Raw genomic sequence first — 259,316 nt, forward strand, 5'->3', positions numbered from 1 at the left:
GGTAAACATAACTGCTGTAAAATTAATCAACTTTTTCTTCCTTAAGGACAGACATCCAACCATGCAAACACCCTGCTGCTGGTAACTTCCCACAAGGTCTTTGCAGGAGGCAGACACAAGGAGGAAAGACAACTGCAAAGTCGTTATTAGCAGAGTACGGCCAGAGCTTGTATGCACCAGCATGTACTGCTAGTTCCTGAATGCTCCCAGTACAAAGCGTCCGCAGAGAAGCCAGTGAGGTAAGTATAGCAAACCAACCCACACCCTAGAAGCCATTTCCAACTCGGTTGGTAAAACAGCTTGCCATGTTCAAAGAGCCACCTGAATATTATTTGAGTAGATGCAGCTTTTCAACATATGCTAGAAACTATTGCATTCTTCCTGAACCACCTATTTTTTCAAAGTATAACAGATCACGAGAAGCTGTGCCAAGCAGTGCTGCTTCAAGTGGCCAAATCTGGATCGGAGAGATTTGTGTAGTTTGGAATCTAATTTTTATATTTGATTAATCTTTCCAAGGTGATTTCCAAAATGAAAACTAGATGCCAAAATACCACTTTTGTTTGTGTGTCCACTAGTTCTGCTTTCACTGGACCGATGCTGGGGATTTTTTGTACAGGAATCGCATGCCCCCCCCTTGGTAATGTGGCCTGGATAACAACAGATGATATGGTAGGAACGTGAGTAAATAGTGAGTGCGAACAAAATACCCAAATTGGCATGTTCTGAGATGATGTTTGCCCAAAACCTGATAACGCTAAGAGGAAATTAAAAATAACAAAGTTTGCATAAAACAATGATCACCCAGATTAAACAGTAACCAGGGGATTGGATTACCAAGAGCCTTTTGAGAAAAGAAGTTCGCTTGAAAAGCAGCATGAGAATTTGTGATTGTTGGAAGAAACCTTGGGGTGGGAGAGCAGTACCAGAGCAGCAGGTGTTACTGCTTTTAAGGCGGGACAACATCCTCCCCATGGGACATGGCAAGTAGCTGCCACCCCACTCCCAGTATGGGCTGGGGGGCTGACAGGATGAGGCGTAGCAGCAGGGACTGCATACGGGAATTCATGGGGTACGCTTTCACTGGCACATGGATTAGCTGCAGAGGTACACGTGCCCACATCTCCAACAAGGATTTAAAAATCGAGGAGTTTGTGCTCCCAACAGCGGGAGCGTGCATTTGTAACTCATGTTTCTTGCAAGAGAGGGGATGTGCATGTAAAGCTGTGTGAATACATGAGTGCGAATAGAATTTGGGGGATTAGTTGTAGAAGGGTATCTAAGAAATTTGTAGGTGTTTATTAACACTTTGTAAGCATTTAGTGTTGTGATTTCTGTTGTATTGACAATACTGATCCACAGCATGTAATTCACTAATTACTGGCAAATTACACCTTGCTAATCAATCAACTGCTTTGATGCGGTCAAGAGTACGTGAGTTGCACAGTTCTTGTCTGCAAATAAGTTGTTGTTTCATTATTACAACTCTGACAGAGCAGGGAGTAGAGAGGCAATGGTCTTCCAGCAAAGCACAGAAAACATAATTCAGCAATTTGAAAAAAAATCTTAAGACTGAACTAGAGCAGGACAAATTCAAATAATACCCTCCTGAAAGCAGCCCAGATGTACAATCCTGTTTCAATCCTGAGTGTTCACAGAAATATTGCAGTGGTGTACCACAGATTTGGCATCACTAGAAATGTTCTAGTATATGAGCAGCTATGGGGTTTTTTGTCACTGTGATTTGTGTCAGAAGAACAAGGCAAAACAGGTTGACAAAGGAAAAGTTTTGCTCTAAGCAGGTCAATGTAGCAGAACCCAAGTGCATTATCTGTCAGGTGTAAAGTACATGTTTAGAAGGAAAGAGCTTGTGGTGATAACTATGAAGTTCATGCTGCCCACCGGAAAAAGTCTCTTAACGATCAATATTTGCAACAACATTTGTCAACAGTAAAGAACTCCATCAAAGCACAATTGTTCTTTTTCCGAGTCATGGATCTAGCTCATGTTTTCCATGGTTACATGAGAAATTAAGGTAAAGAGAGTCTAGTATTTTGAGAGGGTGGGTTGCATTTTTATATGGGGAGCTTTATGCAAGAATTGGCATGAAAATTTAAAATGGACAGGGCAGGTGCAATATTAGAACTCCACCTGCAGACTGGTGCCTGTGTGCTCTGTCCATCTGCTGCCTGCAGAGAACGTTAATTACCAGTTAGCAACTACCCAGCCACACAAATCAATCTTTAAAAAGGGGATATTTTCAGTTCCAGTGGGTTTTCTGGAAGCTTCAAGAGCTGAGGCTCTTGTAGACACAATAAATACAGATGTTCAAAACCCAGAGAGGACAAAGGGATATTAACAGGTAATACCTAACTGCTGAGCAAAGAACTTGAAGGAGAGTTGAGACATGACACAACAAAGTAACTTCAAGTTAACACAAGAGAATCAGCAGATACCTACAATTAAGACCTAGCAGATGCTGAAGCCTTTATTAAAAGGCTTAAAAATAGCTTTCATTGGATTGCTGCTCACTGGTTTAGATACCCTACCACCTACTGATGATTTCCCAAGAAGCCTCGAGTATGATCCTGCTTCACAGCTATTTTATGACCAGAAGTTCAAACAAAATCTTTAAAAGTGCGTTCAAACACCTTGGAGAAGCAAGTAATTTTCAAAGTAAATAGGAATATATTTTGGCAATATGTTAATCACCACTGAAAGCAAAGACTAGAGGCATTAGGCTGGCATAAGCCATACCCTACTTCCAGGGAGCTGCCTGCATCAAATAATCATGATGAAAAATGACAAAGCAGATTTAAGGAAGCTACTTTGAGCCCTGCCAAAACCATCCAGCAGAATTAATCTACTCAAAAAAATAAATGGTGTTCACAAGCCAATTTGCAAAGCCTGGGGAATACGTCTGTCTTTTGAACCACCCAATGGTGCATCAGAGTTCAGCATTCAGCAGGAGACAGCAGAAGCCGTCATTTCGAGAAGTTATTACGATACTTCAGAAGATGCTGAGTGACAGCAGGCACGTGCTCATTAACTCTTCAGTCACACAGGTAGACTCATACCAGGATCTACTCTTGACTTATGACCGCCCTAGCACTACAAGAACATCTAAATCTCCTCAAAGATCCTTTTTGTCACACAAAGGAAAACAGAAGGTTAACTGACATCGAGACTAGAAGGATTTACATTTGAAGATTGGGACATCTTTTCTGAATAAAAAACCTGCATAATTTAGCCTGTCACAGAGGAAGAAAAAAAAAAAATCTTCCCAGGCAAAAGTTAGCAAGATTAAATGCAATGGCATTAAGTAGCTAAAGAATCAGGCGACCATTCATTTAGCACAAATTAAAGATGTTCAGGTTAAAATTAAACAAAGGACCAAAACCCTGAAAAGAACCTAACTCCCTATACATACATATTTAATTAATAGGAACTGAATTGCTAACTTGGAAGCATAAATTGAATCTAATTGATTTTACTATAAGCTAATAGAAAATATATGGATAACAAAATATTCAGATCATTACTCAAGACTGTTTCTGAAGGACAAACTGGTCAAAGGCAGGGAGAACACCCCCCAGCAATCTATAAAAAACCAAAATAAAGTCAGAAAGTGCCATGAATGCACATGGAACAATATTCTGAGTGATAAATCATGAAATTAAGTATTAAATTTTTTCTGCTACAGACCACTGTCATGGTAAAAGCCTATCTTGCTTCTTAATCATTTACCTGCTTAATTACGTGACGTGAGGAAAACACTCTTGGAAGATTCATCTAAAAAGCATTAAGCCAACAGTGTATTTATATGTCCAAACTCACAACCTCATAACTAAACTGAAGTTAGCATTAGCTGGGGAGAAAAGCCTACATTAAAACCAATATGTAACCAAAGGAAAAACAGACATAATGCAAAATATGAATCAGAAGCTAAGAATGACAAAATATTCAGAAGGTAGGCAAAAAGTTTTATTGACAATGGGTATTTACCCATGTGAATAGCATGAAGGAGTTTTGGGGGATTTTTTTTCAACAGTGTATTTCAGAGAAAGCAGGAAGTTCAGACAGATTTCTGTTCTACATTTGTGGAGAACAAACAACATACCAATATCACTAAATTCTAACAATAGCTAAGGAAAGCCTTAAACATAGGAACAGAAGGTGGTTTTTAAATCAGCAGCTCCAGATAGCTTGCATCCAAGAATTTTAAGAACTGGCAAAGGAGACTTGTGTGCTGTTAATGTGGATTTTCCATAAGCTTTGAAAAATCTGGGGAAGCTCAGGAAAAAAAAAATCTCAACGAAAGCTGAGGTGGTGCCAATACTGAGGGTGGGGGGGTAAGTAAGGAAGGAACAAATTCAGGAACTTACTGTCAACCTTGCATTAATCTCAGGGAAAGAAAAAATACTGACTTCTTGATGTAGGAACAAGAAATAAATGAGGAAATTTTACTTAAATTGCACAGCTTAAATATATGGAAAAATGTAACTTTTCAGATTGACTTTTTTTCCTCATGCAATTAGAGCATAGGTTTGGTAGACAATAGGAATAGTGTTGATATATTTGTACATTGACTTGTTCAGCAGGGCACTGAGAAACTGGCATAGGTGTGCACGTACAGGTCATAGTAAGTAAATGAAAAGTAAAGTGACAGGTCTGTGTCATCAGTGAGGAGTCAGACATATTTCTAATCGAATCCCACAGGAATTAGTTCTTGGTACCAAGCTATTCAATATTTTATCCGGAAATAAAGTTTAGTAAGAACAATCATAAAAGCTCTAAGTAAGTAACATAGCAAGCTTGCTGATTGGGGACAATCTGGATTACTGGAAAATGAAGGGTTTCATCATGATCAGTGTGAGGTCATGTATTTAAGAGGAATGAATATAAAACACTTATAGATGGAAAACTTCCTCAGGAAGTAGTTGGAATTGCTGATAACAGAGCTTCCTTATGCATAAGTGAGTTCAAAACTGTTAATATAATTGTTAAAATAAACTACCAGAAACAAATGCTGCTTTCATTGCAGGGAAGAAGCAGCCAGAGAAACAGGACTATCACCAAACCAGATTTTTTCCAAGTACTGATATCCATTGGCAAAAGACATTGCTGCATTTCAGGAAGCAGTGATAGGATGACTAGTTCTGAATCTGTGTTTATTGGAACTGCTTTATCAGAATACAGCATCTAATCCAAATAAGTTATTAGTAAACTGGAGATTCCAAAGAGCAAGTACAAGTGATCCAAGTGCAAAACAAGTCTAAAATTGAGCATCACAATGGAATAATTGGAATAGAAACATTATGTCCATTACATGAGGTTTAAGGACCATACGAAGACCTATTCAAATATTGGGGGGGAAATTATATTAAGTGCAGTGTGATAGTTGAAAGTAAGTTCAGATTAAAATACCAAGCAGTCTTTTTTGAACAACTATAGTAATTACTAAGTTTCCAAAGGTGGCAGTAGTTTTGTTAACAGTATACGTGTCTATGATTGCTGGATAACCCCCCCAAACTAGATTTAAAATATTATTTTTAAAAGATAATCACAATGACCTTACTGTAGGCCATCATTTCATAACATATAACACATTACTCCAGTCAGATAAATCTCTCAAGCTGTCATACAACTAGAAACAGGCATGCTCTCAGCAAAATGCTTGTTTGGGGATTGGCAGGTATCAATACCCACACCAAATCAATGACTGTTCTCATTAAAAAAATAACCCTCCAATGCCAAATCCAGATAAATAAAGGCACTTCACTAAATAAAATGCAGTTAAGCACCTATGTTCAAGAATGAATGAAACCAGCAATTTTATTTACAGGTGCTTAAAACTTCTGTTCTCACACCTACACTTTCAGCAGTGACTAAATAAAAAGAAAATAAAAATAAAGGCTTAGAGGGGAACAAACTCTCTGTCACTGGAAGCCATGAAGACCTGCTTGTATACCAAACCCCCGAAGAGAAACCCCAAGTCTACCGGTAAATGCAGCCAGGAGGGCAGGATACCCACGGGCCCGAGGGGAACGGCGCCGTGCCCCACAGGGTGCCGGCCGGGCCCGGTGCTGGGAACACGGCAGCCCCACGAACCGCCCTCCCTCGCCACAGAGACCGGCCCGCTCGGCACCTCCTGCGGCGGGCCCCGGGGCTCAGCCCTGCCGGGTGCGCGGCGGCGGCGGCGGCCGCCCCTGCCCCTCACGGCTGCCGAGCACGGCTGGGCGGGCGGAGCCGCTCCCGGTCCCCTCTCCCCTCTTTACTCGCCACAACTAGCGCCTACGGGGCGACTATCACCCGCCATCCGCCACACAGAAGGCCAAACCATCCCAACTTCCCCTCCCCAGCGCTTCCGGGCGCCGGCCCGGGGGTGAAAGGTCCCACAGCGCCCGGATGGAGGCGGCGCCGCTCGCCTATATAAGCGCTCCGCGGCCGCCGCGCCCTCCTCTCCCCCTGCCGCCCGCAGCCTCCTCCTGGCTCACCGCTGTTCGCTGGGCTCCGCGCCGCCCCTCGCCCGGGAATAAGTCGGTCAGGAAGGTCCCGCTGCCGCTATGGTGAGGCGGGGGGCGCTGGGGAGGAGCGCGGGGGGAAGAGGGGCCGCTGCCTCATGTCGCCGGCAGCGCCGCGTGGCCGCCAGGCCTGGGCGGCCGCGTGCGCCCCGCTGGTGCCGGCCCTCGGCCGCCGGTGGGGCCTCGGCCCGGGGCAGGGCGGGGGTGCGGGTGGATCCTCTGCAGCTGGGGCGGCTTCTGGAGCGCCCTCCCTGAGCCCCTACCCATCGGGGGCGCAGGAGAGAGGCCCCTCGGGCCGGGGCCTGCAGGGAGGGCGGTGCGGGCGGCCGGGGCGCATCAGGCCGCGGCGGCGGCGGCCGTAGCGCTTCCTCCCCGCAGAGCTCCCCTCCGGGAGCCGCTCCTGTGGCGGCGGGGAAGCGCGGGTGGAGAGGAGACGACCTCAGCCCGGTGTGAGTGGTGGTGAAAAATCCTCGTGTGCTTGCCCTTAAAATCGGCTTTTATTAGAGGAATGTGCATCAGTTAATATCAGAGGTAGTATCTCATCAATGTGAGAAATACCATATTTCATCCACGTTTTTTTTAAGACCTTTCCTCTTCCGTATTTTCATTTTTATTTTCTTTCATCAGTTCACTTGGTCCACATTAATGCCCCATTATTTGCAAGCATTTAATTGCATAAGTTCTTCAGATCAGTTTCCTGAGTGGCCGAATTAGTCTTTCTGGCCAGATGTCCCTTTTTGTTCTTACTGTTCAAATTATTGCTGTTATGTTAATATTTTTGATACTTAATTTATGGTGAGATAAAGTTGTAAGATACATGAAATCTGAAATGTACTTATTTTTGACAAGGAGTATTTGTGACTGGACAGCCTGCTGTATATAGGCAAACCAGGGAGGGATGTTGTTGCAGTTTCCCACTGTGAGGTGCAGTTAGACAATAAAAAATTGCTTCTCCTCAGGGCTGTTAAGACTTTGCCCTTCTTTTCTATTCCCACCATTTCTTCCATGCCACTGTACCCTTTGGGTATAGAATCACAGAATGGTTTGGGGTGGAAGGGACCTCAAAGATCATCTAGTTCCAACCCCCCTGCCATAGGCAGGGACACCCTCCACTAGACCAGGTTGCCCAAAGCCCCATCCAACCTGGCCTTGAACACTTCCAGGGATGGGGCATCTACAGTCTCTCTGGGCAACCTGTTCCAGTGCCTCACCACCCTCACAGTAAAGAATTTCTTCCTAATATTTAATCTAAATCGACCCTCCTTCAGCTTAAACCCATTACCCCTTGTCCTGTCACTCCATGCCCTTGTAAACAGTCCCTCTCCAGCTTTCCTGTAGGCCCTCTCAGGTACTGGAAGGCTGCTATAAGGTCTCCCTGGAGCCTTCTCTTCTCCAGGCTGAACAACCCCGACTCTCTCAAGCTGTTCTCATAGTCAGTAGAATAAAATAGTCCCGTAGCTAAATTGTTCTTTACACTGTAGAAGTCTGTTTTTAAGAGGCTGCAGATCGTGTTAGTTGGTGTTGACTGTAGTGTCTGATTTTTCAACATTTTAGGCATTTAAAGATACTGGCAAAGCACCTGTGGAACAAGAGGTAGCAATTCATCGCATTAGAATTACTTTGACAAGTCGCAATGTAAAATCGCTTGAGAAGGGTGAGTGATACTTTTTTTAAACTGAGGTAGCTTGTTAAGTAATGAATGATACATATGATATGCTATATTGCAAAATAGAATATTAAACCCAGTTGTAATTAAAGATGTTAACATTTGCCTGTTTCTATATGACTTGTGTAACTTGCAACTCAAAGTGCTTCATACACTGACAAGTAGATTCTAATTTAATTTTTAATGGAAGCTAGTGTTTGGGGTTTTTCATCATGCTGAAAACTTGATGTCATAATGACTAACTTGAGAGTGCAGCTTCTTCCCTTTAGTTCTTGTGAGGGTTTTACTTGTCGCTATTTGAACGTATAAGAACTGAAAGGCACTGGTTTCCTGATTGATATTTTGTCACTCTTGTTATGAAGAGTTTAGTTTAGAAGCTTAACATTCTTTAAGGAAATATTTAATCTTGTTTAGGAACTGGCTTTGCCAGTGTTTTAATCATATAATGTAAATGTTATAGAATCACTGTTTGGTGCAGGATCTTCAGGCTGATAACAGCTTAAATACAGCTTAAACTTGTAGTAATGGCTTTTGCCTTCTGTTGTAACACGATTTTGCTAACCATGGTGTAATGCTTCCACTTGAATGTGGTTGGCTATGAGGATAACCCTTAAAATGAACAGCAATGATCATTTCATACGCTATTCTGAGCCAACATCTTGTTTAAAATCTTCACTTAAGGAAACAAGCGAAATAATACTCTCAAACCTGAGCTGTTTTGTACTTTTTTTCAGTCTGTGCTGACTTGATCAGAGGTGCTAAAGAAAAAAACCTAAAGGTGAAAGGACCCGTTCGCATGCCCACCAAGGTACTTAATGCTGTTTTCCTGTCTTAAAAGTTTGCTTTTTTCTACAAATGTGCACTTAAAACATCTTTTAAAAAAAAAGACGAAAAGCAGTACTACTAAATTGAGGGTGACCTAGTGTAAACAGATAATGACTTCAAGTTGCTTTGACACTTGGGGTAGCTGTTCAGTGCAAAATATGTTGAACATGGAGGGGGCTTTTTTTGTCCTTCAATTTATTTTAATCATGCATTTTTTTTTAATTGAATTGAGTGTAGGGAAGGAGTGTTACCATCAGTAGAATATAACTTAAGAAGTAACTTTCCAATGACATAGCTACCGTACCATAGTATTTTTAGGTGGATTGATTTGCTTGTAGATTAGTCTTCTGTATGCATCAACTAAATATGTTTATGCTTTTTCTTCAGACTCTGCGAATCACTACCAGGAAGACGCCTTGTGGTGAAGGTTCCAAGACCTGGGATCGTTTCCAAATGCGTATCCATAAGCGGCTCATTGACTTACACAGCCCTTCTGAGATCGTGAAACAGATCACTTCCATCAGCATTGAACCAGGTGTAGAAGTTGAAGTTACTATTGCTGATGCCTAAATGATGGTCATCACTGAATAAAGTTGATTTACAAATTTTCATCACTGTTTGCTTTTATATGTGTGCCAAGAGTCTTGGCGGCCCTATGAAGATTTTCATGAACGACAACAAAAATCATAATGAAAATGCTGTGTGAGAGGATTGTGTGGTTCTGATACTTAAGGAGGAATATTGCCAGTTGTAAACACAAGGAAGATGGAACTTGAGCATCAGTTTCATTGGAGGTTGGTGACTGTATGGACATGCAGCACTTAAATCCTTTATGGAAAATACATTTTTAATAATTTAACTTTGGCTGAAATCTTAGTCTATACCAGACAGTAGCATTAAATGGATGTTTAGGTAAATTACCGAGTTTCGAATTCTTAGTTTTTGCTATGCAAGGCTGAGCTAACACTTAGCTTGGTTGGCTGTTTTTTTTCCCATGCTTTTCACAGCCAATGGATCCTGAGGATTTTAGTTACAAAACGTAATGATTTGTGGTGAATATATTGAATTTAGCAAACTATTTCTTTAGATTTGCATGTAGAGTCACAAAACTAAGCTGTGGAACTGTCTAGTTGTCTCTAGGTTTAGATTTCCATAGATTTGAATATTAAAGATAAGCTTCATATGTAAAGCAATAAAACAGCCATTTTCATTGTGGCTACTTAGGCCCCTCAAGTTTGGTGGTGGGTTTTTTGTTTTCTTCTGCAAACCAATCCTCAGAGGAACCATGATAAATTCTTAAACCTGCAAGACACAAAGCCCTGAGTTAAATGAAAGAATACTGTTTTATTTCATCCATTCAAGATCAGGTTGCCGCTTCTGCTTCAAGCATGGGAGAGAACTTGAATTCTAATTACCCAAATAGAAGTGACAAAACATGGTTGTGTGGACCTCGAGGTCCCATTTACATTTGCTGAGACCTAAAACAGTGGCCAAAGCTTGAGCTTTCTTACTCAAGGGATTCAAGAGTTCCTCATTTGCCCACTTGTCTTAATTTCATGAAATGTAAAGCCTTAATACAAAAATCTCCTAAAGGGATAGTTGCATTTACACACACATTTTGACAAGCCTGCTTCCTTGGGAAATATCTAAAGGAGCTATGAGCAGAGAAAAAAAACCCCTGTGTCTTCCTAAAGGTCAGTTTCTGGTAATACATTATAAATACGAACTGCCTGACAAATACTTCTAGCCTGTTTTAAAATTATTTGTATTGTATGGTAAAAGGAAAAGCATGGTAAAAACTTGACTTTGTGACGCCAGTCAGATTAAAAGGGATAAACTGGGACAAACAAGTAACAGACTGGAAGTGTTACCAGCTGAGGTGGCCTGACCTTTGTGCATGATTAGCTATTAACTTTCACCCAAGTAGTCTTCCCTCTGCTTAACTCAACAGCGTTCTCACTGAAAGCACTCGCAGGGATCTGGAGGGGGCTGGCTAGCTTTAACATCATTTCTGGCTTTGGTCTTTGCTGTTGGACAAAACGTAATAGCTTTTTATCAGCTTACAGCTGGCTGTGCCTCTGATTCACATGGTGCCCCTCAAATGTAGGTAAATGACCTGAAGTCCCATCTATGTTCTTTGAGCAGCTCTTAAAAACAAGCTTTCTGCCCTTTTGTGTGTTTCTCTCTTTTCACCTGCCTCCAACTTTTAAAACCAAGGACAAACACAACTTTGCCTTTCCGCCTGGCTGTTGTACTTCACAGAAATAAAACTCTTCCCTACTCTCTGAAGAGATGGGCTCATACATGAAGGTTTTTCCACTCTTTACCAGAACAGCAGATCGTTTGCTTGTTGAAGGTGACGGCCCGTGGGCTCCCCCGAGCTCCCTCAGCGTGGGGCCGGGTCCCGGCTGCCCCCGGCAGGGCTCATCGTGTGTGTGTGTCCCCGTCCTGGGGGACGCGGTTCGCTTGACCTGTCCCACTTCTGCCTTTGGGTAACCTCCGCGTTTCGTGATTTGTTTTCTACTTAGTTTACGACAAGACCGCGTAGTGTCGAAACGGTTACATAACAGGCATAATAACTTTATATAACTGTTTTGATGGAAATATTTAGGTATCCGCGTCTCCCCTTCCCTCCCCCCTTCCCTCCCCCCCCCCCCCCCGCCCGCAGCACGCTCTCAGTCAAACAAGATACCCCTGCTCTGGCCGCTAAGTTGCCGGTGCCCCCTTACTTCACCGTTTAAACCTCTTATTTCCCCCGTGCCTTATTATAAAACGATAAATAAATCCTGCGTCACGAGCACACGCCGCAGACGCTCCCCCTCTCCCCCCCTCTTCCCCCCCCGTCCCCCCCCCCGCCGGCGGCGGCTCTGGGGCTGGCGGCGCCGCGGCTGCCTTGCGCTGTGCTGCGGCGCCCCCTGCCGGGCGGAGGGAACCGCGCCTCTGCTCGCACGGACCTGTCCGTCACCGCCGCTCCGCCCCGCCCTCTCCCTTTCGGCCAATCAGCGCCCGCCTCCCCCTGCCCAAATGCTCCCTCCACCACCCGCGTGTGGGTGTTTTGTGGATTCCCGCGCGCGGCAAGGTAGCGGCGGTTGGTGCCGTGTGAGCGCTCGCTCGCTCGCTCGGCCGGCCGGCCGGCCGGCCCGGTTTGAAGCCTTGCACCGTGTCCCAGCCGCTCACCGGCGGGGCTGCCGGCCGCTGCGGGGCTCACCGCCGAGCTCCGGCGGGGCTGCCGCCTACTCTTCAACGGTGGGCAGCGGCCCTTGTGCTGAGGAGGGTGCGCCTGCCTGGCGATGCCTGCCCGGTTCCCCCGAGGCCGTCCCTTTCCTCTGTGTGAACGGGGCCTTCCCTGAACCGACGGCTCGTCGGCTCGTTGAGGCGGGGCGCGGTGGCCTCGGGGCTGAAGGCTGGGAGTGCGGGCCTAGGCCCGACGGCCGAGTTCCTGAGGCGTGGGGGGTGTTGAGCCTTTCAGGGGTGGGGGGTACAGGCAGTGGCCCAGCGCATGGAGTAATGCCCAGCAGAGGCAGTCAGTATGCTTCCACTTGCATGGTTCTGACCATAACTCAACTGTCAAGTTGGTCTTTTTAAGGTTCCTTCATGCTCCCCAAACTTCTTTAGAGGACCTTATTTTCTTCAGTAGTGTTTGTTTATATGCAAGCTACCCTGATTGCTATTTTGCTCTCTGTGTATTTTTGCCTGTTCTGTGAGAAAATGATGGAATTTTTTTTTGTCCTTCACAAGTTCCTTTGCACAGAACAATGGATGATGAGGGGAAAAACTATGTTTCTGCAGAAGTATCTGATATATTGGAAACAGTTTCTTTTCTGAACATAGCGGATAAACCCTCACCTATGGAGTCAACAGTATTGCCTAATACAGAGGAACAGGAGGTGTGGATTGGTTTTGTAATATGTCTTCTGATTATGTTTGGGGTTTTTTTTTAAGCTTTAATTCTGGCAAATACTGCTGTATTCCCCTGCCCCCAAGATATGTTTGATTCTTCTGCTTACAAATAGATAATAGCCAGTAGCAAATGCAGATAGTCAATACTACGTGATGTGTTAAGCTTTTGAAAAGGAAGGACTTCAGTAATTACACCTCAAATATAATGAGCCTGTACTGTTCTTTTTAGTAAGCTAAAAAAAGGATATAGATCCTTTTTTGGAAGCTTGCTAGGTGCTTGGAAATAAAAACCTGTAATGCTGTGCTGCAGTACACTTTTGAAGATAGTACAGCCCTCTGCTTTTTTAGAATGGTAGGTTTCCTGATTGTCTTCCCTCAGGTGACTTAATTTTTTGTGATTCATGGAGTGCTAGTCATGAGAGGGCTGTGGAGAGCTCTGGTAAATGCATCTGCTGAATGAACAAATTGCTGAAGTAGGGACTTTGAAGCTCTGTGCAAAAGGAAGGAATGCTGGGATCCCTCTAAAAATCTCCCTGCTGTTACTGCTTCACCTGGTTGGGGAGACCTTTGTATAATGGTACAGGATGGAAAAGCCCACCTTAGCAACTGAGAACTGCTTCATGGTTGCTACTGTGAGGAAGATGAGGGGCTAGTGCCTGGATGGTGGTCATGAAGCGGTCTCTTGAGGTTAAGAATGCATCAGTCTTTTAATTGAACATGCTCCATACAAAATGGAAGTGCAGAACTGCAGAGCAGCTGTTAGAAAATACAGCTTGAATTCAGTACAGATGGAGACCAGAAGGTGGAAGCAGTGCAGTTTATGCATCCAATAGTGTGCTCTTTAAAAATCAAAATCTTGGCTTTATCATAAAAGAACACTAAGAGGGGAGAACAAAAAACGGGTTACTTGAGGACATTAAGAGGTAAAGAAGCGAATGAAAGCTTAAGGTCTGAAATTTACAAGGAAGGGGAAAGTGAGAGTAAGATAAAATAGCAAATACTGCATCAGAGATGTATGCTGATATGATTTGGGGGTGTTCTTTTTAAAAAGTGGCCATTATAACTATTTTTTTTTAATGAATAGGTATATCAACCTTTGAAAGTATTCTTGAGAGTGAGACCCTTTTCTGTAGCAGAGCTTGAAAACCATGAATCTCAGGTTAGTTGTAGAATTAAGTTTCTTATTCTCCTGTAAAGAATGCCTAGTACTATAAACCAAGACTTTCTTCTATAAAAGCTGTGTAGTGCTTCCAAACATAATTAGTGGGCAAATGTGGATAAATGTGACTTTTTTAATCATAACTTTTACTAATTTGCCTGGTACAGACATGCACACCCGTAGTTCTGCAAAATTCTGCTGGGTATATTATTTAAAAGGTGATGTCCCTCTTGACTTTGTACAGTGCTCAAGAAACAAAGGAGTTCCATGTAAGAAATTGTGCACTTCAATGAGTAATTCAGGTATCTGACCCTTGAGTTTCTCTGGAATGCCTGAATAATCTACCACCTGGTCTTGGTGACTTGCTGCTCTTCCTGTCAAATCTTTCTGTAACCCCTACAGTTCATACTGTCAGATTCAGATGCTTCGGTGTTTTACACATGTACACATGCAAACACACAGAATTACTCTGCTTTCCCCACCACTATTGTGAACACTGATGCAAAGAATTAATGTAGCTGTCCTTGGAGGACAAAGTCTCTGCAGTGTCTCTCTCAGCCCTCACGTGTGCAGGGTCTCACAGTCTCTCTGATAGACCTCTTGTTCATGATCTATTCAGAGAGGGATTTAATATTAGTTCTGATTTGCTTCTTGTGATTTGCTTTTTTAAAAAAATGTATTCTTGCATTTGTTCTGTCAGAGTTGAAACCTTTGTATTTTTTTTTACTCTGATTATTTTTTTTTTTTTTCACTCAACTCCAGTTCAAATTTCCTTAGGCAGTTCTTGTTGAGTAGTAAGCACTGCCACAGTGTTTCCAGTTTGGTATTATTCAGCAATCTGAGTTGTCTGTAAGGGTAAATTGATTTACAAAATCCAATTGTTTTAAGAGTTGTTTATCTCTTACTCCTCTTTGGAATGGGAAATTTCTGATGACCTGACCATTAGTGAGACTACTTGTTCTTAAAAGCAGGGAGGGAAGAAAAAAGTAGGTGTTGAAGTTTGTACTAGATTTTTTTTTAAGGTCTTGTAGTTCATGGTGCTGTAGTTGATATTCCAACGTGTTAGCTGTAGTACCTGTTTTGCATGGTACAGAGGCTTTTTCCTCAGCCTCCGAAAATGATGAATGCTTGACAGACCTTCAACATCTTCAATATGTTCTACTACTGATACTCTTAACTATCACCTGAATTCACAAGGAAAATGCTTGTTAACAAATAAAATAATAATACCCCCCCCCCAACCAACAAACAAAATCCCCTTCCCATCTCTATAATCAATGAGAGATCAACTTATTTTTAGGTCCTTTTTTCCTCCCTACCATGCATAATTTTCAGGAAAGCATCTTTGTTGCAAATATGCAACAAGAAAACAAAAAAGTAGAACCCAAGCCCTATTTCTTACAGCTGTAGACTGGTGCTTTAAAAAGAGACAGTCAACAGGTTAACTGATCTGTTGTTGCTAATAGAGATAATGATTTATGTAAGTAAAGCTTAAGAGCTCTGGATGAAATTCTGTACTCTTGGTACAACTGCCAGTGAGTCTCTGGAGACACCTGCTGGAGAGCAGGCAGTGGTGTTCTTCAGACAGAAGTGATGTGTACAGAGCCAGAAATGCCCGAACTCCAGCGAACTTAACTGCAAGGTTAGCCGGGGGAAGGCAATGAGAGTGACGTGTTACTGACTGGTTTCCAGCTCTGCATATCTGATGGCTTCAAGACCTCAACTCACGAGCTTCTATGAGGCCGGTGACAGCTGATGGTGCATGCTGCAGATGTTGGATTCTTCTCTAGCTCCCTAGGATTTAGCAAATCTGACCAGCATTCCTGTTCCTCACAATGTGGGAGGAATATTAAAGAGTATATGGGTTTAGAGCCTGGCACAGTGAGCAAGTTCAGTACCCAGTTTCTTAGAGTTTCTATACCAGTTGATAAATAGACTCATTAATTGAGACTCCTAGGAAGAGCAGTATTTCCTATGTATGTGCTATATATGGATTATTAGTCTTACCAGCTCTGGCCAGCCTCTTAACATAAATGTCAGATTTAGTTACAATCAATCCTTGGGGCTGATGCTTCAAGACACTGTGAACTGAACTAGTAGTTCAGTCTGTATTTTTGGTAGCCTGTCTGGTGTAAAATAAATTTTCCTGTGATACTGCATGCCACGTCTATCATCTAGTTAGTGAGTGCTAGGTAATTGTATCTTACCTTTACTTAATTGAGAAATAGCAATCAAATTACTTGAAACTAATTCAGTTTCCTTCATGACTGATAACACCATCTATCAATCAAAGGATAATGCTTCAAACTTATTTTACTTTATTTATGCTGATCATAGCTTGTTTCACGTTGAAAACAATTGATGTGGAAACGCATTAGATTTCTATATAGCTTTGTTTTCAAGGCTAGGATTGTGCAAGCTGCAATCACAAAATACCAGGGGTTAGAAAGTGTTTTTTTAAAAAAAAAAAAAGCTGGAAGGAATCCTAGAAAAATTTTAAACCTCTTAGAAAGCTCCAGATGGTTGCCTTAACTTTGTGCTCTGACTTTCATGTGAAGTGGCTATTGCTGTAGTTGTTACAAGCCTCAAGAGAGATTACATGTAAATTTTGCAACTCTTTGTAGCTCTGGTAAATAGATGAAAACACTAGGGTTTGGGTTGTTGAGGTTTTTTAGATAGCTTTTTTCCTAAATACTTTTGTGTAGTGTTTTGGTTTACCTTGTCTTGTTTTTTAAGGGTTGTGTAACTATTGAAGATCCCCAGACAGTAATTCTCAATGCACCCAAAGAGTCTTCTGCAATGAAAAACAGTGAAAGAGGGATTGGTCATTCTGTGCACAGGTTCACCTTTTCTCAGGTAGGCAAACTTTTTTTCTAATTTTTAGTTAAAGTTTGTGGGTTTTTTCCACTGTAATGATAAAATTTATTTTTCTATTATATCATGCAATGTGATTTTTCTTCTTTGAATTGCGTGTGGTGGTACTTGCCTGAAAAAACCCAGACTGCTTATTGTTTACTGTTAGGCTGTCAAGAAAGCTGTATTACAATGGAGGTGCCTGTTAGGTGAGACAAGGAAACTTCTTTGGTAGCTCGGTTTTAGGGTTTTTATTTATTTTTTATTAGAATCCACAGAAGCTTCTTGTAGGTACAAACTTAGAATGGTTCTGCTGTTCCTGCAGATGCCCTCATCTGGAAAGTGTTACAGGAAATCACCTGTTTAAAGGGACCTATGTAAGCATGGGCTTAGGGACTTTCTTTTGAAAGAATAGCAGCCGAATTGCTTAAACTTTCTATACTGAAAGTTTCTTAACTCTGTTACCTACTGCAAGAACTTCTGTTCTTACAGTATCAAAACAGAAACCACTTCAGGCATTGAGTCATTTAGACCATTATAATGCTGATCTTCTCATCAGTTGTGGGTGACTGGTACAGAGTGAGGACAGAGCTGTGCATCACCAGCAGAGCTCTTGAAAGTATCCACTAAGCAGTATGTGGTCAGTAGCATTCTGAGTAGTTTATCTTAGGAGTAGGAAAATATTAAAAAATAAGTGCAAGCCCGAGTGCTGCTCAGAATTAAGCAGGCATCCTATGAAAACCTGACAGAAAACATTGAATCAGAAGGGGTTCAGGCAAGACAGAAAACTAAGCTGGTATCTTCTATTCAACTTGCTCTGAAAAACTAGTCACTATTAATCAGTGTCTAATATTTTGATATAGTAAACTGCGTTGTGCCATTTGTAACTCCTTTTTTTCTTTTTTTTTTCCCCTTCTCCAAGGTCTTTGGACCAGAAACTACTCAGAGTGAATTTTTTGAAGGCTCAATGAAAGAGATAGTAAGAGCATATGTTAATGGAGTGAATGGACTGGTGTTTACTTACGGGGTTACAAATGCAGGCAAGACATTCACTATCCAAGGTATAAAATGTTTGCCAAAAAAGCATATTTAACAACCAAGTCAAAAATCCAATGAGAAGTTTGTATGGATGTCTACACCTTATCTTTTGTTATTTTTAAGGGACTTCAAAAGATTTTGGTATTTTACCTCGCTCACTTGATGTGATTTTTAACCACATAAAGGGAAGACATTACCTGAAGATGAACTTCAAACCCTATTTGAGCAACAATGTTAAAAAACTAGAAGATGCACAAGTCAAGCAAGAAGAAGCCATAAAAACTGCTATTCTTGCATCACTGAAAGAGGTCAGTGACCAAATACCTCCTTGTTATTGAATGAAGCTTCTTAAAAACTTCCTAACAGACTGTCTTTAATAAAATCTCTGTCATTATTGATTCTTTAGACTTATCTAAATGTACAGTATGGATACTTGGTGAACCTTGGAATAAGGTGGCAATTGGCTGGTTTTGGATTTCCACAGAGGAGCAGTTCTGACACTCTGGTGACAGTAGCCCTTGAAAAGTGTCTGAGAGCTGACCTATCTAGAACCTGCTTCTTAAGTGAATCTTCCTTTGGGTTGGTTTCCCGGGATGGATCTCTGGGCAGTTGCTCAAATTCCAGTACTAGCTTAGGAGAGATGATGGCAGTGTCTTAGCAGGGGCAGCAAAGGCAGCAGAATCCCTTTTGGTGGAAGATATAATTAAGTATAAAAAGTTGGTAAACCTGTGATTTATGTAACTTCATAAAGAAACTTTTCTGATACAGCAAGTGGAGTGAGATGCCACAAGATGAATTTCCCAAATTTCTGGCTTTGTTTCCATATGTTCAGAACATTTTTAACCTGAACTGTGAGCCTACTGCATTTTGAGATTATCATTCAAAGTGACTCTGAATGAATTCTGGGAAGTATAGAAGTAATGATTGGCTGGGTTTTCTTTTTTCTGTGGTGTTTAATACCAATGTTATTAAAGTACTCCAGTTAGCTCTGAAAGAATATCCTTCTATGAATCAAATGCATATGTAAATTTCCACTCTGAATTATATTGTTTAATTTAAACTCTGCAAACAGAACTTTTAGTTTAGTCTGAGTCTGGTTAACTTTTGAGGAAAGATCTCAGACGAAAAATCTAAAAGATGCTAAAGGTTACATATTTATTTTGAGAGTATCTTAAAAACTCACTTACACTATGTGTATGCGCAGGGGTTGAAGGTCTTAAAAAATGAGATGGTCAGGAGGATAGTAGGTAAATATTTTTAGAAACTTTATGGAACCTATAAACTTGCAAGAAAGACCAAGCAGGAGCTGAGAGTCTAGAAGAGGTCAAATATCTTATTTTGAAGATAACTCTACACTTTACAAATATTCCTTTCTGTTAAACCACAGTCTGACTTTATTAATAGTTTAGTTACTGAATGTTGCAGTAGGTGATCTAGATGCTGCTGCATTACAGTGAAAAGCAAGCAAGCAAGACTCCACCATCAGGACAGAAAGGTAAAAATGCATCTAGAAAATAATACATGACAAGACCTTGCTTATGTCTTACGAAGCTGAGCTGTCACTATGGGAAGCAACTCCCAGTACTGAAGCTGTGCTGCTTGATAGCTTGTGAATAGCATCACTGTTCAGATGTTCACTCAAGCTTGTAATCTGAGAACAGATACGGTTTGGTGGGCTTGGTTTTGGTTTACATGGATTTCTGTAGGCCCTTTTCACAGGCTTGCTTTACATGTCATGCAGAAAGAGCCTGCTGTTCCTTTCATTCTCGCAGTTTGAACTGCTCTGAGTTGCTGCAATACCCTTGTATTTAATGTTCTACTGTTTATGTTCTCTATACAGTACTGCTGCAAAAACTCTTGCTTGGCATGGTTCACACCCTCTTTCCTTCTCTTGTTCTATTCACTGGATTAAATACTGGTTTTTACTGGATTAAAAGCTGCTTTACTTGCATTCCTATTCCCACCTGTCCTTGTATTTGCTATTGAATGTCAGCTTCTGTCGCTGGCAGACAACGTCAATTCCTGTTCCCACTTGTTTTCAGGCGGTCATCTTCATGTTCTCTTCTGTATTTGGTATTATGATTTGAAGAACAGTATAGCAACATAGCTAATTCACTCAGTTTTGTTGAAATACCTTTACAAAAACTTAACACATGCACAAGTAGTGTGGTTTTTCACATTCCATTATATTTTTGACATGCATAGATGTGCCATACGTATCAGTTCCTTACCCTGCTTTAGAATTCTGCTTTGTACTTTACAAACAGAATGAATAGAATCCATGCTTGTGCTTATACTTGTAACTACTCAAGCAACATAAATATATAGACAGTACAGTCTTTGAAAAATGGTCATTTATAAAATAAATGACAACAAAATAATATGCTATTTATCTTTAAAATGGAAGACCTGAAAGTATGGCTTCATACTCTTCTGTTTGTAAAAATTCTGTTTGGGATATATATATAGGTATCAGTAGACAATCCATAATGAAGTTAGCACTGCATTCTAATAGCTAGAACATTAAGGTTTACCTCTTTGATTTTGTTCCCCCCCTTCTACTGTAGGATGACCCTCTATCAGGGTTGGGTTTTGGGAAATCAGGGTGAAATGTCCTAATGAAAAGTTATCGTAGTGTATAAAATATGGGGAGGGAGGTAGTACGTGGAGATGTTGGAATCTCTAAATAGTGGGAGTTGCTACTTAATTACACCAGTTTTCCTAGTGGTAATTTGAAGCCTATGCTTTGACAAGTCGTGGCAGGCTTTAAATAATTTTATTGATGGAAAGAAATTCAGCAAATGTGTGTTTAAAGAAACTGTGCTGTTATCTATACAGGATTTTTAATGGCCTTTTAATTCAGTCTGAATTAAACCAACATAAACTGTTGGTTTATCAGGTCTTTAACTCCTTTATGAAGCTCTCGTTTCACTCTGAGGTCTAAAGTAAGTTTGACTCAAACTCTCACAGACCTGGCACAAGCCTGTGGTTAGCAACAAGCAAGCAAATTAGGAATCTCTGCTCCTTTAGTCTCTGTCCACCACCCTGCCACCTGCCCCTGAAAGAAACTCTTACTTTTTCAGTTCTTTTGGGTGACTGAAATACTGTTCAGATTTGTCCAGTAGTTCATAAAGGCATTCTGAGCTGTTGTGGTCTGACAGGATCTTGATTCTCCCAAAACTGTAAAGTAAGTCTCTTATGTTAGCAGCAAGTGGCCTCCAAAACAGGCTGCTGGTAGTAGTAGAGCAATAATTCTTGTGAGGGAAAGAGCATTTATTAATTTTTAGTTCAGTATTGTTAAAAACATTTCATTTGCAGCTAGAGTAAAGGGGCCTTAATGCTTACTATTACTGCAATATTTAAATCTTAAATGCTGGAATTACTGTCATTTTTTTACTTCTACTGTTCTCATAGTCTGTTCATGTGGATGTAATGGTCTCTTATTTTCTCAAGGAGACAGAAAGCATCTCAAATACTATTACAAATATGTCTAATGTGGAGTCGGCTTCTTCCAACTGTGCTTCAAAGGGTCTTCCTTCTGATTCACTAGGTAAAATAAAGTGGAAGAAATTTGTGGGGAAGAAAGAATAGAAATTTAGGAATATAAGTGGGTAATTATTGGTGGATTAAACAAAAATCTCTGTACTATACTAAGTAAATATATATAGTTTTTAACCAAATTTTAATGGTTAAGTGGTTAAAACTATCAACATTTTGATAGCTTTACCCCTTTTGGGGGAAGAGGGAGGCTTAGTTCTGCAAAGCTAACATAGAAGCTGCTGGAAGCTTGTGGTAGAGGTGGGCAAGAGCTTGGAATTTGGGCATGTTCTGGTTACAAGTGACTGCTGTGAAGTTTGAACATTCTTTAGTAAACTCAAAGCTATACAGTACTGTGTATCTCATTGTACAACACAGATATATACAAGTCTCTTCCTTTTAGAAGGTTCTATATACTGCAATTAAAATTTATCAATGAATTGTTTGATCATTGAACTCTTTCTCTGTTTTGAGTTAGCAGAGAACAACTTTGTTCCACTTGACATATATAGGATTAACATACACCAAAGAACACAAGCATCTGTGTGGATTTCCTTTTGTGAAATTTATAATGAATATGTGTATGACCTATTAAATGTATTATCTACATCAAAAACTCAGAAGCGCAGAGTCTTAAGAATTTGTGAGGATCAAGGAGGAAATTCTTATATTAAAGGTAATAATACTGTTTTATGATCTTGGCAGTTTCACAGAATTTCTTTGATCAGAAGTGTATGTAAAAGGTCTCTTTTCACAGACTTAAAGTGGATTAACATTCAGAGTACTGAAGAAGCCTGCAAAATACTGAAAATAGGAAACAAGAACCGAAGCTTTGCTTGTACTAGAATGAATGAGCAATCAAGTAGGAGGTTTGTTCCTCTAATTATAAGCATAATCTCTCTTTTCTTTTAAGGGGAGGGAGGAGGGGAAGGGAGGAGAAGACTTTAGAATATGTTTGAAATGAGCCACTCTTCAATAATAGCTTAAGACTTTCCTTGGTTATTCTGGTTTTATTATGAAACTCTTTCTGGAAGAAAGCTAGGAGACGCCCTGTGACTTTAATCGTAGCTGGACTTTGGTTGCTATTCATGACTTTGGACAAGCAAAAAGATCAAATCACATTCATTTTTGAGTGCCAACAGGGCTATATGTCTTGGAAAATGCAAATGGTGCTGAGTGGGAATGGCTGTGTGAGGATGTTGGGAAAAAAAAAGAAAGCTGGATAATTCTTCATCACTGGCAGTATAATTCTTGGAAACCTGAAGTCTGTTGGTAGGAGATGTAGGAAGGAGCGAGTCATGCAGTACCTTTCAGTGCTGCTAGATTATCTAGATGCTTTTAGATTGCTGTGTTCTAGCTGAGCTTACTTGGTATCTTCAGAATTAAGCCCCTAACTCTTACCCAGCTCTGGGAGATGGATCAAGGAGAATCTGGTTTGACGGAGTGGGAGGAAATAAATAGATAAGGTCATGTACTTTCTGTTGAGAATGCCTTTTTGATTTTAATCTCCTCTTATTAATTTTTTCCTTTAAGTGTGGAAGGGCCATGTTGTATATTTAACTAATCAAAGTGTTACTAAGCCTGCTTTTTCTGTAAAAAGCAAGAGCTGTGCTGTTCTGTATTAGCTAAAGACAGCTGCCATTAAATTTCATGGTATGATTCCACCTGAATTTCACTCAAACCAAAAGTAGCGCAGAAAAGAACTGTGTTTTTTTTCTGACAGATTTTTGTGCCTAGAATGTCCTCTTTTTGCTCCACAGAATATGCTGACTTCTACTTAGCTTGTTTCTAAATTGTGTTTTTGTATGGCTTTGGTTTTGGGGTTTGTTTTTTTTTTTTTTTTTGGAAACTGCATTCTTAAATTGTGGTGTGGTGCTGAGGAGTAAAGCACTGTTTTAAATCTGTACTAGAGCAGTTTGTATTATGTGCTTCCTGATTTACTGGATAAATTGGGGACAGGGCAATTCTGGTTCTGGGATTTTTCTCTTTGGTTTCAGATAATATATGTCCACTGCCCTTGTAGCTTGATGTCCAAAATGCAATAACTGGATTTTCCGGTGTTACAAATTCAACCTTTCTAGAAAACAGTAATTTCAAAACTGAACAAATAACTGTGTATGTTGAAGTTGGCAGTCCTGTAATATTGCCTAAACTTAACTTAGTCTCCTCTCCCCTCACCTATTTATTCTGAAGAAGTTAATTCTTTAGATTTACTGAGTTCAGATACTGTCTAAAGTTTGTATACTATGAGTACCTGAGTACTCATCTTCTGATCAGCAGACTGAAGTGAACTGCCTTGTTCATTCTCCAAGGTATCTTGTAGGCTGCATGTGGTATTTTTTCCTTTCCTATATTGAAAGAAATGGAAAGTCACAAAATGCAACTTTTATTGCTGCTTTTTGCTGCTGAATGAATGCATTACAAAGGTAACTAATGTAAATTAGTGAATGAATTCTTGTTCTTTCTTCAGCACTGCACTTTATGTAGCATACAAACTTTATTTTGCTTCAGTGACTGCTTAATTTTCATAATTGTGGTTATTAAAAAGGACTTCTTTCCATTCCAGTCACAGTATATTTTCAATCAGGCTACTAAGGCTAACTGATGAGCATCAGCCGTGTGTTCTTGGAGTTTCAGAGTAAGTGAATGCTTCAGCTGATTACCGGAATGTAAATATTTTAGAAAAGTTGATAAGGTGTAAGCATGCTAAACTGGTGAACTTTCTTTTAATAAACAAATCCTCTGAGAGCTGAGAAGGAAATCAACTCCACTGGCTGCACTCCACTGATAGGGACAGGCATAGGAGTGTTTCCTTGTCTCTTATTCTGTTAAGGTTTGGCTGAAGGAGCCTGTTAAAACACTGTCAGTGGTACATAAATTGAGGGAAATATATGTATATTGTCTTCCATGATGATGAGGTGGGGACAGAGTTGTGCTATGTAATACCACACTATATATTCTGGTAAGCAGACTGGCTAATAGAAGCCAGTCTCTAAAATTGAAGTGCAGCAGTTAGTGCTGAAGACCCAAGGTGCAAGCTATGCCAGTGTATCTTTCTACTTTGGGACCAGACTAGAGTTTGAGTTCAATGTTTGTGGTCCTGGAACCTAAATTTGAGTCTATCATCCAAAAAGAATGCAAGTGACATGCTCTGGGACTGCTCCATGGTACAATCTACAGTAAGAGTGGATCATCAGGTGATTTGCTTAAAAACAGTTCCCTGATCTAAAATGTTAATGTGGGTGCACCCAGTAAGAGCAGTGGGAAGTCCTTACACATCTCTGTTCTTTCATGACTTAGAGGAAGTGGCCTAATGTTTTGGTTTTAAGCCACTTAAAGAGCTTTTTCATTTTTTTCTTGATAAATTGTCCATTTGGCTTGATATTGAAAAATGAGGACAGTCCTGTAATAGTGTTCTAATTCAGTCCTAGATCCTACTGATTTCTCTTGTGTCTCTGCTGAGCAGAGTTAGTAATAAATACACCTCACTGAGATAACATCTTTCAATGTCAGATGTTATGGTGATAAATACTCTAAGGAAAGATAACTTGAGGAAATTACTGCATCCGTATTCCTTGCTGTTCCCTGTCTTGGTGTGTTCCCCTGGCAAAGCTTGTAGCAGCGCTTAAATGAATGACAGAGTTTGTATGCTGCTTAAGGAAGAAAAAAGCCCTTCAACTTTTATTAAAAAGGATAAAGATCATGAGATCATAGCCTTTCACACAGTTGAAATATGTGCCTTATTAATGTGTATAGTGTTAATATGTATTTTTCAGCTGTGTGAAAGGCTATGATCTTACAAAGGTGTTATTTTATGTAAATAAATGTATGTATAAGTGAGTAATAGTTGGGTTGCATAAATGATCTAACTTCCAGAGCTTCCTGTATTTCGAGGGCTTTCTTAATGTAAAGTAAAAGTGGTGAAATTCCCTGATTATCCAGGATAACTGTCTCTGTAACCTGTTGTACCATGAGGGACAACTCAGTGGCCTGAGTTTAGTAGCACATAATTGCTATAGCCAAATAAAGAGCTTTAAGGTGATCTGGGAAGGACTTCTGGCCTCTTAGTTGCAATAACGAACACATGGCTCTGCATACAAAAGAGGCAGACTGCAGTGTATTGAAGTGTACTACTATCCTGCAATCCTCTCAGTGCAACTGCTGAAGGTGATGGTCAAAGTACTTCTGTAGTATAGCCCCGCTATGCAAAACTGTTCAGAGATTTCTCTTACCTTCTCTGGAGGTACTTCAGGATTGCAATAAAATTTGGGTTCCCAAACTGAATTCTTTACGTAAGAATGCCTACAAAGTTTTAAATGAATGCTACAAGCAGACTTCTTCAAATATGCTGAATAGACTGTCTTTAAGAGCAACAATCTTGTTCAAATATCTGTATATACAATGGGAAGATAGATAGGTTAGTGCTGTTATCCTAAATACCTTGCATAGTGCTTTCTGGACAAAACATCAATATTAAAGTACAACTTATTCTGTGATCTAGGTAGGCTGAAATGAGTCACTCATTTACACTTTAGACACATAAAGAAATAAAAAGACATGCAGTTCTGTTTTCATACTGTTTAGAAACAAGTTTGTGTGTTCAGGATAATTCTTTCATGCAGGTTGTCTTTCTGTGACTTGGCTGGATCAGAGAGGTGTAATAAAACACAAGCCTTTGGAGACAGACTAAAAGAAGCAGGAAATATTAATAATTCTCTCCATATCCTTGGAAAATGCATTGCAGCATTGAAGCAAAATCAAAATCCAAAGTAAGTGACAAGTTGTAAACAACTTGCCAAGTTTTTGGTTGAAAACCTAAGCATCCCTTTGTTTCTGCAAGGGTTTTGCATGGCCAGAGGAAAATGGAAATCTATTAAATTTTGTAAGCCTTCTTTATTACACATGTCACTGGAATATCTGAAATGAACATTTTTTTCTCTAGAACTGTTGTTTGTGGAGATTAAAAAAGGGCAATTAGCAGCTGCCTTCAGTGTGTGTGTGAGCAATACACTTTGTGTTCAGAGCTCCTGTTTTGTCCTCTTCCCTTCTACCTCCAAATTATACAGGTAGATTAATCTGACAGCTGACAGATGCCCTGTAATTAGCTTTCGGCTTGTTCCAGTGTCTGCTTTGTAACACCGGCGAGCCGTGGTGAAGACACTATACTAATTTACTTTTAAATACTTCAGTTTGGAGGGCTTGAGATCCAGGAAGACCCTGCTCTTCGTCAAATAGCTTAGACTTAAATATGAGCATCCTGCTGGATCTCTTTCCTGAAAGAGAGAAAAGGAATTAAGCTAAGCTACAGTATCACACAATTTTACAATTATTTTTTGTTTCACAATTTTATTATTCTTTTCTCCATGAGGATGAAGCCAAGCTATATTCCATTCAGAGAGAGCAAATTGACGCGTCTGTTTCAGCCATTCTTTTGTGGAAAAGGCAAAGCTTGTATGATTGTAAACATCAATCAGCGTGCTTCCACATACGATGAAACACTACATGTAATGAAATTTTCAGCTATAGCCAAACAGGTAAGAGCGCATCTACTTTCTCTGCTGTTCTGCATTCTTTGTTACTACTGGTTTGTGAAATGATCAGGTTGTATGGACTTGAGTGTGATTAAGACTTTTGATGCATCATATTAATTCTTCTGCATGTGGTTTCCCTCTGAAAGTCTTCCAATAGTCTTGCCCATCCTCAAATCTATTTGTGGTAATAAATTGATAGCTGCAACTGCCTCTGGCTTGTTCAGTTCTGTACCACAAACATTCTGTGTTTTTAAAAAAAAAAAAGTTGTCAGGGCACTTTCAGATATGACTGGTTATACAATATATGTGAGCAAATGCAAGATTTAGATTCAAGCTTTTAATGAATTACTTAACTGCACACGGGTTAAAGATCTGTTGCACAAGATGACAATTGTTTAAAACTTCTTAGACAGCAAGCAGTGGTAGTAAAAGAACTAGCCTCTTATTTTATAGTCTGAATGAGATCTCTTGTACCTGCATTGCTCCTATTTGGCTAAGTGCAAGCAATTGATAACAAACAAAAAGGAAAGACTTTTTTGTAAGTTAAGGCTTGAAGGTAGTGTGCTCCTCTCCTTTGAAGGCAAAAAGCCTTCTGGTAAATCTACATGTTCTCATGCTTTTTGCTAGCTCTGCTTGTCAGCCTCCCATTAAATTCAGGACTTGGGGTTGATGTTTTGTCTTATGTTTGTTCAGCTTCCCTTGAAGCTGCTTCTTGCAGGGACTGAGAGGGTGGGCTGTACTGTGTTTCATGGCGGAAACAAAGTCTATTTTGAGTCTGGAACTATGGGTTAGTTCTGATATGTTCCAAATCTGTAATGGCATGTCTAATACGATCTCAGAGAGAAAGATTTTTCTAATTGTTTAAGATAAGATAAGAGCGTGCACTGAGGAGACAAGCTTCTCTGATATGTTGTCCTATGACATACGTACTTAAAATCTTTACATAACTAGCATGGATTGCTGAATCCTGGTCACAGTATTTCAGGAGGGAGCAAATGTTTTAGAGGTTTGCTGCTTTTCATTAACTGTCCAGGAAACTACACCAAAACCTTATATTTAGGGGGAGAGAAAAACCCTTTCTAGTTTGTCAGTAGATAATCTTTCCCACTTTCCCTTTGTTAGAGTAGTGAAGTCTTATATTTGTATTGATAGATGTTTTTGTCTGCTAAAAGGCATGTAAAATTTTAAGGTTCTAGTAATCATTAAATATAGTGTAATTACAACAATGCATTCATGCCACTTCTTCCTAGTATTCTGATATCTGCAATATTGACATTGATAAATTGGTGTGTTCAACTCTGGATTTTCCAGGTAATCCAGACAATTCTACCCAAAAGTTTTGGTTATTTTCAACCCAAGCTAGTTGGAGGCAACGGCAAACCTATTATGCATTTTGATGCTAACACATCTGTAGATGACTTTCCTGACAGTACTGAAACCTCCGCAGAAGAGGAAGTGGACATCACCATTCTGAGTCATGAGGTAGATGAACATCTCAAAAGTGTACGCAATAAAGCCATTACTATTATTTCTAATATTAGAATCTTTTACCATAAGAGATGTGCTGGAAGCTGTATCAAATGAGAACTGTAAACTTCTGCTCAGTGGCAGACAGACCTAAACTTAAAGTGGTCTAGTTCTGAGGGAACAAGTGTAGTTGTGGAAGGCCGCCTGCGGCTTTCTAGTTAGATCAAGTGCTAAATTTGGAATTCAACTGATTGCTCAATGAGAAGAGTAAGGAAGCAATATGTAGGATTAAAACAACATTTAGTCATTTGTGCTTTATTGGGAAAAGCAGGAACAAGTTAAGATGCAGCATTTTAAAAACAAAGCTATACAATCTAATAGCAGTAAACTGTAACAATCAAGTAGGCTTTATGCTAAATGTTTGTACAAATTAATATTTAAATGCCAAAACAGTAGTAGACTTTTTGATAGCAGAAACCATCATGATGGAAAAAAGGTTGTCTTTGCAGTAGAAATCCATGTTTGAAAATATTTGACCCTTGATGCAGTCCCCCTGAAAATACAGGCTTGTAGCAATGCCCTCTGTGGATGGCTGTCTGTATCAATATTTCATTTGACATGCATATCAATATGTGTTTCTAGCTTGTTTTCTGAACTGAAATATGTCAAATTTAGGATCTCTTGAAAACTACAGAGAACCTAAAGGAGAAACTAGTTGCAGAAAGGCAAAGTAAACTCCTTCTGGAGGTGAAGATACGTAGAGAGATGGCAGAAGCAATGTTCCGACAGCTGTTGGAAACAGAGGAAGCCTGGAGGCAAGTCATATTGCAGTCCTCTTCAAGACTGAAAGGATTCCACATGTATAAATGCATACATTTATCTATATACATACATATGCATGTATATGCAAGACATGTATACTTCTGTTATTTAGAGAAGTTAGGGCTGGACAGTTTCAAAGCTTTTGATGAAAAGGGAAGAAGAAACATTAAAATAAACTTGTACAGATCAGCCTCTTCCTGTGTAGAAGGAAAAAGTAATGCTGCTTTCTGTTGAACTTTTCTGTTTAATTTGTAATTACTAGAGATTGTCTTGACTCATTATTAGTATTTAGCAGATGTGGAAGACTGTTACAGGTACCCCACTGAGGCTTGTAATTATTCCAAAACTTGCATTTGCATGCATGTGCTTAAGGTAGTTTGAATTGTATCTCTTTGAGCTCTCCTTATGGATTCTTGCTCCTGAATGACTTATGACCTTTGTCGGTGTACTGTTTTATAAATTACTGTGGTTGCCTGCACTGATGTTACTAATTTGGGGATTTTTTCAAGTCTGTCCAGATTGCTCAAGCTGAATTCACTTCCTCTTAACTCTTCGCTTCTTCAAACCAGTTTCCTGCTATTTGAATTACTAAGAGACTAGCCCCAAGTTAAGTTGCTAGCTGAACATAGTATGGTTTAATACCTGCACTGATTTTAAAATTGTTTGGGTACCATTGACCAAACACATGAAATAGCAGTGATGCTTCTTCTCTTTTGAGGTGATATTCTGTGTCACTGGGGCATTTTTTAAACTGTGACAAGAATAATGTGTAATGTATTGAAATAATAAGACAAAGTGAATTTGGCATATATATTTAATGGAGAAAAAATAAACAAAACCCCCAAACCAACAATGTGAAAGACACCCCCTGGAAATATGCTTCAAATATCAGGTCTAATTGGGTGTAGTAATATCTATTACTACATTTTGGTGGATTTTTTTAATAGAACTTTTTTCTGACAGATCTTAAGTATGTGTTATTCTATACAGTATATGCCAAGTAGAAGTTATGTCTTGGTGCAAGTCTGTAGGGTCACTGAGAATAAAAAGGAGTAACGGGAGAACAGTACTTCTTGGTCTCTAACTTCACAATTTATTGTTAGATGGATAACTTTGATATTGCCAGTTGAACACAAGTAGTCAAATTGTAATAGCTGGAATACTAATGTATTAAATAAAACTAACATGGTCTACTCAGCAACCGCTTGGAAGATATGAAAGACAGTTATGAAGAAAAACTGGAGAGCAAATTTGAAATGTATAAAGAGGCCATCAAGAAACATGCATATATGTGTGCAATGGAACAAATCGAAGACCACTATGTTCCCATAGAAGAATTTCTAGCTGAACAAGAGAAAGTTGAGGTATGACCTGACTGCTGTTAAAACACTTTTGCTAGCCTTTTGATGGTAAATTTTGCTTTTCCATAACAGAATCATTTAGGAATCCTAAATGTAGCACTGAACAGTCAAAATAATTAGCAGTTCAGCCTAGCTGTTCTGGTGTCCAATGCTAACCATAAGGAAAGAGATGTCTTCTAACACTGCCTGTAGTGTATACCTAACCTTCCTGATCTCTGAGGGCACAGTTCAATTAAGTCCAAGGCATCTTTATCTCTGTAGTGCGATGATTGCAACACCTAGAGGGATGGTGTAGACAGCAGTCTGGCTTTGTGAAGATCCTTGGGGTTGTAGGATGTAGGGTAAAAAGCTTGTCTGAAAGGCCTGGTGGGGAATTCGGTACAGGGTAGCTGGTTTGATTATAATAGATTGCTGCTCTGAAGGTCTAGAGGGAGGGATTGTGGGATAAGAAACTGATGAGAAAGCAAACTTTATGCAGGAGAGAACTTAATCTCCTGAATGTACTTATACCTAGAACTGCTTAGAGTTGGCATCTCTAAGTTCCTATTCCTCTTGCAACTCAGCCACATTAGCTATGTGCAACTGTCAGTCTTTACCTCTAGCCTCTGCGTAGCTAAGGTAGCTAAGTGTGTCCTGGCAACAGATGAGACCTGCAGGTCTCAGCCTTTTCAGAAGGTCTGCAGTGGAAGATTAGAACAACTGCTGTGTACACCACTGGGGCTTTCTTGCTGCACTCTTCTGTCAGGAACCAATAAAACATTGCACTCCACTGGTAGGTGAATTCCTTTCAAGACGTGATGGAAGTGGGTTTCTGTTGTAGATTGTAGATTGTAGATTGTGATATAACATTACTGCTTTTACAGCTCTCCATTCAGGTGCTGGCAAGCAACACTGTATTGTGTAATGGTCTGTTTTCCAGCTCCTTCACACTTTTATTTTTCCCCACTTAAAACTCTGCGTTTATGTTCGCTTAAGCCCTAGCTATACACCACATTGGGATGGAGGAAAAGTTTTAACAGTGCTCTCCGTATTTATAGCTTCCTCTTACACTGTCCGCAAGGCTGCATAAGGGAAGATTCAAAAAACAAGATGGTCTTGGTAGCAAGTCAGATAAGAAACTGATGAAATTCCTAAGATGTAAAATTCTTAATTGACAAAGGAGAGCACAATATGAAATCTGAGTGGGCAGCTTCAGAGAACCAGAATTAGGTGAATAACTTGATGGTGACACTTGTTTGATTTGTCCCTCTGAAATACTGCACTAGCAATCTGACGTGTACTGAAAAAGATTGAAATTAAAATTTAGTTGTATGAAATATGTTCTTGCTTATTTAGCAAGCAAACTGGCAACAGTGTTTAACACAGATGCACTAAAGTTTCCTTTCTGCTGTATGGTTAGTTTTAATACAGTTCAGCAATCTTCAGGCTTGGAGAGTGGACTCCTGTGTATAATAACTTAGGAAGAAGATCTTGATCTGAGTGTTACTCCTTACTGTGATTTGTCAACCATAACCATCACAACTTCCACCTGAAATTATTTTAAAACTGCATATACATATGTAGTATAATTGGAGGACATGCAGTAGTGCATCAGGTTAAGCAGATATTCATACCAATTCTACCATGTGCCCTTCTTTTTTCAGGATAGAGAGAGGAAAATACTGCAATTGGAAAGGCAACTTGATGAACAGTCAGGGAGGCTGTTGGCTCTGGGAAGTCCGAATTCAGATATACTGACTACTGAAAATAACATGGAACTAGGTAGAAATCTAATCTGGATATTCGAAGTTCAATTTATTTTTGGCATTGGGTATAAACAAGCAAACTTCTCTTTTGCCTACAGATCTTATGAACAAGACAATGAAGAAAGCCAACGAAGGATTGCAGAAACAATGCAAAGAGAAAGAAGAGGTAGCTCTTGCTTAGTATTTAACAAATCTGGGGGTAACAGTCCTGGCATGGTTCAGTGCTTAAAAATCTGGACTGTAGACAAAAGCATGGAGATTCCTGCAAATTGGCATCAAGTTTACAAAAAAACCCTTGCCCAATTGTGGATTACTTTTGCCAGAGACTGGCTGTATTCTGGCTTGGCTTTAGTTTGTAAAGGCATCTACTACTATAACAAGTCACATAGTGACCATAATGCAAGTTGGAAGTAGGGAAGTATATAACCTTGTATTAGAATTTATTGTAAACATTGCTGCCTCAGTGCTTTCCTTCCTGGAATGCTGCCTGCTCATTCATAGGGGAACAGTTACAGAATCTGGTAACAGTTCAGATCTAGAAGAGCCAAAACAATACCTTAAACCAGTCCTTTCCATAAGTACTGAACTCCACTCTTCCCCTTAACATAAAGGGGAATGTTTCTGTTCTTCAAACAAACAAGATCCCTGTGTTCTGAATAGCATATAGAGGTAGAAATTATGAGCTTCTCGCTGTGCTATGGAAAACAATTATTAATTATTTTTAGGTATACATTTTTAGTCTATACCTTGAATGACCATCTTGTAAGGTTCTGGTTAGTCTCACATATTTGAAGAGGATGGGAAGAAGGGAAGAGACAAGCCTTGCTCCTTTCACTAATAACAAATTGGAGTAGGGGTTGGAGAAATAGTTCCTGCTGGTTCTAATAAGCCATGTAAATGGAAAGTGAATTTAAATCCCTTTCTATTGAGAAAGTGTACTCCAAAAATAACTTTTTCCTTACCAGGTTTAATGTCTCATGTTATGGCCCTGGCATTTGTTTTCCACTCCTGTTCTTGAGAGCTCTACATCATTTTTCCATTTCCTATGTCAATTATGAATTTTGATGCTAGAAAGAAAGTTTGGCTTTTATGTTTGATATTGGGATATGGCATTAATTGTTTTGTGTGGCTAGAAAGTGTTAGAATGATGGGACTGCTGCCTGGTAATAACTGAAGTGAGAGCAGTTTAAAACAGATGGTTCCATCAGTGCCTTTCTGCTGCTTTGCCTGACATATCTGTGCATGTGTGATGAGTAATTCACTACTTTTTTTTTCTTTCCTCCCATTCAGCCATTAAACACGGGCAAAGGTTTTATTGGCAATCTAGGTGTTCTTCCCTCCAACCTTGTAGAAGTAAATTAATGATATAACATTAATTTTTCTGGTTCAGAGTTCCTTTTCCCTCTCAGGACTTAATCCATCAATATTCCCATCAGAAAGGTGAGGTCTTCTGTTGTAACTGTGCTCCAATTCATTATATGAATGGTGTTAATGAGACAAGAGCATTCTTTTAACTACCCTTACTGAAAAGGAGCAGACTGTTCCAGAAGTAGCTTAGTCTGTGCTGCTGTTCTTTGATTGTAAATCTAGCAGCTTCAGCACAATAGCCCTTGAATACTTCAGCTGTATTTTATCACTAGAAGGGATGAGTTGGGACACAAGAGGTTGAGAGAAGCAGGCTTTGTCTTCATTGCTTTGATCTTGCAGTTCACAATGTTCAGAAATTCTTACAGTGTCTGTATGAGTTCTAGTTATAAGCAGAATTCATGTAAAACATGCTGTCTTGAACATCAGTGTGTATGGGTTTTATTTTCAGCTTATAAAATCTCTGAAGCTTAAAATACAGAAATTAAATGAAACCCTGCTAGAAGCTAATGAAGGCTACAGAAAAATGGCAGAAGAGAACAGTCGACTGAAGCATACAATCATGCTCAAGGTTTGTCAACAATTTAAAAGCAACTTTAATATGGCTTGTATCTATAGGTGGTACTGGATGTTTCTGTGTCTTTGTACGTGTAAAAACACCGTTCAGTCTTACTAATTTTTTTACGTTAGCATAATGTTTTCACTTAAGTTGGTTTTCTGCTTTCATTTTTTCCATCCCTGACTTCCTGAGTTATGAGCTCAGAGCCTTTGTGCTTCCCTCCTCGATTTTGTATCTTGTCAGCACAAAGTTACCTTATTGACCAAGTCTTGTCTTACAACTCTTCTTAATCTAAAGATGCCACAAATTATTGTCAAGCAAAGAAAATACTACTCAAACTCTAGTCATGAAGTATTTTGCTGAGGGCAGGCAAGCTGTCAGTGCACAAATGTTAGTGCAGCAAGACCTAAGGATCTATGGCTTTAAAGCTATACTGACACTCCTGCAGAGGTGGCCATGCTGGATAAGAGATATGGGCAGGTAAACTACTTAATACTGAAATAGAAGAAGTCTTTCCTTCAAAAGCAGGGACTTCATAGAGTTGACAGCATCTCAGACATCAACTAGATTCCTAAATAAAAAACATGAAAGTTTTGAACTCTTGATCCTTTGCATCTATGCCTCATTTGTAATCCGCAAATGAAGCGAGGCAGGTATAAGACTGCTTAGGAATGTTTTTCTTTGAATATTAAATTACCTTCTGCATGCTTTTTAGTCTAAGCCTGAGACTGAAAATTATTAATCTTGAACTTTGTTTCTTAATTAGTTCTAAAAGACATAGAAAGGTGACTTTTTGTTAACCACAAGGATTAGAGAGCATCTTTAAGACTCTATTCTGCCCACTCAAAGCGTTTATTCAGTCCTGGTTAGCAGACTTAAGACTATGATTAGAGTTTTGATTTGACCAGTTTTGCTTTCAGTAATTGCAGCTTAAAACAGGAAAGCCTTCTTTATTTGGTTCCTAGAACAACAGCAATTCTTTGCATAATGTGGCTACGCATTTTAGCATGAGCTTCTTCAGTCAAACTTAGTTTCTAACTAGATCTGATGGCCCTGTAGTTTGCTGTTCTCTAAAATTACATAGAAGTAATTCAGAAGAAATGGTTATTCAGTACCCATCTGGCATAGTAATTCTAGGGGTGTTTACTGGTATAATGAAATAATCTGAAACAGAAAATTAGCTATGTGAAAAAGACTTTGGAGTGTTCACATACCTAACACAGCCTTATCCTCATAGGATCAAGAAATGAATAGTCTTCAGAACTGGGCTAAACGTGTTCTTGAGCTTGAAGAAACAGTGTCTTCCCTGCAAAAAGAACTTGACGAACGGAAAAAGCATTTCTCTATAGAGGAGCCAAAACAACAAAAACCCAGGAGAGGTTTGTTGGCTAACCTGAAATCCACGGTAGCAGCCACTGCTAGTACACCTCTTGGTAAAGGCTGGGGCAAGTATGAAGATGCTTCATCCTCTTCAAGAAAACAAGTACTGTTGACTCAAAGCAAAAGAATAATATTTGATTAATCAAAGTGTGCAATTACTGGGCTTCTTTATTGATTTTAGTGTTGATATAGCTTTTTCTCACTCTTAGGTGCCATCTTCACTGTCACATTAACTGACAGAAAAATGTTTAATACTCTTTAAATTGAATCAGGGTTGAATTTAGAACTATGTAAGTATAGACCTAAACTTGTGCTTTTACTGTTGGTATGGGGATGGGATTTGAGATAGATATATTTATAATTTTAATTCTTGAGTAACCGCTATCATGGTCTTCTATACTGATAAAGGTGTGATTCATGCAAAGTAGGATGTTCCTCATCTGCTGCTCTTGTTACCTTTTTAAATTAGAGTATTTAATTTTCATTGTTGATTCCTAGAAACCAGATGGCTTGTAAGCTTAATCTCGAGTAGTTAAAATAGCATGGTTCTTCAGCTGAACATTCTGGTTTTGATGTGGAAAGTGCCATCTTGGGACCAAACTGAGCAAATTACTAAACATAAAGACTCATAGAGGCAACAAAATGAGGTCTTATCTGGTTCCTTGCTCTTTATCAGTTATTTTGGCTTTGTAAAGGCATTTGTTTTAATGTCATTTGAATTTCCACTAGGAATATGCATTAAACTTTGAAAAACCTATTTATAATAAAATTTTCCATTGCTAAATTAAGCTCTGACTGTTCATTTTATACAGGTGAGAAAAGCAGTGAAATCAAGATAAGGAAAGATCCTAAATTTAGAGGCCAAATGATCATAGTGATTGACATATGATGATCTTGAGTTGAAAGAATTATAGCCCTGATTATATTACTTACCTTTATCTAGTAACTCAAGGAAGGAAAACTGGAGCATGATAAAATTTGAAATAGCTTTTGTAGAGCCATTTTAGTTAGTGAGGGTGAGAATTTTTCCTAACTACTGTGAAAATACCATGCATGTAAGTGCTGGAGGATTGCTTTAGAACAAGGCAGAATCCATAAATAAATTGGATCATTGATCTGTCCCTGTAATGGTGTTTTTCATAGTGGGAGGGGACCCAGTTCAGAGCAAGAACCTCTCCCTTGCTGTGGAGACGCTAGGTGGTGCAGCCTTCTTGTGTGACACAGAACAGCCCTTCTCTGGCGTGACCTGTTCTTGCCAAGTCTTTTGAGTTTTGGGTTGGTCTGTGCAATGCAGTAATAAATAATTACTGTGATGTGTCTTCACCTGGCTGGAGTTGTAGCACTTGAGCTCATGCTGTTCTCATGTTTTGAACTGTTTCTGTTAAATATAGGTTATCTGGCTCTTGTAATTCTAAAGGCCTATAAGCCCTCCAGGGTCAAATTTCTAAAATATTATTCTACTCCCACACAAACTGTTCCAGCTATTAAAAAATATTTTCATGTAGTGACACAATAGACTGAGTGTTGATTTCTTGAACCAGAAAGCTGTTGCATACAAATTGCTCTAAGAACAGCAATATTGAAACAGAAGTTAAAAAAAATAATCCTTAATACAGGGCAATACTGGAAACTTTCTATAAGAGCATTTAAAATGATCTAGTGCTGCACCTTGACAATCTGTCACTTGTCTGAGAGTGTATGTTAGCAAGTTTGTGTAACACCAACTATAACCTCTTATTCCCTGAGCAACTGCAGTTTCCATGTTTCTGCCTACTTCCCAGAGCTCTTTGGCCAGCTACAGGAAATGGTTTAAAAGACAAGGTTACATTATCTGAAGCTATTTTTTTTCCTTAAAATAAAATGAAGCCTGTAGTGAAGTACTGACCAATTATTAACTGTAATGTTTTCCAAAGAGTTGCAATCGACTGCATTGCTATCACATTAAAGACTTCTGAGAAGCTATTTTAAAGGACTGCTGAGAACTGACTTACCTTCCTGCCCTCCAGACGAAAAATAAGCTCTAACAAGGATGCAGAGACGGCTAGTTCAGTCCTTTTAAGCTTCTCAAAGCTCAATGGGTATAAGGAAAGCAGAATCCATGAATATTTACTGTTGCAAAATAATCTTGTTAGTGATGATGAACAGATGTTCCTCTGTTCTACATGAAGCTACCACTCTGGATAGCATATCAGCCATTTATTTTATCTCAAATTACTACCATACAACTTGCTTCAGATTAAGTGTTTATTAAAATTAAAAATCACCATACAATAGAAACTATTTACATATTTAACTGATAGTCTGCTTAAACTGCACAGTTTGACTGAAGGAAGCCAATGGAAAGGAAAAGCAATTAATATTTATGCTGCTGAACTTCAACTGCAGGCACACTGAAGCTTTATCAAAAGGGTTTTTAGCTTCTACAAAGTACCATTTGCCTAAATAATTGGTTTGAGGGGTGGCAAAGATGTACTGGGTTTCAGCTGTACGAACCAGTGTCACTTTGAAGGAGGAAAAAAGTAATCTATGCTGTAGTTACATTGCAATTGTACTAGCTCAGCTGTTTCGGTAAGTAACTTGATAGAACAATTCAATATGTAGATCTTAGCAAAATGCATGACTTTTATGAATTAGATTTATATACTGAGCAACAAACCTCTAGTGTCACTGCAATGTAACTTGATATCCTATTGCATATTTCCACAAATTGTTTTTGATAGTGCTAGAGCTAGTTTCAGCTTTAAAACAGATTTGAGGTTAGTTTATTAAAGCAGCAAAAATATAAGGAATATTCTTGAATAATCACAAAGGATTAAAAATTGAGATTAAAATATTTTCACTGCTACCAGTCTCAGTGACTCCAATGAAAGCATTAACTTCCTTCAAAATCCTGTGCTTTCCCAGGGACTTCAGATGATGACTTTGGCCTTGTGGGGAAAGCGAAGGTTGAAATACAGAGCTAGGTGTACTGCCACTTCTGCCGTTGTGTGTGGTCCTATTGCACTTCTGCATCTGTGATGGCTGGGTGATGCTTTGAAAATTATTTTACATCTGAGTAATACAGCAGTAAAACAGAATCATCTTCAGTGTAAAGAATTACATATATAACCTTCCTTAAAGGAAACCATGACACCGTCTAGAGAGTCTTACAAGAGGTGACAGTACTCCAACTACTAATGTGAAATAACATGGATATAAAAATACTTTTCACAATATGTTTTATATCAAAAAGATCATATAAGACCATCACTATGTCTTAAATCTGTAAGTTTTCCTTCATGACTTTTTCTTTTGAAAGCAGCTGTTCATGTATCTTCTTGCCCCTTTTATAAAGGTCTCATTGTAATGTATTCCATGACTTAAATTTTAAGAAAGTGTTGTCAAACAGTACCGGTGCATGATTGCTTTTCTTCCTTCTCCCTCCTCCCCACCCCAAAAAGCCTGCTTGGTTTGGGATGTTTCTGCAGATGCAAAACATAGCATTTAAGGAGAACTTCAATCTTTAGAGGAACTGTTTTAACCAAAGAACAACATGATTATTTCTCTGCAGTAGTACTCTTTCCTTCAGCATTTCAACTTTGCCACTCAGTTAAGATGTCCAAACTCATGGAGTAATTGGTTTGAGCAGTCTGTCCAGATAATTGTCTGTGTCAATGATCCATGTCAATAGAAAAAAACTGTTCTTTGTTCTATGGCTGTTGTTGATACTGCCCCTCTGTTGCTGTGTAGAAGTCATCAAGCACACTCTGTAGATAATCAAATGTTGGCCTCTCTTCTGCTTTGTCTTTCCAGCATGTTTTCATAATATCATAAAGCTCAGCTGGACAGGTTTCCATACGTGGCATTCGGTACCCGCGCTGAAGAGCCACCATCACATCTGAATTGCTCATACCTGCAAAGAGAAAAAGAAAGTTTGATCAAATGATCTTAATTCCTAAAGAAATTATTTTTTTCTTTTTGATTTACTTCACTCTAAAGCTCTTCACCCAATAACACAAAGCTATTACTACTTATTAAAGACTGTGGGAGAAATCAAAATGCTCGTCTCCAGAACCAGATCTGTTCTCCTCTGACCGGTCCTGCCACCCTTTGTTCTTCTTCCAGAGGTGGTAAGATTCACAGCAAAAGCCCACCCTGGCATCAGCCTTTGTCTACAGCTGCAGAGCTTCTTACCTGCTTGCTGTAGACCCCCTCCATACTGAGGCAGAGAGCAGCCTATATGTTTGACCATGCTGCCAGTCACCCAGCCAAATGTAATAACACACTTTCAGTTTTTCTTCTACATCAGCTTTTGTGTAAGTAAGTGCTGCCGACTGCAAGATGCTGAACATGGTCACTCATCATACCATTACTTGTAACAGGCAATTTCCCTTCCCTTCTTCCTCATCCTATGCCTTTTGTGCAAAACCATCTTGCCAGCTGTGCAGAGCTTTGCCTTGGTTCCCTGTTATGGGGGATAAGAACTCTAACTACCAGAAGTGCATCCTGAGCCTCTCACACCAACTAATGTCACATGAGAGGCCTGCCCTGGATTCCATCCTCCTCCTCCTCTCTGTTTCATCCCCCCCGCCCTGACTTCCTCCTTTTTTTAAATCCTTGAGAGAATGGTTCACAGAACAATTTCGACATCTGCTCTCAGAAGGTCAGCTATGGCAGGGCCAACAAAAAGGCTCACCACTTCCTGCCCAGAAACCTGCCTTTCAGCTTGTCCCTTCCCCTGCAAATCTTATGCAATCCAGCCTAGTACTGTGCCTTCTCCAGGACACACACTCTAAACTTACTGTACTCCATTTCTTCTGATGACTGGGCATGCAGGAAGCCCCTGTGTGTCAGCCTAGATGTTTGCCACCACCAGTGAAGAGCTTCCCTCTATTGAGAAGGGTATTCCAGACCCCACAGCTGCTGGTCACTCCTCCATGTGGCACAGTTCTGCCTAAGACTGTGGTTTCTCATGGTTTTTCTCAGGCACCTTGGCCTTCAGTTAGGTGCATGTGTGACCTTGCTCCTGCTTATGCCAGGTCCCCAGCGGTGTGGGGAGAGCAGCTACGCTCTGCTGAGATGGGGCGGGATGGGTCCTGAGCAAGGGCGGCAGTGGAGGTGCAGAAGTGGTGCTCCCTCGAGTGCCTGGTGACCGTGCAGCTCTGTCGCTGCAGACTGTGCAGATCTTTGTACGTGCTATCTGCCAATTAAAGCTATGATTTATTTAAGCCACTTGGCAGGTAAAGACACATTTGCATTACAACCAAATGACAGCTTTATCTGGTATAACTACTTTGACTATTCCAGATGACTATAGTTCATAGAGCCAACATCAGTTCAAGCCTTTTGGCTTTAACCTATTCTAAAAAATACTGTCAGCCATGACACCTGGCTCAGAGTGCTTACTGTGAGCACATCTTTTGTATTTCCAGTTCCACTTTGGAAGGAGGAGTGAAGTTTTCCTGAGCTGATACTGCACGTGTGTGTAGAAAGACAGCATTTTTAAGGTAGCAGTGGAATGGCCTGTTGTCACAGACTAAGGAATCACTGCTATATAAAGACAAAATAAACATAGGAAGAAAGCCAATAAAGCACTTTATAGACAACAGCAATCTGACTGCTTGAGCTTAAAGAAATAGATCGTATATAATGTACACAGTAAAATAGTTATTCATATTGTGCAAAGTCTTAATTAACTGTGGGCTGCCACATGAGGACTGCTGCTACTGGGCTTCTGTGCAGAACGGGGCTGATTCTGTGGGCGCAAGTACTCTAGATTGTGCTTAGATCTAATGTCTGCAGGACTGACTGTTAGATTCTGAATGCCAAGGACAAAGCCTGGGGTTCAGCTAACCTGCAGGCAAACCAGCTGTTAAAATAACCATCTAAGTTCACAAGACAAAAAAATGAAACGACTTGTCTCAGTATTTCATAGTAAATATGTCATGAGCATATTTGCATATGTTTGGGGTGTTATTTAAAACAAAAAAATCTTACCTGACTTCCCCACAGTCCAAGTAGTATTCTCAAAATAGCTACTTGTTAAACTTTTCCTCTTTTTTTTTTTTAGGATTTTGTGGCTAGAGAATTACCTGTCTCATCAAATCTACATCCTGATCAGTCACAGAAATATATCCCATATGCACATTTGTTACACTTACACCCTCTTAAATGCTAGCAAAGGACATTAGCTCTAAAGGTCTGTTAATTCACGCTGTGGTACCTGTTAAGCTTCACAGACAAAGACATATTTCCTTACATTAGAGCCTGGGAAATGATGTGAACACAGTGGTATGGAGGAAGAATCCACCGTACAGAAAGTGGCATATCTTGTGAAGAGCAGCTGACATAACTGGAATGCAAGTATGGATGTTGCCAGTATTTGACATACTATGTAATCATCTGGAAATTAGTTTTAACAACCAATTCAACTTACTTGCCCAGAGATTCAAATACTTGTTTCATATTTCAGAGGTAGTTCCTGAAACTATAGTCCCACTAATTGCTTTGATTTTCTCAGGAAGAGAAACAGCTGTTGGAATTTAAGAACAAAGATCACAAAAGCTCCAAGTTTCTTGGCTGGAAATGCTTCCTACCAGATTGTCTGCCTAGATTTTCTTCACAGGTATTAAGTACTTGCCAGTTTCAACTCAAACTGTTTCACATGCAGCTTTATGCTGACTGCTCTTTAGCTGCTGGAGCTGGTTAATAATTGAAAAGAATATTTTGAAGCAGAACTGAAAAATCAATTTACTGTTTCTCTGCAGTGGCTGCTGGTTACAACCTCTCACCAGGTTACTCTTGCCATGCTGGGGTAATGCTCAAATCTGTCACAGCCCTTCATGTAACTTGGTCACCCATTTATTTTGCTATCCTTCTGGTGCTTCAGTAGCAACTTTCAGTCTAATAGGCTATTTCAATTTATACTTCTATTTAAAACAGACATATATCCTCTTCCAGTGTAACTCAAGTAATGCCTGCAAACTACTAAAATCCTATAGTATGCAGACAAGAGGCTTCTGCTTCTAACTGTTGGTTGACAAACAAATCTATGGTGCTCATAAAAATGCTCTCATATGTTTTAAAAAAAAAATATTTGCCCAGACTTTCCCTAGGAGAGATGTTTCTCACACTAGTACAATTCACTACAGTGAGCAGACTTAGCTGCAGAACAAGTGCTGGTTTCCAGGTGAGCTTGTAGGTTTGCTCAGGGAAGGACAATTTTCAAGGTATCCAAGAATAACCTTTTGAGGCCATCTCAGCGTAGGCAACTGTCTGGATACAGAGGTACGTGGTAACAGGAAAAAAAAAAAAAAAAAAAAGTATCCTGACTATGGGAAGAACCATGCATTACTTGGCTGCATATAACTCCCATCTGATATTTCTTGGGGACACGAGCAGTGTTTAGAATAGCTTTAGGAGGACTTGCTACTCAGTCACATATTTTACAGCCCTTACCTAAAAACGAACCTGGAGCATATGTTTAAACACTTAGCTGTGCAAGCAGCCCTATCACCTCTTGAAGTTTAAGGGGGCTACTCTAGGGCTTAAGTGCTTTCCTGGACTGGAGCCTTACTGAGCAATGAGAATGTCTGGTTTGGCTCTACCTCTTGTACAGAAAGTTGATATGTACTTCTATAACATAGCGTAAAGTTGGCCACCATCACCCCTTCCGTGCTGCCCAATTCTCCCAGGAGGTCCGGTCTCCCTGTACCCAGTGGTGTGGAGCCTGCCGTCATTGCAGGGACTTGGGTCTACTGGGGAATTCCAGCTGCACACAGAGTGGTGATGAAAATGTTTTCACTGTTTAAACAGCAAGAGCTGCGGCACTGGAAGTGCTGGGGAAGCTTTGCTTGGATGAAATGTCTGCTCTCCCTTTGCTGCCTGTAAACGGCAGGATCCTAAAGGTTCTCCTCAGAAGTTACTCCATCTATGAGATGCGTAGTATAGGTGAACATGGCTGTACTTTCCCCATTTGCCCACAAGATAAGAGAATTTAGGTCAATTTTCCATAACCTCAGTAAGCTTAAATGAATGCAGTCTGTTGCCTGGAGTTAATCAGCTATGCCCGAGATGTGACGATTTTGTGTGCGTAAACATATTCTTCATATAAGCTGCCTCTGTGTGCTGGAAACATTAATACGTATTTTGTTTAACAGAAAGAAAAAAGAAACATGAAGCACGTAACCATTTCACAGCTACCTAATGCAGCCACGATTGATGTACTCCTCTGTGGTCTTGTACCTGAACTGTACGGAACAGCGAAGAGTAAATAATCCTAGCAGTACACCAACACTGCTTTAGGATCTACTTTCGTATTTGTTTAGATTAGCTAACATTGACAAATTATTACAGCCTATTTGCTTATGAAAACATGCTTTCTTAGTACTTTCACATATTACGATATTAACCCCCCCTGAAGCTTACACAGCACCATTAGAACCTGTAGCGCTGCACCCTTGCTGTGGGACTGTGCTGCTGACCGTAAAGCTGGGATCTGTGACAATGCGGCACTTGCTGCCATTGTAAAACCTTTTGAATATATAAAAATGACTATGTGTTCATGGTGCCATTGGTCTGTCTGCTAAAATTTACACCAGAGAGGCACGTGGTTTACACATACGGTGATTATAAGTTTTCAAAGCAATAACATTGCCTGCAAGACGTTTTCCAAATCGCTGCTGTTGCTGCTGTCAGATGCCAGCTCTTTCCCTGCGTATTTTCTTTGCTTTTTAACAACAAAGTATAAATACAGAGTAATGGTATAAACACAGGCCCATACCTGGATAAGGAATCTTTCCATATGTAACGATTTCATACAGGAGAATCCCAAATGACCACACATCAGATTTAATAGTGAAAGATCCATAGTTAATTGCCTCCGGTGCTGTCCATTTAATAGGGAATTTTGCACCTAAAAAATAGTACAGTCAATATCAAGTCACTAAAATGTCTTAAACAACTTGCCTATGTTACTCCTAAATTAGCAAAGTTACCAGCAACTCCTTCTGTCCAAGAGTTATCAGCAAAGCTGTCCTGCAGGATGCATGTTGCCACACTGCACGTCCTCTGCCAGAGGTGCAAATAAGATGCCAAAAGTTACACAGCACCTTTTGACATGGTGAATTTTTGCTAAAATTGCAGTCACCATTTTCCCTTCTGCTCAGTGGTTAGGCAAAAATTTTACAATTCCCATCACCTGGAACTTTGCAAGACTTTAACTAACTTTTCCTATTTTAAAGAAGGTCAGTCTCGCTTCAACATACACTTTAATGCATTTCACATTCAGCCATAGATGCAAAAGCAGTAGCAAGTCATATCTTAAAAAGTCATATCTTATAATATGGTCTTTCACGTCTAACTAAACTGATTCCAGAAAATCACATATAAAAGCAAACTCCTTCCAGTGAAATAAGGGAAACATATAATGTTCCCCATAAAATGTTGCCTTTGTTGGGGAACATTACATTAACTCTTCAGACAACAGAGTAATACAAGCAGATTTTCTCTATGTCCTTTATAGCCTGCTCTATCATTCCGGTACAAAATACCAGGTAAGCTAGGAAACTTTTCTGAATGGTAGAAAACACATCAAAGAAACTTGGCATAAAGAATTTATAACCTGAAAGGTTCATTTAATCAACATACAATGTCCAGAGATAGCTAAAAATCACAGATATGGGTTCTGTACCTCTGAAAAGTGCTTAATCAGACCCATTCCTCTGATCTATTGAATTACTGTTACCCAGTGAGTGCTGAATAGCTTGTCTTCCTTTAATCTCAACTGTAGTGCATTGTTCTCTTTCTTCCTCATACCGTAGTTCTTCCCCTCTCGTCCTACATTACCACAGTTTCCATCCAGACTGTGTGAAAACATGAGGTAGCGTCTTTAAAGCGAGAGGGGGAAAGCCAGCCAACAAACCTGCTCCGAAAAGTTACCCTAATGCAATCTGCGCATGGAAGCACAAATAAAAACTTTTCACTACAACAAATTGACTACGCACTTCTTGAAAAGATCCTTGACCACGTTAACAAAACACACAGGGCAAAACCCAGACAAATATCTTTAACAGCATGATTTCCCCTCTTTCCAGTCCTGACCCTGCTGCGATGTTAACTCCCACCCGTTCGCTGAGCAGGGACATGTCCCAGCCTTCCAGTGTCCCTACACAGCAGCAATGCTGCCGAACATGCAAATCAACGCTGCAGCTCCTAAAGCAGCTTCAAAAGACAAACAGTTCTGCTAAAGGTTTTCTTGTTACTGGCAACTACACTTGCTAGGGCTCCTTCCTTTCCCTAAGTGAAAGGAGGTCAATGTGGCACTTAAGGATGTGAAGAGAAAAGAAGATCATATTTTCTTGGCATTTCATTCAGTGGGATGGAAGCTGTGAGCGTGCAATTAATTTGTTCAATTTAGAAAAATTTGTGTGCAGTTAAGTACTCTCAATTTTCTTTAGTTTTCAAATTTACATAAAATAAACTTTTCAAAAAGCCTGGGGAGCACAGAAAGGTTATTTGTTTCCTTATTCTTTTTAAAAGTTGTTGGCATTAGAAGGCTGCCTCTAGGAAGTTGTTATGGCATTTTCTGTCCTTGGTGACCACATTATTGTTAGATACAGCCTCACTGCCTCCCAGAGGCTGAAGTTTTAAAAACAAAAATAAAAATACATACCTTCCCTTGCTGTATATTCGTTGTCTTCAATGACTCTTGCTAGTCCAAAATCAGCAATTTTGCACATCAGTAAGTCTGAAACCAGAACATTCGCTGCTCTCAAATCTCGATGGATATAATTTTTTCTTTCTATGTATGCCATTCCTTCTGCAATCTGTAACAAAAGAAACAACTATTTTGATATTTCAACACCATGCACCACCATCAGCAGGTCTGAGCTCTCTGTTCTTTCAAAGTATCAGCAAAGCCACATTCATTTATTCATTGCCAATATCTTTGGAGCAATTTTTAGAAGTAAGCAAGGAAAGGGTGATTGCCATGGAAAACTGATGTGTAGATCCAATCCTGCAAAACTATACTTACAGGAGCAGCTTCAAAAGAATTGTTTGGGTGATTAACAGCTGCAGGATTAGAGATAGATATTAGAGACATTTCCTGAAAAAAAAAATCTTAATTAAAATGTTCCTAAGATTTCTACTAAAATATTCTCTTCCCCAAATTATTAACCAGTTTATTTTCCAAATACTAAGAAAATAGAAGGAATTAATAAGTTAAATAAGATACACACATTCTTTTAAGGACTGATGAAGGACCAGTGCAGATAGAGTTAAAAAAACCCCAACAACTTTCTGTTTACCCAGTATAGGCCTGGACGATCAGGAAACAATGACTAAGACAGAGCAAATAACTTTATTTTCTTCTACAGCAACATGTACCTGTTCATACACGAGGAGTGTTTGGCAGCAGCCAGCTCTCAGATACTATCATAAGTAAATTTAATTTGTATTTCAGCAGCCCAAATTAATTTCCAAACCATATTAAAGATGATTAATGTCCTTAAAATATGCACTGGGGATGATTTTTTCAGTATATGTCCAGACTAACTTTTTTTTTTTCCCCCTGAAGAAAAACATTTTACTTTTCAGAAAAAAAGAAACTGAAACAATAGTTTCTAAACTCAGAGCAATAAAACTGATGTGTCTGTTATATTCTGTCCAAAAGTTTCAGAGGAGCTAGGAAAAAAGAAAAATAAACCCAGTTCTTGTGAGCTGTCCGTTTTTCTCTCCCCTGTAAGACTCTGGTGATGGGTCGTTCCCAGGCGAGGCCCACGGTCCAACCTGCGCCGCAGGTACCTCTCCAGGATGTCTATGGGTGGGTGACAGACACCTCGTTCTCAGCCACACGGTTTGGGGAACGCAGAAGCTCTTAGATTTGCTAATGAAGCAGCAGTAAATCAGTCAGGGTCCTTCCCAGACACTCACACACGGGCTCTTTCCTCTCCACCTCAGGAGAAGACAAGTGCACGGGTCCCTTCTCAGCGCCAGAGGTGCTCGTTTCAGCCCTGCAGTAAAGCAGTCAGGAGCACCCAACCAAATTGTAAGAAAAATGTTAACATCACTTCTGCTTATCCTTTTTTAAAAAAAGTCCCCAGGGGGTACTGCGAAGGCACAGGCTGCCTCCACTTACAACACAAAACCACACGGTCTTCGTTCCTCTTTTTCGGTTTAGGCAATGGAAAAATAAAGCCACTTGCCCTCCCACCTCCTTCCACTGCAAACCTCTTCTTACAAACCGGTATGTTCTTCAGAGCAGAGTGTTACATTGCCCTTGTAGAAAGCAGGGGGGTTCTCACACTGAACCAGAAAGAAACTCCGATGATGAAGAGAATGAAGAACACTTGCATTTCATGTTTTCTAGAAATAAGTAAGATGTTTTATATGAAGGAAGCAGCTACTAGTGAATAATTGCCATAGAGTCTTACTAGAGACTTACAGACAAAACAGAAGAGTAGTATTTGATTAGGGCCTGATCTGCCTGTCTCTCCTCCCCGTGCGATTACTTGGGTATGGGGAGGAATGAGAGATGAAAGGGAAGGTTTTGCTGTCAGACCAGTGCCAAGATTGGACTGGCCAGCTTGGCAGATATGACCAAAATGCAGACAGGTCCACTAATGTCACCAAAAATACATCAACTGTCACAAAGGAATCAACTTTCCTACTACTTCTCTGCACAGATTTAACATTTGGGCCAATTGCTGGATGGGGAATGAAGAAACACCTCATGAAAGAGACATTTGTGACAGCAATATTTAGTTTCCAAGCCCAACCAAGCAAAACCATTGGAAAGACTATTTTATTTCCTCTCATTTGTGCCAGACTCACTGAAGTTATCATCTGGTTAGTCACAAATGAAGAATGTGACATCAAATGATCCATTATATTTTCAGCATATACATACTACATTTCTGTGAAATTCCAGGACAATGGTTTTGACCGCATTGAGTCAGAGAAATTCAAAGAAGCCATGTATGCGTAAGCATTTGGGCATGCAAAAAATTCCCGAGTAGGAAAAGAATAACGGGCAAGGAATTTTGAATGGGAGAAGGAGGGAAAACGCAGTGACTGGACAACTGAATTCACACGTCTGGTCACATTAAACCCTTGCTTGTGGGAAAAGGAAAAGAAAAAAAAAAAAAGGAGGATTTTTTTGATCAAGGAAATGGGTGCCAGAGCCCGTGTGATAACTCTTTATGATAATTGTTGGGTTTTCATTGCCAAATGATATGTTAAAGCTAGAGAAATTCATGGGAACAAAAGAAAATTAAAGCCTTTCCCCCCCTCTTTTAATGATCATTAGTACCTGTCAAGACTGTTCGGCGACGTGTAACTATTACTCAGGAGCAGGATGGGAAAGCTAATTTGGGCTTCTGGAATATGTTTTGTGGCCTTTAGGAGAGGATTCTGCCTACACTGCACAAGTGTTACTACCAACAAGGGAGCAATTTCCCCTTCACCTTTTATGAACTACTGAGATGCTTCTAGAAATACCCAAGTTAAATCCTTTTAAAAACAACCAACCAACAAATCTCTAAGTACTAGGAACTACGCACCCAGGGTAAGAATGGAAGAAAAGACTTCTGGAAGAAATAAATCACTGCACAAGACAGCCTCCGTACTGTAAAGCTTCAGGTAAAAGTCATACAATAAATTAATGACTCAGAGCCACAGTTCTGCAGACAGCTCTGTCACCCTTTTGGGTGTGATTTCAGCTGCCATTGCTCTTTCCTCTCTGTTTTTGCTCTTTCTACCTGTAAATTGGGGTAATTGCTTAACTTTCCGGAACACGTGTGGGTCATTTCACAAATAGGTATAAAACTCTTTCAAAATCCTGAAAGAAAATGGTAGCAAACACGTCACACATATAGAATATTGCTTTGAAAAGATGCATTCCCTACTTTCTGACCCATTCTTTTAGCTTCTGAAGGTGTTCGGGGGAAAGAGGTAAAAGCAGCAGAAGACTTTTAAGTAGGGAGAGGAGAACCTACTGTCACAGAAGAGCTATACCTTCTGAAAAGCAAAACCACTTGATCACAACTCAAAGACTTCTTAGTGACAGGACAAGGAGTAATGGGTTTAAGCTGAAGGAGGGTCGATTTAGATTAGATGTTAGAAAGAAATTCTTTACTGTGGGAGTGGTGAGGCACTGGAACAGGTTGCCCAGAGAGGTTGTGGATGCCCCATCCCTGGAAGTGTTTAAGACCAGGCTGGATGGGGCTTTCGGCAATGTGGTCTAGTGGAGGGTGTCCCTGCCCATGGCAGGGGGGTTGGAACTAGATGATCTTTAAAGGTCCCTTCCAACCCAAATCATCCTATGATTCTATGACTGGTGAAACATCACAGCTGACATTAAATAGCACGTAGAGGGATGGACAGTTCTGTTCTTTTTTTCAAAAGGTAAGACTCAGCTATTTTAATTTTTTTTTCTTTTTTTTTCTGCAAAACCAGAGAACTTCTGGGTTCGTTCATAGCTCCATTTTCAACTCAAAGACATGCTTGATTTCAACTTCCATCCCAAAGGTCTGTGATCCTCTTTTGCAAGAGTTATTTCAAACAAGACATGCTTTACACATAGTTTGCAATGCTGTTTCTTCATGCAGAGAGGGAGTTACGGCAACGTGTGTAATGGATTCTGCTTGTGCATTTCTAGGCTATATGTAAAAATGTGGAATAATGAAGAGGCCAGATCAGTTTACTTAGGGTCAGCCTGACAGGATGTTTTTACATCATGCTGAGAATGCATTATATACCGTCGAGAAGGAAAATTGACAGGGATCATGAAACAAAGTGGAATGAATATGAAAGGGAATGAAAGAATAGCAAAATATGAAGTTCTTTTTTATTAGGAAAACAAGAGAACTGACAGGTACAACCTCATGGGAAAAAAGTCTCAGGAACAACCACATCATCAAAAAAACCCCAGCAATTACAAGTGCAAGGGCAAATCACACTTATTGTAAAGACAGTGCCTGACAAGAAAAATTTACAACAGAGCAGAACAGAACAGAATATTTCAGTTGGAAAGGATCTGCAATGACCATCTAGTCCAACTGCCTGACCACTTCAGGGCTGACCAAAAGTTAAAGCATGTTATGAAGGGCATGGTCCAAATGCCTCTTAAACACTGATGTGCTTGAGGCACCAACCACCTCCCTAGGAAGCCTGTTCCAGTGTTTGACCACCCTCTCACTAAAGAAATGCTTCCTAATGTCCAGTCTGAACCTCCCCTGGTGCAGCTTTGAACCATTCCCCACATCCTGTCACTGGATCCCAGGGAGAAGAGCTCAGCACCTCCCTCCCCACTCCCCCTCCTCAGGAAGCTGTAGAGAGCAATGAGGTCGCCCCTCAGCCTCCTTCTCTCCAAACCAGACAAGCCCAAAGTCCTTAGCCGCTCCTCACAGGACATGCCTTCCAGCCCCTTCACCAGCTTTGTTGCCCTCCTCTGGACGCATTCAAGGACCTTCACATCCTTCTTAAATCGTGGGGCCCAGAGCTGCACACAGTACTCAAGGTGAGGCCGCACCAAGGCTGAATACAGTGGGATAATCCCCTCTTTTGGCCGGCTGGTGATGCTGTGTTTGAGGCACCCCAGGATGGGGTTTGCCCTCTTGGCTGCCAGGGCATGCTGCTGGCTCATGTTGAGCTGGTCGACCAGCACCCCCAGGTCCCTTTCTGTGGGGCTGCTCTCCAGCCACTCCTCTCCCAGTTTATACTTGTGCCCAGTGTTACTCCTTCCTTGGTGCAGGATCTGGCATTTTCGCTAGTTAAATTTCATCCCATTAATCGTGGCCCAATGTTCCAATCTATCTAGATCCCTCTGCAAGACATCTTGTCCCTCAGGACAGTCTATAGTACCTCCCAGTTTGGTGTCATCCACAAACTTGCTAATGGTGCATTCAACTCCTGCATCCAGCCCATTGATAAATATATTGAACAGGCCTGGCCCTAGGACTGAACCCTGAGGAACACCGCTGGTGACCTGTCGCCAGCCAGATGCAGCCCCATTCACTACAACCCTTTGAGCTCTGCCCTTCAGCCAGTTCTTCACGCAGTGCACTGTGAACCTGCTTGTCCCACAGAGGGACAACTTGTCCAGAAGGATACTGTGAAGGACAGTATTAAAAGCCTTACTAAAATCCAGAAAAACTACATCCACCACCTTCCCTCACCTGCAGGTGACCTTATCATAGAAGGACATCAAATGAGTTAAACAGGGCTTTCCCTTTGTGAACCCATGTTGACTGTGCCTGATGATTGCATTATTCTGTAAATGCCTTTCAACAGCACTCAGTATAATCTTCTCCATAATTTTTCCAGGAACTAAGGTTAGACCAACAGATCTGTAGTTTCCTGAGTCTTCCCTCACACCCTATATGTAACAGTGGGTAGCTTCCAGTCAGCAGGGACCTCCCCAGACTCCCAAGACCTTTAGTAGATGATTGATTTGGCCAAATCTTACATGGTCAGAAACACCTGAAAATTATAAAGTCAAATTACAAAACATAAGAAAAAAACCAAAAATCAGAAGAGCTCACCCACAAAAAGTGCTACAAATAGTAAGTATAAACAGGGAAACTAGAGGTGCATAAGACCAAGGAAAACGTTCACATTAAATGAATGATTAAATTAAATGATGGAGAAGACTACGTGCAAATGCTACAGAGAAGTTTTTAAATGCCTGCCTTTGCTTCAATCTCCACTGAAAGGGCCAAGGATGCACATGTGGTTAATGTGAATGACAAAGAGGTAAGAACACAGGGTGGAAAAGGGAAAGAACTGGGTTAGGACAGTTTTTGTGGACATAGGTGCCTTATGAGACACCTTAAAACTATTGATAAATCCAAACTCACGCATCCTCACTTGCCTGCAAAGCAGGGCAAGCAAAATGGGGAAAAAACATAAGTGGTGAATCTATTCAAAGTTGAGCCTAGTTTTTATTTGATTATAAATGAAGACAACTCTGGGGAAAAAAACAAAAGGGGGTGACCTACAATTTCCAAAATAATGAGAAACTACTAGGCTAAGAACCTCCCTAATCCTCTCAATTCCTATTTTATCTATGATTTTAAACCAAAATCACATAGAAATGATTACTTAGAGATGGTTTAGGTATACTGTTAAAAGATTTCCCTTTGTATTGACAGATGTGGCTTTTTACTCATTTCAGGATCCGTACTATAAAACTAGACGTGAAACCGCAGGCAGTGGCAGGCAGGGACTCGTGCATAAAGGCAGCTTCGAAATTCCCTCTGTATTGCTGCTGCCTGTGAGACAAGCGGGGCTGAACTGCTGCTCTCACTCCCCAGGGCTGGGATGCTGCCCCTGAGGGTCCAGCCGTGAAGAGGACATCTTGGCCACATCCCTCATCCTTTGCTGGGCGAGTAGGGGACAGTGACCTCAGAGCTGCTCTCGGCTGCCCACCAGCTCAGGCCCAGGGCTCGGTGGGATGCTCTTGCCAAAGCAGGTAAAGCAGCCTGAAAACCAGACTGGAAATGAGTGCAAAGCACTTGGGGTGGGAGGGAGCATCCTGCTGGTGAAGTTTAAGCAGAGGAAATAATGCAGCATATCCTGAGTTTCACACTGCCTTCAATTTGGTAATTCTCGGTTCCTAGGCAAAAGCCTCATTAAAAACAGTCTGAAGTTTTGAAAGGTTTGAACCAAAAACACATGTTATTGATCTGGACAAGACTGTCTTTGGTCTTGAATTAACCAAACCCAGGTTCCTTTCAACAATGTCCAGAGGCATAATAAAATAAAATATACTTCTTGATCACAGTTTTCAAAAAGAGAGTTCATCTTCACGTGACTCACTCTCTCTGAGGACGATGTAGACCCTTTGTATCTGGCAACTGAAAACTGTGGTGAAATAGTCACATTTTAATCTTCAAGTGATATATCAGTGTAATACCAATTTTCAGTTTGCAGCAGTACTTATCCTAAAGGTGAAGTCAGGAAAGGCTGCAAAAATGTATTCCTCTTGCTCCAGTCAAGCAGCTATGTAGTCAAAGCAGACCCACAGAGAAAACAAAAAGATTATTAAAGTAACATATATAATTATGCACTGGAACATTAGAGAGTATCATTAAAAATGAAAGAAACCTGAAAAGGAATATGGCGAGACTGCAATGGAAATCTCCCAATGCCAAATAAAATTTAATATTAATTCTGATTTAGGACTTTCCCTTAAAACAGAGGGAAGAGGGAAGGATTAAAGGACTGCATCAAAAATCTCTATTAATTTTATTCTAAGTCTATTATAATTTTAATTTGTCGCCTTAGAAGGCAGAAAGAAGAGGATAAGAGTTGCCAATGAAGTTGTAGAACATAGAACAATTAATGAAAGTATTGGCGTTGCACGGGAAAGAGGACAGACTGCTTTTGTGACAAAGCTTTGACCAGTTTGAAAAGGTATGACGTATGTTCGGTAACAACTGATATCATTTTCCTAACCACAGCCACCATGCGTATGTGTGCTACATGGTAGATAAGGATTTGCATAAGAAGCAGGAAGAGTTTACACACGCAAAAGGTTCACTGAATTTGCGTCGTACGTTTTCAGCAGCTCCCATCAAACAAAAGCAGGTATGATTTCAAGAACTGTGAAACAAAGAATCGGGAGCTCTTTGGATAAAGTGCCTCTGAGGCAAGACAAAAAACAACTGGTAAAATCCAGAGTTTGCAGTCGCTTTACTGCTGAAGGAGCGAGGCTGTCGCCTGTAGATGACCGAGGGAAATATGGGCAACGTCCACGCGGACTGTCTTGGCCTGCTGCATTGGCAAGACTTGGCAGTGCAGCTCATGGACAAAGCAACAAAATTTGCCTTACCCTCCAACTCCTAACTGGGAACCACCAGCACCTTTGGGTTCCCCGAGCCCGCTGGCTGAGCTGACGGGCAGGGGGGCCAGGAAGGGGAACCGCTTGTCAACCATGTCAGCTAACGCCTGCCAGACGTGTGGCAGCTGCGAGACCAGCCGAACGCACCAGCAGCGGTCACGCAGGCAGAGAAGCAGGCTCATCTTTTGCTTTCCTGGCTGTTTCTGGTGTGTCTGACGTACTAGCAATTCTGCTGACTTCTACGGGAGATGCCACAGCTCTGTTCTGTACTAAAGCAGGTAGTACGTGCTTGAAGATACGTTTGCAAAACTAAGCTTCCTTTAAAACACACTCCTTTCAGAGACTTCTAGCATACATCTCTAGTGGCCAAAATCATCTTTACCAGGGCACAGTTAACACTAGATTTCCCCAGCCCATACTATACACTAATTGCATCACAAAAGAGAAACTTCAGCTTTTTCAGAGGGCAGATTGCTTTAGAAACTGAGCTGAACCACCTTCCTAGCAAGCATTTTCTTGCCACGTTTTCCAGAAGCCTGATTTCATATATTGTGATTGTTAGTACAGCAAAAAAGCCCATAAAATTCTGAATCTACAGCTGTATGCTAAAGTAGTCACTAGATGTAAGTGTAACTAAGCAGAATCACAGAATCATAGAATGGTTTGCGTTGGAAGGGACCTTTAAAGGTCATCTAGTCCAACCCCCCTGCAACGAGCAGGAATATCTTCAACCACATCAGGTTGTTCAGAGCCCCATCCAACCTGTCCTTGAATGTTTCCAGGGATGGGGCATCTACAACTTCTCTGGGCAACCTGTTCCAGTGCCTCACCACCCTCATCATAAAACATTTTTTCCTTATATCTAGTTTGAGTACACCCTTTTTAAAGTAAAAAGTTTAAAACCATTACTCCTTGTCCTATCACTACAGGCCCTATTAAAATGTCTGTCCCCAGCACTCCGCTGTCGTTGCCAAAAATGGCAGTGAGTGTGGATGTTAAGCTAACAAACCAGCAATATCAGTATAGCAGAGTAGGACTATATTTGATTACTTGCTTGAAAAATGCTATCTTTTTAAAAGGTGTTCATTTCACCTGGGGGAGCAGTCTGAGCCCTTGTAAACGTACATTTCTTTCAAGACTGTTCAAAGCAAAGGTGTTACGAAGTCAGTGCGTGGAGCACTAACAGCAGTCTGGCAATGCAAACACAAACCCACAGCGCTCTTCAGCACCGCTTGGAAAATTGGCTTCCGCTGGTGGTTCACGTTCAACCACCTGCACTACATTCTTCAGCTATTTGATAGTCACAGACTACATCCTCCTCTCCCATTCTCCAATTCCCAGTCCCTCCTTATCTGACAAGGTCATTGTAAGGGGGCAAAGGCAATTCCTCTGGATAAGAAGGCAACATACTAAGTGAAATCTCTTCTTGCCTGTTTTCTTCATGCTGTATCACAAGTCCATTGCTAGCATACCCTCCTGCAATGAGTTTGGTTCTTCCAGCAATTTTTGTTGCAAAAGATGCCTTATGTGCACACGTGTGGATGCGAGCCAGACAGCTGTGTAGCACAGCTGGGAGCAGGCCAGCCCCGTGCAACATCGTAGATGCATGAGGGAAAAAAATATGCCAACCCTCAGCTACCATTTGTTGCATTTTCAGTCTTTCTGAGAAGCTGGGATAGTCTGGTAAACTGCCTTGCTAGAATGGTGTGATTAGACAGTCATGAAGAGCTCAAGTGTATGTCCATCAAAGCAAAAAAATATGCCTGATCTTATTTAAGTAGTTCACCATGAGCTTCCTTCCTCACTTTTTTTTTTTTTAAACCTCTTCTGAAACACAGCTCTCCAAATTTCTTTCTCCTTAGGCTGTACAAAAAGGTTAACATCACTACTGTAAGAATAAGTTAGTGTTCCATTTATACAAACCAGACTCATACCAAAAATACTAGACACATTTTATGTTCTCCTTTATATACAGCCTACATTCTGGAAAAGTATGACCCACAGGTCTGCAATAAAATTACCATTACCTTAACAGTAGGTCAACAGAGTTTGAAAATATTTTTGTCTATCTTTTGTCCTAAAGACCCATCAATTAACATTCAGACCGTCAGAGTTAGAGAAGACCAGTGGAACATCTGTGTTGGTCAGAGGGAAATCTCTAGTCTGAGAACCACATGCAGCCTGCAAGTCTATGCTGCGCAGTCCTGTGGCAGCAAGGGCTCTTTACAAATGTGCTCAAAAAACTTACAAATTCTTTCCATGTGAAAAATCCTGGTATCTCTGTTCCAAAGTTTTGTTTGGGCTGCAGCTGGGAATCCTAAAAGAGGCCTCCTGAACATACCTTTATGATCACTCTGCAACCCAATGCGTGGCTCGATCTCAGGAATTTCTGTCAATAGCCTACACCTTAGGTGAAGAGAGGACCTTCTCCTAACACCTGTGCTGCACAGGGTCCTGGCCTCCGCGGCCAAGTGCAGGAACCGGCTCCGAGAGATTGCTGTCAGATTGGGGTGACAAGTGAAGTCCATTTCAAGTGACTCGACCTTCAAAGCTTTGTGAATGATAATGTCTGACCCCTGTCATCTTGGAAGTTATTTACCCAAGTTGTACACAGAGGTGCTTTCTAGTTCATAAAGCTTCTTAAGCCTTAAATTTCTGAAAACACAGTATTCATTTAAAATGAAAGCAACGTCCCTAGCTCCAGTAAAAAGGTGTGCTATAAAACCACATGTGCTTTCCTCTCCACATCTTGCGTCTCCTTTCACATCACTGCTCACAAATGTTCTTCTCTCCCTTGAACTTTACACGCTATTTTCAAAGCTACATTTTCTTTTCTGCCCACTGTTATTCATCTCTCCAGACCGTGACCTGGGATCCAGCGGGTTTTCCACATCTACAAAGCTTTTGCCCCACTAAATTCTCAAGGACAAGTTATCCAAAGAGTTCAGAAAAGTTAGAAAGCCTATAGCTACACTGGGCCACCAATTATAGCAAAACCAGCTCCTGCACTGAATCTATGTTAAATAAAAATCTATGTTTGATATATTGGACATCTGTATAAAAATACGTGATATCTAATATAACATAGAAGAGTTGCAGTTGGAAACGACCTCCAACAATCACCTAGTCCAACTGCTTGACCACTTCAGGCCACTTTAACCAAGAGTTAAAGCATGTTGTTAAGGGCATTGTCCAAATACCTTTTAAACACTGACAGGCTTGGGGCATCACCCACCTCCCTAGGAAGCCTGTTCCAGCGTTTGACCACCCTCTTGGTAAAGAAATGCTTCCTAATATCTAATTTTATATTTATTTATATAGCAATTGTTATATAAAACAGTTATATAATATTCTTATAGTGAATTTTTGGTACAAATCCCTAATGTTTTATTATGTCTTTTGGAAGTTTTCTCGTCTTTCTTCATGAATTGTAACAAGTTATTGTAATAGGGTACAACAGTCGTAAACTCTAATGCATAATAAAAACCCAAAAAGGTCAGTGAAACAATAACCTACCAGAAATGCCTTCATTACCTATCAGTAACATGAACTGCAACTTGCAAAAGCTTACCTTATTTTCTTACCCTATTTTCTTATATGCCTCCCTGGATGTCTAATGCTGAAAACTATCTGAGGCGGAACAGTGGGCTCCAGGCACCTTTGATCCAGGCACCTTTGATCCAGGCACCTTTTTTAACACACCAATCACCCTGGGGTCTCTCTCTACACCTTTCATTTATGACATAGGATAACTTTGTACAATACTTTTGAAACAGTCATCACAGTTCATCAATCAGATACTAGTACCTGAAACATCATTGGATTGGATTTCATTTATTTCACTGTAATTTACATAAGAATTTCTAACAGGCAATAGTCTGTAGAGGTTAACAAAGAAGTTTGACAAATGGCCCTAACTTAAGAAGTAAAAATGAGGCATTTATTAACATTGAAGGAATCTCATAAGCACAAACTCACACACTTTTACTTACACTTTTAACGCACAGCTGCTTGAAGTGAAAACAGCCTTTCCATGAAGGAAAGTGGCTGCATCCCACTGCCATCTAAGAGCAGGGTACCACTGCCGTCTAAGAGGTCACCAGCAGTATCTAAGAGCTAAGCCTAACTTCACATATTCCCTTTGAAACATCTTTTATGTACTCCCTCCTTTCGAGTAACCTTCTTTACTCAGACCAAAACATATCTGAAAATTGAATTAATTTTTAATGCAAAAAAAGTATTTAGGATAAAGTTGCCCAGCATGAGTTTCAGACTCAGACAGAAATAATTTTGAGCATATTTCTTAACATTTACCTGAGCAGAGAAGTCAATTAGCTTTGGAAGCAACAATTTACTTCCCTCATCACTCTTCAGAAAATCGAGCAAGCTTCCTGCGACAACAGAGAAAGATTAAGTCAGTGCAACTTATTACCAAAATAAAGGTCACACCAGGTCCCCAATTTTCTGGATCACAAAATTTTTGCAGTGAAGTGTTTTGATATATTTTCAAGTTGACTACTGTAAGCTGGTCTCTTTACATGATCAATATGTCGCGTATCCAAGCTTTGCATTTTTCCTGGGTGTAGAAAACTCCCATCAGACCATACCTTAGTTCAGTGGTGTTGAGTTTGAAAAGTACCTTACTCTATGGACTATCACGAGAGCTGTCTAGGAGAATCATACATATTAATCCTTTCCAAGTCATAAAGATAAGTGGCTCAACACTTTTTTATGAAGTTACCAGCAGAATTGCTTGAAAACAGAACTAAGAAAAACTACCAGCCAGGACAATCTGAGAGGGAAACCTCACTTATTTTGTGTAGTGATGCTCTAATAAAGATTGTCTTTTTCCAGTAGTGCAGCCATTCTTGCAGGACCACTCATGACTCACCTTATTACACAAGTACTTATCAATTCAGGGGCCACTTAAGACAATTTTTAAGGTTTGTTTTAATTACCTTGCTATGACACCAGACACAAAAGTTAGGTAGGGAACCCAAGGGAACCAGAGCTATTTTGGGGGTTATGTTCTGCATTTGAAACAAAAATGCTACATTTAAGAAATGTGTAAAAATAGTTTATTACACAAAAGCACAAACAAATCATAAAATTAAATCCTCAGTCCTCCTTCACTTTATATCAGAGCATTCAAATGAATAACACTAAAATCCCAAGTTCTTACTTTTTATTCCTCCCTTTTTAAATAAAGGTGACTGATTTAGGAGCAGTAGAAGAGTTTACTAAAACATCGCTTGCAGATCCAATGTCATTCTCACCTTTAGCCATGAATTCTGTTATAATATATATGGGTTCTTCTTTGGTCACTACAGCATAAAGCCTAACGAGCTTATCATGCTGAAGTGTTTTCATGAGGTTGGCTTCCTCCAGGAAGGCTTGCACAGACATGGTTCCCGGCTTCAGAGTCTTCACAGCCACTTTCGTACTATTATGATAGTAACCTAAAAGGAGGGAATACAATCAGTGCACTTGAAGTCACCCTGTGCCGCACAGCGCCCCGACTAGTAGGAATTTGTAAAGCACGTGAGGTTGGATTCCGGTAATAGCTAAGACCCTGAGAGCAAGTGCCAGATGTAGCACAAATATTTGCACTAGAATTCCTTTTTATTTTGCAATTGATACAACATTGCAGTGAAAAATAATCCATTCCCTATGTTTTGAAATTGGTTATCTGAAAAAAAACAGATAAAGAAAGCAAATTATCTTGCTTCATACCACGTTTTCATTTACAAGTAGCCCATAAAATATTCAGTCAAGACATGTTTTACTGAATGTCCACATGAATTGTCTCAGAATCTAATATCCACGGATTGCTTGCAAGATTCTGCAGCATCTTTAAATACCATGATTATAACCATTTTATGCATGACAGTCTCATGCTTGTAATCCTTTCTGTTACCCTCGGTACTCAAACTGGAGCATTACGGGTAAGTGCAATCGGATGAGTGTTCTCAGGACCAACAAAGATACGCTGCCAGGATAGCAGTGCTGCAGCGTTCAGAGCAAGATTCACAACGTGATAACTTCTTATCATGTAACCCATGCCAAGAGTGGAATAGACTGTGGCTGTTTCATTTCTGTTTATCAAAACTTCTAATGTAATAGTCTAATTATATAAAAAGCAACTATCAATAAAAAGAAAAGCAGTGAATTATTTTCTGCTTTAATGTTTTCCAAACATTAAATAAATGTTAAAATGCCATTAAAAAAACCAAGCGAGTAGCAAGCACTGATCCTAAAGTTTATCTTGTGAAGTCATTTAATTTGACAAAGAAAAGAAGGCGGGGGGTGGGGCGGTGGTGATGAAGGGGGGCGATATAAATACAACTTCTTCCCAACATTTCAGCTTTACAGAATGCTTCAGTAATTTCAAACCCCAGCCTTTTGTTCCCCACCATATCCATTTCAACATTGCGAAAATATTTCTCAGAAGACGTAAAACTTTCATGACTCAATGAAATAGCCTCATTTCCTTATTCAGCAACAATCCAGACAGTATTACCACAATGGATAACCGAGCCCACAATTTCCTTATACTATTTATCATCTTAACATAAGAAATCAGTGGCAAAGCAAGGAACTAATTTCCAGGTCTTAAGCGATTACTCTAACTACTGCATCTTCCATCACCTTTCGTAAAGAAGGATCATCACTGTAGAAAAGCCACTATCTCAAATTATTCACCTCCATGATTATTAAATATATTTTTCCAACCATGGTCAGGTTAAAGCATAACAATGATATGCCTCTGGATGATCAAATAATAACAAATTACAACTAGAAGTCAAATTCTGCTGTTAAAGCTTAGGTATAAAAGGTATATCCATCAGAAAACCAGACGTTAAATACATCTCTTTCTGCTTAAGAGGAAGAAAGCTTATTTGTGTCATTTCTACTATTCCATCACATAACATAAAGCAGAGCACTAGTACCACTCCCAATTTGTTGAATATTCTAATGAACATACTAATTAATAATAAACATGTTAATTAATATCACTATTTCTGTGAAGCAATTGTGACCAACACACTTAACATTAACTATATAACAGTATTTTACATTCACTAAAGAGATCCATCAATCTCGGGTTCTAGTTACAGAAAGTCTACATGGCAACAACACCTGAGCGGTGCTGAGGTGTTCTGCCGGAAAAACCTCCGGCGGTAACACACAAAACAAATTAGCTGATGAGATCAGTAGGGGCATTTGATCCTGATCTCTTTCAAGTTCATTTATTCCGTCAGGTATTGGGAGGGATAGGACACCAAAACACTGAGGAAATGTTGTCGTGAATTCTATGAGCCCACACAATGGCATCTGTAAAAAATAGACCCTTGACAGTTTGGCAAAACTGGAATTCTCACCTCTTTCCCTCACCCATTACAAGCAAAACCACTGTTAGCTTGATTTGGGCTGAGGACCACAGCAGAACTGAACCCTCACAGAACATGAGTCTGTACCACTCAGCTAAGCAGATGCCACCTCGCCATCTGGGAGAAAGCTCCCATCATCTCTGAGTCAGAAGTAGCAGAGTAAGAACACGGCACCCCTGAAGGGGAAGATTATATTAGGATATGAGGCTAGACAGGCCTGCAGCAGGCAGCACCTTTTTAGTATGCATCTGTACCACCCTGTCTTAAAAAAGTCCTAGTCCTCATGTCAGGTCACTTATCATTACCGTGAGAACCTCTGTGGTAGTTTCCATACAGATTTTCTGCTTTGCAGGTGCACTCTCGCTGTACAGGTAAGAAACTGCAGCCTTTGTGCAGGCAGAGGGAAAACTGGTGACCTCAAAGTGTTTCAGTGAATGATACCAAATTTAATGTTCAGTCTGCATCACTGAAGGATTTCAGTGACGCACAGGGAGCTGTCGGAAGGGGTGGTTACAGCACTGCATCGCCCCTGCTTCGTACGGTACCTGGGGCTCTGAACCCTTCGCTAACGTCTGCCTTGGCTGCACTGAACCTGGCTCCGGGTGTAAACCCAGCACTTGCTGTGTCACGGTATTCCTTGCCGTATGATATGAATGACCATATGGTCAGTTGGCTACCTAAACATGAATTCAAAAAGATAGATAAGCAATGAAATTCTTGCTTACATCTAGAATATCTGACACACAATTCAGATTGTTTGCAACTAACATTCAGCTTATGTATGTACTGTAAAAATCCATTTCTGATACTGATGAGATGTACCAGCAAGTTTTTTTGGTTCATTTTAAATGTCTTTTATTTCAATAACAGCATTTCTGCACACTGATTTTTCTAACAGCTGCATAAGAAAATACACCTCCAGAATGCGTATTACTTACATTCTAATTTGGGGGTTACTGAATGAGAGAATCTTTTACACCTGAGATGCAAGCAAAACGTGCCTCATCAATAAAATACACCATAATGGTTCCATTTGGCTTGTAAAGTTGTCTCTTTGCCTTGCTTGAGAATTCTCTTCATGGATTATTAATACCACAGAACATTATGGTTCACATCATATCAGGGCACACTAGGAACAAAGATACATAAAACATAGACCCTGCTCTTGCGGCGCTACTCTGGTTCATCACATCACTAAAGAAGGTGCCCAGATGCACTGAACTCCATGGTCAAAAAACCCTTTCATACCATGGCAGGAAGCAAGTCTCCCTGCAGTTTAGGCTTTTGTAAAAATTAAATGTGATGCAAGCAATAGTACGCAAGTCTGAGGAATGCCACGAGGGAAGGCCATGTTCTTCTCTATCTGTTAGAGTAGAATCCTCCAAAATTTTTTAATGTTTCATGTCTTTATTTTGGAGTTGATTATGACTATTTTGACAGAGTAGTATCTTGGACAGCCAGGTTGCCACCAAATTCTTGCATGAGCTTAATCAGGCCAAGCTATGATATGAACTTATAACAGATAGTAATGAGGTCAAGCCTATCAGATGTCCAGGACTAAAGACGAACAACTTTGTGAACAAGCCTACAAGATGTAGCTTTCTCCTTCCTCTGCCTTCACAGTAATTCCCTGTAAGGGTATACTGCCAACAACGTGTTTGAGCTACGGAGGTATGACACTGTTAGAAGTCAGATAATGTCTCAGGCTGTTACGATTGCAGGAGGTACAGTATTTCTGAGAAGCTCGCTGAGGAAGAGACTGAGGAACAGCAGCAGCTTCTCCACATCCTAGTGCATGTCAGCACATCACTCCTCCTTCAACTACAGGCATCGGTCAGCTGAAGAGCAGAGCAATGCAACAGTAGCTCCATCTCTAGCTCATCTCCATACAGCCCATTAAGTGTGAGGGCAGAAAGCACAGGCTGCAGCTTTCTAACTGCTTCCATCGTGCAGTGCATAAACTGTGAACACAACTCTGCCACGCTGTTTTCATCTATCATGTCAGCACAGCTAATGGCCCAAACACACACATAAACACCAACCTGGTAGCCTAAAAACAGAGTGTCTTTACAAAATGTATTAAATTACACATAGCTGTACAGAAGCAAGAAATTAAATGCACTTGCAGTGATAGACAAAACTGGGAAATCAATGGTCCTTTATAGCAAGTTTTCTCTGAGTAAAAGAGACTCTTCAGAGTTTCAGAGATTCACCTGCCCACTTTATTAGTGACAAAGATTCTCTGCACAGGTTCATTCAGAAGTAGCACAGCCAAGTGCTTGGGGCATATGGGGGTCTGCTTTTTGCTCCTAGGCTTTTCTTAGTCCTCCCATAACATAGGCTAACTTCCTCCAAATTGTGCAAGAGGAAGAAGTCAACCTGGAAGCCAAAAGAGTACTTATGGATGAACTAAAAAGAAGACTATAAAAGAACAATGGCAAATCTTCCCATTGCAGTTAACAGTATTATCTCTATCTTCCCATATATCACAGAATCACAGAAGACTGAGGTTGGAAGAGACCTCTGGAGGGCATCTGGTCCAACCCTCCTGATCAAGCAGGGCCATCACCTAGAGCCGGTTGTCCAGCACTGTGTCCAGTTGTTTTTTTAATATCTCCAAGGATGGAGACTCCACAACCTCCCTGGGCAACCTGTGCCAGTGCTCAGTCACTTTCATGGTGAAAAAGCGTTTCCTGATGTTCAGAGGAAACCTCCTGTGTTTCAGTTTGTGCCCATTGCCTCTGGTTTTGAGAGAGTCTGGCTCTGTCTTATTTGCACCTTCCCTTCAATATTTGTACATAGTGATGGGATCCCCCTGAGCCTTCTCTCCTCCAGGCTGAACAGTCCCAGCTCTCTCAGCCTTCCCTCACAAGAGAGATGCTCCAGTCCCCGAATCATCTTTGCGGCCCTTCACTGGACTCTCTCCAGTAGCTCTGGATCTCTCTTTACTTGGGAGCCCAGTTCCTCTGAACAGGTCACTGTTCCCTCTGAAACCACAATTCTAGGTACCCTTTATCAAGAAGATATTAGTAATTAGTAATTAGTAAGTAATTACTTATTTAGTAATTAAACCACGGAATAATATTTCTCTTTAATTCACACCATGGCTTAAAAATAATTTTGTTCTGTATGAGGAGAGACGTAACAACGAGCTCTCTAATCAGGAGAGCGTAACAGCTAGGTTATTTCTCAGTACCTCTACATAACTCCTGACGCCCCTGGTTGGTCATCGTTATGATACACAGTATTTGTTGATACCCTGCACTGCACAGCTGACCTTATACGTCTTTTCCAGCTTGAACTTCCCTGGTTTTAAGATTAACTGCGCTCCTGATGCGAGAGGAGCTGCGCCATGCAAATCAGCTTCTCTCGCTTCAGAAAGAAAGCAGAGAAGAGGAAACACAGCAATCGTTTTCACAGTACATTAATTTTTCTCACAGTGCAGCAATTCAGATGCAGGGGTTAGGCCCAATTTAGATGTTAAAATAATGACACAAACAAGAGGAAACATCTTGAACCAGAAACACCCTTTTAAAGTTTTATGCCTTTGTGTGTGTGTGTGTGTGCAGAAGTAGTCACTTCCCAAAATGATCTACAATTTCAAGCAGGTGATTACCTTCTGCGACAAAGTCTTTCAGAGCATTTCAGTGTCAGTTAAACATTTCTTGCCCTGGTTTGTTAGACAGAAAAAAACCTGCACAAGGGCAGACACTTGTCTTAACTGGTATGTAAATTGTCACTCACCTATATCATAGCTAGAGGGTTTCTTAAGCCTTTTCTCATGAAGGCAGATAAAAGGCTGAATTTGGCCACATTATATTATAGAGGTGTTGCTTGCATTTTTTACATGATTTATATCAAAAGATCGAGTTAGAGCTTTCTGACTGACACTGTAGTTGTGCGTGGAATTTGCCACTCAAACAGCACCACTCTGCTTTACTTTTCTAAATGAGAGCATCTCTTCAAAGCAACGACATTCCTGTCAGACTGCTGCACTCCTGTGGGCCATCTGAGACCCCTTCATAGCTTTGTGTCTTCTAGGAAGCTTTGGGATACATATTTACATTGCTCAGAAATGCCCTGCCTATAGAATCTTGCTTAATAATAATAATAATAATCATCATAATCATCAATTATTATGATAACTGTAACAATTTTATTACTATTTAAATATATTGTCCAAAAAGGAGATTCAGGGATGGGCTAAGAGAATGATTTGGCCTGAAAAAACATCCTAATGAAGACTTTGGGAAGAAGGTATAGCTTACCTCAAAATAAGACGGTAACTGGTACCAAGTGTGTAAGTATGAATAGCAGTACACAGAACATGCACTACAGAACCCAAAAGAACACTCAGATGCCTGAATAAGCAGGATTTAAAAAGCAAGAGGATTACATCATTTTTACAGAATGTGATCAGATACTGCTCATAGGCCCTTGCCAGAGGAAGTCACTGAGGCTGAGAAAATAGAATTTATAAGCAATCAAATCTAATTATGGTTATAATAATTAACGCTATAATTTTTTGACAGGTTATGTATTAATGTTTACAACTTGTAAGTCTTATGACACTTTCATCATTGGGGACTTGCATGATAATTCAAGGTAGGGGGTGATCAATTTCTAATCTTCTTACTACATAAGTTACCTACTTTCTGAGCAACAAGCTGGCAGACAATAATCTTGGATTAAGTGTCCCCTTTTTTCACCCAATGCGGCATTCCCATGCATTACATCACAGCGTCTTCTTTACCAACAGACAATGAAAACTCTATGCATAATTCACTAAAAGACCCGATTTCTTTTTATTTCATGTTCTTTACCACTTCCTGATTTGAAATAAAGTTCTGAGAGGCTCATTGATCTTGAGAATTGAGAGTGACATCTTACTACAACCTTCTACTTCCCCCTCAAACAGAACCAAAAAACCCCCTATTGCCTTTGACCTTCTAAATTACAGTGCTTACTCACTATTTTTTTCCTTTAAAAGACACGAAAGGATTTGTTCCAAATCTCTGTCAGGTATCTTCCCCCTCACAAACACTCTCTCTTCATGAGAAGGTATATTCTGGGCCTGATTGAGCTGTTTTACAAGTATATCGGACCAGGTTCATGCCCACTATTTTTCTGAATGACTCTGAAATGACACTACTTTCAGCAGACTTAAATACTCGTTGCAAAGGAATAAACTTACCCATCCAGACTTCTCCAAACTGACCAGCTCCAAGTTTCTTCACTAATTTAATCGATTCCCGTGGAATTTCCCATGCATCTTTATCCCATGGTTTTTGAGGCTTGGGACTAATACAAGCTTTTTCCAGCTTTCTGCATAAGCCATCCGATTGCTCTGGTTTGCAAAGGAAAAACAAAATACAAAATCCGTTACACTTCTGTGCTTCATGACTCGAGACAAACATTACTTCATTGCAGGTGTGCACTAAGTAGCTCAAAATAATGTTCAAAATAATCAGATGCATTGATGAAAATGTAACCTTTCTGGTGCTTTCACGTAACTTTAAGCACCTCTGAACTGAAATTTTGTAAACAAATCTAATAAAGAAGTGTCACATGCATCTGGTTACCATCAGATTATTAAGGGATTTTAGTACAATTTGTACCAAATAAATATAATATAAGACCTAATTACTGACAGTATGTTGATGAAGATACACACTGTAGTCAGGCTTGGGAACTGTATTCTGAATTTGTCATTACATTTTCTTGCAGCGTGGTTCAGACACATGTGCATGCAAGCATAAGTAGGTCATCATTATTTTTTCTCCAGACACTGACCAGCTATAACTTTAATACAAATGTTGAATAATTCTCAGGTTTTTCAGCTGTGCCAAAGAACTACCACACATGTCTAACAACTCAGAGAAATGCCATGGCCAAGTCCTCAGCATGGATTTGAAAAATCACTGTGTGATTTTCTGTCCTACATATTCCATCTTCTCTGTCTTCCCAGTTACAAGACTAAAAAACTTCACATTTTGGAGCCATTCACCAGGAGGGTATACAGAATGAAAAGTCACTTTTGTAGCTAAAACATAGGTAGAAGCTTGTTCCTCCCCTCCTCTTTTTTTTTTCTTTTTTTTTTCCTTTTTTTTCTTTTTTTTTTTTTAATAATATATGTATACACTCTGTGTGGGTGCAATTTTCTTTCTTTGAAGTCAATGGAATTTTGCTTCCTTCAAAACACCATTAACAATACATAAATAAATTTATAGGAAAAATAAAAACATTTCCACACTTAACACCAGATACCAGAAGACACTCACAAGTCTGTAAGTATTTCTGCTAGTTGTGAATACAAATTTACTCTCAAATATAGACTTAATTTATTTACAATGCAGGCAATTCTTACTATAGCTTCAAATCGTCATAACTTTGATGAGGTGTTTTATTAAGCTATTCTTTATTTCACAATAGTATGCCACAGAGCAAGCAGCATTAGGTCTGATTATGATAACAACGTTACTTGGGTTCCGACCAGTTTTATTTTATCTTTGATAACATGCATGCCTGGGTTATTTAGGGAAAAAAAAAAAAAAAGAAGAAAAAAAAAGATGAAAAGGTTTGAAACAAAACAAGAAAGCTTTTATTTTCCTTCACAGGAAATAACAGCTGTATTCTATTAAGTAATTCACTAACCGATTTAACTTACTTTGATAATGTTTGATCATATCATTGATAGTGGGAAAAGTTATTCTTGGAGAGATGTAAAATCCTCCATTGTCTAGACTTCTAATTTTGTAGTGCTTAATGACATCGCCATGCTGTGGGTCATAGTCTCTTATGGAGAGAGAATAGCTGCCTGTGGATAAAGAAAGAATGATCATCAACAGATAGCAAGTCTACAGGGTCCACACACACAGAGTTAAGCCTAACAAAATCACCTTTTTGTCTGTTTTTCTCTTTACGCCCTTATTTTCTCAAAATGCATTTTGCAATCAACATGAGGAAGTTAGCCAACAGCTGGTCCTGAACTGGTCATCAAAATGCTTACAGTCACACTTTCTTTTTCAATCTTATTCAACAAAGTTAGGAGTTCCAGAAGCCAGACAACTCCATGTCCAACGCCCACTTCTGCAGAAAGTGCCTCCGTCTTGAGCGGACCTGGCTGAGAAAGCAAGGCCAGGGCTGTCCCACTACGCAAGCAGAAGCTGGAATTTGGAGATAAGTGTTTTGGAAAAGGAACACACTGGATGTCATGGGCCAACCAGCAGAAGGATAGCTTGGAGATGGCTTGGGGCACACAGGAGGGAGGGCAGACCTGGTACTCCTAGGAAGCCTCAGCTGGCATTTAAGATGGGGCAGCAGAGCACCTACCCTAAGCTACAGAGCTCTTCAATTCTTCCACTCATACAACTCTTGTCCATTTTCAAGGCTAAGAAATCACCTCAGCCCCGTCTCTCTCCCCACACACAGATGTAGTGACAGAAAGATTTTGGGTGTACTTTGCCTTACTGCCAGCAAACCTATGTTGAATTTAGATCTCCGTCTTCATTTGAGAGCACAGAAACAGTGATATGGGCCCATTACAGAGAGGTACCTATTCAAGAATCTGCAGTGTCAGGGCCAGAAAAAACACCCCTGTGGAGAGGATAGACATATGATCCACTGCAGGGATTCATGCATCTTCCTCAGGAAGAGTATTCCACCGGAGAATCCAGTCAGGCTGCTGTCAGAGTCCAGACGCTGGGGCAGAACCTCCTACGCTCTTCTGAAAGTCCCAGCCAAAGAGTCTGGAGACTTCACTAAGCTTTTCAGTACAAAGAGCTCTGTCTACAGCAGAAATCTTTATCAAAAAGCTTTTTTTTTAAAAAAAAAAAAAAAAAAAAAATCACACTACAGTGCAGAAGTGCAACCCCTCATTCTGCACTAGCTACATTTTAAAACTTGTAGCAACGGATACAGACCCAATAATGGAAGACTATAAAATGCAGCATCTACTGTCTTTCAGTAAAGGAATCACAAATGTTAGGAAGGGAAAAGATCTCTCACTTCATTCATTCCTGCTTCTTGTCAATGTAACCACACAGACATACATACACTTTTTTTTTTCCTATCTCAGCTGTGGGTGTTAACCCGTAACTCTCTTCTCTCTTTTCCTGGTGATTTTCTCATCCTTCTCACTCCTACATAACGGCAGAAAATTCACACAATAGGACACCCCAGTCCACTTGATGCCAATTTTTGTGAAGACAGACTGTATGTTTTTAACTCCACCATCAATTCCAAAGTAACCCATCCCAAAGCCTACCTTTTAATGTTTCACTTTCCCTGATAAGGAAAGCTCCAGGACTATTTCCCGGAGCCAGGAGTTGTCTTTCAGCATCTTTTCGGGTGATGTCTTTGAAGAACCATCTGAAAAGTATTTCAAAGAGTTAGAACCCTTTTTTTTTTTTTTTTGCCCAACCCACAAAGGATACACCACCAGGGTGAAGAAGAAGTTTGCCAGTATTTAGAGCATGGAAGAACTTACTCTTCTGTTTCCAGGGTGTTTACTTTTGCTACATAGTTGCTGGGAATGAAGCCTTCCTTCCTCGTCGTGAGAGATTTTGCTCGCCACCATTCTCCCAGCCTGAAGAACAGAAACAACAGTAGTATTCACAGGAAAGGAAAATGATAAAGCGTTGTTTGGGTTCTACTGTGCTGAGAGGTTTCCCCATGCTGGAGAGAGCAGCAGCATCTTCCCCCCCACGAGAAGCCATTGGCTCCACCAGATCAACGTCTGGTTGCTGTTACCAAGGGCAGCTGCCAAGTCATACCAACAGCTCCATATGTGTTTATCTTTTCACATAAAAGGGAGCTCTTTTACCATTAATACACTCATGTCATGAGTAGGATATCAAAAAATCATAAAGGGGATTAGATGAGTCCAAAGAAAAACTGCAATACAATCAGTACTGCCATACTTACTCCTCAATAACTTTCAATTTTTCTCCTTTTTTGAAGGACAAGTCATCTTCGTGAATGCCATCATAGGGATACAAAGCTACCACAATGACTCCATGCTCCTCTGCTTCTACAAAGGCAGAAAGCCAAAGGCTCGTTCGCATTATTTCGCAGGCTGACATGGCATAGCACACAACAGTAAGATTCCTATGGAAACATACCTTCACTGACAAACCTCTGTCCTGGTAAGAGCTGTGCTTCTTGATTTGCCTACAATAAAATATGTCTTTCATTAAGCAGTTTAAGATCTTGGTGACAATTTTACATTACAATTACATATTATTCAGTTGCTTTGGTATCATCTTATATGTCTTAAATTAAAAGGAAATGCTCCAATCTTTTCCCACCATTCTTCAAAAGTGAATTACAACATAAAAATATAAGAAGTCCCCACTACGTTTTGAGTTGAGCAACTCGGACCTCGGGAAGGTGTGACACAAGCTGTGGGAAGGAAGGTCACGGTTTTGTGACTTCTGCTGAAGCGGCTTCAGGCAGGGCACTTTAACAGGACAGTTATTAACACATAGCTGTCGTGCTCAAGAACTACAAGCACAATTAGGTTGCTAAGATTCTGCAAGACCAAAAAAGTAATTAAAAAAATGTAAATGGTCATTTGTGGTATGTGTATGTTCTGAGTCCACCGTGTCAGCTGTTGAGACAGGAGAGAAGGGTGTCCCTCACGCCCACGGACAGCACAGACCCTGAATAAGGGCAGACACAGGGTTTCCTCAGTGCAGTAGAGAGGGTGGGGAAAAAAGGTACCCATCAATCCGCAAAATAGCAAACCCACATGGTATCCGATGGGATTGCCCTTCCCTGCACCCTTCCTTTCTAATGCCAGGCAGCACACACGCAATGCCGTTAGCTGGTTCCTTCCGCAGCACAGCGCAGCTCCCTTCACCACGGCACCCTCCGCTCCCCGCTCACCCTTACCTATGCACCTCGTGCAAGGTCGAGTAGCGGCCTTCAGTGAGTAAAAGGAAAGTTGACTAGCGCTGGTAAAGAATTGCCTGGGATTACCTCAGCCTTTTTAAATAGAATAAGCAACATCTGGATCTCACGGCTATTAAAAACCCAACATCGATGCTTTTAAAAACGGTTCTAAACTACTTCAGGTTTTCTAAAGTCATCTAGCATTCTTCTACAACCATAGCTATACCCAGATCAAGCTTTGCCAAGGATTACTGTTTTCATGCGGAAAACTATGACGAACATAAAGTAATTAAGCAACAAAACACCAGTTTCTATTTTTTATTTCTTTAAGTACTTATTCATTGAGGGTGAACTGCACAACAATAAGAGCCCAATTGTGGACTAACGATCGATTTGAATTTTTTCATGCACATACTTTGGATTGAAATTTAAGTTATGCCAGTCATGTTTTGATCTCACTACTGGAATTCTCCCCTGAGACTATCTACTTACTGGCCTTTGCTGTTTATTGGACGTTGGATCCCTCACATAAATAGTTCGTTCAGTTTTACGTACTGGTTGATTCTTCAAATCTAGCCCATCTCCATGCAGATTCTCTTTCCTTTTTGATTTTATACATCCCATATTTCCTGTTGGAATAAAAAAGGTATTAAACAAAAAACATTATGCCATAAACCAAGCCATTTCCCTTGCAATCATCTGGACTATGCAGCAAAAACATGCTTCCTTTTCATACACAATAGTTTAGTGAAGGCTAGGAACACACGCTGAAAACTCTTTTCTGCTGCAAAGGAAAGAAATGACTTCTTGTCTCGATCCACAGATGAAGTAAATAGTTCAAAATAGTTATTTACCATTTCAATGTTTCAGATTTATTGTATTTTCTCACCAATCCCCCCCCCGCAGCCCCAAAACCCCTTCAGAATAGATATAAGAAAAATATAATTACTGTAGTGACAACTTATTTCTGTACGTTTCAGAGAAAAGGCTGTTTTGGAAGATGTAGGAAAAAATTCCAGTCCAAATGATGAGAACTGCAGCTGGAGTTAGCAACGCCTGTACCTCCCCACTTCATATTGCGTATGCCAGTCTAACAGGGAGCTCAGCTTGATTCAAATCCCCGTCTCGCATGAGGCTGATGACTTGTGCAGTCCCAGCTCCATGGCAGATCTGCTGCTACTGTGACCTTCAGTAATGAATCGCCTTGTTCAAACAGGCCTGTTAAAATAGCCGGTGTGTGTATCAGTGACGGCAAATCAGCACACAAGTATTTCTTCTTCAATACAATTTAGAAGGCTAATCCTTCTCTCAGGACGTGCATCCATGCTAAATCCGAGAAGATACAGCTGTTAGCATCTACGTGACTGGAACCTGACTGCTAAACCCATGATGTAATTACACAGTACTTCAGCAAACACATATACAACATTACCTCTGTATTCCTCAGAGGAGAGTATTTATACTTACTCTTCAAAGAATCCACTATGAATGCTTTTCAAACCTCTCCTTCCTTCCTCTCTCCCTCCTTTCAGGTCAGTGCTCTAATGCTAGGTTCACAGTCACATTTTCCCTTGCAGGCACACACTCTCACTCCCCCCCTGCCCTAATTAATCTTTAAAGCCAGTTCTTTGAAGAACAATATAAAACCTAAAAGAAGAGCTCAGTGCATATACAGGCTCAAGTAAACCAGCACTGAGTAAAACACAGCTGGAGAAGCTAAAGCAGATTGTTACAGCCTACACTACACCTCGCTTTTTCCTCATCTCTAGGATGGAAAAAGTCATCAAAGTAAACAGTTAAAATAGTAGAGGTGCCCACTTGCAGACACAACTGTTTCAGTGGGATGGTACCCTACACACCCTACCCCTGTGGGGAGGGCAATTAGCCAGATTGGTCTAGGTCCATGCTAAGATTTGTACTTTTGTAACAATACTGATAATAATCATAATCCTAACTGACTATAACAATAAACCAAGGCCATAAGCACTCCCACGTGACAGGTCTCAACTTCCCACATCACCTTCATTTAATCTCCCATCCCACTGTTCGGGAAGCACCACATAATGACAGATGCACTGTCCTATCCACAGGCTGTATGTTTTCTTCTAAACATGACAGGAGGGTATCTCCTCTCCTACCATTTCTGCAAATTATCTGTCATCTAGTGCCAACAAATCTTGGATGTCCAAAAAATCTCAGTAGTGATGCAGTGAACTGTGATAGTGGCTTAAAAGCAGCATGAGAACTCATTGCTCCCCTTCTCATCTTCTCTTGAATTAAAAATAAAAGGAATCATACAGAAAATTAATAGGCATTGACCAGGCATCACCATACCACAGAGGCAGAGAGTACAGTTTTGTCTTCTGTATCAACATTTCAGTGTTCCCGTACTTGTTTGAAGGCACTGGGTGCACCTTCAGCCAGGATCTCCCCTGAGAAGCAAGTATCTTTAATGCTTAATTTTAGTTTGTGAGAACACCCATTGGGAGATTTTTCCAAATTCTCAGCTCTACATGGGTTACATACTAGTTGTTTTGAAATATTGAGAAGGATTATTACTTTTAAAAAAAATATTTATTTGTATTTGTGGATATATGGATGACTCTTGTTCTGTAGTTAATGGTTCATAGGAAATTTCTGTACACCCACAGGCAGGCTGGTGTTTGCCTGCTCACCCTAGACAACAGGAAGCCCAGTGTTTAATTACCTGCTGTATCTGCAAGATCAGGTATTTAGCTACCTAAGTATTAACCTTTTTGCTCTTGAATAATTCTGCTTCTAGAGAACAAACAGCTAAAGTGGAGGACATAAAGTAATTTGATCTAAATTGTCAGCCAAAAATCCCTTTCCCTATTGCTGTGAGAAAGCTGAAGATATCTCTAGAGACTGCAGCTTGCCCAGTGCCGGTGTAAACTCAGAGAAAAGGATTTTTACTCAGATTTTTTTTCTGCAGCTTAAAGCACGTGGACAGCTAGCTGTAACTTAAGCCTGCTGTGAGGTTGTGCCGGTAAGTTCAAGGTTAGCATTTGTTCGTGACAGTAACAACCTGCCAACGTGCAGGTGCTCCGTAATCCCACAACTCGATGTCGTGTGAAATCGCACGAATAACAGTATGTGAGATAACACATGTGATGGCACCAGAGAAGATCCTGAGCCTCATCGTGAAGCACTGGGGGTTTTCTCCACATGGAGATGGAAACCCGTAGTCCTCACGGGACCTCGCTAGGTCTGCATTAGCAAATAGCCCCAACAGCTGGTGCTGAAGCCCATACCTGCTTCAAGGGGTGCCATTGCCCCATTCGCTCCAGTATAGCCCCAAGGAGTGAACATTCAGTAGGAGCAAGACCATAGCAACGGTTTATTTAAAGGTAAGCCCCGCAATGCCTTTTCCTAAAGCAGTCCCGTTCTTGCACTCTGAGTTTGCTCCGCAACACGAACTGCAGCCCAGCAAGTGGGGGCGACTGCTTCCGCAGTGGGATCCCCATCTCACTAAAATGCTCATGTGGACACATCCGGAGACTTTTAGCTTCTTGATAGAACAAACCTCTTAAATCTTGCAAAAGAAATATATGAAAAATATGCAATAACATAAAATGTATGTTTAGCACTTAATATAGATCAATATAGTTAAGTATATGGTATATAATTTAATATTTAAATTTCTGACCTTGTTCTATTTCTAAACAAGTATAGGTGGACAACGGAGACAAAGCATAAACAAAGTTGTAAAATAGTTTTTAAGCAGTAGAAACCGGATCAATGAGCTCACGTTCTTTTGACACTGTGAAACGCAAGATAGTTGAACTCTTCAAAGGCCACAAGATCTTATATTTCCGTACCTGCCAACCCTCTGTAAAGCTGTGTGCACTGGGTTCCAGACTGCACATTTAAAATTCCATAAGATCAGTCCTATGCCCAAAGCAAACGTAACTGTCTTGGGTTCAAAAGCTTCTGCTCAGTGACTGCTCAGTTCATCTGCAGCGCCAGACGTATTCGTTTCCAGCATGGTATTATACATTTTTACTGAAATCTGACCCAGGTCTTTCCCAGGGTTTCGAGAGTGGTATCAAAGCAAAGAATCAAAGAGCCAGTATAAACAGCAGGCGTTGAAGGGAGAGTTTCAATCAACACATATTGTAATAGCTTTCAAAATACAAAATGCTATATTGTTACCAAAGTTAACTTCACAAAGGTTCGACCCTAGCAAATTACCCACGCAAAAAGCTTTGAAATACAAAATGTGTATGCAGTGTACATCTTTCTTAGTGTATACGGTAGTCATAAGGAAAATCTGAAGGGGGGAAGTTCATTCATGCATAAAAAAAATATTTCACTCGTTGTAAAATGTTCATTTGCATAGCTCTCTGTTGCTGTATCACAATGAGCATCCAGGAAGCATTTTGTACAGATAAAAAGAGAAAGAGAATCTGGTAAGCAAAGAGCAATCCAGACAGCGGAGCATCATTACAAATGAAACTATTTTATTGTTTGTCCGAGAGAAAAATAATTTAGACATCAGAAGAAATGCTGTTAGTTCCTACTCAGACATTTCTCATTCCAACAGTTTTGCAATACAGGAGACACTACTTTTCATCCATGTTTTTCATCTATTGTCCTGTTCACACCTCTAGATGTGAAAGATAAACATTTTAATTAAAAGAAACTCTATATAACATAGCAGCTAACATATAAACAGATATCTAAAAAAAGTAACAGCTTCTCTTTTAACAGAGCATGCTGTATTTCAAGGCTGAGAGGTACAGACAGGTACTTTAGTTAACATCTGCAGCATGGCAACAAGAATCTAAGATCAGGCACCCTTCGAAAAGCCACAGGAGAATCCGTAAGAACCATCAGACAGAGCCTCTGCAGCAAGTTCTTCCACAGACACTGATTTTGATGTCTACAGAGGCATTTGTCTTAATTTCTCCCCAAAAATTCTCTGTTTAGTCTTGCTACAGCAGCACTTGGGTCTTAATTTCGAAACAGATTACAGGAGGGTTAGTGCAACATTTTTCCAGGGATAAAAGCTGCCGTCTGTCCCCAAAACACTGTTGCTTTATCTGCCTTCGCTATATTGCCAGCAGAGTAATGTGTCTAAAGCCACAATACTTCTAACTGAAGCAGTCAAGGTTTGTGTGACCCTCGCCCATCCATCCACCATCAGCAGCATTTGAGGTTTCATTTCCTCCCAGCGCTTACCCTTCGCATCATCTACAAAGCCGATCTCATTTTTCATTTTGCTCATGGTCACAACTATTGTCCTCCTTGTGATTCTCTTGCATACAATATTTATGGTGCACATTAGAAACCATTTCCTAAAAATCCACCTGATGTAGCTGGGCTTTTCTTGATCAAAGTCATGTCTCTATGAAAATGATTCTCAAATCCTCACAGACTTTTCAACAGTTTAGAGTTCCTTCATTTTAATCTTTGCAGAAAATGCACACTTTTAAAAAACAGCTAAAATAGATTATACTTTGGCTTTTCCAATAATAAAATAACTTTAAAAAGAATTAGAACTACAACAGTGAGTTGTAGAACAAGCAATTCTATTTTATCAAATAAATATCTGTTGTTCAAATGGTCAGTAATCATGTATACAAACACCAATTCTGTGGGTGGCTTAGGCTTTTAACAGATATATATATGCATTTTAACAGGTACATAAATAAATTTGTATTCAATTACAAGATTTATAAGCAGTAAAGTCTTCATTTAAGCCACAAAATTTCTTATGCATATATATGTATATATAAAAGATGTTCTTTAGCAGTACAAGTAAGAGAGAGACGGTGCATTAAGAAGTATAAAGAAAAAAAATAAAAAAAAAAATCAAGACCCCCCCCAAATTATTCTGAGTCTTGAATGTTGCTCTATATTTAAGCTTTTGAATCAAAGAACAGGAAGCAATTGTTCACACCTATATATTAAAAAAAACATCTGTTTTTAAACCTGGAGATTTAAAGCAGCTTAGAGAGCAGAGGTGTAAATAATTTTATTTTTTAACATGTCTTTCAAAAATTGAAAAGGACATCTTTTCCCTCCTCTGATTCAGATGTTTCATTCTGGCCTTTAATGCCAGCTGGTTTGCTGCTACTTCACAAGCTATACGGCCAGAGGTAACACAGTGATGCCTTCATCAGATCTCCTGAATAATCGAGAATGTGAGACTTCTTTGCATTAACCTCAAGGTCAAGGCGGAAGTGTCTTGAGAAACAAACTCAGAGTGATGGACTTAGATCTAAAACTGCTGGGGAAGAAGAATCATAAGCCCACTCTGCCCAAGGACACCAACACCTGCTTCTCACTACCTTCACCCAACTTTCTACATCACTTCTATCAACTGCTCAGGTTTCACATTCCATGAAAAAGAAAATGGGAAAAACCTGAAATTTAAGGAATTCATTTATCTTAACCTTTATTGGTGACTTCCTCTCTATGTTCCACATCATCTATGGTACCTGAGTGTTGCATCGACCTTCTTTTATACCTTTGTTATTAGGACTATAAGGAGGAACATCTCTGAGGGGCCTGGGAAACCGGGGTTCCTTTCTGACCCATCGCTACATGGTGCAGAACCTCCAAGGAACACAGAGGAGGAGTTTCAGCTGAGGTGTAGGGCTCAGCAAAGCCTCATCTGTACTGCTCTATACGTATTTCCATAGTGCCAATGAACATGTGCTACTAGACTGGAGTGAGAATAAGAGCGACAAAAATAAATTATCTGTGGTTTGGAATAATGGGAAAGAATTAAACTGGAGAGCAACAGAACGGATGTTGATTCCTATTCCTTGCTTGTCTCAAAAATGATTAGTTTTGATTTTATTCGGCCTTGCTCTTATACCTGCAATTCATCACATATATATACATATAAATATATAACATATGCATAATATAAATATATATATTTAATAATATACATAATATCATAGAATGATAGAATGGTTTGGGTTGGAAGGGACCTTAAAGATCATCTAGTTCCAACCCCCCTGCCATGGGCAGGGACACCCTCCACTAGACCAGGTTGCCCAAAGCCCCATCCAACCTGGCCTTGAACACTGCCAGGGAGGGGGCATCCACAATATATTTTATATTATATACATATACACACATTTAAATTTTACTGTAAGTCCCAACTGCCTAGTAACTTGCATCAAACTAGACACTTGCAAACACAGAAATCCTGGGTCAGCTTTCATCTTGGGCTTGTTTCACTTCCTACATCTTGTTTTTGCACTGGAGACCAACTAGGGGAACTGAAGCAATTTGTTCTTCCCTTGCCTTTTTGCTGAAACGGTTGTGTATGTCTCAGTCATTCCTCGCCTTATGTATTTTAATGTCTTTTTTAAATTAGCTTAGGTCTGGATTATGTCATCTCCATGCCTCCCAAACTGAATTTTTCCCTTATGTGAGAAACATATATATGGGCGTGTATATATATATACACACATGCACACACGGGCACAAATCACCATGCGCTCCCTGCAATACATAAAAGAAGGAGCATGGATAGCCTAAATCTCCTCCGTATTTACCTATGATAGACTTGGCCAGTGTAGACTCCCTCTGTTCCTGTGATGTGAGAAGCAGTAGTCTGGCTGACAGCATTTTTTAAAAAGGAAAATTTTGGGGAATTCTTTAGCTGCTTCAAACTTTTTTTTGACAAAAGGTAAGGCAAAGCTAAAATAATATTTTGACATGTATATTTACATAAACAGGCAAAGAAGAGAAACAAGCTAATCCCCAGTGTAACCATCAAACCCCAAATATTGTTGTAGTGGAAAAGTATGCAACAAGCACGTTACTGTGAGATTTCCTTGAACTTACTCTCATTTAATTCAAACTCTCAAATGAGAGCAAGATAACAGAGCTATCTAGTTTATCACCCACGATTAGAGCACAGGACTGAAAATTACCTTCTGGGAAAGGCAGACCCATTCTGAGCAGCACAATCACATCGTACAAGCTCAGAAGGGAGTTTGCCATGCTCCAGTTTTAGAGAGGTTAATGGATGGTGGTGAGCAAGAATAAAATATTATCGCTGAAAGGTTTCAGAACCTCGCTCTACTTGGCTTAGAAGCTGTCTCATAATTCCCAGTCTTCAGCACATTTTGGGGACAAATGTCATTTAGCCCTTCGTCCTCTTGGGCGATTAGCAAGAAGTCACATCTCTTTCAGCCTCTTTTCTAGGCTTTAAAGACCAAACCCTTTCAGTCTTTTCCATTTTTGCTAGTTATCCCAGGAGTCCTTCTCCACATCTGTTTCAGTTTGAACTCATCCCACTAAAGGGCAGGAGGCTGGAGTTGGTCAGGTGTTCCCAGATGACTTTCAGCAATCCCTTGCAAGAAATAGTATTTCTATTTCTTCCATCTACAGAAGTACATCGCCCAATAAATTCCAGCAATTTTTTTATTTTTGCACTTTCATCAATCATGCTAGCCTTTCTATCCTCTTGTGATGAGTTAAGGCACTCAAGTTCGTTTCATTTTTCATAATGACAAATTGTTGTCACAGCAGATTTTCCTCTTGTATCTCCAGTGGCATGATCTTGTACCCTGATATTAAATTTCTCCCCGTTATTTTGCCAGACCGTTCTTTCTGCACAGTATTTTCAGCTGCTTGTGTGTTTCTAATACCTCCTAATATCACAAGGGGACTCCTATTTTTTCATTGCACATGAAAGTATTTAAAATAAGTCTCAATGTAATGCTAATGTGACATTAGGCAACAGAGAGTGGTATTAGCAAGACTTCGGGGAAGTGCAGCAGACAGGCACCACTACCCCATTCAGCTTCTTTCACAATTCTTGCCTCAGCAATTGCAACCAAGACAAATTCTATTTCGTCCATGCTATCTCAAATTTTTTTTTAGGGTGTTCCTATATCAGTTACAGAAATTATGATGCTATCACCTTCGTGCTCTCTAACGTTCCTGCTACAGTTATAAATCCGTCACGTTTCTACTTCCTCCACAACATTCAGTTTTAAGCCCTGCACCAGTACTTCTGCTCTTCCTTTTCAGAGCCCAGATTCCTGACGGTAGCGCACAAATGTCTCAGTTTGACCAAACCTGGGTTGGCAGAAACCTTTGTTGAGCTTATTACCAAGCTGACTACTGTTCTCATTAATAATCATTCTTCCACCCTTTGGTGTCCCATTTTCCTTTCCCACATTGGCCTGCATATTGAAACCAGGGGTAGGACTATGCAACTTTCATAATTCAACTCCATTTCCTAATTTAAAGATTTTTTAAATCAAAAATTGAGTTTGAACAGAGCAAAAAAAGTGTGCTGCCATCTGACTACTGTGGAAATACCCTGTGTATTACAACATATAGCAAAAAATCCCCCAACTGCTGACATAAGATCAGGAAACTTCTGATGAGGTAAAATACCTGGTGTTGCTGTACTGATGTTGTATTGATGTTTCATTGTATACACGGGAGAAACCTTTTCTCCTATATCCCTCTCCTTTTTTTTTTTTTTTTTTTTTTTTACTTACTACTCCAGGCATTTTAGCTATATACTAACCAACAGTAATTAATGCATCGCTATACTAAATGGAAAATATATGACTTAAGTTATCACACCTCAAACTTCCAAGTACAAAGTGATCCAATACAGTTATATAGAAATCAGGCGTGATCAGGCAAGATTTGAGGCTTATGTACTTCCCTCTGCAGCCTTTGAAATAGGAGTGCTTTGGTAAAACTAACTGTATCAGTTCAGGCAAACAGTTTTCTACATTCAGATGATAGTAATCCACTGTCTAACCTTTGCCTGTCTAGCCTTTAAGTGTCTGGGGAGAGGGTAAGTTTATTCAGTGCTCAGCTAAATGATACACGATCTTTGTTGGAACTCATAAATGACAGCATAACATATATAATAAATATCATCATAGTTGATAACATGAAAGGTAGCTCTAATAGGGGTGGGTGGCCTTGACCAAGAAAGAAGCATCTTCTATTTTTCTATAAATTTGCCACAGTTTTTGCCTATATTTGTTAAAAGCTTGGTTTAATGCAAGAATTTTGGCAGTGAAAAAAACAAAAATTAAAACAAAGAAAAAATATCAAGAAACACTGAAAAACAAATAATGTAATTGTGGTAGCATAATAATGTTATAATGCTTGTAAAAGGATAAAAATAAAACTCTGAAACAAACCATTACATTGAAATGAAGTGGAATATAATTTATACAAACTACTGATCCTTTTCCTTGTTTATTCAATTGAAGAAAAATACTAAAACACAAGAAAGTTAATCCACACAAGATTGTAATTTTGTTAACATTGCATAATAGACTTTATATATTATGAAAATGTTCCAGATTCATGTAGTCAGTATTTTTGGCACTGATTTTAAACCGAGTCTTACATTAAGCCAACATCTGTTTTCTGAACTTATAACACTCGCTTCATTTTATTACAATCATTTGCCTCAACTGTATCCTCCAGAATTTTGAATCAATATCAACAATGAATTAATTCACTTTGCCAACCCTCAGGCAACCGCATCTTCCATTTCCTCAACTTTTTTCCACTGTACTATATCTTTTGAACATAGGGCAAAAGGTCAAATAACATCTTAATTTGTCATAACAGGATAAATACTTCTACCAAATTCTTCAAAAGGATCATACGAAATGGAACAGAGAAAAAACTGTACCAACGTGTTAACCAACTTAAAGTAAGGTTCCCAAAATACTTTACAGACTTAAAAGTCTGCAAACTATAAGTAAAAATGTCATTTTCTGTACTGGTAAAAAACCTCAGTAATGACAAACAGCAGCTCTATATAACCAAATCTCCATTTCCAAATGAAAATTTGGCCAAACCACTACATTGAAGAGGACTGACATTTTTCCTAAGTATTAGAAGTGTCCCACTCCGATTTGCAAACCCCAAGGAGTGCGTCTACATTCCAAACTGAGTCTATCTATGACTCACATGCAATTTTTTCAGCTTTAAATTGACCACTTTGGCCAATAACAGCAGAATGCTAAAGTTTCAGTAGTCTAATATTTCCCCTGAGCTTTATAGATGTCCGTGTCTACCAGCAGTATAAGGATCCTTCTCCTCTCCCTTTTCAGTGACTAGCACAATCACTGTGGCATAGGAAAATAAGAAACTACCCATAAAAAAACCAAGGTTTTGGAGTGAGGTCTAGCAGTAGCCTAAATGACGTCATCATCACAACAAGTGATGTGACAGAAGGGCAGAAGGACAAGCTTCACATAGTCTCTTTGAAGAACACAGATCTGGGACCTATCCTTCTTCACTCCCAACAGCACTTACCTAGCTCCTCGCTCTCCCCTTCTCCTCCACACACACGCACACACTTTGCCTCCCAAAACAAGGTGTAGTTGAGAGGCGCGCAAAAAGGGTTTCTATGTCAGTCCAAAAGGCCTAATTCATATACTCGGCGGTTTTACTCAGGTGTTGACTTCAACATACCCATCAACGTACTTGAAACCAAAGGCACAGTCACACAAACAAATTACACTGAGTCAAGCGGCCCTGCATGAGCTACTGTGCAGTGCACGGTGTTGGCGTTACCACCTGATACGTGAAAGAGAAATGAGAGTTAGCTTCTCCCCGTATCAAAGAGCCTCAGAAGAAGACATGGGACAAAGCGAGCAGCTTGCTAATGTTTAGAGAGTTTGCGGAAAATTGATGTGACTCTGATATCATCACCTGGCTGTACCCCAACTAGCACTTCAAGTGAAATTTGTTGCTCTGTCTGTCCCATCCAGAAGGCACATGGGAAAGTATAGTTGCAGGTAGCATCCAACACTTGAAACTTTCATCTCATTCTACTAAAGCAGCCTAATACTCAGCTTCCACATGTTCAGACAAATGTATTAATGGGACATTTGTTAGGGAGAATCATTAATAGCTACTATGCCTAAGAGAAGAAGATGGTTATTTATGAACGTGGCCTTCAACTAGTTAAAGATGTTGTTGGCAATAAAGACTCTTTTGCAGATGCGATCTCTTTCTTTGAGATGTGCCTGTAATTCAAACCCATTGCTATACTGTACACAGAACTCAAAGATCATGAAGTTATCACAACATGTCAATGAAACATGATGGAGGACAGCGAATTCACAGCCAACAAGCCCTGATGAAGGTTTTGAGGATGACCTAATAAAAAGTATACCACTTCTCTTTTGGGTTTATCTTCTCTTTTCAGTGTGTTTAATAAAAGGGGGAAACGGGGACCAGATCATTAATGCATATTAGCTTTGTTCTCTCAAATTCAGGTAACCATATCCCCATGGAATAAATCAATTATTATAAATATTACTTGGTTTTATGCATTCTACAATCCACTTTCAACATGGATTAAGTAGTTATGACTCAATTAGTGCAGAATAAGTTCTGCGTCAACGAATCTTAACTCTGTACTAGCCTGGTCATTTTGTAATTCATATTACTTTGCCCCACATTGCATTTACCATCCTGCTCCATTGGTCAGAGGGCTTCTTCATTTGCTGTCACCTCCACGTTTAAATGCTGACACGTACTCATGGCCAAACTTGCAATTTAAACATAGCATTCTTGTTTTAATAGCATCATATGATGTCTTGGGCACCTGTCTAAAGCACTGAATTTCACAAAATAACTCACAAAAGAAAAACACATTTTTTTTCACCCTCTTCAAACACCAGCATATAGTTCAATTGGAAAAAAAAAAAAAAAAAAAAAAAAAGAGTTACTTCTCCAGCAGACTGTTTTGTGTTTCATTAGCTGTACAGCATTAGATATACACAGAGAAACCTTCCTGAAACACAGGCCACTGTACTGGTGTATGTAATATGGATTTAAGAATGAACTCTAAGCCTAAAAGAAAATTTGGAAATTTGGGGTTAAGGCGTTCAGGCTGATGTGAGCTAACACTCTTACTCAGAGCCCAGTTCCTCCTAGTGCCTGCAAACCTTGGACAAGTTTTCTTAAGTCACAAGAGGAAGTTGCAAGAGTTCTCAAAAAGAAAAAAAAATAATCAGACAGTGACAAATCTGGTGCCAGTAAATTACACCAGCAGAAATGAAATTTTATGGTATTTGATCTTCACAGGGATACCAGGACAACATTCAGCACTGTGTAAGTATTCCTGTTGCGAACTACCTCATCTTGTTCTCACTGATGTAAGTAGGAGAACATCCCTTAACTTCAAGGGTGCAAGATTGTACTCCAGGCTCTGGCACTTCACAGAGGTCTATTTATAACTTGTTTATTTTACTTAATTTTAAACTCTGTGTTACTTAATTTTAAATTCTGTGTTAATTATATTCCTTTGAGGGCATGAACCTAAAGCATGCACATTCCAGTTGATTTCTCACCCAGCTTAGTAAACTGTTCTAAGCAACTGTTGCAATTTGGGATACACGTGTGGGCACCAAGAGATACTGTCTGAACCAAAAGTTTGCTGCAAATATGATAAATAGAGCTAAAAGAGTTATAGTATGAGAAATTTGGGGAGTTTGTTTAGATTAAATCCTTGAGATCAGGGTTTTGTGAATAGATACAAGTATGCTGATTTTGCATGCCAGTTTCCCCAGTGGCACCGGGAGGCCCCTACTCCCATCAACAATTTGAGAATAGACCCCTCAGTTGTATTAAGAAAAATTCAAGTTCCTGGGACTGTAAGAAGCTGAATGGGAACTCTCTGAACAGACCAGCTGTTGCTGATATGTAAAATGAAATTCAATAACCCCCATTAGGGTTCATTTATAGTAGCTGTTGATAACAGCTACTCTGTATTTAATGAGTGTTGGCTTCTTTTAAAACGCTAACAAAAATCTAGTGAGTCTACCAAACGTATCCTGAAGGACTGCAAATTGCTAGTGGTTCAGGTCTGAAAGCCTGGCACGTAAAGCCCGAAGCACACTTTTATTAGTCTTGTGAAACTACATGCTGGGGTGACAGTAAGAGTGTAAAAGGAAATATGTCACTGCATGAACATGGAGTAAAAATTCACTTCCAAGTTTCTAAGCATGCTTTTGATGTTTCTTGCACACGTGAGCATGAATAAGAATTTTATTGAAAGTTAACCAAAATTTAAAATATTTGACATTCTTTCCATTTTCAGAGAGGAGTGAGAGTGGGAATCTGGAGTCTCAAGAGAGGGCTGTGAATTGCTGATATGGTGGTTCACTTGATTGTTCCTACTTCAAACATTCTAAGGAAGGACTGGAGACCTTGGATTTTAAACACGTATGTCTTTGCAGATGATCTTTCTCACAGGCAAGAAAGAACACATAGTTCCCCAAATCAACGGGACAGCAGCTATGCAAGAATATTAACTTGATTAAAGTTCTTTTATATTTGAGATAAACTATTCTACACTAAATAAAAGTTCTGAGTAGAGGACTGACTTGAAGAAACATGTTGCATTTGCTCAGCATGTTAAATTATTTCATTTTCAGAAACTGATTAATACTTTGACCGCTGCTACTATTTTGACTTTGCCTCGACATTTCTTGTTTTCTCTCTCTAAAAACAACCAACATGGCTGTATTCACAATGTATCATTACTGGATTGCACAGCATTTAGTATTTTCTGTAGTTTCTAGTCTTGCTTAATGGTCAAGAGCCTTGCAATTGATCACGGATGAAGACCTAGCAGTTACAACCACAGCCAGCTCCTCTGAACCAGGCTCTGATCCTGTAAATGACTGTGCACGACTTGCAGGAGCTCTACAGGCTTCGAGTCGCTCACACCAGGACTTTCTGCACAAAGTGCAGGACACAGACCTTAAAGAGTAGGACAGCACGCATGATAATTGTGGCAGACTTAGATTCACAGTAAACTGGAAGTCCATAACAAGAATTACATTCACATTCATATTGCAGACTGCAAGAATTTCACAGCGCTGTTATTGCAACCATACTGGCTACTCATTAAAGTCTATAACCTTTGCAGCTTCAAATATCAAATATATAGTCTGTTTCAGGAGAACTGTCATGAGTCTACAACGAACTGACATTTGAATTCCATAGAATTAAGCACTGTGCAAAGATGACGCTTAAAAACCAGTAAGACTGCTTCATGGTTGGGCATGCACAGGAAGTTCTAAGGACAACAGAAACCTTGAGAAAAGGTGTAGGAGAGGAGGCTGAAATACCTGAGAAGTCAGAATTGGGGTTGATGCTGAGAAATAAATGAAGAGCAAAGACTGCAGAAGCAGAGAGATAAAAGGACAAAAAACAATCAAATAAGAAAGCAAAGGATGATAACTACTGGGGTAGAGACAATTACAGTCCCTAGGAACATGTAATAAACATAATACAGTCACATTACTGAAACTGTATTCTGTGCTCAAAGGAGAAATTACTTTCCTGTGTCATACTATGCCAAGCATCTTGATAATTTTTGCTTTTATTGTAGGAGAAAGGAAAAGGACTCTTCACCCATCTAAACCTAGCAGGAAAAGACTGTCATTGTACATAGTCAAATACACTACAGAAGAGAATACTGTTCTGATCTCCAATTCAAACAAGCTATTCAAATGCTGAATTTTGCACTTTCTGGCACCTGTATCCAATGCCTTCGGCCTTGCTTAAGTACTCCACTGAGAGCAGAAACATCTCACCTGAAACACCTTTCTCCCACTTGTTCACTCCACCAGCCAAATCTCTTTTCTGCTCGTGCCAGCTCCACTGAAGGTGATTCTTCAAAACGTGTACTGCCTTCTTAAAGCTAACTTTCTGAAGTTTCACTTTCTGTGGGAACAGAGCATACGGGGCATGTCAACGCTGAGGAGCACAGCATGGAAATCATGGAATAAGAGCTGCTGCCTCAGCACCACACCCCCACGATACCAAGCCTTGGATTCTTCTTCACAGGCCAGCACACGTGCCAATAAATCCACACTCCGCATCACTGAACCAGGTGTATTTACAAGGAGGGTCAACGCTGGCTCCAAAACCTTTTGCATGTGCCACTACACAGCACAGAAAAACCTCCTGCCTACAACAGAAATGAAACTTTAGCAGAGAAGGTTGAAGCAACATCACAGGATGGCAGACAAAGGGGTAGCAGACAATCCACGCTGACCATTTTCAAGACAGAAACTAACCTCTTTCGAGTCAGGTTGAGGTCACCATTTTAAATTAGACACGGTAAACAGTGATAGCTGTCTCTAAAGATAGATTGCACCTACACATAATACATACTCTAGACAGAAGAGTCTTGCTGGCCATCTCTAGAAGTACAAAGCTGCCCTTTAAGGAGGCATAAGCTTCTTAAAACACTGTGAAGACCATATCAGTACTCCATTGGTTTTCACACTTTCAAGAGGCTGGGGGTAGATATTTTAGGGCACGTATTCCCTGATAAGGTAGGACAAGTAGATTACAAATGATAACTAAATTATTAAAGGTGCTGAGGCTTATTTTTCTGGAAGGGGAAGAAGAAAAATTGCTGCACAGAGATCCAAATCAAGAGATGAAATAAACAGCTTATACCACCAACAGTCCTGAAGAGAAAGGTGGAGAAAAAGAAACAACACAATGATGCTGGGGAAATAAAAGAATGATGGGAGAAGAAAAAAAGGAAACAGCAGTAAGAAGGGAGTACTGCTACAGCTGGATAAACACTGAAATATGGCTTTTTCCAGGAAACTGGGGAGAAACCCCCCCCCCAAACAAACAGCACATTATTACTAATGAAGACATTCAAATCAGTGTGGCTCTAAGACTTTTCAGACACACTGGTTAAGCGTCATGGCAGAGAGATGGAACCGCTACCAAGGAAATTCAGTGGGAGATTTTCAGAAGAGGCGAGCTTTCATAGTCCAGCCTTGTGATAGTACTGCTGACCACCGCCTGCCGAATGGAAATCATCAATCAGGCCATCTACATCCCAAGAGAAATGGGCTTAGCATTCACCTCAATACGGTCCGGAGCTTCTCCACTGGTGCCAGGACAGCTGCTGCAATCCCTCTCACAGCCAGTGCAAGAACAGCTGGACATCAGTGACAGAGCAAAGACCTCGCAAGACAGAAAAAGGAAGACAAAGTGCCATGCCAGCAATACAGCAGGAGAGTTGCTTAAAAGGCAAGTTTTCTCCAGCTCTTATGGGTTGCAATACTTCTCTCTAGCCTTTGCATAGTTTAGCAGATCTTTTGCAACGGTAGGCCTGTAGTTACAAAAATGTACTTTGAATCCCATTTGCATGTTCTGCTACGCCATAACGGCACATTCAAATGACTCTTGCAATGTATTTTGAACAAGTTGAACGCAGAACATCCAACAGAAGATTTCCTCTTTCTCCTGCCCATCCCCTTCCTGTGTGTTTACCAAAAACTTTCACTTCCTCAGTGGCGCTGACACCAGCTCCGGCAATCCCTTAACCCTGTTCTGCAGCTCTCATCCGCTCACATTTGAGTTACAGCTACCCTGGAGCATCCAGCACTTACCGAAGGGTTTTAGAAATCCCATCAAGACACATTGTAGGGCTAGGGCCACCCTGCAGAAAACCAGTTTCTGTCCATTGGATCTAACAAATGCAAGCCTCATGATGCTGGCAAGGGATACTCAAGCAGGCAATTTCAATAAACGCAATAGATGCACTACTTTTCATATCTTTTCCCACTCGGTTGATACTACAGAGAAATATTTTCTTTATCTGGAGAGAGAAAAACTTAGTCACAGGTCAGACTTACTGGTTTATAAATACGCTGCTGTTATTATGCAGGAATTCACTCAAACATACTCTTGACCTTTTAATATTAATGTTGTTCTAAGCCCCTAGTACAGTCATACATGGAAAGAACAAACCTCCTTAGCAGCCAAATGTACTTCTGCACTAACTCCTGTAATAACATACTGTTTCAGTTTATGCCCAGGAAAAAGCTTGAATAAGATTTCATCAAAAAATTGATCAAACAGGTTTGTAGGCACCTATCTGTACAAACCAATGAAAGAACCATGAAAAGCAAAGCAATATATTATAGATGCCACATCAGAAAACCCACTTAACCGACTACGTTTTTATTGACGAACTTCCTGAAACGGCTTTCTGTTAGACCAACAAAGAAGTAGTTAAGAACGCATCCCAGAGGGAGTCCATGCCCTCTAAACTTTTATCACTTTGAGTCTTTCAGTAGCCCTCTACAATGGAGAAAATTGCAGAAAAGGCCATTCCGGAAGAGTAGCTGCATCCCATACTTCAACCCCTGTGGTGAGCTACCACATTTTCCAGTTTAAGATCGCACAATTTGCTATCATCACAGGCACTTTCAAGAAACAGCTTAGTCGCAAGAATGTGCGCAGTAAAAAACAGGCCTTTGCAAATTAAAGTAGCAAATTCTACAACATATCAACCACAATTTGGACAGGAAGAAGTAGCCTCATGCTACATGCAACAGAGACCATAGAGGAAAAAGGACACATTGTTCAGACTGTTTATCGTTTGAGTCTTTTGAATTGAAGAAGCAAGATAGTACACTGCGCAAACACAGGAACCAATTGTAGATACTTAAGATGCCAGCAGTTTGAAAAAGATAGACAACGCTGACCTAAGGGATGGCAAAAACTGGCCTGAATGGTGGTAGTCTACCCTTTTTCCCCCAGAGAAATGAGCTCTACCCATTCGCCCCTTCACCTTTCCCCGGTCTCCTCCTCTTTCTCTCCCCAACGAATTGCTACTGACAAAATACCATCTCTTTTCTGATGTTCGGCTGACAAAAATTACTAATCTATTTACCTCTATGAGTAGTTCTTTAGGGCACACAACAAATACAAGTATCCAATAAGTATTTGGAGGAAATGCTTCCAACATAAGATGAATTCTGCCTTTACATTTTGTTCCATGAATTCACATTTTCGGGAAAGATGTCAAACATGACTGTGAATGATTCAGTCTCGGAAATTACAGTATTTAATGACAATGTCAACAGGAAATGTATTTGAATCAGGCAAAAATAAATATGAAAGCACAGACCTTTCCCATCCTTCCCTGAAGGACAATTAAGTTTAAACTAGGAACAGTCACACTAAGGACAGTTACATTGTCCTTGCCTTTTATTAGTAGAAGCTGATTTCTTTGAGAAGGTACCATTACTGTTTACAGTATGGCAGTCTCCTCCTTGTATGCTTCACTAAAGACTGTTTTCATACGAATGTAATTTTACATTTTTTATCTACATAGTTTCCTGTGGCATGGCTCGGCAAGTCTGGAAGCCTTTCTCTCCGTACCATCTCTAGCATTGCTGCACTCTCTTGAAAGAGGAGACACAAATAAATGGGAGAAACAGGAACTAGGAATATAATCTGCAGGATAAAAATCCTAATTCTGAGATGGGCAACTGGTTCTTCTACAGAATGAAGCTGTTCTTAGAGATAGAAATCCTATAGGGGTAAAATAACAATAAATACTACTTAACAGAGTCACGTGGTCTGGGTGTAGTTACTTACACACCCGGCTCCACAGCTTCAGAAGGAAGCTGCTCACTTCACCTACTGCTCGCAAAGCTCACACAGCCCTCAGGATCCCAGGCCAACAGATTCTCTTCCCATCCCTTGCGTTAGGACGTGACAGCTCACATCCTTCAGGGATTACTGGTGCTGCAGAAACACACCTCTGCATACAGCTATGCTACCAGAGCAGAGTGTTAGGAGTCCTACACCTAATGCCCACTCCATGCCTTTTTTAAAATTTATTTATTAAATATTTGTTCATTTATTCATTATCTGCTCATTTTCTGTGGTCATTCAGTTTTGCAAAGGGCCCCCTGAACCCCAAGAGTAAAACTGGCTCTACAATTCCCTGGACACAAGAAATAAAGTCACCCAGTGACTCAGAATATTCACGTATGGAAAAGAGGAAAGATCTTGCTCCCTCCCCAGATCACCCAGCCCTTTGAGAAAAAATAAATATTGGTTCATGGTCAACATATTTCCATCCAAAACCTCGAAGATGACCATTAAGATTCCAAATAACATGCAAAGTACAGACAGGAAAACGCCTCTTTTTTGTGACAGAAATAGAATCACATCTGAGATTAAATACCGTAGTTCTTGAACTTTCCTGAACAGCTACAGAGAGGTCAAATGCTGCTCTCTGATGTGCAGCACAGGAAGGGTCAGATGTAGCATCTCTGGTCTTCTGAGCCACCTCACTAAACTGAGCCAGGAGGACTTTGGACCTTTTTCATTGCTGATTTTAGGAATTGCTTCCCACAACACCTGATGTTCTGTGATGTCATTTATCTTACAAGAGCCAACAAGGAAGATAGCTCACTTCAATTACATAGATAAAATGGGGGGAAGTATTATGAAATAGTTACTTAAGCATTCATAAACACATGCAGGAAAGAATTTAACTTTTATGGAAACTGTCTTGAAAGGGTAGCATTAAAAAGCGGAATATTAAACATTTTAAAGGCAATGGGGTTTAACTTCGTATGCAGAAGTTTCATAATTAATTGCATTGTCAGAAAAAGTCATTGCACAACTCCACTGGTGAAGCAAGTTATAAGGAAAGGCCTAAGCCTTATCTTGTCCTCTGTATATTTATATAGGAAAACCCCCACTTATTTACTCAAAAAAACTGCAGGAGAAAAGCAGAATAACTTCAAGTCAGCCAGCTACTGTACAAACAGTCTACACCATTACAGTTAAAAAAAAAAAATCTCAACAGCATACAATTAAAATAGACCTTTATGTTATTACATCAAGGATTCTTTTCTAACTAGTCTGTAGCTCACAAAGCTGAAATGGAGAAAGAAAAAAGCTATAAATCACAGAAGAGATCCATAGAACTAGACATCTGTTGATCTGAGAGTTCACTAATTTTAATCCTTGCCCAAGATTTCATAACATCCTATTAACAGCATCTAACTGATTTCTAGCTTCTTGCTATTTTTTCAGAGCAAACTATTTCATTTTTTTCTCATCCATACTTTCAGTGTTGTTGATGGTACCTATTATAAAGATACAAAGTCCCAACACTGAAAACTAAGTAACACCTACTCTGGATTCAATACTGGGTTAGAAACATTTCACACAACCACAATTTGACTATCCCTTTGGTAAAACTGAGCTACCTTTTGCCAACATAGCTTTGCAATTTCCCAACAGAAATATTCCTTTTTCTTTTTTCTCCTTTTTTTTTTCTTTATTTAATAAACCTTTAGTGATATTATTATGAGTGCAGAGTTATCTACTTGGCACTCATACTTTACAGATACTTGCAACTAACATTAAGATACATGAATTACAAAAGTCTTCCAGGTACTTTATGGGATCAAGCTAAAAATGTAATTTCCACTGTGTATTACAATGTGCTAAAATACATTAAGATTGGTCAGACTGTTTTTTTCAAAGGTGGGAATGAAAGGCAAGCGATAGGATGTTGATTTGGGGTTTCAGATGAAACAACAGAATAAGAACTCAGCCTTTGTGCTCCCTATGTATATCCACATTAGTACGATCTGGCTAAACAAGTTTAAAGCGTTAATCTCTTTGGTCTTTAGTGCCAACAGAGGTCAGCGAGGCAGTGAGATGATTTCTTGCAAACCCATTCGCTGCAGACACATAAAAGAAGCAATTTCAACAGAAACTCTAACTGCTTTACTGAAGGCACAGCATCAGCTAGGGAGATCTAGCTTGACTTTCAGATCCTAAATTAAAATTGAAAGGAGAAAGTCCCTCAAGACCACTCCTTAGGCATACAGTACCATTACAATAGTAGTCAGCAAGAAGCACCATGCACCAAACATCACAATACTGTTTTCTCAGCTTTCTTTCAAGCTAACATACATTTGAACGCACAATTAAGAGGAAGCAGCTTTAACTTGGAAGATGCTCCACGATTTACTGTCGTAGGAAAAAGCAGTGTAAGAAGGAATACCCAGAGGCCACATTATCTCTCCTAAGTCAAGGCTATTGCCTTGGCTTGAAACACTGACTGCAGACTTTTATCAGCTAATTTTATACGCTTTCCGGCATAAAAGAGCCAGACGGCACCCTAGCCCTCAAGATCATAGCAGAAGCCGGGCAAAGCGGCGAGAGGTAAATCACGCTTTTGAGAATTTTTTTTTTTTTTTTCCCCCCCAAATGCCGTATTTCCTTTAAGATCCCGTCCAGTCCTACCGGGAAGGTCAGGCGGCAGCGGCAGCTCCTCCGGGAGAGGGAAGCGAGAACAAGTCGCCCCGGAAAGCACCTCGTACCGCCCGTGCGGTGCCGGGACGGGGGCACGGAGGCAGCCCGCTCGGGCACCCCCCCTCCCTCCGCCCGGTGCACCCCCGTGAGAGAAGCCGGGAGAGCTGGGGCTGCCTCCCCCCCCCCCGCCGCCGCCGCCCGCGGCGGGGCGACGGGCGAGGTCACTTACTTTCCCGGGTGCGAAAGTTGAGCGGCAGCGAGTGAACTCCACGGTTACCGCCGGGGCGCCGAGAGGGGTGTCCCGGGGGCGGCGGGGCGCGTCTCGGTGTGCGTGCGGGGCAGTGCGGGGCGCGGCGCTGCTGCCCCGCCGGCCCGGAGAGTCTGGCGGCCGGCGGAGGAACCTGGTGCGGCCGGCAGAGGAACCTGGTGCGGCCGGCAGAGGAACCTGGTGCGGCCGGCAGAGGAACCTGGTGCGGCCGGCAGCGGTTGGCTCGCAGCCTCTCGGCTCACTTCCTGGTGCCGGGTTAGATATGCGTGCGGGGCTGCGAGGGGAGAACGGAGCGAAACGAGGGGAGCGGGCGACCCCTGCCACCGGCCCCAGCGGCTCCCGGCGGGGAGGCGCAGCTGCTCCGGCTGAACCACGGAACGCGGAGCGGAGGGAGGCTGTGACGGGGACGAGGTGGTGCAGGAGCTGTGGAAGGGTGGGGGTAGGGGTATGCCTCTGCCGGGCTGCCTCGGGGCCGGGAGAGCCGCTGAGTGCCCCTGTGTAAACTTGGTGCCATGGACGAGTCTCCGTTAAAAGTTATAACTAAATAAACCAGCGTTAGTCCGAGAGGCAAACCAGGAAAGGCTGTCTTATTCCACCAACAGCCTGAAAAAAACCTATCATGAACTTCTCTAAAACTCAACTATAGCAACTTCTAAGGTCCATTGGAACCTGGGTTGGAAGAAAACAAAGAACAAGTAAGGTTATCTTTTAATTAATTAATTAAGTAAAAGAATTATTTACTGGCCTGTTCAAAAGTGAAATAAAATCTCATAGGTCAGCAAAACAGGAAATACGAATGTGTGGACATAACACCCGGAGGATGCAGCTGAAAGCTCTACAAGAACTGGAGTCAAGGTGTCGTATATGTACTGCCAGACCACCTGGACGAGTTCGGGTCACGGAGATTTCAAAGGCAGAATTTCAAAAGAAAAGCAGTTAAGCTTTCCATATACAGTGCTGAAGAGAGTAGAACAAGTTTGGGGAACACTCAAAGTGCTACTAGGTACCAGATGCAAGATGCTCAGAGTTATTTCTGTATGTTTTCTTGAAGTCCACCAATACAGCCTAACTGTGAGTTGGAGCAGACGGAGGAGCTGGTGAGGACTTCTAGCAGGGCAACCAAATAGCTGAATGCAGCTCACACCCCATGGCTTTAAGAACCTGAATCGTGTCCAGGAAAGCAAACTCTGATAGCAGAACTTACAGATCTTTGGCACTGATATAAAGACCTGCCACACAGGCTCATGTGCAACTGGCACAATCACTTCACTGTGCTATGTGCTGCAGTCCTATCTCCAGGCTAGGAGATAGGATAGGCCTCCCGCACAGAGGCCACTACCTTGATCCCACAGAAGACTCAGTCCATAGAAGCAGTTAGACCCATAATCTGCCACATTTCTAAATGAGTCCCAGATGTCCCTGGGCATCTGTAGAGCTTTGAAATGTGGAGGTCGATAGTTGCTTGTCTTCTTTGAATTATATCGTCAATGATTAAAATAACATCATGTAGATACTCATACTAAGACCAGCCTCTAAAGATATTGTAAAGTGAGACTGTAAGGAATTCCTTCAAGTTCTATTAAAAAGTTGGTAACTGTTTTCTCACTTCCCCCAACTTAAAGCTATTTTTAAAAGAAAGGAAAACAGAACCAAACAAAAAACCACCACAAAACCTTTTTCCCTATGAAAAGTTTACACAGAAAGGAAAGATCTGATTTAATTTACATTTTCTTGGGTTTAGGGATTTTTTTTGTTGTTGTTGTTGTTGGAAATTTGGATTCCAAAAGTTTATATAAAATATATTTTACATTTCTGTTTGGAAGTGCTATCACAGAGTCTCAGGACAATGTATTGTTAGTGCCTCATGTTTCCATTTTCCTCTATAGGGTAAGTAAGTACTTTGATCTTTTATCTTTCTTCTTCAGGAGGAGAAATGGTGCACAGAGTGCACATCTGTCTGGCCTCTCCTCACTATTCCTTCTTTTCATATAAAGTATTCTGCTGGGTTTAAAATTCACTTTCTCCTATCAAAGCATTAGTGTAAATAAAACAAAATTTAGTTTTATAAATGCATAATAGAGTCTATCAGTCTAGTAAAATACAATCTTACCTATAATGTCAATAATTCGGAAAAATAAAAAAAGCACTGAACTACCCTTAATAGGCTGCTGTGCAATATTAGATTGAGGAGGCGTAGCACAAACTCATCAGTTCTGCCCTGAAAGAACTACTATGAAGAAGGGTTGGAGTAGAATAAATACACTGTGCTTTATTAAAAAAAGCCTCAAAACCCCCCCAAAAAAACCCCAAACAAACAAAAACCATAACAAAATAAAAAAGACAGGTTGTTAGTATCATTTGAAATAAGTCACAGTTTTATGTATCCTCATTCCCACTGGTGAGAGTAATATGTACAAAAACTACCTTGGAAAGCCTAAGCAAGAAAGGAACTCTCTCTTATCGTGTATTCACCAAGAGGAAAAAATAAAGCTGGTTCGAGTCTCTCTACATCTGTAGATCTGCTGTTAGTCACATGTTTTAAAATGTCTTTGTGTATAGATCAAGAAAGTTGGGGGGTGGTGTAAAATGGGGCAAAAAGGAAACTTCAAGCCTGTCACTGAAGTGGAAGTCCTTGTACGAAGGCCTGTGAGTCACATTAGCCAGCTAGCGTTCATGCTCAGCAATTGATTTTCCACTTTGGGCAGACTTGACTCCCAGACCACGTGTCTACTGCTGAACTGAGCATTGGCTGCAAGACAGCGCTCCAGTACCGAGGCCAACTGCCGTTAGGAGGGTCTCTGTCCTCCCTCTTGGCATCCAGAGCACGGGGACTACACCAAAATGGTGTTTGAATAGTCCCTGGCCCAGGTTAGGACCAATCCCACAATGTGTCAGCAGACTCAGAGGAATGTCCAGCAATATTTCCTTGGGCACCATTAATTACTGGCCTATACGTAGCCCTGTAGACTCCAGACCAATCCAGCTACGTGCCCATGTAGGTAGCTGCTCATCATTGTCTGGATTGCATCCGGGAGCATGAAGTGGCACAAACTGTAGGGGACAGCGGCTCTGAGCAGTAAATCAAACTTTGTCACGGACAAGGAAAACAGACAGCAGACTTCACTCCCTGTTTTTATATATTCCTTAATCTCATCCTTGCCTAGCACTTTCTACAGTCTGCTTGAGTCCAAAAGCAGAGCAGCAATAGAAGAATACTTGTTGGTCATGAAAGCATAAGTGGCACAGCCAGAGCAGTAATTTGAGAGAGATCCCAAGGAACACCTGGGTTCATTCAATAAAATTAAAAAAAAAAAAAAAAAGGGAAAAGATCACTTTGTTCAAAAGTAGGGTTACAAGGATTTAAATTCTACATTGAAGAACAGGGAAAGAGAGAGCAAAGGTACACGTAAAACTAAATCATTAAGACATCTGGCCTTTCTAAATGAGCCAGAGTTTTGGAAACTCATTCTCAATGTGTTGACACGGTAAAATGACTTTTCTCTAGAAATTCCAGCATTTACATGGTCACCACTTGTACTGTTTTTCTGTATTTTATTTCTTCCTCAAGGGATTATCATAAAGTAGTTAAAGTCCAAATTGTTAACCTGCTTTGTAATAATGTAGCAATTTTTAAACAAGTAGTGAAGAGTGGATTATAAAAAATAAGATCCAAGTCACATGCTTGTTCTTTATACAATGTTGTTGGAAAAAAAACCCAACAGTTAAAACTCCAGAAAATAGAAGCAGTATGTTTTAGCATTCATTTTGCATTTCTTTTCTTATTGTAACCTATGATTTTAAAAAAAGCTATATTGATTTATGTAAGAAGGATATTCGCAAATTTTATTCTAAGAAATGCACTTTTCATGTGATAAAGACGGTTTGCTTCATACTTTCAAGTATGAAGTAACAAGTTAATGCACCCGTATGTGTGGATATTCATCAGTTCCTGTTCTTGTTTCCAGTTTGGAGCTTGGGAAAATAAGTTTTGTGACACTAAAGAGAAGTGAAAACAAACAAACAAAAATCTTATTTTTTATTTGTAGTTCCATTGGCATTATTTGAAATGTATCACACATTAATTTATGATCTTGACTAATTTTATGGCTAAAATTTTTTAAATAATTTAAAAATGCTTTGGGGAATAAAGCAGATCCCTATCTCAACCCAACCTGCATTTGACCTGTCATTTAGACTGACACGACACATATTCAGTAGGCTAAGTTAGGAAAAGCTGGCATCTTTCCTGTAGACAGTGATCTGCCTAATGCACAGCCACTTACATTTTATTACACTGATATTTTATAACCATAAATCCTAAATTCATCCTTTTTTATTTCATCTTGTTAATTCTAATTCCCATGGACGAGCCGTAATAATACAGCCTTGAGATACTCTAATTCTGAAAGTTAAGAAAAGCTGCCTTTTCTGTATCTTTGCCGATTTAAAATATTTTATTCACCTACCATTACCCCTTTTTATACACCGGAATACTTGCCATTTTTTTTCCAGTTGTTTCATATCTGCGAGCAGAAAAATTACTAGTTAGCAAATCAAAACTTGTCCAACAGTGGAAGCCAGTTTGAGAACCAGTTGCAATGAGCTAGGTTGTGTTGGTGGCATGGCGCTGGTGAGTATCCTGATGGAGACCAAAAATGGCCCACGTGCGCTCTGCTGAACATCCCAATCGCCTTTCTGTAGAAATGACAGCTCGAATGAAGGGTCATCTTGGTTCTCGTGAGTATCATCTTACTCACGGAGCCAAGAAAAGCAGCTGGACCGATGGGTTCTTCACAGCTCATTCAGGTAGGCAATAATAGGGGTGAGCTGGCAAACAAGTGGTTCCAGGAGCCCTTTACTTTCAAAGATTTGTGGTCATTTGCAGTTGTTCTTATTGGTCTCAAGAGGCTGCCTGCATTACTAAAAATGTGTTTAATTTATGCTTAATTTAGTACACAGTTCTGTGATCACTAATATTTAATTACCTGAAAGAACAAATTTGAGCTAATTCAGGAGCAGATGTATGATCATCTCATCTTGCCTGTGCAGTGCCACGTGAATTTTTAGTTCAGAAGCAACATAGTGTTTCTGGATGCAACTTCCAGAGTGGGCTGCTGTCAAAGCGTAACTTTCCCTTTCCAAGATCAGCCAGTTGCTACAGAAAATTTCCTCACAGAGAGGCACTGGACATCTCCGCTGTGCAAAAGCAACGCAGTGTTTAAGCTGCTCTCGAACAGCTGCAGTAGCAATAGGGGGGCAGTCCCATTCCTGGTCACAGCCATACATCCCTGCACCAAGTGTAGCTTTCATTTTCCTCTGGGACAGCACAGAGCATCAGGCAACGTATGTGGACATGGAGTTAATGAAGTCAGAGCTGGTAGCATTGATGAAAACATTTGGTACCAGTGAAAGTTATCAAACCCTCCCCTTGTTGCAGAGGGTTTGTGAGAAGTAGCTCTTATCAGGGACAGAAGACAGTCATCACCAGAGTGCCACTGAGCATCAAGAAGAAGGTTGTCTTGGCTGTATGAAACCTGGGAACACCTAACTTTTTCTGGTGCATTACCCATCAGTCTGGGCTTGGGAAGGTGACAGCTACCTATGTGAGTTAGGAGGTGACACCTGGCACCTTCTGTGGGCACAGAGGATCTGTTGAAAGGCTGCGCTACCTGTAATGACAACATGGTACAGTGACCTCTTTATTCCCTGTCTCCTGACCTGGCACAATTCTCCATCAGCAGGAATGCCAAGAGGAGCCATCGTGGATCATTACAGATACTTCACTGCTGTCAGCTCTGGCCGGCTGTTCTAGTGAGGCGTATGGCACCCACATCGTTCATATCTCCTGCCTGTCTGATGCCGTGCAGCCGTGCCAAGTACAAACCTGCTGCTGAGCCTATTTGGAGCAAGAGAGTTTCTGAATCACCCTAATACTGGACGAACTTTCTTATTTCTTCTTGTGTTTATCAGCAACCTAGCTGTTGCTAGAACCTCTTGCATTATCACGTCAGATAGGGCTTCAAAATGGCCACGCGATGTGTCTAAGAGGATGCTGGAGGGCTACTAAACTGCCCTGTTTGCATGCTGTGTCCTTTGCAAAAACTCGGAGAGCCAAAAAAGCAGATGGTGGCAGGGTAGGAGTGTAACAAGTGGAACTACATCCAGTCCCTCCACCAGCTGCAGCTCACTCATTTCCTGTGAAAACTGGAAGGGTCACATTGTCAGGGACAACCTGAATGGTTGACAGCTGTTTGCTGTAACTTGAAATCAGACATATGTCGGACATGAGCAGTAAATCAGCTTTTCTCTGACTTTCCTGTTCCCAACTGCTGTTTCCCCCCTGAAGCCCTTTGTATCCCATTCTTGGAACCAGGCCCTACTGGCTTTGAAATCCCAGCTGCGCTGACCCATCCATTGCAGCTCCGCAGCTCTTTGCCCCAGGCTTTGAAATGTTTGAAATTTCAGCCCTTAATATCTCTGATGCCATCCAGCCCTGCTGTGAAAGCTCTCAAATAATGCTCTCCGCTGGAAAAAAATGAAAAGTAGGAAGTAATTGAAAAACAAAGGCAAAAAGAAAATAGAATCTTGAACAAATCTGCATATGGCAGTTATTTCCAGACATACTTGAATTGAAGATGTGGAAGATGGGCACTGCCTGAGTTCTTGTTTGGGATCAGGTTGCAGCAAGACTCTCGTACAGTGTCTCCTGCAGGCAATGCCTGCTCTATTAGGAGTTGTTCCTTAGCAGCCGCTGAGCCTTGGGTAAGTTATCTGGTGTGGAGGTGTTTAGGATAGGATATGAAGGGGTCCAGAAGGCTAAGTCTGAGGCAGCAGGAACTTCTGAGGGAGTAGGAACTACTGATGTTCATTATGGCCACTACCAACTTCCTCTGAGCCTATGCTAGCGCTTGGGATCTCAACAGCAGCTTCATTTGTCACCTGGCTCCGTTCTTTGGATGTCCTAGGATACTTATTGAATCCAGACAGAGTCTGTTCTTTCTTATCATCACAAGCCCCTCTTTCCTGCATCCACGCGTTTGCTGCCACGGAACTGCCCAGCCTCTTGGCTATCACACACTCCCTTTGCTGTTATGTTTTCTGCCACAGTTAGCAGAATCAGTTTAGTAAGAGAATAAAAGTAATCCTTGTTCTTTCCCTAGCTAGACAGGTTGTTAACCTTTCCAAAGATTATTTGAAGGTCTACACCAGCAGCTTTTGCCCTGCCTGGATCAGCTCAACTGTTGGTGGCTTCCATGTGCATATTCTTTGGATAGGTTGCACCTAAGCCATGAAGGGCTGTGGACTGGAGTCAGTGAGGGATGGCAAAGGTATGTTGGTGTTAGACTTGGGGGGAAAGAGACCTCCTAGGATGAGTGGAAGCATATATATTTCTGAAGGATGCATGGCATGATCTTTGAGAGAAAAAATAAGTGGACTTGCAACAAGGTGGAGGGCAGTGAAGGCAGGTTGTTCCACTGGTGAAACCTCTTCTACTTTACAGACAAGTGTAACTCTTGATAATGTTGCGAGTGGCTCTTTCCAAGGAAGGGGACTGCTGGGGAGAAGAGAGCAATACTTGGACATATTGGGATCACAGACCTGCATGGCTTGCAGGAGTATGACATGCAATTCAGCCTGACACAAAGTATGGCAGAACAGGGGACAGATGGACACTCTGGGTAGTAATGGGGAGCTACTATATGGCACAAGCCTGGGACAAACTGAGGCAGAAGCCTCTGGCACAGGCTTAGGGGCATGGAAGAATTAGGGAGCAGCATTTCTCACATAGTAGGTAGTTTGTTAGTAAAGTACTTGGGGCCAGAATGAGTGCCTAAAAAATGCTAAGATAACCGAGGAAAAGAAAAAAAAGTATTCTTGGAGCATTTGGGAATCGACATTGCTTTTGGCTACCAAGAATATTTCATTTCTCCTTGGCTGCCTTTTCCATATGGGCAGCTTTTTGTGCTCAAACTCATGCTCTACCTTACAGGTAGTGACCTCAACTATCACAAAGGGAAACCCTAGATTCTTTGCCATGGAGTCCCCTTTGTTCTCTGAAAGTATGTGTACGTCCCCACTCAGGATATGGCCCGCCCAGTGACAGTAAACATGTCAGCAGCAACTCCCCTATCCTTTCCTTTCCACTGCTGCCCCTCACCACCCTGCAGAACTTTTCAGAGACATGTCTTTTGCCCTTAACTTTCCCAAGTTCCTTTGATGTTACCACTGAAGCATCTGTGGGATACAATGAATTGTATCTTGATATGTATTGCCCACAAAGGTCTGCAGCGTGATGAAGGGATGGTTTCTGAGGAACATCAGCTATATTTGTAGCTTGCATAGATTTACGGCTTGACTTTAGTTAGCTCTGCTGTGAGTCAGTGACAGTGCTGTATTGGCAGACTGGTGGTGTGAATGCTGAGGCAAAGGCAAGGGTTAAGGAAAAGATCTGATGAAGACAACTGATGCAAGGCAGGAATTTAGGATAAGGTCCGTGACAAAGAAGCCTGACTATGGTGAGTGTCCACAGACACGTTAGTGATGTCCAACGCATCTAAGATTTTAAGCCTGCAGGTGACATCCAAGGATCGTTATCTTTGAATAGAAGGAGCAGAGGAGAGGCAAGAGGGTATTGGGGCAGACTCCTGGGATGCATCTGGCTGTCAGAGAGCTATTGAACTTACTCTACAGCAAAGCCAGCTTAAAATCTGTTGATAGGAATTTAACCCATCAAAACTTTCTACTATGTGTATCAGGGCAGTGCTTTCTATTAGATGGCCACTGCAATTGGGGTCCAGTAGTATTTAAAATTATATTTACTGTATTGGACCACAGCCTTAGAGACAAATATGGCAGTATAAATACAACTCAAATGCCAAAAGCAATTTAAGACTGAGCTGTGGGGTGATCAGGCTAATCTTGTAAGTGGTATGCATGTTAAGAGATGTCTGATTAACTAAGTTTATTTTCATTCATATGAAGTAAAGCGACAAGCATATGGACATTTTTTCCATGGTCTGTCCTGTAACAGAAAACTTTATTAAACAGCTTCCATGAACAAGTCAAACAGTTCACACCAGTAACACGAGGTTATTAGTACAACCTGCAACTAGGTTCCACATATGTGTACACATTGCTGTCACTAAGGCAGCCCTCTTGCTCATAAAGGGTTAAATTTAAGTGAGCTGGTACTCAGAATTAAATCAAGTTCACTCACAAAAAGAAACACAGAAGTGCACTGTGTAGTCCCCCAATACATAGAAATGCATACAGTACATTAGGCATGCAAATTGCCTAATGATAAGTGCGGCTAGTTTGCTATTTGTGTGCATATATCAGCATTTCTTCAGGTGCAGCTGTGAGGGTGCTTGTGAAATGTGCAAGCTCAGACATAAACCGAATGAACCCAATCTTTAACGTTCTTAACAAAAATATGTGATAGGCGGTAGATTCTAATCTAATTCTAATCTACTACCTAAAGTACTGTAGAGACAGTTTTTCCAACCTTACTATTTGTGCTAAATAAAGATGGTGAAAGTAGATAGAAAAAAAATAAATTATTTTGGGCCTGAGAAATCAAAAGGACAATACATCTTTTCCAAGTCCTTCTCCTCCCAGGAAGGCCACCAAATAGGGAGCTACAAGGGGAGCGGAGGGTATCAGAACCATCCAGAAGAAGTTTAGCTTCTAAGGGACTCCTAGTACCTTGGATATTGACACCAAAAGAGCTCAACTGGATTCCATCTCTTTCAGGCTCTTAAATGGGCTCAAACGGGACACAGCTGACCACATCTGACTCTACATGTTCTCCTACTTCTCTGACTTCTGATTTCCTATTCAGTTTGGCATTTAGACTTAATAAGAGTATATAAAGCTATGAAGATTTTAGCTCTTTCTGTAAATTTTGTAATGCTTTTTATTGATAACATTATTATTTCACTATAAATCACAGTTTTGAGCAACAGCTGACATTTATTTAGATGATTAAGTGGATTGATTCGTCATAAAAAAGATTTTAAAAGTGGAAAAAACCTCACTCACAACAGAGATAGATATATGCTTCATAATTTGAAGGTATTACTGGAAATGTAAAATATCTACTTGATCAAGTAATACACTACATGAGAAAAAACTATCAGACAATCCCTAAAACCACATACCAGATTAGATTTGTAGATAATTACACAAATGTTTTCTCTAAAAAGGCAAACGTGCTTTTTTAGAAGGAATAATATGCACACATTTTAAAACATGGTAGCTGTTGTCCCATTGCTTGGTGACATTACTCAAAATGCTGCTCTGCTTTGCCATCACCTCTGCGCAAATGTAATGCATTGTCAGGGACTGACATTACCAGGCTCCCAAAGTAGCTGCCTGCCCTGATGTGTCAAATCAATGTCTGCCAACTATGGTGATGGGGTCACTGAGCAACAGCCAGTTGATCTGTCAGGCTCATGATCAGAGGAATGGTTCACAGCAGTCCCAAAGCAGTAGAAGAAATTTCTATTAGTGACAGCTACAGCCCTGACAACCATTTTGAGCAAAAACTGCCAAGTGACTCTTATGCCACTAAGCTGGAGAGCGGTTTCAGGACAATGAGGATGCTTCAAAATGAATGGGAATGTGGCTGCACAGCAAGTTCTTGGCCACATCTGCTGCAATAAAGAAAATCAAGGAATCAGAGCCTGGGCATCACTATCTGCCCCCCCTGCATCTCTGTCTCAGAGTTGTCTTACTTAGACATCTGTGTTCATGGGAGAATAAGTCTAATGCAAAACCTAGTATCACTCACTTTTCTTGGTAACTACCTTGTGTGAATAACCTCCCATCTCATAGTCTCCATAATTTATGCACACTACTGCAAAATTAATTAGATTTTTAGTAAGACATTTTTGAAAGAAATCCACGTCAACACTAACCTTTAAAATGAATCAGTGGAACAACAGCTCTGTCAGATAAAAGCTTTTTGGGCTGAATTCCTGAGATGTTCTAGTAACAGCTACTATAGAGCACAGCTGACTACGTGGCCACTTTCCTCATGCTATTTTTCTGCCTTCCCACCTTCCATTTTCTTTTGGATACAATGTCCAAATTGCTCTGGGCTTTGTTTTTTGAAGGTTTTACTCCACATTCTCTTTTGTCCCCTACCTTTTCTCCTATCCTATTGTCTTTTATGTCTTCCTCACCAGTGATCAATTTGCAAACTGGAGCAGGTTCAGCAGAGGGCCACAAAGAGAATTAGAGAACTAGACTGCATGACATATGAGGAGAAGCTGAAACCTGTGTTCATGATGGAGAAGAGATGGCTCAATGAAGGTCTAATCATAGTCTTCAGCTACTTAAAGATGTGTTATAGACAAGAAGGTGACAGATTCTTGAAAGTGCAGAGTGAAATGACAAGACGCAATGGCCAAAGTTACAGCAATAAGAATTCCAGATGGACCTAAGGAAAAATGTTTTCTCCATGATGGTGGTTAAACCTGCAACAGGTGTCCAGAGAGACTGTAGGATCTCCATGCCTGGAGATACTCAAAACTACTAGACAGGGTCCTCAGCAACCTGATCTAACTTTGAAGCTAGGCCTGATTTAAATCGAAGTTGAACCGCAATGATGTAAACTATTCTGTGATACTGTCTTCAAAACTCTTTGGCCTGCTAATCTCCATTTTCTTAAGGCCGCCTTCTCCAATAAGCTTCCCTTTAATGCATGCCACTCAAGCCTCCTGCCCTAGCTGGTCAGCCATCAGCCACACTGGCCCGAAAGTGAGACCATGCTTGTAATTCGTGTGCACAGTGTCATCTCTGCAATTTTTTGTCATGCTCTCCCATAGCCGGTTGTCTTTGGACTGGAAGAAGTTACTTCAGCTCTCAGCTGCTCTGCAGGTAGCAGCTGGTGAACAATAGGAAATCTGAGAGTCACACCCAGCTTGTTGCGTATGAGGTTGAGCCCACTCATCCCACTTGCATCCAGATGCTGTATCCAGTGTTTGCTTAGGACAGCACTGTCTTACACTCTGCGCAGCTATTTCACTGCTTGATATTTGAAAGCCAGATTTAGAAATACAGCTTTTAACATCCAATTTAGTATAATGACAAGCACAGCAAAATCATGATGAAAAAATATAAAAACATAACAAAGATACTAAGACACATTTGTTCTCATCCAAGTATATCACTAAGGCAAAGTGTACGAAAAAAGAAACTATTAATTTCATAGGTTTAACCTTGCCTGCCAAAGCAAAACTTCTGTGCTCCACTTAAAGACTGAATGGCATTTAAAGATCAAAGCAGTAAATTTCTGACAACTGCGTGGTAGCTGTAGTCAGTAGCACATTGTTTCTTGAAAGGCGAGTTATGAATAGCAGTTTTGGCAAGAGTCTTGTTTTGGCTACCAACAACGATATTAACTTGCTGTTACAGCATGCGGGGCAAAATTAAGGCTGCTTGCTGATTGTAAGCACACAGAGAAACCTAAAAAGCTGATGCTTCCTGAAATAATTAACCCAGATTAACCTTAGAACGACAAAAATATTAAATTATAGCACTTAGAAATGTCTTTGGCCAGACAGATCCCTTGGACAGGGCACATAAAGTCTTCAAGGACTAAGTAGCCCGTTTATTTTTGACCTCGTGGCTTCCCTCTCATCTATGCTGCAGGGAATACAAATGAAGTTAAACAGGAACCAGCGTGGGGTACTTCTTTAAGAAGAGAAACACCAAAAATCTCTGTGAAGGAATCCCATGGGACTCCCACTGCTCAAAACCCCTGTTAGGTCGAATGAGACAGCCAGAGCAAAGAGGGACCCAGTGCTGTAGAAGACTTCTCCACTGAGCAGCCACACTTTGGTGGCATGTGCCAGGAAGCAGCTGACAAGGAGCTCCCAAGACTTTGTGGACCCTCAGATGCGGAGTGCGTGAATGTGATGAGATCTGGGGAGAAGCCAGAGCCCCCAGCCATGGGGGGAAGCTTCAGTCAGGTTCCCACGACTGTTTTCCTGGGTGTCACACTCATGAGTAGGAGTATGTCTGCCACACTGTACCGTGGCAGGACGTGAAGGCAAAGAAAGGCACAGGCAGATGTTCATGAGGCACAAAGATGTCTGTAGGACAGTCTGATGATTATCATTCAGCCGGCTGTACGGGTGAAGGGAAGGCTATGCAGAGGAGGGCTGTTCAACCCAGCCTCGGCTCCAAGGCGGTCAGGAAGCACCTGCACAGGACAGCCACAGCGTGCACCTACCTCTGCCAGCAGCTGCCTACAGCCTTCTGAGGCTAAGCGCATCGGCTGGGATCAAACTCCTCCGCAGAGGAGTCATGCAGCGTCTGCCAGAGCCTCGTGCAACCGCAGGCACAGGCCGCGGCTGCTGGGAGGCAACACCGCATCACCTCCCCACATGCTGCCACTCTGCAGCTCCGGGCTCCCTCACCGGGACTGTCCAACCACAGGAGACTGGGGTGAAGCCGAGCCATGTTTCCTTATCATTCTCCTACTTAGCTCGTAAACAACAATGTAAATCCTGAGGATGGTTTGTGCTGTATTCAAGGAAGGAGACAGCGGTGATCTCCGTATAAGCCATCCACGAGTTCTCTGCCAGTGATGTGCTTTGGCTAGACTGAAGCAGGCTAGATATGGACAGTGGGCAGAGAATTTTGCACTCTTCCACGCGAAAACCAGCATGCCGCTTCTGAACATGCTGCTGCAAAGGTTTTGTGAGTGTCATCACAGTTCTTGACATTATCCAGTATGTTGAAATAGGCTTTACAAAAATAAACACGGTAAGTGTAAAAACTAACAGCAACGTAACACAAACTCTTCACTATTTATTTTCTATGACAAATCAAAAAAACTTTTCAATTAATTACTCAGCAAATACTATTTTTTGCCAAAGATAAACAAGTACAGTCCTAAACTGGTGTATTAGGTGTGCTCTGATGTACAAGTAGAGGATTACAGTGATTACATCACACTAGGTGATAAGAACGTAACAGAAAATTGATACCCCAATCACAACCAACAAACACTGAAAGCAGATTAGTAGGTAAACTAAAGAGTCCCCAGCTATTACAGAAATAAAAACACCATCTGGGACAAAGCCACACTTTCTTTCCTGTGGTATTTTTTATATCATGTTTTACTAAGCCAACTAAATCAAAGGTTTTAGAAAACAATTGTGTGAGGACAATTAGGAGAGGAAGATAAGGTTCAGGTAATATTTGAAGAAAAGCGGGGAAAATCAAGTTATTCAGGAAGGCTGTCACAATTAAAAGGGAGAAAAAGAAAAGTCTCTATACTACTAGTGCCAAACAGCCTCAACAGAGGCTGCAGAGCCTGAAGCTGGATGAAGAGCTCAATGGTTAGGAAGGCCATGAAGAAATTGGTAGTAACCTCTGCCTTTTGGTCAAGGCTAGAAAGTAGTGTTTACAGTGGGTCCTGGAATTAATAGGTTAAAACTTTTCCACCCACACCAGCATTAGTTACTGTAATAGGACTTTGAGGTTTGGAGCTGGGGCTTTTTGAGGATAAGTAAACATACATACATGTCAATCCAGAGACAGTCCCTGCCCCAGAGACTTCCCAGTCTAGACTTAAGGCATGAAACCTGATGTGGAAAGCAGATAGGGAGTGGAAGATGTTTTGTTGACAAAAACAGTTGTGAAATAGATGGCACTGGAAGAGGACAGGAGAATCAGTGATTGAAAAGTGGAAAAAAAATTTGCCAATATAAAGCACAAAATTCTTGCTGACAATATGCCTGTGACCAGATCTGGAAAAGACTCAAAGAATGAGGGAGTGTGGGAAAAGTGTGTATGAGAGGTGTGCAAAAGAGCTACAGGGAACTTCTCACACTGGAGAAAATGTTGATATAAATAGCAAAGGAAACCAAGGAGCCTCCTTTTTATTGTTCTGCCTCCCAAGGCTCTGTCTGTATGGGAGAGAGAGGAAGAACAGTGCCAGAATTCAACATGCATGATAGCATTTAGACATTGACTTTTCCTCATTTCACTGTCAGATCATGAACTTATGAGACATATTAATTGATAGATTTGGTTCCTGGTAATTATTAATGGGGATTACTGAAACCACCACCACAACTGTGCTGTGTAAACACAGAAAGACATTTCCTGACACTAAGTAAAGGGAATATATAATAAAAGTGGCAATGAAAAATGAAATAAAATCCTCTGTACCTCAGTAACACATGACCATTCTAGTTTCGTCAGCTTCTAAGTGTCACAGTAGGGGCAAATCTTGAGAAGGGATTGAGAAGGAAGATGAATTTCAGGAAATTCCGGTTATTTCATGTGAAGTCATGCCTCTGAAATTCTGTCAGGAATTATTACTGAAAGTTAGGCTTTAATCCTTTGTTACCTCTCCACTAGTTCCCTTTCACTTGGTCTGTCATCATAAAGCTGTCTGTTTAATTTTTGGTGATTATATATGTATACACACACACAAACACAAACTGTCTTTCAGGCTTACTCTAGGATTTCTGACTTGATCTTTATCTACCTCATATCAGATTTTTTTTTCCAATTCCAGATTGACTTTTGATACATCTAAGGCTCAAAACTTTGTTTGTACTTGCAGATAGAGTAGAAAGAGGAAAGCATACATTTTTCGCCAGTTTTTCACCTTTTCCTTCTTTCTCTGTTACCTTTTAAATATGCCAACCCTATGACCAGAATAATTATGTCCTGACTTTTTGTTTTCTTTTGTTTGACTTCAGTTATGTCACTCTTACTGGTATTCTGGTCAGCTGTATCCCTCTATCAGCATCCAAAAAAAAAAAAAAAAGATAAGAGAAATCTCTTTGAAATTCTTCTACTGGCTTGCAAGAGCTAAAAAAAGTTGTTGGGGGGAGATTAATCTCGAGACTGTGGGTGAGAGAAAGGACTGCTGGCACAGACCACTCTGCCATACAGGTCTTTCCCAGGAAACTCCAGTGAATCACAGAATCACTGAACAGTAGGGGTTGGACGGGACCTCTGAAGATCATCTAGTCCAACCCCCCTGCTAAAGCAGGATCACCTAGAGCAGGTTGCACAGGATCACGTCCAGGCGGGTTTTGAATATCTCCAGAGAAGGAGACTCCACAACCTCTCTGGGCAGCCTGTGTCAGTGCTCGGTCACCCTCAGAGTAAAGAAGTTTTCCCTCATGTTGAGAGGGAACTTTCTGTGTTCCAGTTTGTGTCCATTTTCCCTTGTCCTGTCACTGGGCACCACTGAAAAGATTCTGGCCCCATCTTCTAGACATCCTCCCTTTAGATATTTTAAAGCCTTGGTCAGATCACCTCTCAGTTTTCTCCAGGCTACACAGACCCAGCTCTCTCAGCCTTTCCTCATACGAGAGATGCTCCGGTCCCCTCATCATCGCCGTAGCTCTCCACTGGACTCTCTCCAGTAGTTCCCTGTTTTTCTTGAACTGGGGAGCCCAGAACTGGACACAGAACTCCAGATGTGGCCTCACCAGGGCAGAGTAGAGGGGGAAGACAACCTCCCTCAACCTGCTGGCCATGCTCTTCTGAAGGTACCCCAAAATACCATTGGGCTTCTTGGCCATGAGGGCACACTGCTGGCTCATGGATAACTTGTCCACCAGGACTCCCAGGTCCTTCTCTGCAGCGCTGCTTCCCAGCAGGTCAACTCCTAACCTGTACTGGTGCTTGGGGTTATTCCTCCCTAGGTGCAGGACCCTACACTTGCTCTTCTTTAATTTCATTTGGTTCCTCTTCACCCAGTTCTCTAGCCTGCCCAGATCTTGCTGAATGGCAGTGCAGCCTTCTGGTGTGTCAGCCACTCCTCCCTGTTTTGTATCATCAGCAAACTTGCTGAGGGTACACTCTGTCACCTCGTCCAGGTCATCGATGAATACATTGAATAAGACTGGACCCAGTGCTGACCCCTGGGGCACACCTCTTGCTACAGGCCTAGACTCTGCGCCTCTTATCACAACCCTCTGAGCTCTGCCATTCAGCCAGTTCTCAGTCCACCTCACTGTCCACTCATCTAACCCGCATTTCCTAAGCTTGCTCAGGAGGATGTTATGGGAGACGGTGTCAAAAGCCTTACCGAAGTCGAGGTAGACAACATCTGCTGCTCTCCCCTCATCTACCCAGCCAGTCGTGCCATCATAGAAGACTCATAGCTACACTCTCCCTCTGATGTTAGTAACTCCTGAAACTCCTCCATGAGGCAAAAGGCTCAGAAAAATAACATCAGCTTCTCTGACCTCCCTCAGGAGGCTTTGCCTTTGAATTCCCTGCTGCTGCCCAGGAGACCACAATCTGTCTACATATCTCAGTACTGAGGTGGGTAGTCACCCCAAGAGATGACTGGGTTCCCTCCCCTGATGCGAGAGAGGATCCAAGCGTAAAGGAGTGCCTGGACAGGACTCCACTGCCACTTTCTTCCCTACTTCACTATTTATGTTGTAGGGAAAAAAAAAAAGTAGAAGAAACTGCACAACAGTTACAGGATGTCCTGTTGCATTTATCTAGCGATGCAGGCGAATGACTCATCCAAAATATTTGATGATCGGAAACTATTATGTTTTTCTTTCTTTCTCACATTTCTTCCTGAAAATATCAAGCATGCAAACTCTGAAACATGGTTAACGGCGACATCTTAAAGCTATATGAATTCAAGGAAAGAATAAGGAAACTAAGCCTGTCTTTGAAAGCTTATCATAGTCCAGAAAAAAAATCACGTGACAAAAATTTGTCTACACATCTCTGCAAGCTGTGCTACCAGAAAGCAAGTGGTACCTTCCAGCTCACTGGAAAGAATCCTGCCCAGAACATATTCTCTGACATGGATTATGTACTGAGTTTATTATTCTGATTTTTATGGGTTTTTTTTTTAAGTAAAGAGATGTCCATGAATGGTTAGTCATGCCAGGCACAATTCACACCATTATTAACCTTAAAGTGTTCCCAGCTCGTGGTTTATGGAACCCAGTGCAAGGTTACTCACCTTTGAGTTCCAGGCTGTAGATTGCTGGCTCATGGCCTGTGCACAGCTGCGGGGACACTTGATGTCTGCTTCCTCCCTTTGTCACATCTCTTCTGGACCAGCCTGGGAGGGGGGAAACTTGAATCCCAGTCCCTGCTCCAAGGGCCCTGTAAAGCAAACAGAGATTGGTTATGAAGCCTAGTTGTGCATGGCCCTGTACATGCCTGTGCTAAGAAACCATCTATCCAAAACAGTCTGCAGTCCAAAACAGACCAGGAAAGGAAATACAATTATCCTCTTTTCATACGGAAGAAAAATGAGGAACTGATATGGTGACTTTCCCAAAGTCATGCGGGAAGTCTGTGAGAATGGAGCCTATTTCCATTGAGTACTGCTGTAACAGCCTGAGCATGCAGCGTTTAAAGAAGAAGAGCATATGAGCCCTTTATTAAAGCTGCAGAGAGAACAAGCTGTGCGTAAGTTGTGAGAACATCCAACACACACTGCTGTAGGCTGACTATTGGCATACAGTTCTGGACCTGTAAAGGGAAAAAAAAATCATAAAGGTGGCTGATTTGGGATGAGAGCAAAGACTTTTGTAGGATATTTCACTAGGAACCAATTTTTTGTGTGGTCATGTTTAAGAAGCAGCCAAGAAACATTAGGTGTGTTAATCCAGAAGCAGCAAATAAAGGGTCAGATTGACCATCAGATGATTTTATTTACCTTCAGGATTTAAGACTGTCCTGCTTCATATTTGCTCAGCAACTACAAAGAAAGAAATTTACATGTGATTTTTTTCATTGTGTTAATGAAGTCAAGATTATCATGTGGTTCCTCGGTTACTATCAGCCAGAGAATTAAGAAAACATCAGATCCCATGACATTCATGAGATTCTGAGAGTTGATAGGACTGGCTCTAAGCACACAGAATTATCTCTACATGCTATACTTATTTTTGGTATGGAGCGGTCATCTATTTCTGGGTAAACTTTCTACCTCTCTCTTTTGCTTATATGAAGGAAATTTTCAGTGCTATGCAATAAAGAAACAGATAGGAAATGGCAGTTCCTGTCCCAGGGACACGGCAGAAAAAAAAGGTGGGAGGCAGAAGAAGAAAAATTTAAGCAGCTCAACAGCTTGGCCAGACACTGAGCTCTTTTCTGACTTTCAACTCAGAGCTTTGGACCTCAGCACCATTTACACAGAAGATACTGCTTTATAAAAGTCCACTGGGTTATGCAAAGCAAGGCACAACTAAAGGCAGTCTAAGAATATCATACTTAAAAAGCACAAAATCCATGTCTTAAAAAGTCCTTTTATGGGCCTTTTCCAAAATAATAGCTCCCTCAGGCTCAAATGCCTCATACCCAAGTAAAGATTTTGTTTAATTCATAAAGAAGTTGATTTGTCTGCTAGATTGTTTCCCATGGATCAGCCTGTTCGCAAACAGAAAACATACCGGCATCCAGCTGGGTGCTACTGCTGCCAATTTCAAGACAATAAATGGTTCAGTACAGAGCAAAATTCAAAACTTTTATTACACAGAGCAATAAAAGCAGTAGACAGTGCCTACTGACACGCTGCCAGAGTAAATATTACCTACTAAGTTTCCACTAAGAGCTTTCATCAGGTCAAAGTACAACCACAGACATTATCAAGTTTTATACTGCATTAAAAGAGTTTTCCCAAATGATTGAAAAACATTTTAATTACATTTTCAAACATATTATTCATTGCATCTTAATGAGCTACAATCTCCCTGAACAGCAGTGTATATCAGGTTGGTGCTGTTGTCCTGAAGACAGGGGGTTTATTTTGGGATGAAGCCTTCAGGAAAGAGTGAAATGGCTTTGTGGCATTTCTGGCACTCCAAGACAGGTGTCCCCAGCATGTAAAAATGAGGGGAAGTGTCCGAATTTGGCACCTGTACAATGTGGCCTCTGGCAGCAGCCAAGCCAGGAGCAGGGTTTTTGAACTCACCTTTATTATTTAGTTGTTCTTTGCTTTGTTAATGAACACAATTCCCACAGGAAGGAGGATGTGTTGGATGTACGCAGTAAGTGGACCATTGGTAGGTTAGGTTAGGGAGCTGTCTCCTAGTGCTGGTGGAAACACTAGCTACAAATAGACCTGCTAGAAATCAAATAAATGTGCTAGGAATAGGGGCATTTGTATATTTTTTTCCTTAAAAATAAACCCAGTATGTTTTAACCTTGTAACATTTAATAAAAAGTCAGTTTGGCTCTTTCTGCACCTTCAGTAAAACCACGTACCATTTCACAGCTTCATCTTGCAGTCAGAGTGAGATGTCCTGTGTGCAAACACACCCAGGCAGCGATAGACAGACCTGGTTCTGTCCTCAGCTCCAATATGGCCATTTCATCTCTCCCAGCGTTGGCTGTTAAATGGAGAATGTGCTTCCTATTTAAGCACTTTGAGCTATTGCACAAACAGAAAACCTCATATCAGCTGTGAAAAAAAAAAAAAGAACACAGGCTTTGTAGTGGGCCTGGAAGGTGAAGGGACTTGGTTGATGGCAAACCCAGGGTGTCAAGTGAGTTTCAGACCTGATGACTTGTCATAATGAATATTTGCCAGCAGCTCATTTACTTTCATTCTGTAAGAAAAGCAGCTGAGATGCTGCATCTGGCAATAGGAGAGCAGCAAACTTCTGGGTAACAAGGTAAATGGGCTTCTGAATGATGTGCAAGTGTAGTCCAGTGAGGAGGACAACAGTTTACCTGATTAAATAGAGCTGGCTGTGCCACAGTTTCAGGGCTCTAGGTATCTTTCAATCATTAAAAAGGCAGATTTTTATTCTCTCTGAGGAAATTATATTCGCCAGACAGGGCGTGGACCATAAAATGCATACGCACCCTCCTAACAAGGCTTTCAAAAAAATTCAATCACTTCTGTTAGATAATCCAGTCTCTTCCTTTGTGTAATGCAAGTCCTTGTGGACCATCTTCCAAGGTTTCATCTGGTCTAGATTTTTTTCTTTCTTTCTTTCTTTGGCTTTTTCTTCCTTTGAAATGCCCCTTTAGAGCTTTCTCCAGTGAAATATTGTAAGTTTTTCAGGAAAATATTTTTCTGGTTTAATAGCATACCTTAAGCTGTTGTTGCATCCAGCAGTGCCAAATCATCCAATCCTCCCCTCTCCTTACTTTCATTGACTTTGCTACTTTGCTTCTTTGCAATCCCAAGCACAACTACAGGCTAGGTGGAGAATGGATTGAGAGCAGCCCTGAGGGGAAGAACTTGGGGGTACTGATTGATGGGAAGCTCAACATGAGCCGGCAGTGTGCGCTTGCAGCCCAGAAAGCCAACCGTGTCCTGGGCTGCATCAAAAGAGGTGTGACCAGCAGGTCGAGGGAGGTGACCCTGCCCCTCTACTCCACTCTTGTGAGACCCCTCCTGGAGTACTGCGTCCAGCTCTGGGGGCCCCAGTACAGGAGAGACATGGAGCTGTTGGAGCGAGTCCAGAGGAGGGCCACAAAGCTGATCAGAGGGCTGGAGCACCTCTCCTATGAGGACAGGCTGAGAGAGTTGGGGTTGTTCAGCCTGGAGAAGAGAAGGCTCCAGGGAGACCTTATAGGAGCCTTCCAGTACCTGAAGGGACCTACAGGAAAGCTGGAGAGGGACTGTTTACAAGGGCATGGAGTGACAGGACAAGGGGTAATGGCCTTAAGCTGAAAGAGGGCATATTTAGATCAGATATTAGGGAAAAAAATCTTTACTGTGAGGGTGGTGAGGCACTGGAACAGGTTGCCCAGAGAAGTTGTGGATGCCCCACCCCTGGCAGTGTTCAAGGCCAGGTTGGATGGGGCTTTGGGCAACCTGGTCTAGTGGAGGGTGTCCCTGCCCACAGCAGGGGGGGTTGGAACTAGATGATCTTTGAGGTTGCTTCCAACCCAAACCATTTTATGGTTCTATGGTTCTTTTTAGGTCAGACTCAGATTTTTTTTTTAAGGCAGTTTTTAAAAGCAAGATTTTCCTCTGCTCTACCCACTGCTCACCAGCTTTGTTTTCAGCTAGATGGGCACACATGGCGTTTCCAGGCTGCTCCAGGCTGTAGCCTGGCAATGGTCAGAAGTATTCCTTCCTGGGGCTGGGGAATGCGTGCACAATTGGTAGGAAATGTAAGAGCGACTCAGGAGAGGCTAATACGGAAGCTGTTCATTAGAGACGCTTTGAGTAAAGGTTCTACAGCAACATGCCAAGGGATGGGAATTGCTTAGGGACTGCTTTTTTATTTTGGTGAAAAAGAGGCACTGCTTTGCAAGATACATCATTTGGTAGGAGAGAAGCTCTTGAAGAAATGGCAGGAATGAGCCATGGAAAAGCCAGAGGCAGGAAGGATGGTCTTTGGGGCATCAAGAGTTAAAACTGGGAAGCTGTAATCTATTTATGGAAAAGAGCTATGAGCTTTGTGTATGTGGTAACCGGTCCCAGCTCTTGGTGCCATCGAGGTGGCAGAATCAAACTCAGAATGCTAATTACTGTAACTGAAGAATGAGTATACTTATTATCAGATATAAAGCAATTTTAGAAACACCCACAGTTTTAAAATAATAGTAATAACAGTAATTGAAAACATGAACTGACAAGTCACTAACAACCCATTATATCACAGCAGTGTGAAAGAGCCTCGTATCTTTACAAAGCACCCTTCTGTCAATCCTTGACAAATATACACCTCCCAACATGGTCTAAAGAGCTGCTGCACAGAAGACATTAGAATATGTCACAGCCCAACACCCAAATTGTGGTGTTTCTGCCAGGTCTTTTTGTTACTGGAGTAAGGTGGAGCTCAAAAAAGCGTATCAGTAGCTGGCTTCAAAAAGACATACTGGTTTGTCCAAACATGTTTGTCCCTTGGTGTAAATCAAATTAACTTTTCTGAGTTACCTGTTTTCACTTGGACCCAGACAGGCATCTCAGATTTCTCTTATTTGGGCTCATATGGGACAAGAATAAAACTTAAGGACACCAGAAGCTGAAAGACGGGCCCTATTTATCACACAGAGGAGCAACTCAGAAAGTGTGCTGCACAGAGACTCATCGCTTGAGTCAGAAGTCTCAGGTAAGCACCCTCTCCTCAGGGAGCTGCAGCTCATCCTTGTCCATCAGTGTCCTGAACAGAGGCAGGTGAGGAGAGGCGGGAGGACACGAGCATGAGTCCCATGTTGCTCTCTGTTTCCTCAGGCTGCCTTGAAAGGGAAAAAAGACAAAAAGTTTTGCAAAGAAGCAAGAAGCTTAGTCAAATGCAGTAGGAGAAAAAAAAAAAAAAGGAAAAAAAAAAGAAAAAAAGAAGAAAAAAAAGCTTTCTTTTCTTCCAGCCATTCTTGTCTTCATTTCATGGAATTCAATTTTTGGAAGTCATACCATAACGCAACTGAGAAAACAGCTACATAAAAATTCCTGTTCCCTATTCCACATTGGCAGCTCTAGGATACCTTATCCTGTGGCTGCCCACGGAGAGCAACAAGCAAAGGAAGCGGGAGAAGGAAGAGGGAACATATTTGCATTCCTTGTACTTTCTGATTTTGGAATTTTCATTTGATATAATCTACATGATAGGATGATCCAGTCTCTAATTAGCCCCAGAGCTAATGAGCTGCAAGAGCACTATAATTCAGTTTGTCTTCCTATAGCCGTTCTGTGTGCCCTACACCAAGAGCAGCTCAGCCACATCCAGGCTGGCCGTTTCCTCCAGATTTGTGCAACCTTAGAAGATGAGATCGATTCGGACCCATGCCCTGATTTTTCAGTTACACAGAAAAGGCTGGGGAATTGGGGTCTGACTTTGTCAGTGTTCTCCTGTGAGCTCGCACCAGGGCTGTGATTTGCAAGTTTCCATCTGTGGACAGCCCCAGCCTGCTTACTGCCATGCACAATGCGGTTACGCTTTTGCTCTCTCCTTGTGTCTTTCCGGATGTGTGCCATCTGGCAGACCCCACTCGCATTTACAGTACTCTCTGAAGAGGTGACGGATTTGCTTGCCACCAGCCACACAAACACACACATTGTATGGGGCTGGCTGTGTGCCTGGCTTCTCCCAGCTATAGCGTAGCCCACCCATTCTGTGCATCTGAACCTGGATGAATAATCAGCTTAGTATACAATAATAATTTATTCTTATTTCAAAACAGTCTTGCCCTACTTGCTACCACTTCATTAATTTCTTAGGCTGAGTTGCATCATATCTTTTCTGACTTACACCCAAGAGCTCCGTGGCTGGAGCATCGTGGCTCCAGCGCTGCTCTGTCCTGAGCACCCACGGATGGAAGGATGGCCAGCATCCGTGTGCACTCCGTGCCTCACGAGATCAAGACGAATGGCAAAGAGGTGGAGGTAGCGTGTGAGAGAACCTATCTAGATAACTGTGGTGTTTACACAGCAGCATCTGATATTTTAGGAAAACCCACGGTAGATATATAATTAACACAATAATATTCATGATTAAATTAATCTCTGAGCCAACACTTGTAAGGGTGGTGCATGTCTGCAGCTCTCACGTGAGGTGACATATAGCTTTAAACCATAGAAAATGCCATGGAAGGGAAAGAACGATAATTTTGGAGAGGCAACCAGGATTTGGGTGTTCCCTGTCCTGTGCTATGCCAGTGACACTCCAGTTCCCCGCTGTCTTCCGCTGCTTCAAACCATCCCTGACGGCTGGGTGGAGGAGCAGCCCTGTGTGCCCCACGTTCACAGGGACGTTGCCTGCAGCTGGCGGGCACTGCTTTCACAGTCCCAGCTGGGACTGCTGCTCCCTAGAGAATGTGATACTGGTAGTTTGCCAGCAAGCCTGAAATCACTCAGCTCAAACTGAAATGCATTTTAAGCGAAGGCAAAGTGAAATTTTATTGACATGCAAAGTAGAAGCGTTCAGTTGCTGTCTGTAGAGACAGACACACAGAAATAAGGAGAAGGAGAACAGATGGTTAGCAGTGATTTTTTTTAATTTTTTTTAGCTCCAGTTGGCCCTCTAGTTCTTCCAGCTAGACAGTACTGGGATGCTGAGTTGGGGTTCAGTCCCTGGGTAAGGCACCCAGCACTACCACTCTAGACTGGCAGTTTAATTTGGATCAAGAACACATTTTTAAAATTAATTTTGTGGATGCTCCCCTTACTTCAGCTCACATTTCAGCATAGTCTTGGAGTGTGCAAGCTGCATTCCTGCCAGGGGAAATGTAGCCAGAAGATCACTTTGACCACCAATGCACACTCAGCCCACAGGATATTAGAGCTGCTCTGTGATAACAGCCCAGCAACGTGCGCTGCATGGGGCCTCTGCACCGGCTGTTTTCCTCTGTAGCTCCCTTCCTAGGGTGCTGCATTGCCCATGTGGACCTAGCTGTAGCAACGTCCCCTGCATGTCCAGACATTGATTTTGAGAATGGAATCTGGGCTGCTGTGGCAGGAAGGCGACATGACAGACAAACCTGAGAATCTGTCTTTGGCTACAAGGAAGGGATTTGGTGCTCATACCATTCGCGGTACCAAGTAAGGGTCCTGCTAGAATCACCAGGCATCAGCAAGGAGTCATGACCTCAAAACTTCTACTGTATACTCTTACATATATTGATTATTCACAGCTCTTTGTGTCAACCCCCAGCAGTCTTAGCAAATACATTTTATAGTGCAAGCAGCAAACTGCAGCATTGCTATTTTCTCTTACGACCAGAAAACTAACAGTTATTACACCTCGGCAGCTAAGTGTTACCGCCTCAGGCCACTGACTCATTTTGACCTGTTTTTAATGAAAAACTAACCAGGAAAGGACAGTGCAGGTGCTAGCCCTCATAGATGGGAGCTGGCCGCCAGTTGCACTGCCTCCTCCCCCCAGCTTTCTTCAGAGACCCATGGGGAGCGTGAAGTGTTTCAGATGCTGTGAAGAGGGTACCTGGTACCACCCTTCTGCCTAGTCGGGTCACGTTAGCCAGTTATTCTTTACCCCCAGCACAGGACAGCTGGCTCCCAGGCCTACCAGCTGAAGCATCTGTGGTATTTTTCTCTAAAATGCAGTTTGCCTGGTGTGCTACAGCGCTTGGGAGTCCCGCTGTGGCCAGCACGGAGCTGCTTGTGCACTTACTTCCTCTGCGATAAGCTGTGGAAAATTATAGTGCTGGTGGAGATCCTAGCTTTGCCGCTCGGCGTGTAGTCTCAAAAACATGACTTGACACCTGTCAGCAAGGTCATTTGATCACTCTTCTCATGTAAATGAAAAATAAAGTTCCCTGCATGGCCCGAAAGGCAATACAAAACTCATATTGCAGACGAAGAAAGGAAAGGAAGGCACTGTTTGCTTAACACAACCTGGACACCAGGAGGAATTTGATCTTTTCTTAATATCCCTTTATCTAAGTTATTGTGTCATTGCCATGGATTTTGCCAGTCATCTTTGCTCACAATGGTCCTGCTGTGCAAGGCAGCAGCATCTTTAGCATCAGCAAACCTGTGCAGTAATCCAGGTCTGCTCCCAGGCATTCCCTCCAACACCTGCACCAGCCTGGGCACCACAGTCTGCTTTTTCTCTCTCTCTTAAAACTCATGAACTTTCTGCAAGACTGGATACCTATAAACTGTGATGTATACATTCAGGCTCTTCTTATTTCTCACCCAAGCAGCCAACTTTCAAGCTGGGACCCACTGCTCCTTGGAATTTCTTCTCCTGGCAGTTTTCCCAGGTCCCTAATCCCCACTGCTGATCATGTCTGTCCATATGCTCTGAGCTGGCCAAATACTCAGGTTCACTTCGTTCACGGTTCATAGCTGTCAAACAGTTGCTCATTGCTGCTTCCTCCTCTGACCTGAGATCATGAATCTTCTAGGGTTCTCTGAATCTGCTGTGCCGGCATAGCTCTTTCTTTTTTTTTTTTTTTTTTTTTTTTTTTTTTTTTTTTTTTCTTGCTAAGTGGACAGTGTTAATTTTGCCAAATCAGCCAAATTGGATTTCTTATTGGCAGACCTTGATTCTGCAGCCACCGCATCCATTTGTGAACTGTTTTTCTACTTGCAAAGAGATTAAATGGTTTCTCCACTTTGAATTTTTATAACAAGTGACAATAATTTTAGGTTAGGTCATTCTTCTCATTAACAGGGAAGATAAGCGTGCAAGAAGTCAGACTGTTTCCTACTTCAACTTATTTATAATAAATGCCCCCAGTTCTTCAAACAAAGCTGATAAATCAGAGCAGCAGCAGAGACAAGCAACATGGTCAGTCCCAACTGCTGAAAAATCATCTCAGCCTCTCTTCATCCCTGTGCCTCAGGCCAAAACAGGAGGTGGACCTGCCTATGGAGCGATTGCAAAATACTTAAATTTCGGACAGTCTTATCTGATTTCTGAACTATTATAATGCATCCAGGTCTTGTTTTTGTATCAGCTGGTTTTTTTTGTTTTGTTTTGTTTTAACTGCAAGGACTACAGACTTATTTTTAGATGAAAGCTCTTTTTTTTTTTTGCCCCAGACAATGCTCTTTACAAACTGCATAAAAAAAATCAAAGGACTACCAGTAAAGTCACAAAACTTGGCAGCAAGAGCACAAGCGGACACCGACAGTGTCTCTTACAGAAGCTGCAATCCAGGCACCGTGGCATTCAGCTCTGCAGCCTGAACACGGCTCCTTTGGCTCTGCACTCTGTCCTGCTCCCAGTACTCGGCTCTTTCCTGAGCCATCAGGAGCACTTGCTTGTAGAAGATGTCCCGCTCTACCTGATATGACCACAAAGGTTGTTCTCAAACCTGATTCTTAACAGCACCTCTAGACAGGGTTAATGAATACCCTGGCTGGTAATTTCTGTATTAGGTGAAGAACCTCCACGAGACTCGCTTTTCTTGGTAGAACTGTGCTTCTTGGTGTCAAAACCTAGCACTAAACACACTTCCCGGAGCATGGTTTCTCCCACAGCAGGAGTTGCTGCCCAGGGTTCTCCGCACAGCCGCTTCATGGGGAACTCCAACTTCCATTTTGGGGACCGTCACTTCCCAGAAGTACAGGTCTGAGCCTGAGCTGCAGAGAACATTGCATCTGCTGGGAACATCCAAATGCTCTGATGTCTGAGGGAGCCCCTTGGATAAGCCCAGCTGCAACCTGCAGCCATGGAAATCATTCTCACACTGACACGGACGTTTGGCACGGGCAGTCTTCCCCCAAGAGACCCTCCAGGGCAATGGGCTCTGCCAATTTGGAGTTCTCTCGAGCAAAGCTGTCTGTGTTTAACATTCCTAGGCAGACTTTCACATTAAGTTCATGTATAGCGGGAAAACAGAGCGTACAATTTGCTCCCGTTTGACATAATCATAGGCTCCCAGTGCCTGGAACAATTTAATGAATACCTTAGGATGGGTTTTGCTGTCAGATCATAATACCGCCTTTCACAAAAGCTCTTGCCACTGTCACCATTGCTGTGTCTGACACTGTGACTATGTGAGGAACCCCCAGAGCTCTAGGTAGCTGTGCACTGATATGATAAATGTATTTATTCAACCTGTAGCAACCTGCAATAACTATGCAGAGGAATATCCTCTCTGATGCCCATTCTTTGACCACATTTTTAGGATGAAAGATTGGGGTAAGGTATTTCATTACTCCCAACATACCAAAGGCACACTGTGAACCTCTTTACTCATATTTATGCAGTGCTAAAGCTCTGGTGATGCCATTGCCCTCCTCTAATAAACCACAGGGGTTTCACAACGAGGTTGCAGCGCAACCTTGAGAAAAAGGAAGAAAACGAGATGAGCCACAGAGACAGGAAGGATCGCCCTGTCATCAACCCCACACTGCCTCCAACAGCACTTTTTTCCCTCAGCAGTCTGAGAACCCAGAAACCCGGAGCGACACTTCAGGTTTCCAGTGAAGCCCATGCTGCTGGGAAGTGCTTTGAAACTCACTCCGGTTTTGAAATGTCACGAGGTGACGGGCCAAGACCTCAGAGACGTGCCGAAAGGAAGAGCTCAGAAAACGTATTTGCATGAGACTTGAAGAAGGGTACACAAGGCGTTGACGGCAAACCCACGCTCCCTGACACCCAGAGATAGCCCTGTGGTGACATGTGCTAAAAAGACACCAATCCTTGGGTCTTTATACGCAGAAATCCAGGGTTGACTCTTGGTTGGTAAGAGGAGAAGGTAAATGACAAGACCCTGCTGTAGGTTGCAGGGGGTGTGTGCACAGCCTGGCTGGGGAATTCCCTGGCGCAGGGAAACCCTTGAGCAGAGCCCAGCCGCTGTCAGGGCTCCTGGGCTCCTGCTGCCCTCCCCACCTCTGTCCTGGGCAACAGCCCCGCTCACAGCATCCCCCAGGCACTACCAAAGCCCTGGGCACTTTTAAAAGACACCACAGGACCTTGCTGAGTAGAGGTGGAAACCAAACCCCGAGTGGACAAACTTTATTTGCAGACTCAGGTTTTTCCCCTGCCTCCTCCCCGCACGGTTGCAACTAGGATTTTCACTCCAGCCTCACTAAATTCAATCACTCCAGCTGGTTTTAGCTGTTCCTGTTGCTTCCTGTTCAGCTAGTGATAACTTCTGTAACCTCCCAAGTAATGAGTTGCTTTTTTTTGTTTCCTGTATGAATTATTTTGGGTGTTTGAGGGACTTCACTTAAACAAACACAGCATCACTCTTACAAGTACTTCCCTGGAGTGTGTATGTGGGTAATATTCTGCCCTGATAGAGCAATCTGGCAGCTGAAACAGGAGAGGGTCTGAATCAATTTCAAGCCTGGATATAGAGCATTTATTCCTTCACCATTGCACCACATGCTTGCAAAAATATCTCTCTTCTGTTTTCATATAGAAATCTAAAACTTCCTCACCACTGAAAATCATTTCTTTTTGAAAGTACTGTGGACCAGACCAAGGTATTCCAGTGGCAGGAATACCACAATTTTTGTGTTGGAAAGGCTAAACTAGCAATGCTAAATTAGTTCACGCTAAGTATTAGAATTACCCCCCTCCCTTGGTATTTGGAGGTGGAAAGATTCATGAGTGAGGAGAAGAGAGTTAAAGCAAACAGTGAGTATGAGGCATATGAAAGCAGAGGAGTAAACCAAGTGAAAATGACCCAATTTTCTACTGATTTGTTCAATGAGTTACTGCAAGTAATTTTTTCCTTGTGCTATTTATGGGGTTTCCCTCCTCTAAATGTTACCATGGTCGCTGTGGTGTAACATTAATTTGCTTATATAATCCGAGTTGCACATATAGACCCAGATGTTATTTCAGAACCACTACACTTGGGGAAGATTTTCTAAAACCTGCACATTAAAACTTCATGGAACAGTGACTTTTTACCATAACACTAATGGGGCCTCTCTCAGAGAAGGGCACAACGTTAACTGTCCTACCATGACGAGACGGTTGCTCAGCCCCGCTGATGCTCCGCTCTGGTCCCCTTGAACCTGCAATTAGGCTTCAGCCTTGTAACACGTTTGTCTTAACTGCATGTTCCATTGCTTCTCTTCATATCGTGTACCAGAAACTGATGGGCTCGGTTTAATACCGGAGCTAAAGACCACAGTGGAAAGTATAAACCAGTATGTATTTATTGCATTTAGTCCAAAGATTAGTTAGCTTCCAAAAATAAATCTGCATTCTTCCTATAGCTTATTTTGTGGCTTAAAAGAAGTAAAAGATCAAACCTCTACGAGTATTTACTTTACAATAGCAACATAACTTCTTTGTAGCCTAACAAGTTATATGCAAAATACTGAGTCTCAGCAGGGTATTAAAACTCTGGGTATGAGATGTCCACAAATTTAACTGCATCTCAGCCCATGTTAACTTTGTTTTCTAGAATATAAAGCAGAACACCACTTTACAGAAACTCATGTCATGAATGAAGCTGTCCTCCATGAAGGCTGAAATTACCGACAACGAAGTAGAACTACTTGTAGATGTATTTTAGGCTTAACAGATTGACTGATTAACACCCCTGGGGAACTTCACCTGTTCTGGGCGAGTGGGAAGCTGAGGGTAAACATCACAACCCAGCAGTGTGTATTCTGACTTCAAGTTGTATTTAAAAAAAAAGAAAAAAGAAAAAAAAAAGAAAAAAGAAAAGAAAAACAGACCTTTTGTACTCATTGGTTACAGAGAGGAACAGCCATGAACAAGGATATTCTTCCGCTTTTGGTGCTTCATGTGTTTGCAAAGCTCAGCAGAGACTTCTGATAAATAGTTCCTTTTTACCAGTAAGTTCATTATATTGGAAGTGAACATTGAAACAGCAAGTGTTGTACCCTTTATGTCATACTTCAGCTTCCACATTTTACATACTGGGCACTGAACTGACTGCTTTTCTGAAGGTAAATTCCCTGGTATCTCCCCCATAGAGCTTCCTTTTACAGGAGCAGCATCAGTGAGATCTCAAAATGCTTCTAAAGCTACTCTGTAACTTTAGGGAGGAAAAGAAGGCTGAAGAATAAGACAACAGTATTTCTGAGAGCAGCAAGACCAATATAGTAAAATTTTAGTGTACAGAGTACGGTGACATATGCTGTAATTAATTAATAATAAATGAATTTATTCTTCATTTGGCCTCATGACTCTTTCTGGGATATTTTTGTAGCTTGTAGTGAAAATTTAACAGCACCATTACATTCACATGCCACTGCTACAGTATGTTTGGACCTCCTTTAATACCAGCACTTTTGCCAACCTCCCCTGCCTCCTAGTAGCAAAATTCTAAGGAATATTGAAAAGCAGGTAATTTCTTTCCTTTACAATTCCCTTTAAGTATTGACACAGAGGCTGGGACTATCGCAGCACTTCTTCGCTGTAGAACAGTGACAAAATGCAGTGATGCAAATTAGTCAAATTGTCTTCAAAGTAATCTAAAATACCTTACATGAGGCACTGACATAATGGTCATTAGCAGTTTAGCACTTTACTGTCCATCCAGTACCAGACAAGTTAGAAAGAAAAGATGTCCCAAGTGCTTTTTTACTGCACTGCAAACTTGCACTGAGTCAGGGTGCATACGTGGTTTTTAACACCCCATATACACACAAACACTTTGGTCTCCTAACAGTTGAAGAGTTTGATTTCATTCCTTATGGAGGAAGAAAAATCTTTAGTTGGTTATTCTACAGAGTTATTCTACAGTTTTGCTTGTCAGCACTAATGCATGGTTTAGTGCTTCGCCTCTGCTGCCTTCAGCATCCTGCTGCACTCCAAGCAGAGGAGAAGCAGCACTGATTGTCTTGGAAACCATAGTCCTACACTCTCGCCTCAAACGGGCTCAGAATTGACCTTGGGTACTTACTCTAAGTGCATTCCAGTGAGAGCTCCATATCCATGCCCTACACACTTCTCGCCTGCCTCCTCTTCTGCTTAGAGAAGTCCCCAAAAGCCACTCTTTCCCCTGCAAACGCCAAGTGGGAGCAGAGAGCCCTCACCAGGGAGAGCTGGACTCCCTCTGCCCCCCCCAAAGCCTGTGCAACAATCCAAAAGGGCACAAAAAGAGAGGGGGAGCACGTACCCCTCTGGTTACTGAGGCAAACCTCCAGTCAGAAGGTTTCTTCAAAATACCTTTACAATGACGAGGGCTGGCAAGGAGGAAAAAACCCAAAGTAATTAACAAAACCCAGAAGGTAGAGCCCTGCCGCCGCACACAAACGTGCCCCGCTCTCTCCCTGTGCTGCAACAAGCTGGCGTACTCACTGTAAGAAACACGTGGACCTTCATCCTACAAAGAAAAGCTGAAAAGGTTTCCCAGCGAGCAGGGAGCCAGAGAGGTGCACTGGGGTTAACCTCTGGTGGTGCACCCGACCTTCCAGTTCCACCTGATGTTCAGATGCTTTTATTTCTCAAACCCAGAGAGCAGTTCTTGACACACGGCGGCTTTCAGGCTATTCTTTTTGACCCTCTGAACGCCCAAAACTGCAGTGAGCACAGAAGTAGCACATGTGAGAGTTGCAAAGAAATCCTGAACTCCCCTTCAACTGCTTGGCCTTGAACCTTACAAGACTGCATTTTATAAAGATCATTTTTCCTACATTCACAGCTCCTCTACATTTACAATTTTGTCAAAATTATTATAAAACATTTATTGACAGTAGCAAAAAACACAATAAATTTCTGTAAACAGAAATTAAAGCGGAAAATGGCTTTAAGTCATTTTTGACCAGCCAGCTGTACAAAAGCTTAAGCAAAGCAACAGCCAGGGAGGTTGGGTTTGGAAGAATCCACACGGAGTTCAGGAGACGTCATGCCTTATTAGATCACCAAAATAAGCAGTTATTGTCTTCAGTTTGTTATTGAGAAAATTTTGTTCTATTTCAACCTTCCCTCCTGGCCCTGCTAACGAAGCCACCTGAAAAACAAAGAACAAAAAGTGATCAACACACAGGAAAAGAGGTGAAACCCCAAACCTTTTATTCACATGAATTATCACATAAAACACATCTTTGCTTTGCTAATACTGGTGACAATGTTCCTTGGCACCTAATGCCTCTTTCTGTGTTGCCTTTTACTTGCAGAAGTGGTTTGTGGCTTTCTTCTGACTGAAAAACCCCCCTCACCCCACGCCATGAAAATAAGAGGACTTCAGAATTAGACAAAAATAGTTGTCATTTCACAGGCCATGCTGAGGCGAGAGATGCTAGACTCTGGTTTGCAGGGCACTTGGCATTTGAGACACCCAGTTGTGGCAAAAGCAAGCTATAAACTGTGATTGGAAGGTGTCAAAAGCCCAGGTTTTGGAGGAAGAGTAAAACCAAATCCTGAAATTAGGAAGCAGAAAGGTTGCACTGAAGGGTGGGGGGAGGGACGGATGGACAACCCAAACAAAACCCTCCCCCAAAACCACAAACTGGCAGAGCAGCTCACAAAAAGCAGTTAGCTGTTTGTTATTGCAACCAAAAAAATGCTGTTGTGTGTCCTGGAGTCTCAGGCAGCGTCGAGGGTAAGGCTGCAGGCAGCTGAGGAACTGCAGGCAGGGAGAGCCCGTCAGGCAGCGCTGGTCCCAGCTCTCGTGTTTACGATCACTGGAGTGAGAATTTCACCGTTCATGCTCTGTTGACTGAGGCCGGTTCACACCTTTAATGCTTAATGGTAACAGACAGACAACATTTTGCAGCGGACTTTGCATTGTGGACTGGAGCACGCAATAGTCTTTGCTCTCCTCTTCTTACTCACGATGCCTACTACGACCCCTTTGACGGATGACGGCCATGCAGGCTCCCAGTTTCTCACTAGGACAGATTGCACAGACAGAAGGAAGAGAACACCACCAAAACTGAGCGGTGACTGATTTCTCCCCCCCTCACCAGGGACCCCGAGGACCTGTGCTGCGGTGGGGGTCCCTGCTCCACAGCTGGTTCTGCTCCGGGCTGCTGTTTTCCCAGCCTGTTGCAGGAAAACTATTTCTATAGTTCCCTATGCAGGGAAACTTCCTGGTCAGACAAAGTGATCAAGGTCTACAAGCCTGCAGTAGATTTTTAACTGATCTTTCAACCAAGTCGTCTGTGATGTTAGCAGCTGAAACTTAAAAGTTCAGGTTGCATTATTAACACTTCTAAACTCCTTTGAGACTTCACTCTGTAGCACAGGTTTAAATATAAGCATGTTGAACTTCCTCTATTTTACTCTAAGTAGAAAAACAGACTACTATGAAGAGGAAATAACAGATCAAACTATACTTCGAACCTTTATTGATTTGTCCAGAAAATCACCAATTACTTATCTAAATCAAGCATTTACTTTTCCGGGGTTTTTTCCCCTTTTCATTTTTTTGTTCCTGCAGACAAAACCAAAAACGTGAGCTGTTTCTTCATCCTTCAATTTAATGGTAATAGGAAAAAAATCTCCACGTTCTTGTCAAAGAGGAACCTGCCACTTAAGTAAAAAAGCAGAAGCTGGCTGACTTATAAATAGCACAAGAATCTGAAATTGGCAAGTGATCAGGAATGTTAATTTTACAACTTATCTTTTCTTGCTTGAAATCCTAAAAGCAGTTAACATTGCTGGGCGATCCATATTTTTTTTCCTAAGATGACGTTAAGTTTGTATTTTTAATTTATTATGAACAAAAGCTGGAATGTCCTTTCCAAAAAGCATTAGAGGCTTTGCACTTTATAGCTAATGTTTAGGTATTCAAAAATATTAATTGGATTAGTCAACTTCAAGTAAAAATATTGAAATTACTGTTTCGGGGTTACATACTCCTGCTTTCAGAGCACAATTTGTGTCACTAGCATATATGACTAATGCATTGATATCAAATACAAGTGTTTACTAAATATTTCTCTTAGAAGAACAAGTAAAACAAAATGCTTCATTAGCAACACAGGCAAATGCTGCTCCTCCACTGAGCGGTGGCATCCACTGAAGGACACCCGAGAAGTTACATACGCTGCGTCTAGTCTCTAAGTGTTAAATCCAGGATAACCAAGACTAATTTCAAATCACTACTAGAAGTATTTCATAAACCCAACGGTGACAGAAATCTAACGAGCACATGGGCGTAAGCTCTGCAGGGATGGATCCAGCACCATATGCTCCTCAACCCCCCCGATATTCAGAGGAAAGAAACGCAAATCCTCTGCGACGATGCTTATTTGCAAATTGCTGGAGGCTGCAAACTTAATTACATAGGAGTTGCCAAGTTTTCCTCGGGAGGGCTCAGTCAACCCTGACAGCTTAACAAGGGAAAGCTGCCACACACCAAGCTCCAGAAAGGTGCCAGCTTGGGCAGGGATGCCCTCTAAAAATAACAGCAGGTTGAGGAACGATGCTTTGAGAAAAACAAAGGTGCTCACCTATTTTTTAGAAATACCAACATGCATCTCCTGTTTTTGTGGTGAACTACAATCGTGAGTAGGGAAAGGTTTCTTAGTTTCTTAAAAAAACTGGACAAGTCCAAAATTTGTTAGTGGGTTGTTTTGGTTTCCCCCCCCTCCCCCTGTGCAAACATGACGATTTTCCTCATCCTGGTTTGTTCTTTAGCCCAAACCCATGTACTCAGCGGGGTGGGCACAGATATTGCCTCCTTTGCTGCGCCGGGTAATTCTGCATGCGCCACATGCCACCCTGGGATGAGGCAAAGGATGCAGCTTCAGTTAATGCGTCCCCACATCCCTCTCATCTGGATGCTTCATCCTTCAGTTCAGTGACTGCTGATGGAATTAGTCCACAGCTACAGACATCGCCACAGAGCATTAAAAATGCAGCCAGCAGGTTTGGTCTCAAAGTTTAAAACAGGGGACATCAGAAGAGAAATATGAAAAGGGAAACAAATGTGGAAGATTACTTCAGAAGCAAAGTTGCTTAAGGTGCAAACTTGCTTTATATTGGTCAGGTGTGGTTTTGAACGCAAAGGTTTTCCTGCTGGCCTTGCAGGATTTTTTTTAATCATACTGAAATTCCTTTAATAAAGTAACTTCCTATCTGTTCCAGACACCAACTAAGGTTACTGTGGATAAAAAGCTCTAATGGTATTTTTTTTCTCCTCCAAAAACTTTTCTAGGGTATGAGACATATGAGCTTTTTGCCTTAACAACCAGTCACATAAGGACACTGTGACTCATTTCATTTTAGACAACACTAGTAAAAACAGCGGGGGGAAAAAAAACCCAACCCAAAGGCTAGGGAAAAAAACCAACACCCAACTCACTTGAAAAAGAGGCAACGGCATTCTTTACATCAATTGTAATAAACCAAAATGCTCTCAGGCAGTATTTTTTAAAAAACGTACAGGTCTGCAGGTGAATGATGCCACTAGCACAGTGCTGCTGCCACCCTTTGACAGGCTAGAGATTTGTGTTTTAAACTTGAGGCAGGCAAGCTACAGTTCAGTATTCAAGCACTATGAACTTTTAGAAGATTGAAATCCAGACGTGCTACTCTGGCTTAGTGTATGCTGGGGGTATCTTCTGGCTTTATCTTTCATCAGGGACAGAGAACATACGTGAGTTTAAAGTGGGCTGCTCAAAAGCTGCTGTTATTAACACGACAGTTACAGCTGAAGCGTTACGCTATTATGTTCACTTAAAAATTATCAGCCTGCAAAAATACATCAACTCACAGTCTTTTACCTGCCAACTCCTGTAACACCCAAGCATCTTAAAAATGCAATCAAATTAACCCAAGATCATCTCCTGGCCTCTCACTCCCTGCTTTGCTCATTGCAGTATTTACTCCTAAATAAAAATGAGACATTGCTTGACAGGTCACATTTGGCTAGGATTCCAGTCAACCTCATCTAAAATCACAGCTAAATGAAAGGGGAGGGGGTAGTTTTACTAATCAGCCTCCCATCAAATGTCCTGATTCAGAGAGGTTACCATATACTCTTTTGTTAAACTGATCTATCTGGTGTCATTCCCAGAACAGAAAATCATACCAGAGAGAATTTAAATATAAACAAACATAGTCACAACAACAGCACAACCTTCTGCAGACAGAACAAAGCTTCGGTGTCTTAACTCCAGACTCTCTGAAAACAGACGATGAAGATGATATGGGAACAAAGGTAAGGAAAAAAAAAAACCCAGCACCTGAATTATGTGTATTCTTTGTATGACTATCAGGATCAAGACCGTTTCACTTAAATCTGGGCTCAGGGAATCACTTTAAGCACTAGACAACAAACAGAAGCTAATTCAGATCTTCTGGCAGCAGCTGGAACACAAACCATGTCTGTTAAACCAACATTTAGAACAGCAAAAGCTCCAGCAACAGTGAAATGATTTCATTTAATTGGCCATAGCTACCACATACAACGAAAAAAACCCCCAAACACCCCCTTCCTAAATCCAATCCCCCCCCAAATCCAGGAATCTACCCAATTTATAGTTTTGCACCAGTCATCAAATCTGCAAAGAGTAAAGACGCACACGTTTTCAATACAGAAACAAAAAGAGGTCCAAGAAGCAACTGGTTAAAAAAAAAAAAAGGAAAAAAAGAATTCTCAACAGTGCATAAAGACTAATGTAAACCTTTCCCTGCCTCCTACCCTGCTTAATTTTTTAAAACCACAATATCTTGAGTGAATAAACGCAGCCTATAAGATCTTCCTAGCAGAAGCTGTGTTACAAACCTGTACAACACCAAGCAGGCTGCCGGTAGGTCAGCTTGTGATGGACAGAACCACAGTTGGCCGGTAACAAATAAATCACTAGCTAGTTTAAGTGGAGAGAGGCTGCCAATTTGCATTATAATCCCAGTTTATGTATTTCCAGTCAACCAGCAGAAATCATGTGGGAGAATACCATAAATAATACAGCTAGAAGAGCACGTGGGTGCGAACACCTTGCTAGTGCACAGCATTTATCATTTCCCACCAGATCTTCCACACGTCTGTGAAATGTCGCACCACATCCAAGGCTGCAGCTGCTCTCATGCAGCGCATCCTCCCGATGCCACTGCTGTGGCATCCTCAAGTAGTACATCCGCTCTCCTGTGCCCCAAGTAGTACAACCGCTATCCTGTGCTTCTCCAACAGACCTGTGCTCCTCAAAAGCTGGACCGACTCCCCTTCTCAGCAAGGTTCAAAGAACGCAGACATTTTTGAAAACTCTTTCATCCACTAGATTGATGCGGTCACAGAGAACACAGGCTGCAGTGCTACAATCTTGAGTTACATTTGAAAAAAAACCCAGTCTTGACTGGGTTTAACTTGAAAGTTAAAAGACAGAACCAGATTTTCCTTTGCACAGGCTTAAGTTGAAACCCTTCAGGTGCTCTCTAAGGTTTTAAAGACAGGGAAAAACCCCTCCTGCAGATACTGAGCAGTAAGTTATCTGCAATCATCAAAAATACCCCAACCCATCAACCTGACAATGTCTTGCCTGTCATACCTTTCTGCTCATAATTTTAAACACAAGTATTTTGTTTGGTCTGTCAAGTTTACAGTATGACAGTTGACATGGACAGCAATCAACAATTAACAGTTCTCTTAACCATAAAGTTTATGTTAGGAATTTACTCCAATACTTTATGAAGTGTAAAACTTTGTACATGGTTTGAAGAAGAAATACTATTCAAAAACAGTTAAAAGAAAGAAGAATATTATTATTTGACAAATATTACCCAAAAAGCAGCACTGTTCCTCTCCCTCTGTTACCCTACACTGTTATAAGTGTCAAAAATAGCTGGCTGAAAAAGGGGACGTTTTGCAGAAGTTTAATAGCAACTCTAACAGGAAAAGGCATTATTTTTAATAAAACAGTTCCTGTTTATGAGACTGGAACTTTATTAACATTGGATTGTAAAGTAGACTCAGATTTTGAAGAGGGGCTGCTTTTTCAGTCATGCCACTTTTGAAAAGTTCTTGACTACTTTTTTTTTTTTTAAAATTAGATCTTTTCTCATACCCCACACCACAAAGAAGTCTGCTGGTGCAAAAACTGTACAGCAAGCTAGCAAGGTCCATGACGTGACTTCACAACATTGTAGCTATAACCCTCTGAGCAGAGCCACAGTACCATATCCCTTCTAGGGATCTATATTTAAGCTTCAACTCACCTACGCAGAGAAAAGGCTTCTGGACACGGGCAAATCTTTCTCAAATTGCATTTTTTTTTCTTTTGTCACAGGCTGGATCTTAGATAGACCAAAACTTTTCTAACTCAAAAAGATAGCTCTCAAGTTGAATAATCAGGCATTTTACTCTCAGAATCATCTTCAATTAGCAAAGTGACTCGTATTCTGTCTGAAGAGTAGACCAATATTATTCTAACAGATTTGCTTGCTCTGCTATAAGGGTCAAAGATTGAAATGTTATATGAAAATTGGCCTCAATTATCCTGCTGTTTAGATATACTAACACGCCACCCAAAATTAAAATTTGCACTACTGTATGCTCAAGATGTTAAATATACATTATTTCCAGCAGCCACAAATCAGAAAGACTTACAGATAATCCCATGGTAAATAGATAAACGTGTAAGATTGTCTTTTTGCTAAAAGAGAAAATACCTGCTTCTGAATTAAACCACCATTTGTAAATTTGTACAGTACGACTGTCTTCAAAGAACGGTGAAGAAGTTTAGGATAATCACTAAGGCACAACACAGCATCTGGCAGTTAACCATCCACAGTCAGGGTAAGTAATAAACTCCTGATTCCTCAGTACTCCATCTCTCACACTTGACTAGGCTGGTAAAGATGCTGATGTGATCATCTGCCTTACAACATACCAGGTCACCAATGTTTCAGGCTCATCAGTTTATTGAGGGGAGCCACCATGCAGCCTGACTCCATTCCGACCACCAGTGAGAGAACAATACCTCAACGGTAGCGCTCACACAGCTTACACAAAGAGTAAGGAGCATCACTACGTATGTGAACGCTTAGGAGGGTAGGTTTTCTGTCTTACGTAGCTGAGTATGCCTTCTGCAACAAGGTGAAAAGAAGCTATTCCACCATTAGGAAGAAAGCCCTACAGCAACAAATCCCAGGTTCTTTCTCTTTTGCTGCAAATATTAAGACACAGAAGTATTTTCTGGTGCAGAAAACAGTCCAGGCAACAGATCTGGCTAGTTGGGATGAGTTCTGGTCCCTGAGGTGAGTACACACTTCCCACTCTGCACAATGAGGCAGAGCACAGCTTGCTAAACACTTCATAAACAACATGTGATCATTCTGTCTCAAGAAGCTTGCTTCTCAAGTTACTTGCGAAGGTCTCTATTACGTTTTGCTTGAGTATTAAGACCTAAATGTAGGATGCCCTACAGATATCATCTGTCTTCCCCTTGAGCTGGTGGAACCGGCCTAGAAGGGGAAGGATGCTGGGGAAGGTTGAACATTCCCTGACTGCAGGTCCCCTGCTGCCACCAGAGTCAAATTGACAGCAGAACAAGGGGAAGAAATTTATTTTCATCCAAATTTTGCCAAGGCATGCTTTTCATAGAAGGCAAGAAGAGTTTTCAACTATCCAAGTATTTATCAAGTGCTTTCACTTCATTTTGCTGGGCTATAATTTTGATTTAAATATGCAAGACTATCCAAAACAGTGATTTCTAATTCTCTCTACTTTTCAGGAATTCTAAGTAGGTCAAACTTTTTGTTTTGCTTTTCAAAAACACCACTGGTAGCCAAATACAAGTTTAGCCCTCAAGAACTGAAGCAATATTAATATATTTCTGACCTGTAGTTTCTATACCTTCCTTTTTTTTTTTTCCTTTTCTTAAGGGATGGGAAAAAAAATCCTTAAAGAAAACACTCAGAGGTAAAGGTGCTGCAAAGAGGTATCAACAAGGGCGTCACACGAGCTACATAGTAGGCACTATTAATAAAATATTTTTTTATGTATGTGCGCACACATAATTCCTGATTATTCCTTACCTAGAAAGAATATTTTGAAAGATTGATTGCACCTAAAAATGGACCTGTATACACTATATATTTTGTAACAAGTACACACTTGTAAACAAGGAGATTTGATGCAATTAAAGGAAATGTTTCACATTTCTTGTAAATGCACCAACCATATTCCACTGGTTCGCTGCTCCCTCTCGAGGCAGAAGTACAGAAGTTCATTTCTCCTCTTTCATCTAAACTCAGTGAATTTTATAAGGGAATTCAAAGAACCTCATCTCTCTCTACAACACTAACTCTACACAGAGAAGGCCGTGTCTGCAGACATAACTAACACTGTTTTTGCAATAAGATCATGTGGAACAAGGTTGGATGTCTTGCCTGCTGATAAGGCAATGAACACAGAGTCCAGCGCAGCTAGGTCAAAGTCAGCTACCACTGCTTCCAAACCAGCAGCACGATCCCTACTCTATGTTAGCTACCTAACTGTAAAAAAGCAGCACATATTTTCCACTAAATTTGCACCACCTTAACTAAAGGTTAAACAGTATTTTTCTTGTAAGGTTGCTTCTAACTGCTGGGCATTTATTTCCATTTCTGCTTCAGACCCACTGTCAGACAAGCAAACTTGCACTGATACACTGGCTCACAGTCAGCACAAACATCTTCACGGAGGTTTGCAATGGCAATTAAGTCCGCTTCTAAATGAATTTTAATTGACAAAGCACACAAGCACTCCTCAGTTGTAGATTCAAGCCAGACAACAAGAGACAAGAGGCAGAGTACTTAACAACTGCCACCTTACATGTTAAGCATGTTAGATCACCTGTTCTCAGAGCTAAGTGATCTCTGAAATCCTTACATATGCGTATGAGAATACAGAGTTAAATTTTGAGAACACAGAAGGTGCACATCTTACATGCCTGAGCAATGTCATCACAAATCAAACTTGTGTGTTTAAGTTTCCATTGAAATCTAAGGCATCTGATAATCTGCCTTATCCAAGTTAGTCAGTTTTCAGGTATTAATCTCCTGCAAAAAAAAAAAGTTTAAGATTTACTTCATTGGGCTTTTATAGGCCCCTAGAGTTTACAGACTACATTTACAACCCAAACTACATCACTACACCCTAGCAGTGGTGTCCACAGGCCCTTGCCAAGACAGTTGCTGCAGCAGAAGCCACCCTATCTGGTCCACGAGAAAAGTAAGATGGATGAGAACTACAGGCAAAACCATAAGCAGATTGAGAAGACAACTGTCTACACTAACTATTAAGGAACTTCAGTGATATATATATTTTTTTTTATTTTTTTTTTTCTGGAGATTCACAGCCCTGGAAGTGTAGTGGCAGTAAATTCAGAAACTTCATACTTAAATACAGCCAGTGATGATGGCAGCCAAACTCATAACCAGTCTCCTATGGACCAGAGCATCCACTAAGGCCATGTTTGGGACGGTCATGTTTGAGACACCTCTGTCCACACAAGATTAAGACTAATTTGCCTAAACAGTGGGCTGGATTCACGTTCTCCTCCCCCCTCTCAGATCATCAACCTTTAGGGTTTTGGGTTTTTTTCCTCATACTGGCACAATCTCTAGAGAAAGGCATGAGGAACTGAGTTCTCTTCCAGCCCATAGTCTGGATAACTGAACTGAAGCCATGCTTTCAGCCACGTGCTTTTAACAACTAAGCCGTGACCGCAAAGCCATGTTTTTGAGCAACAACAGTTACTCTTCAGCCATTTGTGTAAAGACAAATCCGTGGATGTACATCAAAGAACACTTCAAGCACATCAACAACATTCAGAGCCAACTAGACCAAGCTGTAGAGGTGTCAAGGCACCTAGCCCAACCACGTAGAGGTGCCAAGCTCTTCTGTAGGAATAGGTGCAAGCCTGTGGACAGTACTCTTAGACGCTTTTGTGGGAATGTGACTGAAATGTAGATGTCTTTACCCATTTATAAATCCAGTAAAAAGTGCTCAAGAGCAGAGCAGAAACCTGGTAAGGTCATTCTTCATCATGGGAATAAAATATTCGATAAAATGCAAGTGGTTAGAAGTTGAAACTAAAGACACTGCCTAAAATTAAGGTCCCTGTTCAAAAGACTCATATGCCACTTTGACACTTCACCAGCCTGAAATGCAAAACTCAGCTGAATCATCACCTGCTGTACAAATGGTGCTGTGCATAGCGCGGGCTCATAGCGTGCTAATACTCAGGCCATGTGGATTTCAGCCTGTCTCTCAAGCCAGCTGTTTGCCACCAACAATTCTGTAAGCCACCATGTGGCTTGAGACCTGCTCTAAGTCAGACACAGCTTTTGGAAAAGCAGGAAATAATCCTGGAAGTTCTGCAGCTTGTTGCAGTGAGGAGAACACCTCACTGCTCCCTTCTTTGCAAAAAGCTACAAGACGTAATTAACATAGAAAAATCCACAGAGGAAACTAAACGAGACACTCAGGGGAATTGTTACAGTCATCTAATTACTGAAACAAAATTCTAACAAAAATCTCTAATACAAAAAAACCCCCACACCAGTGGAATAAATATCAAGTCAGTGATGCATCTAACTAGCTAATCACTACAGTGCAAGCAGCCCATATGGAACCACACACTTCTGTGGACAACGTCAGTACCACCTCTGGTGGCATGACATTTGTCTCTGATCTACTAATCAGTGATAGTAATGATTGCAGGCCGTACAGTGATTTCCTGCAATTCCTTCATAAACTGGAAGCCATGAACTTTAGTTTAGGCCTCAGCTACTTACCAGGTAGTAAGTACGGGTTAAAATTTTTTTTTTTTTTCTTCCTTTTTTTCCCCTTTGTTTTAGAATGATGTATCTGTCTGGCACTCAAGAAATCTGTTGGCTTTGAAACTTCCACAGGGATCTCCAGTCTGTTGCTTTATGAAGGAACAGTATCAAAATCATGGAAATAATCCACTACTCCCACTTCTAAATATATCAGAAGTACTGCAAGCACAGAAATTTCTTAACATAAGGTTCAAACTTAAACCAAAAAAACTAACCCCAAAACAAACCATTCAGCTGAACAGACTTAAAAGTCTTAAATTTGTGCTTATAATACCTATGTTTTAAGCCAGCTGAGCTTTCTGTAACTACCAAGTCCTTATTCAGTAACACACCTGGTCAATGTCAGCATTCCGAGGTAGAAAATACACAATATTGTTGGTGATCTTCTTGGAAAGCCTGAAAATTTCGAATGTAGAAGCCAGTAAAGGAAAAAACAAGAATGAGGAAGGAGAAGTTGCTTTATATTCATTCATTTTGAAAGTACGTCCCAAATTCAGTTATTATGCAATTAAATTAGTCTTCTAGGTGTGTGTTAGATGCTCTTCTGAAACGCAGAAGCTCTATTTCACCATTATTGCCCTAGAAAGTAGGAAAAAAACCCCACCAAACCACCTCACTTTTTAAGAAAATTTAACTGAACTACAAAGTAGTATTTGAGAAATTTGAATGTAGTTTATAGCTAATACATTGGTTTGATATTTGTTTTCTAATCCATTTGGTGTAATATTTCTCGCACATGCATACAAAGATTTCCTTACTCTTACAAATATGGCTACATTTTAGCCAAAAAGGAAACAACTGAGATAGTGTCATCGAATAAGAGGTGTGGTGGGGTTTTTCCCCCTGAAACAATTACACTAATACCTTCCTAGATGCCTGAGTGCTCAATACCACTGTCAATAAGTTAGTATGGAATTATATACATTAGTTAAAAGGGTTAATATTTTGCTCGCACTCTTCTGTGATTTCCCAAGTCATAGGCAGGTGTTATGATTGAGAATTGTTTGATATACCTTTTATAAATCAATTAAAAAGTGGAATCAATGACAAAGTCATAGGTTACGTAAGTAATTATTACCTATGTATATACACACCACATGGCTATTTGATTACTTCAGGGTATTTTAATAAAATAATACAAAGGAGCTAGAACTACTGAATTAATGCTTTAAGTTAAGAAGCTATTAAAATTCTCTAAAGGATTTTTTAGTTTTAAGAATAACTCTTTATGACTTTTGTTAAAAATAAAAAAATAATTAAAATATTTAATTTTAGGTGGTCAGAGTGATATAGCTGAGGTTGGGGGAGGAGGACTAAAGAAATGCAGCACACCTGAGACTTCAGGTGCTGGTCATACCATCCCCAGTCAGCCAAATGGGCATGCAAAGCCCATGTCAAGAGGAGGAGGTGAAGAAAGAGAGAAACTCGCTCATAAATGACTGAAAAAAATCACAGGAAGGTGTAACTTTGAAAGGATATCCATCTGGGCAAATCATGGTTTGGATATCGAAGATTTCGGCAGTGGCATAGTCAGGCCCCCCCCAGGGAGGGCTGAGGAACACCACATCTGCTTGCAGGTCGGCAGCCAGCACCATGAAGTCTCCGCACACGAATTCTATCTGATCTGCCACGCCATACACCTCAGCATTGTTGCGTGCAAGACTGAGCTTCTCAGGATCGATATCAATAGCGATCACTGCAAACGAAAGAGAGAGCAAATGCACAGGTTAACGTCAACTGCAAATCCCATCTGACCACCGAAAGGACGTTTCAGAAGGAACATGTTCTTCTGCAGCCACAAGTCACATCTATAATCTACTGTTGTGCGATGAGTGACTACTTCAGTTTTGTACGTCATGGCAGACATGAAGCTACAGTTCCGCAGAAGGGAAGGACTTGCCCTTGCGTGGCAGGAGCAGAGGTTCCACCAAGAGCAAAACCACTGCGTTTACAAGCCAGCAAGGGAAGCCACGCAGCCTAGACTGGGAAGGCTCAGCTGCTGTTGCAAAGCTGGGAAGCTTTAGCTTTTGGCAGTCATACATCTATTACCATGACAATCCTCCATCTCAGCTCAAGTAGAGGACAGGTAAGGACAGAGAGGAAGTCCTCCTCGTTTCAATTTTGGCAGGAGCCTGACAGCTTAAATGGTGTCAATCTGAACCTTACTTTTCTCCTTTATTAAAGATAAACATTTTTTTAAACTCAATGTGACCAGCCACAGATAGAAGCACCCAACACAGCACAAGAGAGGTGATAAAGGGTAGCATGTAATCATAGAAATAAAAATTTAGCCAGGAAATACAAAAAGCTAAGTGAAGTTTAAAAAATATTTATAGAATGGATCATAGTCTACCAAGTTTCATGCAGTAGAAACTACCATTTGTCTTGCTCAGAAATTACTCAGAAGTGTTAGGCGAGCTGGTATTTTACCAGAGTGTTTGATGAGTAAGGGAATATCAAGTAGTCGATGTTTTTCACAGAAAGCACTCTCAATGTTTCACTGCAATTTCATTAGCTGACAAGAGGAATTTAGACTAATACTAAGTTATCATCACTTTTCTGTATTTGGTTCTGCTGCACCTGCAGGTCATCCCATACAAGTGTTTTAAGTACTACTCACACATAACCTGCATTTGAGTACACAGACAGACTCAGCATAATTGGGAAAAGCAGCAGCTCTGTGGAGTCTCTGCAGGTCAGCACTGCAAACAGAACTTAACCTTTACTAGCAATCTTCAGAGCATCCAACAGACTAGTTACTATGCCACGAAAAAAATAACTTTGACTAGTATAACACAAATCCAACCCTGACTTAAAATAGAAAAGCAGTTTCATAGCTCCTTTTTAAAAACAGAAACCTCATATTGCGAATCTGATGAAACAAAAAAGCTTCTGTTGCTTCAGAAGCACTGGAAAAAAAAAAAAATCAGCAAAATGCATACCCAAAGGTTTAGGGAAAAAGATTGAAGAAACAAAATGATGCGCTATATACAACACCTGCTTACCTCTTTTTGAAGTCAATGCAAATTGAATAGCGTTTCCTCCAACCCCACAGAACGCATCCACTATGATACCGCAATTGAACGACTGACTAACACGGACAGCAATATGCTCAGCTATTTTCTCAGGAGTAACAGAAAACCAACCCTCTGCAAAGGAAAGGAAAGGAGTGTTTTTTCACCTCTTATTTCAAGGTCATTTAAATTAAAAACAAACAAACAACCCCCACGCACAACTGAAGGTTTAGCGTTAATCCCAACAATTTTGGCTTGGCGCATTCAACCAGGATGTACAGGCTTTGAAGATGATAAACTCTGGTCAGTCCAGTGATTTGCTTAGCAAACAAAGTCTTACTGAAGCAAACGTATGTGTGAATCTCAGTAAATGCTTTGTTGAACTTGGTGCTGAAGATGTTGGCTTATCAAGGACAAGTCCACTGAGACTGCTACGAAAAACTTTATACATCACGATTACATTCTGTACTAAATAAAACTGAAAGTAATAAACTGCAAGAAGGGCCCCAGGTTTGGATACATCTTATACCACCAAGCCAGCGCACTTTGTACTAAACGCACCTCTGTCTAGTTTAATTCCCTCATCAAACCGAGAGAACAGCCGGTAGCGTTGTGCCCAGTACTTGGCCAGCTCCGGATCAGCAGCAATCTCAGCAGGTATAGCTCCCAGCGCAATTTTCTTCCTCCTTCTCCTTTTTTTCTCCTTCTTCTTTGCGGTTATTTTTTCATCTACAGCTGGAAGACACTGCAAAAGTTAATAATTACTGTTCTTGTAGGCTAGGAATGTAATCTGTAGGTAAATGAGAGTTAAGATACAAGATGCTCATGCTGAACAACACCGCTAAATGCCCTTTACTACTGTTTGCCAGATTATGCAGATTAGTGATTTAAGTTAAAAGAGAGCATCCTATATTTCAAGGGTATAGTGTTACCTGACAGGTATCAGTCACAGTCCTAAAAATAATACCACCACGTCACCCATTATTTAAGAGCCTTAAGAGGTTAGCCATCATCTTCAACTGATGGCAGTAAACTCTACATAGTGAGCAAACAAGTGGATCAGAGACCAACTTCATGCCCTTATTCATGTAACGAATAAGAACCAATCTAGACAAGAGTTTTACAGTACAAATCTATTATAATTGAATTACTGTAGGAAGGATTAAACTATATGTAGAAACCTGAACAATCCTGTTTTCCCTTGTTTACAGAGTTAAATAGTAAAGTTCATAATATCGGTATTTTTTTTCCTCCTAGAAAATAATTTTAACAACAGATGCTCCCCAAAGCTCAGCAATGTGCATCTGAGAACACACAGACTGTCAGGTTTTGGATCTACCTGAAGTTAATTACCCTCATCCTTACAGGGAAAAAAGGGTGTGAACTGGAAACCTGTTAGATCACGTCTAGGACCAACAATGACTGTTTATCTATTAAGAATTACTGACAATATTTAAGACAAGACCTTGGATTCTGGTGCTCCAGGAATAAGCTACTTCCACTGGCACAGCTCTCTATTGGCATCATTACCCCTTGGACCTAATGAGTCTCTTTGAACAAACAGAATAAATACCACACCACGCTGTAACTTGGGAAGGTGGTATTAAATCCACTGCCAATTCATTTTCAGTTCACAGGAAACTGATGTACCTTGGCTGACGTCCTCTGTCTCTGCCCGGAGATAATCGGGAATATCCAGAGACACCAGCTGCCGCCCGCAGCCCTGCTCCTGCCTCCCCGTGCCCTGGCCATCAGAGCCGCTCGCTGCCGCGTCTGGCGCTTCCTCCTCAAGGTTGCTCCCTCTGGGTTCTGCGAGGGTCTCACTGGAAGATGGTGGCTTCTGGTTTTCGGCGTTCAGTGTCGCAGTCTGCGCGGTAGAAACGCTTTCCTGATGCTCCGAGTCGCTGCCCGAGGACAACGCCTCCACTCTGCCCTGAGGAGATGCTGTCTGGGATGTGGCTTCCTCCCCAGGTTTATTAACCCGCTTTAGGAACTCTTCCACCTGCAATTGTCAAATATCACAGGCAATTAATGGTGCTGTTAACCAGCTACCAAGAGCACGGTTTAAAAGCCTTAACTGCGCTCCCTTTTTACAACATTTGGAAACAAATTGCCTTTGGGAGCTAGATACCAGCTACTTGCAAAAGAGAAACTCCACAAAACTAACCGATAACATGTGAAACATAGTCAGACTTGCCACAGCACAGGTGATCAAGACTCCTACTTTTTAATTAATTTAAGTAACTCTTTTCTCTGATCTGCATTCAGAGAAGCTGTACTCTGCCCTTCAGGTTAGCATAAACAGGTAAAATTACCTCCATACATTAGTTGCCTCATGTCCAAGATGTACCAGATGGCACATGTGCTAAAGGGTTCTGCTGCACAGTAGCGTGCCCAACATCACATCCTAACCAACATGCAGACGCTAGTCCAAACTCTTCAAAGGCATAGGCAGATGCTCACTTTTACGTTCACATAATTAAAAAGTTGCCCTTGAACTATACTGGCCTCTGGTACAAGACGGCAATGGTCAAGCCTTTGATCAAAAATGACAGCAACGGGACTTGAGATAAATACAATATGTGCTGTCACCACCAGCAATCGGTGGTTTGCACTTGGGTGTTAGCACCGAGCACCCAGAAGGTGGCAAAGCAGCACTGAAAATCTGAGGTTAACAGATTTTAAAGAGACTCAACTAAGAAAAATCTACAGTGAACAAATTTTTTTACTTATTACTAATTTCTGAGCTTAAAAAAAAATTATGCAGAAAGTTATAAAATAAATGCAGGTAGAGGTGTAAGCAAAAATGTTAATACAAAGCACTAAGAACATGGAGTTACAAGAAATACACCAACGTACACAAACGTTTTTCTCTTATTGCTGAAATGCCAGCACTAACAAATGCCCTCACGTGCATTTTAAAATCAAGAGATACTTTTAGTAACTATAGAAACCTACACACAGCTCTAAAGGTATGATGCACCCAGATGTTAAGAATGACTTTCACACAACTTCACCATTAAGCTCACATTCCTCTTGACAGATTGCCAAGAGTCGACCAATGCCTTTCCATATCCATCCTAACCTAACTACTTTTCAACTCTTCACCTAAGCACGGAGAAGGACAAAAAAGAGAAAGAAAAAAAAAGAAAGAAAAAACCAAAAAAGAGCCATGGACTGACACTTAAAAAATGCCACCTTCTCTGGGCAATAATTTTTTCTTCATTTCCATAATTGAACAACAGTTAAGGGAGGCAATAAATATGATTTACAGCAACACTAACAATTAAACCTACCTTCTTCAAGGTTTTATTTTTTTTGCAAGATATTTCAGATTCCTCTGTAAAGAAGATGTGTGTGTTTTTGCTCTTCCTTGGTTTACGCATATCCAAGAATTTGGACTTGAGTTTTGCTTTTTTCTCCAAGTACTGCACACTCCGGTGGGTGAAATCTGATATTCCACCATACCTGAAATTAAAAAACAGGACTTGATTAATTTTCAGTCTGGAAGCTTTAACATTTATGTTGATGTCTACAGAAAATAATTTAGACTAGATTATTTCTTTATGAGACATTTGCTCCACTCTTAAAACATGTCACTGGATGTAGGTGCAAAACAACATAGCTTCATGAAAATTGAAATATTTTTATTTGAAAATATTTACCCGAATTGGTTTTAGATTTTTTTTTTCCTAATAGGTGTATAACTTTAGGTTATAACAATTTCCCAGAACAGCCTGAAGAATAGAAAATGAAAAAGATATCTTGATTAGTAGAATAAAAGATCTTTTTGGTGGCTGTAAAGAACCTCCAAAACAGCTACTTTTGTCTCCTGACAAATGCAATTAAAAAATAAAAATAGAAAAATATAGGCAATTCACTTAAGTAACACTCCTCTTTGGAACATACATATATACACACGTACACACTAAACAACTTACATCTTGCAGAAGTGCTAGACCTTAGCTACAGTCCACCTGTGCCCTATGATGTTACTTCTACAGCACTGACGACCTGATCTTTAGGTCATACCACCAAAAATGAAATGTCACTGGTCAACCTGGCAACACTTTATTAGTATAGCAACATTTTACTAATAAAAAGCAACCTCATTCCAATATGAAACAGCTATAAATTATGATCTAAGCTCACAGGACTCCAGACTGAGAGGACCATTCATTGTCAGAGCCTTTAAGCTCTAATTTAAGCAGCTGAGCAGCCATTTAACATTTACACAACTGCAAGTGCCTTAGGAGTTTCACTTCTGTTTCAAAGCACTTTTCCTGTTCTTTAATTAGTCTCTGTAACTTTGCATCCCTCTCTCTAGCCAAAGGATGACAGTTCTATTAAGAGCAGAGACTAACTTTGGCAATCATTTTCAAAAGTTTAACAAAATGGGAATGGAGGTGAAGGGTTTATTCAAATAATAACAGGAAAGCTGACTTGCTATGAAGAAAACACGAGCTCCTCATAAACAATTACTTTTGTCCTGTGCCACACTTGAGACCCAAAACAGAGCAGGTTTCCTCAGGATCTTCCACTGGGTTCTCATCCACATCCAGTTCATGGCTAGGGAAAAAAAAAAAAAACAGATGACAAAGTCACTTCCTGTAAAAACCACTCTTATTTTACAGATACACCACTAAGAAACTCACGTATTGAAAACATTTAAATGTGGGCTTCAGGAAGTTCTTCCACACATCGCTGAAACCAAGCAAGGCAGATAACGCCAGCCCTATTCATATGCATGAGCACATACCTTTTTTTTCTTACCCAATTCTAGGGACGTATGTCCTTCTATTTAGGTGATAATATTCCAACTATTCCAAATGAACTCTTAAAATATCTAGTATCAAGCCCTACATGGACCTGATGAAGACAGTTTGTTCACCCTAATTCCAAATTACCTTCATAATCTATTATGTTATCCATATTAATATCTATTATTAATGCTATGGCAACAGCAAAATATTAGAGCAAAACCAAAACTATATGATTAGCAGATAGTAAGTCCACCTATACCTTCACCTTTGAGTTTGTAAATTTATTAGAGAGGAAGAGCCATCTTATCATCTTTGAAGCTATAAATTTTTAGAGAGGAAAGAAAAAGACTGACAAGGCAGAGATTAACTATTTTATGATTGCCATAGCACTGAGCACTTTACCGGCAGCATACAATTCAGTTAAACACCACAAATTATTTACTATCGTTCTTGTATTGGCTACACTAATTAGACCTAGAGAAGCAAGTTGTCCTATCCAATTTAACAATCTTGTATACTTCAGTGGCACAAGAATAGTACCGTCACCTTGCACAGTCATCAAGGTCATACATTGTTTTCCTAAAGCAACGGAAGAGAAGAAATAGCCACCACTTGTTGCCAGATAAAGTGATAAGCAGTGATAGATGACTACGTGGTTTTGTACTGAAGTTTGAACTCAATCTCAATCAAATAGTTACTATAAATCAGGAGGCTTCTGGACCTGGGCATCTTGAGGAGAAAGCTCATCTAAATTTCATACTTGCCTTCTCTTGACTTTGGCACGTCTGTATTCAGGAGGCTCTTCATCCTCATCTTCATCTCTGTCACGAAGCATCAACTGTTCTTTGTCATTTGAATTCGAGCTACATGACCCCTGTGAACCTAAAAAAAGATAGATGAGATTATATTTTCCTTCTACATAAATTAATTCATTATCTTCCTGTGCCCAAAGTATGTCTGCAGATACAGTTAGGTTGTTGTACATACCTGAATTTGACAAACAAGGCACAAGTGCCAAACCCGCATATATTTACCTGTCTTTGAGGGAAAACATACCATTACAAGGTTCCAGAATTAGTTACAGTGTAGAGTTAATAATCTTAAGCAGGACCAACTTCAAATTATCCCAGCTGTCCAAGAAAAAATAAAATGTCTACAAGGTACAAATTCAAACCATTCTTTTTCTTGTGTGTAAATTTTGTTTCCATTTCATTAGCTAGGTAAAGATACTCGCATACATATAATAACAGGGGATTCCAACACTACTCTTATTTTTTGTTGGAAAGGAGATTTTCCTTTCACCTCTCCCATTCCAACTCTACTGTAGAATCAAGATGGGAACACACCTGCTTCCTCCTTCCTTAGAAAGTCACTAGCAGCGGACTCAGAGGTTTCCCACCAAACCGAAGTCCTGACCTGCTGACACTTACTTCCCGTGCTTCATCCCTCCCCTTCAGCAGGAGAAACCATACAACAGTCAGGAAAGACGCTGCACTGCTGCTTACAGTGAACGCTGGCAGGAAGAACAGGCAGGCAAACGAGATGGCTCTCTCCTTTCTCTGCACGCTGAACTGGCTGGCAAAAACATCTCCAGCCCAGTCCTGTACCTCCCACACAGCAGCTCCTCCAGTACCATAAGGCACAGCCACTGGCTTTCATCATTTTAAAGTATGGCATTTTTAGACAGAAGGCAAACCCCAAACCTCAGAACTGCAGAACTATATTTTTTTCCTCAAAAAAGCTGTTCTTAAAATTTGTCAGATTCATGAGAACATCAACCTGAGTTTTCATTCACTTTAGAATGAGAAAAAGACACATCACAGCTACAATACCAATACTAAGATAAATAAATAAATCACACTAACAGTGCTCTCTCACCACTTTCTGTAGCACATTTGAAGATTCATGAAGTGCATGTTCTGTTAAAATCACTTCTTGCTGAAGAACGCATTCAATATATAGGTTAGAGAGGAGAGAGAAGTAGGGGGAAGAAAAAGGAATCAAGTACACAATCATTCCACAAAATACTTGACTGACTTTTTAAAAAAGGCATAAGACAAACATACCCTTGTTTCTTATATATAACCACCTACAGAAATTCTGGTAGAATCAATTTTAGCTGATTTCGTATTACCTGACTGGTTAATACTTTTATTTTCATAAGATGCACTCCTTTTCCTGGTTCCTCCATCACAGGGCTCCTTCTGGCTTTCACTGTCAGATGAACTACGCTCTTGAGGACCTTGGTGGGCTACTGCTAGAGCTGCACAGCTCTGCTCCACTTCCTCCAAATTCAGATTTAAATTACAAATCCCAGAGATTATTTCACTGTGGGGCTCAGCACTTGAAGGAAGTGTTTCCTCACTTCTGGTGTTAGAGGGACTCAGCTCCAAGCTCAGCACTTCACTGAGTTCAGCCCCTGAGCTAACCAAGTCCATTTTTCCCAAAACGCCCATCTCCTGGGTAACCCCATTAGTTTCCAAGTTGTCACTGCGTGAGCTCTCAGTAGTCCATCCTTGACTTGTCCAGTACTGAAACTGTTCCCAGTAATACCAGTACAGTTCGCTATAATGCTGCTCCCACTCTTCCTTGGTGTCTGGACTATTCCAAGGCTCAGAGGCTGTGATGGCCTCAGATGATGAGACCTCTCGATGCTTCTCCAACCAACTTTGCCAAAGAAGGCCCTCTCCATACTCACTCCAGTACTTCTCCCATTTTTCTTTAAGTTCACTGGGTAAAGCCTCATTTGCAAGACTTTGTGAACTTTCACAGTTCCCTTCACTTACACCCTGAGGTTCGCTGCTCTTCTCACATTGCTCTGTAGGTAGGGCCACTTCACCAGAACCAGACTGGGTATGACCACCACAAACTTGATCCTGGCGTTCCTGCCCCATTTTATCCTCATGCTTTTGCTGTAACTCTTTTTTCTTCTTCTTCTTCTTCTTCATGATCTTCATGTTACTTCTCTTTCTATTATTTTCTGTTGCCTAAAATATAATGAAAAAACATACTTAGAAGTCCACAACGTATATAGCCTTTTCTTGTCCTCTCTCCAAGCACGTTTCCATTACCACTGTAACCCCCTCTCTCACTGCATCTCTGCTGTTAGCCGTCTCCCCACAAAAGGTTGTAGGGTTTATGGGTCTGATAGGGCCCCGCTGCACAACCTCGGCTGACATTTCTGAGGAAGTTGTGAGAAAGAGCTATGAGAAAGTCTATAGAAAGACACACACAAGAAAAGGCAGAATTACAGAGAGACGTGGGGCTGCTGAGAGTCTTTAGTAGCTCAGAGATTCAGAGGGAAAGACATCAACATGAAACACCACAAAATCCTAAAAGGAGGTTGCTCAGGAACTGAGGGGTCACTGGGTTGAGCTCAACAGTAAAACAGTACCTCAGTAACATCAAGGACCTGTTTTGGGAGGCCGTGGGGGCTGACCCTTACTGTCACCTGGTATCTGTCTGCCTGGCCACCTGTCTTGTTAGGCTAGTGAACATGTAATGCTCAGCCTAACAGAATGTTAAATCCTTTCTGCAACATACAGATATTACTGCAAACATCCCATCAGCTGCAACCCCTAATTTTGTTGTATTGACAAATGCATAAGGCGGACTATAAAAAAGTTAGATTCAAAGAACTGGCATTAATATTTCATCCACATCCCTCATAACATCTTGTTAATACACACAGTGCAAAGCACAATGCTTAGTAGTAATCTAGTGAAAATGTACGTTATTTTCTCATTCAACTTTTTTTTTTTTCTCATTCAATTTGCAGTATTACCACATAGCAACAAAAATTGCACGTATACTTTGGGCATGAAGTTGGATGCCTGTAAGGCCCATTTACATGCCACCAATTAAAATCATGTACTAATTTCTCCTACTTATTTACAAATTAATCAGCTCAGAACCATGGAGTGCTCTGCACAAAAGTACTCTCACTGCTAGGAAGGTCTGTATTCCATACTGGACAACATAGATATCCCACTGTCTTTTTCTCATCTAGAACTTTAGCCTTCCCCTAAAGCCCAAATGCTCCCTATGGGAAGTAGAGCCCCCAAGTCTCACTCCTGCCCTTTGAAACAGCCTGGCTTTATCAGCTGCAAGGGAGATTTGAGAAACAAGCTTTTTATATTAGTAGCTAAATGGTTAAAGCTGACAGTGTGAATGTACAAGCTCAAACTAGATGTCCTGACGCAGAGCATCAACGTTACCAGGGCTGTTTTAAACTAGCTCTCTCTAGTAGCAAGAAGAATATAGATATGGAAGCGTAAAGCACAGCCTGACCCTGTTTAGTCAAACTGGCAGGTGGGTTTTACAAACTGCACAGACCATGATCCTGCATGTAGTTACAAGTATGCGAGGCAGGCAGCTTAAAGCCAGCTCAGATAAATTTCCATGAACAGCAGTCACAAAAATAACTGAGGAGCAGACATGCCCCTATGTCTGGAAACACAAAGTAAATAGAACAAATAAAGCAAATAAAGATTTACCACACAGTCCCTGCGGGCTGACTGCCCACCAAACTGAAGAGGCAATCCCATACTCTTCATAAGCTCAGCCTCCGAGTCTAGCTCAACTTCTTGCAGGTCGAGAGCATGATTAGTATCTGCCTTTAATGTCACACTGGGACAACGGTTCTCCTCCTCAGATGCTTGTTCTTCCCCTATTAACAAATTATATTAAGTGAATATAATCTGGTTCTGATACCTCAATGCAATAGCATGGCCTACAAAAAATTAGCAGAACTGCCTCTCGAGCTTCCTTTCCCATGTAAAATTTTTGTCATCAGCATCTTATTTCCCACATAACTATCAGTAGAAACCAAAATTTAACTTTGATAGCCAAAACACTGCACTGGGTCTGCCTGGGACGGAGTTAACTTTCCTCATATCAGCCTGTGTTTTGGATCTCTGACTAAAACAACACAGACAACACACCGATGTTTTGGCTATTCCCGAGCAGTGCTTGCACAGCATTATAACTTTCTCTTTTCCCCACTCTGCCCTCCCCAGTGAGTAGGCTGGGGTGGGAACACAGCTGGGGACTGCTGACCCAAACTGGTCCATATCACATAACGTGATGCTCAGCAATAAAAACTTGGCCCAAGGGTGTGGGTGCTTGGGGTCAACCCACCATAAACATTCACCTCAATAACTTGCAAACTACAACACCACCCTGCAAACAACAGAAAAATTAGCATTAAGAAAATTATTTAAAGGAGTTCTTTTGGCATGTACCAGAACAGCTTAAAATACAAGAAACTGCTGGTTTTGTTACAAATCTTTCAAAAACAAACTAACAAAGATAACATGATTTTTAAAAAAACTGTAATGTGTGACCTACAGACATAATTATCTCAGAAATAACTGATCAACTATCAAAACACTGCTTGTACATCTATCAAATTTTTAAGCAACATCATATGTATATAAAATGACATATACCACTAAGAAAGTAGGAACTGTATATTGATGAAATTTATGAAATACAACAGCTCTTGGCACAGTTGATAAAACTGAAAAATTTAAGACTTTTTTTTGGTCAGGATATATTTACTGCCAAATTATGACACAGCACAAGACTTTTCTGGTTTTAACTGATTACTCTCACCACAATTCAGTCATATATGCACAAAACCATGATTTACATTCTCCTTCTTCGCTCCATTCACACTGCCTCCATCTAACCAGCGCTATTCATTCTCAGCTTCTATGGACGTTCCTTTCTGTTCAGGCTCCTTCCTTCCAAATCAAGCTATTATATGATGCCAGAGCTAGCAAGACAGCAATGGAAAAATCGGATGCCAAAGGAATTATGTTCAGATAGGCATGTGTGGCGAATTCGGGAGGACAGAGCGCAGGACTGGTGTTGAATTTGCCAAAGCATGCACCATGATTATTCCTAAAATAAGCAGGGAGCGAGACTTACTCCTCTGGTCCTCCTCATATGATTCTTCATGTACATGCTAACCGTAATTTCCCCCATCAGGGCTATTGCTGCTTCTCTGCTTCTGGCCCAGCACATTAACCAGCCACAGCTAATGTTCCAGGCTGGGGTAGAGGCAGGACAGTATTACTCCCAGGCAAACATCTAGGATTTGCAGACCCTCCATTATATAATTAATTTTTGGCTAGGGAAGTTGAAATTATGATTTGAGAGCAGGTCAGGCACTTGTGAGCTAATCTGCTCTGTGTACCAGGTGGAGATTATGTGAGCTGCTAAGTCTGTGCATTGCACCTGGTTTGACACAAACTTCCACATCAAGATTATATTACCTTGAAAGTTATGCAAGTGTTAAGTTGTTATTCACACACATTCCCGTAAAAAAAGTACTGAAAAACAAGCCAGAAAGAAGAACAAAGCTATGGGTTTGCAGTTTTACAGTCCTACTGTACCTCAAATAACTACACATAACTCACTTTAACTGCACACCATATTGCACAGTACATTTTATTACCTTACCTGTACTGTCATTGTCATCTTTGACATAAAATCCTTTTAATCCCAGTTTATATAATTTTCGATCTCTGTAAAAATGAAGAGAGACATTGAAATAATTTTTTTTTTTTTTACAGTAAAAACAGTCATTCAGTGGAACAACCTCCCCAGGAATGTGGCAGGGTCCCCATCGCTGGAGGTTTCAAGATGCGATTGGACAGCGTGCTAGATAACCTCCTCTAGGCTGCCTTTCCCACGAAATGCTGGCCCAGATGAGGTCCCTTCCCACCTGGGCCACTCTGTGACTCTAAACACACAAAGCAAAGAAAAATACAAAAAGGGCAGCACTTTAACGCCCAACGTGAAAAGCCTACATGAGAGATGTACAGGAAACGTTGCTCCTACGCAAAATAACTGGGAATTAAATTTTTGGCCCACAAAACATTCTGCTTAAATAAGTGAAATTTAGTGTCTGCAGACCTGCAAATATTTCAGCCACCACCCAACGCTGAAGGCACATCATCTCTGCACGTACCTCCGCTAAACGCCCAAAGGGCCCGTAGCGGCCCCAACCTCTTCTCCCGAATCACGCCCCTCGACAGGCAGCCCGTGAGCAGCAACCCCCGGGCTGAGAAACCCGCTACGGCTCGGGGAGGCTCCAGGCCCCTCCGGGCCCGTTTGGGGAAGGGAGAAGGGGATGGGGGGCACCTGCGGAGCCCCGGAGGGAAGGGGCGCGGCGGGCTGAGCCCCGCACAGCCCCTGCGCTCCCCGGGAGGGAGCGGGCTCCGACCGGCGGGGCCGCTGCTGCCCGCCATGCCGTGCCGTGCCGTGCCTGCTGCGGCAAGGGCCCCCGCGAGAACGGGCGTTTGAGTGCCGCCTCGCCCCCCGCCCCGGCTGGTACCGTTTGGCAAACACAGCCTACAGGGACCCTTCTGTGCACCTCCCCCTGCTTACGGCCGCAGCAGCACAGCCCTTCCCCGCACCTCCCCAGCGGAAACCTGCCCCGGCCACGGGGGACGCGGACGCGCAGGGCCCGCCCGCTCGGTGCCGGCGGCGAGGCCGCTACTCACTCGACGAAGGCGCGGGAGCAGAGGCAGAGGATGCTGCGCGCCGCCCCCGCCCGCAGCAGCAGCTCCGCCACCAGCCGGCCCTGCGGGTCCTGCACCATCCCTGCGGGAAGAGCCACGCCGCGACACAGCCCCGCCGCTGCCTTCCGCCGGAACTGCCCTGACCGCCGAGCCCGCCCCGAGCCCGCTCGGCCGAGGGGGCGGCCCGAGTGGAGCCGAGCCGAGCAGCCTGGCGGGGGCGCCCGTCGCGGCCGTGCCGGGGTCTCCGCTCAAGGAGCCGCTGCTGCACCCGAATTGGGGCTTCAACGTTTAGCACCCTGCTTTGGCTGCCGGCGTCCCAGCTGCAGAGTAGGGCTGTGTAAGGGCAGCCGTAGTAATATGACGTCTTGTGCTTTCAGTGACTCCCTACGAGGACTGTTTGCATTTTGAGGGTGTTCAGAGTCGGGGGGGGGGGAAGAAAGGAGGGAAGGAAAAGACATCGCCACAAAAATCTGCGGCAAAAGATACTGCAGCAAAAATCTGGCTAAACCGGGAGTGGGAAACAGGAGTGGAAAGCCTGAGTAAAGCGTCTTGGAGTAGCGAGTGGAGCAGAAGTAACCGGAGAGCGTAAAATGAGGAGAGAACGGGGACAGGGCGGGCAGAGGGAGTTGACATGACAACAGGCAAAAAGGCGGCAAGGTCGGAGTGGGGCGCCGGAGGCGGGGGTTGGGTGGGTGGGAGGGAGGAAGGAAAGAAAGGGAGCGTGGGGAAGCAGCCATGTGTCATGGTACAGGGGCACAGACTGTGTCTGTTTTGCTCACAGACTTCTTTCCTGTGGAGTCCTGCTTCAGGCACTGGATCAGACTTAATCTGAGGAAACCATCGTTGTGAAGGAAACCGTTGTTATTTGATGAGACCTCCTGACCTGTTGTGCGAGTTGGAAGGTATTTAGAAAAGGAGGCAGGTAGGAGAGAAGGGAAAGTGCAATGTTGCGCAGACCACGGGATGCTGCCCTGTAGAATCAGATTTTATCCTTGCCTCCACTGCAGAGACTCTATATGAAGATGCACAAGGTTTGAGAGATTTTCTACAGAAAGCACTGAGTGGTGGACTATTCCGCTCTGATTAGATTATTCAGAATTTACCTGTAAAATGCATGAAATCCAGGTCTCTCTGAAGACCATTACAAAGCCTTCCTACTCATCACTGGGACAGGATTTCTCAGATAATAATTACAGACTTTGTGATCTCTTCAGAAGTGTATCATACATGCCTGCCCTGCTTTTAGGCCCTCTGCAAGGTGTTTGCTTTTGACAAGCTGGGATACTGGGCTTTACGTTAGCTACATTCAACACGTGATGTGCTGTGCGGTTTGTCAGCTGTGTTCTGTTTGCATCACTAGATTTTGGGTAACAAGGCTATACAGCCTCATGAGGATGCAAGATGTCCTCGGGATTTGTAAAATGTTTCATGTAGGAAACATGCAAAAGGGAGTTTGGAGGCAGAAGGACTGACCGTTCAGGTGACAGTAGCACAACTACTGTCCAGCAGCAAATTCTGTCCACTTACAAACAAAAATCTTAAACCTAATTGTATCCTGAATCATGCACCATCTTACACCTGATATAACCAAATAATAAGTCATTAGTCAGGACTTGTGATACATCTATCACAATAGTAATTAAATACTTCAGAAATACAGGGAAAGGTTACACCGGTTCTAGCACTTGTATGGGTATAACTGCATCTGCAATTAGGATGTTACGTCACCTTCATATTTCAAAACTGAAAAAGCAGTAAAATAATAAATCTTTCAACACATTGGTTAGCAACAGCCATGTGCTGAGTGTTTAAAAGTTGAATTGTGAATTGCAAAATATTTTGAAAATTATTATACTCCTCATCTTAAGGAAACAATACTACATTTCAAGTGAAATGCAGAGATTACTTTTGTATAAGAACAAGATGGCTGTTCTTTTATAATATCTAAGCCCAATACCCTGCAGCCCTCCCAGGAGGAGCCACCAGCAGGTAAGACTAGACATGTGGGAGTGCCTCCTAATACTCTCCCATTCTCCAGCCATCTGCAGCTGACGGCATATGGCCTGTTTAGTAAGACAGTGAATTTCTGCTCATGGTACTTGTCCAGTTTTCCCCGGGATCCATCATCTAGCAGTGAATTGCACCAGTCCATCAGCTTGCATGAGAAGTCACCTTTTTCATTTTGAATGTGGCTTCTCCCAGCTTCATGTGATGCTTCCCTTATGGAAGAGTGAGTGAGCAAGCGGGTCCCTTCCAACTCAAGATATTCTATGATTCTATGACCACTTCACACTGAGTTGGTGTGGAGTTTATCTGTCCTTCCACTGGAACCTGCAATGATTTACCTGATCCACACAAATGAAGCCAAAGCAACCAGCAGCTCTGTAGCCTGCTCCCCAGGCTGCGGGCCCTCCTCTGCCCACCTTTGCTTTCCTCTGGCAGGTCCTGTTCAGAAACGCTTCCTTCTCTACTCCCCTCACCTCTTTTCTGCTCCTTGCTCTCACACACTGTCCTAGGCCTCAGCTTCAAAGCCCTTCTTGGACCTCTCTGTTGCTATTTTTTTTTTATATCTTAGGTGATAGTGAAGACCTCCGGTGCTTCTCAGAACATGACCTTGCCTCCCAGCTGACTTTAAAGTTCTTAATTATTTCATTCTTTTTAAATCCCTTTTCAAGGCTAACTTCCATGACAGATATGGATCAAATAATGATGAGTTGAGGGATGCTGAGAATAGCATCCTTAGCTATTAAAAATAAAACAAAAGCAAATATATGCAATGTGTATAAAACAGAAGATATTCTCAAAGTAACTGTTACCTGATCATGTAATTCTGAGCTCCAGCCTTAACATGCACATATCCTTTACCATGTATGAGAAGTGCTGGAGAAATAAGGCAAATATTTCTGAATCAAGCTGGGGTTTGTTATATGTTTATGTAAGAACTTATAGAAAAGAACCTTCACTGTTTTCTTGGAGGAAGTTATCTGATTATATATGTATCTGAATATAATAAAAAACCAAATAGTTTATCAACATCTTGGTTTATAAGCAGATGATAAGTTTAAGAACAATATTTAAATATGGTAAAATTTTCTAAGTTAACGTGTTACAAAAGACAAGTAGTTCTATCATGTTTATGTAGTGGATAAGCTGAGAGAAATATCTGAGAGTGATTAACTCAATGTACTGTATTCTCTCTTATTAGGAAGGGATATGGAGATCTGAATGCCATACATGAGAACCTCTAATCTCTGCAATTTTTATATCAGAAGAATAGATTCAGCTGAAGTATCTGGATGACTTTCTGCAATGTGTGCACTGGTTGTGGCTGATCCAAATGCCAGTTGTAATGCTCTTTGTACCTGAGGTTTTTCTGCCTGTTGTTCTGTACCGTTTCAGTCTTTTGCTTCGCATTCACAAGAGAAAAGGTGGCTTAAAGGGACATTATTCCAATGAACTGTGGACAGAAGGTGGCAAATGGTGGCATATTTGTGGAACTTCAATGGAAAATTATGGCATGGTAAGTAAGGGTTTTTTTCTTTTAACTTGAAAATAGTCTCTGATGAACAGGAAGAACGGGAGGAAATAACAGTTCTTCAGTTGCAGATGTACACAGAAGGATGTACAATTGGCTCTCCAGTCCTCTAAAAGGCTATTTGCCAATGTATAAACGACCAGATAATAAAATATTTTTCATGACTTGCAGAACTAGAGGCATCTCAGTATTATCTCCTTTTCACTCTTTTTGTAAAGACTGGAGCCCACTGAGCAAATGCAAATCATAAGGTCAAGGTAGTTTGACAGTCGATTTTGTGACCATCTGTGAGAGATTTTCTTTTTCTGTGCCAAAGTCCCCTTTGACACTTGGATATGAGTGATCGGGCATATGAGAAGGTAATTTTATGTGGCAACATTGTCTCAGTGAGAATTAAACTTTTATAGTCCCCAAAACCTTGCACTTCTAATTCTTGTTCAGCACATAACATTTTTTTTCTTTTATTTTGAAGTCTGTGAAGCCCTCCCAGCTAGATTCGATATTTTCTTTAAATGGTTGATGAGCCAAATGAATGTTTAAAAGCACATAAAACAAACATGATATCCAGGCACGTTATTTAGGTCTGTTACTTACTATATGGTGCATTTTTGATCCCCTAATTGCCTTCTTAAAGACATTTTAAGTCTCAGCTCTCTGGTAATGGGCAGAATCCTCTAATTATGCTGTAGCTGTACACAGACTATGTCATTAGACAAATCTATGGGAGATGCAGGTTCTTGTAATCACTGTGGTTGCCTTAGCTGTTATGGTTTGTTGGGCATTTGCAGTTACAGTGATACAGTAACACTGTTAAACAGTCATTATTTCACTTTCACAGAAGCAAAGCTCAAGTGTTTAAGAGGAAGTCTATTGAAAAAAATAGAAATAAAGAGGTGCTTTGGTCACAGCTCCATGTCCTTTGATTCCAGGACAGAAAATGAATTTTAATTGCTCTTATTTTTATACAGTGAAGGGCTCTGGGTTTTTTGTTGTTGTTCTGTTTTCTTTTGGTTTGGTTTGGGGTTTTTTTTGTGTGTGTGTGTTTGTGGGGGTTTTTTAGCGTGGTGGTGGTAGTGTCTTTTCTGTATAAACCAGGTGAAATAAGCATACGTGACATTTCACTAGAGGGGAGAAATTCCCACAGAACAGGTAACTGTTTTGTTGCACCACTGGGGAGTCCCGTCAGTTATTGCCGGTACCTTTAATTCCTACATAAAGAATCTTCTAGCTCATGTTTGGAGGCAAAAGCCAGAAAGACTAGAAAGATAACAGATAACTTTTACAAGGCTTGTGCCATGGATTTGATTGTTCCCTGGTTCCGTATGTCTTCACAGCCCAAATGACTACTGTCAGTGCCTGCTGTCTTCAGAGCACCTTTGAATCCCATGGGAACCATAATTAATTGGAACAGTACCTGTTTGGTCTTGCCAGTTATCAGACAGTTAACCTAATACTTCTGTTTCTCCTCATTGTACTCTTTACTTTAACTTTTTATATTCTTTTGGGGGTTTGTTTTGGTTTTTTTGGTATGGTAGCACATGCAATTAAATCGTTTCCAGTTACATAGTCCTAGATAATGGATCAGACCATTTATTTTACAAGTGACCACTATTAATTTGCGCTCTTGGAAGTGCTGCTGATGTAGTTTAAGCCAGAGGAGACCACATCCTGAGACTGTGAACACATTGAGGACATCTTAAAAAAATTAATTTAAAGATGTGTAGCTTTAATTCCTCTTTAACTTAAAAGATATTTCTCTTTCAATTGGGCTAGTTCTTATAGATGCAGCCTTTTGTGACTATTCCTATAAGAAAGTTTTAAAGCGCTTCATTACAGCTGTCTTTTTCAGTGCAGCTTTGAAAATAATAACTTTATGTTTCTCTGTTGCTTATTAATTTTTGCTTGCAAGTGTGTGGACCTTTTGGCATTGTATAAGAGCCCTAGTCATAGGCCCATTATACTAAGTAGTATGTACATACTGAGTGAAGAGATCATTTCTAATCTAAAGAGTGGGTAGCAATTTTGTGCAAAGAATGCAAGACTTTTGTGGAGATTTATTGTGCTTTCAGGCCAAAAAGTTGGTGTCAAAGAAAGACAAATCAAAGGTCATGGCCATGGGCAAGAGCTTATAGAAGTGATTAATTTTTCACCTCGACAGCCACCACTGACCACAAAACAAGATCATACTGGTTGAAGTAACTGCAAGGTAACAAAGCTAGTCTAACGGATCTAGCCTCCTAAGAAACAGGGTGGCAAATTAGGGGCATGCCCTTGCCTGTCTGCATTAAAGCAGCTTAATGTTAGTGGTTCCATAAAAAAAAGGTCTTCCATACAGGTGTTTTCCTCTGACACTGAACTTGTTCCTGCTGAGGTCCTGACCTGCAGATAGATTATATATTTGGATTACATGGTTTTAAATTTATTTGCTGTGTTTCACGATTAGTATTTTCAGTAAAATTCTAGGGGATATGTTATTTCTCTGGAATTAATCATTGAACCGTCTTGCTTCCTAGTTCATATTTGAGGATCCAAAAGCTTTAGCTGCATTTTTATTTTCAATGTTTTCACTGAATGGGAAACTTTTATTTCATTCTGCTCTTTCTGCACTCTCTTAGCCCATCAAGTATTTTTAATTTCCTTAGATATAGCATATGACTATGAGAAACTATAGACAGTTTGTTCATCTGGGAGGTATTTCCCCCTATTCAATGATTTGGCTGCAAATAACTCTGATGTATGTGAGGAGAGACTACCTACTGAAATATAATTTACAAATAAGAGATTTCCTTTCTCTATTACAAGCTCATATTAAAGGATGACCACATGTAGAGAGGAATGGCACAGGAATGCACCAAACCAGCAACTTTCGTTGAGATGAAGAGCGATATAATTAGAAGATCAGGAAGAAGCTTGTTGGTTTTTAACTACATTTATGCTAGGAAATGAAGTAGTCAATCATCAGCGTTAAACAGCTGTTGTAACTTGAGTGTGATTCAGAGGTACTTAAGCTAATTGCTTACTGCTTTTTTAATAGAATACGACTTTTTTAACTCAAGGCAGTGTGGCAGGGAAGACTTGCTCGATTTATGTGGTTTAGCTCAAATCAGGATCAAAATGGTTTAGTGATTTATTAATGACATGTAATTAGCCAGCAGTCAGTGAACTTCACATTCTGGATCCATATCAGCAGGCCAACAGGTAAACCAGAATACAAACCACTTGCAAGATGTTAAAAAGCACCTACAAGTTTCTAAACACCCTAATCCCCACCATTTCTAATCCCACAGAAGCAGGCTCATGTGTGTGCACCCCTCTCTCACAGGATGGGGGGGAGGTGACAAGTGCACCCCTCCTCTTTTGCCCATGCATGTTCTCCCGCTGGAGATGGTGCTGCTCTGCCTTTGTGTGTGGCGAGAAGGTACCCCACGAGTTCCTGCACGCTCCCTGAGCTGTGGCTCCTGCTGCTGCTGCACCCTGTACTGTCAGCCCTGCTCGATGCCGCGTCAGGCCGAGATGGGGTGCAATGGCAGCGGGGTGATTCCTGCAGCACCCGAGGCAGGGGTCTGACTGCTGTGCTGAGCACCTTCCCACTCCCAGGTCTCACCCCACAGTCACAAGTTTCCTTCCATCTTCTATACTTCTTCTCAAGCTGACTCTTTTCTCAAAAGCCTCTTGGTAATCCCCTGGTTGCTGCTTAATCCAGCGGATGCCTATTGTAAATAGATATTGTCATTATTGCTTTCCCCATTTAATTCTGTTCTGGAGTAACCTCCTCTCAGACCAGGCAGTTTTGGGTGTCCTGTCCGCATGGGCTGTTTCCAGTCACACTCCTGCCATACCACCAGTTACTATCCAGGCCATGTTACCCGGATAGGTCCATCAGGAGGTTTTGTTACCTCAAAAATCAGCTGGTGTAAAATTGTTATTATAACATTTTATATTCTTGACAGGTGAGAAGCTTCGTGGGGTGGAAGAAATGCCAGATGGTCCATCACTCACCGTGGAGCCATCTGGCTTATCCAGCCAGAGCACGGGCTCTGTCACTCCATAGCTGGTAATTTCACATTTCTCATTGTATGAGAGAATGTTAAGTAAGAAATATTTAAAATTAAAATATTTTTATGTAACTCACAGATAAATATGTACCTACAGTAATTCTGGTAAGAAAAGAGAAACGTAAAGAGACAAACCAAAGGGGCTGTTATCCCAGTCTCTGCAGCTGTGGCCAACCGTAGCTAACCAAGGCTAAGGAAAAAAATAAGAATACACCATGTCTGCTATGGAAGTTCCCCAGATAAATTTGAATTATATATATTCTGTTTTGTTTTCTGTTTATTTTCTTGTAATTGCCAGCATTTGATTTGCCGTTGACCATAATTGAGCATGGGACTCAGGAATAACGTTTTCACAGAAATATCTATTGAAAGTTTTGGATCTCTTTGCCAAGTGGCTCTCGCATCCTATCCCAAATTGAGTTTATTTATCACTACAGAAATGGTGTAACTTCTAATGGCTTTGGAAATCTATGGTGTTCTATTGCTCACAACTGCTAACAGAGCATAGCTTTCCAGAAGCCATTAATACAGCATTATCAACATAAAGCATAGCAGTGCTCTTTGCTATGTGTCTTTTTTATTAACATTACATATTATCTAAGGTATATGCAAAAAATTTCCTTTCCATCCTCTTTCCACACACCTTGATTTTTCAGTGCTTCTAAATACCAGTTCCTTGATCTACTTCTGAGCACAGTTTCTCATCAGGACTGCCAAAAGCAAAGGGGCACATGATAGGGACATGGGACCAAGGGCTGGGGACTTACTAAACCTGGTTTGCCACCAGAGAAAACATGATGTTGGATGACATCCTAGAAATAATGTAAGTTAAACAATGTATTGTTAAATTGTTTTTATTCTTGCAGGAGAGCCTTCAAAAGATATAACTTGTGTTCAGCATGATAAAATACTTGCCGTGTATGTATAAAAGTATAAACCATGAAGGATCTAGTTTCCCATTCTGCAAGACCTCTTGCCTTCAGTACAAAGCCAGCAAAGATGCAGAGGTGAAATATTTGATGAAAATCACATTTTTTTCATTCATAAATTCAAAGGAAAAGAATTCATTATCAATAACAGATTTTTTTATGGTCTGATGTGAATCAGACTGTTTGTGCTGTGAAACAGCCTCTAACTGCTTTTTGTCTGCAACTACTAAAGTGCAGAAAATTCCTTATATATAGCTGAACATTTCAGAGAGGTATTCCTCCCTCTTTAGTTTTTCTTTGTTTCCTGGTACTTCATGTTTGCTGCATTTCCAATATCTCCTAATTACTTATTCCATATCCCTTGCTGTTTTTATGATACAGGGAAGATTTCATGTACATAACCATCATTGAGAATGAACTGGATATAAACACCAGTCCTACTTGAGCTCTGTATGGGCAAACTTCTTTGGAGGAATTAAGCTATTGTCAAATATACAGCAACACGTTGGTAGCTAGAAGTGAAATTCTACAAAATTAGTTTCTTAGGTGGGTTGTCTCTCCAAAACTTGCCTGTATAACTGCATTTCCAGATTAGAGAATAAATCCTAAAGCCTTTTAGATGATGTATTTTACCTGCGTATGTCATGAATATAAAGACCGAAGTTCCTGCAACTACCAGATGTGGGGTTTTTTTTTCTTTTTTCATTTCTTAACAGGCAAAAATTGCAGGTCAGACTCTAAGAGACAGACATGAAAAAACACCAGGAAACATGCTAAAAGCTTTATTAGAAAGATTTCATGAACATCAGAAAGTTGACTAATATGTTTTAATATGTTGAAATATTTTATCCTAAGAAGCCTTCAAATTAATTAATTGCTAGAGCTTGTGATATTTTAAGGGAGAAGTTTTAATTCTTTAATAGACTTATTTAAATGTATTTGTTTTTATAGTCAAAGTCACTGTACTCACAGATGATTTTCTTCTTTCTATAAAATGTCTGAGTTATATTTTCTATTCCAGATAAGTTCGTACCTTCCTTAACCTCTAGTTGCCACAGACTTTAAGTAGGAGGTGCAAGCATTTGGTCTGGGTCTTGAGAAATTATATTCCTCCTCATTTTTATTTCTCTTGGCCTTTATCTGAGGCTGCTTCTAGACAGGACAAGAGATGAGATGACCTTCTTTTGGGGTGGGAATGTAACAGGAAAGTCACAGGGAGTGAAATTTTGATGTTTTTTGTTGAACTGTTTTTCCATTTAACATCACAAGGGTTTGCTGTATATACAGTTTCTATCTATTTTAGCTAAACATCAAAAGACTTCCTACTTTTTTTTCCAAGCAAGAGATACAGAATCAGGCAATCTGAATCACGGAAAGAGTTTATCACTCTGAACTATGTTTACTGTCTGTTTCAGAAAAAAAAAAGAAGTCAGTTTATAGGGAGAGTTTGAGGCAGCATTTGATAGGCCATTACTCTTATAAATTTTTCCATTAGTGTTATTTTAATGTCTGTTATTACAACATTGTTGTTTTTGTTATCAACATTTTTACCTTAGCATGACTTTATATTTCATAATGTGATTGTTTTTAGCAGTGGTTTTAGCAAAAGGTACCTATATGATAAAGTAACATGAAGAGAAATTATCCTTTATGTTGCTACTATATGGGGATTAATAACAAAAAAAAAGGATGGTGGTTTTTTACGAACTTAATATGTACTTTTTTTTTAATGAGACAAACTCAATGGATTTGTTTTGTTTAATGGAGTTTGGGGTTTTGCTGCCTTTTTTTTTTTTTTTTAAAATCCTCAGTAGCATAATAACTACCAATTTTATAGGAGGTTTAATGTGTATATTTTGGGCTCTTGATACAGCTTTACATAGGTCCAAACAAAACTCATCAGTTTGCCATGTCAGGTTTTTAATTAGTGTGACTGTGGCTGTATCAAACAGTAGTGAGGTTCAGGTATGTGCCCTATAGGATGCTCTGTAAGCATCTGTATCAGGCACGGTCACACATTTCTTCTGAATTTGAAAGAGGGAGAGGAGGGAAGGAAAGGGAGAGGAGAGGAAGAAGCCTTAGTCCTTCTTCCTGAGCCGTTTCTCTAAAGCCTTTAAGACTTCTAGGACTTTGGCACATGAATGTAATTCAAGACATACATAAGACAGCTCACTGGGCAGTCTGGACAGAGTGTCACGTCAGGTCCTACCACAGTGATTAGCAAAGCTGTTTCTACTGGAAACCCACACTAATGATTTGTTTTTTCTAATTCTGTTATGTTAAATCTTACGTAAGTGGTAGATTTATTCTTTGTTCTTCATTTAAGATGAATTACTATATTCCCCAAAACAAGGGTAAATGCAAAACCATAATGAGTCCAACTGCTTTGAGGGCAGTACTTTATTTGAGATAGCGATGGATGAGATGTGCCATTCAACAGAGAGAAGGATGTTTCAGTATCTCCTAGCAGCAGTGGCTTGCAACCCTGAGAGAGGCCTGGGGGAATGTGTTTTTGGATCATGGTGCTGGCCAAGAAGGGTTTTGAACTGTGAGTGGGGAAGATTTCCCTAGTTGCTTGAGTCTTCCAGTGTTTGGAAAAGCAAAACTCTGTACTGTATGATAAAATTATTCACAGCGGTGTGATTTTACCAGCAATTTCTTTTAACCTACAAATCCCTAAACATTTGGCCTAAGCGAAGTCTATGCAAAGAAAAAGCTTTGGAAGTCTAAGGCAGAGATTTTAGATCTGAAGAAAATTCCTGCTTTCAGTCCATCATCAGCTCCATGCAAGGGTAATAACCTGTTCTGGTGATGCTAGAGCAATATACTGTAGCTTTAGAAAGAGGGATAGGATTTCATATTAAAACATGATTAGAATATGAAATGTATGGTGTTTTTTTTTTCCTAACCTTGTATCTGGAAAGTCCACAGAAACCAGAAAAACATCAAAAAGACAAGACACTCTGTCCAGGCAGCTGCCATCTGTGCTGCTGCCGGTCACTGGGGTTGTCTCAGCGCTGGCCCTGCTGTGGCTTTGTTGGTTTTTTCCCAGTGTTGGGGTCTTGAACACTTTTCAAAACCACAAGGAAGACACTTCAGCATTCAGACTTGTTTTTATGGTGGTTTGACTCAGTGGCTAAGTTCTGCCAGGTTTAGTACAAACCATAATAGCCAAAACACATTTGGCCTGATGATACGCAGATCAGGAGTTAAGACATACTTTCTTCTAGCAAGGAGGTCTGCATAAAGCCTGAAGGTGTCCCCTACGGCCACCAGTCATCTCTCAGTCTTTATCCTCTTTTACAGTGATCCCAAACAGCACAGCTTGCAATTTATCCTGCCCTTACCCATTAGCAAACCTGCGTGTAAACAGTGTGCATTAACCAATGATCCAGGCAGCTGGGCAGTGCCTACTGGGACCTCTTGCTCTCAGGAGGAGGAACAGTATAGGGGAGGTTGACGTAGGTAGAATTTCACAAATATATATTGTGGCTCTTACATACAATTATTAAAGCATTATGCACGGACTTATGAAAGGGTTGAGATACAGGGACCAGTATCTGCAAAGCTAAACTGAAAGAGAGTAGCTAAAATGTGATTATGGTTGATCGGAAGAGAGACGGCGTGATTCAGAGCATTAGCAAGTGGAATACAGAATACTGCATGTCTTATTTTTTATTTCATCCTTGACTAATGGTTGAAAGCTATTGTCATCTTCGTATAAGCTGTTTTTCTGATGTGAAATAAGTTTGGGATTAGCTTGGTAGCCATGAGCACAACAAACATCAACATAGTTGGTGGTGTTTATCCCTACTGACAGCCCCAGGCACTAGCTATGCTGGGAAATCAAGCGGGACGGGGAAGGGTCAGATCCTGAGATGCAATCACCCTTTCTGTTTAAATGCCAGCATAGTCCCTGGCACAGTTCTGGCCCAAGCCATCTAGCAGCCTCCTAGACAGTTCCTGGGCACAGTCTGGGGGACAGAATTAGCTGCTGACTGTTCCCATCAGGCAGAATGGATGAAGCTACCCTGCTCTGGGGGAGGGAGGAGAAAGGAGTTCTGTCCCATGGATATAAGGACCCCTTGTCCTCAAGGCCAAGGAACAGCCGTTGTCCTGTTCGATTTGCTAATCTAGGTAGACGCAAGGAGACTGAATACCTGGCCCTTAAGGTGGATCCTGCAGATCAGTGTTAGAGTAGCAGTATAGGGAAGCCTGTGCTATGACTGTATTTGCCGAACACATTGTGTAGCCTGAAAAGAAAGGAAAAAATCTTCAATTTCCAGTGTGCCAGTCTGCATCCTAATCCAACACGTAACAGAGAACCCTTAGATGTCTTACTGAAATCAATATGACAATTCCATATGTGTGTGTATGTGTTATATATATTCATAATATTCATATCTATACGTGTGTGTGTGTCTGAAGTTCTTATTTGCCATGGTCTCACTAAAACCTGTGAAAAAACTCCCACTGATTTCAAAAGCAAAAAGTACAAGTTGTAAGTATGAATTACTTTTTTTACCTACAGAGTGAAGCCCTTGTTTGTTGGAGCAATTAATTGTGTCATTGGAGTACCTAAGAAAGAGGAATAAATAAGACCAATAAATAATAAAAAAGGTAGCACAGTTAGCACAAAGAAGAGAATTTGCAGTCAAACAGGATGACTATTCCTGACAATAAAACATAAATACAGAAAAATAAAGTGGTTTAATGCATCCTTATTTTATTAGATGATGTCTGGAAGTGACAGTCACAGATCAGAAAAGACATATATCTGAAACTTCTGCCTTGCTTCATGCTTGAGAAGAAATATCAAAAGAAATCTCTGGAAGAAAACTCGTTAAAGAAGAAAGTAGAACATAAATCAATTTAGCAATGGTTTGCAATGACAATATAAACAAATCAGTTTGTACCTCTGATGTGATAAGGATACAAAAAGCAGTCTAACGGTGAATCATGCGTATTCAACCAGTCTCTGTTGTCATGCTGATACCTCTGTGGGTAGCAAGTGTAAGTAATACCAGCCCCCAAATAAACAAGACATAAGCCTAACTACAGAGATTTTATCTTGTCTGTATTAAATGTCTCAGTTACAGCTTGAAGCTCAGGGCTCCAAGACAATGTGCATTATTTGATTTGGGCTCCCAGAAATATCACCCTGCAGCTGTGCACGGTGGGCCCCGGGCAGCTCCGCTCCTTTGGAAGGTCCTGGTGTCACCTCTGCCATGGGACACCCTGCCTGCTGGGGTGGTGTAGGATGATGGAGCCCATTCTCCTTTCCCTTGGGCTGCCTCTTCCACAGACAGGCACATTTCTCAGGATGTTTAGAAAATAAAATACATAATGAATTAGGTTAAAGCAGAAAAACTCCAAACCCTGTGGTAAAGCAAAATACAAAATAAAACCTAACCTGACAAGCACACAGACGAGAGATCAGAGCACATTTACAAGACAGAGAAAATAAACCAGAGGGATATACCAGCCAGGAGGAATAAGACAATGCTGGATATAGATATCAAATATGGATGGAGATACAGATATATAAAAGAGAGTGTTGTGGTTTAAAGCCAGCCAGCAGCTGAGCCCCATGCAGCTGCTCGCTCGCTCCTGCACCGTGGGATGGGGGAGAGAATTGGAAGAGTAATAGTGAGAAAACTCGTGGGTTGAGATAAAGGCAGTTTAAGAGGTAAAGCAAAAGCCACACACACAAACAAAGCAAAACAAGGAATTCATTCCCCACTTCCCATGGGCAGGCAGGTGTTCAGCCATCTCCAGGAAAGCAGGGTCCCATCACGCGTAATGGTGACTTGGGAAGACAAACACCATCACTCCCAATGTCTCCCTGCTTCCTTCTTCTTCCCCCAGCTTGATATGCTGAACACGACATCATATGGTATGGAATATCCCTTTGGTCAGTTGGGGTCAGCTGTCCCGGCTGTGTCCCCTCCCAACTCCTTGTGCACCCCCAGCCTGCTCGCTGGTGGGGTGGGGTGAGGAGCAGAAGAGGCCTTGGCTCTGTGTGAGCATGGCTCAGCAGTAACGAAAACATCCCTGTGTGTGTTATCAACACTGTTTTCAGCACAAATCCAAAACACAGCCCCATACCAGCTACTATGAAGAAAATTAACTCTGTCCCAGCCAAAACCAGCACAGGGAAAAACAGACGTTAGAGGTTTTGTCAGACTACAGAAAAAGTAAGTACTAGAAATAATATTATGAGGATTTTTTAGGAAAGAGGAGAAGGGGTACTCTATTTAAGCTGTGGTATTTAATTATTCTGGAACCTCAAGAGTAGAACAAAGAATGACAAATTATGTCTAAATAATAGAAGAACTTATTCCTGTAAAGATACATGATGTATAAACAGCTTGTAAAGGAACTAAGAAAGCATGACAGTCATATTTAGAGTCATTTCAAGTAATTCTTTGGGGGATCAGGAGAATTTATGAGTAGGCGATACTAAATACAGAATTATGAAACTAAAGAAGAAACTACAGACCTCTTTTAAATTAATTTGTCAACAACATCTCAAAGAAATTGCATGTCCCTTTCTTTTGCTTATTCTTTCCATATTTAGGCAAGGTGATTCTGGAAAATAAAAGGCTGTATGGATGGAATACTTTAGGATGATCAGAAGCACCACCCACCAGGGCACTGGAAACAAAAGGAAATTAGCTGGCTGTGCTATGGTTTCAGTTTATGACTGTGATGGAAACAAAATAGTGGTGGAAGAGGTGAATGAAGAACAGGAGACAATATTTGTCCTAACATGAGAGACTCTGAATGAAGTAATGGCTCATTGCGTAACCAAAGTACCAAGTCAGTACTGACGCCCCTGGCAGGCTGGTTTTAGAGCTCAGAACACCAGAGTTCATGCAAACAAAAAATACATTTCTCTGAGGAGTGTCTGCACGCCCTTTGAAAGTAGGAGGAAGCACATCGGGAGTGCTGCACTTCATCATTTCACAAGGAATTACATTAAAATTGGCTATCGGTTTCACTTTATCTAATGCTAGGCGCAGCATAAAACTGAGAATGTAACTATAAAACTATATTAGACATCAAAAATCAGTGCCCTCATGCTCAGTTCAGCCACAGACATTCTGGGAAGATAGATCCTGCAGGAGGTCCGGTGTGCTACCAGAGCCAGGCATTTCAGTCCAGCCTGCCCTGTGGAAGATGCTGTGACAAGGGTTCAGCCATACGCTGACCGACACTCCAGTGTCTGTTACAGCAGTCTGAGCTTTCCACCCACCTGACATTTCCCCTGGGAACAGTGAGCAGTAAGACAGCAACTCCTGCCACATGAAGTGTTAGGAGGCTTCAGGGCAGGCATTATGTTTGGGGAAGGAAGGCTGGCTGGGGCTTGGAAGGCCATGCACACCGGTGGACATTCAGTTTACACTTTGAAAGTGAATCCAGTAGCACTAAGAGTTGGAGGGTTTTGATGGCACGGTAGGTTCTGCAGAAGAACTGGCAGGAATACATGCTGATGAGCTGTACAGTGGCTTTTAGTCCAGTCTAATCTTCATTTCAAAAAAGGGTGGGTTTCTGCAGGACTATTAAATGGATGGTCTAGGTAGCTCAGCGCCTCCTCTTACCACTTCAGACCCCTGGCTGAGGAGCGGGAGCCTAAGGGAATGGATGGAAGTGCAATAGGGTAGTGTTTACGAGGAAGAACTGTTAGTACAGAAGCAAGGAAGATGACAAACCAGAGCTGGATGCAAAGATGGGTGCAGCCAGGTATTCTTCTGGAAAATACATTTCTTTCAGCTGGCAGAAGCCTCTGCATCTGCTGAATATTGCTAAAATGTCACCAAATCCAAAAGAATGTAAAGTCCATAACTGTTCAGACTTCGTACACTTCAGAAGATGCTGCAGGAAGTCTGTGAGAATTCTTGATTTTTGAGCTGAAAATGGAAGTGCAATCTCACATGAGGCTTTCAGACTGCAGGAAATTAAAGTCCTGGTGCTGCCTAGAAAACAAATGAAAGGACTGTCCATAGATTGCCAATTTTGCTTTTTTTAAAAAGAATTTTGAAATTGTTTGTGTGTGTGTGGTTGGCTTTTAGAATTGCCCTTTTTATTAGCAGTCTTCTTTTGCTTCCACGTTTCTCAATTAAGTGTAAATTTCTTTGGCCACCTTCCTCTTTGGACATGCATGTGTAATGCTTCCTTCTTTTTAATCACGATGACCAGAGAAGTAAAACATGAATTTTAATATCTCTACTAGGAAGTAGCTACCTGCTCTTCATTGTATTGTATGCACAGATACCATGTTGTGCATAGGCCAAGAGACAAAATCTCAGGTGCAGATTTCTTAAGCAGCTTCTTCACAAAGTGTAATAAAAAGTTTAATCACAAAAATGGGTGACTTTTTATCATTAGGACAATGTCCTGCGCTCAGTCATGTGAGTCAGTTTCATATTCATCTTGTCAATTTTCTAACTTCAAAATTATTCTTACTTCCCTTGTGTACTCATTTATTTTGGTGTTATTTTTATGTGTAAATTTAAATTCCACATAATAACATGGTACATCTATTAATGTATTCATAAGTTATACAAACTGGTGCTAAAAAAGCTGTTATTGAATTGGCTTGTAATAACTACAAAAGTGTCACAGAAGCAATATAATCAAGAAATTTTAGACCTCTGTAATAAAATGAACGCTACACAAGCAAAGCAAGCCATATGCTATGTTCTTGGTTTGTCTTCACAGCATTTTGACCATACTGGCATTCTGAAATGGTTGACTGCCAAGACTCAATGATAATTGCTGAAATATTTAATTCTTGAAAGCCCACTAGATATTGACTAATGTGTACTTTCATTTACTGCGTCCTCAGCATGTTGTAAGGAGTTAAATTGTAGGATGCCTTGCCTAAAGCTATTATTGGAAGTATAGCATTCTGAGCACCTGACCGTTTATGAACAGCATGATGCAGAAACCACACTGGAAGGACCTTTGCTAATTGCTTATTACCATGATGCTCTTCTTATAGATTGCAGTTGATTTTTGCGTTAACACAGGCTGGCTCTGCCACTCAGCAACTAATCACTTTATCAGCAGGATACCAGGTAAATACTTCTGTGGTAAATAACGTTTAGAGCCTAAATTTGTAATCTAAATTCACACACCAGCCTCTATGCTACAATATACAGAATGGATTTTCCATTTTTCTGTTTGATACTTCACTTACACTTGGTTCAGACACAATTGCTGTCAGCTGGAAGAATGAACTACTTAATTGTTTTTACAATCATTTGATGTCAAAGTTGCAAGCCAAAATATGAACCATTTTAAATAACCTTTTACATCATCATAACAAATGGATTTCATATACAGTAATTAAATCATGCCACACTGCTGTGTACAAGTAGAAAAGGCAAATACAGGCTTTAAGAAGTGTGCAAAAGAAAAAGGGGACAGCACAGCTTTGGCAGAAGCAAGAAGAGTTGAGAGCCAACGTACTCAAAGAATGACCCAGAGAGGAGATGTCATTCAGCGCAGGGACTCAGATTCAGCCCTCTGTGACCCAGAGTCCAGTTTGGTGCATCTCATCTGTGGTTTAATGCTTCAAGGAGATTGTTTTTGAGCTGCAATACAGTACATGAGCTACAGCCATGCAAGATAAGTAAAACCACAGGCAAAGTGTAATTACTGAGGTGGTAATTGCTAGTAACCGAAGGAGAGAAAATAGCAAGAAAAAAATAGAGAATTGGAAGACAAGGGTGAGCATATTAATGTTTAGCTTAGTTGCATGTTAGTCCCAGCTCTTTATCCTTTGTGTTAGCCAATAAATAATTGCTGAGTTGTGTATATACTGCTCGTAAAATCTCTCTGTGAATGATGAAATATGACCAAACCTGCAGAGTGAGAGTTATTGGTAGTCTCTCTATAATCTGCTGTACATGTATGAGACAGTCTATTGTCCATCCAAGTGGCTGGATTGGTTAGAAAGCTGTGTGGGTTCTGCCTTCTGCCTTGTGATTCCTCAAGAGAGCAAAATAGGCTTCTCTTTTACAGCATGAGCATATGTCTGTAGGCCATTTGGACCTGCCCTTTGCAAACAGGGGCCATCTTAGAAACATGCCCTGCTTATCCGGGAAATAACCTGTGGGTTTCAGATCCTGCGATTTTACTTTCCTGTGGAATTACAGGGATTTATTTTTATTTTTGTGGGTAAACCAAGTTCACATTGCATATGCTTGGCACCGTGCTACTAATCTGCATATATTTTGTATATTTGATTCTTCTGTCAGTCTGCTTATCAGATATGTGATTGTATTGCTATTTCAGGATAAGGCATAGATAATCTAGTAATAATTAATTTTACATGCATCTTCATCTCGGGTTGTTAGAACTCACATGTCCATCATTTCTACAGTTCTGCCCTAGGACCTGTTTTTCTTTGAGCCTTTATCCCTTCTTTATCCATTCTTCTATGAATATTTCTCAAGCAATTTAATATATTATGCTTCTAGTATGTAGCCATTAAGTATAGATAGTATATTATATTATAGATTCACTCAGTTTCGGTCCATTTTGGTAAAAAGGAGACCAATGAATTTATATTACCTTAAACACAAAGATGTTTTGTAATACCAGGAAGGGGAATTGTATTTATTGACAAGGAGGTGCATCTAGAACAGGGCACAAACAAAATGGTTTTTTCTTAAGAGTATGAGACACGCCATACTACAACAGACCAGTGATTCCACTTAGCCCCATATGCTCACAGAGAGGCAATAGGGGATGCTATTCAGGAGGACCACGTGAGCCTGGCCGTTTTCTGCAGTCTTTTACCTGTGTATTTCCACAGCATGCAGAACTGTATTAGGAGTGTTAGAGGGTACATTTCTGCCTGTCCTTTTTTGTGCCTCTTTTAAGGAGCAGTTATTCATGACTTTGTCTAATCCCGTTTTGAACCTATTGACACTGTCTGCTTTTATGAGGTTCTTCGGTAGCAAGTTCCAGAAGTCCACTGTCTGTCATGTAATCAAGTATTTCCTTCTTTTTTTTTTTTTTTTTAACCAATCTCCTACTGGTTTCACTGAGTGTGCCTCAGTTCTAGTGCCGTGGGAGTTGATGAACAGTTCTCCATTCACCTTTTCTGCTGCCTTCATGACAGGATAAACCCCAGTGACATCTGTCTCAGCCTTCTTCTCTGGAAACTGAGGACTCTCAGATTTTTGTGGCTCCTCAAACAACAGCTGTTTCATTCTCTTGATCGTTTTAGCTGCCTTTCTTCACACCCTTTCTAACTTGACTCTGCTCTTGTGAGATACAGCTACCCGAACTACACAAATTACTCAAGGTTTGGGAGCATCATATTGTTGTATGGTCAGAAAATGACACCCTTTGTCCTGTCTTCTGATTGCCACTAAACATTCAGCTAATGATTTCAAGCAACTGTCAATGATAACACCAGGATGTCTTTTTCGAGTTGTCACTCAAGTGTAACTTTCTTCAAAAAACACTTTGCAACTAATCCCAAACAGCTTTCAATCTTAAACTGTAATTTATCAGTACAATGAGCTGTGTGGTTACTCAAGCTCTGTGAATTATTCAAGGAACCGGCTCTAGAACTGATTTTGAACTATTTTTATTGAAAATATTGAACCCTTAATACAGCCAATAAATTAAAACAGTACAAATGTTACCAGAAAGACAAGTATCTCCCTAATAACATTTCAAAATCTAATTGACAGTTAGGAATCTTAATACTGAAAAATTATGCATTCTAAGTTGTTAAGAAACATATACAGGAGGCCAGTCTCTTAGGGATAAATGTTGCTTAAACTTCAAGCAATTAGGGTGCAAAGTGATGGTCTCATTGCACCTCCCCGTGGGAGTACCCAGATAAACAGAGGCTCAGGAGTGTCAGGATAAACATGAGAGCTGTGCCTCGAAGACAAGCCCTTCCTTTATAATCTTACTACTAAGACGAAACTGCATTAAAAGTAGAGGAGGTAGATATACCTAACTGGTCATATCCTATCTTGGCAATCAGATCTAACTTTAACTGAATTTTGTTACTCTGATTATCTAAACCAGTCTAATGTTACACCCTGTAGTCAGTTCTGCCAGACATGAGAAGTCCCCCATTTCTACAGTTCTTGCCTACAGTCACTTCCTTTGGTTTTCTCTACTTTAGCATTGCCTTCTGGCCTAACTTGGATAGGAACTTAATATATAACACGTAATTCAGCCTATTAAAAGGTTTACTACTGTTACTACTTCCCCTGCTGCTTTCTCTGAGAATGCCTTCTGCTTGCTCTCTGGATTAGGTGCAGACTTTACTGTGTTTATCTGGAACTTAGCATAAGTGGTTTCTCAGTCCTGTGCTTTTAGATACTACTTAGGTTTTACACTAGGGGTAAAACAGACTCTGAAGAAGAGAGAAAAGAGGGAGAGGTAGTGTAGAACACACCACTGGCTAATAGCATCAGGTAAGAGTGGAGAAGTTGCTGGGAACGATCAGATGAGATTTCATCTTGCTTTCAAGACAAATATTTTGATCAAATATAGACCAAATTTCCCAAATATCTGCCCCGAGATATACGGGCAGATTGATAACAAAAATCTACTAGCAACATACAGATTGAAGTGAATGTTGCAACCAGTTGCAATACATTGGTTATCACCAGAAAGGCTGAGATCAAAACAGAAGGAGGGGTGAGGAATTGAAGTTCATCTGCTTAAAAGTACATGACCTTTTGACCTAGACTAAATAAAGGAAAAAACCTCCACATATAGAATTAAACATGATTTGTTTAAGTTAAGGGACAATATTGGCACAAGATCCAATGCTTATCTTGGGAATAAATACATGTAAACTGGAAACCGTATCTGAAGACCAAATTCTGGAATAATGTCCTAAATAGTCCTGAGTGTGAAAAACCTAAAGGGTTTTAAAACTGAGTTTGAAACATTTTTTGAAAGATTATACAGAAGATCCTCAGAGAGAAAATTAAGTTCTTATATGCATGTGTTACTACCTCCAAAAAGGCAAGCAAAAGAGACTTTTATTTACACTTGTGAAACAGAATGCAAACATCCCATTGATCTCATGTGTGGGCTTGTGCTGCTTCTCTTTGGAGCAGGGCAGGAGGCTCTTCACCCCTCTTTCCTAACCCTGGGCTGCAGGACAAAATCTGTTTGTGTTTCTATTGACATTAAAACTGCCAAGGTGTGTTTGTGGTGTATACTGCTTATGTACTAACCATTAATCTATTTTGCCAGAATTGTAGTCAACAGAGAATTTTTCCCTAAGTCAGTTTTGCAGGGACAACAGGTTTTTCCCACCATCTGGGAGTTTTCTTTAACAAATTCCTTCCTGTTGCAGATATCTCTGTCATTGACAACTCCCTTAATCTGTCCTGTTCTCATCCTGTGACACTTAATTGCTATGGCTCTTGACCTCTTATTAAAATTCTTAAGCTTGGTAATGTGAAACCATCATGTGTCACTGCAAGTGGAGTAGATGCTCTCTGGGCTTCTTCAGCGGCCATCTGCTTGTACCCGAGATTTCTGGAGACTGGATTTGCCCCCATTATTCTTTTCAGTTCTGTGTTTTTATATTACAAATGAGAGTTGAGTAGCTTGTTCCTATTAGGGTTTTTCTTCACTGAAGACTTGTTTATTTTCCTGGAAAGTACAAATTTCAGCTCTGCTGAACACAGCAGAAATGAAACAGACAGTATTTATCCCACCTAATTTTACATGTTTAGATTTGTTTGATCCAGTTTGATAAAACAGACTGAGGAAACGGAACCATTGGGAAAGTTTGAGAAAAAGATGTTGCAACAAGGCAAGTTTGTTTTGGACATACAGACCACCTTTTGGACATCTTGCTTTTCTCAAGAAGGATGTCACCTAGTGAATCAACCGTGGTGGGTTACTGATTCATCTCCTGCTTGAATTAGTTACCAGAATCCAAAAAGCTGTGAACTACTATCCTGAATCCCTCAAAAGACTTGGACAATCAGAAAGGAGACATCTGAAAAAATAATTAGGAGAAGAGTAGTTAATTCAGTAGGTAGCCAGAAACAGATAGATTTTAAAAGGAGGTTGAATAAAATGGCATATTTTAAGGAATAAGAAAAGGAGACATGAAGTTACAGTTTGTTACTGTTGTACATATTTGATCCCTGTAGTTTTTAAACTCTTCAGTACAGATAAAATTCCGGTGGCTTTTCAATAAGCTTTATGCGGTTTGGCTAAAATTCAGAGTTTGAATAGAGAATGTTACAGTGCTAAGATTTGGGGCTGTCAAAGAGATACCCACTCTGGATCAGCTGCAAAATTTTTCTCTCGTCTGAATAAGACTGGATGGGATAAAAACATTTCATCAGAGACATTACAGCTCTTGCTTGGGTAAAGAAAAGCACTAGCTGCACTTCAAGGTCTTTGTTCTCCCTGGCGAGGGTGACTGTAGGTCTCCCGTGGACAGGAGATGTTGGACTTTGAAGAGTTCTGAGGAATCAGGCAGCCTCATGTCTCTTGCAGTTTCTCTACAGGCCAAGGAAAAATATAAAAAGAAAACCACTGAGGAAGCACAACTCAGCGTATGTATATTCTTTGAGCAGAAAAAATTATCAACCAGATCAAACTTTTAGCCAAATGTTAAAAATCCCATTTTTTCAAAGAAAAGAATTGCTTGTTGTTTTTTTCTGTTTTATTTTATTTGTTCAAAACTCTGATGTGTTTTGTTCATATGGCAAATGAAGTGGCTTTTATCTGTACTCTTGAGTAAGTTGTCTGTGTTTGCCTTTACGGAGCAATTATTTTTTAATGCAATTTACTGAGAAGAAAAAATACTAGAAAAATACTTACCATTAAATTCATTATCATTAAATTGCAAGGAAGAGAAAATTTACAAATCAAAATAGTGTTCTTCAAGCAGGAAAGCAAAAGAAATTTGAGCTGTGTACAAATCCTCATGTTGCACCAATACTGAAATTATGATTACAGAACTTAAAAGTTATTTTTCAATAGAAATTCATCTTATTCCTGATCATAACTGCTAAAGAAGAATAATAGTGTGAGAAGTGAGGATGTGAATTTATAGAAGATTAAAAAAAAAAGTTCTGCAATTGCATTTAATCAAAACCAGTTAACAAAGCAGTCCAGATTTAGCTTGTGACAACTGAGGGAACTGTGTTCACACTTCTGATGACAAATTACATGTTGGAGAAGAAATATCCATGCAAACTGTGACCATTCACTTGGTTTCTCTTCCACTAATATATGAAGAGAGGTGTAAGACCAGTCCATCAGTTGCTCTTCATCAAGAACCTTGCTTGAGAAACTCCCATGATCTCAGGATGACCAAAAGAAACCAAACTCAAAAATCTTTTAAGCAATCGTTAATGAAATGTAATATCATTCATTCTCAAAAAAAAAAAAAAAAAAATCATATTCTGCAAAATATATTTGGAGATCTATACTCTTTGAGATTATATGTCATCCCTTTCGTAGAGACTAATGCCACTGACCTTCTGAAGTAATTATTACTTTCTAGGAACACAAGGATTGAGACCACTGTCTTCTCACTTAGTGGAGCTGCATGAAAGTCCATGAAGGCAGCCACTAAGGCTGCATGAACACATATCTCAAGAACTGAATACTACTGGAAATAACTTAGGGAAAATACATAGTTATAAAGTGCAAAGATGACTTAAAAAATGTCCCCAAACCCAGAAATCAGTAAGACACATTTTGGGGAAAAGAAGGAAGCAAAACAACTCTGTGTATTATGGCTATGCAATTCATCAGGAAATTACAGATATATTTAGATTCATTTGTCAGAAAAATCTGTGAATCCATCATGGAAGTGGTGGTCAAAGAAAAACTTTAAAAAAGCACTTTTACTAATTCAAGCCCAGATCTATTTAGACAGGGAAGATTTTGCCAGCCAAGGTGCTGAGATTGTCTGAAGAACTACAAACGCTTTCTTGCAAGCAAGAAAATACGAAGGATAGGAAAGATATTAATAGGAAAACACTGCCAGTTAATGGGTTCTAGCGGCAGACCCTCAGTCTTACTAAGGGAAGCCATGGGATTGAATCCTGCTCCCTCCGGACTGCAGAGCTGCCCCCTTTCTCATTAAAATGTGAAATGACTGTCAGAGATAATCAGAAATGGCTGAACTTCCTTTAGAGCAGGGATGGACAAGATGACCTCTCAGGGTCTCTGCATTGTATTTTTGTAATTTTACACTACAGCTCAGGGTTTTTTTCACAGGAATTGCACTGAATTTTATGTGAACCAGCTTAGAATTTGGATATGGTGTGGTAATTTGGGAGGATGATAATAGGGCGGATATTCTGAGATCAGGACACTACCAGTCTCAGCAGCCAATGCTTTGGAATATTTCAGACCGTTGTTGCGATACCTGGCTATTTTTTTTTTCAAAGTCTTGATCATCTTTTTGTGGCCACATGGCATACAACGTCAGAGATGAAAAAGACATTTTACCCTCCCTTTATGACTGGGAAAAGTGGCAGTTATCATCATATGTATAATTTTTAAAAATGCCCGAGGGACTTCTTTAAACTTTATGCAGTAATAGGAACATGCCAACAGAACAGGAGTTTCTAACCTACCAGATGTCCAGTTGTTGCACTCTAATGAATTTGATCAGAAACTGCCTCTGACTTCCCTCAAAGTCTCTATTTACACTGGAAGTAACTACCTTACTAGCTTTCCCCAGCTTTAAACATAAGGCAGGTTACCTTTTCTGAATCTGGTGCTAGGCCTTTAACTCTAAGCAATTAATGTCCTTTTTAAATGATGAGGAATAATTTTGTGTAAGATGAGAAAAAGAAAATCTTTATTAACAAATAGAAGGAGTGGAATACGAAGTGGTAACCTTGTATTATAATACATCTAGTCCTGTGGAATTTTGACAGATTATTTCAACAGACAATGCAACTCCCACTATTACATTGAGGGAAATGCATCTGTAATGCGAGTAAAACACTTAAGACCTTTTAATCTGGTTTTGTATCATTTATAAGTAATTTATACAAATAAGCACTAAATAGAAAGGACATTAAGATTTGCTAATGTAAAGTCACAAATTGCCAATCTTAGGGTTACTACTGCACCATTAGCTGATCTCTTTTGTAGATGAACATGGCACAGTTCTCCTCTCATAGGACACGCATATTAGTTAGTGCAAGTTGATGCAGATGCATCAAGGCATTAAAGGTACTAAAAATCCTTTTGCTTTTAACATCACTGTTGTTATTCTGAAAATGTATTATTAAATAGGGTTTTTTATGAAACTCTTTTTAGAAGAAGAACCAAACCCAAAAGCTCAGTATCTAGACATATATAAAATATTTAAAGAAAAAGAAAAATATTGATGCAGAAAGGCTCTATACAATATCAACTGTTATGCAACATTATTTACAGGCACTGCCTACCCAGGATGATTAATAAGATTATTTCCACATCTGGGCGGTGTTAATGGAAGAGTTAATTATTTGTTATAACTTTGATTAAACTGTTTACGATGTATGCGTTTAATATCAGCTCTACCACTTATAGTGTCTAGGTAAATGACACTCTTATTGGTTTCAAAGATGGTTTTGACCCACAGATGTGAAATCAATTAATAGTTTGTTCTCTCATTTTTACTTTAATGATCTTGGTAAGTTCTGACCAGGATACAAAAGAGCTTGAATCTCGAAGATGTCCCTGACTTTAAACAGCTTCTGCTACTGGCCACGTTTGTGATGGTCAGGAGATGCTTTTTCACTGAGGCATCATCACACAGAGGCACACCACTGAAGCAAGAAAACTAAGAAAATTAAAATCTAGTCTATTTTTTTTCTTCTTATCAGCTACTCTCAGCTGCACATTTAGCAGAACATTTAGAGTCTTGTTGGGTGAATGATTCAGACAAAGACACTGTTCTGATAACCCTACAGGGTACAGGAGACAAGTGTTTTGTTAGGGGTTTTTGGACTATATTACTATAAAGCAGAACTTCTGAGACTTCTATTAACTGAGTAGGCTATCTAGCAATCTACCTATAGCTCATGACGTTGTAGAAAACATCAGTGTAATGACAGCTGCACTTAACTGTAGACACTTCTCAGCAAATATCCTCTATTTTTAACAGTACCTTAAGAAATATATTTTAAGAATATAAAGAAAATTAATAATAAAAGAAAATGAAAAGAAAATAAGAAAATGTATTTTTAGTTTATTTTTCCTGATTCAGAGAATTAAAAAGGACATTTTTTTCAGGTACTCTTTGATTCATTAATTCAACTACATGTTCTCAAATATAAATGGTAAAAATTTCAGTAGCTTCCTACCTGCAGATGACAGGAGTAAGGACATCCTACCAATGGTACTTTGCAGTTTCAGTTGTTACGTTTGGAGTTATGTGGACAACCAGTACCCTTGTTGGCTGGAAACAAGAATGATCTCAGCCATGGGACTGAGTCACGGAGGAGACAGTCAGTCACAAGGCCTAGGGCAGCAGCTGAAAGAGGACATTAATTCAAGATGAAATCTGTAATACCATGACCAAATCATCAGGGAGGGCCTCTTTAGGACTCATCCTTTACCTAACAACTACAGGTAATAACAGAGCATTTAAAACCATACAGATATTTTTATAATCTTCCACCAGAATTATTTCACTCCTTAGGGATTAACAAACTTTTCCTTTTCTGTCGAAGGTCAGTAAGCTAGGACTGTTTCTGACATGAGATAGTCCTGAGCCTGTATCCTGTATCAAAGATGCTACTGCGTTAAAAACTAGCTGGATTATGCCAACTGTTAGGTATTCTCAGCAGCAAAGTAACTGGAGTTTTGAAGGTGTGCGATTCATGTGTAGGTTTGCACACTGGTGTCCCGGTCTTCAGAGGCTGAAGAGTTTTCAGTCTGTGGTGGGTTGACCCAGGCTGGAGGCCAGGTGCCCACCAACGCCGCTCCATCACTGCCCTCCTCAGCTGGGCAGGGGAGAGAAAATATAACGAGAGGCTCGTGGGTCGAGATAAGGACAGGCAGAGATCACTCACCAGTTACTGTCACAAACAAAACAGACTTGACTTGGGAAAATTAATTTTAACTTATTACCAATCAAATCAGAGCCAAGTAATGAGAAATAAAACCAAATCATAAAATCACCTTCCCCCCCACCCTTCCCCTCTTCCCAGGCTTAACTTCATTCCTGATTTTCTCTCCCTCCTCCCCCTGAGTAGCACAGGGGGACGGGGAATGGGGGTTGTGCTCAGTTCATCACACGTTGTCTCTGCCGCTCCTTCCTCCTCAGGGAGAGGACTCCTCACACTCTGCCCCTGCTCCAGTGTGGGGTCCTTCTCATGGGAGACAGTCCTCCACCAGCTTCTCCAACATGAGTCCTTCCCACAGGCTGCAGCTCTTCATGAACTGCTCCAGCTTGGGTCCCCCACGGGGTCACAGCCTCCTTCAGGTGCCTCCGCCTGCTCTGGCGTGGGGTCCTCCATGGGCTGCAGGTGGGTATCTGCTCCACCATCAGCCTCCATAGGCTGCAGAGGACAGCCTGCCTCACCATGGTCTTCACCATAGGCTGCCAGGGGGATCTCTGCTCCGGCACCTGGAGCACCTCCTGCCCCTCCTTCTGCACTGACCTGGGTGTCTGCAGAGTTGTTCCTCTCACATATTCTCACTCCTCTCTCCAGCTACAGTTGTGCAGGTTTTTTTCCCCTTCTTAACTCTGTTACCCCAGAGGTGCTACCACTGTGGCTGATGGGCTCGGCCTTGGCCAGCAGCAGGTCCGTCTTGGGGCTGGCTGGCATTGGCTCTGTCAGACATGGGGGAAGGTTCTAGCAGCTTCTCATGGAAGCCACCCCTGTAGCTCCCCCGCCACCAAAACTTTGCCATGCAAACCCAATACAGAGTCTTACAGTGAGTATGTAGGCCATCATCCCTCCTGCTTCCTTCATTCCCACTGCATGACTACGTGGAACGGAAAATGTCTGGCATCAGTCAGACTCTCTTTTGGTACCAAAATCCCAGAATTCATATTTTTAGCAGTTTCTGGAGGAGAAAGGGAAAATGGTAAGAGGTAAATATGTATAAAGGCAATACATTTCAAAGGACTGCAGCTGGGGGAAGTCTCTTTCTTTTTTTTTACTTTCAAGTGGCTGTTTATATGCATGTTAACTTCATGGAAGACCTTCAGGAGCTGTTCACAGTTACTGAGTGATGGGTTTCAAAATCCTTGAAGCAAAGAAGTTGGGAAGCCTTTACCACTAGTGGAAGTCCTCCTGCAGTGCTCAGTAGTGGCAGGGTGGTCGGAAGTGGTACGGATGCAGTTACAGATGGGAGAATTATGCTACACATCCCTTTCTCACTGAGGCCACAGATAGGGCTTGAACTCTGGTGGCATGGGCTGTGATGACAGAGGACACTTCCATCCACCTTAGCAATGTCATAACAAGCCTTGATGCAATCTGCTCTGCAGTTACACTTTCTCAGTGTGGAGATGACTGTACCTCTGGATTTCTTGGCTGCTAATGTGATCAGCTTCACAGGCCATCTGAAAAAAAATAGCGTTGAGGTGGTAAAAAGAGATGGCCTTCTTGATATCTGCAGCATACACCTCAGCCTCACAGTTGCAAGGTTTAGGAAAGAGCACAGGTAATTGAATTCTCTGATTAAATTTTAACATCTGGGAAAAATTTGTCTCAGAGGTACAAAGAAAAAGAATATCACATTTGAAGAAGCAGCCACACTGGTCTTGAACTCTTCTAACCTCATGGCAGCTGTTGTCATTGGGAAAAACACCTTCCTGAACACATGTAATGATGAATAAATGTCCAGGGACTCAAAAGCTGCATCCAGGAAGGCTGCAAATACCAACATCAGGCCATACTAAGTGGCAGTCTTTTACAGATACAACAAGTTGGCTGATCCCTTAAAAAGTTGTGTATAATTACATAAGAAAATATTGAAATATATTTATTTGTGGAAATATTGGAAATATAGAAATGCCATGCAGTGGGCTAAATTAACTACCAGATAAGCTACCAGATGTTTTAGTTCTTGACTGACCTAAAAAAATGATAGACTCCTTCAATTCTAACCAAGAGTTCAGGATGATTAAGCTAATCTGAGCAGATGATAGAAAGAACCAAGAACACATTGGACTGACAATATCTGGTGTATTTTCTCAGAAGAGTTTAATGGATCCATTTTTATAGTTAGTAAGCACTTATTTCATGAGGAAACAAGCATTCTTCAAATGCAGATCAGCAGCCATTTGAGCCATTATGTCAGGCATCCGTGGGTTGGGATGTAAGAGTATCAGCATTCTGTGCTAGTAAAAGGCAAACTCCTAGGATTTCTCACTGAAAAAGACAGTGAAATTTCATGTGAAAACCACTTACTTAATGCTTCTGTTTTGTCCAGAATAAAATCTCTGGGAATATGCATGCTAAATCATCAAGTATGATTTTAATCACAATATGCAAGACTGTATTGGATTGACCAAGATTCCGTAATTTTCTGAAAGGCAAAGCTGGCAATCAGTGATGAGAATACCTCTGGCTAATACTTGTCACCTCCTATCTATCTTACTGTGACCAGGGACAAAAGAAACAGAAATACCTCAAAGTGCTTTGTCCAGATCAAGGCTAGCATCCTTAACTGGAAACACCATCTTAACTCATGCTGGTCAACGACTTGAATTGACTGTTCTGTGACTCGGACTCCTTACCCAGAAATATCTTCCAGGAAATCACTTCATGATCTTTGGAAAAAACCTCTAGTTTTCCAGACAGGAAAAGGAAATGAGTTCAATCCTCAAATAGGTGGAAGCAGTAGTTCTTACAGAATACCCTCAGAAGAAAATATAAGAAGGATGATTTTTTGTGATTCAGTTTATTTGATCCCAGGTGTCTGAGCATAGGCACATTCACAGGATGGGCATGGGAATGAATATGTGTGAAAATACAATACATGTTTTAAAAATTACCTGCATGTTAAATGAATTGCATTTTCATTAAGTGAACTGCATTTTAAATATGAACTGCATATTTTTATAGATTCCCTATTTTACACCCATCTCTAACACTGTGAAGAAGCCCTAAAGATATATGAATAATAAGCAGCTTTTCAGGTGTCCTCACACTGCTAGAGCAGTGTAAAATGAACTCAAACATGGATGAGAACCAAGGGTCTTGCTCTGCTGAATCGGCAGTGTATTTAGAAAGATCTGTGGCACAGTGAGTGAAGTAAAATGAATGCAGTTTAAAACATTGCACTATGTCTACTAAATTTATATTCTATTCTGAAACAGGACTATGCAAAAGATTGTACTTTTTTCTTTGTGGGTGGATCTATTTTTAGAAACGAGTTTTTATTAGTAGTCATTGCAGCTATAAATGTAACCTTAGATACCAGTAAATCTAAGACAGAATAAAGTCACTGTGTTGTAAATCAGCAATTTAATTCCTAACTAGTCAACTAGGATTGAAAAATCCTAGTTTGATCAGGTACAAAGCGTGCTGATCACTGAAAATCTAGAAATTGAAAATCTAGAAAAAAAGAACTAAGTTCAAGAAGCACTTTGGTACCTTTTCTGAAAGTCAAAGGGGATTGAAAGGCATGCAGGGGAGAAAAATGGTTTAAAGCCATCTAATTAAGAAAGTATGATGGTTTGGATTAACTTTCTTATTACTAAAATATAAGCTTATTTTTTCCTCAGATTCCTTTCAGTTAAATAGCATTGCTTTTGTGAAATTGCTTGAAATCATGATTTATTATTGTTTTATTGCAAAGATTACTTCATTTTACATACTCCTGAAGAGCTCCTGATTTTTTTTTTGATGTGCCAGGAATTGAACATCTAAAAATGCAACAAAGAAAATGGCTATATATCTGTGATTACTACTAATTTACATGGAAAAATAAAGTGCTTTAATTAATCATCCGTCAATCCCTCCCAACAGACTATCTTCTGAAATGTCTGTTTGCTTTACAGAAGACTCATAACAAAAGAATAATAATAATAATCTTGTAGTGTTGTGGGGTAATCTCTATCACTGTATTTTTTCAGACTGATACAGACAAGCATGTGTGAAGACCCAGACAGAGGAGGCACTGCCTTAAGCAAGGGGATGGACCTGATCACCTCTTGAGGTGACGTGATCCCTTCCAGTCCTGCTCTGGCCCTAGAGGGCTGCTCCTCTACTTCCTTGAATAGAAGAATTGGGCAACATTTTTGTCTGTGGAATGATACCAGAGATCATCGTCACTGCCATTTTATGGTTAAGTCCATCAGGTGTGGTGCAATTCAGTTCTTCCTGTTACCAGGACTAGAGACAGAAAAGTCTGGCCGACCAGTGATGGTAAAACCTGGGCTCAAATACATGAAAAATATAAAATAGCCCAAATGTTTTGCCATTACCTGTGTGAAAGGGTGGTGTACTGAACAAATGGTTCAAATGTCTTAGTGACACAAGACCAAGCATTTTATGTAGGCATTAATCTCTTGTCTTTTGTATCATAAAAAAACCTGCCCCAAGTAAGAAATTTGCCTAAGCTTCTGACTTGTCAACCTATGACAAATGAGGTCTGTCACCTTTCTGGCTGGGTTTTCCGGTTTTATTTAAGAATGAAACACTCCAGCAAGCTGAAATGAAGTTACAATATTTTCTCATTTGTCTTTAAATATATTCCCCTATGAAAAGAAGCGTGTTCTCTAATGTTCAGATTCTCAAAAAACCTCAAACACGCTTTAGCCTTTTCTATCTGCTGTAGTTTAGTTAAGATTATAATTCGTATATCCTTTTCTTAATGATGCAGAAGAAAACATTTATAAAATTTTCTTTTAGGCAGAGTATTTGAAGTTACAGTTTCATAAATGTTCAAATTAAGGTTACTTGGTAGTACATGAGATGATGTTAGGAAAAAACCCTCCACAAAACCAACAAATGTCTTGTTAAGCACTTTTCTCTTAAATTCCTGAAGCCTAAAGCACCCTAGACAGATCCATTCAGCAAACCCCATGCTTCTGTTAGGTTTGATGACCCTTCAGAAGGCTGCCTTGTTTGGTGTGTACATTCTGCGTGGGCAAGCAGAAAGGGTGTATAAAGAAGGCATGTCACCCACACTTGATATTACAGCTCATCTACTTCATTTTCATCTGTGCAAATTCTACCCACTTAGGCAATCACTACATATACACCCACTTGACTGCTTGCAATAGAAAGAATGCTATTATTACAGTATTTAACTGAAGTAATAACTAGAGCAAGGCCACCTAACCTCTTGACAATCAGGACCTGAATTATATTACAATGTTTATTTTGGGATTTGATGGTGAATACAGTTTATAATGCTTGAAGTGGTGCAAAATCATTCAGGAGCAATGGGACCATCAATTAGACTGCTCTGAAGTGGAGACCTCAGTCCTGACTATAGTCCAGCCACGGTAGGAGCTGTACAACCCTACATAAAGAAAAGTGTCTGATGAGATAAGGCCATATTTTCCTGTGTCTGTATGTACATGAGTTTAGAAAATAACCATGTATTCAGGTGCACATAATAGTTAATAGCCATGCAATTTGCATACGTGTCTGTCAGTAACATCACCACAGGGCAAGTACATTACACACACTTCAGTCTTGCTAAAAGATGTACACTTACGGTCATCACTAGTATTTTGACTGCTCACACCACTGCTGGGCTTGGTTCGTTCTGCCCAGAATGATGCTGAGTTATCAAAGAAATGACGTATGTGTGTTTTTGCTGAGGTACCCCATGAGTGTTGCAACCCAGAAAACAGTGTACAAATACTGCAAATGTTTTGAATCTCTGTGTATATTTGGGATGAATCGCTTTTTCCTCCTCTTCTCTGAACCTTCTGATGGCAAGTTGTGACACAATTGTCACGGGCTAGAGGCAAAATTTAAGTTCTGCTATCCTACGAGCTATACACAGCTCTTGGTTGACTTTACCAACTGCTTATTGAGTTTTCAGCCATTGATATGAAGGCTGAACAGTCCATTGTGAAGCTGAAGTGGATGGAGGGAAATCACCAGATATATTTCTGCCCTGCATCTAGGCTGACCTACTATGAAATGTAAAAAAAATGCAGTGTACTTATGTTTAAAAAGAGCAGCACCTTTTAAAATCTAAATATCTGCAAAGACTCTGTCCTTTCTATATACTGTAATTTCTCACAATATATAGCATTAATCAAACCAGAACTAAGCAGAACATCTCATCCTATTTCCTCTACCTCTGGGTGCAAAAATAGCTCAAGGCTATCAGTGCAGGCAATGAAATTTTATGGCAACTGCTGAATTCCAGGAGACTGGAGGGAGAGAGAAGTGCAAGGGATTAGTGGAGGTTGTGGGAAGGAAGGGTGGGGTGTTGTGAAACTTCAGTGGGATTTAACAGATATGAAGGTGGGTAAGAAGGCTGGGGAGCAGTCTTTTTTTAAAAGGAGATATAGTGTGCAAAAGGGCTGGGAATGGACAGTGCCATTTCCAGATAATGAGGCTGGGGAGAGTCAATAGGGTTTTGGGTCAATGAAGGGATGTTGGGAAAGGTGCACCTAATTAGACAGGGAAGCTTTCATTGGTGTTGATATTGTGATAAACTGGGCAAAGAAACTAGGAATCAAGGTGATGGAGACAAGGTTGGGGTTGTTCAAGTGAGATGGATTAATGTTGAGAACAGAAAGAGAGAGATGTGGAAAGGAAAGAGAGAATCTCAGACTAAGAACTAGTGCTGGGAAAAAAGAATAGGGAGTAAGAATAATGCAGACTGAGATTCAAGAAAGATAGAGAGAAGGAAAATTATATGAACATCAGTAGAGATATATTGGAAAAGAATGCAGAGGACACTTGCAAAATATTAAGGTATAGAGAAAAGACAGAGAACAATACCTCACAGAGACCATGTTCCTTTATAAATTGCAAGAGATCCAAAAATTCCTGATGAGTTGTCACTTCTCTGCTATCAGAAAATGATCTGATGAAAACCATTAATAAAGTATGCATCACAAGAAGGCACTGCCAAGCCCACCATTAAACTATGTCCCTGACGACCACATTTAGATGTCCTTTAAATACCTTCAGGGATGGTGACTCAACCACTTCCCTGGGCAGCCTGTTCCAATGCTTGACAACCCTTTTGGTGAAGAAATTTTTCCTAATATTCAATCTAAACCTCCCCTGGCACAACTTGAGGCCATTTCCTCTTGTCCTATCGCTTGTTACTTGGGAGAAGAGACCAACACCCACCTGACTACAACCTCCTTTCAGGGAGTTGTAGAGAGTGATCAAGTCTCCCCTCAGCCTCCTCTTCTCCAGGCTAAACAACCCCAGTTTCCTCAGCTGCTCCTCATAAGACTTGTGCTCCAGACCCTTCACCAGCTTTGTTGCCCTTCTCTGGACACACTCCAGCCCCTCAATGTCCTTCTGGTAGTGAGGGGCCCAAAACTGAACACAGCACTTGAGGTGTGGCCTCGCCAGTGCCGAGTCCAGGGGGACGATCACTTCCCTGGTCCTGCTGGCCACACTGTTTCTGATACAAGCCAGGATGCTGTTGGCCGCCTTGGCCACCTGGGCACACTGCTGGCTCATATTCAGCCAGCTATCAACCAACACCCTCAGGTCCTTTTCCACAAGGCAGCTTTCCAGCCACTCTGCCCCAAGCCTGTAGCGCTGCATGGGGTTGTTGTGACCCTAGTGCAGGACCCGGCACTGAGCCTTGTTGAACCTCATACAGCTGGCCTTGGCCCATTGATCCAGCCTGTCCAGATCCCTCTGCAGAGCCTTCCTTCCCTCAAGCAGATCGACACTCCCACACAACTTGGTGGTGTCTGCAAACTTACTGAGGGTGCACGTGATCCCCTTGTCCAGATCACTGATAAAGATATTAAAGAGAACTGGCCCCAGTACTGAGCCCTGGGGAACACCACTTGTGACCGGCCTCAGGAACACCACTTGGAACCATCCTCGGCAAAAGGGAGCCAGCTCTGAGTGCAACTCACCTGCAGTGTCGTGCAAGCAACACCAAACTTGAACCACCAACTTTCTGTAACTTATTTATTTTGACTTCCAAATAGCAGTAGAAACTCTATTACTTCTCTCGTAAATAGATTCAAAACATCTTTTTTTTCTAGAAATCCTATCTGAATATAAAATGTGTTAAAGTTATAGACTGGCCATTAACACTCATTTATTCTGTGCTTTGACTGGCCTTTAACTGAGTTACTTTTCGCCCTTCTCACCCCCTAAATTCTTTAACAGCAACAGTTACATCCTGTTTGAAATTTCATTTTGCTAGGCTAAAAAAAAGTCACATGCCTCTTTCTCATTCTCCTAAAACAAGCTTCTGCATCTCTGTCATCCTTTGGGCTCTTTTCTGTTCTTGTTTCAATCTAAATTAATCTGTATAAACAAGAAGGAAATAGAATTTAATACAGTATTTCAAAGAAGATCTCAGTAATGCCTTCTACGCTGGTTGTAACACTTCACTAATCCTACCAGGAATTCTTGTCAGATAAACCGTAAGGTTATACTTCCCCCTTCCATAGCTTCACCCCATTGGCAGGATTGCCTGGCAGGATTTACAATTAGAAAATGAAATATGAGTTTACCATTTCTCCACATCTTGAACTACTATTTTCTTCAGACACAGTGGTCTGGAACACACTGTTGCAGTACAGAATACAGTAAACACCTAATTGTTCTTACTTTCTCAGATATAGGTGCTAAATTTACTATTTTTCAGTTATTTGGTATTCTTAACTTCATGAAGCTACTAAAAAATCCTTATTACTGGGCCTGCAATTACATCTGCTAGACATTGTTCTTGTATAGATTAAGAAAACTAAGTGGTTCTGTCCTTACAATTTCTGAACCTTGATTTCTTATTCCAGTTTTGTATTCCTGCTCCTTCATCTTTATTATCAATCTGCTAATGCTCCATCTCATTGCCTTTATTCAAAATTAGCGTAAAGTACTTTTTCAGCCCTATTAATTTTTTATTTCTCTCTCACCTTCATTGGTTTCTACTTTTGTTTTTATCTGAAGGTAGAAAATCTTGACTGTTATTTTTTCCCCTTTTAACATATGCTCCTGATTCACAAGATACAGTTCATTATCCCAATCAGTTCCTTTTGCTACATTTCTCATAAAATGTTTATATCCATGATTCAAATGCCTAAATTCTGATTTCATGTAATGAACTGAATTCCTCAGAGTACTTTTATCCATCATTTGAAATCTCCCTTCATATCCAAATCTGCTGCTGGAGGCCCATACCAGATTCCTAAAAATACTCTGAGAAAGCCTTGTAACACTCTTGTTCTTAAAAAAAAAAAAAAAAAAAAGAGAGAGAGAAGGAAAAGCAAAGATAGCAATGCAATTATTTTTTATCATACAATGCTGTTCAATACTCTATTCCAATGCATTTTTCAATATCCATGTTATCACGATTGTTATTTAATTATAGTTCTGTTCTTCAATAGCAGTTTTAGTTCTTTAATTTCTATTTAGATTCTTTGCATGATAGTACACCATCATGCAAATACAAGGAAACAAAACACATGCCAACAAACCAAAATACTTTATTTCAGTTACATTTGCTGTTGGCTAGTAAGCATCACCTACAACCTTCTTCTATCTGCACTGATCATCGAAATCTACTTTTGCCACTTAAAGACTTTATATCTGCATTCTACTGAGCTCTCTACTAGCAAAACCACTTTTATGATGATTTTGCTGCTTCATGCTAGGCAAGGAATATCAAGTTTTTCCTAAATGTCTTCCCTTAGGAGAAAAGCTGTTATTGAACAACTCTGCCTTGAGCCAGAAAGGCCAGAACCCAGCAGAAAAGCATCACTGATGGCATCACTGGTGGATGCTTTTTTGCAGGTTTGTGAGTCTTTCCCCTGAACCACAGCTACAGCACAACGTATGTGCAGGAAGAAACGTATGGCAGCCATGCATTTTATTTCATGGGAGCCACACAAGGGGTGCAACTGGGATGAATGTGGATATAAGAGATGCTCAGATTGGAGCACCGCTTGCTATCCTCTGCATCTTCTGAAGCACAGGTGGCAAGCCAATCTGCTTGTCAGCTGAACCAAGACTCTCCAAAGTTTGGAGGGAGTCTAGCTGCTGAAGAATCCTCTTTAGGAATAAATCCTACTGGACAATCATCACAAATCCCCTTTACAGTGTTATTGAATATGCTCACTTAGTCCTCTGAGCATTTTCAAGTTAGAGTGGACCTTTCTTAAAGCAGTGTCACACTGTGAAGAGCAGCTGGTGGGCAATTCTGCCTGCCTTCAGGACCTGCGTCAGTCCTGACTCAGTATGCTGTATCCTGGAAGAGACAAACTCCAAGTCCTCTCGCAGAACCTTCTCATTCTTCAGAAGTTGACACTAATCATAAATACATTTTTTCACCTGGGAAACTAGATTCTTCATTTGCAAATCACTGTTATTCCTCAATTTCTTGTTCCATATCAAATCAAATCAATGAAATTCTATCACCTGTCTTACGTAGGTCTGATTAATCCTTTTCTGGACTTAAAAATTGGTCCCTATTGATCTTATCAGTCTAAATATGACCTCCGTCATATTACCCATAGAGTGAACAACAGTACAACATAAAAGTATTACGCTTCAGGTTTCCTCCACTTAATTTAGCCATAATAGCACGGTCTAGCTGCTTTCTATTTAATTACACCTCCGGTCTGCGTGACACCCTGTTCTACTAAATTTTTTAAAGAGATCCTTTCCTTTGCAAAACCATCGCACATTCTCAACTCAGTAGGCAACGCCGCTGTCTGTAAGTTTCCTTAATCAACGCACACGCGAATCGAGTGGAGGCACGTCCCGGCGGGGAGGCTCCTTTCTCCCAAGCAGAGAACGGGTACTCCTGCCTTATAAGCAGTGATGGGAGTCTTGTGTGGGAAGTCGTGCAAAGCCTGAAATCCACAACCCGCAGCTGTTTTAAATCCCATCTACCTGTAGGATATATTGACTGAACTGCCTATAATTTCGAAGTAGCTGGATAGGAAACACCGCTTCATCCCCGCTGGCTAACCGCAGACTTTTACTCCCCCCGTCTGCAGCCGCAGCAGAAGCAGGCAGCGCGCCTTAAGCCCAGCGTTCCCGTGCCGGAACCTCCTCGCAGGCTTGTTCGTGGTCACCACGGAGAGAGCGGGAAGGGGAGTCCCGGCCTCCGCCGCGGACGGGGAGACCTCGGGGCGGGAGCGGCCGCTCACCCGCGTCCCCCCGCGGCGGCGTGAGGAGAGCCGGGGTGCAGAGGGGGGCTGAGGGCGCTGAGGCTGAGATGCCGCCGAAGGCTCCGCGCGTCTCCCATCCCCGTTCCCTTGCGATGGGAAGCGGCTCTCGGGCGGGGACACCGCCGCCCGTCCCGGGATTTTTATCGCTGAAGAATTAAAAATGGAGATTTGGGCGCGGAACCCACTGGGGCTGCCAGGCCCAGCCCCGCCTCCTCGGGCCTGGGCGCGGGGGCGGCGGCGCGCTTATCCCGGGACGGGGCTCCATCCGCGGGGTCCTTGTGACGGCCGCCGCCGCCGCGGGCAGGTGAGCGGGGCCGGGTGCGCGGAGGGTCGCAGCCCTGGGGCGCGGGGGGGGGGGGTGGGTCGCGAGGCGGGGGTGGGACGGAGGGCGGCTGTCACGTCACGCCGGCGGCGGGCGCGGAGGGCCGGTGCGGGGGATAGGGGGTGGCGGAGGGTCTTTCGTCGCAGTACCCTTGTGCTTCAGCAACGACCTTTTCTCAGGGTCCCTTAGCACCAGGAATTGGGGACCCCCCCGCCCCCCCGAGTTTTTGCGGTAATGACATTTGAAAACGTTAATGACGTTGCGAGGTGAAGAAAAGGGTAAATGTAGGTGTCGGGCACTTGCTGTATTTTACTTGTGCTTGAGCGTGACGGGTACCGCCACTGAACGCAGATCCTGCTCTTCGCACACCCTCTTCCAGCTCTTACCTGCCACATTTCTGGAAAGTGGCCCGAGCAGTGATGTCCGGCCAGGGATGGTTCCTCGTTTCCACCGTGGTGAATCAAACCCAAGTGGGAATTTAGTTCATTGTATTTGCTGAGGCTGAAAGAGAAAAAAACGGGAAACAATGCTCCGGGTTAGGTACCCTGGGTGTGTGCGACAGGGGGAATAGCCACGGAAAGCTGGGGGCCGGGGTGCTGTGATTGCTGATAGTTTCTATGTTGGGGGGATAGACCCTTCAGTTTTGGGGTGGATGTGCTGATAATCTGTGAAGGTGAGGAAAGCCGTAGCAGCGTACAATATGGGTGGGTTTATGGAGGCAAATAAAGTGGGTGCTGGCAGTGTGAGACCAGCAAAAGAGTTATTTTCCGTGGAACTGCCACAAAAGTTCTGGGAAACGTAAGATTGGAATTTCATTTACATCGAAAGGCAAGATGCAGAGCTGTAACTGTTAGATTACTCCCCTTGTGAAACAGAGCAGTTGAGTTTGACAGAAGAGAAAGTAGGAGCCCGCCACAAGAAAGCAGGGGTCAAAAAATTCTCTGTAGAAGAGTTTCCAGCTGCTTTACACTCATCTTCCCACTATGCTCTGCTAAACCTCCTGCCAAGAACAACTGGTGAGCCGCAAGACCAAGATTATCCACTCTTTGGTCATGGTTGAAAGCCAACTACAAGGTTTTAATTTTGATGCCACAGGTCTCTTGTGACAGTTTTGTTGTTGCACTTCTATTCCCTGGGATTACAGTGTGGTAAGATTATCCTTATCGACAAATGATGCTTCAGCAAGAGCTCGGGATCTGAGTGACCCGTAGTACAGGAGGCTTTTGTTGGAAGGCTTTTGTTGTCTTCCCTTTAAGTAGGGAGACATTAGTTCTGTCTCCCTCTGACATCACCTGTAATTTTACATTGTAGATACAGCCATTACTCTGGAATTCGATATGCTTTATAGGTGGAGCCCAAACAAACATCTTGCATGTCAACACAGATGTTGTTCTCTAGAAGAACAATGAAATCACTCAGAAAAGTAACATGAGATGTGAAAAATACAATTTAAAAAATGTTTGTTCACAAAACACTATACTCATTTGTTAACCTTTTGTGAGATGTTCAGTATTGAGGAACATGGGAGCTGCTCTTGGCTCAGGTTGGATAAAAGCAGAAGAGAAATTTCTCTCTTAAATTTTGAGACTTGGGGCAAACCAGAGCAGTTATGAGTAAACATGTTGCAGTAACAGTCTTGCATTCTATTCCAGTGCATAATCAAACAGGTCTTTAGTAATAGGCTTGCGATAGGCACTCAATTATGTAATAATTTCCTATATGGTGTTTAATAGAAGGAATGCTTCAAAATTGTGTTTGTGGTCTCAGCAAGGGGCTGGTGAGAAAGAGCCAGTAGAACATGGCAAAAATAGAAGTTCTGTCCTGTTTTAGTCCTTTGATGTTATACTGGCAGTACAGAGGGATGCATTTACCATGTTGGACTCACATCATATGGTCCAAAAACCAGGGTCAGGGTTCAGTGACGAGTTCATTGCTTCATTTTGAAATGTTGGAGGTAGTGTACAATTGAACTGTGGGAGCAGGAACTGAAACCTGGTTGAGCACCTTACTTACCAGAAAAAACAATGCTGCTTCTAGTTTTTTCTCAGTCAGTCAATCATTTATTCTTTCTCCACTCTGGCTTGGATTCAACTGGAATCATGTTGAATTAGCTTGTATCCCACCCACCCAGCTAGCTGGCATGAGGTGGACTCACTCCATGTGTACCCAGCTACTTTCACGTGTCCTCAGCCAAATCTGTACTGTTAGTACCTGTTTTGTAGGTTTAAAAAAATACTTTTAGACATTTATGTATTTTAACTTATTTCTGATTTTTTTTAAGCGTCTACATTGAACTTAAAATCAGAAACAAATAAGTTACTATCTTCATTTGTACTGTGGTCGGTGAGCAAATAAGATTAAATATAGTGGTCTTCCAGCCAGCAAATAATTTTCTGTGATATAAAAATTAGGATGGAGGAAGAGGAATCCCTGGGATGTTACATTGTTTACATTGATCAATGTAAACACCCTATTAATATTAGGAGAAAATGCTGAATAGTGTAGGACATAGACTCAGTTCTCATTTGATGGGGATTCCACCACTGATGGATACTTTTTGTCATGTCAGTTGATGACAACACTCATTTAATTTGTGCTCCACTATAAAAAGCTTTATTTTTTAATCAAAATGTCAATTAGCATTGGTAATATACTTTCATAATCCCTGTAGGCCAACTTAAGTTTGGGCTGTTCCCAAGAGTGGTTTTGCTTGTGCCAGCATTTTCAGAGTCACCCTGTTAGCAGGGAGCCAGCTGATCCTGTTGGAGACCAGGCTGGTGGTGAGAACATAGGGTGAGGGGCTGGTGGAAGGGCGAGTTCCATGTAGCAGCTCGTGTGTGGCTTAAAGTGACTCTTTGACAAAAGCCCCTAGTAAAACTGTATGTGCATGACGCTTGCACAAGCTATTAAACCTCTAATTTCCTCGAAGAGTGGAGGTGCACTTGTTTACAAGGTCCGTTTCCCACAAAATTATGATGAGTGGCGTCAGTTACCTTGTTCACGTACCAGCTTTTCAGTAATCTTGCCAGTGATTTTTCTGGCTGCTGAGTCTGCAGTTACTTGTGTTTGGGGACTTTGGAATAATCTTAAATCTCGTCCAGTCCTCTGGATTTTCCCTAGTCTTTCAAGAGGTACTAAAAATGAATATCAGGAGGCCAGAGGGAATTACAAGTGGTTTTTAAAAGAGTGTTAGGGACAAGAAGATACCTGGACTTGTTAAACTTAAAATGTTGCTAGATTATACCATCTCTTGATCACCAGGTTCCTGTCAGTGATCAATATATCCAAATTAATCCCCATATCATATAGGGGTTATTACTGGTACCTTTACTATGGGTACAGACATTTTATCTGCAATTTTAAGCCAGTTTGGCTGCTGGCTGTAGGAGTCTGTGGTCCCAGTCTGAAACCCCCATAACGATACAGATTCCACTCGCTTCCTTCACCCTCCGTTGCAGGCTGAATGAGTTATTCTACGTACTGCTCAGTATTTCTGATTGAGTAGCCCGAGGCAAGCCCTTAACACAGCCTTCTCCTGGGCTCTGTCAGCACAGCGTGCTTTGCAGGCATTGAGCATTTGTAGTCCTTGCTCTTATCAGCAACTTTAACCGATTAATAACTTCTTTACTATAGAGTAGCACCACACCACCAGCTTTATCCCACTTAAACACCTTCTAAGCAGAGATTTTAATATCTGAATCATGCAGACTATTCTTTTTACTTCTTTCATGTTATTGATAAAATCTCTTTTTAGTGACAATTTCCAGATCTTCCTATATTGTAGTGAGGCACCAGTCATCAGGCTATAAACAATTCTATATTAATTCTCGTGACGTTCTTCATCACATTGGTTTTGTTTGTTTGTTATAATACAGTACTTGCTTCCTTTGAGCTCCTGGTTTACTCTCCTTCCAGATTGTGCTCTGCCTATGAAACTGTCTTTATCTCAGCCCGTGAGTTTTTGCAGTTTGACCCTTGCAATTCTCTCCCCCATCCCACTGCAGGGGGGGAGTGAGCGAGTGGCTGTGTGGTCTTCAGCTACCTACAAGGGTTAAACCATGACAGTCCTTTTTGGTGCCCAACATGGAGTTCGAAGGGTTTGAGATAAGGACAGCTTTGATAGGAGTGTGCAAGACCAAATTTACAGCTGTTACAGCTACTCGTCGGCAGGCCTTGCCATGGGGCTTGCTTGCTTTACTGCATGTTAGAGTTTAGTGCTTGTTCGTGGCTGCTCTTCGCTTTTGCTATTTGCTGTCATCCATAATTCTGAACGGAGCTGTGCTTTACACCAGTCCACCCCTGCATTCTACCCAGGGCTTCAAAGAAGGAAAACAAAAATGGAGCGGGTAGTGTATAACAAGTTTGCTCATGTAAGTAAAGTACGCAGCTGAAGACATGAAGTCAGAAAAGTCTGCACTTGCTGCACTTTATGATCTTGGCACTGACTGTGGCAATTACGATTTGTTTCTTGTAGGTACTTGTTCTGGTGTTGGAGCAGAAAAATTTAGTAGTAACCTGACTGAGGCAAATAAAAGCTGTATTCAGTTACGGATTACCGAACCTGATTGCAACATTTAAATCTCTGGCTAATGCTTAAGAATCTTAAAATCAGCCAGCGATGCTGGAGTGCTCTTGCATTCCAGAGAAACCGCTACCTGCTGTCAGGCAGACAGGGTCCTCTGTAGGAACAGACCTGGGAGCTGCATGTGGCAAACACATCACTGGGGCCATGGAGCCTACTTGGCCTTTGCCAGGGCTGGAAAACCTGAAAGCAGGGTGTGTTGGCATGGTTGTGTGGATGAGGGGCGAAGAGCTGCTTTTCCCAGTGCCACCAGCAGTACCCAACACTGTCCCAGGCCCCTCCAGGCCTTGGGAAGGAGCCACGGCTGCCCAGGTTTTGCTTGCGGGCTCTTCAGCTGCTCACCCAGCTGTTTGTTCGCCTCGCTGCCTGTTGCTGCCAAGCTGACAGGGACCAGAAGCCCAGGCTGGACTCTCTGCAGAGGATCAGGAGAGCCCAGACATCTGGTAGCAGTCTTCTTGGCTATCGCTGCTGAAAATATTTATCACTTGCCCTCTTTTGAGCTTCTAAAAAGTAAACCAAACTTATACAGAGAAATCATCTGATCAGCCATGTTGCATGGATCCTGAGGCTTCCTCGGACTCCAGCCCTCGCCCTTTCAGCCTCTATTATCTGGCTGTATAAAAAAGATCCATAAACACATAGGATAATCTCATCACCCTTTACAGGCAGTACTGGATGGCAATTGCCAGCAGCTATCTTGGCGTGACAGAGACAAAATGTTTGACTCTGTGCTATACCAAAATAGGCATCAGGTATATCTACAGAAAACTTTTGTCCTAAATTGAGAAACTTCCATGATTAGAGAAATTAGAGCTGGTTTTTTGTTGGTTTTTTTTTTCTCCTCCATGCAGGACATGATAGGTAGAAAAGAATCCTGCGCTTCAGGACAGATGCTGATGACCGACCTAAGCTGCCTTGCCTACGTACTGGAAGAATGGACTGTGGTGGAGTACCTGAAGAAATACCTTTTTCATGTGGTCATTGTCTCACTGACAATGAGTGCAATATTAGTTTTTTTTATAGTTCCTTTAACAATCCTCTTTTTCATTTATCTTACTAATATTTTGCTTTTAATATATCAGAGGAATGGTGAGGTAAAAGCAGATCCCCTGAGTGATGTTTGGGATAGTGCAAGGAAAGCTATAGCAAGCTTTTGGGATATATATGCAAGAATATGGCATGGTAAGTATGACATGACTTGTCTGAAGCTTTGAATTACAATAAATGGTAAATACACATAAGTTTTATTTTTTTTTTATTTCTTCCAAATGGATCCAAAGAAATGAAATTTATTATACTTTGTATGGCATCTAACCCAAAATTTTCCACCTCAAAGATTGATTGCAATTATAGAATAAGCAGAATGAAAGGGAGAAATTAGTTTATATAGGGTAAATTTCTCTTAAGTGGATAGGCAGGTGCACTTCCGTGTATATAGTGTCAGAGTGAAGTGCGGTGTTAATGTTAGTTCGAGTAATGTAACTGCAAGAGAGATGTGTGATTTATTATTTACCTTAGTATCTGCTTAAAACTGACTTAATAAATGATCAAAACACAACAACTAGTTGGAAATGCAATCAGTGTATTTTTAGTTGCCGAAAACTACTTTCTGTTACAACAGCTGAAAATAATTTTAAGAGCTGTATGGACAAAGAAATAATTAGATACCACATTTAAGTTTGTACTGTGGCAGAATTTAGAAGTAACCTGATTTTTCAGTTTCATTACATTCAACCTTCAGATACATTCAACACACCCTGCTCCCTAGGAAAATCCTTAGCTGCATGCCAGGCACTTATTCTTCCCACAGATGTAGATTAAGGCTATGAGCAAGACTTAACTTTGCTGCTCTAAGGATGAAGAATAACAGGTTATCTATCTATGTTGCTATCCTTCCTCACGGCTTTTTCCCTTAATCTTTGAACATCCTGCAGTATAAAACTTTCTCCACCTCTTTCTAGGACTCTGCCTGCACCATCCCCATCCTTCTCCTCAAACAGCTCATGACAGAAACTGTAGCAGGGATGGATATGAAGGCAGACAAGGTGGAACAGAGCTCTGAGTTGGCAGAAGCTGTGGCTTTCCCAAGCCTTTGTGTACATTAGTCTCCTAGTCTGGCTCCACCTAAAACCTAAATCAAACATAGGAAGAGCCAGGAGAGGGATTTACAGAAGTCCATGTCTGTGAGGAAATTCCCTTCCACTGGAAGTGAATACATTTAACTGTTGTGGAGAGCACCTCTCTTTGGGATTCTTACAGATTCTGATTTGGACCTAAACATCTTAACCAGAGATGGAAAATCCCAAAGTTTTCATTCTGCCTGACACAGAATGGAGATTCATACTTACATATTTCAGAAGAGCATCCTGACTGCTTGTTTGCCTCTCATTCTGCCAGCGAAGTGGTTTCACACCAGTACAGTAATGGTTTTTTTTTTCAATTAATTATTGTACTTTGGACTGGGAAAAAAGTTCCTAATGGGAAATAGTTAGTCCCCTCACTGGGGAAAATGTCAGGTTCAGGTCTGATCTAGTGATTAAACTGACCAAAAAATTAGTCCACTGATAATCTGTGGTGCTTGAGGGGCTTCCTCTTTGCTATTCACCAAAAGTTCCATCCAGAACTTAATTCTTTTAAAAGCTACTGCAGAGGCTTTCACAACTCTGAAAGTCATTTAACAAAGGGCACTAAACACTTTTATTTAAATTGCCAGATGATTTACAGCCATCATTGTCAGTGTATTGCTTTCCATCCCAAACAGGTTATGAGCTTCATGGTGTGGAAAACCTACCAGAAGGACCGGGCATTCTTGTGTATTACCATGGAGCTATTCCTATAGACTACCTTTACTTTTTGTCTAGGCTGTTTCTCTGGAAAAAAAGACTTTGCCTGTCAGTAGCTGATCATTTTGTCTTTCGTTTACCAGGTAAGAACGTGTTCTCCTGTACTTAAGCATCCTGGATTCACTCAACCTGTTTGGTGAAATTCACATTTATTACACTTTCAAGAGAGCTTTTAAACTAAAAGACTGCTTTTAGACTTTTAAACTAATAGCTTGTAGATGCAGAAGGGCAAACAGGGTAGAATATCCCATCTTTTAAGAGAAAGGTCATAAAAACACTGGTAGACTGTCCAAAGCCAACAAATAGACATTATATAATCCTGTTGGGATGAAATGTCATGCCTCAGTAGAAAGTAGAGGATAGGACTATATTATTGACCTAATGCTGGCTGGTCAGCAATGGGCTGTGAGTGCAGAAGAGCCCAGTAAATGGTAAGATATCAATTACCTACTTGCGCTCTACACTGAGTAGCCATTGCAGTGGGGTATGACATCACATCTATCTTTTCATCAAAGCCTGGAGTAGGACGCAAAACTTGTTTGAAGATTTTACTGCTGAAGAGAGCTCTGTAATACTGACCACCACAACACATTCAACACGTTGTAGACTGAGAAATAAATAATTCCATTGTGAAACAGAGAAGATGATACAGAAAAGCAAACCTCATTCATTTTTAGAAAAACAAGGCATAAAGAAGGAGCATCCAGAAGGAATAGCAGGGAAATTATTTAAAGGCACCTTTATACCACTTACATTAAAAATTACTATAATAGTAAAGAGTAAAGGAAGCCATTTAAAAGTAGAAAGACATTCTTCAGAAAAGGAAGTTGTGTTCAAACATTGAAAACAAAGAGCATAAACTCAAACAAGTTTGATGGAAAAACATATTAAGGCATCCCTAGAAAGGTGGTGAGGAAGTATTTGCTGAAAGCATACTTAGTAAACACTGTGCAGTACTAAACACATCAGAAGCATGAAGTCATCAAGAGATGATTGGCTTTTAAGAGAACTCCTAAAGCTTAGCAGAATGTTGCAAAGGAGGCTTCTTTTTTAAGGGATAAATGAGAGGGTACTGTTTCAAATTGGAGTGTCCGTAGCGTAGGTTTTTATTACAAATGTTTAGTAAACTATTGTCAGGACCAAGCAACGCTCTCAACTGTAGAATTTCTGGACTACTGATGTGTACATAACATATTGCTTGAATTATGTTCATGCCAGAGGAACAGAAGGTGGCAAATATGGTGTCAACCTATAAAATGGCTACCAAAAAGGCATCTGGTAAGAAAGACCACAAATAATGGAGATTAGGCTTCCTCATTTGCAGCATTAGTAGAAAACGTGGCTAAAAGTAATAGACTGAGTGCAACTTCTCCCTAACCTTCTCTCGCTTTACCATACTTACCTGCTTTTTGCAGAGAAATGTTGCACTTCACAGATTGGTTCTTTAAAGAATGCTTTTGAGCATATGCTGTCTGTTGGATTAATTACAGTTAGGGGAGAAGTCATCTTGTGAATGAATACTGATTAAAAGGTAGGAGATAAAGGGTAGAAATAAATAGATCATTTTCACAAAGAAGCAGAATTCAGCAGGTATACCGATGAAGATCAGTGCTCGCACCTGTATTGTTCAAAATGATCATAATCTAGATCAGTAGTGAGGTGACAAAGCTTTATATTGGCCTTTTTTTTTTTCAAGGCAGTAAAAGCCCACACAGAGAGTACGGTTATCTACCAATACTGAGTCACTGGCTGATTAAATGGCAGATGAAACCTGGTTATTAGTTATAAAGCAGTGCAGAAGGAAAGAAAAACAAGTCTAAACACATGAACGTGTAATTAGGCTTTAAATTTTCTAGATGACTTTAGGAATATGTCAGCTTAAGTCTCAGCAATTGCTAAAAGGCAAACAATTTCAGGCTTATGAAAAAAGAAGAAAAGAGGAAAGACCATTATGTACTCAAAATGCATATGGTGCCCACATCTTGAGCACTGCATAGAATTCTGGTCTCCCCAGCTCAGAAAAGCTGCAAAGTAATAAAGATACAAGAAAGGACAAGGATGATCAGGACAAGCCTGGCATGGCTTCCTTTGAAGAGCCAGTACATACGACAGGAGTCTTGCATGACTGAGGGATATAAAATTCTGCGTGACCTGGAAAAGAGGAATAAGGAGTGGTAACATGTTCCTGTGATACATCATAACTCTTAACAGGCAAAAGTTTTAAAGCCAAGCAAAGGATTGAGCGGGATATGGCATTCATGGCTGCAGGATAAAACAGGAATACATGAGAGTTCCCAAAGGGATTAAACAAAGTCAACATCTGTCTTTGACAGAAAGATCTATTGAACACAATGCTTTGAGTTAACACACAGTTCAATTACAAGATGTGGCATTGTGTTTTCCACTGCCTTCCAAAGTTTCTGTTGCAGACCTTTGTCAAAGTTGAAGTGCTAGACGCCAGTTCTGCCGGTCCGCAGTTGTTGTTTACATTTATTAATATAAACAATTTCTTTTCAAACCATGCTGTTAGGACAGTGAATTTGAAGACTGGGGAAACTCATTTGCTGAGTGAACTCCCTATGGGAGTTCCAAATGGATTTAAAATGTGAAGATAATGTAAGAAAGCATAGAGTGCTTCTATGGTTCTCAATATGTCTTTTGGAGAAATCCCAGTTAGGAAAACAAACGAAGGAGATCCATTGAGCTGTTAATGCAGTGCTGAAACTGCCCTGCTAACTTCTGCCATTCGTGCATCTTAATAGTCGTACTCCAGTCCAATTTGATCCACATAGTTTGCAATTTAACCACAAAATACTCAATTTAACAACTCAAAGCCTCCATGTTTAAAATGTTAAACATCACATTTTAAAATAATACCAAAAATAGTTACTTGTCAGGTTATTTATTTTTGTAGTATTCTTTATTGTACTGAAAATTTGTAATTTTTTTCTGTACTAAAATATTTTAAAAGGAGGAGGGAGGAACAGATGTTTATTTTCAGATTTCTATGATGCACACGTTTTGGTTGCATGGCTGGTGTTTTGATAATTATGAACATAGCATGTGGAGGCATTAATTTACTGAGATGCTCCTGATAAGCTGATTCATCTTCATAACATGTGGGCAAAATCACTGTCACGTATTTGTCATTTTGCCAATATTTACTCTGTACGGGTTTTACTTCCTTTGTACAAGTTTGCCTTAGTGTAAGTATATAGCTATTAGATTTGCATTTAGCTGTAATCTTGTTCCCCCATGCAAGCAGTATTTGTGGTAAACTGTTTAATAATATGTATTTGCTACTTATTTATTGCAGGACTTAAATTATTATTGGAAGTGACGGGCGTTATGCCAGGTACAAGGGAAGAATGTCTCATTGCACTGAAGAATGGACACTTGGTGTCCATCTCGCCAGGTGGAGTTAGAGAAGCACTATTCAGTGATGAAAGTTATCAACTCATGTGGGGAAATCGAAAAGGGTTTGCTCAGGTTGCTCTAGATGCAAAAGTGGTGAGTGTTACATGTTACTGATCCCAGTTTACGCTTATTGCGTACATGCTTCATTATAAAATGCAGCTGAGGAGTGTTTGCTGGAAAATCTTCCAGACAGAATAAAAGCTTTGGGAGTAAAGGTTTCTCTTCCTTTTCCCACCACTTTCCTCAAGCACATTAATCCATAGGGAGCAAGGGTTTTATGGAACTGTATAGCTTTTTTCTTGACTGTTGGCAGGACATCCATCTTTACAGTTCCATTATGCAGGCATCCACTTTCTTGTCTTGATTGTATTTCAGGAATCTTCACTGTGGTCCTTCTTCATATTGCTCTAAGGTTTCATTCTTTTTTCTCATCCTACTAGACTTATATCTTTATCTTATTTCTATATGACCACTCATTTTCTTAGGGCTTTTTAATGTATTATCCTTATCTTTCTTTCTTCTCATATATTCTGGGAGGGTCCAGGATTTTGTTCTTACCCTTTACTTCATGTTTGTGAAAGATTGCATCGACTAATATAAGGTGTGTCTACATCAGTGTCTGAGTTTGAATCATGTGTGCACTTCTGAAGTTTTCCCATCTCCCTCACCCACCATGCTTTCATTCACATCATGGAACGTGTTAGAATACCCGAGCTGTGTTCCTTTTGGCTGAAACTAAACCAGAAGTGGGACCTAATACTCTCCAGTTGAAAATAAGCGTTCAGCCAATGGTATCAGACAAAAATTGTTCTGCTTAAAAACAGAGCACTGAAATGTGTTCAGTGTTGATGTCAGATCTTCAGCATCCTCTAGAGATGAGCTGCTGTTGGTTTGCACTCCACTAATGTACACGACCACAGTGTCAGTTATATTTTCCATGTGGATGATGATCTACAAATACAGACTTCTACCGCCGGCTCTGACTTCCTCCATCTAATTTCACATGGGAGACTATTTCTCTGGTACAGTCTCTGGGAAATAATTTTAGTTGGGATGTCACAGAGCTGAAAGAGCAACAACCCTGTCTTTTTCCTACCTGCCACTTCTCCTCATCATCACCACTAGAGACGAGTTTTCTGTCTTAATTCAGACTTAGCATATGTAGTGGTCTTTGTGTCTGACAGTACTGGTACACATCCAGGCTTCATCTGTTCTGCCATGGGCTTGCTGCTGCTTTCTCATGAATTGCACAACTGTCATTTTTCTTTACGTTCTTATGAATATCTCATCAATTGCAGTGCTCTTTGGCCTTCCACATAAATGTAATCCTTTTCTGTATATATAGGAGAATCTGTACAGGGAGTTGAGTTCTTCCCATTAAATTTAATTTCTTACCACTCCTTTTAGGGTTTTTGTGCACCCCATCAAATACATTGCTTCTCAAACTTGGCTTTGGTCTCTTGTACTAAAGCTCCTACTACAAAGTACCTAGGGTTGCAAAATACATGCTTTGGGTTAATATTTCATCTTAACTGTCTCTGAAATCTTGTGGGGAGATAACTAAACACTGGAATAAATTTAGAGGCGTTTACCCAAAGTAATTTTAGGCTGGGAGTCCTATTTCTACCTCTTTGTTTGTCTTGTCATGTGGCCTTTTAAGAGTCATGTTTTATGTGCTTCTGTTCCGTCCCCTGTCCTTTTTCTCAAAAGCGTGGGCTGGTAAACGTTAGTCACACTACTTCATATGTTGTGTGGGCCTGTACACCACCACTACTAGGAAAATACCGGAATGTGAACAGGATAAATCCAGTCAAATTCAGGTGGGCATTCTGAATTCCCTTATAGTCTTTCCTCTTATGTGTTAATTTAATAATATCCTCGAACAGTCAGAAAAAGGTGTCACTTTAACAACGTGATTTCTCATCATTTTGCTTTCATATCTGTCTTTCAAGCTACTTCAAACATTTGAATAATCTTTTGCCATATGTTTTCACTTCACTTGGAACCTTATAGTGTAATTCTACAATGTAATAAGCTTTTTTTTAATAAAAATTGAATTAAAAACCCCTTAATAAAGGGTGCCACCATATTCAAAACACATCACAAAAATCCTTGTTAGTAATCCTCTTAATCCTTCCAGTCTTCTATAATTTAGAAGCACATGGAAATAGCTGAATAGTACTAGATGATGGAACTAGGTGATCTTTAAGGTCCCTTCCAACCCAAACCATTCTATGATTCTATACCTAAAATCACTAGCACCTATTGACAGGGGTTGTGGGGTTTTTTATTTAATGAATTGGGTATTCATTGAAGGTAAGGTTCTTCCAGTGTGAAAGGTTCTTGTGGTCATTTGTATAACAAGTTTGGTAAAACAGACACTACATAAGATTATCTGTTACCTGGAAAGCAGAGGGAATATTTTCTCCTTTGACACGTACTAGCCTGAGCTCACCTTTCCAGTGCTGCTGGCTCTATCACTTATTATTGCACTCATTCAGTTTTTGTTGCGGTTTTTGGGGTTTTTTTTATGATCAGGAAGTCTGGTTGGATCCCAGTGTGGCGGGCATCACTGTAATTAGCTTGCAGGCTCCACTGAATTTTGAGCATCTTTGATATTTCTCTGGAAATCTGTCATCAGACACACTTTAGTACACTTTAAAAAAAAGAAGTGTTGTGCATTTGCCAGTGGAGGGGGCAGTATTAACCTTATATACCATTTCTCATACAAAGTTAGGCTCATAGTAGTAGTTACTATGTTAAAGGATTCCATCTTTTGACAACTTTGGAGTTTGATTGTTTCTATTTGTTCTTGCTGCATCTTTTTCAATACTGGCCATATCAGTCTTGTAGGTTGACTGAAGACTGGGGATAAACTCATCTAAACTATCAGAACTTGCTCTATAAGGTAGCAATTCATGTATGTTTTGCTAATACTTATCCAAACCCTGGATTAAGGCAAGAGAGTACTATAAATGCCTTTTTTGAATTTATTCTACATACAGTGTAGCCATCAACTAAAGAACCACACACACTTTACAGTATTCAAAATGACTACATGGTGGTTCATAACCTGATGCAGATGACTGGAATGGGGATTTCAAGATGAAACCAACTTTATACATAAATAGACTTTCCCATTCTTCTTATAATGTTATGGAAGTTCAACAGTTCTTCCACTGAAAAAGTTGAAGAAAAGCAACCAAGGAACGTTGTTTCAGCCTCAGTCCTTGCCTGCATGTTTCCACATTCAGTCTCTACTTTGTCTTCTGTAGCTACTCTGCTTACCTGTGGTCAGAGGAGAGCATTATTATTTAATGTTATGACTCAATGAACTTCTGGGGCATACATTTGCCTCAGTTGAATTTATGTGTGCCAGGGGCCTGAGCTTCAGAAATACCGTCTGCCTGTGGCTGGAGTTTTACAGGGTAATGGGGAGGAGTCATCATTTCTGAAGATCCTTGCATTTTATCTGTGCCAAAAAATTTGTTCAAGGTCTATAAAAATCTTACGTATGTGCACGGGGTTGGCCTAGATGATGTCCAGAGGTCCCTTCCAACCACGACTATCGTGTGATTCTGTGATTTTCAAGCTGGCTGGCTGTGATCCAAGTCAGTTCCAGCAAAGCAAATGTAAATCTGTGGGTTACTGCAGATCTGGCCATGCTGCTTCACAGAGGCAAGCTTTTATGTGTGCACGCATTTTTATCAGCTTAGGGACCAAACATTACTACCTGCTCTGTACTTCATTGGTTGATCATTGTATATGAGTAACTTCTGTAGTTGCTAGATTTCTTTATAGCCTAACATATGTTTCTCTTGCACTGTTCCTAAAATATGAAGTGTTTTGTCTGTATGATAGGTGGATTTCAAACATTTTAAATGTTAGACATACAGTATTCAATCAATAGCTGAAGCTAAGTGTGGTATTTTTAGTGTCTAGTAGTTGTATGCTTTTAAAAGATGTTACTGATTGTTTTTAAGAGTTTATTTATAATAATTTCCCATAATTTCTCATTCTGAAGGGTTTACTATTCGTATTGGGTTTGCATGGCAAGGTTTTGGTAGCAGGGGGGCTACAGGGGTGGCTTCTGTGAGAAGCTGCTAGAAGCTTCCCCTGTGTCTGACAGAGCCAATGCCAGCCGGCTCCAAGATGGACCCACCACTGGCCAAGGCCAAGCCAATCAGCGCCTCTGTGATAACATATTCAAGAAGGGAAAAAACAAGTTAGAGAGTTTTTGCAGCCAGAGGGAGGAGTGAGAAGATGTAAGAAACTGCAGACACCCAGGTCAGTGCAGAAGGAGGGGCAGGAGGTGCTCCAGGCGCTGGAGCAGAGATCCCCCTGCAGCCCGTGGTGAAGACCATGGTGAAGCAGGCTGTCCCCCTGCAGCCCATGGAGGAAGGATGAGGGGTTGTAGACATTCCCCTGCAGCTCATGGAGGACCCCACGCCGGAGCAGGTGGAGACACCTGAAGGAGGCTGTGACCCCGTGGGAAGCCCACGCTGGAGCAAGCTCCTGGCAGGACCTGTGGCCCCGTGGAGAGAGGAGCCCACGCCAGAGCAGGTTTGCTGGCAGGACTTGTGACCCCGTGGGGGACCCACACTGGAGCAGTTCATGAAGGACTGTAGCCCATGGGAAGGACCCACGCTGGAGCAGTTCGTGAAGGACTGTCTCCCGTGAGAGGGACTCCATGCTGGAGCAGGGGAACAATGAGAGGAGTCCTCCCCCTGAGGATGAAGAAGCGGCAGAAACAACGTGTGATGAACTGACCGTAACCCCCATTCCCCGTCCTCCTGTGCCGCTGAGGGGGGAGGAGGTTGAAGCCAGGAGTGAAGTTGAGCCTGGGAAGATGGGAGGGGTGGGGGGAGGTGTTTTAAGATTTGATTTTATTTCTCATTCCTCTACTCTGTTTTCTTGGTAATAAATTAGATGAATTCTCTAAGTTCAGTCTGTTTTGCCTGTGACGATAATTAGTGATCTCTCCCTGTCCTTATCTCGACCCACAAGCGTTTCATTATACATTTTCTCCCCTGTTTGGTGAAGGAGGGGAGTGATAGAGCAGCTCTGGTGGGCACCTGGCCCCCAGACAGGGTCACCATGTTTGATATTTTTGTTATCTGTCACTTTTTTTGTTCCTTTAAATGGTTTCCATCACTTTGAGTTATTAGGCTCTAGTTAGGTCTTTTTCTTGCTTTGTTTTTTTCTCATCCTGTAGTTTCTGTTCTGTGGTAGTGATTCTTAATAGCAGAAAGGTGTTCTTTCATTGCCTTCTGGAAAAGTAATTCCAAAAACATGCTCAAAATACAGTTTCAAAAAATGAAAATGGACAATAGAGGAGAAGAAAGTTGTATGTATGGATACAATCACCGTTGGTTTGTCTACAAACTATGAAATCTTACCTCAGGCTGTAAGACGTGATTGTTTTAAGTTTAGGTATCTCAAATGCCTTTCTTTTTAGCCACAATAATGAAGTGAACTTGTTCTGTAACTGCCTAAGGATCTGCCCTCCAGACGCCATGTAGTCCAGGTCAATGAGGATGTACAATTGCCTTATTTGTCCAAGGGATCTGCAGAAATTTTTTCTAGTGAAAAATTACCCAAACGTTACTGCTTCAGTGAGACCTTACTTTAAGAAGCAGATGAGACATGCCAGATGTGAATATCTACTTGCTTTCTGCAAGACTTCATGAACTGAGTATTTTCCTGTTCACTGCACATGATGTAAGCTTTAGGCAGAGAAACTGCAAAACTTCATTTTAGGTTTCAGTCAGCGATAGTGCAATAAATACATAACATACTAGGTTTTTTTTTTAGAATCTCAGTTAACTTTTATAATGTACATTCAAAATGAAAGGTATAAACCTCTACTACAATGTCAATCATTTTCCTTATGGTTGGTGACTTTAAAACAGCAATGTTTGTGGGAGCTGAGAAATAGAAATTTATTTCTATTCTGGAGTTTATTTTTTATAACAAGATTCCTTGTTTGCTACTTAACTGACTGATAATTACCCTCTGTAGTCAAGTGATTTTCTTAGCTGCATTAACAGGCACTAAATGGAAATTTAAACCTGGTATAACATTTCCACATTTTTCTTTTTTTTTTTTTTTTTGTGATTCCTTAGCCCATCATTCCAATGTATACTCAAAATGTCCGGGAAGGATATAGGATGTTTAAAGAAAGAAGTAAGAACTTTAAAATATATTTTAAGTATTATTTGGAATGTTTTCTTCACTTTTCTCTCAGATTTCTCTCACTTTCGCTTAGATTTTGCTTTTCAGACTTCAGTTTACTTTGGATTCTCTAACACACTTGCTGTGGGTCAGGGGTATCTCAGATACGGAAATAGCTTGTGTACAACTGGTTTGTGCTGTGTGACTTGGTTCTATAATGCAGTCTTATTTCAGTGATCTATTAAGTCTGTTGAGCTTTGTTTTGGTGGACAGTTACCTAAATCCTGTAATTTCTTCTTGACTGTCAGATAAAGCATGCATTTTTAAGAAGTCTTCCATATTAATCAGATTACAAGTTTGGATTGTGTTTTCTGTGACTATCATCTCACTTTTTCCTCCCTTAAACTATTTCAGAATTTTTTAGACAGCTGTATGAAAGTACTCGATTGCCATTTACTCCTCCGTATGGAGGACTTCCAGTTAAATTTCGCACATATATTGGGGAGCCAATCCCTTACGATCCGAATATAACTACAGAGGAATTAGTTGAAAAGGTAAGTTAGCTCTCCTTGTAATACTGAACTACATACTTTGCCCTCTATTATGTATGCACTTGAAACTAGTTTTTTGTATGCTTGAATAAAGAGAAATGCACTTTTACAAGCTTGTTAAAGCAATGGGCAGTTGAGCTCCAGGGTTATTTAATGTACGGATACCTACAATTAAGTATTGACATAGTAATAGTTGATTGGGATGCCCTCATCCTTTCAAAATGTGTGAGCTCTTGTATTCTTGGGATGCTAACTTTATTTCTCGCATGCCTTTGGTAACTGAAATGATGTAAACTATGTTTTAAGCTGTTTCCAGTAACTAGGAAAATAAATTTCATATATAACAAATATCTTTGAGAATCTTCTCTAAATAACATAGGGCTCTAGAAACAAAGTTCCACAAGAGCTTAAGTCTCATTGTCAAAAGGAAAATGTTACAAAAATAATTTGCATCCAAAATAAAAAAAAATTTTGAGTACCTATAGCTTGGTGAAATCAATGCCCAGTAGATTTATAGATCCAGGAGTTTATAGATCCAGGGTGTAGGCATTTTTCAAAACATTAATGTTTACAGAAAATGCAATTTTAAAAATTTTTCATAGAAGATCAAAGGAGGGCTTCATGCAAGAGAAATTTGTTATGGCCTAGGAATACACAGATTAAAACATTTGTTAGGAATCACTGATGTAAAAAACGTCCTTGCTGCCCCCCAAAACATTCTTTCTTTTTTTCTTTTTTTTTAAGGATGTACTGCAGATTGTTTTGGGCTTCACAGCAGTGAAACCAGAAAGACAGGTTTGGTCTGTTAGAAGGGAACTGCCCCAGCAAACTGCCAAGTTTGGTCTTGGCAGGTTTAGGAGCCTGGAAGCAGTATTAGTGCTAAGACTGCCCTTACGGTTATCCATATTGTATTTTGAGGGAACAGTATTTTGTGTACCTGCAAAACTGAAATAGAAATTTCCCATGACATTGATGTGCTTTATTACCTACTTTGACCACCCACTTCAGTGGGAGTATGGTTAGGTCTTTCTGTGGCTCATACTAGTTTAAAAAAAACCAACTTAAATGGGGTTTGAGATGAGCAGTGGCCTGGCTCTATTTGATCCTGCACTGGAAAAGAGTCAGGACCTGAATCTGTGAGGAAAGGTTTGGCTACTCTTTTCTTACATTCCCAGTGATATTCTACCATCACTCTGGGGCAGATCACCAGAGTATGTAGCTACCCTTATTTCAAGTTTAAATACATGAGGAAAAACTAAGGGAGATTATTTCTTATCTGTAGTAGAAATACAGAATATTTTATGCACACTCTTCCATAAACTTCCATTTGAATCTCATGCAGAGTAAAAATGAACGGAATTTAGATATGAATTCTCTTATTATATGCATACTGCATATGATACAGAAGTCATGTTGGGAAGGACGGACGGAGGTCCCTACTCCAAATTCCTGGTCCCAGCAAGGTCAGCTATGAGATCAGATGAGGTCAGGCTTTATCCAGCGCTTCTAATGAAAACCTTCAGGGATGGAGATCGCACAAACTTAATGTTTGAATGTATTAAAGGCTGCTTTCACTTAGTAATGCCCAGGTTTGATAAATCTCAATAATTTGAGCCCATCCAAACTGCAATCAATGTTTTTATTCCTTTCCTTTCCAAGGAAAGTGTCATTTGGACAACTAGCCAATATGAAAGACATTTTTTTTTCTTAAAGTAGGTCTTATGTATGAATTTCCCAATACCTCCTGAACCTCTGAGAAGTCAGTGATTATACTGTTGTATACTGTTGCATAAACAGGTTTGTAAAGACAACTTTCTCTTCTCTTTTCAGACAAAGACTGCCGTCCAGGCTCTCATAAGCAAGCACCAAACAATCCCAGGCAGCATATGGAAGGCTTTACTGGAGCGATTTGATAAACGTCGTAAAAGTGATTAGAATGCTTATGTTTATTTCATTGTTTTTACAGCATACAGTAAAAAACAATGTCCTACGGCAACGATGACTAATAATTGGTGTTCAACCAGTTTAATTTACAAGTTTCTACAGATTTGACAGAAGAAAACAATTAACCTCTTGAAGGTTTGCCTGTGTCTTTGAAGATGCTCTGAAGTCAGAAAGACTGAAAACTTAGGTGTAATAGCAATGCAACAGCTAAATTCCCCAAAAGGAAATCACGTAGCTAGGATTTGCCTGGTTCCTAAAACAAGTATGTACATACACCTAAGAGCCTCAGAATTTTTGTCTAGATCTGTGGGTTTATGTTTTGAGTAGTTCATAGTCCAGTCTCAGAGCAGAACCTCAGAGTCGGTGTTGTCCTACCAGAGTCCACCTGTTGGTGGCCACCTTCCCTGTTGGATCCCATGCGAGACAGCATCAGAAGAAACGATCTTGCTTTAGCTAATGATCTGCTGCTTAGGCCACTTTTCTAGAGAGACTATAAAAAGAGAAATAATCCTATTAAACCAGATATTAGACTCCTACAAACACATCAGCTTAGTGGTTTGGTACCCTGGAAAGTAGGAATGATACATCCAAAAAGAAAAGTCTCTCAAAGAGAGGAAGAAAAAACTTTAGTTAAGTGTAGTACTATGCAAACACATGTAGAAAATAGTTTCAAGTCTGAGCTGGTACATTCATGCACTATTGCACCATACAATACTGGTTTAGTGGATGAGGCTGCCCCCCAGCTTGAGAATTTGCATCATAGTGTGTTTGCAGTACAGATGTGCTGTACTCACCCAGATCTCCCAGTGAGCAGACAGCAGGCTGGGGGCAAGCTTGCTTAGCTAATGCAGCCCTGAGGCTTATCATTAATGGTGGTTTGCCCAAATATGTGGTACTGCAACACCGCTGTCCCTGTATGGATTGAACCTACATGTCTGTTTGGAAAGGTGGACACAGGGCAGTGTTGTCTTCCTAATACAACTTGTGGAATACTGAAATTTGCTGCAAAGCATAATGTGTTCTTAACAAGCTGTGGGATGTTGTTACTGGTGGGAGTGGGAGAACTTTGTGTAATCTATCCAGTATGCCATTAAATGCAACCAACTTGAAACACCAAGAAAGGTAATTTTTGTCCTTTGCTTTTCGTTCTTGTACTTCTAATACCTATGTAATCTGTCCCCTCAGCATCCTAAAACTTTATGTACCATCTAAGGAAATACATACAACGTTTCCCCATTTTCACTAGAAAACCAAATCAACTCTTTGGATTAAGATAAATCCATTCTCTTCCCATACTGCTTCTCCACAAATATTTCTTGCACATCTGAAGAAGGGAGCAGGATAGACAGGTGAGTTATTTCCCTGGAGCAAAAGACAAGAATCCTGTCCTGAAAAAAAACCTCAAATCCATCCTAAGACATAGGAATGTTTACTTGAACACCTTAACTATAATTGCTGTGTACAGGCAGAAAGACTTTTCTCCCAGCAGAGACTCAACATGCATAGGAGATGATAAACTAAAGCAAGTCAAGATTCTGAGTGATAAGCCTAGATATGAACAGGAATTCAAACCATGTGGTGTTACATAGTGCACTCCAACAATCTAAGCTAAAATTCAAAGCCTGAACTTAAGTCAAGTGAGAAAAGGAACTAAAAGGGACACAGATGAAGAAACCAGAGGAATTAAGATTAACCAGAATCTGAAAGAATTCCTTGTATCACAGAAACTCTACAGGACTAGACAGTCCCCTTCTCTGACTCTCCTATCCTATTTTTCAAGCACATTAGCATCATCAATTAAAACACTTTAGTCATCTGAATTTGCACCTTTCAAACTCCATGCCCTTTGATACCTGATGCTAGGGGCTGTGCTGCAACTCAGAGCACTAGCCTTGGATAAGGGATATGTAATCAGAGCACTGATTATCTTTGGGGATCTGAGCCTAGATGTCCCACATTTCAGACAGCTGTCAACAGTTTGTTAACAAAGTTCGAGTTTTTCCTGGGATATTTCATCTTACAGCAGCATCTCTGTATTTGCAGCTTAGCTGAAGTAAGCTGGAGCAAAAGCTAATTTCTATTAATTGTCTTCCATCATAGCTGTCTTAAGAGTACTTTCTGAGGTCTCAAGGTGATGGACAAAACTATTATTGAGAGATGTGGTTTTGAATTATGTATATGTGATTTTTCCCAGAAACATTATAATACTGCTCTAATAAAAAGCAGTTGTTGTTATATTAGTTTAGCGGCCCCCTCTAAATTTTTACTCTTTTTAGAGCAGTATTACAGAAACTTGAACTAGAAACTGGTATTATAGAAACTAGAGTTTCTTTTCATACAGCTAGAATTCTAGTTGTGGATCAAATCACTCACCTGGTACACGTTTTCTAGCCTCTCTGTTATACAACAAAAAAGAAATTAAAAACAGCAAATTAAATGACCCTGTGCCTGCCTCAAAATGTAAGCAGCATTTATGGCTCTTTTTTGGTATAGTTTGGCCAATGAACTCTGTGAGGATATCCTGTTTCTTAACTTTTGGTATATAAGGTTTATCGAGCTCGAACGACAAGATTTTGCACTGGGGAAAATATCCTACTGGTTACAGTGGAAAAATAAAATGAATGGGGCAACAGTGCAAACACAGTTATACAAATGCACAGCTCAACAACCACAGAAGTCGAACAGGCAGGTGATGTAAAGGCAAAAGCCAGTCAGAGAAGCCTGACAGGCGAAGATGTGGAAGAACTTGCAGCCAGTCCTGGCTAAGTCCATCTGACCTGAAGCTGAGGGCAGAGTTCCTGGCAGTTACATTTCAGCCCAGCGGGTCCGGTACCTACATGGCCCTGTGTGTCTGTAGCCGAGCCTGGGGTAACTGCAATACCCCTTCTTTCTCGGATCGATTTTTATTGTTTTTCTGTATAGATAGATGCAGGAACCATACCCAAACCTGCGGGCCAGTCAGAAATCCCTTAACAGCGCTCAGAACGTCACGTCCGAAGGGCAAAGCGTGGGGAACGCCAACCGCCGACGCAGGCCGCAGCGCTCGCAGGCAGCAGGGGGGCGGTTCAGAGGGAACGCGGTGACACACACGGCAGGGTCAACGTGCGGGACCCGTGGTTTTTAAGCTGAACGCTGCCCACCGGCCGAGCGGCCGCGCAGCAGGCGGCAGCAGTAGGGGCGGCAGCAGTAGCAGCAGCTTTAGGACGGCACACGACGGACACCCAGCGGCGCCAGGCCTGCCCAGCAAGGCCCGCTGCGGCCCGGCTGCCGGCGCCAGGCTGCGCCCTCCCCTGGCGGCGCCCGCTCCTCTCACGCCGGAAGCGGCGGGCGGTGCGTACCGGATGCGGTCCGGGCGGCTCCCGCGCCCCCTGCGGCGCGGAGTTCCCCCCTTCCCTCCGCCGCCCTCGTTCTGTCCGCGTTCCCCCCCCCCGCCGCCTCCCCCGCTCCCGCCCGCCGGCGGCACGGTGCCCTCCCGCCTCCGCCCCGCCGCGGGGAGCCGCCCTAGCCTGGCCGCCCCGCGGGCACCCAGCCTCCCCGGGGGCGGCGGGCGGAGAAGTAAAACCAGGCCCCGGCAGGGACGCGGGGCTGGAGCCGGAGCCGCCGCCGCCAGGGGAAGGTGAGCGGGCGCTGCCGGGCGGGCTGGGGGGGTCCCCGTCCCGTCTCGGGCTTAGCCCCCGCTCCCCCGGGCGGGAGGTGCCTTGCTTCGGTCACCACCGAGCTCGGGGCCTTGCTGTCGTGATCGTCGGGACGGGGGCCGCGGCCATAGCGCGGAGCGGGACGGTGCGCGGGCAGCCGCGGGGGTTGGGGGCAGCCGGGCGAGGGTTGCGTCTTTTCTTGTCAGAAAAGAGAAAGTCGATGCCCCTCCAGCCTCCTGCAGAAGGAACCGCGGTCCTGCTGTCACAGACGCAAGAAGCAGGCCGGTGCTGGTTTCAAAACCAGGAGAAAACCACTCTCTGGCTTCGCGGATCTCTCCGGTTGCAGATGCCATTAGCAGGATTATCGGGGCTTCAGCTTTTTCCTGTTTGTGGTTGGCGTTGCTGGTTCTGGTAGAAATACTCTTGGTAACTGACTGATACAGTGGAAGGTGGTGTATTTCTGTTGGCAGGGGCATGTCGCAGCTGTTGCTTTTCAGCATCTTTTTTAGTTTGGAGATGCTGGAATGTTCTCCAGAGGTTCCACTGACACATTTCATATAAATGCTGGAATCACGCAGTGCGTGGTTTACACCAGTGTACGTTGCTTCCCATAATCGCTTTGTCTAGTGCGATCAATGGGGTCTCGGTTAACCCAGTGTCTGCAGACTGCAGCTGCAGACCACCGTTGTAGTTTAGTGAGGGACTTTTCTGGGTCGTGTGCCAAAAGTCAGTGAAAGTAATTGTATGTTAGCCTTGTTTCCGCTTTGCTGTCAGCCTGCACTATCGTTAGTCAAATGAGAAATCACATCTTTTTCATGTAGTGAAAATGTATGTAAGCTGATCTATTAAGAAGTCAGAACTTAAATTAAAAATATTTAGTTTGAACCGCACAACAAGAAATATGTTAGTGATGTTGGTTAAAATAAGAAGTTCTTCAAGGGCATACTTCTATTACAGAGGGATTCTGCTTTTAGATTTTTGTGGTGACAGAGGTCAGAAAACCTCTGACAAGGAGGGCAGGATACCCTCTCTTTGCTTGGATGAGGTCCTAATCAGAGTGACATTGCTGGTGTTTCTCGAAGACAGTGTGCTTTACTTGGTAATTTTAACTGCTCTGTGCAGTCACGGAGTAGACATCTGTAAAGTTGGAACAGACTAAAATGATGTTACCTGTTTGTAGTGTATATGAACTGTGTTGGACCTTTATTCAGTGTGGAGCATCCTGTGCTTTTTTTGATCGTGGAGAAAGAATCTGTCTTCCCTTCTTCACTGCCATTGCCTTTGGTAGGGTGTTCAGCATGGCAGTAACATAAATCACACTTGGGCTTGGAAATAGAGTATTTTTGTGGACATACCATGGGTGATCAGAACAAATGCTGAACTTGGTACGAGGGAGAGCAAAATTACAGGAGATAAAGGCCTGGAGGAGGCCTGGAGGAGGCCTTTATCTGGTGGATCGTAAGTCAAATATGAGTGAGGATGTCTATTTACATTTTGGGCTATGTTAGCAAGGCCATAGCCATTAGATCGAGGAAGTATTTGTTACCCTCTTTTCAGCACTTTTGACACCACAAGTCCAGGTTAGAGCCCCACAATGCAAGAAAGATGCTGACCAACTGGAAGGGGTGCAGAGAAAAGTTTTTCTTCTTGGTCCTGACTAACAGTTACTTCAAGTCTTGACCAAAACTTTTCTAGACTAGGATATTTTTTCCCCAGAGTTACTATTTATGTTGTTCTAGAACTGTAGCTAAGATAGCTGACATTGCTCGCTAGCTGGAGCACGTGTGGTGTCTGTGGAGAGGCTGAGGGACCTGTGTGTGTTTAGCCTGAGGAGGGGGATCTTACCGCTGCTCTTAAGCAGTGGTTATAGAGAGCGGGGATTTAGACTCTTCTCAGCAAAGGGGCAGGAGGCAACAGGCACAAGTTGCCATAAGGGGAATTCTAACTAGAATAAGGAAAAACATTTTCACTGTGAGGGTGGTCACGCACTGGATTAGGGGCCCAGAGATGCAGTGGGATCTCCGTCCATGGAGATACTACAAACTGGACTGGATGTGGCTCTGAGCAACCTCATGTAATTCCTTAGTTAGCAAAAGGTTGGAGAAATGCTGTCCAATGCGTCTTTCAAATATAAATCATTCTACGATTCTCTTCAAGATGAGGAAACAATGTTGTTCAGAGTAGAGTGGACTCTTCCTAAGAGAAGGCAATACTTTAGATATTACCTCTGTGGCTTCCAGCAAAGAAGATATCAGATTTTACTTTCTATTCCAGGTTCGCGCATAGATATGCAAGTAAACCTAAAACTGCAATGATTGCATCAGAGGTGTTTCATCTAACATTACAGGCAAAAGGACAAGTAATATTTTGCAAGGCCGACATGTGTGGACAGGACCTTAGATTTATTTGATGAGGATTTTGTGTTTGGAGAAAGCCATGAACAATTAAAAATAGAATATGTAGGAGAGTATAATTTTAAGTAAATTTTTAAAACTATATAATCACCTCTGAGTTTTGAAAAATGTTTCTGTGCCATAACTCATGCTCCATATTGTTCTCAAGCTAGTAGGTGGAACCACTGGAGAAGTCCAGGCATAGCAATCTGATAACTATTGTAGTGTTGAATGCTAGTCCTAAACCCTGCTTGGTCTCACAAGTTGTGTTTCTTGTGCTTGCTGTGGGTGTTTGCTGCCTGACAGGTTCTGGAGTTCGGCTCTGGCAACTGGAATGAGAAGGAGCTTTCTCTTGCTCTCCCACACGCTTGCACTCTCCCGTCCTTTCCCCCAGCTGACACCCCAAACACACATGCATGAAATCAGTGAAGTGCATGTCACTATGCTACGTGCTTATACATTGCTGAAGACAGCGATCTATATATCAATATATACATCAGCTGCTCGTCTCGTTGTCCTCAAGAACATGCTGGGGAGCAAAATGTTGTAAGTCTGAATTAGTGGGACAGGCATGGGTCATGGGAGCTGTCCTTGTCACGAGATCAGCTTTCTTCTTGTTGATGGGAGTTATCTTGAGCAATGTGGGTAGAGGCCGATTTCAAAACAAGGAAAAGGAACATCCTTGCTCTATCAGAATAGGAGGAAAAATGGAAACTCGGAAATAAGTGAGATGAGTTCTGCTCTAGTACATGTTTCAACATCTCTTAGCAAATGTGGAGTAAAACTGATCTGCTATGTAGTTTTTGTCGTCATTGGGGTTCTGATAGTATTATCAAAATTATCTTCTGAATTTCAGTCACTTGTTGCTGGCAAAACCGAAGCAAGAGTAAGGGAGTGACAGACATACGTCTACCTAGGCATAGGAAGTCTGCAGTCATCTGTGCTATAAGTCACATTGTAATAAAAAACCAAAACACAACAACCCCAAGCTTAGATTCTTTAAGAAATTATTATTCTTCATCTGTTTCCCTCTATAAGCCTACATTATAGTTGCAGAATGTTTTTTTTCCTTGGTCCTAACTAACAGTTACTTCAAGTCTTGACCAAAACCTTTCTAGACTAGGATATTTTTTCCGCAGAGGTACTATTTATGTTGTTCTAGAATTGTAGCTAAGATAGCCAAGCATACAGGTTGTCTCATGTTTGTAAGATGAAGTGAATAGCAAATTTTCCCCTAAATTCTACAAAGCTAAGAAAAAGGTATTACTCCAGAATTATAGAAAGCTTGAAATATCAGCCCAGAGAGGTCTAGCCCTGAAACTTCTTAGGAACTGGTGTTGTGGAAGAGAGATTCTAACACATGGATGCAGTAAAGCCAGAGCAGTTAAAGCTTTTTAGAGGATTCTCTGTGATCTTTTTTCCTTGTCCTTTCTGCCAGCTCTCTGTGTTGTGCTCTGGGACTTGGCATTTCACTATCTATAAATTTCCCGGTACAGTTAAAGGTCTCTACAGGAGTGAGACTTGCTTATTTGAGACCATCTTCTTCCTGAATCATTGTACGCTTCTGGTTAGTGGAAGTGGTTTTTTATAGCACTGGATTTGAGATTGTGCTGTTTTCTGTTGTGGTAAGTGCTTGGGAGAAGGTTTTGAGTGTACTCTGTATCGTATAGAACAGTAATTTAGACTAATCAATACAGCTTTCTGAAAATAAAAAATACAGTATAAATTGGTATTGGTAACAGTATAAATGTTCTGGATCTGCAGAAGTTGAACAGTTTTCAATGAGATAAAATCTTAGACAGATTAAGCAATCACACTATCTTTCTCAATTAGAATTGTCAGCATTTCCACTACACAAAAGAAAAGGACTGAAAAAAATCGAGTAAGAGTTCTGCTGTATGAACCATTATGTTTCTACTAGGTGCTGCTGGGATGTGGGGTAAATGGTGTATGAATAAAATGCATCAGAAATGCATTTTTTTTTTTTTTGGTATGGTTAAACAGTATAGTCAGGTCTATTTTTTCAGAGGATTTATTCATCTGCCTTTTTTTTTTTTTTTTTTTTTTTTAATTAAACAGGAGATGATAGGTGGAAATGAATCCTGTACTGCAGGACCGATACCTATGTCCTACTTAACCTGCCTGACTTACATTCTGGGAGAGTGGACTGGCGTGGAGCATATAGAAGATTATCTGAGTTATGCAGTCTACCTTTTATGGGTGCTTTTTCCACTTGCAGTGGTTTTTCTACTTCCGGGAGTTCTCGTCATCCTCTTCTACACTTCCATTCTCCTTCTTCATATTTATAAAAGGAAGAATGAACTAAAGGAGGCTTATTCCAATGATTTTTGGGATGGTGCAAAACAAATGTTGGCTACCCTATGGGATGGACATGGAAGAATATGGCATGGTAAGTGAGAGAGATCTGACTTTTCATTAAAAAGTGCTGAAGCTCTTATTCCTGGTTTACCTTTCAGGATTATCAATAGATACCTGCTTGTTGCTGCTGTTGCATGAAATCTAAAATTCAGGCCAATTTTTTTTTTTTTAATTTTTAAATTTTTTTTCATTTTATCAATGACTGCCAGTGGTGCTTGGGAGAAAAAAAAGCCATTGAGACTTTTTTGGCTGTAAAATTTTTTGTCTTATGCATTTATTCCTTTGCTACTACAAAATGAGATCTTTCATCCAGTTGAATTTATATGAATTTTTTTTTAATCTTTTTTTTTTTCTTTTTTACTTTTTATAACTACTGGATTTCCTCATTCCAGGAGGACCTGAAATGATTGCTATGTTAAAAATTGGATCAATTAACTATATTATATGAACACTGAACATTAAATGCCAGTTTCCTGATAGCTAGTATGTCAGCACGTTAGCATAATTTAATTGCACTTAGCCATCATTTGGCATTATATGTAAAAGATTGGTTAAAAGGAGCACTTAGTGTCAGCTCACTCACTAGTTGCTACTTCAATTTGACTGTAGAGCCCAGAACTGTTACAGAACCCTACTCTTTTAATTTTCTTTCTGTCTATGTATTTTTGATGACTACTTTTTCTACTAGAATGTCAGAACTAAGGGCTGTGTTCCTTGTCCTTCTAGTATTATTTCTTTTATAAAGACAGACTTAATAAATGATTTGGCTTTTCTTTCTAAGGAAATCATAAGCCTCTTTCAGAACCATTCAGTCTAGATGCAGCTAAAGGAGAAAGAGATGCTTAAGAGCAATTTACATAAAGAACAAATCCTTCTTGAAAATCATCTCTATTTGTTCTCTAGTCAAAAGAAAGCGGGTTTTCAAGGCATTGATAACCAGATGGTGCTGCGGCTGTATCAGATAGGCTTTGTAAGACTAAGATGTAACTTTCAAATCTAGAAAAGTACACTAGATCAAAATCAACAGCTACATCAAAGAGCTTAAAATGCTCACTTCACAATAAAAAGCTATTTACTTTTTCTCATAAGAAAATGATTTTTTTTAAGGCCTTGGCTCTTTTCATCCATAGTAACTTTTTCTTTTTATAAGGTCTAACTTTTTATTTGCACAGAAAAAATTCTTATCCAGTCCCTCATTGACAGTTGTGACTTTTTTCTGCCCTGCCAGCTGTTTCCATGTTCTCTATATACTTGTCTTGCTAAAGAATGAAATGTTTTGCGATTATTTTTGCCTCTACCTGATTAACCAATATATCATAGGAAGAACTCGTCTCGTTGGGGAAAAAAAAAAACCAAAAAACAACCGCACATTGAAAAAGTCCAAAACCAAAAATCAAAACTGGTGTGTGACACCTGTAATTTTACATGTATTATGCAAATGCTAGATGTAGGTATCATTCTGGTTATGATTGGCATGGAGCACAGTTAGCGGTCACTTGGGGTGGTACAGCTGATATGCTTGCAATATGTTGCAGCTCCGCAGGTATGGAAAGTAAAATAGAGAGAGAAGAGCCAAGAGTATCTTCAGAATTTAAAAAAAAAAAAAAAAAAAAAAAGGAATGGGAATTGCGGACCTAATTAACTTTGGAAAAAGTGTCAGAGTTTGGGGTTTTTTTCTTGCTGTTGGGGAGTTTTGTTTATTTAAAAAAAATTCAACATACTGTAACAGTACTGCTCAGTATTAACTGAATATGTTCTATACTGATGCGTTTTGATATTTTGTGTTAACTGAATACATTCTGCACTGTTAACTTAATTAGAAACGTAAGTTCAGTAAGCCTGTCCTGGTTTTGGCAGGGATAGAGTTAATTTTCTTCCCAGGAGCGGGCACTGTGCTGTGTTTTGAATGTAGCATGAGAATGATGTTGATAACACCCAAGCAGTCAAGGTCTTTTCAGCTTCTCATACTGCCCTGCCAACGGGAAGGCGGGGGCATCTGCCTTTGGGCAGCTGACCCAAACTGGCCAAAGGGATATTGCATACCATATGACATCATGCTTTGTATATAACTGGGGGGTTGGCTGGTAGGTGGGGCAGCTCCGGAACTAGCTGAGCATCGGCTTTGGGTGGTGAGAAATTGTGCTGTTCGTTGCTTGTTGTTTTTATTATTATCACCATCATCATCCTTTTCTGTCCTATTATACTGTCTTTATTTCAACCCACAAGTTTTACTTTCTTTTTTTCCTTTTCGATTCTCTCCCCCATCCCGCTTGGAGGGGGGGGAGTGAGCGAATGGCTGTGGGGTTTTTAGCTGCTGGCCAGGTTAATAAACAACAACATGTAAATGGATGTTGTCACATCAAATCTTCTTAAACAGCTACTGGTGGCAATGAACTTTGAAAGGCAAATAATAGCTTGAAATATTTGTATTTCACCACTCCAATCTTTATTTTGATTTCTCTTGAATGGTTGATTCAGAGGACTCTGCAGCCTTGAAGACAGTGAACTGAAAAAATCAGGAAAAGTTACATAGTTCAAGACAGTGAGACTGGATGTTTTGTTTTCAGGTGTTTTTTTTGTTGTTCTTTCTTTAAATGTGGCTATTCTGCTTTAAATGAAACTTGTATTTCCTGTGAAAGCAGCTTAGTAAATGCTGCAAGTCACCTCTTGACTTTTTAGCAGTCACTTTGCTGTTACCACTTCTCAATAGCTATTGGTTTCAGTTTGCCAGCTTGCTGCAAGGTAGTTTCTTGGGGATAGAATTGTATCAAACTTTGACATCTGTTATGTCTTTAATTCCTAACAGGTTATGAGCTTCATGGTACTGAAAATATTCCTGAAGGACCAGGGCTTATTGTGTTTTATCACGGAGCTACTCCTGCTGACTGTCTCTATTTCATGGCTAAACTTCTTATACAGAAGAAGAGAACCTGTCATGTAGTAGCTGATCATTTCGTCTTTAGATTACCAGGTAACATACTTCATTATAAACAGTCTGAGAACTCTAATTTTCTTTTTTTACAGTGTAATTAATAAAAATTGAGCCACAGGAACACAGCTCTCAGAACAGACAAGTTTAGTGAAAGTGTTGAAGTACAGCTGCCTCTAATGTGTTCTTTACAAACAAGAATGAGTTTATGAGACTGGCCCATGCAGGGATGGGTCGTACTCATGCCTGGACAGCACCTCCCAATGGCTCTAGGGTGTTTAGAAACAAAGAGATCATGGGAAAAACAGTTGTCTCTCTATTAATTGGTAGCAGAGAATTCAATAAGATGTTTCTTTTTTTATTAATATATGCAGAATGAGTGGTGTAACCTGATTAAGAAATAAACTGTTTGGAAGCAGTGCCCTCTGAGTTGACAATTTTAGTCTGGGAAAATGATGTATTTTCGTATCCCACCCAGTTGAGTATGGTGGGCAGTGGAACCTGTCCTCAAGAAGACTATTCCCAGTAGAATCTTTTTTGGAGGAAAGCTGTAGAAGTGTCCAGCAAGTTTGTGTGAAACATGAGGTGAAGCATGAAGAAAATGAAAAATATGCCTAGGGCAAGATTTTGGCTGGACAGCCCAGTAAAAAACACTGCTGCTTGGTGAAATGAATTATGTGAGGGGTTTGGGTTTTGTGTGTGTGAAATACAGTGGTACCCAGTTCTTTTCCAAAGTTCAATTTGTGACTAAAAACCTTGTAATTAATTTTGTGAATTTACAGGAGTGTTCTGTAGTGTACTGATGCTTTTAGTGGAAACAACGCATATCAGAAGACTCTACTTTTGCCAGTATAGTTTTATTTCAGCCTTAATTCCTGAAAACTGAACTTTTTCGTACTGATAACAGTATGGCTTTGCCTCTACAACTGCTTTTGCGAACAGACTAGGATTTGTCAGTTGATTATCAAATCTTTTGCATACAGCTGACTAACGTAACCTGTTTTGTAATTTAGATTTGGCTCCATATTATATCTATGAATATTTATTCACAGTTGTTTATCAAATGGGAGATTCTTCTGTTTTTCTCCATTTCTGCTTTAAAATAAGGTTCTAAGTGTGACTATACTTGTAAGTTGCCCAAATATCATTTACTAGCACCACAGAAACATCTGGCTGAAGGGCTGATCCCGAAGAATTGGGTTCAGCAGTACAACATCTCAGTAACAGCTGGTTTCTACAGGCATTCCTCAGGGATTGATTCTGGGACCAACGCTGCTTAATGTTTTTATTGCACACCTAGATGAGGGGTTGGAGCGTGCTCGCAGGAAGTTCACTGATGATACCAAACTGGGGGAGCAGTCGATACAGTGGAGGTTAGAGCTGGTATTCAGAGGGCCTTCACAGAAATATCGCGAAGTTCAGCAAAAGCAAATGTGAAGTTGTGCATCTGGGATGGAGCAATCCCATGCCACAGTACCCTGGGTAGAAGGTGGCTTTGCAGGACAGGACTTTGACATTCTAGTGGACAGCAAGTTGGAACGCAAGTCAATGACGTGCCCTTGCAGCAAAGAACATGAGCTGCACACTGAGCTTTTTTTAGCTTTAGTATAGCCAGCAGGTTGAGTGAACAGGTTTTTTCCCTTGGCTGGGAAGCACATCTTGCAATATGGTGTCCAGTAAAAGAAGACAGATACTGACACCCTGGAGTGTGCTGGAACACACTATGAGGAGAGGCTGAGAGAACTGGATTTGTTTGTTCTATACCAGATAAAGGTTGGGGAAGATGTTATTGCTGTCTTCAGTGACCTAACGGAAGGGTGCAGAGAACAGGGAGTCAGACTCTTCTCACAGGTGCACAGCGACAGAATGAGAAGCAACAGAGACAAGTTGCAACACAGGAAATTTTGATTAGATGTGTGGAAAGGCATTTTACCATGAGGGTGATCAGACACCGAACAGATTGCCTAGACAAGTTGGGGAATCTCCATCCCTGGAGACTTTCCAAACTCCGCTGGGTGAGGCCCTGAGCAGCCTGATCTAGTTGGACCCGCTTTGAGTGGTAGGTTGGACTAGATGACCTTCAGAGGTCCCTTCCAACCTACATAATTCTTGGGTTCTGTGAATGAATTAAAGCTATTCAGGGAATACAAGCCCACAGAGCCCAGATAATGTTCTAGATTGTGTTTCAAAACCTGCACAATAATCTATGACTTGCAACCCACATAGATGCCACTTCTCTTGTGAATCAATCCAGAAAGACTGCCATAATTTTGTCCTAGTACTAAGACTACCTGATCTTGATTAAGTCTTCAGATTAAATTGGATACCTTTTCAGAGGATGTTTTAGTTACCCAAAGGTTATTATGCTCAATGCAGGAAAGATGGGGGAGTGAGGTGGGGGGTAGGTTTGAGGAGTGTGTAGGCTGTTAGACACACTTGGATTAGATGATTTAATGATCCTGCTGTTTTTATGATCATTGAACCTATTATGAATAGCTGTGAGGTATGGCTTGTCTCATGAATCTGAATCTCAAGTCCATGCCAGTATGCAGTTGCCAATACGCAGTTTCATTGCATTCTCTGAATTGGGCACTGCTGTCCTGAATTAACTGCAATTAACTGGAATGTATTTGTAAAATGTTGCTCTGCCTCCTAAGGGATGCCTGAGCATGCAAGGGTTCAAACATGCCTCTCCCTATTGCTTAGTCTTGAAAGATACAGCTTAAAAAATTATGGAAGGGAATCTAACCTAGTGTCTGGAGATTCCTATTGAACATTGCCTAATGCATCTGTCTTTCACATAGACTCAAAATAAAGTTATTTCATTGTCTCAATTTACACTGTATCAATACTATATATACTATGCTTCTGTTACTTGCATTTTGGGGCAGAAGGATGTGGCCCTGCGGCTTCTTTTTTTCCTTTTTCTTTTAAATACTGGAGGTTGGTCACAGAAAAAAATACATTTGAGTGGTTTCTGGTTCTTTTAGATTCTTAGTTGTGTAATGCTCAGGAGTACATAGATTTCTCTAAGGTTGAGTTAAGAGAAAATATTTTCCCAAAGAGTGCATTGAGGACTGAGATTTTGCTCGTGTTCTCCTCCATTACCCTCTCCTATAGTATCAGCCATGTTTGCTTCCTAGAGTCATCTGGGAGCCCCCTTTAAAAGGTTCCCTGCTATTTTAGGGATCCAAGACAGTCCCTCTCCTGTAACATCCCAGAGGAGAGGAGCTGTGGCTTCTTGATTGTTGCATGCACAAGGTGTTGCAAAGTGTCTTGTGGTCTAGATGTTCTGCAGATAAACATGCATGTTTACCTACAGTTGTGGAAGGTTGGATTCGATGGTCTAAATGATTTCTCTCTGTCTGTGGTCCTAAAGGTCAACCATAGAAAAAAGGTGACATCCTTGTTGTCTTGCTACCAGGTAGCTCACAGCCCCTTTGTTACAATCACTGGGGCTAAGTTAGAGAAATGCATATAGTGTATTTATTGAGATAAGTGTTAAACACTTTACTGGGTACTCTCCATGTTTTCAAACATCAGTGTGGACACACAGTTGTGGAGAAAAGAAGAGTGTGTTGGGGCAACGGGCAGATTCCAGGTTGAACTGTGGAATAAAATTAAGTCTGGACTTGTTGGTATTTGGAAAAATTATCATCCCTTCATGCTCTGGAAGGCTGAAAAACTGTGCTTAAGATAATTTTGAGACGTTTTTATGGTTGCTTTTTTTGTTGTTGTTGTTGTTTAAGCTGGAAAAATAAATTCTTGGTCACTTTTATGCAACAGCCATGTATTACCTCAGTGTTTCTTCTGACTCCATGATGATCTTTGCCTTGGGCACAGAGTACCCTGGCTGTCCCTTCAGGGCCACTGCACTAGTTCCTGTCTCTTTGCTGCTCTAACAGAGTCAGGTTCTTCATTGCTCCCTGAGCAGAGATGTGGATAGTAATGTATGATCTGCTGGCTAGGCTGTGAGGTACAGCTCAGAATATAAAGTTTATACTAGAACTCAAGAGAAATTTTGTGAAGACTTGAAACCCCACCACTATTCTGTTCTTTTTTTTCTGACCTGTAAACTAGACAGACTCACACGGTGTTGCTTCGTCACACACCCCCCACTCCCTCTTCCCCAGCATGTCCAATGCGGAAAGGCAAACTGTCTTCACAGTTTCTGCTTCCTTGGAGTCTCTCTTCCTGCTCAGCTCAACCCTTCTCGTTACCATTTTGTCTCTCTCCTGAACTCGACAACAGAGAGACAAGCAGCTTCCTACCACCAGGTACATTCCAGAAAGCTTTAATTAGTTTAGGACTGTAAAACCTTGTAAAAAACAGCTGTTTATGATCCCACGAACAAAGCACCTGAGAGAAATTAAATTACTTTAGGAAAACTCTATTTCAGGAGTCCTCTGTGCAGACGCTACTAGATGAAGACTGCTAGTGTCACCTGCCGTGAGGCAGGCACAGCACAGCTGTAATGGAGCTTGTGTTCCGTTGTCATGTTTACGGGTAGATCCCACTAGTGTATAGATATAAATCAGGACTAATTATACTCACACCAACTACAAAGACTAGTTAGACATCAGAGTTTAGTTAAGAATAAACTAATGATATGTTTCCTCATGATCTCCTTCCCGAGCCCTTATTTTATGCAGGCTGTAAGAGAAGACAGATCTCTGTCGTCTTAACTGTATTTGGACTCTTCTTCAGTATATGTTTTCATAGTAACAACTATTCATTTGTTAACCTGAGGCTAAAAAATGAAGATCTGTTATTGAGGGGCAAACTTGACTAGATCAGTTCTGTGTCCTTGTCTATGACTGATAAGGTTGTTTACCTCTCTTGAAGAGAGAAAAGTAATCTTTCCCATACTGCTCAGTCATCTAAAGCTCCCATTTTGGTATGCAGTACTCATAAATACTATATAAATTTAAAATTTATTGAATCAAGTGAACATGATTGATTTTGTGCAAACAGAGGTTTATGCTAGTTATGTTCTTTCACATAGGACTAGTTGATCACGTATGCATCCATTTGATGCTTGTAAGCAAATTTTTGATGTTCTGCTGTTTCTTCAAGAGTAGGGTCAGTATGCCATTTCAAATTCAAGATTATTTGAGGAGTTAATATAACTTTACAGTTAAAAACTTCAGTAAATGAAAAATCTTAACCTAAGATGAATATACCCAATCCAGGCTTGCCAGATGCCTCTTGGTGTGAAAGGCCATCCAGGTACTCACAGACTGAACCAGGGAGTCAGTTCCTGCAGTTATCTGTAACACAGAGAATGCTCTGTTTTCTTTGTCATTCTTCTTGTGCATGGACTGCTCTTTGTTTGCCAAAGTTAACAAACAAAAACCCACAACGATTTGCTGTTATTTTCTCTTGTTGCACTTTTAAGACTGTGCTACATTTGAAAAGTAGAGCTTGCACAAGGAGACACAGTGCCTTGGAGCTGACTTAACAAGTCCTTTGAAGGAACACATGAAAGATGGCACAAAGTGCTTGCCATTTTTTTCCAGTTTAGTGCTTGTTGTGAGATAGCACCTGACTTCTAGCATTTTGAGTGGCTTTTTGTCATAGTAATCTTCAACTTTTTAGACCAAAATTTCTAAGCAGGACTTAATACTTTAGTCCCTCTAGAAACATCTTTTGATTTGGGGTTACAGATTATTAGAGAAGTAAGTTTTAGCCATTATGTTCTGTGTTGGGAATCTGTACTCAATGGTAGTATGAATTAACATTTTCTGAATGATGTTATCTTACCCTACAGGTTTTAAATTATTACTTGATGTACATGGAGTTATGCATGGACCAAAAGAAGAATGTGTCACTGCTCTGAAGAAGGGCTACCTGATAGCCATTGCCCCAGGTGGAGTTCGGGAAGCACTCTTTAGTGATGAAATGTATACTATTATCTGGGGTAATCGGAAGGGCTTTGCTCAGGTGGCCATTGATGCAAAAGTGGTAAGTATGACACATCACAGAAGAGAAGCAAAGAATACTAATTTATTAGTACTTTCTTCCAGGGAAGGCTGTTTTGATTATCATACATTTGGTGTTGCATTGCTGAGTGTCATGAATATGGTCTACTTGCTCTCATAACTGCATTTCAAGACTTTTTTTGTTGCTTTTGATAAGAAGGCTTTGGAGTCAGCTAAGAGTATCGTGGTCACGAGAGATGAAGTCCAGGGCAGTTTCTACCTTACAAGCTTGTGCTGTTTTACACATACCTGGTCAGGGTTGTGATGGCTCATCCCCTGACCAGAATGGTTGGGAAGCAACTGTACATCAACATTCCTGTTTCCCCTATTGCTGAAGTATACTGTGACCCAGCAGAGTACAGGCTCACTGGCACTATGTACTGTATTGGCATTTTTATGGGAGTCAGAGATGTCTAGGGCATACAGCAGCAGCAGGAGATGCTGTTCACTAGTGTGAACTGTTTCTCTTCAGTTCTAATATATAGCATTGTGCTTGGTAAGCAGGCAGATAACTATTCTTATGGGACCAACTGTGAAAGGCAGAAAGGTGTATGATATGTTTGAATTGCAACTTTTCTAATAAACCTTTCAGAGTCCCTCTCATTCTGTATTTGTACTTGAAAGATAGGCACATATGTCCCTCGGTCTGCATATACCTGATTTGAAAGTAGGCGTTGCACCAAGAGTTTCATATTTAGGTACTGTCACAGAGAGAGTTAAATCTCTGAATTTTATACACAAATATAATACTTTTAAGACCCAATTTTAAGTGTGTTTCACTTTTCTCAGGAAGAAAATAACACAGTTTAAACAGGATATTTTAAACAGATTTAAATTTTACTAATTTATTGTAATAGCATATGAAAAGCCGTTCTTGGGATTCCACTATGGTTGTACTAGTTATATTTATTTTCTTGAATGTATGTTCAGTTCCCTTTGTGCACTCACAAAGATCTTGCAGCTTCATTCCCCCCTCTAAGAAAAAACCCTGAGAGATGCAATAGAGTAGAAATAGTGTCAGAGGCAGGCTGAAAGTGGGGAAATGTCTTTATTTAGATTAAGGGTGAACCTTAACTCACCCTTAATCATGACCATAACTCCTTATGGAAAGAAAAATGTGTCTAAAACATCAGAAAAATGTGTCTAAAACTAGGACCTTCAACTTCTTGAGGTTGTCTGATTTCAGCAGTTTGTTTGCCAGAATATTTGTCATATAAACCAACTTGGTACATGCAAAAATCTCTACCTATCTGTCAAAAGTAAAATGTTCCAAATAAGATGGTTCTAGAGTAAAGAAATTTGTTAACATTCAGTTTAGGCAACTGCACTTCTTTTTATTCTCTATAGTTGCATTGGATTATTTACAGACTTCCCCCCCAAAAAAATAACCCCCCAAAACCCAATTTGATACCTGTCTGAAAAGTTTCATTTACTAGCTCATTTCTATGCTTGTTTAAAAAAAGTTTGTAAGAATCTGACTGTTTGAAAATCCCATAAAGAGTTCTGTATTTCTGATGATGTTCAGTACAGTGAGTACATATTATAAAATATTAAAAAACTTCATGTAGTAGTTGACCCACTCCCAGTTCTTGTAACTCTTGACAGCTGTATGCAAATTCAAAGACAGCAATAAAAACTTGAAACACCATTCCAACATACTCCAGATATTTCCAACACCATTCCAAATATTCATCAGCAGAAATAAATCATGGACATGTATTGAATATGACATATCATATGTGAAGCAATACAATCAGCATAGCAGAGACGAATCAGGCAAGTTCAGGGTCCCAATCCTGTGAATTCTTCCCTTTGAGCATAACTACAAATTAAGTAAGAGGTTTAACCACTTACATCACAACTGTGCAAACACTGCTAGACGAGGGGAGGCCTAAACGCTCCATAGGTTCCGAAATTGCAGACTTCTTTGAGAAAATGGACTTGCTAGAACAGTGACTCATTGAAATATCATGGTATTCTCCAGCTTGAAACCTCATGGCAGAAGGTCACAGAAGAACTTAAGAATACTTGTTTTGTTCTCTGTATGTCCTTGTCTGAGAAACACTTCTGAAATTAATTTGCGTGTTGGGTTTAAGTGAGGTAGAAGTTTTTTAGATAGTGCTATCTTCATTAAATTCTTAATTATTTTTTTTCCCTCCTAGCCCATCATTCCTATGTTTACACAAAATGTTCGAGAAGGCGTTAGGACATTAGGAGGACTAAGTAAGATATTTTCTATTTTTTGTAGTTTATTTTTCCATATGTGTTTAGCCTATCTCTGTAGAAATAATCCCCATATAAATTTGAGATTTGACACAGCCTTGTTTCTGGAGGTTTGCTCTCCATTAGAGTTCAGAGATGTTACCAGGATTTAATATCAGTATTAGATGTGATATTGGCTTATCAAAGTTACTCTCCACATAAGTGTGACTTCACAGAAACAGTAGAAGAAAGGAAAAAGGACCCAGAAAAAGGCAATTAGATTTAGAGCACTTTTTTCCTCTGCTTATTCTGCTAGTCCATCTCTAGGTTTTCTGCTGTCTGTTAAGAAGCAAAGCAAGCAGGGGTTTGCAGCTGACACGTAATTCCTTTAAATGTCCTCCTAAAGCTCTGTGCTTACACCTCTACCTGTGCTTAAACTTTGAATGGTTTGAAATATGTTTAATATGTAATTGGTCTACTATTCAGCACTAAACCTTGCATTTGCCTGCTCTTTCCTCATCTCTATAAGACTTCCAGCCAAGCACACAAATAGATGAGAAGGGTCCACCTCTGGCATGATTAGATGCCCACATCTCTGCTGATCTGCTGGTGTTAGCCCCCCTTGTTTTACATTCTCCAACTTATTATCTAGCACAAAGGGCCTAAACAGTCTCTTCCACGCCATGTGTTCTGCCTCAAGTATGGCATCATCATCTTCATCAAAGGACTGCAGGGCAAAACAGTTCTGTTTCTCTCCCTCTCTAATTAAAAACTATATATTGCGTGGAGGAATCCAAGCGATCAGATGTAGATGTGCAGAATAGTTCACACATTTGTCAGGTTGTACAAAAATAAACAGCAATTAATTGTTGCTGTGTTCAGGAGAATCTTCCCAAACAAGCAGACATTTAAGCCCAAATCATTCATGCTACTTGTATTCAACAGGAGACATGCAAGAGGAATTTGATTCTGTTGATCACTGGAGGTATTACGGTAGTTTTGGAGTATCTTTGTTCTTACAGGTTGTGTAGAGAAAGTTGCACATCTTGGTCAGTAAGGATTTTCTTACGCCATGTCGTGGTTTAACCTGGCAGGCAGCTAGAACAACCTCACAGCTATTCGCTCACTCCCCCCCTCCAAGTGGGATGGGGGAGAGAATTGAAAAGGAAAAAAAAAAGTAGAACTTGTGGGTTGAGATAAAGACAGTTTAATAGGACAGAAAAGAAAGATGATAATAATGATAAAAGAATATACAAAACAAGTGATGCACAGCACAATTGCTCACTAACCAAAGCTGATAGTTCTCGAGCTGAACTGCCTTCCGACCAACCCCACAGTTATATATGGAGCATGATGTCATATGGTACAGAATATCCCTTTGGCCAGTTTGGGTCAGCTGCCCTGGCTGTGTCCCCTCCCAGTGTCTTGGGCACCCCTCGCCTTCTCATTAGCAGGGCAGTATGAGAAGCTGAAAAGTCCTTGACTGCTTGGCGACAACTAAACATCAGTGTGTTATCAACATTATTCTCATCCTACGTCCAAAACACAGCACTATACCCACTGCTAGGAAGAAAATTAACTCTATCCCTGCTGAAACCAGGATAGCCAACACCTCAGTTAAACAAATTTCTTGTATAAAATTGAGAGAGAGAATATTAGCACCCGTTCTGCAAAGAATCTATTCTGGGTGCATGTGGGCTAGATGCTTAGAAGGTACCATGTGGGGAAGAAGTTGTTTTCTCTTAGAGCTGATTGAAATAGTTATTTTTTCTCTTTATATTGTTTCACTACAACCAGTGTGTGATCTGAAAGAGCAATCCAGTGTTGTAGCATGACTGTCCTTTAGGCAGATAAGACTGTTTCTCATCCTCTAGACCTCAGTGGGACTGAACAGAACAGTCTTCCAATACCAGTTTCCTATGCTAACCTGTAAAATTAGCTGAACTGTAACCTGTATTGTGTAGCATTCCCTTCTTCTCCAGAGAGGCAGCTACTACTGTGTTTTTCTCCTCTTCCTTCTCTTTGCAGCCACTCTTTGGAGGAGAGATTTCACATCAAGTTAGGGTGGAAACAAGTCTGACGTTAGCATTAATGCAGCTTTTAGGAAATGAAAGTCAAGGGTAGAATAGCTTGAGGTGACACATTGTTTGAGAATCTGGGTCAGGGGATGGATTACTTGCCTAGCCAGTTTCAGTTTTAAGACATGCTGGGGAAAAAACTTTGCAGAATAATCTCTCTCTCTTTTTTTTTTTTCTTTGTCTCTCTCCTCCCCCCCCTTCTCCTGCTTTCCCCCTTACCCCTAAATTTTTTCACATTAGAAATACTGAGATCACTATATGAACGTATTAGATTGCCTATAGTTCCTTTGTACGGTGGGTTTCCAGTCAAGCTTCGTACATTTATCGGAGAACCTATTCCATATGAACCAAACATAACTGCTGAGGAACTAACTGCGAAGGTAAGATATGCATATATTTACATTTAAAATATTGACTGTTCTGATAGAAAATGCTGGAATATTCTTGTCAAGGGATTTCTGCCTTGGAACTAGTTATAGAAGTTGGTGGGATCATTGTAAGCTTTGGATTTGGTTAACTCTGAATGCCCTTCTTAAATGCTATCTTTTTATTACTCCACCTTGCAGATGTTCTAGGCCTTTTAAAGTCAAGGCACTCTGTATTTGCTTCAAGAAACAACTTGCTTTAGGGACTGAAGAAATTCAGTCAGATAAGACTGCTCCAGGTTGATAAAGTCGTTAGCACTTCACCTAGAGAAAGCATTCTGGTTCTTGGTCTTTTCAGAAAAATACTAATGAAGCCATTCAAATATAACAAATCTATGTTCACAAACTGTTGAAATTCCATACAATAAAAAAATTAAGGTAAATCATCTTGCTGCTTTGTACAGTGTGTTTCCATTTCTATTTCCTCCAGCTTCTCACCCAACAAATTAACTTTTGAATGTTCCCCTAGTTCAGATTTAGGTGGTTTATAGAAAAGATTGTCAGGTCCTCATGCTCATTCAGTTTATTAATAGATTTCATAGTGCAGAGGCATAAAACAAGTGACGGAGCAGTCAGATGGAGAGGGCTGAAATAGCCATTTTTGAAAGCTCCATAGATGGTCACTTTTAGTGTTCTGAAAACTTCATTCGAGAGAAAGGGATTTTTTCCCTTTGACCATGCAGAGTTGTGTTGTCTCTCTTTGTGTATCCTCTGATTAGATCTCTGCAAAATGACATCTTAAAATGTTTATCTGCATTATCTTATGCCCTGGTTGTGTAAGACTAATTGTCTCTTCTGGAGGTTCAGTCTGACAGGACTTCAGAACTGTTGGCTTTCAGGAGAGAATGTATGTTTAAATGAGTGTCAACATGCTTTAGCATCTTACATTTGTACTACCCTCACTTGCGTCTAACTTCAGTGCAAAGTCTGCTAGATAAGGCCGCTAGAATGTGAATCACCTAGAATCCTAGCTAGTAGTGATTTTAATGTTTTATCTCATGTTTCAGGCTATGGCACAGTATGCATTTTCCCATTATATATAGCAAAAATTAAGCTCATAGTTTTTACCTAATGGAAATTTTACATCTGTAGAGACACTTAGGACCAGATCTATAAAGAGATGTGGGCAGGAACCTTCTCCCACCACTTAACAGTTGATCATGTATTTCAAATACACACTGTGAGCTTGTACCAAGAATCAGTTTTCCCCTTGCTGACCACTGGTTTACAAAGGCGAAGAGTTCTCTGCTCTGTCAGTGGTCTTAAGAATTCAGTAGTCTGTGCTTCTCTAGGCAGAACATGAGGGTTATGGCATGTCCTCACCGTAGCGTTTGCATATTGTCCTGGTTTTGACTGTTCCCCAGAGAGCTTCTATATAATAAGAATGGCTGCTATTAACTCCTTGACCTGCTACGGTTTTGAGTGAAGGTGAATGCTGTTGTCATATGCAGTCTTTTAGGTGTGGTCTAAGCATGCTTTACAGGACCAGCTTCTTTAGGGGACTTGGGTGCGGGGATAATTACTTTGTACAGGCCAAATGTGCCAAGACGCAATTGTGTTTCTGGTGCTGCTTCTGAGCACGTGTAGAGGCAAAAGTTGTTGCATACTGGAAGAGTGTTACTGATGCAAACCTGGGCATGGGCAGAAGTTTCTGAATTGCAGTACAGCATGCAGGCACTGACATGCTTTACAGATCTAGGTCTCTTCATTAATTTACTCCATTGTCATTTTACTATTGCGTGTCACTAATACAGCTTGTGAACACAGCTACCGGAGATAAAAGATATTAGTGTGTTGTCTTTTTCTTGGCAGTGATCCCACAAACGCATCCTGTGGTCTTAAATTTGGAAAAATAGTATTTTGAACTTCTTATAGTTCTGCAACATTTGAAAGGATGAAAAAGAGCCTAGGAATTGTGTTAATGTATGAACAATATACAGATGACTTAGTCTGACCAAAAACTTTTCTCTTTCCTTACAGACAAAAGCAGCACTCCAAGCTCTAATAGAAAAACATCAGAAATTACCAGGAAATATATTTAGGGCTTTAATGGAACGATTTCAAACACAAAAGAAAGAAGATTAAGGTCTTCTGAGTAAACTAATAATTAGTTATAATATTCTTAAAGTCATATTTGTAACTTATTCATTCTTCTAATAATAGTTTTTAAATACTGTCCTAATGATACTGCTGTATAATTTAAGATATAAGACACATTCCCTTGCTCTTTCCCCTGTCCAGTATCAAGCTCAGGAACCCAAACTTTAAATCATTCATAATGGGGCAAAGCTTAGTTTTTGATAAATGCATTCCTACCTTGAAAGCGGTTTGTTTTGTTGTTTTTTGGGGGTGTTTCTTGTTGGGTGGTTTTGGGTTTTGTTTTTTTTTTTTCCCAAAATGACACTGCAAGTCTTTATGCACATGGTCTCTTGTGGTCCTCCCCTGCTGTGGTTGCTCTTTAACCTGAATGTTAGACCTGCTGCAGAGCTAGTGTCTTCCTGTCTTGATCATCATCACTGTAACTAGGTTTTGCAGGCCAGATTAACGGTGTGCAGCATTTATGAAAACTTTCTTTAGGTTGTTACTCTTGTGCCGCTGGAAACCTGTCAACCTTCCGTGGCCTGCAGAACCTCTAGCTATGCCCGCAAAACCTGTTTAGTTTTACTGGGTGATCTCAGAAAGAGTTTGCAGCGAACCGAGGACGTTTGTTAAGGAAACCACTCCAATGCGGCAAATGCAAACCCTACAGCACAGCTGCTATTCCAAGCCAAGCCATATTGGGTATCTGCCCTTGTGTTGTCCCATACATTTCTCAGTGAATCTGCAAATTCTCCTTTGATGAAATGACCCAGGCATTTAACCTTTAAGATGTGGAAATGAGAGTACTGTTTAGTAACATGAGCTCATAAAGTTTTATTTTGAAAGAAGAAAAAATGAGTACAACACTCCTTTTAAAAGTGGTGGTTCTTTTGAAAAACAGGATAGACATTCCCAGATACCCTTTAAATCTAGTATATATATAAACTGTTAAATGTGCATATTCTTCAAACACAGTTATTTACATAAGTTATTAAATTGGGGTTGAGAGAGAAATTCTATAGACTTTCCTTAAGTGAAAACAATTGAATGAACAGGAAAGAGTTGCAGAATTGGGCTTTTGTGCACTTACAGTAAATTATATTATTATATTTTTTCTGAACTAAAGCCTATCCTTTTATTGTCCAAATAGGAAATATCTGAAATACTTCTTCTGATTGCCAGCAAGTTTAATCTACATTTCTTAGATTAACATCTGGGAACTCTTTAGTTTTGGGATAAGGACAAATTCCTTAAGACAAAAGAGGTTTTTGCTATATTACATGGTCGTCTTTCAATATTGTTGGGATTTGACCTGTTCTTAAAAAAGAAACCACCACCAACAACAAAAAACGCCCCAATTTTTGAAAGAGCAGTTGTCTTCAATTTAGTATCCATTCCTCCCACCATTGAAGCACATGCTTTGCTTTATACTCTTTTAAATGTGTAAATTAGTGGGATTACATAAGTGCATGTGGATGATACCCTATGTTAGAATACCACTTTATGGGAAAGAGTCTATAAATTGTGGTTTAGAAAAAGCTACCTATTTTATGATGTTATTTTATATCAAAAGCATTTTATGTGGTGTTGAATTAAATTTTTTAAAGCTTGGGGAAGAATCATGTTATGTAAAAGCAAATGCCCATTCTGAAGTTTTTTTAAATTACTTGGGCTTTATTTGAAGGCAAGATTGTGTCCTTTTAATTTATCAGAATGGTTTTAAAAAATGTTATCACAGTATGTCATTAAAAGTGATAATGCCAAATTCCTGCATCGGAGTATGACTTAAGTATGACTTTGTTTTTACTGTCTATCTTGAGGAAAATGTGTATCGGTCTATATTGTGAAATTCTTTAAGGCAGCTGAACATCTTTTGTGTTGAGGTTGCGTATATGTAAAATAAAACTCAGTCTAAAAGGGTCTGTTAGACGTGAACAGACCTTTGTGATCTGAGATTTTGTAAAATTTATTTTACTAAATATGTAGGCTGTTTGATGCAGTTTTGTCCCTTTAAGTATTGAAGAGTATAAAAAAGGAAGGGCAGTATTGCTACTCTTTAAGTGTTCATATTTGTATAGGCCTTTCATATTTATTTCTATATATAAAAAAAGTGTATAGAAGACACCTTTCGAATAAAACTGACAACTGGAACAGGCTTCTGAAGTTTTGTGTTGTGTTTGAACTAAATGAAATTATGCACGGCCTGCCCTGCTGAACCCTCAGTGGTTTTGAGCAGCTCTTCTTGCCTAGTGTCTGAATAAGGGGTGGAAGGATCAAAGCCCCAGAAGGAATGAATTCAAGGGAAAATAATTCAGACAACAGTGGAATAAAGGACAAAAGTCACATAAGCAATAAGCTCCAAGTTTTGATAGTTGTAATCAGTGCTGCAGAAGGCCTTAACAGGTACTGCAATACCACGATAGTTACATTTAAGATTCCACAACAGAAAATATGTCATAAATACTGACTAGTAAGGTTTATGTGTACATATTTGGTGTCTGAAAGATTACCTACTTTTCTTTCATTGAAGAAGGGGGCAGATCTGGAGAGAGACTCTTACTTGTGATGCTACAGACCAGGCTTTTTTTTTTTTTTTTTTTTAGCTGATTTGGTTTACTGTGCATTAGGCAGAAGTATTTAAAGGAAATTTTAGCAGCTTTAGACTGGACTGCTCATTGCTTGGTTAGCCTTTGGGGATGCTGAGGATGTTCCAGGTTCCTCCATGTGAACAGCATGACCAGGATATGCATTTTTGGGTTGTTTGGAAGTAGAAATAGACTGACTGCTGTACTGACAGGTATTTGTCATTATGTCTCAGCAAGACCCAAATCTCCTACTGGCCAATTTACTGTCCTGTTGTGTAATAGCAGAGCTCAGTCTGAACATCTATTATTAGGATTCTTTCGTATGAAATTAATCACTGCAAATGCAAGGTAGAGCAGTTAATCAGCATTGTCAACACAGTTGTGTTGTTCATCTGGCACTGGGTTTGCTGTACAAGTATACCATTATGTTGCTTCATCCTATTACTCTGTAGAGAAAGATACAGCTATGGTGACACTTTATGTGTTAGCTATACAGTGCTTAATCCCTATTAAGCCCATCATAGGTGCTAGACTGCTTTTTTTTGGTGTGTGTTATTTTTGCACCAAAAATTTATGATACTAAATGTAAACATAGATGTGCATGGAATTGCTACATGAGTGTAGTAGCAGAGAACATACATGTTAAGTAAGATAATCCTCCAAAACATGTCTGCTGAAACTTCATGAGACAATCTGACATCACTTATTTTTTTAGTTCTATTCACTTCACTTTGTGTCTACGGATGTCCTTGCCAGCAACAAGATAATGTGTTCCTGCAATACAGATGAATGATGCTAATGCTTTTTTGTATATGGCTTTTTAATTCAGAACTAGCCAGAATGAATGGTGGTCTCAAAGCAAATTACTTTTCTCAGCACAGGCTATGTGCAGTATTTGTTTGTCTGCTTTTTTTTTGAATAATTTTGTGCTGAATTTTGCAAATTTACCACTTACTACCTTGAATTTTGTCACAGCGTACATTGAGCGCATATCATATATCAGTTCCTGAAACATTTTTAAATTGTTATAATGATCTCTTCATGTCAGACAATTAGTAACACAAATGTAATAAACTTTTGAACTGTCGGGAGAATTTTTTTAAAAAGAAAAGCGTTTGTTCACACTTCTCTCTTGTGTGTGTACGTGAAACATTATAAGAAGGCAAAGTGCCATTTGGAATTAACATTAGGCTGCATATATGAGGCAGACCCAGTATTTTTTTCCCCCACTATGGAGCTGAGTCGGCTGTTGCAGAGCAGATCCTCTTCTACCAGGCCTTGCATTGCACCCATCATGTGGGAGCAAGCCCACCGCTCTCGGCAGTCTGTACTGGTTACTGTAACGGGAGAGCGCAGCATCATCCTTCAAATCACCTTTGGCTCCTGTTTTCTAGTGAAAACCACTGCATGCTCTGGAAATGTGAGGTGCCAAAGCTTTAACAAAATACAGAGGAGATCTTAAAAGTTTAAAAAAAAATTAAAAGGCAAGAAATTGAACCATTTTTACCTAATTCCTTTTAATGGGAAACAGAATGTGCCAAACATCAGGGAGGGTAAGAATGACAATTTTGTGCCATCTTTACAGGGAATTTGTGGCAGATGAATTGGGCTGAGTCCTGTTGCAGATGTGGCTGATCTTCATATAGTCCAGACTGGGGTTTGCTTTTCTTTTTCTTCCAATAGTGTTTTCTTATGGTCAGGTCTACACCGTGCTTAGAGCAGCTCCAGTCTTCCTTCAGTTACTACTTAAGTTGGAACAGAAATGGAGACCCCGATGAACATTTGCTAGTTCTCTTTTTGATCTATTTGAAGTCTACCAAAGGTACCTGGAAACATTTCTGAGCTCCTATTTCAACTGCTGTGATGGAGCTGCCAGCTGTCCAGACACTTCAATGACTGGATTTCTCCTTACCATCTAAAACCCACTCTCCTGACAGATCCACCAAAGCTTTTGAAATGTCCTGTCCATTCAGAAATGGATTCATTTTCTTTTGCTCATCATGCAGTGAATTAATGTTCTTAACTAGCGGGCACAGCAGTTGCAGGCTTGCCTGGTTAATGTTTTTTACCATAGATTTCCACATTCCAGACAAACTTTTTGGTATCTTGATCTTGCTTTGTGAGAACAAGCTTGAGGGAGAAGGCTGACTGCAACTTGGCTCAGACCCTGAAGGCATTAATGAAAATAGAAACCAATCCCCACAACTGAAACAAGCACCTAAACCCCAAACTAGTTTTGGAATCCTAATTCTGGACAATCTTATGTTTGTAGAAACAAAACTTCCTGGCTTCTTTTTTTGCCTTGCAAAACCTCGCACCAGTGCAGAAGCATAGCTGCTCTGATGGTGTTTCTAGGACCAAAGTTGCCATCTGAGTTGAGCAGTGGCAGGGGTGGTCATTTGGGAGGAGCAGCCTCAGGACCTGCCTGGAGGAAGCTGTAAGCCAGTAGACACTAGTGAAAGGTATCTAGTAGTCAACTCTGTATTAGACTTGCTCATCAGGTAGCAGCACATGAAGGGTTGCTATTTCTTCTCAAAAGCAAGCTCACAGTCATGCCTGCTATCCAATTCCTCTCTTCATCACTGGTCCTGGTCTATATTCTTTCCTGCAGACTCCCCTGCTGCCCATGATGATACCCACGATCGTTTAGGACATGGCTTACGCTCAATTTTTGCCTTTGCAGGGGGGTAAAGCAGATTCAAGCAGACGCAGTGCTGAGGTTCACCTTGCAGCAGGGGCAGTGCATGGCGCTGCACCGCAGCGGGGCTGCCGTTGTGGAGCAGTCAGGGGAAGGGGCAGCAGCCAGCCTGGCCCAGCCACCCTGTTTTCTGTGCCTCAAGTGCTCTGAAATATCTTGCTCAGGCCAGGGATGGCTCAGGTGTGGCCAGACACAAGAACTTAGAGCTGAGGAACTAACGTGATTAAATTCTGGTCTTTGTGCACATCCCACCACCACTTTTAAGATCCCCATAAAGAGCAAACCTTACAAGGCCAGTGGTATCCTGGGGTGCATTCAGAAGAGTGTGGCCAGCAGGTCGAGGAAGGTTGTCCTCCCCCTCTGCTCTGCCCTGGTGAGACCACATCTGGAGTTCTGTGTCCAGTTCTGGGCTCCTGAGTTCAAGACAGACAGGGAACTACTGGAGAGAGTCCAGCGGAGGGCTACGAGGGTGATGAGGGGACTGGAGCATCTCTCGTGTGAGGAAAGGCTGAGAGAGCTGGGTCTGTTCAACCTGAAGAAGAGAAGACCGAGAAGGGATCTCATCAATGCTTATAAATATGTAAAGGGTGGATGTCTAGAGGAAGGGGCCAGACTCTTTTCAGTGGTGCCCAGTGGCAGGACAAGGGGCAACAGGCACAAACTGGAACACAGGAAGTTCCATCTGAACATGAGGAAACACCTTTTTACTTTGAGTGTGACCGAGCACTGGAACAGGCTGCCCAGAGAGGTTGTGGAGTCTCCTGCTCTGGAGATATTCAGAACCCGCCTGGATGGGATCCTGTGCAACCTGCTCTAGGTGATCCTGCTCTAGCAGGGAGTTTGGACTAGATGATCTCCAGAGGTCCCTTCCAACCCCTACCAGTCTGTGATTCTGTGATTCTGTGAAGACTGCTGTTTGAAGAGGTAAGAAAACTTTATATAAAAAGAGCCTCTGATATTTTCATGTCACATGTACAATATCCACAAATACCATTTCTGGGAGGCAATAAGCTTTCTGCATAGTAGCTGTAATAAAAGAACCAACAGACACTCATGCTATGCAGTTTATTCCAACCTTCTGGTGCAGCAGCTGGGTTGTACATAGATCTGAAGTTGTGCTGAACACACCACTTCCAAGTTGCTTTGGTTACTCCATGCCCAGTGCCTTATTTGCAAAGCTCTCCTCATGAGTCAGCGCATGTACAGCTTGACAAGCATTTAAAATTGGAGGATGGCTTTTGTTGCTGTCTGCCACAAGGTGAGTCAGGACAACTCGGCACGTGGGCAGCTAAGCACCCATGAGTGCCCAAAAACGCACTTGAAGGAGCAATGGGAGTAGAGAGCTGACCTAAAAAGGCAGCCAGAAAATCTCAGCCTTTGGAATGCATTAATCTGTTTTTCTTTAGTTTCTTAACTCTTAACATCTTCTGACCATTAATGGCCACAGGACCAGATGCTGTCTGACATTATTTACATGGCAGCATAGATATTTATACGCGTGTGTATGCATGATGCCCTGTTCCTTCGGTATAAACAGAAGAATGGAGCCTACTTTAGCTGTTGTTGCAAGGCAAATAGCAGACCATTATTATTCAATCCACCGGAGCTTTGCAAATGTCAAGATGACATCGTTCATGCTTGCTTTGTCGTTATTATGTTTAATCATTTTTTATTAGCTGGTGAACCAAGTAGTTTCTGTAGATGTGCTGATTTCTAACAGATCGTCTCTTCAAACCAGGCAGCGAAACATGGATAACAAGGAAATAATGATTTTTGGAGCCCAAGATCCTAATTTTAATGCAGATTTCTATAAGTGTAGGAACTAAGTCTGTAGGACCATTTTCATCAAAGAGGAATTTGCCCACGTCTGAGGATTTAGGCCCCATTTCCAATGTCTAAAATAGGAGACAGAATCCATGTTAGCTGCATTCTCACATCGGGGCAAATAAAGCCAGAAACACTCAGGTTCCAGACTAGCATTGCCACCTCAACAAATATTTGCAATACCAACATCCCTGAGCTCCAGGGTAAAACACAGAGTACTAGCAGGTTTGGCAATGAGGGAAACCAATACACTCAAATATAAAGGGGCAATTTCACCTGTAGAGGGGGACCTCCTGAAAAAGACTGAAATTTTTATACTGGGGCTGTCCTTCAGAAGGAGCTTTATTTCTTTGTGAAGCTGTCCTGTTTCAACAGTCTGTCCACCTTTCCAGGCAGCGCGCCAGGCAAGAGATGGCAGCAGAGACAGGCCGTCGAAGGAAAACACGTGAGCCTGTAGTATCGGCTCTTTTGGGACAGAATGAGGAGCTGCTCCCATCAAATTTAATCAGATTTAACTCAGCTGCTGGGAACAGCTACTATTTTGCAACTGGGGAGAGGAAGAGACGTTTGGTTGAGCACAGGCAGACTGCGTAGGGAGAAGGTGGTGGTGATTCATCTCAATATAAATGTGCCGCTGCTGGGGTGGGGCCAAGTCAATTTTAAGAGGTGCAGCAAGTGTTGGCAGCTGCGCAAAATGAATAAATAAACTGAAGAAAACATGACTGGCTCCAGGTAATTCATATGCACATGACCCATGTTTCCCTTCCCAGGATCCCATACTGTTCTGTGCATGTGCTGGGTTTACCTTCTATTTTAGCAGAAAAAGCTGAAGTTTTATTTCTCCCAAGAATCCATTTGTTTTACAACAGCACATCTGGAATGGAAACTTGTGATCCTGTGCAGGGTGCTGGACTGGGGTTTTCTTCCCTTTCTATTGCATACATTTTACCCCTTTGTTTAGTGATCAGTGCTGTCCTAGTACAACCATCCTAGTAAAAAATTACTAATTTCAGCTGCTGCCAGCACAGAGATGGGTTAATATGTAGCAAGGAAGGTTATCTTAAGTTAGAAAAGCTTTCAAAATGCAAGATGACTCAGCATGGCTCAGATAGTACAGTTATATCCCTTTTTAAAATGAAAACTTTTTTTTACATTCCTAATCCCGAAAGACATTCGCCGTGGCCAGCCTGAAAGCAGCCCTGCCCGCCCGCCTCTTGGAGTTAGGTTTGCTCCTTTCACACTTACAGATGCCATGACACATAGCATGGAAAACCCCAAACATTGCATCGCCTGTGCAGGCATCTGAGGGCAAGCGAAGGAAGGATCTTTGCATGGGGAAGTTTACCATGTTAAAAGGGATGGTTTACTAACATTTTGGCCCATGTTTTTTTTTATTTTTTTCCCCCCAGGCATATTGGCTGGAAGTTTGCAGCCAGTGTTTCCGATGTCAGAAACAATAAGGACAGGGGGAATTTAAAAGCATTGCTGCCTTGGTACAAGTAGAAAACCACATCGCTGAACTAGAGGTTATTCCTTTGAACACTTCAGCTGAGCATCTCTGGGCACTCACACCAAATCCTGCATCCGCGTCCTGACAGCTTGCAGGAAGCGCTCAGCTCAGCGCTGTGTACCATCTAAGACAGCAACAATGCAAGCTGGCACATAGGGAGCGAGTTATTCATGCAGCCCGATGTGGTCTGAAAAAGCCAGTATGAACAAGTCCTCTTTGCAGCCTCTGCTTAAAAAACCCAGACATGTGGGACCTGGAAAGTGCCAGAACATGGAGCGCTGCCCTGCCATGGATTAAAGCTCGGCTCTGGCAAGACAGCAGGTGACGGTGCCCGGCTCCATTACTCACCCTCCCTACCACGTCTGACCGGCTGTATCTCCTCTCTGGCTCTACCTGCTCCTGCTACATGATCAGATCTGTATGCTTACGCCTTGACACCTAGGCACAGAGTCTTTGTATATTTGTCCCAGGCAGCTGCAAGATAAATAACAGAGAGATCCTGAGCCCAGAAGCTTCTCTGCTTTCTTCCCCCTACACCAGCTGCCTTCATAAGAGGCAGAGCATCTCCCTTGAGATCTAGCTTCCCGTATGAATTTGAATGGCACCTCTTTGGTACTTCTTTTGAACTGAGGTAGTAGATAATGCAGAGCAAATTACTGCTTCTGATAACTCAGGTTTCAGGGAAATGTCAGATAAAGTCTTCAAGGCAAACTGTAATGAACACAAGACTTTTATGTTCCTCCAAGATTTTTTGTTTTTCTCAAAGGCCGCCCTGTTTTTTCTTCCTCTTCCTTTAGGAAATATGAGAGCTATGATCTCAAAAGATGTTGCATGTGTGCATACAAGAAAAAGTATTCCGAAGGATAAAAGTGCAACCAAACACTTCCTTTCCTATTTTAATTCTGCTTCAGGCAGAAATAGAGAGTATATTATGTCTATGCACAGTCGGAAGCTTCCCGTGGCATAGGCTGCTGGTAAAAATGAATTACCTATGCAAGAAAAGTTAATTAAATAAAAGGTTTTATGACATCTGTATTCAAAACAATGTTGAAAGAAATTAAATTTAAAATTGAGGATTCTCATGTCCTACCTGCATGCACTACCAGGGGAATGGCGTACCTGCTTGGAAATACAGTGCAGTGACTTCTCAGTCACCGCTCAGGGAGGGCATGAGCCATACTGGATCAGATCGTTAGCCCATATCGCCATCTAAACCAAGGCACGCACTGGTGAGGCTGGCAAATTCCCGCCAGACAGCTTGACCTCATGCGATTCCGTAGGGCTGCGTCACGGGTGAGGCGAATGCAGAGCAAGCAACAACGTCCCTGTGCCGAGCAGGAGGCACAAGAAACTTTTAAATGGGCAGAAGCCACAGGTGACATCACGTAGGTGGCTGGGTAACGGGATCAGGCAGGAGCAGGAATGTTCCTTTCAGTTCCCTGCTCCCCAGCCCACATTTTAAAGTCTCACCATGATGAGGAAAAGCAAACGGTGTGTCAGAGGTCCAACTGAGCACTGAGAATGTATCCCGAGGACCCCACTCTTTGGATCCCCACATTTCCAAGAACATTTCTCATTTAATTGCGTATTTTCTGAAGATGTCTTATTCTAGCAATCCTTACACAGAAATCAAAGACAGAAGTTTCACTCTGTAATTCTTTCTGCAACGAAGCCTCACAGAGGTGCTCTACAGGTAAGGTAATGAAATCCTGTCCCGTTAGAGTCTTGAAGAAGCCGTTACCACTGAAATCTCATGCTTTACCAGTACAGCATAACAGCTTGGGATAAGGGGATGTGCCCAAATGTAAAAAACTGCTAACTGCATAAATAGAGTTGGATAATTATAACTGTAAAGATCAGATGGGTCAGATGATACAGAAGCAAAAGCCCATCTGAAGGCTAAACTTGATTCATTATTAGTTACAAGTCACAGGTAGGAGTTCATGTCACTTTAAAGAAAGATATAACCATGAGGCATATTTATTCTTAATTGCCAATAATGTGCTGCCTGCTATGGGTTGGGGCAGAGAGGGGCGAGCTGTAACCACCACGTGAGCCCATTTCTGCCTTTATGCCATCACACAGAACTTAAGCTTCAACCTCATCATTCCTTTACAAACACAGAATACACTGCACGGTGTATGCTGCTCACATGGTATGATATTTGGAGATGCTAATTAAGGGATATCATTAAGCCATGCTATACGCTTTATGCTATAGCTGAGTTTAAGCACATGGCAATTATTTGCATTCCTTGGAAATGGTGAGTGCTCTAGGATATTATGGCCCAGCTAAGGCAGGGTCTCCTTATTTTGGGGTGGGGTTTTTTTAGATTTTAAAATATGGGCTAGGTGGAGTCACACACAAAAGTCAAAGAAATTCCAAGTCAGCACAACAGATCCTGGGGTGAAACTGTAGGCAGAAGATGGCTCAGGGTACCTAACAAAACACTGACCAGTCATAGAATTTGGGTTAATTTTCCTGCTTTTATCAGGACATTGTTAGGACATTCCTCAGGATATCAGACCTCTGACGAAATGCCACACATCTGTGACATAATCACACAGCTCCTCTCCCACTGCTGCACCAACACGGTCGGCTGGCATCAAAGTCAGCATGAAAAGGTGACAGCACTTGAAATGTAGACTCAAACATAACAGATGGCAAGCGCAGCCCAAAGCAAAAACAAATCCCCAAAGGAAAGCACAAAACCAAATATCAGAGTCAAATGGCATTTAAAATAAGCCCATAAACAAACACACAAAGAAAATGCCTTGAAGGGAGAATCGTGGAAGAGTTACAAAATCATCAGACAACAGAAAAAAAGATCAGTAGGGACAAATGTGCAATAAGGAAGGGCTGAGTTGCATAATGCTGCTCACTCAGTCTGAAGGAGCCTCCAGATGTTCCCTCTTACTCTCATGTAACTACGAGTTGTGAAATAGCTGGTTTGCAGAAGGTGGCTCAGCTGAGGCTGCTCATGGTGCCTCTTGTCTCACACCAGCCCAGGGAAGAGAAACTACATTGGTTTCACTCTAATGGTGGATCCACTGGCATGGCAGAAGACTGCACGAAGCCAACAGATGGAAAAAAGTAGGGCTGATGCTAGTGAAGATATAGAGGGACTACTATCAGTAGTGTGTGTGACTACTGCCAGAGCCCCACTAGTCACAGATGTTAAAAACAAAGATAGGTCAGTATCTAGATGACCTTTGGAGTTCAATGAATTGATCAAATTCTAAATTTGGACTGCTATAGTCTATACAGGCACAGGAAATTTAAAATTAATATAAGATTAACTTGCTTAAACTATGAGGTAGTTTGGAGATGAACTGTAGCAGCCCACAATATCAGTAATAATCCATTAGTTCAATTCCAATATTTATGATGGTAATGTACTTAAACTTATCCTTCCATGTTTTGGGACATTATCAGTGATCTTGCCTTCCATAAACTGGTCTACTTGGTTAAAAATGTAAGTCCTAGGAGCACACGTAGCAGTCACACAGCAGCCACACAAACAGCACATATTTCTTGGGGGTGGTCATGGCAGTACCGTTTATGTTCACAGCAGTTAACAAGAGCCCAGTTAAAAATAAACAACTTGGTTACTGGAAGACACAGTAAGTATGAGCATCCCTTGGCCCTCAGTTTTTTTATGTCGCCTCCTGTGAATGAGAAATCTTTCCATCTTGGTAAAAGCTATCGCTTAAGAACAGGCACGAAGCCCCCGATACGCATGGCCGGGTGTGCTAGGTGGCAGCAAATGCAACTAAAGCCACCCCTCCCGTCGGTCTGGCTCTGCATCCTCCCGAGCTACGCTCCTGCCAGCAAATCGAGCTCTCTTCCCCCTTGCCCAGGGAAAAGAAGCACAGATGAGTATGTGAGAATAACGTTGATGTAAACTGGTTAAAATATACATTATTCTGTGGACAACACACTTTAGAGCGTAGTGTTCTTTAGAATTCACTCAGCCAAATAACATGCCAGAGAGCAGGTTTCCAACCCATCTTCACACCAAGTTCACCTGCAGTTCTGTGCTCGACCATGGGTCTGAAATGTGCCCACAGCAAAAATACAATATCGGTACTTACTTTCCTACTTTCCAGCTTCTTTTCTGAAGTCACAGAATGAATGCATTTTATACCCGTGCAACAGTCAGGAGAAGAAGAAGAAGTTCTCATCTCTAATCTCCCTTTCCAAGTTTCTCATTGCTGTGTTAGGAAGACACTGCTCCTTCCCGTGCACACAGGCCTCTAGGTGCATTATTAGCAATATTAAGTCAAGCCTCTTACTAGCTCCCACACTGAGTAAAGTAGGAGAAAACCCCTGCTTGAATAATTTTGCCAAGACACTTGGGGCTTTTACTACCAAGTCCCTGTATTTAGTTTTTCAGCATGTTTTTTTACTAGAATTATAGATATTTTTGTCTTCTTTTAAGGCGGGAGAGATAAGTAGTGCTCTGAATAAGTACTTTTCAAGCCACTTGTAAATTTTTTCTCTCATTCCTTTGTTAAGAATCTAATTAAACTGTCTGCTATCTTTGTTCAGTCTAAAAAAAACCAAACCTGCTTTACTTCCTTCATGCAGAAGGTTTACATTAAAAGCCCCCTAAAGAAAGCTTTGGCCTCAGAGGTTAATAATTTGTCTAAAAACATGCAAAGTAAATCCCTTTTACCCCAAGCTAACTAGTCTCATGCCATGGCAGCTACCCACCCAGCTAATGTGTCCCATGAAGCCCCGCATTTGAGAAGAGGAGTAGGAAGCTGTGTTAGAGGTCTCCAGCTTCTTTCAGACACACCTAAATAGAAGGACAAGATCTTTCAGTGGAGATTCCTGGCTTTGGAAAGGCTGGCCAGCCCAGCTGCCCAAGGCAAGTGTTCCTCTGGGATGTGGGACAGTCCTGCTCAGCGGAGAAGACCAAAAATGCTCCTTGTGCTGCTTTTCTGGAGGATGATGTTTCACCTCACCGATTTTCTACTTATGGAGTGTCATCAAATGACTTTCTGGTGCTCAAGAGTGTGGCTTTGATCTCTTCTACCCCCGGATTCACACGAATGGTTAACCAAATTATTTAAGAGTGTATTTCTCTTACTTGCCTTTTGGTTTCTGAGCCTTTGGTGGGGAGTCAAAGGGTTACAGGGACTGAGGATTTAGGACTTGTTTGAACTAGGACAGGTACCAGTAGTGTTGCTGGGCTGCTGCTCCCTCCATTTTGCTTTGACAAGCTACAATAACAAACTGCTCCCTCCATAACCTCAGCCAAACTACAAGATACTCATGAAAAACAAACCCGTAATGAATCTATGTCACATATCATTCCTACTGGCAGTCAAATTCACTTACCCAAGGTATGTACATATATATTCTTTCCTCTTTTTGAACTCACGCTAATTATTTAGTAGGTTGTTATCCCCTTGTATCCCTTTCTTGGTCACCTGAGGAAGGCCAAGAAGCAGCATCTAAGAAGGAGTAGGAGCATGGCTATGGGACAGACAAGCGGAGAGATATGGGTGCTGGCCTTCGTTGCACAAACTTTGGGTGCTGCTTGGGGTGACATTGCACACACAAATGCAGCAATGAAGTCCAAGAGGGCTATTAAGGCTGTTGGCGATGCTGCCAAAGACAGCAGCAACTTGTGTAATAGTTTAATGATTAAAGCACTTACCTGGCAGCTAAAAGTAGAAGAAACTAAACCCTCCTCAACCCGAGGGGGTTTGAACACAATGAGATTAAGGAAGCAGCTGCATCTTCCCTGGAATTTTTCCTGATTATTGGGCTCAGGACAAGACAGGTGTGAGGCTCACCTCTCCCTCCTTCACTACTCGATGGGGCTCACTGAACAGCAATGCTTTCAAGAGTCTGAAGGGGGGAATAAAAGCAACAAAGCATCTTCTTCTGTGCCCTGTGAGCAGGGCCCTTCGCAGGTGATGGAGGAGTCCTGGGTTTCTGCACTCCCTCGGCAGCCCTGAGAGCAGAGCCCAGAAATCCCTGTCCCCAGCGGCAGGGTCAAGCTCCTGTCGCTTCTCCCCTCCTCGGTGCTGTGGACCTGCCAGGGGGAAGCTGGCGAGTGTGGACTCATGTCAGAGAGCACTTTGGCTCTGCAGGGCCAAGGAGCGGGGAGGACCTGCTGGCCTGCTCCCTGGGCAAGGACAGCTTTTTTGGAGATCTTCCTTCAAGACAGCACTCAGGATCTCTGGAGATCATCTGTCCCAAACCTTTGTCCAAGCTGGGCCAGCTTCTGTCTTGTTTGGTATTAATTTCAGAAGCTCAAAAGTTAGCATCCTTTTGCTGATCCACCAGGACAGAATGGTTTTAAAAAAGACACTAGAGCCATGGTAAAATGACCACAGTGTACTTTATTTAATGATTTTGGTACCTTGTGTTGCAATAAAATAAAAAAAATCTACAAAATCCAAATATATAAAATTTTCAAGTTTTCCTTTTAAGTTTTACAAGAAAAATCAAGTTGTAACCAAGGAAATTTGTTAGTATGAAGCACTACTTTCAACTTCATTTCATCACAAATTGCAACTTACTTAACAGACCAAAAGAACTATGGTACTGCAGTACATCAAATACTTCACACACTGTGTTCTTTACTATAGCACATGTAACCTCTGCCGCGGGAGGCAGCGGTCTCTAGCCAATAAAGACACTCTTCACAATCTGAACTCTAAAGGAATGTTTGTATACATGGATTCAGAATATATATATTTACAGGAAGATTTCTTTTTTTTTTTTAATAACTATTTTGATTCTTCATTTCAAATAAAATACCAAATACATTTTTACAATGTTTACAAGTCAAAGCACAAGTTCTGCAATGATTATCATTCACCTCAAGTCACTGTGCTTGTACTGGAGGGTATCTACACTGTTCCATACACACAAATGTGATCTTCCATCACTTTATTTCGGCAACGGTGACTAAGGAGTATAAGCACAGTAACAATTATTTTAGCACAATCAGTGTATAATGCGACAGTTTACAACAGAGAACTGAGAAACTATTGGTCCATTCTGTTCAATTTGCTGTTTATCTGCCAACTGTTACGTTAGTCTTTGTCACTAAATTGTGTACAAGAGAAGAGTTAAATAACACAACTTGAATAGGAAAGAGCACACATTTTTAAGGCAAATTAATAAGCAGCTTATGGTGTTTTTTGTTAAACTATACCCCAACAGAACCTAAAAATAAAATGTATGTTCTGCAACTGTCAATAATTGTGTCTTGTTAAATTGATCTCCTCTATAAATTGATCAACATGGCTTTGAACCTGGTTATTCAAAATGGAAAGAACTCTTCCCCCCCCCCCCCCAATCCCCAAATATAGAAAGTGCATGACTTCATATGCGCCAAAACAAAACAAAAGGCAGCTGAGGTAGTTAGATGTAAAAGGTATTTATGAAAAATAACTGAAAAATTAACCCAGGACATATACAGTTAAAACTCACTCATTTGGAATTAATTTTATATCATGCAACAACTTAAAGCAGGAAACTTTATGATTTCTGAAAAAAAAGAAAGAGAAAAAGAAAATTATTTTAGTAATAATAACATAGGAATGAGCACAGAATATACTATTGGAATTTGAATTTCAAGTATTTGAGTCTATTTGCATGTGCATTTTTTATAGTATTAGGAAGTCATTTACTTTTTATCAGGCATCACATGAGATCTGGTCTATCTCTGGGACTGGGACTGCAGCTCCTGGAAGGCAGAAATACACTGCGAGTGCCTGACGATGTGCCACCACGTGTGCCTGGAGGTACCACCATCTCAGTGTGGGTGAACTTCTACACACCCATCCTTTACTGAGGCCACCTGAGAGTCACAGGGCCAGGGGTCCCGTGCCTATGTCTCCCGGAGACTGATCGGATAGATGTCCTGGGATGTACCCACACATTTGGATCCATGCGAGATGCGCCCATGTGATGGGGATCCCCATGTGATGTTCCTACAGAGCCTGCATGTACACACCCAGCCCAGGTGTATACACCAGCAGCCCTTCGCACCAAGCAGTCCTCAAAGAGAGGATCAGCTTCCACCTTGGACCACAGAGTCACAGCTCCTCTTGGGCCTTCCTGCCCGCACCCAGCACCATTGCATTTCAGCCCTCATGGTGACCTGTTCTCATCTGGAGAGTGGGATGGTGTTCCCCCTCCTGCAGACAGGACAGTCTCCAGGAAAGTGTTGGCTTGAGTCCACTCAGGATGAGCAGGGCTTGCATCATGATCCCAGAGCTCCAGCTAACAGCCTCTGGCACAGAGGCAGCCCCAGCTTTCCTTTCCGCTCCTGCCTAGGAAGAGGAGCAGGTAGTTTTTTCTCTACCAAAATGCACAACTTCAGTGTGCAGGTCCAAGAAGGGACTTCAGGCTCTGGGAATTAATTTCACAAAAAAAAAAAAAAAAGCCTACTTCTAGGAGGCAGACAAGTTGAGAGATGTGTTCCTACCTTCAGCGGTGATCACCTACTACATCCCATTACCAAAAGTGCAATGCGCTGGTTCTTCTGAGTCCTCCTGTCAGATCCCCCTGCTGATGGTCACAACATGGGTACATGCAATTTGGTATCATGAATTCTGCACTAGGCACCTGACTTGAAGAAATCACAGCAGGGAGCATCACAAAACAAAATGGTTTTGGTGATTTTTTTTTTGGTTGGCCTGTGAAAACATAGGGTGTGTACTTCTGAAGTGCGTGCATATGGTTTACATATAACTTATGAAAGAGAAAAATGTATTTGTGCCTTCTTTCATTTTTGTTTTCTATTAAACAAGGAAATCCTGAAACTCCTTGATTTTTGCTTAATTTTACCTTTCTAAGCTCCCTGTATTTTGATTATGATTTTCAAAAGTGATGCGTGGTTTTGACCGACTTTTTATCGCTGGCAGCCCAAAATGAGGAGTCACTGATGTTCACAGTGTGCTGAACCTACGTACTATGGTGGCAGAGCCACTGGTAATTGCCAGTTACACTTGCACATCCTGCATGTCATGGCCCTTAATTTTTCCCACTCTTGCCACAGAATTAACTTGAAAACTAGAAAACTGGAGTGCGAGATTTCTTGGCGTCACGCAGTTTTGCAGCTTTCCCCAAAATGTTTATCAGGAGTTCCTGCTCAGTTGCTTCAATTTTTTGAGGGGGGGATGGAGTGAGGCTGCAAGAATCTCAGTTTCTCAGAGAAGTCAAGGCTTTGTAGTTTTATGTAAACCTAAGCAGAAAAAGATATTCTGATTTTGAAGGGGAGAGAAGTATTTTTCAGGCCTTTTTTCATAAACCACAAAGATGCTAAAAGGCACATCTTTGAAATGGACGTAAAAATCTTTTTCTTCATGTGAAACAACAGTAAAGGCAATCTTTTGTTTTTCCCTATGCATGTCAGTTTGCAAAGTACAAACTGCATCTTTGAGGACTGCATTGCACCAGCCAATAAATTTGTTTCTGTTCTTAGCACTAACCTCCTACAGCACAAGCATCCAGCTTGATGTTACCGTGTTTTGGCATTGTGGTTATGTGACATACGTAGACACCCTCTTCACTGTGTCATAACTTTTATTCGCCGCCTTTCCTTTTCACGGAGGCTACAAATAATATCCCCAAGTCTCAGTACTCACAGAGAACAGCTGCCCCAAGAAGCAGCGTCCCTCTCCCCATCACCAGTTCAGCTGTGTCAGTGGTAGCTGTGGGAGAAACTGGAAGAAAAGATATACCAGCACCTGATCCTACCCTGTGCCATCGAGGTGCCTCCGTCCCCTTCCTGTGTGACCCAGCACTAAAGACTGAGATGAGGTTTGTCAGGATCCAAATCCTTGATTCATTTTCAGGGGTTTCAGTGGTGAAGTGTGACAGGCAAGTATTGTGGAGGGCTGGGGTGGCAGGATGGTGTGGAAAGCAGGAGGACTCTTGCCTGTGCTTAGGATAAAATTTCACTGCCCCGACTTGTCCAATTTTTCCCCTGCTGCCCTGGAGCCCAGTGACTTAGGCTTTACAGAGACATGTGGATTTTTCTTGAAATTGAGATGTATAGCTTAAAGGATACTTTTTTTCATAAAAAAAAATTTAAATATGATTAATATATTAATAAGCTATCTGAAAATTTAAACAGCTATTTTAATTTATCCTGGATTCCAGCCAGGTATCTTGGCCTCATCCAGTGACTAACAGAATTGGAAGACCTAGAAACGCTTTAGTATTATTTCCAGCGGACAGTTTTTTTAATACAAAGCCTGATATTCCTTCCTCAGACATTTTCGTTGACTTAGCCTAATCAGTATTGGGTGCACAATGACTGACAGTTTCACTTGATAGTAAAGTTCAAGTGAGCTGTAAAATAGTTATTAAAGAGATTCCTTCAAAATAAATTTTACTTAGAGAGGCATTGTGACATTTAAAAGCAAAATGCTCACGTGCTTACTCCTGGGGCTTATTGGACTCCATTAAAGTCAAAAGAAAGTAATCCATTTGCTACGGTTGACCTTCAGGGAAGCCCTTTATGATTATAAACTGCCTGTAATCAAAGCAAATCCCAGTATAATAAACGGTCCTGCCCAGAGTGCTGGTGTAAGCATGACTTATTGACGTGTTCACCAGGCAGAATTTCTCTTCAGTCCTTTAAGAGTGTCTTTTGGTTTGCTTTTTTGCTTAGCTGTACATCATTCAAGAAGGTTTTGTAAGCACAACTATCAAGTCTGTCTTTTAGGATCATTTGCCTCGTATGAAATTGCTTTGGAAGGCTCACCTGTTTTACTAATCACCTAAAAACACTTTTGCACACATTTCCCCCAAACAAATCTATCTGAAAACAGCCTTTGAGTTCTGTATCTTAAGAGATGAAAGGTGGAAGCATGCACAAATTAGTTAGCCTTATCTGAGTATACATTTTGCTGCAATGACTGGACAATATGTTCTTTTTCATTACTACTGGGTTTATTAATAGTTTTTGTAGGAATCCATTTGGAATGTCCAGTGTGAATTAACTGCTCCTTGCACATTGCAAATTTCAAGAGAACAATATATACTGAGGAAGAACCATTAAAGTTGGTTTTCTTTTCTTTTCTTTTTTTCATTTTCATTTTCTTTTCTCTTCTTTTTTTCTTTTTTTTTTTTTTTTTAATACAAGAAGATTACAGAGAGCTGCACAAAGTTTTAAAGCACAACTGTACTCTGGAAAATAACTATAAAATTGGCATGGCAAGTAAGGAACTATGTTTATTGCGTCCCAGTGGGTACAATTTCCAATGCACTCGGCTTACAGTGAGATGGCTCTCCCATTTGCTAATGCCACAGGTCAAATCCAGAAGTCAAACTGGGTTTTGTATGGCTCTTCAGTATGAAAAATAGCAACTGTTAAGTTAGCATTTGATTAAAGAGGCAGGTAAGCAAGCATGGGAAGAACAGAGCCAGCTTCCACTGTTGAGACAGCCTTACACATGGAATAGCACCTGCAGGAAAATAGAGTGATGCTCATTTGTTAAAATAAACATTAGCTAGTTAATATCATATACTCAAAGAATAGCTAGCAAAATATCTGTCCCCTCAAGTAGAACAAATTACGCAGGGGGCAGTTTCTGCCCTTGAGAATCAATGGGAATTGATTTAAAGCAACTGCAGTCCTGTTAACCAACTGCAGTGGGATGGCAGATCTTTGCTTGCTAATCCAACATGATCCCCGGCTAGTGGCTGTTCTGTGAGTCAGAAATTATCTCAGAAACAAAAGATATTTACTTCTAGGTTGCTATGGGCATATACCAAGGCTTTGGAATGATGAAATATGATCAGTTGAGCAGCAAAATATGACAGCTATCTTTAAACAGGTTTCTGCTTTGCACATGATAAAATTATTTCAATATTTGCATCTTTAACTTGCTTTTCCTTCTCTAACTATAGAGGTTATCCCAATAGCCAGGTGTTACGCAAAGGAATTTTTGAGTTTTGTACCATGATATGAGAAAAGAAAGTCTGTTAGACAACCTGAGCCATGTCTTCTCTCATTGGTGGGGTTTGCATATGAGACTCATAAGCACAGGAGGAAAATGGAGGTAAGGAAAAAGATCAGAACAGTGTCTAGCAAACTTCTTTAGGCAAATCTTTGAAGAAAACAAGCCTGTCATGACATGCTACGCTTACAGATCATGCATGAGGCTATGAATGCCTCCATAGCGATTTCTGCTGAAATCAGGATGATATTGTTTCTGCTTCTAAACAAGCAAGAATTGGTGATAACTTCTAATATAGTTGAAAGTCCTTCAGCAGTAATTTCCATGATGAACTGAGTGACAGAAGACCTGAGCATGAACAAGTACTACGAGGGCTCATCTACTCTAAAGATTCACAGCTGTTCCCTAATTGTAATAAGACTTCTACCACATCATCTGCTAATCTCCATCTTCTCTATTTTTTTCCTGCTGTACACCTTCACAAGTGCACACCTCCCCATGTATGTGCTCCTCAGCTGTGCATGAACAAGTTGGTGTGAGGACTATTAGCACTGAAGGAACATGCACCTGCAAATCTGCTATTTGCTTATGGACTAAATGCATGAGAAACTGAGAGCATAAGAAAATACCAAGCACTTGAACAACACCACGTCTATAATATTCCATATATAGAAAAGCCCACCTTCTGAGCCTATTTTAAACCTTCTGGTTTTTGTGGAAGCCATCTGAGATTTATCCTCTGTAAAGAAAATAATAAAAAAAGTTCTTTGACCTATAGTCTGTTATAAAGATCTATGATTTCTAAATTTAACAATCACTGGCATAACAGCCATACAAAATCCTTGTCTCCCAGGCCTTAGTTTGAGACATCTTTGTATCTTATTGCTAATAAAGAACTCCTGTCTATAGCAATGAAGTTATGTCTAAGAAGTATCATTCACTGTGTCCCTGTGAGTTCCAGTTAGTTTGTAATATATCTAGAATTTTCTCAGTCAACATCCTTCCTAGAGGAGAGAGTAATTGCACCATAAATAGTATTTTGGCATTAAGGTTTCTTGGGTTGTTTGTGGGGGTTTTTTTGCTGTTAAAAGACTCTGCTCCTCCCTTGATCCACTGAAACAGCAGGGGCAGCTTTTCCACAGTGTTTCACAAACATCTCTTACTCCTGACCGGGGGAATCATTCCTTTGCTTTCGTGTCTTTGTGATCTCTGGCCTCCCTGCTAAGGTTACCGGTGGAGATGCTTCCACAATAACACGGATGTAGAGATTACTCATTGACATACATAGACATGCACCCTGTGCAGATGGACCAGAGAGGGCTGGGACAGCACCCTGCTTGAAAACTCTGTACCAGGAGAGGGTACAGCCAAGCCGCGAGCTCTTGCCGAGTCCCGTGTTGCTGCAACTGTTTTCCTCCAAGTACCAGTTAGGTTAAATATTAAACCACCCACTCATTCCTCCTGATTTTTATAAACTGCAAGAAGTATATTAACCTACATCCTTCCTGCTTATGAAAGGACTTAAATGCTTTGCTGATCACAAGCCTTTCTTTATTCAGCAATCAGGTTTGGTATAGGCAACATTACATTTTTTTTCCATTCTGCTTCATGTCCAAGTAGCTAAAACCCACCTGTGTGTTAAAAGCAGTGAATAAAATATTTTCTCCACTCATTCACCCAGTTCTTAGTGCTGTTGCTAAATGCAGTATGTGTTTTGTTACAGTCATTTCTCCAGGATTAACTGTTCCACAACCAGCACAGTCATCTCAGAAATGAAATTGTACTGCTGCTGGATAGAATGACTTTTTGGTTGGTAAGGAAATAGATGACCATAAGGAAATTTGGCCAGTTCCCCATTGACGGTAACTAGATCTGTCTCAATCCCAGCAATCCTCTTTTAAATACAACTCCTTGCATGTACTAAACAAATCAAATGGATGAATGATTCATAAGATGAATGATGAAAGCTTAGCTAAGATGAATTTACTAATGTTGCATCTCTTCTGGATCTCTCTTTCCAGTGTGGGCACCATGCTCAACACAGCTAACAGAAGCTTTCTTTTTTTTCCCCCTTAACTGATTAATGTTTGCTCATGGGAGCTTGATTACTGTATTAAAAAGTCACAAATTTGCAAGATTAAAAATGTCTGTTGAATTAATTAGCTGCAAATCAACCTAAGCAAAGCTTGACAAGTTCCAAGCTGTTCCAATAAAATGAAAAAGGAGGAATCGATAGCAGCCACAAATACATGACAATATGCTGGCACTTTGTGACTATAAATAGTGGCAGCTGCCCTCTCTGCTGACAAAGGAAGATTTTTCATTGTCCGTACAGCACTGTCTAAAGGCTAAATCCTGCCCAGATCAGTGTGACAGTTTTGCCGGTGGCTAAAGTGTTCTCAGTGAAATATCTCCTGTGGGCCAGCCCGATAAC

General features: G+C 41.0%; 6 protein-coding genes, 2 long non-coding RNA genes and 1 other non-coding gene across 17 annotated transcripts; 7 read left to right on the forward strand and 2 right to left on the reverse strand.

Annotated features, from left to right (window-relative positions):
* Window positions 1-6,410: 6,410 nt before the first annotated feature.
* Window positions 6,411-9,626, forward strand: RPS20 (ribosomal protein S20). Its single transcript, XM_075744070.1, has 4 exons — window positions 6,411-6,569; window positions 8,079-8,178; window positions 8,925-8,998; window positions 9,403-9,626. The coding sequence occupies exons 1-4, from the start codon at window positions 6,567-6,569 to the stop codon at window positions 9,583-9,585; spliced, it is 360 nt and encodes a 119-aa protein (XP_075600185.1). The 5' UTR covers window positions 6,411-6,566; the 3' UTR covers window positions 9,586-9,626.
* On the forward strand, window positions 8,783-8,847 carry LOC142600859 (small nucleolar RNA U54). Its single transcript, XR_012834383.1, has one exon. It is a non-coding gene; the product is annotated as a small nucleolar RNA U54 (small nucleolar RNA).
* Window positions 9,627-12,756: 3,130 nt separating the features above from the next.
* LOC104639773 (kinesin-like protein KIF20A) lies at window positions 12,757-36,463 on the forward strand. The gene is made up of 18 exons (XM_075744071.1): window positions 12,757-12,902; window positions 14,000-14,074; window positions 16,811-16,930; window positions 17,850-17,988; window positions 18,089-18,273; window positions 21,419-21,515; window positions 21,981-22,178; window positions 22,260-22,371; window positions 24,069-24,140; window positions 26,125-26,271; window positions 26,871-27,036; window positions 28,345-28,515; window positions 29,176-29,315; window positions 30,521-30,686; window positions 32,327-32,444; window positions 32,527-32,594; window positions 34,245-34,364; window positions 35,590-36,463. Exons 1-18 carry the CDS (start codon window positions 12,771-12,773, stop codon window positions 35,872-35,874), a joined length of 2,511 nt encoding a protein of 836 aa, XP_075600186.1. The 5' UTR covers window positions 12,757-12,770; the 3' UTR covers window positions 35,875-36,463.
* Window positions 36,464-37,962: 1,499 nt separating this feature from the next.
* Window positions 37,963-94,610, reverse strand: LYN (LYN proto-oncogene, Src family tyrosine kinase). 8 transcript variants are annotated; one of them, XM_075744078.1, is made up of 14 exons: window positions 94,399-94,610; window positions 94,183-94,334; window positions 72,333-72,469; window positions 71,069-71,117; window positions 70,872-70,977; window positions 70,435-70,533; window positions 70,213-70,316; window positions 68,614-68,763; window positions 67,141-67,293; window positions 59,832-60,014; window positions 58,870-58,946; window positions 46,384-46,537; window positions 44,494-44,625; window positions 37,963-39,624 (listed from the first exon to the last, which is right to left on the reverse strand). In XM_075744078.1, exons 3-14 carry the CDS (start codon window positions 72,462-72,464, stop codon window positions 39,422-39,424), a joined length of 1,542 nt encoding a protein of 513 aa, XP_075600193.1. In that variant the 5' UTR covers window positions 72,465-72,469; window positions 94,183-94,334; window positions 94,399-94,610; the 3' UTR covers window positions 37,963-39,421. The 8 variants fall into 8 exon arrangements, with proteins under 8 accessions (XP_075600193.1, XP_075600187.1, XP_075600191.1 ...); XM_075744072.1 differs by having other exon boundaries at window positions 94,183-94,354; window positions 94,421-94,593; XM_075744076.1 differs by having other exon boundaries at window positions 72,396-72,469; window positions 94,399-94,579.
* Window positions 94,611-94,710: 100 nt separating this feature from the next.
* Window positions 94,711-96,502, forward strand: LOC142600726 (uncharacterized). Its single transcript, XR_012834288.1, has 2 exons — window positions 94,711-94,916; window positions 94,996-96,502. It is a non-coding gene; the product is annotated as an uncharacterized LOC142600726 (long non-coding RNA).
* Window positions 96,503-127,207: 30,705 nt separating this feature from the next.
* Window positions 127,208-153,723, reverse strand: TGS1 (trimethylguanosine synthase 1). The gene is made up of 13 exons (XM_075744081.1): window positions 153,561-153,723; window positions 152,515-152,579; window positions 150,543-150,715; window positions 148,181-149,033; window positions 146,811-146,928; window positions 145,766-145,852; window positions 144,580-144,751; window positions 142,934-143,285; window positions 141,845-142,018; window positions 141,275-141,418; window positions 139,747-139,965; window positions 138,602-138,678; window positions 127,208-127,506 (listed from the first exon to the last, which is right to left on the reverse strand). Exons 1-13 carry the CDS (start codon window positions 153,656-153,658, stop codon window positions 127,390-127,392), a joined length of 2,649 nt encoding a protein of 882 aa, XP_075600196.1. The 5' UTR covers window positions 153,659-153,723; the 3' UTR covers window positions 127,208-127,389.
* Window positions 153,724-154,362: 639 nt separating this feature from the next.
* On the forward strand, window positions 154,363-162,169 carry LOC142600727 (uncharacterized). The gene is made up of 3 exons (XR_012834289.1): window positions 154,363-154,500; window positions 156,978-157,098; window positions 161,064-162,169. It is a non-coding gene; the product is annotated as an uncharacterized LOC142600727 (long non-coding RNA).
* A 29,750-nt stretch (window positions 162,170-191,919) lies between these two features.
* LOC104630764 (DGAT1/2-independent enzyme synthesizing storage lipids) lies at window positions 191,920-212,243 on the forward strand. 2 transcript variants are annotated; one of them, XM_075744082.1, is made up of 7 exons: window positions 191,920-192,693; window positions 198,145-198,475; window positions 200,055-200,219; window positions 203,453-203,646; window positions 209,679-209,739; window positions 210,142-210,281; window positions 212,109-212,243. In XM_075744082.1, the coding sequence occupies exons 1-7, from the start codon at window positions 192,550-192,552 to the stop codon at window positions 212,211-212,213; spliced, it is 1,140 nt and encodes a 379-aa protein (XP_075600197.1). In that variant the 5' UTR covers window positions 191,920-192,549; the 3' UTR covers window positions 212,214-212,243. The 2 variants fall into 2 exon arrangements, with proteins under 2 accessions (XP_075600197.1, XP_075600198.1); XM_075744083.1 differs by having other exon boundaries at window positions 191,920-192,388.
* A 3,292-nt stretch (window positions 212,244-215,535) lies between these two features.
* On the forward strand, window positions 215,536-238,478 carry LOC104634794 (DGAT1/2-independent enzyme synthesizing storage lipids). The gene is made up of 7 exons (XM_075744085.1): window positions 215,536-215,838; window positions 220,330-220,660; window positions 223,436-223,600; window positions 229,329-229,522; window positions 231,702-231,762; window positions 234,060-234,199; window positions 236,225-238,478. Exons 2-7 carry the CDS (start codon window positions 220,333-220,335, stop codon window positions 236,327-236,329), a joined length of 993 nt encoding a protein of 330 aa, XP_075600200.1. The 5' UTR covers window positions 215,536-215,838; window positions 220,330-220,332; the 3' UTR covers window positions 236,330-238,478.
* Window positions 238,479-259,316: the final 20,838 nt, after the last annotated feature.

The sequence above is a fragment of the Balearica regulorum genome, chromosome 2 (genome assembly GCF_011004875.1).
Source record: "Balearica regulorum gibbericeps isolate bBalReg1 chromosome 2, bBalReg1.pri, whole genome shotgun sequence".
Taxonomy (NCBI): domain Eukaryota; kingdom Metazoa; phylum Chordata; class Aves; order Gruiformes; family Gruidae; genus Balearica; species Balearica regulorum.

Coding starts and splice junctions, on each gene's coding strand:
- LOC104634794 (XM_075744085.1), top strand. CDS start 220,333: ATGATAGGTGGAAATGAATCCTGTACTGCAGGACCGATACCTATGTCC. Junction 223,601..229,328: donor TTTCGTCTTTAGATTACCAG/GTAACATACTTC, acceptor CTTACCCTACAG/GTTTTAAATTATTACTTGAT. Junction 234,200..236,224: donor CTGAGGAACTAACTGCGAAG/GTAAGATATGCA, acceptor CTTTCCTTACAG/ACAAAAGCAGCACTCCAAGC.
- LOC104639773 (XM_075744071.1), top strand. CDS start 12,771: ATGGATGATGAGGGGAAAAACTATGTTTCTGCAGAAGTATCTGATATA. Junction 17,989..18,088: donor CAAGACATTCACTATCCAAG/GTATAAAATGTT, acceptor GTTATTTTTAAG/GGACTTCAAAAGATTTTGGT. Junction 22,179..22,259: donor AGGAAATTCTTATATTAAAG/GTAATAATACTG, acceptor CTCTTTTCACAG/ACTTAAAGTGGATTAACATT.
- LOC104630764 (XM_075744082.1), top strand. CDS start 192,550: ATGGAGATTTGGGCGCGGAACCCACTGGGGCTGCCAGGCCCAGCCCCG. Junction 200,220..203,452: donor TTTTGTCTTTCGTTTACCAG/GTAAGAACGTGT, acceptor TATTTATTGCAG/GACTTAAATTATTATTGGAA. Junction 210,282..212,108: donor CAGAGGAATTAGTTGAAAAG/GTAAGTTAGCTC, acceptor TTCTCTTTTCAG/ACAAAGACTGCCGTCCAGGC.
- TGS1 (XM_075744081.1), bottom strand. CDS start 153,658: ATGGTGCAGGACCCGCAGGGCCGGCTGGTGGCGGAGCTGCTGCTGCGG. Junction 143,286..144,579: donor AAAATAAAACCTTGAAGAAG/GTAGGTTTAATT, acceptor TGACAATTGCAG/GTGGAAGAGTTCCTAAAGCG. Junction 139,966..141,274: donor TGCATTGACTTCAAAAAGAG/GTAAGCAGGTGT, acceptor TTTCGTTTGCAG/TGATCGCTATTGATATCGAT.
- RPS20 (XM_075744070.1), top strand. Junction 8,179..8,924: donor TGTAAAATCGCTTGAGAAGG/GTGAGTGATACT, acceptor ACTTTTTTTCAG/TCTGTGCTGACTTGATCAGA. Junction 8,999..9,402: donor CCGTTCGCATGCCCACCAAG/GTACTTAATGCT, acceptor CTTTTTCTTCAG/ACTCTGCGAATCACTACCAG.
- LYN (XM_075744078.1), bottom strand. CDS start 72,464: ATGGGATGTATAAAATCAAAAAGGAAAGAGAATCTGCATGGAGATGGG. Junction 70,978..71,068: donor ACAGAGGTTTGTCAGTGAAG/GTATGTTTCCAT, acceptor CTGCCTTTGTAG/AAGCAGAGGAGCATGGAGTC. Junction 60,015..67,140: donor GTTTGGAGAAGTCTGGATGG/GTAAGTTTATTC, acceptor CCCTCCTTTTAG/GTTACTATCATAATAGTACG.